Below are 288358 nucleotides of genomic sequence, written 5' to 3' on the forward strand. Positions count from 1 at the left end.
TCTTTTGTTTTCAGTCCCCAGGCTTCCATCCTGCAAGTCAAGTGCTCTATCAGCTGAGCTCTGTCCCCAGCCCTCAGTGCACTCTTGAGAACGCTAGAACGTAAACTTAGAACACTGGGGCAACCTATGTACTGGGCCTGTCTTGGGCCAATTGGAATGTAGGTTATTCTAGGCATAAGAATCTAGGTGTGCCGGTCTCTAATACAAAACTCCCACTGAGGTGATATGCAAAGAATACAGAGGGGTCCCTTGGGCTGTCTTAAGTGCTTCTTGATGGGGTCTTGCTAACCTCTCCCTTGTTTGTCTCCTATTCATTGAGCCATTGGTAATCCCAAACTATCTCTTGTTTAAAAGTCCAACTATTAGCTGGTTGTGGTAGCACACGCCTTTAATCCCAGCACTCTGGAGGCAGGAGCAGGAGGATCTCTATGAGTTGGAGGCCAGCCTGGTCTACAGAGTGAGTTTTAGGACAGTCAGAGTACACAGAGAAACCCTATCTTGAAAAACAAAACAAAACAAAAACAAACAAAATCCAACTATTGTGTGGATTCCAGTCAACCTTTTGGTTCTCTAATTACTGGCTCTTCTATCTTAGGCTAAACCATCTTACCTTTATCAGCACTTCCTGCTACTCTATTTGAAGACAGGGTATCACTATTCAGCAGTGGCTAGCCTGGAGCTCACTATGTAGACTAGGCTAGGCTCTACTCACAACTGCTTGGATTAAAGGTGTGCATCTCAATGCCTGGCCTCACTGTAAACTTTAATTAATAAAACCCACATCTCCCTCTGTCATTCTTCATTTCTTTCTTTTCCCTTCTGTCTTATTTAGTTTGTTTGGTCTTTGGCTCTTTGTGTATCTCTCCTCTTCTGGGAAACTTTGAGTTCAAAGCTGTTAGTTATCTACTGTTCTGTTTCCCCTTGTTGAATACGTCACCCTTTATGAATTAAACTTGACAAAGTCCCTTGATTAACAAAGGAAATTGCACATGTCACAGTAAAACATGACACATAGCACAGACACGACTGGGGACATGTCTACTCATTATTCTGCTTTTATGAAAGGCTCACAAGAAATGCAGCAGGACTGGAAGTGTTGACTTCCTATACAGAACAAGGGCAAACATCTCTCACAAGAAACACAGGTCATTAACTGACATTTCTGAGTTGACATTGTCAACTCTAGATCCAGGCAATCCTCAGAGAATTCTTGAGAGAATGAGAATGATTGCAGGTGTCAGAAGAAGCTAGAGTTGTTTGGTTACAAAGGGAAGAGTGCCTAGACCAACTGTCTCCTGGAGTTGAGGGAACTTAATTCTCCCTAACTACTCCAGAAAAAAATGTATGCATTATGTAGGTTAGAGTAGCAGGCTCATTCAGGAACAATTATGAGAAAAAGTATTAAAATTGAGCTTCTTGCAGTTGCTTCATTGTTTAATTTGATATAATAGACTAAAACATCTACAAGATACTCATAAATGATAGCAAACAAATTAAAAGAGACAAAACGGTCTAACAATTTAAATCTGATCTAACTTTTTTCTTTATATTGAACCATATTAGGAGTCAAGATAACATTCAGAAGTTTGGGGTAGGGAAGTTATACAACAAGACATTATCTCCCATTTGGGGAAAATGAAAAGCAGTTAAGAATGTAGTTATTTTAATGCTTAATATTCAGGCATGGATGCATTTCCTGTTAAAGAGACGAAACGGAAGTGTTGGAAACATCTGTACCACCCTTCCTAGAAATGTTCCTCTGTGTTTTCCAGAGGTGAGAAAATTGTTCTTAATTGTGAAAATCTTGAAGAGGCTTGAGTTCAGCAAAGCAAACAGGAAATAAAGTTCTGTTTGTGGAAAGCTCAGGAAACAAAAGCAAATCCCTAAAATATGTGCCTCATGTTCAAGATTCTCAGATAATGGGAATGTGGTGCGCCAGTGAGCTGACCAAATTTCTAGATGTATAGTATTTTCCCCCACAAGTTCTACAGGCTTTCATGCTCTGTAAAATAGATCCAGAATCTAGTGCATGGAAATTTCTAGAAGCTGCATCTCTTGATTCTTTTAGAGCATAGGGCAACTTCTCTGCAGAGCTGACTTATAACCCAATTTATGATGGCAATGTGTGTGTGCTTTTACCCAAAGAAAAGTCCTCAAGGTGAGGTCTGGATATTCTGGCAAAGCATTAGGTTCACAGTGTCACACTTTCCTTGCCATTCCTGAACGAAACACTTTGGAGGGTTCCACAAAGCAAAGACACACTTGTTCCTCTCCAAGCTCTTTTTCTGGTCAGGAGCAGGTCTTTACCAACTCTGCAGCCCACATCACATGTTAGCTATTGCATGTGTATTAGCTACCTGGGTAAGTGCTATGACACAATGTCAGAAGCATCTTCAGAGGACGCTTTGGTTCGTGCTTTAAGGGAATAATTCATCATCACAGTGAATGTATAGTGAGTTCATGCTGGTGGGGTATGTGGTGAGGATTCCTTATATCTTACAGATTAGGAAGCAGAGTGCAGAACGCTGGCATTAACCCAGCTTCTCTTTGTAGTGGGTAGCCATTCCAACCTTGATCTGGAAATTCCAACCCCCACTGAGGCTTCGGTAACTGTCACGTCCACAAGGCGGGGCCAAGAGAGGACCCTGAAGACCCTAGATCTGGATGCGAGTCTCTCTTGGTTCCTGGACCCTGGACCCTGGACCCTGGACGCTGGAGGTAGACTGAGCAGAGTTCTCCAGAGAACACCATCGGACTGCGACACACCTTTCCCAGACCCTGCAACCCACCTATCCCTTCACTTGTAAGTTACGCCACTAAACAAACCTCCCTTTTAACTACATGGAGTGGCCTTAATAATTTCACCAATCTCTCTCTCTTTTTTTCTCTCTCTCCTTTAATTCACTCTGGGACCACAATGCATGAGGTAGTGCCACCCACATTCAAGGTGAGTGCTCCCTTCTTGGTTCATGCTCTCACAAAACATCCTCACAGACATGCCCAGAGGTGTGTTTCCTGGGGGAGTCCAAATCCAGCTGACAGTGAAGATTAATCGTGACAGCATGGGGCATGGGGAAGTCATAATTCCTGGTGAGCACAGAGACAGCCCCCAGTGCTTGGTTTCCAAATCCCAGACAAAAAGCTCGTCTAAGATAGAAGGTCTGGGTTCTGGAATGGTGGAAAAAATGAAAAATTCCCACAGAACACATGTGGGACAGATAGTTTAGAAACATATTAATGAGATGTGCTCTTCTGTACTTTTAGCAACCCGCAAGACCAAGTTTCTGAAAAAGAAGACCTAGGAATGGGGCGGTAAGTAACGAGTGGGGGTGGATCAGAGTGGATGTGTGACGGGAGAGAATGGAGACGGACAGTGGGCAGGAGTCGTCCTAGAGCTTAGATTTCCCTTCAAATTCTGGACAAGAGTGAGCAGGACTTCCTATCCGACTGGGAAAGCATGGCAGCTAAACATTACAAGAAGTCTCAGAGGGAGAGGGGCCGAAAGGACTTCTCAGCAGGTAAGAGTGCTTGCTGCTCTTGCAGACAACCTGAGTTTGGTTCCCAGCACCCATGTAGGGCCGTTCATAACTGCTTGTAACTCCAGCTCCAAGGTATCTGATGTCTTCTTTTGGACTCCCACTCCATGGGTACTACACTCATGTGTGTAACACACACACACACACACACCCCTTAAACAATACAAATAAAATCTAAAAGTATGTTCTTAAGGAGTTTTTTACTCATACACAGGAAGTGTAATTGGTCCATGATACCCAACATTCACTTACTCTTACGGGGCCACTATCACAAGCCCTGTTTTACTGATAGGGAAATTTGTTTTTAGGCATATATATATATATATATATATATATATATATATATATATATTCAATTAACAGCCACTGACTGTACATATTAGTGGGCTTTTATGTGCTATGGAAAATTAATATTGGAGTATAAAACTCACTGCTTGAACATACATGCCTTCTTAAATGATTAAACAATTAATTCTATAAATCTTTCTAGGCACCATTCTCTTGGACTAGATTTATAATCAAACTTCCTACCTCAAATGTTCTTTGTAGCCAGCTGTCATGGGCAAATGCATCTCCTTTGAGTTGTTACCTCAGAATAATCTTTAATGATTGTATTTAGTATCTAGTTCCCAGTATAGAATTTCATTTCTGTTACCATTTACTTTTGGTGGGTTCTCTTCCCAAGGTCTGACATTATGTCTTAAGCATCTGCTGCTTCTAGAAAGGCCTCACAGAAGATCCTTTCACCAAGAGTTTAATTTACCTGCATAATTGAGGTACTTATTTGCCTCAAAAACTTTTTTTAAATTTTTTTTCCCCGAGATAGAGTTTCTCTGTGTAGTTTTGGTGCCTGTCCTGGATCTCACTCTGTAGACCAGGCTGGGCTCGAACTCACAGAGATCCACCTGGCTCTGCCTCCCAAGTGCTGGGATTAAAGGTGTGCACCACCACTGCCTGGCCCTTTCTTTTTTTGAGGAGCTTACAGACCAGAATCTGAAGTTGTTCTTCGTTATTTGTCTTCCAACCAAGGTTCCAAGGTCTCATACTTGGCTTACAGGGGTGAGAGTCAACTTTCAGTACTGTTCCTTCTATTACCATCCATATATTTGTTGTTGTTGTTCAAGTTCTGAGGCTGGAACATAGGGTCCCCTGCATGCTAGCAAGTGCTCTACCACCAAGCTGCATCCCCAGCCACTTTCACATACTGTATTGAATTCTTGTGTGTTCATCTTAATGCAAATTCAACTGTCCAGCATGCTAATGCTTTTACACAATGCAAATCAATAAAAACGTCTTCCTAGTTACATAGGCTTTCAACCAAACACTTAACATTCAGTATTACTCAGGGACGAAGTAGTCCTTAATAATCTAGCCAGGCACTTCACATGAACAAGGAACTAACAAAGACTGCAGAGAGATTCACAAGCTTGGTAGGAAATGGGAACATTCCCTGGGGAACACCTTTATGGAATGTTAGAGATGGTAGAAAGCTCAACTGAATGAAGGTGGAGAAAGAATTTTCATACGAAGTGATTCAAGAGTTCATCAACTTCTCAGGCAAACTTGCAGTTTTACATGGAAAACACAAGGCTGCTACTTTACTTGGCTTATTATTTTAATAAGCAGAACCATACAAATACCATAATTTTAGAAAAAAATAAAAAAAAATTAAACAGTCATAAGTTCTGGGTTACTCTGTTTATTCCATTAGGCCACCCAGTGCATATTAACTGGGGTATTTAAAAGTCATTTCAATTAGGAACCTTTTGAGACCTTCATCAATTATTTCAAGTGTTTTAGTCTCAAATACATCCCTTTCTTCTACAAACTTCTGAAAGAGATGAACACCACCACCAACACCAAAATAATGTGCTTTGCTGGCCAGAAGCACCCGGCCATTCCTACTCAACAGTCTGAGGAGCGTTTCATGCAAAGTGCTGTAATAATCTGGATTATAAATGGTTTCTGAAGTGAGAATGAGGTCATATTTCTCAAACAGTTTTTCACTTAATACAAGCTTACAAAACTCAGACCACTCCCCAGAGAAAAACCGACATTTACTTATTTCTTGGGCTACTTTTGACTCTCTTTGTCTTTTCCCATCTGGCTCATTTACATCATTACCCTCATCTTGCAAAGGGAAGTTAGCAACTACATTAGGTAAGGTCACTTCATCCATCACCAAACTGTTATAATCTTGAAAATGAACTTCTCTAGCTCCTCTTTTGGATGCAGCTATTCCAAGTAATCCTGATCCACAGCCAAGATCCAGCACTTTTTGCCCCGCAAATTTCACTTTGGCCTTTGTGAAATAAGTCAAGAGATCAAAGGTACACTCCCAGATTTTTAAGCCTCCTTCATAAACACCTGGAATCAGATCAGAATGAGAAGAAAAGCTTTTTGAAACTATGTTTTCTCCAGGGAACTTTTCTTTCAACAAGGCGGTTTTCACTACTGTTATGTTAACATGCTGGGTACTTGGCAACATTTCCATAACTTTATTTTCTAAGACCTGATTTAAATCTTTAGGCATAGCATGTTCTTTAGCAACTCTCAAGAAGGGCTGTTTTTCACATGCTTCCGGGTCACCTGACCGGTCAGCTGCACTGAGTGGGTGGTCAGTGTCTTCAGAGGCAGCTGTATTTTCCAAGCCATCTGGAAGCAACTCTGACGGTTCTGCAGAACACTTTTTGTCCTGCTTTCCTTTTTGACTTCTTGAGACTGATGGTTCCTTTGATGAATCCAGGGTCAAAGTTCCATCTCCAAGGGGTGTTAATTTATTTTCCAGATCTTCTTCTATACTGAAGTTGAATTGAAAGGCCATCCTCTTATTATATGCACACAATCTTTACCAAAGGATGATGCTTCAACTACGAAATGGGATTTAGTAGCTTAACTGATTCACACAATCAATTAGTTCTGTTGGGATCAATGTCCATTAGCTGCTTATCCACCACTGGATATATTTACAGAGGCTTCCAAAGACTATTCAGAGGCCTTTGTTCCTCTTTCAATTCAGCCCTGGAAGTGGGGAAAAAGGAGAGAGAGAGAGAGAGAGAGAGAGAGAGAGAGAGAGAGAGAGAGAGAGAATGAGAATGACAATTATTAAAAAAAGCTCTCTCTGTGTGTGTGTGTGTGTGTGTGTGTGTGTGTGTGTGTGTGTGTAGGGGGTGTTGTTTTAGGAAAATACAGATTCCTTAAGTATTCATAAGTAGAAGATAAAATATAAAAACAAACAAAAGACAGCTATAACAGCGACTACCTTTACCAAAACAAAATATAAAGCCCAAGATTTTTAGACAGGTCAGACTAGCTAGCTACTCGGTGTCTACTTGTGCCCCCTAAATTTCCAACATATCTTCATCTCTGTCTGTTAATCTGCCTTCAAAAACAGTTTAAGGTCTTATTTGGGTAAGAAGGACACCTATTTTCAAACACGTACAGGTGTGATCTGGTGTTTGTAAATTCATCCAAACGGTTGGATATTTAATCCAGATCCGTAATTTTAAACGGCAACGTGACAGGAGGAATGAATGAAGACTAGGACTGTAGGAAGTAAAATCAGTTGTATAGGAACATTTTCAGCAATGTGCCAGACTTTTATAACACCTGTTTTAATTTGCACATTTCAGGAAGGTAGGCTCTTTGTTCACTTGGCAGGAGCTGTAGAGACAGAAGAAGTCGCACCACTAAAATCATTCCTACTTCCCAACCCTCTGCACTGTGGGGCGGAGAGTCATCCCCGGTTACAGGTCCAGCTCACCCTTGACCCCACGCGCACAGTCTCAAAGCCCCCAGCACTGAGGGTAACAAACCTGAGGCCTTCTGGTCTCAGCACGCCAATGACGGAGGTCAGGGTGAATGAAGTACGCGGGGTCCGAAACTCGTGGCGAAGGTCGCCACCCGCACACAGTGCCCACCAGCGAGACGAGTCCTCCGGCGGCTAGAGAAGACTCCGGCGCGTGGGGGCGAGGGGCCTCCTCTCTATGGTTTGGTGTGGGCGGAGCGCTCCCAAGGCCTGCTGGGACGGCGTCACCTCCGTTCTAACTTGTGGCGGGAGTTGGACTCCCTCGTCCGCGGCTGACGCCGAAAGAATGTCTCAGGACGACGATGTAGAGGCGAACCGGGTCGTGCTGGAGGAATTCAGCAGCTGGTCTCGGGAGGACTGCCGCCGGAAACTGCCATCGGCGCTGCCCCGGCTGCTCATATCCTTGGAGGACGCTGTGGGGCGGGCCGCGGCAAGCCTTCGTCCTGCCTTACCCAAGCGGGCGGCGTGTGGCCGGGCTCGAACCCTATTCCTTTACGGGGTGGCGGTGGAGGGAGCGAGGACAACAGTGGGTGCAGGGCCGAGGCCCGCCTGGTATGGTCGGACGATTGCGACCGGAACTTTTGAAGACGACTGGCGTTCTCCTGCCTTAGTTTGTCCCTTCGTTTTTCCATAGGCCGTTCTTGCTGCCAAGTAGGGGAGATGCCAGGCCTGGGCTCCACGGCCCGCGCTGGCGCTCGGTATCTGAAGTGTGAGAAGTGAAGGGTGTAGTTGTGGTTATTCTGTGGGACCACATCTTACAAAAATGCTTTCTCCTTTCCAGCCTCTGTTTCCTTTTTAGTTAGAAAGCGTTGCCTCAGGTTTTGGTTTACATCGCGATGGAATTGCGTGCTGTCCGGAGCAAATGATAATTAGTGTCATGCTTTGTGTTTGTAATTGTATCTGGAAATCGACCCCCTTCATGTTAAACGGTGATTTTAGTATTATGTCTTTGATTCCACGTTATATATAAAATCACACCCCCCCCCCCCCCACAAACCCCTCCAAAACCAAAAAACCATCACTTTCTCTAGAGTGCAAACCCTGCACGAATGATGTTTCACAATCAATATAACTTAAGTATGTGTAGCACGTTGCAGTCATTCATTAGAGCTTAGGAAAAATCCAGTGTGGTACCAGTGTCTGGTTTTTTATACTCCTTGTGCAGATACGGAGTCTTTGCTTTTTAGGTAAGGTCTTGCTATGTAGCCCTGGCTAGTCTGGTACTAGCTATACAAAACAGGTTTGTCTTGAGTTTGCAATGATCCTGTGTCTGCTGGAATTATATGTGTGCCAGCCTGGAAGGAATTTGGAATTTCCTCCTGGAAACAGTTGTTTTCCTACTCAAAGACATTTATTTATGTAATGTGTGTCTGGTATAATGCTAGGCTTAGAGTGAATGACGATGCGATGTTTTTCTCCCCTCAAACTTATAGGCACCTTCACTAAATTCAAAGCACCATTTCTACCTTACCTTGCTACCTACTAAGAACTCAGATCTCATTTCCAGGTTTTCTTCTGTAAGTAAACCTTGAATACTCCTTTGTAACCAGCAAATTGTTGTTTCTGATTCTAAATTACTTCTTGAATCCACCTGTCTCCATTGCTGCCACTGTGATTCCAATCTTTACAATCTGGACTAGTGATATTCTCCTTGTTTCTACACAGCTCTTCTATAATCCATCCTTACAAAGTTTAGAGTGAAAAACAATTCACTTTATTTCTTCTTCATCATACCTATATGGCTTAATTTTAAGAATACAGTCAGAACTTGTCTTCAAGGTTCCCCATAATTTAAGCCTGGTCCTTCCTTCATACCTAGCTAGCTACACTTAGTCCACAAGATGACTTACTTGAGAATCTTTGTTCTCAGCCTAATTTGTTTTCCAGCCTTTTCAACATTTCATTCTGGCCTTCCTCAGAGTTACTTCCTTAGAGGAGCCTTTTCACAGTCCTCAATCTTAGGTAGCTCCCTGAAACCTGTCTTAGGGTTTCAATTGCTGTGGTAAAACACCATGACCAAAATCATTTTGGTGGAGAAAAGGGTTTATTTTGTTTTGCAGCTCCATGTCACAGCCCATCATCAAAGGAAGTCAAGACAGGAACTCAAGCAGAGCAGGGACCTAGGGAGGAGAGTTGCTTACTGGCTTGCTCCTTGTGGCTTGTTCAGTGCACTTTCTTATAGCATCCAAGACTACCAGCCCAGGGGAGTACTGGCCAAAGTGAGCTGGGCTTTTCTACATCAATCATCAGTTAAGAAAATGCACTACAAATCAATTGAACAAAGCTCGTATGAACTCACAGACTGAAGCAGCAAGCACAAGGCCTGTATGGATCTGTGTCAGGTTCTCTGCATATATATTAGAGCTTTTAGCTTAGTATCTTTATGGGACTCCTGAGTGTGTGAATGAGTGGGTCTCATTCTTGTGCTTTCTCTTGGGGTTTTTTTCTTTCTGTTGGTTTGTCTTATCCAACTCTGATGTGATGGTTTTTGTTTTATCTGTTATAATTTATTTTGTTATTTCTTGGAAGCCTGTTCTTTTCAAATGAGAGACAGAGAGTGGATCCTGAGGGGAGACGAGGAAAGGAGGAACTTGAAGGAGCAGAGGGAGGGGGAACTAATCAAGATATATCATATGAGAAATGAATCTATTTTCAATAAAGTGGCGGGGTGGGGTGGGGTGGGTGTACTACTATAGGCCTACAGGCAACTCTTATGGAGGCATTTTCTCAATCTAGAGTCCCTTCCAAATGACTCTAGCTTGTGTCAGTTTGACATAAAGCTAGCCACACCACCCTATTACATTTATGGTGTTGTTTATGGTTTTCTGGAGACCATTTGATCCTTAACTTCTTTGTGCCTTCCTCATTTTTTCCCTAACTGCATTGTCAAGTATAGAGGCAGACATTTGGTTTTGCTCATTGTTTTAGCCTCACCACTGAGAATAGTGACTGGCACATATGTGTTTAATGAAAATGCCTAGATGTCTCAAGTAGTTTTTCAAATGTTGGTATTTTACTTTCTTCCTGTACAACAAATGGAAGAAAAGTGCACAATCTTATCACCTACTAAAACTAGTTTCATATTTTTTACTTTTTTTATTGTCCAGTCATTATCTGAATATTTGCCTACTCATAACTTAATATTATGGAGTAGCAGGCTTTCTGAATTTAAACTGGAATTGTTTCAGTTGGCAGATTCTACCCTCCTGAATTGAAAAGTTTTAGGTTACCTCATTTTAATTGCAGTTATAAAATATTCAGAGTTAAAATTCAGAATAGGGATTTTTGTGATGGTAATGGGTAACTTTTTTTTTGACATTGTACAAGGATTCTTATTGCTTTTACAATAAAATATTAGTACTTATTCTCAGTGATGTACAAGTATAGTTTATACTGTGTTTATTGTTAACTCATACTGTAATTAAGTTGCAACAATTTGCAAGCTCCTGCTACCAGCAGAAGATTTTCAGTCTGGTAAGATAGGTAGGTAAGTAATATGCAGAATTAAGCCAGATACAAAGGGCAAAAGTTCTAAGGAGAGTTTCTGTCCTATCATAGAAGCCGGAATTCAGGATTACTGCAATACTGTCTTCCATCAGTCATAAGTATCTCATGATTGCAACTAGTTTGAAAGTTACTTAGCCCTAAGTAGTTTTGAAATTTCTTCCTTAAAATTTTCATAAAACGTTTGTTTATTTGATAAATGTTAAGTTTTGAGAGGTAAAAGAAATCAGGGATTTCGGTATAATTTTAGTCTCTTAGGGATTATTGGTAAATTTTAAGGATCCCTTTTGAATTTATTCCTTAATTATTTTATATTTACTCTATGTATCAGCATTCTGAGAGTTGGATTGAACATATACGTAAGTAAAATTTTTTTGTGTGTATGATGTTGTGTATACGAATGTCATTAGATAAGATTTTAATCTTTGTTGTAGCTTTGGTAACTTCCTGTTATATAAAAATGAGATAATTCCTTCCAATCATAGTGTTTTTAAGTTTTTGATGATGTATTAGCACATTGAAATTTTTATGCTCTGATAGGACAAAGATAAAACACCATTTCAGTCTGTTATAACTTTCAGCCTCTTAACATATTTAGTGTCATTTAGAAAATACTCTGGGTTAGAAAAAGCTTACTGTGTAGACTCTAGATGATGACATTTGTCATTTGGAAAATTTTTAGTCTCCATCTGTTTTCATGACTTCTTATAAGAAATCTGTTTTCTGATGTCCATGCATGCTATGGCATGTGTGTACATGAACGTACACATGCAAACATGTATACAGAATTTACTTTTAGAGAAAAGATTGTGATGGGGACTGTGTCATTTCATTCCTTACATTTCTGTCAGCCCAGCTATAGGTCATTATATATACCTGTTTATGTAATTGTTAAAATTTGAATTTTCACCGTTTTGGAAACACATCTTTCAAAAATGTATTTTAATGGTAGTAGATCCTGTTGAGTACAGGTATCCATACCCATTTAACTTATTTTTGCTTTATAGGAATTTTGAAAATCATTACTGATATGTTTTTGCCTCATGTGAATCACCTGACACTGGAACAGAGTGTCTTTTCCCAAATTTTACCAAAGGTACAGTTTTATTAATTTACACACTATAGAAGTTACTAAAATTTGGTCTTAACTTTGTATAATCTGTTCCTAATTTTCTTAATTCTCTTATTTTTCTAATATATCAAACATATTTGAGTGCAAATAAGTAGTAAAAATAGTTCACCATTTGTAGTAATTCGAGATAGCCTTCATAGACTAAGGGTATAATACAACTAAGCTTTTTGTATATAAAGCTGCTCTGTAGTGTAACATTTCATGGGGATGTGTAGCGTTTGGGACTAGATAACTGTTCATGTAGCTGCATAAATCTAGTTGCATGATGTTTCTGTTTGCGAGTTCATTACTGTTAAGTGATTTTTATATTTAAAAAGGTGAACTAATCAAAATAGAGTGCCTGGCGGGATGGCGCATACGTTTGATCCTAGCATTTGGGAGGCAGAGGCAGGCAAATTTCTGAATTTGAGACTAGCCTGGTCTACACAGAGTTCCAGGACAGCCAGGGCTATATAGAGAGACCCTGTCTCACAAAATAAAAACAAAATATATAAATGGGTTCTAAATATAAGACTTCAGTATAAATTCATAACCAATATCAAGAAATGCTCTTGTAAAGCTACAGGAGTTTTGTTTGATTAAGGTCATTGTCTTTTATTGTATAGAGTAGTACTGCGCTTGTCAGACCCCCAAATAAACTTTGAATGAGTTCTTTTTCAGTTACTAAATACATTGACACCACAGAAATGAAAAGCAAAGCAAGGCTTGAGGCTTTGTTTAGTGACTCTACTATAAAGGTACTTTTAAATTAGGAACAGTGGTTAACTATGAAGTGGGTAGATGTTACTAGTGAATAATCAGATCATTTTGTTGTCTTTATTTTTCTTTCAAAGATAAGTCTTTTTTTTTCTAGTGATTTCTATTCCTGTTTATAAGTTGATTTGTTTTCACAGACTATAAAATTGTTTGATGGAATGATATATGAATTAACCACTCAAGCCACAGAACTCTCAAGCCAAAATTTAGAAATCCAGATCACCCTAAGAAATATTTTACAAGTAAGTGTATTAGAAAGAGAATGGAGCTGGGTGTCATGACATACTTAAGGCAGGAGATGCCTGACTTTAAAGGCAGATGGGGTTATATAGTGAGATCCTGTCTCAAAAAAAAAAAAAAAAAAGTTTAGCAGGGGTGGTGCCTCATGCCTGCCTGTTGTATTAGGGAGGTTGAAGTTAGAAGATTACTGAGTTGAGGCCAGTCAGGGTTAAATCTCATCTTAAAAAAAAAAAAAAAAAAAAAAAAAAAAAAAAAAAAAGACAAACCATTTATTCTTTATGAAATGGCGTGATTCTAGAATTAAATTTATGGACTTAAATAAGTATTGAAAGACAATTTCTGAATTTTTATATGATGTTATGTTAAGTATCTTAGAAGACAGATCAAGATAGCATCCTGAATTCGGTCATGATTCTAAGTGGTGTGAAGGTCACTGAAAAGAGAGAGGCATAGAATGCTTTGTCACTGCTATAGGTCCAACACTCAGAATGCTGCCTAATTTCTTTGTCACTTACATAAAAGTATATCTTGAACCAACCTTTCCTTATTTCCAGACAATGGCGCAGATCTTAGGAGGCCTTACAGGATTTGTTCATCATGTATGTACCACACAGGAATCAGTCATTCTAGAATATATTCATAGTCTTCCCTCATCCATCCTGCATATAATTAAAAAGACATTTGTACATTGTAAGGTAAGTAATGGGTCTGTGTAGAGTTTAAATGGCCTGGAATCAGTAGGCAGAAGTACTGAATAAGTGTTTATGCATAAGATTTTACATTTTAGTTGATGTTACTGGGATAGCCTTTTCTGAGGAGCAAAGATAGACACAGTTGTTTCACAAGTGAATAAAAAGTGGTTTTGGAATTGAATTTTTCCCTTCCTAAAAAAAAATGGTTGTGTTTAACTACAGGAATCTTGGAAATTGTTGTGTTAGATTTGGACAATGGGGCTTACTTAACTCATCTTAACATTACTGAAGCACCTTTAAAGCACAAAAGATGGCTTGGAATTTGTAGGGCACAGGCAGTTTCATTATGGATGGTTTGCTGGGTAAATGACAAATGCTCATTAACTAGACTTGTACATGGTGATGGAGTGCTAAAATGCACCATTTAAAAAAAATTTTAAATTTTATGTCCATTAGTGTTTTGTTTACATGTATGTCTGTGTGAGGGTGTGGGGTCCCCTGGAACTGGAGTTACAGACAGTTGTGAGGTGCCATGTGGGTGCTGGGAATTGAACCCTGGTCCTCTGGAAGAGCAGTCAGTGCTATTAACTGCTGAGCCATCTCTCCAGCCCTAAAATGCACTTTTTACATTCTTGCATTTATCAAAGTACATTTAATAAAGTGTGATTCTGTCAGAACATTACATTTATGATCTCAGTCTCTGATAGTATGGGCTAAAATAAATTTGAATTTTGAGCTGTTTGTGATACGTTTCTCTTCTTTTTATATTTTGTGATTAGAATAGTGAGTCTCTGTATTCTGGGCGCTTACACCTACTGTCAGACCTTCTCCAGGGTCTTTTCAGGGAGGCCTATTCTCTCCAGAAGAAGCTGATGGAACTGCTGGACATGGTCTGCATGGGCCCTTCAGTAGATGAAAATAACATTTTGTTGATGGTGGAAGGTGAGCAAGGAATCATTGATTAGAATAGCGTAAAAATGGCTATAGTTCACTAATCAACTAAGTTATCAAACTAATGTTTCTGTTGATGCATGCTTTCTTGCTTATGTATAAAAAATAATCTAAATCTTCCTAGATGAATTTTCCGTCTTTTAAATTTGTAAAATTTAGTTTTTATACTTTATTATAGATTTGAATATCGAGGTAAAATATATAGTAGCTAATTTCTACACAAAAGATTTAACAAATAAGGATATATCTAACTTTTTACCCTTTAAGCTACTCTACATTCTGAGAAAGCAGCCTTTAGAGTTTTTTCTCCTTAACTCATAACAAAAAAGGGAAGAGGGGAGGGAGTTGAAATTCTTTTCTGGAATTCTGTGTGTGTGTGTGTGTGTGTGTGTGTGTGTTGGGGGGCTTATGAATGTATAAAATACTTTTATTATAATGAAAATAGTATTCATTTTACATTTATTACTCTATTGTTTCTTTGTTTTCCTTTGCTGGGAATTAAGCCCAAGGCCTTGTACGTACTATTTCATTCTACAGACTTGCTAATTATCAGCCAGGTGTGATGGCACAGGCCTGCACAGCACTTGGGAAGATGAAGCAGGAGGGCTTAGAAGTTCTAGGGTAAGCCTGAGCTCCATAGTAAAGCCCTGTCTCACGAACACAGTACAAAACAGAGTTACTGATTGAAATCTGTGTCATTGATTTCGTCACTCATTAATGCGTTATGATCTAGAGTTTAAAAAATAACACACTAATATAGGAATGCAAAGATTATATTCCTAACTTTAATGTTTAGAGAATAGGTTGATTTGGGGGCACTTACTAGGTACCTTTTGCCCTCTAAGTAATCAGCCTGAAAATCTGTTGTTTAAAATGTTTTATTCACAATTCCATGTACCTGCAACTTAGGCTGGCATTATCTGCACTAATTTTCTGTGCAGCTAGCTCATCCGTGCATTTATAGCTAAGAACTTCACTCACCTCTGGCTGTTTGCTGAGGCAGAAGTGGTGAGAAAGTCATGTACATTTTAACACAGGCTCAATCATCATTGTGGCTTTGGGGTTTCCAAGAATAGCAAAGGAGGACAAGTCCCAGCACACCAAATCTTGGTTTGCTTTGCTTTGATTATTGTTCCTTTTATCAAGTTAAGTTATTGATCTATGCCCGAAGATAGTATTATGGCTTCAGGAGGGCCAGTTGGGGCCAGTTATCTAGCACAACCAGAATAAAACACTTGGATGAATGTAGGTTAGTGTAAATTAGTTGTTCCTTGTTAAGTTTTCTCAGCAGTGTCATTTTTTAAAGTTAGAATTGTATCTATAGAATATTTCAACTACAATAGGATATAACTTTTATTCCACTGAACGTTTTTGGTTTTAATTGTCATTTGGTAGCTATAAACTGCAAAATCAATATTTCTTTAGTTTTGAAACCTTAAAAATATAACATTTATTTTCAGTAATTATTTGACCTGGTTCTTTTCTTTTCTTTTTTTTTTTTATTTTTATTTTTTTTATTTTTCAAGACTGGGTTTCTCTGTGTAGCCCTGGCTGTCATGGAATTCACTTGTAGAACAGGCTGACCTGGAACTCACAGAGATCCTCCTGCTTCTGCCTTCCAAGTGCTGGGATTAAAGGTGTGCACCACTGCTGCCCAGCTGACCTGGTTATTTTCAAACTAGTACATACTTTAATTCAGTCAAGTATGAAGGTGTTCACTTGATCCATTTAAATATAAAAGAATATCATCTCATATAACATTTGATTATCCTGAGAGGCGTGTTATCTTTCTTTTTAGTTATTCATTCCTTATTGGATGTCTGCTCTGTTATCTCCAGTATGGACCAAGCATTTCATGCCAATACATGGAAGTTTATAATTAAGTAAGTTTGTTAGATTTCCTTTTTCATACTGTAATTTCTATATCTCAAATTCTAAATAGTTCATGGTTTTTAGATTACATTTGAAAAATTTTATGTGGTTGTATGAATACTCATTGGCTCTGCTGGATGATAATTCAGATATTGTACAGGTAGCTTCTAAACCAAACTGAACTCCTCTATACTGCTATCTTTAAAAAAACAAAAACAAATAAAAAAAACCTACAGTTGTAGTTAGTTAGCTGGTAGCTCTGAAATAATGGACCATGAACCAAAGTATGCCTGAATCATGTGCTTGCTACTATCATTGTTAGGTAATTATTAATATCAAATATGGCATGTCTAAGTCAGAAATTAGTAACTGTATTTGGAGTTGACAGTAATCTTTGCTATATACAGTTGACTTGTTCAACCCTAATTCTACTTTTTAAAGACTTTGAACTTAAATTGAAGCCTTATAAGGGCTAATAGGGAGAGTACCTATAGTAGTTATTAGATGCTGAGGGGGGAGAAGAGGCATCCTCTACTGCATGAATAATTTAGCTACTTTGTTATTCATGTATAATGTATGAAAAGTTGGGGTAACTCCTTTTAGGTACCTTTCTTGTTCCCTCAGGATGTTAACTTGCAAAAAAGTAATATGAGTGTCACTTGTTCGCCATAATATGTGTACCTGAGTCCTTCTGAGTTTTTGGACAATTTGGTTAGTTTTTCTGAACCTTAGTTTGTTCATCTTAAAATAGGATAATGATAGCACTGCTTTGATAGTATTGCACTGAACATTGAGCTCACCAATGTGAATTGCTGAAACTTCATACGACACCCCGTGAATGCTCAGTGAGTTAACCACATGGCCGTCCTCACCCCACCAAGCCAGCATTGCTGTCATCTGTCCTTCATTCTTGCTCCTTTCCAGTGCTCTGTTTTCAGAGTGATATATTTAAAACTTAAATTGGATCATATCACCCAGCTTGTTAAAGTCTCCCACCATACAGAGCAACAGCTTAAGCTTTTCTGGACACTTTTCCTTTACCAGCCCCTCTGCTGCTGCTTGCTTTCTGGTCTCAGTTCTTCAGATGCAGGAAGTTCCCCTGTCCCAGGCCTTCCACAGCTTGCCCTCTGCAGAGGCTGTTCCTCTCTCCTGCTCTGTACTGTAAGCCTCTGCTTATCTTTAGTTCCCTGGTGCAGCATTAACATTCTTGTAATTGTTTCATAGTACATAGGACTTTCTCAGCGTAGCATTTATCACAACTAATTATTCTGTTCTCACGTTTATTTAACATTCTTATATTAGGCCATATATTCTATACAGATAGGGCAAAAATTATGTCCATTTGATTTATTTCTAATCCTCAAGACCCAGCAGATTGCTTGACAAATAGAAATTCAATTAATATTTGACAAAGACAAAAATTTAGCCACTAGCTTCGAAGGTAAAGCTGGCACATCTTAAATGTACCATGTTTAATATATAATACATTGTGTTGATGAAAATGTTCTATAAAGTAGGTGTTCTATGGGCCTGAGTTGATTGATGTGATCACATGTCACTTCTGGTGATTTTATTCTTCTCTTTTTATCCATTTAGGCAGAGCCTTAAACATCAGTCGGTTATAAAGAGCCAGTTGAAACACAAGGAAATTATTTCTAGCTTGTGTGAAGACATTGTTTTCTCCTTCCATTCCTGTTTACAGTTAGCTGAGCAGATGGTACAGCCGGCTGCACAGGTAAAATGTTATCTAACACCACTGCAAAGGGGAGTTAGTGTTTGGGTAGTTAACTAAATCTTATTTGAACACAAAGAATATGGTCTAGGGTTTTAATTATTTTCTCTTAAAGAATCTGTAGAATTATTTACAACTCATAATTACTTTTTACCTAGAACATTGTATTACATTCACTTCTTTCATTTCCTATAGCATTTACCTGCCCATCGTTTATACATACTTGGTTGGTCAGAACTTTTCTCTGTTTTACATTTATTTAAGGTCTTCCTAATGTAGAGATTGTCAACCTTTCTGTCACTAATACATTACAACCTTTAATAGTACTTGTGTGTGTGTGTGTGTGTGTGTGTGTGTGTGTGTGTGTTTATTCTTCTTTCAAAGTTGATAGATACATTTATTTTGATTTCAAGAAGTTACAGTGTTGAATTGGCATTACCTCTATGAAATAAGACTGTTCTAAGCATGTGGAATAGGGTTGTTGGAAATTACAGTTCATCTTCATATAAAAGTATTATAGAAGCACAGTGACTTTTGATTTAGACTAATTATAAGTTTTTTAAACATCCCTTGATTTACAGAATTGATGGACCCAGGAACTAATATGTAGTTTTTATGGGAAGATGAGTTGACTGTTTCTTCCCCAAATGGCAGTAATATGGCTCCTCTTGTAGACCTACAACTGATAGAAGGTTCCTTTGTGTATGTGTTCTTCCCTACCAAACAGCCTTGGGGATAGAAGGGTAGAAGTTTTATCAAAGTTCCCAGACTGGTGGCAGCTACTGCTGCACCAGGGATAATCTGGAAGGACAGAACCCAAAAAAACATAGGAATCTGAAAAGGAGTTCTGAAACATACAGAAGTGAAGGATAGTTGTAGGAAGAGGTTTGCATTTTTTTTTCCTTTCTCTTTTCAGATGCCTTCATTCCCCCTTTTTGTTTTCTCAGTTCCTGTTCCCTTTCTGGTTCTCAAGACCTTGCTGATAGGAGAGCTTACTTTTGTATCCTGTCAATGGCAGAGAACTTGTCCCCCTTTTCACCTGATATAGACCAGAAGTTCAGAACCTGTGGGTGTCAAATGACCCTTTCATTGTGGTCGCCTAAGACCATTGGAAAACACAGATATTTATATTATGATTCATAACAGTGGCAAAATTACAGCTATGAAGTAGCAATGAAAATAATTTTATGTTGGGGGTCACCGCAACATGAGAAACTGTATTAAGGGGTTGAAGCATTAGGAAGGTTGAGAACCACTGATATAGACCTATCTTCAGTCTCAGCCTTCTTTTCAGTTTCCTTTTTGCTTGATGCTGCAGACTCACCAATTAGTAGTTCTTAGCCAGGAGATAGGGAAAACCCAAAAAATGGTATAGCCTGTAGTGGCAAGCCGAAAGAAAGTCTGGGAGGTTCCTAGATTAGATTAGATCAGAGTAGCTAATTATGTAATATATATATATATATATATATATATATATATATATATATATATATATATAAAATAAATTGGCTATATGAAAACAGAATTAAATTGAAACTTTCTCAACCAGATTATCATGTTTTGACTTAATTGTGCAAATTTTGGACTGATAAATGTGACCAACTCCATTCACTGACTGAAAGGGAGTTCTGGGGTAGCTTATATGTCTCTAGCCTTTTCACTCACTATACTTTAGTATGCTATTCACTGTTGATATTTAAGATGTCTTCCCAAGCAGTAATCATCTGTAGTAGTCTACTGTTCCTTCAACAACAGAATACCTAAAATGAAGTCATTTGGAGACAGCAGCAATCTAGTTCTATAGTTCTAAAGTCAGGGAAGGCCAAGGTCAAGTCACAAGCAGAGATAAGGTGGGGGCATGCTCTCAGCTCAGTCTGTAGAACCCATCTTTATGGAAAATGTCACATGTACTTTACAAAGAGTTTCAGCGTGGTCATTTTGGATCATTCTTAAGCTTACTTTGTTCCTCAAGGAGACTTGTGTGTCCTTACTGTGTACATGGGATTGAGTTAAATATCACCAGGAACATTTTCGCCAAATTGTGCTTTGCTTCAATATGCCTAAGATAAACTGCTCAGGATCAGACTACCAAAGTTTGAATCAACACTAGCGACTTAGTTGTGTTGATCCAAACTGCCCTTTTGCCTCCCACAGTTGCAGAGACCCTCACAGGAGAGAACTGGTTGAGAGTGTGTTCTATTTCACTCTTCTTGACAGTGTCAAGTTGCTAAGAGAGTCTGTGCTGATACAAGTTAACATTAGAGTGGATTCATCTTTAATCTCTGTTCTTAAAAAAAAAATTACTCATGCTGTGTGTGTGTGTGTCTGTGTGTGTGTCTGTGTCTGTGTGTCTGTGTGTGTCGGAGGACAGTTATGTAGAGTTGGTTCTCTCCTTCACTTTTATGTGTATTCCAGGGATCAGACTCATATCTTGAGGCTTGTGTGGCAAGCACCTATATCTGTTGAGTCAGTCATCCCTCCAGCTTTTATTCTCTGCATTTTTTACTTGGAAAGCACTGTATAACAGAGTTCATGTCGATCATATAAAAGAAATGTGAATTTCTGTTCACACAGTTTTTACTGCAGAAAACCATTTCTCATTATTTGTAATGAAAGTCAGATGTAAGTAGATTATTCCATTAATGGATAACTCAGATTTTGATTAGATTAAATTAGGATTTTGCAATAATGGGAAAAGAACTAAACATAGTTAACATTAATGTTAAGATAGATTATTTTCATGTGAAATAATTCTCAAAGTTAAAGATAATTCATTTGATTTAACTTTATGGTGCTAATTTAAAACTCTTTTATCCGTGCTTGAGATTTTTGTGTCATGACAGTATATTTGCCCTGTTCTTCATACTATATGGGATTATCGTAGATGAGTTTGTCTAGTATTTTTATTCACTCTGTGTGATGGATGCTTGGCTCCCTTCAGTTCAAAAACATTGCATCACATACTTGGTGCAGTATTTTCGTGCTGTGTAGATCCAGAAACAAAGTTGCTAGTCAAAGAATTTTAACAGCTTAACTCCTGATATAAGTGAACAATATTATTTTATGCTTCCATTAGCAATTAGAGAAAGTCCTTATTAACCCCCTTTCTCCCCAGCTCACGAATACCATGTGTCATGTCTTTTTTAGCTTTGCTGATCAAATAGTCTTCAGTCCTTCTTTCTCCCAAAAGATACATAATTAGGTTGAAGTTTTTTCAGTATTACTCACCGGCTGTTTGTATTCTCTTTTCTCCCCATTGCCTTTTCTTTTACCTTTTACATATCAATCACCTCCTTTTGATTAATTTGACCCCCATATAGCAAATAAATTATTTAAATTTCACTTTCAAATCAGTAAGATAAGTTACAAGTTAATTTTTAGTAATGCAGAATTCATAAAGTATCCTATTAACTTGTGGGAATAAAATAATTTTCATGAAAATTTCTATAATCACTTTGTTTACTAAGTCATTCTAGAAAATTTTGTCTCATTTACAGGTTTAGCTAATTTTATGTTATTATACTTATTTCCTTATGGAACAGGATAATGCTGACTACAGAATATTTCAGAAAACACTCAAATTGTGTCGTTTCTTTGCTAATTCCCTTTTGCACTACACTAAGGTAAGGCTCATTTTTATAATACATAACTGTAAAACAAACACAGAATTTTAAATTGTCCTTTTGTGTATGGCAGGGTGGGCTTGCATGTGTGTACACATGTGGAGGGCAGTAGTTGACATGGAGTGTGTCTTGTGTTCCTCTCCACCTTGTTTTATGAGGCAAGGTCTCTCCCTGAACCTATAGCTTTTTTGTAGACTTGGTAGTGAGCTCCTAGAATTTGTCTTGCTCTATCTCCCAATGCTGGGGTTATAGTATGCTGTGCCATAACTGGCTTTTATGAGTCCTTTTGCTTTCCTGGCATGTATTCTTACCTAGTGAACCATCTCCCTACTCCTCAGCTTGTCCAAACCAGTCATTTGAATGTATTTTTGAAGTTAATTTTGAAGATCTTATGGTTTAATACTATTTATTATTAAATATTGAGCATCTATTATATTACTTATATTGTTAGCATCATCATTGATATTTTTATTTAATTTTCTGAAAATTAATTCGTAAGCTAATCATTTTCTATAGGCATAAATCAATTTGAAGCAAATGACATAGTTTATATTTAAATACTATTTATAAAGCCTGTTGATGGTGGCTCAGAGGCCTTTAATCCTAGCACTTGGGAGGCAGAGGCAGGTGGATCTCTGTGAGTTCAAAGCCAGTCTGGTCTACAGAGTTTCAGGACAGCCAGGGCTGTTACATTGAAAAACACTGGCTCGTAAAACCAAAAAGAAGGCCGGGCGGTGGTGGCGCACGCCTTTAATCCCAGCACTCGGGAGGCAGAGCCAAGCGGATCTCTGTGAGTTCGAGGCCAGCCTGAGCTACCAAGTGAGTTCCAGGAAAGGCACAAAGCTGCACAGAGAAACCCTGTCTCGAAAAACCAATGAAAAAAAAAAAAAAGAATAAATAAGTTCTCCAAGAGTGTGTGGAAGAAAAATTTAATTTTGTTTTACTTCTTTGATGGTTGTTTCATACACATATATAATGCATTTTGGTCATTTTCATTCTCCATTAATTTTTCTCTTCCTCCTCTCCTGCAGAACTTGTTCCCAAGTCCCCTCCTACTTTGATGTCTTTTTTTTTTTTTTTTTAAGGTTTTTGAAAATTTTTTTGTTTTTTCTCCTCTGGCATCTCCTCCCAGATACCCCCTACCTCCCTGGCCACTCAACTTTATATTCTTTCTCTTTCTTTAAAAAAATAAAATAAAATAAAAATAACAACCCCCCTCCAACGAAATTTAAAAAAACAAGCAAAAGGAAAAACAAACAAAACAAGAAATGTCAAGACTGAACCGCAGAGATGGTCCTCAGTAAATGAGAGCTGCTGATTGTGGGTGACGGTGGCTCTAGCAGCCAAGGAGTGTGGGTGCTTAGCCTCATCCATGCTCCATTTTCATGTAAGCTTTCTTTTTATATTTGAATGTGGCATCTCCAAGTTTTTATTCTGTATGTTATGGGGGAGGATATGAGTTAGAAAGTCATGTGACATACAAAGAATGAATAGAATTTTTTTATTTTAGGAATTTCTTCCTTTCCTGTCTGATTCTTGCTGTATTTTGCACCAGCTTTATCTTCAGATATACAGGTAAAAAGGTGTGCCTTAAGGTTACTAAAGTGTAACAGTGCTACTCGTTCCATGTAAACATACATACTTACCTAACTAAAACATTAGAATGATTTTTCTTAATGTTTCAGTAAAGTTTTACCTACTTGCATAAAATACTGGGAGGTTTGAAGGATACAGTCCATGTGATAAGTACCAAAGCATTATATATATGGGTGTATTTTTTATATATTATATATATGTATGTATGTATGTACACATATATACATGCACACATACAGATACTAACATATATACACACATGTATATATACAGATTATCATATATAATGTATATTCACATTTTATATCAGCATAGTTCTGTTTTGGTAGATCTGGAAATTGACTTAGAATTATAAAGTTAATTTAGAGGGGTTTAGCAGCAAATGGAACACAATAGGTTGGAGGAATGGTAATCTTAAAATCAAGCAGAAGTGGCAAAGACTGAACAGATTATTAAGGGCATGTATGAGAATGAAAAATAGCCTGACATGCATATCTGTAGATTCAGAAGAAGAGACAATGGATTTTTTTAAAAAATGGACATAATAATGCCTAATGTTTTATAACTTGAAAAGGTTTTTTATTTGTTTGTTTTGTTTTGTATAGGTAATGCCATGAAGTGACATTTTTTTATTTGTGGAGTTTATCTTAGCAATGAGTAAGACTCATGTGTAAGATGTGGTATTTTAAACTTTATCCACTAATGTTTTATTAGGAACATTCCTGAGGAAGGAATACAAAAGCAGAGAGGTGACTGACAGTTGGAAAGAAAGTGCTGAGTCAGGAAGGTTTATTAGAAGGGCGTGAGATAGTGGGAGAGCCTCAGGATATTTAAGTTCATTTTATGTGCTTGTATGGCTTTGGGCCCAGTTGCAGGGGCCTTTATCCATTAAGCCACCTTGCCTTCTATAAAGTTTCATTTAGCTTCAGTATGAAACTAAGCATAGTTCTGTATAAATTGAAGAACATCTTCAGCTGTCAGTTTTCTCATCTGGAAATTGAAGTAATAATAGTTCCTACTTCAGGGGTTTTGTTTTGATTATGGTAACTTGTATCAATGCCTGATGTGTGTGGTACAGTCAGTTTCTTGCCTCCTTGCCAGTGTTGGGACCTAGAGGAATTGCCTGTATGAAGGCACTGAGAAGCCATATCCACACGAGTTCCTTATTTTTCATTCAGCTAGTTTTAGGACGCTAGAACATTCAAGGAGTAAGAGTACTTACTAGTCAGCCTTTCCTATTGTCCAAGTATGTTGTCATAATAATTGCCACAGTCTTTACTAGTTTTTATTATACTTTTATGGGGTTTAAATTAGGTTTGTAAACCATCTCAAAAGGTCTTCTTTAGTTAGGGGTTAATCACATTGGCAGTTATCTTTTTTTTTTTTTTAATGATTTATTTATTTATTATGTATACAGCATGTATGACTGCAGGCCAGAAGAGGGCACCAGATCTCATTACAGATGGTTGTGAGCTACCATGTGGTTGCTGGGAATTGGAATTCAGGACCTCTGGAAGAGCAGTCAGTGCTCTTAACCTCCGAGTCATCTCTCTAACCTGGCAGTTATCTTAATAGAGCTCAAATTTAATACTGAAACCTGACATCTGTCATTTCATTTGTCCAAAAGTCCTGAACTTCTATCCCCAACATTTTTTGTTCCTTGATGTTAATAATTAATTCCTTTTATCACTGAGAATAATGGAAGTAATTAGAAGAGAGTTTATATATACTCTCTCCTTGTACCTGTATTTAGGCCTGTACAGTAATTCCCTCACTGCCCTGAATTAATTCTACATGTGCCTGAGGCTAGCCTCTTTGTATTCTGGATGTAATTCTCTTATATGCTCAGGCAATTCCTACAAGTAGCCCTTTTCTCTTTTGTAACACCAACCTACCCTCTCTACTGGATCATTTTCACGAGTATGTAACAACGTCTACTATTTCCCCCATTTCAGTATAAAACAATCCCTCAATTGTCCATCCTTTTCCAGATTTGCTCTCATTTTCACTACATTTCAGTCCTCAAATGACTTCCTCATAGACCTTCCTGTTCATTTTCCTTGATTTTTTTTTCTGTATAACAATTAACATCTGGTATTATAGTAGGCCCACAATTCATGAAGAATATATTAAAAAACCTACAGTTGTTGCCTGAAAGGCAAATGGTACTGAATTCTTTACTATGCTTTCTCATGCATACGTAAATACATATCTATAATAGCATTTGTCTGTAATAAGAGAACCAGTATAGTAGTAGTATATTGTAAAAATTATGTGAATTGGTCTGTCTCTTTAAAAATATTTAGCTTTACACTAGTGACTTTTTGATGTGAGATGATTCAATGTCTCGTGGATCAGTGAAGTGAAGTGAATGACAGTTATTGTGATGTGGCATTAGGCTACTCTGTAAAAGTTACTTGAAAATGAGTATGCCATACCTCAGCAGTGGAGCGGATGAACAAGAAGCTGCCTAGTGAACCATGGTGGCTAATACAGCAGAGCTGTACTGTAAAGGGATGAGTCACATCACAGGTGGGATAGAACAGGATGGTGTGAAATTTTAGCATGTCACTAAACAGCACACAACTAAAAACATGTTTTTCTGCATTTTTTCAATTAGTATTTTTCAGACAGTTACTTCAAGAAACAAGTCATAGATGAGAGGAGACTGTTATACAAGTTTACTTTTTTACTTAACTGTCTCCTCTCATTAAAATGTAAACCATGTAGAGGGAAGTGTTTTCTATATTCTTTTTAGCACTACAATAGAACCTCCTCTTCAAACAATGCATCCTGCTACATAGACATTTCAACACTTATGAATTAGTGTACAAGTACGTATTTGAAAAATAAAGTATTTAGATGTTTAGTGGTTGTCTCTGGAATTTCATTACTTGTATTTTATTTTATTCATCTATTATTTATTTATTTTATTCTTCTTAACAATAAAACATGTTGTTAACTGTGTCACAGAGGAAGGAATACAGAATTAAGGAGGTCAGATAAGTGAACAAAGTGATGTAGGTAATTGACTATATGTGAAGTAGTGCTTTTCTTTGTCACACTTCGAAAGACTTCAAGTATTTGTTAGGTGCATCCCTTTTAATGTTAGATTACACATTAGACAGTTTGCTTATAAACTGCAAAAATATTGAGTACATATCTCATTTCATAAAGATTTTAATTGAAGCTTAAATCCATTACTGAGACATTTCTATGAAAATCTTTTTAATCCCCTTTAGTGTTTTTATATTATTTCTTAAAAAGCTTAGCTTTTTAGAAACAAAATTTATAGTAAATTCAGCATTGACCCTTTTGTTTGTTTGTTTTGTTTTGTTTTGTTTTGTTTTGTTTTTCTCTGTGTAACAGTCCTGGCTGTCCTGTAACTCACATTTTTAGACCAACCTGGCCTCAAATTCACAGAGATCCACCTGCCTCTGCCTCCCCAAGTGCTGGGATTAAAAGCATACACCACTACTGCCCAGCGAATTTACCTATCTTAAAACAACTATTTTATCTTATTTTTAGTTTAATTTAACTTATTTATTTTTGGTTGTTTGAGATAGGGTCTGAACTCTGGCCTCAAACCCAGTGTAGTCTTCCTGTCTCGGCCTCCTGAATATTGAAGTTACAGATAAGCTATTTAACAACTTTCAATAGAAGTAACTAAGCCAGAATATATCAGACCTATCTTTTTACATAGATTTTACTAGTTGATTTAATACTTGTCTTTACTTTTTTTAAGGACACCATCATTAAATGGTATTACAATGCCTCAAAATAGTACTGGATTTCTCCAGAAAATATTTTCTTTATTGAATTAAAGCTATGTTATTTAGTTTCTAGGTCTTCATATCTTTCTGCTACCAATTCAGTATTTTGAGCTTTTTTCCTATAAAATGCTTACTTTTTTTGCTTTTTCACTACTGGGACATGAGCTTGTAATACATTTGTTTAAATCCAGAAGCTAGCTATTAAATGCATGAGGTTTTTCACCTTTATTTGCAGCAAGTTTCCCCCAAACCTATGTGCTGCCAGGATTTCCAAAGCACAGCAGAAGGAGATAGCAGGCACTTTCCTTGTGGTACTGGACCCACTCATCAGTCAGCTGCTCACATCCCAGCCTTTCGTGCAGGCAGTTCTGGATAGTAAACTAGGTAAGCTTCTAAACAGATTTAAATCATTGCCTTAATAATGGCATGTCAGATGTAGTTGTTTCCCTTTAAGCAGTTACTATTTTGTGAAATTTTAAAATTTTATTTAAAATTTATTGTACTTTTATTGAAATATTATCTATTAAGTCATACTTCTATTTTCTTTGTATTAAACTATTAAATTTCTGCTGAAAATATTTTAGAAATGTTTACCAATTTGTTTTAATATATGACTTTATTTCTGGAAAGACCTGCCCTGTGAACTGCAGCTCCCACAAGTCCTACTCCTGATTGTTGTTGCGGATAAACTGCCCTCTCAGCCTAAGGATGTACAGACCCTGTGGTGCACAGAAGCTACGGCTAGGTAACGTTTTGTTTATATGTAATCATATTACCAGTGGCTTAGGGGGCCCTATTTGAAATGGCCTTGAATTTAGTTTAAGCCAGACATGGTGTGTGGTGATACGTTATTTGTGCACCGCAATAAAGCCTATCTGGGGATCAGAGGAAAAAGCCAGCCACTATATTAAATAAGACAGTGATAGCACAGGCCTTTAATTCAACCATAGAGGTCTGGAGGTCTGGACAGACAGACAGGAAATGATAGAGCTGGGCAGAAAGAGGAAGTAATGAAGCTGGGCGGAGAAAGGAAGTAAGATGGCAGAGCACAGAAAGGTACATAGGCGTGAGTATACAGGAAATAGCTGTCTCTTGGGCTGAGGATTTCCTAGTGGTAAGAACTTGTGGCTTGGCTTGTTCTATTCCTCTGATCTCTCAGTTTTCACTCCAGTATCTGCCTCCAGGTTTTTTATTAATAAGACCTATAGCTAGAGAGTTTCTCCAGTCCTGCCTGGCCCACAGTCAGGACAAATCTCTCTCACCTGCCAGTCCCGCAGCCACACAGACCCAACTGAGTAAACACACAGAGACTTATATTGCTTACAAATTGTATGGCTGTGGCAGGCTTCTAGCTATCTAGTTCTTACATCTTAAATTAACCCATTTCTATAAATCTATACCTTGCCACATGGCTCGTGGCTTACCAGTATCTTACATGTTGGTACTCATGGCGGTGGCTGGCAGTGTCTTCTGACTCAGCTTTCCTGTTCCCAGAATTCTCTTCTCTGCTTGTCCTGCCTATATTTCTTGCCTGGCTACTGGCCAATCAGCATTTTATTTATACAGAGCGATATCCACAGGAAAGACCATTTGGCAATTCATGTTATAATGGTGTGTTCTTATAATCCCTCCTCTGCAGGATACTGAGACAGAGAAGCGCTTGAACCAGTTTGTCATAGTCTGCTTAATAGCTATTGTGTAGAAAAACTGCCAAGTCAAAGATATAAAATATTTATAACAGATGCTAAAAATATTTTAATTTTATTCACTGATTATTACCCATTGGTTGGCAGTAAAAACATTGACTATAATGGAGATAGATGCAAATAATAGCCTGTAAAAATGAGCTAAAATAGGAGCTAGAGAGGTGGCATATCTTTTAAGAGAGCTTGCTTCTCAGTCATGAGGACCAAAGTTTGGATCCTAGTGCCTGTGTCTAGTGGCTTACAAATAACCTGTGACTTAAGCCTCAGGGAATCTGACACCTTCGAGTTTCCTGGGCTACACATGTGCAGATACACACACAGATGTACACACAGGCATATGCATAAATAAAACTAAACCTTTTTTTTAAAAAAGCTGTGATACTGTACAGTGTCTCCCAGGAAACGTCACTTGTCTTCACCCTCTTTAACACTACTGTAGTCCAGGTGCTAGTTTGTTTCTAACTGGATTATTGCTATGCTCCTAATTTTTTCATTCCGCAGTCTTATGGAAATTCAAACTGGTATGCTCTAAAGTGAAGTAATATTCTAACTTTGAAATTTTGCAACCTGTTCTGTTATTGTTGACTTTAATACCTGATTCCTTCATATAAAATATATATAAAATATTTTTATTATTTGAGAATTTCATACATGCATACAATGTATTTTTTTTCTTTTTGTTTTATATATGCATACAATGTATTTTAATCATATTCACCCACCCACTTCACCCTAAAATTTCCCTGACTTCCCATTCATTCCCAACTCTGTGTCCTCATGTATTTCCATATACCCATGGGTCTGTGGCCATTAAGTGGACTGTGGTTAACCAACCAGGGGCCATACCCTTGAACAGACTGTCAGAAGCCATCTACTGTCAGGAGCAGGGACTGTTGAGACACTTATCTCCTCCACCCCCATGTGAGGATGTTGATTAACTTGATCTTGTACAGGTCTTGTGTAGGCAACCACAGCTTCAGTGAGTTTACAAGTGCACAATCCTGTTCTTTCCAGAAGGCACTGTTGGATCCCTTTTCTCCCATGCTCTGGCTTTTATTTTTAACTCCTCTTTTATTTTTAACATAGCATGAACTCAATCATATCAGATTAGTTTGTCTCTTACAGGCTTTCATATTTTATTTTTAATTTGTTACTTGAAACCTTCATGAAAATTTCAACTATTTCTGTCTTAAAATGATCCTTCCATGTATGTTTAAAAATAATAATTTAGCTAAGCTCCATAAAAAATTTTGAGTTTGATTTTATGTAACTTGGCATTATTGTAAATGATGGGGATGTTTTTATTTATTTATTTTATTGGGTTTGTTTGTTTATTTGTTTAAGATGGGGTCTTGCTGTGTAGCCCTGGCTGTCTTGGAACTCTTGGCAGTCCTCCTGTCTCTTTCTTCCTAAGATTACATGCCCATTTTGAAAAAGGTTTGTTCAGGAAAATTCTTTAAAGATTTTTTTTCCTGGCAGTTAATTTATTTTTTATGTGTCAATATATTTATATGCATTTTCAATTACTATTGATTTTTTTAATCACCTGATGTTTTGATTTTCTGAAGTAGCCCTGTATATGACATTATTTTACTTGCTATTTGTTAACTTCTAATAATGCTGGGCTCAATGTTCTTAATTTTCCTGCAGGGTGTCCCTAATCAAAGCTGTTTTCTACAATTTTGAGCGGTGTTCTGGTGAACTCTCTCTGACTGCTCCTTTACAGGGAGTAAAGGATAACGGGCAAGCTGAGGTCACTTTGTATCAGCACGCTTGTGTTCATCTGTGTGCGTTTGTGGCTTCTTTTCATCCCTCACTGTTTCCAGAGCTGGTAAGTGCACTACAAACCTGAGAAGTGGAGCTCACACTTTGGTTTCTTTTCATTGAAGTTGTATTTGATATGTAGAAGAACAAATTGAGAATTAATGACTATAGTAAACCTCAGTCACCTCAACTTGCACATTTTGTCCTTTGGTTCATTTGTGTCCTAAGAAATGGCAGTCCTTGCTCATACAATACTAGATGGCTAAAACACTTGATAAAACATTTTGTGTTTTGTGTGGGGGAGGTGTAAGAAAATCCCATGAGAAGTGGAAAACATAAGGGGATATTACCTAATGTACTAGTCATGTTTCTGTTGCTATGATAAAAAGCAACTTAAAAAAGGAGGAGTTTGTTTTGGTTTAAAGTTCCATAAGACGAGTCCACATAATGCCTGGGGAGGCATGGCATTTGGTGGCCAGGCAGGAAGCTGAGAGATCATATCTCAACCATACACAGGAAACAAAGCTCTTTGGAAGTGGAGCAAGTCTATAAACTCTCAATGTTTGCCCTCAGTGATGTACTTTCTCCAGCAAGGATTGGGGACCAAATGTTCAAATACCTGAGCCTCTGGGGGATATTTTTCATTCAAACCACTGTACTCTTTCATAAAAAGTAAATAGTAATGTGTAATACTTGGTCTGTTATAGATGATTTTATTTTTAATAAATTAGATTGTTAAAAAGGTTGGAAATATTTTAGAAAAAAATTGTCATATTGCTTGGAAGCTTTCAGAGAATGCTCTTTGTGGCTCACAAGGACTGAGTTAGCACACTTAAGATTGGTTTCTGTTCCCCTTCAGCTCAACACAATGAGGAACATATAGTAGTTCCTCAACAGATAAAGGAATGGCAGTAGAATTCTTTTAGATACTGGCATGCAGAGATAGCCCACTGAGGATCTCTTATTTTTGATTCTGATATTGCTTTCTGATTTAGTGTGAGAAATGTAATGTTAATATTTCATGAGCATCTGCCTAGTAATAAATTGACATTTCTGTTTTTTTATAGGATGCTGCTCTGTTGAATGCTGTGCTTAGTACTAATATGACCACCTCATTGTTAGCGATGGATGTGTGGTGTTTCCTTGCTCGGTAAAAATGCCATTTCTGTGTTTGGATGGAGTCCTAGTAGTGACCAGCAGTAGATGGTTTAAAGTTAATAGAGAAGCTCTGCTTCTGTAATCTTTTCATGGTTAGATTTCATGTCACTATACTAAGTTTGGAAACAGATGTCCGTTTTGGTTTTTCAATGTTTAAGCTAGTAGGTGAATGTTTAGGCAAATCTATATATTTTGATGTTCCTTGGTGATGGGCATCTAGTTTGAACATGCCTAATTTGAAATCCAAAATGTCTAAAATCCCAAACTTTGAGCACTGATGGTACCAACAGTGAAAAGTTACATTCCTTGAAATAGTTTAATGCTCAAGATTACTAGAAATAGTAAATAAAAATTAAGTTATGTATATAGCCAGTTATGAAAGGTAAATGAGTTTAATGTTTAGATTTAGACTCATCCCCAAATCTCATTACATATATGTAAATATTCTAAAATCTGATAAAATCTAAAATCTGAAACACTTCTGGTATAAGACATTTCAGATAAAGGGTGTTCAGCCTGTAATAGATCACATGTCCTCACAAGGGTGTTTCTGGCTTCTTGCTCTTCTAACTGGAAACTCAGTGACTCTTTTAATATCATAGATATGGAACAGCTGAACTTTGTATGCATCATGTCACCTTAGTGGCTCATCTGGTAAGTAGAATGAAACAGCCTAAAACACCCACTTTCTATGTTTTCTTTGGAGGTAAGATTTTTTTTATTTGTTTGTTTTGAGACAGGGTTTCTCTGTGTAATAGCCCAGGCTAGCCTAGAACTTGCTTTGGAACTCAGAGATCCACCTGCCTCTGCCTCCCAAGTGCTAGAAAGAGATATGCTATTTTTTGGATGTTAATAAAAATGGGAGCAATAAGCTGGGCGGTGGTGGCGCACGCCTTTAATCCCAGCACTCGGGAGGCAGAGCCAGGGGGATCTCTGTGAGTTCGAGGCCAGCCTGGGCTACCAAGTGAGTTCCAGGAAAGGCACAAAGCTACACAGAGAAACCCTGTCTTGAAAAAACCGGAAAAAAAAAAATGGGAGCAATAATAGCTAAAAAATTTTTTTTTAAAGATTTATTATGTATACAGAGGGCGCTGGATCTCATTACAGATGGTTGTGAGCCACCATGTGGTTGCTGGGAATTGAACTCAAGACCTCTGGAAGAGTAGCCGGTACCCTTAACCGCTGAGCCATGTCTCTAGCCCCAATAATAGCTAAATTTAATTCTAATTGTTTTTAACTGCTAATTTAATGCTAATGCTAGTACAAAAAATGTAGTTAAAAAACCCACCATATAAAGTGGAGAATTTTGTCATTTTCAGAATTTTAGAATTCAGTGGAATTTTAGAGTTTGTTGTGGGGGGAAAAAGTCTCGGTCAGTGTCTTTAAAATTGAATGTAAAGTGAAAGTGAAACTGTGACATTGGCTAAGTGCCCATCTCTTTAATATAACTTGAGGTCTCCTATGATTTTGTGTATTTTATAGTCAGGATGGTGTGAAAGGGATTTAGTGATTGTGATCATTGTTCTTAGGAAAAAAAGTCGGTTTGTTACTGAGTACCAGCATAAATGGCCTTAATGGTTTTTTTATCTTTAATGGTGATTTTTAATTATGAGATGTGTTCCATATGAAGTGCTTATGACCTTTTTGTTGCTATTTTTATCCATAGCCTTTGATAATGATCATGTCTGAACCTGTCTGCCCTTTGATTCTTAGCAGTTACTGTGTCATGTATTTCTGCATGTCATTTAGTGACTGTATGCTCCCGTGATGAGGCGCATAACCTGAACAGCTGACATTTATACCTCTCTAGCTCATAGCAGGGTACTTACTAGTGGAAGGTCTGGCACACACATGCTGCACAAGAGAGAGTGATTCCTTACATTCTTACAGCTTCAGTCTTTGCTATTCACTTTTTTAAATAAAAACATTATTTTCTTAGATTATGTGTGCCTCTGTATGTACGGGCATGTAAATGCATGTTTCCACAGAGGCCAGAGGTGTCAGATCTCTGGGAGCTGGAGTCACAAGGTGGTTTGTAAGTGGCCTAATCTGGGTGCTGGGGACCAAGTTTGGGTCCTCTGCAGGTTCTTAATGCTGTGCCATCTCCAGTCCCTCTTTTTTTTTTTTTTTTCCCCGAGACAGGGTTTCTCCATGTAGCTTTGCGCCTTTCCTGGAACTCACTTGGTAGACCAGGCTGGCCTCGAACTCACAGAGATCCACCTGGCTCTGCCTCCCGAGCGCTGGGATTAAAGGCGTGCACCACCACCGCCCGGCTCTCCAGTCCCTCTTAATTTGTTTTTTTTTTTGAGACCAAAATATCTTATTTAGTCTAGGCTGGCCTTGAACTCATGTGTCTTTGCCTCAGCCTCCTAGGGCTAGGATTACCTTATAAATGCTAACTCAGCTTCACTGAACATTAGTGTGCTTAGATCTTTAAAATTACATAAATTATCTTGCATAACGACATTAACATACCAAGTTATTGTCAAAGTGGTAATTATTGTGTTTTTAAATACAACGTAAGAGTTCCTTTTTCATTATTAAAGCAACCAAATTTCTTTGAAGCAAAGAAATTAACAGCCCTAAATTAAAAATTAAAATTAGCTATAGTCCTATCACTCAGAATAAGTCATTAGTATTTTGGCATATAATTGTGTCTTAGAAATTGACTCTCGGGCTGGAGAGATGGCTCAGAGGTTAAGAGCACTGACTGTTCTTCCAGAGGTCCTGAATTCAATTCCCAGCACCCACATGGTGGCTCACAACCATCTGTAATGAGATCTGGCTCCCTCTTCTATATACATAATAAATAAATAAATTGCCTGGTGGTGGTGGCGCACACCTTTAATCCCAGCACTCGGGAAGCAGAGCCAGGCGGATCTCTGTGAGTTCGAGGCCAGCCTGGTCTACCAAGTGAGTTCCAGGAAAGGCACAAAGCTACACAGAGAAACCCTGTCTCGAAAAACCAAAAATAAATAAATAAATAAATAAATAAATAAATAAATAAATAAATCTTTAAAAAGAAAAAGAAAGAAAGAAATTGACTCTCTGGTTTTAACTCATTCTCTTCTTTCTTTCCTGACTTTCCAGATAAAATCTTGCCCTGGAGAGTGTATTCAGCTTACCAACCTGACATTACTGTTGAGGCGTCTCTTTTTCTTCATGACCCCACCCCATCAGGCAAGAATATTGTCTGTGTCAGTGTCTTCAATCACTTGTGAGAATGGAGTTTAGATCCCTCCCTGTTTAAATGTAGTGTGACTGGAACATAAATTAACATTGATGCTTTGGTAATTGATTTTAGGTCAGTGGAGATTTTGATGTCCCTGTTTCAGCTTAACAGATAAAATCTGATTCAGTTTTCCTGTAATACCTTCTTCTCCTTTTTTTGTTTCCCCATGTCTTTAAGATATTTGTGGGCAGTGAGATAGCTCTGTGCCTTTATTCCATTTATTAATTTTCTTATGCCTTTAATGATGCATCTTAGTATTTAAGGAAAAGTTAAAGGTATGATAAGCCTCAGTTGCTTGCTGTTGTGAAGTCAACAAGATTTGCCACAATTGAGGACATTCCTGTCTCTGGGGCTTGAGTAGCCTTGTGCAGTCTGGTAGATGGATACCATTGGAACTCCCATAGCAGGGTTTTTGTTTGTGTTTAAAAACAAGTGTCTGGACTCTGACCTATAAATGCAGTGGTGGGTGTGAATAAGGCTCAGCAATTTGCTTTTGTTGTTAAGCACTTAACGTGATTCTGACAAGGAGTTGAGCTTGGAATCCACTAGATACACAAAAGAAATTTGCCCGTAAAGCCTTTGGCTTTGGCTTGAATCCTGAGTTATATCAGTGACGCAGCATTAACACACATCAGAATGGAGATGTTTTACTAAAAGCTGACACATGCTAAGATGTGTTTCTGTTTCCATGGGAATAACAGTTGAATATGTATTATAACTCAGCACTCTTATTTTAGTTGTTACCTGATTGAAGGAAAAGTAATGTACCTTATTTAAACATACTAATAATTGTGTGTTATAGTTTCACTTCTGTTGCTGTGATAAAACACTGACAGAAAGCAACTTTAAGGAAGAGAGAATTGATTTGGCTGAAATTCCAGGTAAATTCCTCCCTCGTTGCAGGGAGGTCAAGGCAGGAAATTCAGACCGCTAGTCATATCACATCTGTAGCCAAGAACAAAGAGAAACGAATGCATCCATGCTCTCTTGCTTGTGCCTAGTGTAGTTTCTCCACTCTTCTCACAGTTCAGGACTCCCTGCTTAGGGAATGGTGCCTTCCACAGTAGGCTGCGTCTTCCTATATCAGTAACTTCATTACGACAACCTCCACAGGCAAACCCAATGTAAACAGTTCCATATTGAGACTCTCTGCCCAGCTAATTCTAGATTGTGTTAAGTTGCAGTTAGAGGTAACCATCACGTTGTGCTACTATTTTTATGTAAGGTAAAAATTACTACATTTTCATTTTAAGCCCACAGGTGTATTTCCCTTCTTAGTGGAATCTATATTTTCTACAGTTTCCTTATCCTCCACTCTTCTCCAACTGTCAGCCCTTTAAATCTTTAAATCTTTAAAGTGATGTTTTAACCTCAGGATAGAGTCTGGAACTCTGAAGTGATCAGTTTTGGTAACACCTTTTTAAAAAAATTTTTACTGCATAGGACATTATTATATGTCATTTATTTTTTGAAAGGGGACCCATTTGTTGATTTATTTAACCTTATTATAAGGAAGAATGGTTTCTCCAGTCAACCAAATCATGGCTTTCTTGATGCACTTTAGTTTTCTGCTGAAGTTGTTTGTTATAATTGACACTCAGCTCTTGAAGAATCCTTTTTCTTGTAGGCTCTGTCACAGCAGATGACCACAGTCTCACGCTTGTTTTGTCAGCTACATATACAAATAGATAATAGGAAGGTCTGGCACTATCAAGTGTCATGTTGTATTGCTTTGGGCTTAGAAGGGATTTTTGTTTAGCTTTTGATGTATGACAAGTTTTCCTATATTTAGTGAAGTTTAAATATTATAAATTGAATTGTCTCATTTGTTTAAAAATATACTAGTATTCTTCTTAGGTTCTACAAATTTAGCAATTAAATACACTATTATTTTTCTAATCTAACATTTGAACTAGTGTTTGAAATTTTAGTTCCTATTTTTGAGTCTTCTTGACATCTGCATTTTAACAGAACAGTATTGTGTTTCTGTTAACGCAATAAGCACTTTGGTGTGGTGATATTGTGTTCCCCAAAATATTGTGCATTCTAATAAATTTATCTGGGGTCAGAGGACAGAACAGCCACTAGATAGACATAAAGACCAGAAAATGGTAGCATACACGCCTTTAATCCTATCACTTGGGAGGCAGAGATCCATGCGGATCTCTGTGAGTATAAAGCCACACTGGAAACAGCTAGGCATGGTGACTCACACCTTTAATACCAGGAAGTGAGCCTTTAATCCCAGGAAGTGATGGCAGAAAGCAGAAAGGTATATAAGACTGAGGACCAGGAACTAGAGCTGGTTAAGCTTTTAGGTTTTTGAGCAGCACAGTTCAGCAGAGAGGCATCCAATCTGAGGAAACAGGATCAGCTGAGGAATTGGTAAGGTGAGGTGGCTGTGGCTTGTTCTGTCTCTCTGATCATTCAGCGTTCACCCCAATACCTGGCTCTGGATTTGTTTTTGTTAATAAGACTCTTTAAGAAAATTCATGCTACACTTTGGATTATATTTCAGGGAAGAATGGATTTAACAATCATATCATTGTTTTGTTTTGTTTTGTAGCTTCCTTTTGGAAGACTAATTTAGTATGTCCTCTAAGGCAGAGCAGAGCCAGCTAATCATTTGAAAACTGGACCTATGATCTTGGCTTCATGTTCTCAAATGCAGTAAGCTAAGCTAAAAGCCAGGAGAGTGGTGAATTAACCTTGCCATATCTGGAATATTAGTTTGACTTAACTGTATAAGGTGATGAGTACTTGGAAGATAGCAAGTAGATCTATTGGGTAGAAAGAAGATAAAATATCTGATGTGAATAATAATGAAATACATTATTTAACACTCCTTAGTGAATTTTGTATCATGCTTCATTTAAGTATGATTTTTCATTTTGGAAACAAATACAGTAGCAACAAAAATAATCATGTTCATTTATGTTATGTTGGTCTGGTACCCTGTACTGTGCATTTATGAAGCAGATTTTAAAATTTTTTGTTGGTTGAGACAAGATCTCAGTATGTGACCCTGGCTGCCCTGGGTCACTATGTAGACTAGGGCGACCTGAAACTTGTAGAGATACTTATGCCTCTGTCTCCTGAATGTTGGAGTTGTATAGACCACCACACCTGGCATAAGTGTTGAAGTTAATATTCATTTCTTGTATGTCCAGTCATCCATTAGTCTGAAGTTGCTCATTTTATTCTCAACTTATTTCAGGTGGAATTTATCCGGAGATTTTCTCCAAAAGAAGCTGACAACTTGCCTCTGTGGCAGTGTATTTCTTTCCAGTCATTGTCTGCTGATCTTAGGAAACAAGCTGCGTGTGAAGTGATCAGAGTATGCACAGCACAGTGCATAAAATGGTTGAGCAGCAGTCATACTTTGTCAGAACTTGACTATCTGGTGAGATAGTTTTGATTAATTCAGCAGTTTACTTAGCACTGTTTCAGCTGATAGCTAGTCTCTGAGATGTGCTCTTTCAAAACCTAGCAATATGTACATTATAAAAGGACCTTTGAGAAAATTTTAATTAATGTAAACTGAGCAGGAAGGTTTCCTCTTGGGTAAGACCCAGTTGGAAAACATGACAGCACTTCATTTACTATGAAGTTTTTTGGTAGCACCTATCTGGATGAAGCAGGTATGATTCACTTCCTCCCCCTTAGATAGGATCTTATTACTGCGTAGGCCAGGATAGCTTAGCCTCCTTAGTGCTAGATGACAGGTGTGTACCATTATGGCCAGCTTAGACATGATTCTTTTATTTGACAAAACACAACAGGCATTTTACAGAAAACTGCTCTGAGCCTTTATGTAGCATTCTATTTAATTGTTTCCTCATAAAACAAACAAAAAGTTCATCTGTAAGTAGAAGATACATGATTTTTAAAGATGGACTAGATACAGTACCTGCAGTTGAATTTTCCACTTCAGTCTTCATTTGCTTGTTCATTTACTCACCAAATAAACTTTGAGTGCTCTTATGTAATACGTTTTGTTTTAGTCATTGGGGGATAGCTATAACAGGAAACAAAATTAAGAAACCTCCTAGTCTTATAGATGTATATTCTAGCTAAGCAGTACACAGTATAATAAATACCTCTATGGTAAGTATACAGAAACTTAGCAGGGATAAAGTATACGTTCAAGCACTTGGAATCTTTCTTTTAGTTTTTGATTAGAAGTTGCTCAAGGCATATGTTTCCATACTAAGTTGTTCTTCTGTACTGTTGTAAAGTGGCACTTGACCATACTTATTAAGGTAGTTTAAAACATTTACATAAAATCAAACAAGGCTTTTGTGGCTTTATTTTATTTATTATAGCTAATCATGGATGGGTTAAGTTTGTCATTTGTATTTAATATGCACTAGTTTTTAATTGTTCAGCAAACTTAGTAGACTTCTCAATATGCATTACACTTTTTATAATGAAAATATTTTGGGTGTATTAGGTAGAAGCACTAATTTTCTAAAATTAACTCCTTAAGCTGTGTGCAAAACTTGCTGAATGTATTTATTTGTAAAGGGAAGTAGATTAATTTTGAAAGAGATGGTGTAAGGCAATTCCAACATGGGTGTAGATATTGAAGTATAGGATTCAAGTCAGTGTTACTGATTATTAGATTCTAGTATGGCCTTCTTTCTATACACACCACTTCCAGACTTTAGTACAAGCCAGAAAGAGATCTGAGTTTTTGTATGTAGAATCGAGAATGAATCCAGAAAAGGTTGTTTTCTGTTTCAAATTCTAGACGGTATATTTCTTAAATACTTTGTATATAAAATGTAATGTTTTCTGTAGCATCTCATGGTAAAACACCAAAAATAATAAAAAAATCTAGTAACCTATGCAGATTGCTGTGTGTACAGATGAAAAAAACACAGCTTTCTTTTGATAAATATTTTAAATTAGGCCAACCTTGCTCACCATGTGTTAGATTTTTATTGTTGTGACAGACACAATGACCATAAGCAGCTTGGGGAAGAAAGGGTTTATTTCAGCTTAGAGTCCATTGTGAAGGGACATCAAGGCAGGAACTGAAGTAGAAGCTATGACGGAGCGCCACCTACTGGCTTGCTCCCCATCACTTACTCAGCCTGTTCTCATCCACAGTCAGGACCACCTGCTCATGGGGTGGCATAAACCCCCAGTTGGCCGAGCCCTCCCACACCAGTAACCAATCAAGAAAATGCCCTACACACTTGCTTACAGGTAATCTGATGGAGGCATTCTCTTAATTGAGGTTCCTCTTCCCAGATAATTCTAGCTTTTGTCAAACTGACCAAAACAGAAAAAACAAGAAAAACAGAACAAAAGCCTAGTAAAAGTCAATACTGTTGCTATTTTAAATGAAAAATTCAGTCTAAAAGGAGAACATGCTTTTATGTGCAAAGAAAACTGATCTTAATAATCGTATTAAAATTTTCATATATATTTGTTTTAAAAAGCTGAAAAAGATGGCTTTATCTCTTAGTCATGTGGATTGTCATGAACAGTTGTAAGTAACTCATCCAGTGTTTACAGTTGGGCCCCTGGTCCTTTAGACTAGATTTGTAAACTGACACTTTCTCTTTTCTCCCCTTTAGAACACAGCACTCTCTGCTTTGCTTACCGTATGTAGTTCTGCTGGTGATGCTTTGGATATTAGACAGCAAACTTCAGTTACTGAAGTTGTGAGTCAGCTTTGGGCTTTTATAAACATTCAACAAGTAAGGAAGCTACTCATCATTTCTTTGAAAACTACAGAATATTGACAAGAGAATATTGCAATCTTCCTATAGATTAAATTTCTAATTTCTTGAGGCTATAGGTCAAAGTTGTGATTAGAATTCACCTAATTGTGTTCTCTCTCAGACTTTTGTTATATATGTGTGTGGGGATAAAGGAGTGTATGCATTTTTTTTTTGGGTATGTTTGTGTGTGTGTATCTACGTCTGCTACCCCTTTCCTCCCAAAGTGCTATGGTACAGATGAGCCCTGCCACTCATTTTTTGTGTGGCCCCTGGGGCTCAGGTCCTCATGCTGGCATATCAGGCATTTTACTGACTGAGCCATCTCCTTAGGCCCTTTCGGGCAGACTTTTTGTGTTGTTGTTTGTTTTGTTTTTCTCTAGAGTGTGATATTAATCTTAGACCCTACCATAGAGGCAACCACAGTCCATCTATCTATATTTATGAACTTGTTGGACCCTTTTAAAAATTTTTATCTTTTTTTCCCCCTGTTGGATTGATGTCTGTCATTTTGAGGTTTGGTTTTTTTTTTTTTTTTTTTTTTTTAAATAATTCAGATGGCAAGATAGTGAGTTGACTTTAAAGTGAAAGGGTCTAGTGAGTGGATGTAGCTAATTTGTATTCCTCTTCCCCAGCAAAGCCAGGAAATCAAGTGGTTATTAGGCTAAAATTAGAACATATCCTCTACCTATGGTTGTAAACTTAAGTTTCTTATTTTAAAGATTTAAACATTTTAAGTACAATGTTTCCTCTAACTGAGCATGTGACCTCTGGCAACCAGTGGAAGCTGAGAGGAAAAACACAAACTCTGGAGAAGTAATAGAAATTATTTTGCAGATAGTGGCTCTTAGACGTTCAGGTTTCCTGGAAGTCAAACCCCAGGGCTTCCTGTGTGCTCTACCACTGAGCTACAACCTAGACCTGGAGAAAGACTAGGTTTCATGATCCATTTTTATGGTCATGTTATCAAGAGGCTGCCACTGATGTTTACATAGCACGTAGTGCCATTCAGCATCACTGTCCTGGGATGTGCCTCATATCAGTATGACATAAACACTATGAAGAGGCTGCCACTGATGTTTACATGGCACTTAGTGCCATTCAGCATCACTGTCCTGGGATGTGCCTCACATCAGTATGACATAAACACTATGAAGAGGTAGAATTTGACCAACACCAATGGATATACAAGTTTTTCAGTGGCCGACAGTGGTAATTAGACCCTTTAAATCATCTTTTTGAATGATGGCTCCTCTGTTCCTAGCCATGTGATCTTGAGCAAATAACTTTCTTCACCCTGTTTTGTTATTATTACAGTGGACACCAAAAAACAAACAAAATGGGTATGGTATTATCTACCACTTAGTTGTTATAAAGCATATAGGTGAGGTAGTAATTATAAATCACAGATTGACTGGTATATAATAAATGCTTAGTAAAATACTATTGTAGCTATTCTCATGTATCTTAGTTAGGCTTGCTGTTGTGATAAAACACCATGACCAAAGGCAACTTGAGGAGAATAGGGTTTATCTTACATCTTATAGTCCACCATCCAGGAGAGTCAGGGGCAGGAACTAATGCAGACCCCATGGAGGAGTGATGTTTACTGATTTGCTCCTATGGCTTGCTCAACCTATTTTCTTAGAACACCCAGAACCACCTGCCCAGGGGTGGCACTGCCCACATAAGAGCTGGGCCCTCGCATATCAATAATTAATCAAGAAAATGCCCTACAGTTTGTCTACAGGCAGTCTGATAGAGGTGTTTTTTAAATTGAGGTTCTTCCCAAATAACTCTAGCTTGTGTCATATTGATGAAAAACTAACTCTTACATCACATAATTGAAAATTCTCACCAAAATTACTTTGTTTCTTTTCAAGGTAATCAGTCAACCCTATGTTCAACAGGCATTTAGCCTTTTACTTCAACTACTGGCATTTTTCATCCAAACTGTAGATCCACAGCTGATAAGTCAGGTAATAACAGCGACCAAGTTGGTTCTTTGCTTGTTTGTGAATCTGCAGTGATTTATTTGGTTTACTTGTAACTCCTTTAATCCTTTGTCCCTCTTCCTTCCTTCTGCCCATCTGTCCTTCTTTCCTTCCGTCTGTCTTATGGAGCCCAGACTGGCCTCCGACTCATTATGTAGCAGAGGATGCCCTTCAACTTCTTGTCCTTTATCTTAGAAGCATGGGGCACCACACCAAGTGTGTATGCAGTGCCGGAATTGAATCTAGGGCTTTGTGCATGCCTGGCATGCACTCTACCAACTGAGCTCCATCTCCAGCCTTTGTAATCCTTTCCTTGTCAACTGACTGTGTCAGCTTGTGTTCATCAAGGTTGTAACCTAGTGTCTTTCTAGCTTCTGTTAGTGTTCTTGTTGTTGATTCAGCCTCCATCTGTTCTCTGTCACCTTTAGGCTTTATGCTTTGCTGTTACGTAGTCAGAATTTTGTGTGGCACAACCCAGGAAATAGCCTGCCAGACTGCCCAGGAAATAACCAAGTTAGGAGTCCTGGTGTTGTGCTGAACTCTGCATTTATTGCACTTGCAAAGGTACTGTCAACAGCTAGCTTTGAGATTATGCAACATTGCCTTGTCTTTGTTTCCTTTAAAGAGTTAAATTGTTTCCAAAAACTGGTTCTGCTGTATTTCTTCTTTGGACCCCAGCTTACCTGGCTGGGCATAGGCAGCTTTACTGTCTGGAGTATCTCTAAGGTGGTGCTTCTGAGGCAACAAAACATGGGAGTGCCTTCCTTTTATCTGAAGTGACTGAGAGCTTTGGAATGAGTCCATATTGGACAGGGTCAGGAAGGAAAAAAAAAAAAAAAACAAACAGTAGAAATAACTTCTTATTTAGGGTATGAAAGAGGTGGAATCTGTCATCATATATGATGGACTGGAACAAAATGAACTAAAAGTGATAAAGATTGGTTTCAGGCAACTCTTGTTAACTGTATATATATAAAGAAATTAGCTTAGCAAGCAAATACTAATTATGTGTAATGTGGACTATTGTAAAGAAAGAATGTGGTAAAACAAATACTTGAATGCAGTAATGCTTGAATTTGCTGACTGAAATTTCTAAGGTTCATGTTGAAAAATTAAATAGGATAATTTTTTTAAATTTATTTATTATGTATACAGAAGAGGGCGCCAGATCTCATTACAGATGGTTGTGAGCCACCATATGGTTGCTGGGAATTGAACTCAGGACCTCTGGAAGAACAGTAGGTGCTCTTAACCTCTGAGCCATCTCTCCAGCCCTAAATAGGATAATTTTAAGAAGTGCTTAGTTTTAAAAAGCTTTAAGCAACTAAAGTCTACACTTGTAATATAACTGTTCAAATAGGGCTTGTGTCCTTTGTAGATTTCACTTTTGTCCCTTTCCTTTATCAGGAGCTGACTAAGCTCTCTTGATTTAATTCACTTTACTATTTTTAACCTAAGAGCAATGAATAACTTTTTACATTTTTAAAGATTGTTAAATATATATTAGTTTTATATGATATTTGTCATATGTAATATCCATAACTATATTTATATGCAACACATAATGTGTTGCCTATAAAGCCTAAATTTACTGTTTGGATTTTTTATAGAACAAGTTTGCAAATCATTGCTTTAAATAATGAACTTCTTTCAGAACTTCTTTCAGTAGAATTGAAAATGCAAAATGCTTAGTTGGCACACATTTTTGGTACACAGATGGTAATATAAATTTGTCTCTATGGTCAGTCAGATAAGCTGGGGTTTAAAGAAGGAATTCAGCAGTACCAGTCTTTGAAAACAGTCTTATTTTTTTCAAGGAAACAGAGGATCACCCTTAAGTTCATGGTGGCAGTGTTCTGTAACCTCATAGCTAGCTGCTGACAGTGCCTTTTAAAGTACTGTATGAATACAGAAGTTCAGCACACCACCAGGACTCCTAATTTTGGCTATTTCCTGGGCAGTTAACCACCACACAAAATTCTGATTGCTTATTAGCAAAGCACATGAGTTGGAGGTAAGAGACTATGGTGAGAAGAAATATTAACTATTTACCCGATGTTCTTCCTCAGCTTCCACAGTTGAGGCTTTGTAGACAGGCTGTTTGAATTTTGTCTTCTTTCCCTTCCCCACACAACTACACCTTGGTAGCAGCTCTTCTTACAACTGCTCTGTGTTTTTACCTCATCAGGTAGTAACTTTACTGACCTCATTACTTAAATTAGAGCCTCCCGACCATGTCTCTCTGGCAGCGCTGGATTTCATATCTTCTCTGGGCAGACTTTTTATACCTCAGGCTATCCAGGTAATACACTCTTTAACAAAAACACAAAATCTAAAAGCGATCTCTGTACTAACTAGGAAAATTTTAAGCTTTTGATTTTTGTTTGGTTGTTTTTGAGACAGAGTCTCATACTCTAGCCTAGCCTGGCATAGAACCTGAGGCAGGTCCCTTGCTTCAGCCTCCTTAAGTGCTGGAACTGTGGTGTGAACCACACTGAGTATAGGTTTTTGATTTCTAAAATCTTGTGCATTTACTAACAAAGTTGCGGAAAAAGAAATACTTCCTGATGAGGAAGGGTCATTGTCAAAATAGAGTACATTTTAAGTCATTTTCTTTAAAAAAAAAAAAAAAATGAGTTGGCATTTAAATAATTTATCAAGTTGCCTACTGTGTTCTGAGATAGTCTGTTGTGTCCCAGTATCTGAAGGAAGAAAGCACTCGTGTCTTATAGGCAATAGTGTCCAGTGAGGAAATTGGTAATTAGTTATTGTGCAGGTAGATTCATGAAACAGCATTGATTTTTAGAGACAGTATTTTAACAATATTGTAAAATATGTGTAGCTGACAAGTGTGTATTTTGCTTCCAAAATTATATTCTGGTGGCCTGGGGAAAGACTACTACCAAATTTTAAGACCTTCTGACAAAATTAGATTCTCTTAATTTGGGAGCTTTGTCTTACTATTGTAATAAAATCCCAGTGTTTCTAGATTCTTGGCTTTGTTTTACCTTCAAAGAGATTATAAAATGCTCTCTGGTGAGAACCTTTTCAAGGTGCAAGATGGACTGTATTTCAGTACATATGGATAAAAATCCTTGAAACAAAGTTGAATTCCCCAAGTTTTCTTTTACTTCTTCACAAGAAAATGACACAAATTCATCTGTTTCCTTCATGTAAACTTGTGTCTCATGAGATAAATATAGATGGTGGCAGCTTCCTTCTTTTTTGACAGAAATACCAACTTACATTTGAGCTGTCATCCTTTTTTTGGAAACGGCCTCAACATGTAGCCCAGGGGGTTTCAAATTTGCAATCCTGTTTTAGCCTCCAGAATGCTGAGATTACAGACATGTACTCTTTATTATAAAATAAGTTTATTCTAGAGTGCTGTTTTGTTCTTGCAGATCTAGGTGCTGCTTAGCTGTAGAACCCATACATCAAATGCTTTGTTGTCAGAATAGCAGTACCTTATGGACCTGGCCGGATAAGGGCAGGTCCTGAAGAGATGGGAGATTCATGAGCATGTGCAACACTCACAGCTGTAAGACAGGTTCAAATAAGTACATGCTGGGAGTGTAATAACTTAACCGCAGTCTCAGTCCGCTGAAGCACTTGACAACAAAGTCGTGATATATGTAGTGTAGTAAGTGGTGGTGAGTGCTATGGGAGAAAGTAAAGCAGAAAGGGAGGGACACAATATGAGGGGTAGTTCCGAATGGGGACAAGAAAAGGAAGCCCTTACTAGGGTGACAGGTAAGTATAAATCTGAAAGGGAAGGAGAATGCTATGTTGTTTCTCTGGAAAACTTCTGAGCAGGGTATAAAGAACAAGTGCAAAGCCTCATAGATAGGAACATGTCTGATTACTCAGGGCGTCTAGTATAGCATTGGGCAGTGTTGCTTTGCTGATCTTGTAAACATCTGGTTTTACGCTGGAGGAAATTGGAAGTTATTAGAAGGATTTGAGCAAGGAATAGAGAACATAATGTGTCCCAGAAGTTGACAGTATCCTGTATTGAAGATGTTTTTTCTCCAACAAGGTTTGGTTCTTTTTGTAGGACAAAGTGCTGCCCAACCTGTCTTGTATTTTTGCTTTACTGTTAGCCAGCAAGAATTGGCTGCTAGAGCAACATACGTTGGAGGCATTTACTCAGTTTGCTGAGGTAAGCCCAGTTTATCATATTGATCTCTGTGATATATGTAGTGTATTTCTAATATTCTAAAACATTTAAAAATATTGAGCTACTTATATATCTCAGTTGTAAAATTTTCTGCTGAGGAGATATTAATCATATGTTTACAAAGCCTCATTATAAGATCTAAAGAAATGTAGTGTCTTTTCCCAAGGTTCTCTGATTAGCAAGGATTAAGCATTTGGAGTCAACTGCCTGCCTAAGACACTGTCTGCAGCAGTGCTGGGAGAACTTCTCCTTTGGAATTGCTTCTGCTCTGACCCATTGCTGTGCAGTCATGCCTTCGGTTTAAGAGTGACTCAAGTAATTAAACCTTGCAGCACCCTGTGTAGAGAAGCCAAAATTACATAAGGCTCTGCAGAACTCTGAGAACCTTGGGTACTACTTTCTTTTAAAATGAGTTTTCAGTTAAGGTAGTTTAAAAACTCATTGGCTCCACAAGTAGCTGAACTATGAGTGATCTGTCTTGTTTACTGATATTTTAATAGGGAACAAATCACGAGGAGATAGTTCCACAGTGTCTCAATTCTGAAGAAATCAAGAACAAAGTTGTAGCCTTTTTGGAGAAGGTATTTATTACTTATGTATCAAGTCCATGTTTTATTCTTTATCATATATTTTTGAATTGTCTTCTGATAATTACCTTAGCTTCAACATTTTCTTCTTGGTATTGGGGTTTGAACCAGGGCTTTGCATGTGCTAGACAAGTGCTTTACTCTACTGAGCTACAACCCCAGCCTTAAACTATTTAGTGTTCTGCACCGTGCTAATACAGATAGGGTAAGTAAGCATACCTAATCCAGAGTACTCCAAAATCTGAAACTTTTGAGCCACCAACATGAGGAAAAAACATAGAAAATACCTTGCAGTGAATCCTTATTTCATGCATAAAATTACTAAAAATATTATATAAAATTACCTCAGGGATGGTATATGTTCATACTTGGTGTCTGTTCCCACAGTATCTGATTGTTTATGAAAGAAATCTGAAGCATTTTTGTATAAATGTAAAGGGAACCACAACTTGTATGAATCGGTTAAGAGTGTATATCAGAGAAGTAAATGACTTTAAGTCACTGTACCCATAAGATATAAATAACCTTGGCAACAAGATGAAAAAGTATAGATCTCTAACATTGTTGATTATAATTGACTACACATGATTACAAGTCCTAGCATTATGGTTTTTACTATGTTTTAGTATGATTTCAGAATTGTTTCTAATATACAGAGACAGACTTTATTTTTGTAGATAGGATCTCACTGTGTAGCCCTGGCTGGCTTTGATCTCAGAGATCCTCCTGCCTCTGCCTCCTGAGTGCTAGAATTAAGGGTGTGTAAAGTGGTGTTTCTACAGTTGAGTACAGTCAAAAGCTTTTAAGTATAGGGATCCAATATATACTCTGGTATTATGATGTAAAGGGGTAATTGATATACTAATAAGCATACCTGTCAAACCAGAGACTTAGAATACTAGGAAATGTAAATTATACTTAAGCACATATTTAATTGGGTTCTGTATTTTATAAATTACTTACTTGAGTTGTTACTAAACATTATAAATATGTATATGTGTTACAATTAGTACATGTGTAAAAGTAACTGTTTTACCAGCATCACAGCCTGTACAGTAAGTTGAATGTTAGCATACTTTAGTTGGAGAGACAACTCCCAATTCTTCTGTAGTGAAGAACCTTCTAAGGCACTCTAACAACACTCTGGTTCTTAACCTGTGGGTCAAGACCCTCCCAACACAGGGTTACATATCACATATCCTGCATATCAGATATTTACATTGTGATTCATAACAGTAGCAAAATTATAGTTAATGAAGTAGCAACGAAATAATTCTATGGTTGGGGGGTCACATGAGGCACTGTATTAAAGTTGGCAGCATTAGGAAGGGTGGGAACATTGTTCTAAGGGGATTGTGTTCAGGTTATACTAAAAGATAAGTCTACCTAACCTAGAATTTGCCTGGTCACAGGTTTAGCCAGAATGGTTTAACACTCAGCACTTACAGACATGTACATAAAGTAGTCAGTTTCTTCTAAATCTCACTAGATACCAAGTGGTATGAGAATGCTAATGTGTCAGTGGTTTTTGATGATCTTTACAGACAGGACTTGTAGATGAAACTGAAGCTGCCATAGTGGACCATGTGAAACAGGAGAAAGGCACTTTCTGGGAACTCGCTGCTAAGGTGACTACTGTAGGAGAAGCAAATGGGTTGGCTCTACAGGTATGGGCTGCTTTTCAGTATGGTTAGTGGTCAAACAATGGAACGTCTGCCCCATTACTGATAAAACAAACTAGTTTGACTCTTGTTTTCATGCTGAATATCAAGTACAATCTAGACACATAAAATTCCCATTTTTATGGTAGTTGCACATCAAAAACAAAACCATACATTTTTCCTGAAGTGTTACCAACACAGGCAAGAACTACAAAAAAATAGTTGTAAACATTATACCAAATATACTCTTTATTATTGGAAGTTACATATTGTACCAATGATGACATAAATGCATTTTCTGACTCACAGATATCAATCAGCACGTTTAGTTCATCTCTTGTCTCCTCCTCAAGCCAGCCTCATAATTACCTTTCTCTATTATTACATGTACCTATTGATTGGCAGAAATTTGACACTACTACATAATTCAAAATTGTGTTTTCAACACAAGTATAATATAATTTGGAACTTCAGGCACTAGTAATTTGGGTTTTTTTTTGTTTGTTTTTTCTTTTAAGATGTAGCTGTAAGCCTGAAATATATAAAGTTCAATATTAGTCAGTTATGTTCATAAGCCCTGTGAATTTAAATTGTGACACCCCTTTGGAAAACTGATTATTAGATATGTCTGGGTCTCAGTCTCTCTTGCTCCTCCCTGTGCAAGATGTCTTGAGCCTTAGTTTTCCTCAGCTGGCCCCAAAAGCATGTTGAAAACTAGTTCTCACCATTTACAAACTTAATATTAGGAAAATCACATTTTATTTCTCTTAATGGTGTTTTTAAAGACTACTCATTGATAGTTGTTGGGCAAGACAGCATTTGTCACTGGGGACCTAGCATAGGAGAGTTCTTCTGGACTGCCACACACAATTAGGATTGGGTATTACTACAGATGGGGAGGGTGCCCTTTGTGACGCCAGGATTACAGTTTCTCTTGAATTATTTCTAGAATGAGTATTATGGCATTACTGGTTTCATGCTTTCCTTATTTTCCAGCCTTGTACAAAAAGAGCCCGGCATGAGTTGCCCTTCGAAGAAGAGTATAGGTTAGCATTTCAAGCAGCAGCAGGGGCTTTGGAGACAACGGAGATGTTACTCCAGCAGGCCCCCGCTCCAGACTGGCTGCTAGTGGAACTGGAGGCACTGCAAGGAAAGATTGAGAAGCTAAAATGCTGTGTACCTGAGGGTATATGAACGGACTCTCTTGGTCGACAGAACTGAGTCTTTATCAGCTGCCTTGCCTGGCTGTTTTGTAAATGAAATTACGAATGTAAATTATGTTTGTACATTTTCATTGCACATATAAAACTTTTATAAATGTGAAAATAATCTTTATTTGACATAGAGAACAAGAGGGGGGGGATATTTCTCATTGAGAACTTTGGTACAGTGTAATACAGGTGAAACAGTAACTGCCTAGGTCCAAAGGAGGGACCTTCTTTTACTCAGATGATAAACTGTAAACAAATAAATAAGCTGCTTAAAGAACCTTAGCAGTTTGAAGTTATAATTTACAGCTAGAGTCTTTTTTTCAGTAAGTCATTATTTCACAATAGAGCTTTTTACTTTTAAAGAAATGGCACAAAATTAAGCTTACCAGCTTGAATTTTTTATTTTCTTTACTTCCAGAATTGTCCTGGAAAAAGCACTTCTTAGCTACTTACTTTGCATGGGAACTGGCCTCGGTCAAGTGCACACAGGCTCTTCTTCCTAGAATCCGGCACTGAGCTTTCTGCCACCCAGGGCTTAGTCAGCAACTGGAGGTTGGTCTCAGCTTGAGTTGGCACAGACTGCAAAAAGAGCTTCTGGTACGGGGAACACAAGCTGCTTTGGGGTTTTACATCCATGCAGCTTGCTCTGAGGTATTACTTCTTTTCTTTTAGAATTATTCCTGAAGTTTAAGCTCTTCCTCATAGTCACCAGTTGTTATCTTCCCAGCTCAGCTCTTCTTCTTCCCAGCCTTCTGCCTCTCCCTGCAACAGAACACACCAGCTATCTGAAGTAGGCAGATTATATACACCAAGCATTCAAAAATGACCCATTTGTTTATGTCAGAAGAGACTGCTTCACAATAAGATAAAACTAACCAAAGTTAAAGCGAGATTGTGTTGGTTGTAATGTTACATCCCATACCCAGTGGAAAATAACTGTGCAGTCCAGTAAAATCGGTCAGATTCTTTTCCCAAGTCAAGGAGTTACTCATGCGCAGGCCAGGCATGGCCAAGGACAGCCATACACAAGGCACAACACAAACGATTTAAAATGAGATTTCTTTTAAAGATTTATTTTTATTTGATGTGTATGCATTTCTATGCACCACTTGTGTGCCTGGTGCCTGTAGAGGTCAGAGAGTGATTGAACCTCCTGGAACAGGAGTGGCAGACAGTTATGAGGCATCATGAGGGAATCAAACCTGGGTCCTCTAGAAGAATAGCCAGTACTGCTAACCACAGAGTCATCTCTCAAACCAAGATTTTAGTTTGTTAATTTGATTTTTTGAACAGTTTTGAACCAGGAACTTTGTAGATGACAATACTGTGTCATGTCAATAGGTTGGACATGCCTGAGGGATTAGTCCCTTTTTTTTTTTTTTTTTTGCAGCACCATGAAAATAAACCATTTCTAGGAACTGGCATTGTTGATTCTAGGTTTAATTTGATCATTTTAACCAGCTGTGTATATTACCTTCATGAGAAAACTACTTGTTTATTGTTAACTAGGACATGCAAGGAAACCCTGACTAGCACATTTGGTACAAAGAATAAACTCACCTCAGTCATTTCTGTTGCAGCAAATTTTGAGGAAAACTGCATCACTGGTGAGATGTTATCCTTGTCAGGGACCATCACTTCTGTCCTCAGTTCAGGGAAAATAAGCAAAGTACCTGAAGGCTTAATTTCTGGGATCATATCTGCAAACCAGTCCAACTCAGGATCTTGTACTGGCTTCTTTTTGACTTGTATGGTAAACTCTTCTCCTAAACCAAGTTCTGACCGAACCTTAAGTGGTCGTTCTTGGGCTCCATCTGGTGGTTTGACTTCCCCACGCTGTATATGATTGGTCTTTGAGGAAGGACTAGATTTCAAAGGCTTCGACTCCTGAGTGAGAGGAAGCAAAGCTGCAGGAGGCTTCTGCTCCCCTGAGGTAACAGACATGGCAGCAGAGGTTCCAGCCACTGTGTTTCCTTCAGTACCAAAGCTAGATGACTCACAGTCGTCCCAGGACGACTCCTCTGTGTTCAGATTCGTGTGCCGGGACTCTGCTACATCACAGGGTTCTTGGGGCCGTATGTGAATATTGGCAGTTTGGTGTTCAGGCTCCTCAGGCTCACTCCAGTCAGGCCACTCCTCAGGCTTACTACTAGAACCTGCTGGGAAGTTTCCATTGTCCTCTGAAGTGTTTTTCACATCTGAGATTCCATTCATAGGGAGTTTAATAGAGTGAGAAAACTGATCACCTATGGGCACATGCAAGAATTAGTCTCATAAAATGTTAAGAGCAAGCAAATAAGTAGAGGTCTAATTATTTAGAAATATCCATGCACACTAGCAAAAGTTAGGCAAACAAAGATGCCATATAAAATCTCCAAATACATGTAACTCAAGCGTAGCATGTCATAAATAACTAATTGTTAGACCTTTGACTAAATATCCAAACACTCATTGGCGTAAGTCTCTGTAAATAAGTACAGATGCATTCTTACCCTTGAGGTTGTAATTACATCTAAAAATGTGTGCTCAAGTAAGTTTTAAAAAATTATTCACTGTGGAGGTCTCCCCCGCTACATTCTGGGTGCATGAATGCCATAGTGCAGGTATGGAGGCAAAGGACAATCATGCATTTGGTTCTACTTTATGTGGGTTCCCAAAATTGAACTTGGGTTATTAGCTTTTCACAAGTGCTTTTACTTCCTGAGTCATCTTCCCAGTCCATTTTATTTTTTCAAAGATTCATTGTTAATTATGTGTTTGTCTGTGGGGGGGGGGGGTATACACAGGTGAGTGCAGTGCCCACAGAGGACAGAAGCATTGGATGTCCTGGAGCTGGAGTTAGAGGCCAGTGCTGGGAACTGAACTTGTGTCTCTTGCAAGAGTAATTTGTTCTTTGAACTGCTGAGCCATCTTTCCGGCCCCCAAATAAGTCTGAAACAGATTTTCTCAAATGTCATCAAAGTGCTAAGAAATCTAGGCTTACTCTGTCTGCTACCACTTCCCCAAACTTATTTACACAACATTTTTCACTATATCTTCAGAACTCATTTTTGGTACATTATGATGCAGAAGACATAAAAATACCGAAGTATCTGATAAAAAATGAATTCAAGTAATGTTAACTCATTATGTGGAAAGGTTAGGTATATAACCAATAGTTTGGAGAGGTAAAAAGAGAAGCATAGAGGAACTCCAAAGTGCACTTGATTTTCAAAATTTAAGCTTAATATTCTCAGGAATAGATTGAAGCAACGGGAAGCTCAGTTAAAATTCTTACCTGTTTGTAAAAGAGTACTGTAACACTCTTCCTGTATGTGCTTCTTGCTGTTGATGGGCATGTTGCCAGAAAACAGCCATTTAGGGAATGCATTAGAAGAGGGGTTCTCCAAGACTTGTGAGATCTGACTCTGCTGGCTGCAGACAACATGCATGGGAGAACCTGAAGAAAGGGAAGGAAGCGGATAGACTTACTGATCTAGCACTTGATTGGTGAGCAACAGTCAAGGGAAATGGGTCTCTGTAGCACTGATAAAAGAACATCAACTATTTGACCAAAACCTATTATTAAATGGGTTGCCTAGCTCTGAAGGTTTAAGACAGGTTATATTGAGAGCCTCTGGTAGCAAAAGGCCATGGGAGTATACAGCAGATGACAACTAATGTTCAGAAGGTCAACCTATCAGAACCAAGGGAAACCACCCAGGGCATTTTGGAGTTACTGCTTTTTGAATGAATTGGCTGTTTCTTATTGTAAACTTCTTGTGCAATAATAGCTTCCCTTTACCCATGCATTTTCACAAAATGTATATATGTAATCTCATAATTACATCTCTGTCATATGGGCACATATATCTGTGGATGACCAGGAAAATGGCTTTTCATTTAGCTGTCTCAATTTTGATATATAGAAAATATACTAGGATATGCTTCATAGCCAGATCCATTGTCCCATGAGACTGTAGACCCTTAAAGCTTGCTTTGTTCCCTCTGCTCGGACTAACACAGAAAATAATAATCGCTCCTCAGTCTAACACAAACTGCATGCATTTAGCTCATTTTTACATCAGAGCAAGTTCAAACTATACTAAAGGTAAGTTTAAAACTTTCCAAAGTTGGAGTTGTAGGTGTCTCACCAAGGATACTAACACAAAGCACCCTAAGAAAAGCCTGCCAATTCTTCACTTGCCAAGTCTGCTGATAAAAAGCTATGTCTCAGAGTTTGTTGCACTGGGCACTGCGCCCCCTCCTGAGACCTTGGAACCTTGCTTTACCATGGTAATGGCTCTGCTCCTTATCTATTCTAGGAATGTGCTATATGACCTTGAGGGTTTTGAAACTTTTCTCAGGATTGCAAGGAGTCTCCTGTTAGAAATATGGGAAATCAGGGAAGAGAAGGATGAGAGGTGAAAAGACACTGTAGACTTAGACAACAAAGAGATCAGGGAATTAACTTAGAACAATAAAGTGAATGGACTGAAAGAGCTTGGTGTATGCAGATTCATTTGATATCCCTCAGATTAGAATCCCGCTGCTTTTAAGCATCTTCCAGACTCTGGGAGAAATCTCCTCGGGGCAGGTACCCAGGGGGCATTTGATAAGGTTGGGTCCACTGAATCTGTGGTGATGGGACACAACTATGAAGCATTACATAGATAAAATCTTTAGGAAACCTTGGTAAGTTACAGTCCTTAAAATCTAAGACCTTGATTCTAACTTTTAAGAATAAAAGGCTAGTAAGAGTACAAGCCGAACAAACAATATTAATGACTTAATACCACAAAACTATATATTGAAAATAATTAAAATAACTTATGCTATGGATATTTGACCTTGAGTGAGGAAAGTAGCTGTCTTTAATAGTTTACCAGAAAGCTTATATTCAAGACTGGATATTGATCAGAAAGATTTAGTAAAATTACAGCTGAATATTTCCCCTACCTTAAAGCTAGGGTAAGGGGAGTCAACTGTCATTATAAGGCTTCAGCTCTCTATAGCACCTCTCTCTTCTTCACCCTCAGCCCTCAGGGCCTAGCACTACAAGCCAAAGAACTGCACGAGAGAGACCAGAATTTTGTAATGAAATCATGGTCATATTCAATATTCAAGGTCATACAAAGTAGCAAAAAGGCAATGACATTGTTGATACAAAATTCTCGTTCTACCTCCCACATAGAGTACAGTGAGATTTCCTGAAGTATGCAAAAACAGCTTTTACCCAAAGTCCAACAAAGTCAAAAGAACTTAAGTATTAAAAAGAACAACAGTCTTTAATAGTCCCGACTAAAATTCAAATATACCGTCTGACCCACATAGTCTCCTGAGACTATCTTATAGCAGTGGAACCCCACATAAGAAAGATGCATGTGTAAGGGTATTTATGGTACTACAGTTTATACACTGGTCAAAAGTCTAGCAGTGGATACAACAGCTATGGCTATAAATAATTGAATTGGATTCAGGGAAGTATTAGGTGTAAAAGTGAGGTAGGTTTTTATGTATTGGCCTGGAAACACATCTTTAATATGCAATACATGAAAATAAGCTTTAGACTTGTGCACAGCATCATTAAATATAATCTTATAAAAAACACATATGTTAAGTATGTAAAAAAAAAATCTGTGTCCCTTTGTGGGCTTACAAAAAAAGGATTCCTACTGAACCATTAAAGGTCACCTTGTACCCACTATGAGGAATTTGAAAAGGGAAACATAACTTTCCTCATGTTTCTTGACCTCAACATAAAACCTGTATCATCATCATAAAAACCTAATAAAATAATGTTTAATCTTACCTTCAGGGGAAAGGTCACTAGTTTTGGTAAAACTTGGAGCAGTGCGCTTAAAGATCTTGGTTCTTTCTCCTCCCACCACCACTTCTGGTCCAAGCAGAGATACCAGCACCGCCAGGCTACGAAGAGTAATTGCCACAATGGAATTGCTGGTATCACGAAGGCCCAGTAATACCTAGGAGCAGAACTAGTGATGAGTATAGACAACCACTATCTTTCTCTCCTGGAAAGGAGCAACTGGCCTACAGCCATAGTCCTTCTTTAAATGAATGATATTTTCCTGAACATTTCTAAGTCAGCAGTTTTCCAACTAACTATGGGAAAGAAACAATACTTTGCCCTCCCAATATATCATGGCTTGCCACCCCTACCTCCTGACTCCTAAATAGCCAAATTATGAGCCAGCCCCAGAGCAAAGGCTCCATGAAAATGGGTGTGGACTGCCTGAAACAACTGCCCAACAACATATACTAAGTACTGCTTCTGGGAGTATCAAGGCTTGTATGCAGGCCCTCGGAAGCAGCTGCACCTTGATTTCACACTTTAGTTCTCCAGAGCTCCTGATAAATTTTTGTCATTTTGATCCATGCCACTGTGATAATTTTTTTTTTTTTTTTTTGAGATGGTTTCTTTGTGTAACAGCCATAGCTGTCCTGGAACTTGGTCTGTAGACCAGGCTAGCCTTGAACTCTGAGATCTGCATGCCACTGCCTCCTGAGTGCTGGGATTAAAAGTGTGCACTACCACACCCAGCTCTGATAATTTATGACATAAAAAATGATTACAAACCTTGGTTGAGCAAATCCTAACATTTCCTATGGTGGGTAAACAGGTTGAAAACCACTGATAACAATCTCGTGTTCTCTCCGTGGCAATTACCATAATGTAATTATCATTCCGCAAATGCTAGTGAAGGGCCATGGGTCTGCTTAGGCCTTTTTGTCTTGTCATTCATTTATCTCCAAGAGTAGCAAACAGGATCATAGTTGCTCACAGATTAAGACTAAACATCTTATGTTATTTAATTTGCCAAGAAGACTGGAATGAAAATATAATTTCACCCCTTTATATTCTAGCAACTTTTAAACTCAGCTGCTGTCTCAAGGCTTTCTGAAAACCTTGTCCCTCCTTCATTCCCTGAAGTGGCAGCACTCTGTGCACTCTCATCATCCCACTGCCAGCTTGGTCCTGACCTGTGGCAAGATGACTTTCTTCAGCTGTTCCTGAGTGAAGTGCTCCACGTAGGCTTCAATGTGGGACAGTAACACCATCCTCACATGCTCCTCATGGACCTCAAACAGCTGGAGAAGCACAGGGATCACCCGTGACTGGAACAGTGCTGGCGAGAGCAAGCAAGGAGTCTCTCCTGCATTCTCTACCCCAAATCAGAGGGCACAGACAACAGTCATTCAGTGAAAAGGGTAAAGAACATAATTTGTCAGCTGAGTCCAGAATTTTACACATATCTTATGTAGTTGTCTACAATTGTAAGCCCCGAGCTAAAGGAATTTCTTATGTGGATTCAAAATTACTTGAAGGCTTTACTGTCTCAAGTGCTCTCTGCATCCTGTCTGTTCCTGGTTAGTGGATCAAGTATGATCTTTAAAGAACACTGAGGTGATTCATGGGTTCTCCCTCAAATCCACAGTGAGGATGGAAAGCTATAAGGGAAAATTCAAAACTAAAGTAAATATGTTCAATCCAGAGGTAAAGTGCAAGTCTAAACTGAAATAACTACCCATAGTATCCGTTAGAATGGCACCATTTAAGAAAATGAACTCTGGGGGCGGGCAGAAGAGATGGCTCTTTGGTTAAGAATAATGGCGAATGCAGAGGACCCAGGTTCAGGTCCCAGGACTCATGGTGGCTTACAACCATTCCTTCCTAACTCCAGTTTCAGTGGATCCAGTGCCCTCTTATGTCTTTTATGGGGACCAGGCATGCGTGTAAGGCACATGCCTACAGGTATGTAAAACACTCATACACATAAAACTGAATTTAAAAAAATTAATTAAGAAAATGAATTCTTAAAGCAGGACCCAGCCTAACTCTAAATTCTTTAGTATATTAAAAATGCATTCTCTAATCTGATGTGTTACCATCTAAAGACTATCATCTTGTAAATCTTATAATGTTTCAAAAACCCACAGTTATAAGAAACAAAGTGACCTTGGAGATTTTTAACCTTTTTAACTAAAAATACAACATGGGTTGCTTTCAGTAACTTAGGAAGCACAGGCCTAAGGATCACTGAAAAGATAACCTGAAAACATGCCTTAACCCATTAAAAGTTCATATATGCACCACACTGCATTTGTGTGTGTGTGTGTGTGTGTGTGTAACCGCTTACGGCAGTAAATATGACTCTCCAGGAAGATGTAAGATGTTCCATATTTACCCATGGGCTTTGGTACCTGAGTTGGAATTCAAGCTATCATATTAGGGAGGAGTAGCTGTTCTGTGCCAACATTAACTTTAGAATACTGCAATGTTACCCCACTCAAAAAATGGACAAATAATTGCCAAACTCCTTAATAACTAATAACACTAGAAAAAAATTCACCTTTTTTAGGGCCAAGGAGATAGGGAAGAAAACTCTTAACAGCCACTGGCTCAGCAAACACCAACTGGTTAAGCAAAAGAGGCACCAATCTTGAAGCTATTAATTCTTCTGACAAGCAGCTCACTCTGTCCAGCAGAAATCTGAGGACAGATGAAGAAGAGATGCTGTTGGCCTCCAGTCTGGTGATGTGTCCTCTGTTCTCTGCTAGATGTGCTAATCACCTGACTTGATGGTGTTCTGCTAGCCATGTGCTGCTTCTGTCTAACTGCTACTGGCTGTTTGCTCTTTTACTTTTGCTTGTTACATGCTTAGCGTTAATACATGGCCATCCTCCTTCTCTCCCACCCACTTGCTCAGTCTCCAGCTTTCTTGCAATTCTAAGTGCTCCACTGCCTACAGGTTCTTTCCTCAGCCTATAAACCTCCCAGCTTTATCTTTTACATCTTTCTTATCTCAGTGTCTCCTTCACTGGTCCATCAATGCTCTTACATCACCTTCTTACCTGCTGACTGAACCACTATATACTAACCAACACAAGCCTCATGTGACCTAAGTCTGCCTCTGAACAGAATGATCAGTAAAGAGAGCTCTAGCTATCCCATGGTTAGGTTACCTTCACTCCCTCCGTGGCTTCCAGGCAAGAAGTCCACTACCTACAATACTCTGCCTTGCTATTCGAGGGCCACCTCTTTCCTGTCCTTGTTTTGGAGTCTGCCCTCCAGCAGGATTCTAGTGCTTGCCATTTGCTACACCAATCACAGCGGGTCTTACCTTTGTGTGTTCACTCCTGTTGTTTTTCTAATGACCTCCCTCCCAGCAAAGCAAGACTTGCACTCATCTTTACATTTCAGTTACCAGTCTAGCTATGGCTGCATTACCAGTACAGTCCATCCCAGGCACAGTGGAAAATATGACATGTAGGAAAGCTTAATAACCACTGTGAAGGCAGAAGTCTGTCATCCCTGGATCACTGACATGCTCACGTAGGTTTAATTCAAGTTAGTGAAGTTTTTTTCTGAACTTACTTGAAAAATTCAGTTTTTTCATCTTCACTCTTTAATGTCAAGCTTCTCAAGAAATTCACAACTTCTAGAAAATCATTTCTAAATGCAATGCAATAAAATAAAATGGCAGGACAATAGATTAAAGGCATGTTAAGTACTGAAGCCATTATCTCAGACCATACCACCATTTTCAATGAAGAAACGTTCTCTGTGTCATACACCACACTCAAAGTAGCTTATGAGATAAATACAATGGGACAAACCTATAAGAGCCTAATATCTTAATAACTCCAAAAACACCTGCCAGAGGATATAAATGGAAATGCACATGCTAGTGTACTTTAGGCTTCAATAGCGACCATACTTTTCCAAATTTTTCACTGTAACAGGACACTGGTAAATGGATTATCCTTGAAGAAATGGGGTAACCATTTCAAAGAAGCTGCTGATTCCCAAGTTTCTCCTTTGGTGAAGTGAAAACACCTGGGAAATGGAATTTATGTAGGAGTCACAGGTATTTTCTTATTTTTCTGGGTTTTGTACTCAGGCAAGGTCAGTTTCTGAAGAGTCCACAGATAGTCCCAAACCTGTAAACTGTTCTGTTCCAGAGAGCATGGCTCACATCCTACCATATGGAAGCTACTGCATGGCAGTTAAGCACACAAGCTTGGCAGCCTACATGGCATGCACAGGTACCACTCTATTCCCATGTTAACACCTCCATGTGACCCTTGGATAACTCATCATTAGGGCACTGACTTCCATGACATCCTCTGTATAAAAATCCATGTGACTATTAACTGCGCCAAAATTTAATTTCCATTAGTCTGGTGTTGACCAGTAGCTTTAATGAAAACTATCTACTAACACATATTTTTCCATGGTGCATGAAGTAAAACACAGTGGAAAATACACAAGAAACTCAAACAACCACTTTGTACTACCTAAGCTATTTTTCTGCTTTTCTAGAATGTTTTGTATCACATGCTGTTTCAGGACGGTACCCAATGCTATAGCATACCAGCAAGATGTGCTCCAATGAGTTTTTCTGCAATTATGGTTTAATACTACATCTTTACATCTGTTTACATGTCTCACTGCAAATGGTAGCATATATGGTCTATAAATGTATGAGTATGTGTTCATAAACTTTAACTTCTTATAAGGGACAACTTGTATACTTGTCATGGACCCAAATGATAGAGTATCTACATTTATGTGTTCATCACACGTTTCTTCCTTTGATATTTCTAGGCTATGAAATTTGTCTCAGTTTCAATTTTCTAAACCTTAAAGATTCATGTCAAATCTAAGTGGATCTGTGCACTCCAACCCCATGTCATTCAAGAGTCAGCAGTCTCTTTCCACTCCTCTGCTGCAAAGCACAGGGACAAGTGTCTTGAATCGAATCGAGCTGCCTCAGCTGCCTCAATGACGGATGTTGGCCTGCTTCATCCTGTTGCCTCTGGCACATTTACTCCTCATGGAACAGTGCGATGTGTGAGTGTGGGTTGGAGTACTCTTTGATTTTTTTTTTTCTTCCCTCTATACTATTACACATTTCTTAAAGAACTTGTATTATACATAGTGGTAACAATTTACTACAATGAATTATCTTTGTAGAGATTTTTATATCATGAGAAATATAGTATTTCTAATCATCATCTACAAACACAAGAAAATACATGTTTATAATAATAATTGTTGTAAGATTTGTAAATGTAAATGTATACAATTATATTTTCAATTTAAGAAATAAATGGAGGGTGAACTGCTACACTGGAAAAGTTCAAAATATTTTCTCAGAAACATAAATGGCAACTCTACTCCTGATAACTATAGGCAGGCACGAATTCAATATCAACCCCAACATGTGCCTCTCCAGAGGTGGCTTGTCGTAGGGGCGCACAGCCATCTTTTGCTGTGCTTCCCTCCAAGCTCTCTAAGTACAAACACAGAAAGATATTTTGTTTACAAAACATCAGGTGAGCTCTGCTAATAAAGTTCACAGACATGGAACTACTGTGGGCACAAGGTCTGTGGTCACAGAAATGAAAAACATATAATTAAAATTAACCTTGAAAGTTCAATACCATCTGTGAACCCAGGAAAGTATTTATACTGTGCTCTGCCTTCCTTCTAACTGACTTCTCCATGTTCTGGAATAGAGGAAAGTCTACTGCCAGAAGTAACACAATGTGCCTCCCTCCCAACACATACCACTAATGCAGTGACAGCACACAGGGGAGGCCATGTTTTTATCTACTTTCTCAATTAACATACAACTGGAAACAACTTCACACAGATTCGTTGCTTTATAATCAAAATCTATATAATGAATCTGGATATAATTCCTTCATGACAACTAAGAATTCCTAAAACTTTCTGTGATAGGAACCTGAGAGGCAACCAATTTTTCTCTCTCTCCAGCACGTCACATGATGCCCTCACCTGAAGAAATCATGGGACAGTAAGGTGCTGAGCGCTGGCCGACACTTTGGCATGGGATTCAGCAGAGCTGAGTGCAAGGTCTGTAGGAAGCTGGAGAGAACATCCGCTGAAACTGAAATCCAGAGCTACAGTTAGTTCCAGTGCCTTCTCCCTCTTTCCGGGCCTCTCTAGCTGGAGTCTGATGAGAGCAAAAACCAACCTGTAAAAGCCCAAGCACACAAAGCCCCGGCTGTTGCTACATGACTTCTGTCGTGTAGGCCAGACTCCTGGGCAGCAGCACTGTCCTGCCGGCACGGTCAACACTGCCTCAGGTGCCTCCCTTCTACTGCCTCCCGTTTCCTGAATCCACCTCTGATCCAAAAAGATGTTTCAAAAGGGGGCAGGTTTGGAGGTCTTTCCTGGGTAGGTCCTTCTCAACAGAGCCGACTGAATGCCTATATTTTCAATTCTTCTACACATCTGCCACCATTATAGGCGCATGGGAGAGTAGTTAGTTCAAAAAAGAACAACAATGCCGTAGAGCCTTCGGCTTTAATTCTCTAACATTTAGGATCCTGGTAGAAGCTACATTGGCACTGCTGAAGTGTCAGCAGAGTGAGACAGGCCACGAGGATCTAATGTGGCACACACCTCAGTAACCTTCATGGGTGCAGAACTAATGTCCCAGAGTCCATCCCAGGAGAGTGACACAGGCTGCCAAGCATGCAATTAGAGAACACAGAAGGGAGCAGAGAGCTGTCTTTACATAGCCTGGGCTTTAAGAGGGCATGCAAGAAAAAATACTAAGTAAATTATAGTAGGAAAAAAGTAATGACGTTGGAAGAATAAAGAAAGTTTAAGCCTGGTTTTGGAATTAATTTAACGGCAACACTGGAGTCTTACTCTACTATTCAGGCTATTACATCTCAGTTACTAAGGGCATTTATTTCCACAAGATAACTCAATAATGAACTCAGAAGACAATCACACATGACGGGGACAGCCACTGTTCAAAGTGCTTCCTACTTAAAATTCCTTTTTATTATTCATACTTATAGAACCCCAAGCTTTCCCTCTTCCTGCTGCTCCTCTTTGTCCTATGTAAACTGTGGTAAGCAGCAGGTTCCCCACCATACTAAAGGTAGTCTTTGGATTTCCACAGAGCGGGTGGGGATGCCTTTCCTACTTAATCTGTGCATGCGGCAGTACAGCTCCAACTCACCCTGCTCATTCAAGATGGGGAGCAAGCTGTCCACCAAAGTTCCGAAGGAATAGGCATCCCGGGCATGTCCGTGGGACTCTGGAAGGGCTGCAAATTCTGGAGACTGAATGCAGTAAGACTATTAGAATGAGAGGATCTACTTTCTAAGCTGTCTCCAATGCTCTCCCATGTTCGCATTTATTATACTCATATCTAACTTCACGGTACCATACTCCACAGGCTTTAAGAACTGTTAGTACACTGTATGTGACAAATTGGTACAACTGCATGTCAATTAAAATAGTAGGTCTCTCTCAAAAATGGAAAAATTCTGAACTATTATGAAATAGTAGGTCTCTCTCAAATATGGAAAAACTTTGAAATATTAGTTGATGGAACTCATCAAAGATTTAAAAATATCATATATGAACAAAAAGAAAATGCTTATCTCTGGCTTTCTGAAATGTGTCTGACTACAACCCAGAGTAAAAAATACTAAATATCATCCAAGAGGTATACACACACAATGAAAACAAAAGTTCATAAAACAATCTTGTTTTCTTATAATCTGGCATGCCCAGTGATATTTTCAACTTTTTCAAAATGCTGATCAACTGACTTAAAATCCATAAATCATCAGTTTTAAAGACCCCTAGTCTACAAATAAAACAGATTTGGCTAACTCTAAGATTGCAAATTTAGGTCTCTTAAGCTTACAGTCGGGCTTTGCATTTCCCTTAGAACACATTAACAATGTCTCTGGAGGTTGGTGCTTAATTTAGGGCTTGTAAAATTGTGTAAGGGGCTCATCTCTCTAAATTTACTAGTAAATGGCCCTTTCCTTCCCATGATCTTAACTATCACTCTTCTGCATGCCATGGAGTTCCAGCTAGTGACTAGCTAGGAAAGGACAAGATCACTGCTTCCCCCATAATCACAGTCTCCAGGAAAGGACAGTGACTTATGAAATAAATACGATATTCTTGCCACACTGGGGCATTTCTATCTTTATACAAACAAAAACCATAAGCTGTGATATCCCTAACTGTGATAGTAAAATTAAGCTCGGGCATTTTCAAGGTCAGAAGCATCATGAGGCATCCATACTTTAGTAGAGAAAGGGCAGAGGAAATGGCAATGGGTTTTTGTTTTACACTCTGTTGCACAGCAGAGTCTGAGTTCGAGTTGCATAAAGGGGCCTTTACTCACCATCTCCTCAGGAGGAATAGATGCTGGGTCTCTTACTGACTGGATACTTCTGAGAAACTAGACAGAAATCAAGAAAAAGAACTCATAACGTATTTGGTAAATGAATCTTAGTTCAACCTAAAAAAGAAATAAGCAGTGGAAGCAGGAGCCATGAAACCTTTAAATCAATGCCACACATCCGATACACAAACTTAAAACCTTCCTGATTCAATGTGAATATGGCTCCAGCACAGCACGAGGCTTAGGAAGAATAAATGCCAGCTGCTCTTCTTCCCATCATGCTCTGGTGTCAGAAGAGCCTGGAACTACCCATTTCCCTCAGATACAGTAACTGAAAGGTGTTTCGGTGAGATGTGGCTCAAGCCTGTAGTGCCCACTAGTAAGGAAGCTGAAGCAGGAAGGTTACTTCAGCCTGTAAGTTCAAGACCAGCCTGGATAACATAGTGAGAGCCTGTTTAAAAAAAAAAAAAAAGAGCAAGCAAGCTACCAGTCAGCACATGACAAAAATTTACCACATATCACTAAATAATGGGAATTTTAAGTTTTGCTGTCACAAGACATAAAAGCTGAGGCTCCTATGGGCTGTACAGATAAAAACAACACCCAAAAATAGGCATACCTATTCAAAGATTATTTATGATAAGTTTACATATCCAAAATGCCATTTAAGGCATAAGGACTATGAAATGACACAATAGATCTCCTGCTCAAACCAGTGCTTACAACCTGGAGAGAAGCTAACACCTCTAATAGCTGAGTGCCATGAAGCCCACAGGAGCGATTAATTCTCTCGACAGGGAAGGCTTCAGAGATGGACTTAGGTTCGATCTAACGTGTTTCCATTTTCTAGGAGGCCAATGAGAAGGAAGAAGGTGGTCCAGCAGCAGAACCACATCAGAGAAGACAGGGAAGCAGCAGAGATGCTCGTGTAAGCAGCAGCTCAGGAGCATGGGACTGTGGGTGCTAAACAGAGCTGAGATAGGATGGACAGGTATTGTGAAGAGCTGTGTATGCCATGGCAAAGAATTTATGCTGTGGACTACATAGAAGAAAGTATGCAACGGAGACAGAAGTAATGAGAGAATATTTACAGAACTGGCAGCATCAGAACAGAGTGCCATTCATGAAGGTCTAAGTGTAGAAACAACCCAAGAAGACAGACTGAACCAACTCATCAAAGAGAGAGCAGTTAAGGGTGCTTCCTCGATCGAAGGCCAGTTCCCAGCACCCATTAAGGTGACTCACAACTGCTATAACTTCAGGTACAGGGGATCTGACAGCCTCTTCTGGCCTCCCTGGGCATGTGCACAGATGTAGAACGAACATGAACACACGCACACACCCTACCTTTTAAAAAAGAGCCAATACGCCGGGCGTTGGTAGCGTACACCTTTAATCCATTTTGGGAGGCAGAGCCAGGTGGATCTCTGTGAGTTCAAGGCCAGCCTAGACTACAGAGTGAGTTCCAGGAAAGGCGCAAAGCTACACAGAGAAACCCTGTCTCAAAAAACCAAAAAAAAAAAAAAAAAAAAGAGCCAATGCTTCCACAGAGACATTATGAAGGGAGTGGTTTTAGAAAAAGTGAGTCAGAAACAACATGCAAAAGGTGAAAAGAAACCAAACAGTGAGAAGAGCAGCTTGTCAACCAGGAGGGAAATGTACAGGAAGTACCATAGCAGCAACAACTCGGCTCACAATTCCATACAACACAGTGTTCTGACACTGAGCAACTGAGACAACATGCAGTGAGTACTCTGGCCTCCTAATAGACAGGTGCTATTCCAGGAGGAGATAGAAGGAGTACGTCACTCAACTGCTGGGACGGAAGAGACACATAAAGCTGACCTCAGCACTGAGCTAAGTCTAAGGAAGCACAAAGTACTTATAGGGAACAGAGAGGCGGGCAACTGGCTTCAACATTGAATAAACTGTTTACCTCTCCATCTTAGGCTCCTTACCTACTGAATGAGAAGGGACTACATGAACCTCAGAACTTCTTTGAGGAATAAACATTACAATTTTCTGAACATGAGCATAACAGAAAGTTCAAGTCTTCAAATCTAAAATCCTAACAGTGAAGGAGAGAGAGTGCCCAGGTAATAACCCCATCTCACGTCACCATCATATCCTCCGTGAGGAAGAGGGCTTCCAGTTCGCTCACCTCTGGTGTGGCCTGAGGAACTTTGCACACTGTTTCCATGCCTCCAAGCTTCCAGTGCCCATCTTCACTCACAAAAACAGATGATAAGCAGACATTGTTGTGTGTCAGATGTCCCTGGGAAAGAGACAAACGGAACAGGAAGAAGACTGACACCCCCCAAACCTGAAGGTTTTAAACAATTAAATACTAGTTACCACACACAGGTCAATGGGGTCTTTGGCACCTGCAGCCTGATGAATGGAGCTGGGCTTAAATGAACAAACCAGATACAGCTGAGGAGGGGAAGGCTCTGGCTAGCTCCCTGCCCGGCAGGAAGATCAGGAAGCCACGAAAGCCAGCGCACAGACGGCATCACTCCCATTCTTGGGATCAGGAGCCACACGTGTCCTTAAACATACACAAGTCTCCACGGCCTGGATCACTTGCTTCTGGTTCCTTAAACAGAGTGATGGCTCCTGCAGGTTCTGTCACTTCCCCCCAAAGTCTTTCTTGCCTATCGTCTGTCAGGAACCCGGACTGCTTCACCTGAAAGCTGGGCAGTCAGTACATTAACAAAATTCCACCAGAGGAGGAGGAAATGGAAAGACAAGGACCACCAGAAAAATTTCCACCCACCACAGAAGAATCAAGTTTAAAACTATAAAAAAAAAAAAAAAAAATAGTATAACTTCAGTGAAAATGAGGAAGGGAAAAATGAGAACAGGGCTTGAGTAGTTAAATTTCTTTTTCAAACCAGGAATCATTCGTTCCAGTACACAAAAAGTACACTAAATATTCTAGTCACATGGTCTAATGTGTATGCATTTTATACCGAAGACTCTAATATATAGTAAAGGAAGATTTTTAACAGAATGTATGATATGCTTCCATTGGGGAAAAATAAGAGACTAAACAGAATATTTGCTTGATACACACACACAATTTCTCTGGAATAAAGCACTGAGCACCACAGCTGCCTCTGGAGGACGATTCGATCCGAAGATGGGACCAAGGTTTAACTTGCCCTCTCATCCTGTTGCTTTCCTATTACTGATAAATTTTCTTCAACAAAAAAGACTCCTCCCCAATGAAGCAGTAAGAATTCTTGCTGCCATGTGAACCTCAACAGACTGAAATTCTAAGAAATTCTAAACTGCAAACGGCATTGGAAAGCCTGTCTCCCCCTGACAGAAACAGCTTTAGACACTAAGATGAGGCTGGTGCCGGGTGGAGCCTGTGTTACTGCTGTCCCATCTCTGCAGACTGCCAAAGACCTCACGCTTCAGAACGTAAACACCACAAACAGCAGCTCAGAACAGTGACAACAGACAGACATAAGGAAGCGCAGAACCAACATCCCAAGCAGACATCACTAGAAGCAAGCTTACTGGCTACACCACCTTCTTTAGAGGGCTATCTCTATTGAATAGATTCACACACCGAAACGGAAACACCATTTCTTCCTAAGAAACGGTTCGTTCTTTGAAATCTAAAGTGGAGTAGAACTTCTGGAAACCAACAGGAGCCTTGGTCTATAGCAACACTACTGGCAGACCTTTCTCTTATCCAATACTGACTGCAGCTCTATTTAGATAAAGACTTACCTAAAACAAGAGGAAGATAGTCAACTGAAAGAAAATTGTATAAACAACTGCTCAGGGACAGAGAACCAGTTGCTGATTCCACAAACTCTGTAGGATCTCTTGTTCTTTCCACTTTCTGTCTCAGTTTCTCTCTGTACCGGTCTCTCAGGACCACCACCCAGAGGGTCACTTCAGTCCCCATCAATCCTGTGAGGGAGACTGTCAAACCACTTACTCTGTCATGAAGGAAGATAAGAGCCAGCAATATGTCATAGATTCCAGCACAGACTTCTGCAGGAGACAGGGTTTCCAACGCCACTTCCAAAGGCTGCACTCTCTCAGTGACGAGATGAATGCCATCTGCTTCCACAGTACAAGATAAAAATCTTAGCAAGCAAGGGTGACGAAGGGTCTTTAAGTGCTTTAAAATACAAATAGAAGAGTTGATGAAGTTAATGACTCAAACCAGATTAATTAGTTTCACACGCACTGTAATAAAAGTCATGCTTTTATTGACGGTCCCTTCTACCTTCCCATGTTCCCCCAAATTTCAAGGACAAAAAAAGAATCTATAACTTGTTCTAACTTTATTCAACTTACCAATATTTAAGTACTACAGAGACTTCCTATTCCCTTTTAAGTCTCCCAAGCTCTTACGCCTTCCAACTATCATTGCCATGAGTTTGGAATGAAAGCCAGAAACGACCCAAGAACTCTGCAGGCATCCAGATTAGGGAGCAGTGAAAGCAACACCGAGGATGAAGCCGTCTCTCTTCTTAGGACAGCTACACATGAACAGCAGGCCTCAGCTGTGAAGCAGTGGAGTAAGGGACCAAGACTACACCCCAAATCTCAATCTTTCAGGCTAGAATCGGAAAGGAGCCTAGGAAGGGCAGAGTATGAGGACATTGTCCCAGAGGGCAGCGAGCTGAGGAAGGAAAGGCCTAATTTTCTGGGAAGCCACAAATCCTCAAACTCTGGAATCAGTAAGCAGGCATAGGGAAAGACCTAACCAGGAGGTCAAAGGTTCAAGGAAGGAAAGGAAGTTTGAACTGCTATTCCTGGGAATTTGAGGTCTGAACCTAAGGAAGATGAACTGCCTCCTAAATCAAGCCTGAAGAGAGCCTTGTTAGAGAAGTGGTGGCAGAATCGATAATCTCTGCCATACAACATTAAATATCCAAAGGGAATCCAAAGTCTAGTCAGCCTGAGAATGTGATCCAATTTTAATGGGAAATTCCTGGAAATTAAAAACTCAAAGTAAGCCGGGCGGTGGTGGCGCACGCCTTTAATCCCAGCACTCGGGAGGCAGAGCCAGGCGGATCTCTGTGAGTTCGAGGCCAGCCTGGTCTCCAAAGCGAGTTCCAGGAAAGGCACAAAGCTACACAAGAGAAACCCTGTCTCGAAAAACCAAAAAAAAAAAAAAAAAAAAAAAAACTCAAAGTATGGATTCATTAATTGTATGAGTATGACATGAAGCTATTAACCAATCCAAGGAATAGAACGTTTGTTTGTTTTAATGATCAGCACCAGAGGAACCTGTGTGATGATAACAAAAGGTCCAATGCAGGTAATGAAGTTCCCCAAAAGGGGAAATAGGGGCATAAAGAAAGCATAATTACTAAAAATACAAACTGGGCCCAAATCTCCAAAACACAAATTTAAGAACTTTAGTTAACACAGACTGGGATAAACATGTTAGGGTTAAAGGACATATGCCTTCTGGGGCCAGATTTTAAAAGTCCCTTAAATACATAAAACAGCTCATCCTGTCCTGAACATTTGCTGACCCAGTCACTGGGCTATATCTTCTTATTAAACATTTTATTTATTTATTTATTCTTAACTTTTTACCTATTTATCAAATATCAAATCCTTTTAAAATATTTCAACATTTTAAAAACTTTTATTATCTGAAAAGTGATTGCCATGCTTTTCTTCAGTTCCATGTCTCACCAACAAAAATGCCTCATATGTTGTATGTACACCTACATTTAACACATATAAAGTACAGAAAACAACATCCAGGCATGGTGGCACATGCTTTTAATCAGCACTCGGGAGGCCGCCTGGTCTACATAGTGAATCACAGGGCAGCCAGGGCTACACACTAAACACCAAAATATTCAAAGATAAGAATGAGTTAAGTAGCTAGTCCCACTTTCCCCTCAAACTACAATGAATTGTGATGGAGAAGCCTCTGGTTTCATGTTAAGAAACCCCAATATAAAATATCCCCCTTCCCTATCAGCTTCCTTAGCAGGCAGACAATATACATGAATGGATGACAAGTGTAAGTCCATTTTGCTTGAATTTGTTAAAATTACAGTGGTTCTTCCCTTTTTGGTTTTGAAAAACGAACTGAGATTGGAACTAGCACTCAGAGGCAGACGAGAGGAAAGCAACTGGAAACTTGAGTCCAAATAAGGAGGTTGACTGCTTGCTAACTGAGTGTTATGACAGCCACTACCGCTGGTTCTGTTCTGGCCGTATGAGCTCTGGATTTTCTATTCCTAGTACATACTTCATACGATGGAAATTTTAACTTGGCTCTGCTGGCTGAGTATGGTGGTACACTATAACCCAGCACTGTGGAGACAGAGACAGACAGGAGGGTCAGTGTATGGTGGTACACTATAACCCAGCACTGTGCAGACAGACAGACAGGGTCAGTGTATGGTGGTACACTATAACCCAGCACTGTGGGGACAGACAGACAGGAGGGTCAGTGTATGGTGGTACACTATAACCCAGCACTGTGGGGACAGACAGACAGACAGGAGGGTCAGTGTATGGTGGTACACTATAACCCAGCACTGTGCAGACAGAGAGACAGACAGGAGGGTCAGTGTATGGTGGTACACTATAACCCAGCACTGTGCAGACAGACAGACAGGGTCAGTGTATGGTGGTACACTATAACCCAGCACTGTGGAGACAGACAGACAGACAGGAGGGTCAGTGTATGGTGGTACACTATAACCCAGCACTGTGCAGACAGACAGACAGACAGGAGGGTCAGTGTATGGTGGTACACTATAACCCAGCACTGTGCAGACAGACAGACAGGAGGGTCAGTGTATGGTGGTACACTATAACCCAGCACTGTGGGGACAGACAGACAGGAGGGTCAGTGTATGGTGGTACACTATAACCCAGCACTGTGCAGACAGACAGACAGGAGGGTCAGTGTATGGTGGTACACTATAACCCAGCACTGTGGAGACAGACAGACAGACAGACAGGAGGGTCAGTGTATGGTGGTACACTATAACCCAGCACTGTGGAGACAGACAGACAGACAGGAGGGTCAGTGTATGGTGGTACACTATAACCCAGCACTGTGGGGACAGACAGACAGACAGGAGGGTCAGTGTATGGTGGTACACTATAACCCAGCACTGTGGAGACAGACAGACAGACAGGAGGGTCAGTGTATGGTGGTACACTATAACCCAGCACTGTGGAGACAGAGACAGACAGGAGGGTCAGTGTATGGTGGTACACTATAACCCAGCACTGTGGAGACAGACAGACAGACAGGAAGGTCAGTGTATGGTGGTACACTATAACCCAGCACTGTGCAGACAGACAGGAGGGTCAGTGTATGGTGGTACACTATAACCCAGCACTGTGGGGACAGACAGACAGACAGGAGGGTCAGTGTATGGTGGTACACTATAACCCAGCACTGTGGGGACAGACAGACAGACAGGAGGGTCAGTGTATGGTGGTACACTATAACCCAGCACTGTGGGGACAGACAGACAGGGTCAGTGTATGGTGGTACACTATAACCCAGCACTGTGCAGACAGACAGACAGGAGGGTCAGTGTATGGTGGTACACTATAACCCAGCACTGTGGGGACAGACAGACAGGAGGGTCAGTGTATGGTGGTACACTATAACCCAGCACTGTGGGGACAGACAGACAGGAGGGTCAGTGTATGGTGGTACACTATAACCCAGCACTGTGGGGACAGACAGACAGGAGGGTCAGTGTATGGTGGTACACTATAACCCAGCACTGTGGGGACAGACAGACAGGAGGGTCAGTGTATGGTGGTACACTATAACCCAGCACTGTGGGGACAGACAGACAGGAGGGTCAGTGTATGGTGGTACACTATAACCCAGCACTGTGGGGACAGACAGGAGGGTCAGTGTATGGTGGTACACTATAACCCAGCACTGTGGGGGCAGACAGACAGACAGGAGGGTCAGTGTATGGTGGTACACTATAACCCAGCACTGTGGGGACAGACAGGAGGGTCAGTCCAAGTTCAAGGCCAGTCTATTCCACAAAGTGACATCCAAGCCAGACTCTACCTCGATAAAAACAAACTAAAACAAACAAAAAGAAAAAGAACAAGGGAAACTAATTACTTCAAACAAACAAAAAAGGGAAGAACATTTTATCTAACTAGTAATCACAAGCTACTGACTTGAACTTGAGGACTTGCACTGAAAACAGTTCATGCAAAGAGAACACAGTAAAGACCCAAAGGAGCCAAAGCTCCTGCCAGCGGGTTGGTTAAATGAGTCTGGCTAATTGGAGAGAATTTCTTATATGTATATTTTAAACTATAATTTCCATATAAAATTATGTACCCTCCGTACCCTCCTTCATACTTCCAATTTTTTTTTTTTTTTTTTTGGTTTTTCGAGACAGGGTTTCTCTGTGTAGCTTTGCGCCTTTCCTGGGACTCACTTGGTAGTCCAGGCTGGCCTTGAACTCACAGAGATCCGCTTGGCTCTGCCTCCCGAGTGCTGGGATTAAAGGCGTGCGCCACCACCGCCCGGCCTAAAGCTTATTTTCATGTATTGCATATTAAAGATGTGTTTCCAGGCCAATACATAAAAACCTACCTCACTTTTACACCTAATACTTCCCTGAATCCAATTCAATTATTTATAGCCATAGCTGTTGTATCCACTGCTAGACTTTTGACCAGTGTATAAACTGTAGTACCATAAATACCCTTACACATGCATCTTTCTTATGTGGGGTTCCACTGCTATAAGATAGTCTCAGGAGACTATGTGGGTCAGACGGTATATTTGAATTTTAGTCGGGACTATTAAAGACTGTTGTTCTTTTTAATACTTAAGTTCTTTTGACTTTGTTTTTAAATTATTTTAAATAATTTTCAAACTGATGATGAAATATTTCACTTTTCTCTGTTCAAGACAAACTCTTGGTTCCACTTTTATGTCTGAAGGCTCTAGTTAATTTCCTCTCTTCTTTAACACTTTTTACATTTATTATTATGTACGCGCATGCGTGCGCGCACAGGTGCGGGCCATGGTGTGGATGGGGTCACAGGACAGTCTGCAGGAGTGGACTCTCTCCTCCAACCCTTTGGTCCTGGGTATTGAACTCAAGTCAGCAGCCATGGCAGTGAGTACCTCTCCCTGCTAACCCTGGGCCAGTCCTCCTTTGATCTTTGTGCACTGTTCTTTATTCTCCTGCTACTCAGGAAACACCTCATTCTGTGCTGGCAGGAAGATACAAAGTCACTCAGTGGTCACCTGACCCAGGTAAATTTCAGTTTTGCCTCCCCTCCCACGCATACCCAGAAAAAACTTTCAGAACTTCATAAAGTTGACTGACTATGTTCTCCTCTACAGAGTAAATGCAAGCATATACTCTTAGACAGAGGCCATCACTTAGGCTGGGACACCAATATAATAAAATAACCAAGATGGCCTGTTTCTTCTTCCTCAAAGATGTGCATCTAGGACAAAGATGCAGATACGCTGTTTTAAATACCGATGGTCTGAGAGTTGGATCACAAACTAGGAAACAAATGCAGACAAGGAACAAAGAAGAAAGACTTCTACTCTGGAGACTGTGGGCACCAGTGGAGCACTCAGGCTCAGATAATGGACAGGCAGGTGGAAGTGCTGACAGTAAGTTTGGGCAGACAGTAAGTGTGGGCATCTATTGGTTTGGGGTACACTCCACCAGGAAGAACATATGTACCTCAGGATGCCTAAGAGAACAACCGAAGAATAGCTCTGCAGGTATACTGGAATCCAGTGGACTCTGGGATCATTTCTATAAGCTTTGTGATTCCCATGAAGCCTACCTGCATTTGGACTGTAGCAGACCACAGTAACCAGACACATTCCTAGGATGTTCCATTTCTTACAGGCCATAGGCTAGAACTGAACTTTAATCCCAGTGAGAAGATTATGCTTTTAGTTACAGTTGATGAATTTATGATAAAATGTGGTTGGAGAGACATAGCTACTTTTTATATTGTTCTGTGACAAACCATATGGCTACATTTCTTCTTCCAGAGGCCAACAGCATAGTATGGTTGTGATTTTTAATTTCTAATGGTAGAGAAAGAATAGAATTATTCCCTAGAAATAGCTGAAGCTCTCAGAGGTAGGATCAAGAAACCACCATAGAGACAGGGGCTGCTAACTACAGTTGCTTTAGTACTTAGAAATCTAGGACATCCCTAAAGTTAACATGTTTTTTGTTTGTTTGTTTGTTTGTTTTTTTGGCTTTTCTAGACAGGGTTTCTCTGTGTAGCTTTGCGCCTTTCCTGGAACTCACTTGGTAGCCCAGGCTGGCCTCGAACTCACAGAGATCCGCCTGGCTCTGCCTCCCGAGTGCTGGGATTAAAGGCGTGCACCACCACCGCCCGGCTAAAGTTAACATGTTACATGCCATATACTTCTTCAGTACCATGACCAGTTCTTCAGACTCCAAGACTCCCTGATAATACCAACTCCTTAGCCTTTTGTTGTCGTCCCAACTTCTCACTGTAGGGCTGAAGAAACAAATGGGGACTGAAAGACCCTAGCCCTTCAGGCTTATACCCCCAAGCCTCAGGAAGAGAGAAATTTCAAGCACCAGGAAATGAGAAACTAAAAATCTAGTTCCAAGGGCCACCTGACTCAGCCACTACTCAATCACCCCTGTAACAATGTAACAATGTAAAAAGATTTCTGTTAAGAGATGTGCTCAACTGTGACTGGGATAGTTGCAGGTGTTCCAGGAAGGACCACTGTGACCTGTGTGTAAGCTCAACTCCCGTCCTGATACCCCCCTTGAGGTTTACATAACTGTACCCCCTCTGTGATCACCCTGTGATCAGACCATGTTCTTGTAAAATGAAATTGTATGGGAATTGTAATCTTATGGCTTTTGTGGGTTTTTCCTTTAAAAGCCCTTATGGGGCTGCTGTAAGATGCGACTCTTGCTCTTGGGAGTGGAGGGGCCCTTCTATATAGAAGCCTAATAAATCCTCCTGCTGTTGCATCAACTGGACTGGAGTCTGGGTTCTTGGGGCGCCCACTTGAGACCCTAAACTTTGGGGTCCAACAGGGACTACCTGCAAAGTCTCAGCCAGGGGAACTGAAGGGTGGGGGGAACTCTTTACCTAAGCTTTAAAATTCTTACAGCACAAAAATCTTCATCACCAAGAGAAGATCTTTGGGATTTTTTCTTATAAAAAATTTATGAGCTGTGTTATTTTTACTTCAGGGTCCATACACTACAAAAGGTAGTAATTAAAAACTCTTAATAGTCTTAAGAACAGGAAGAACTAGAAAGATTATAAGCATAGTGCCTCACTGGTTATAGTCACTCTAAGTTATAAAACACAACACACACACTCTAACAGATGAAAGTAAATGAAAATGTTAAATGCTAACTGCATGTAAGAGTAAAGTATGATGTCCCATCTTTTGCAAATCACAATAAGAATTATTAACAATATCTAGATGGGGTGGAAAAGAGACAAAAATGTGATTTTTACCCAGCATGTACCACTCCCAGAGCACGAGTGTGTGTACTGAGAAGATTGTTTCACATGTCCTTTTCCTTAGGAACCATTTAAGTGTCAATTTTGTGTTTAATCAAAGATATGACATCAAGTAACTAATTAGTGTGAGCAATGAAATATCAATATTACTAACATAACCTTTTATAGCCATCAAAGAAATAAACCATTTAAAGAGCTTGTGAAATGTTCTACATCTACTGACTTTTGAAAAAGAATTCTTAGTGATACAGACCATGATTCAAACAAAACAGCTATCAGTTCAAACTGAAAACTTCCCATTTCTACTACAGAAACACTGAAGAATTCATTCATGAACACAACTGTAGTATTCTCTCTAGAAACTCCTTGAAGATGCTCTGAATTAGAAAATATGCAAAAGTTAGTTATCCATGGAACTACCAGCACATGGCGCTGCTTTTCTTTAAGAAAACTGGTTATTTTACTGAATACTGTTCCAAGATGGGATCATTCTTTCTTTTTCTGTGGTATTTTTCCTTTTCTCTTTTACTTTTGTGTGTGTGTGTGTGTGTGTGTGTGTGTGTGTGTGTGCGCGCTGAGGCTAGGTCCGTATGTTAACCATGTCATGGGAGGACTACATGACTGAGCTGTACCACCAGCCTCAGCACCATGTCTTCTTACTGTCAACATCCCCTGACATCGAATCAATAGCAAACTGACTGCAATGATGCTCTCAACCAAGGGTGGCAGTGACCAGGGGCCAAAGGGACTTTCTTACTGGGGCAAAAATGGATGCCTCCAGAAGTCTACGACCCTGTAAGGTCTCTCCCCAAGAACCAAAGGCAGGGTAAACATTCTTTCTGTGGCATCTGATCTAACACACGAATTAAAAATGTTGGGACAAGGGCTGGAGAGAGGGCTCAGCAGTTATGAGCACTTGGCTGCTCTTGCAGAGGACCCAGGTGTGATTCCCAGAACTCACCTGACACCTAACCCTAACAGTTCCAAGGGACCTGATGCCCTCTTCTGACCTCCCTGGCTACCCAGTGAATGCACATGGTCCATAGACATACATGCAGGCAAATCGTTCATATACAAAAAATAAAAATAAAATATTTTGTAAAATGCTGTGACAGTACAGTGTTTCAGGGCAAGAAATATAATATAAAATTCCTAGATTGCTTTATTTTCAAGCACATCAACACACTAATTAAAATACCAATGAGCAGCATTTTTGTTAAACTAGATGAATCCCATCTCTTAGACTGGCCATATGAAATCAGCTGCCTACCTTTCTCATTAAAAGCATTGTGATAGAAACCATCACAGTGAGTCTGGTGAAGCTCTTTGGCTGTAGGGACGGTATGTTAGAGATGGAACAACTGTTTTTATGAAACACTGAGTAGTAAAGTACCACTGCTTGGGACCATATCTCCCTGGACCTTTATGAAGTTCATCTAAGAGGAAACCAGGACTTAGAAAGCCCTGTGAAGACAACCCATCACAGTACCTTGGCGGCTTTGTTAACCTTGTCTTCGTTCTCTCTCTTATATACGAATACTGAGGCACATTTCCCATCTTGCAGTATGGCGGGATAAACAGCAAGTCCAGAGGGCAAGGTAAATGGCGATTCTCTCAGTGTATAGCTCTTTAAAGCACTGTTCTCTGATCCCATCCCTCTTGCAGGGAGACAGTACTGCAGTTCCTCCTCAAATCAAACAGATCTAAAACAAGCAGAAAACAAGTTAAAACATTCTACATCTATCTGCAATATAAGCAGGCTGGCTTATCCGGCTTAGCCCCAAGTGTCCATTCAAACTTACTCATTCCTGCAGTGCTAACAACTGCATCTGATAATACAAACGGTCAATGAAAAGCAAGTTATCAGGAGAGCTTGTTAATTAACAACTAACAACGCCACAGAAAATGTGTGTTACCAAATAGTCACACGTACTTCCTTCCCAAACCCAATCACACACAAATTTCTATAAAGGCTTGTAAAACTTTTTATTAAAAATAAGTAGGTTTAGACAGTGGTGGTGGCTCACACCTTTAATCTCGATATTGGGAGGCAGAGTCAGGTGGATATCTGAGTTCAAGGCCAGCCAGGTCTACAAAGTCAGTTCTAGGACAGCCAGGGTTTCACAGAGAAACCCTGTCTCGAACCTCCCACCCCCACAAAAGTAGTGTTTATATAAATACAAACCTAATAATCATGACACAAATCTCTCAACTTAGATTTTCCTTCCTCATGGATGAAGAGCCACAGAATAATTTGTTATCTATGTAATGATGCTTAAAATACAAGCTTATCATAGAATTTAAAATGTGTACAGATGCACACATTACTATATGAGGAACAGAAAATGTACTAGGGCAAAAATCTACAGAGAATTAGTTTTTCAGAATTTCAGAATTTCTGTCTGTAGGTAAGAACTAATTTTGCTCTTTAGCAGATGCACTGAGCTCTTTCATACATACCTAGCAATTTATCTTTCTTAGGCTCAGGGATTATTGAGGAAGAGAGGGTTTATAAAAGCCAGAGGAACAGGAAGTTTGCTGTGAGATTGTATCTCCTAGAAAGTCAAAGAGAAGATACCATTCGGTCTCATTAACATGGCTGCCTAAATAAGACCCAAACAACAAGGACACCAATGGACATGCTAACACGAAAGAGTGAAAGCTCACACAACCTCAATGCTAGCCAAAGATCTACAGGCAACTGGGGAATGCTGAAAACCAGAGACACGTTCTTCCAAAGGGAAAGGTTCCCAACTGGTTATCCAATACCATGTGGTCAATCCTGAGATCATATATGTACAGGTAACATTGTATAGATTGAACAGGTTGTAGTTACATATTTGTTTATTTGTTACACATTGTAACAAATAAAGAAAGAGACAATGAATTTGAAAGAACAATGGGGAGGGGGATGATTGGGAAGGGTTGGAGAGAGGAAAGGGAAAGAGGGAAATGATATAATTAAGGTATAATTTCAAAATATAAAAATAAAAATAGAACAGAAGTGACACTAAGAACAATACTAAAATATCCAACAGCCTCAATTATAAGAAACACCCACTTTTTTTGTTTTTTTGAGACTGGGTTTCTCTGTGTAGCTTTGGTGCCTGTCCTGGATCTTGCTCTGTAGCCTAAGCTGGCCTCAAACTCACAGAGATCTGCCTGGCTCTGCCTCCCGAGTGCTGGGATTGAAGGTGTGCTCCACCACTGCCCGACTAAGAAACACCCACTTTTTAAAACAGTTCATTCGGGGTAATGGAGAAATGCAACTCTACTCATCTGGGAATGCAGTAGTGCCTGCTCAGAGAGGGCCTTCCTCCTGCTTCCTGGCCACAGTTAATGACTTGTTTCAGGTCAAAGAGCAGTCAACTCAGTCAACTCACAGACTACCTTCAGTATCCGGAACTGGCACGGAGGGGCAGACCACTGTCTCCTCCATGAATTTGAACTAGGCAAGGCTTTTCTCTATCACTAGTAGCACATCTGAAGCTGGGGGCACCAGGAGGTGGAGCTGGCACTATGGTAAATGAAGGCCACGTGGGAGCAAAAACTTAGTGGGCACCAGGAAGTCAGCGGTCAGTGGGATAACACGCTCAGGCTAGGGGAATGGCTTTTTTATAGAAGCATACCAGCATCCCCACCTCAGACCTGTCTCAGGCCTGGAGGATGGGCAGCTAGTTTCTAATGCAGTATTTTCACTGACTAACCCTCTTAGAGTGTGCAGCTTTCCTGACTGGCTGGAATGGGCCCACATTCTTTGAAACCAACTGACATTTCTACTCTAAGCCCTGCTTAAAACACCAGTGAGACCATAAGCATCAGTTAAGGAAGGGTTACTATGAAAAGTATGTGAAGCTGGCCTGCATTCTTGGTTCACTACAAAATAAAACTTTTCAGTATCAACAAACAATAAAGGAAAAACAGAACAAGGAACTACAAGCAGATGAGTATCTTCCTGGCAGGAAATCATACTACTGAGTTTCATCGTTAGTCCTGAAGAGATACTGTGCTCACCAAGATTCATGAGCTCTGCTATTGGAGGCAAGGACAATAGACATTTAATTTACTCATTTCCAATAGTAAAACAGGTCCTTGTTGGAATACTGGGCCTCAGAATATCTATTAACCTTTAATTCAATATTATAAATACAAACAGATGATAACTAATAACTTCAGATTTACAAAAATATTAGATATAAAACTGGTCATTTCTCACAGCAGTGTACTGCCTAGGACCCTAAGAAAAATCACTTTTAAAAAGGGATGACTCAATTTCTATTGAAGAGAATGGAATGCCTTGTACTTCTGTTGTTTTGAAAGATTGGCAATGCTGAGATATGTCTGCTGACACCATCTAATGTGAGGCCGATGGAAGAGCAGAGTTTATGCCCAATGCAGCAGGGAAGAGGTACTGATGATTGGGTCTGAGAACACCCTAAAGTGGTCACTGATTCTTCCCACAACTGTAGGTAAGAGGCAGGGCGCTGTTGATATAAACAGTGCTTTTAAAACCGAGAACTGAACTGAAAGGAACTTACTGACGTGCAAGACATAAATAACACTCCGAGCTCCAAATACTCTTCCTTGTTTGAGGAGTAAGGAGGAAAATGTGAAATAGTGCCAGGTAGATTTGAAATGGAAAGTCACACTAAGGTAGAAAAGGATATTCCAATATAGCACAGACATTTTAGAGAATACACTTCTACTTTCTATAATGAAACGTTGAGTTGACAGTCTCCTCCGATGTGAATATACACCATAGCTGTCTTAAAAAAAAAAAAAATTGTTTACCTATTTTCCTCCAACCTTTTTCTTTCTTTGGCTTCAGGTGAAGCTTCAGAAGAGACCACCTGTAGTTAGGAAGCACCCTTGCCTAGGTCACTGGACAACTTCTGGACTCAACCATAAAACCTGTGTCCTCGAGAGAAATATGTCCCTGTTGGTTCTTCTCCCAACAATCAGTAGAGATTCTCTCGGCTCTAGCTCCCTTAACTTCAAGGTGCCAAAGCTTATGACTTGCCCCAAGAGTCCTAAGGGTATGCCTTATTCGCTGGCACTTAGCTACTGGGTGATACACCTTACCAGCACCCCTGGGCTTTGGTGTGTTTCAGCCATGTATGTTCCCGGTCAAGAACTCAAAGCCAGTGCTCGCTGACAAGCAAAACATCATGTAGTCTCCGTGGATTAAAAGTACTCCGTCTGACCTCAGCTCAGGATACACACCAATCCCTCAAACCAGCGGTCACTGTGATCCCAAAAGTCAGCAAAAAACGACTTTGGGAGATCATGTGTTATCTTTATTCCACGCAGGAAGCCGCTGGGGGCCTGGCGCTGTCTGGGACCCTGCACCGCGCGACCTTCCCGCTAGACTCCAGGCCTCGGCCGTGACGGCTGGGGTCCCCCGAGAAGCCCGAGAGAGGCAGGGGGCACCCCGATCAAACCGGAGCCGCGCTCAACGGGCCGCCCCAGCTCTCCCCGCCAGCGGCGACCCCGCTCCCGCCCTGCCCCGCCGCCCCGGCCGCTCGGCTCCCGGTTACCTGCGGGCGGCGGGAGCAGGCTGGCAGCTGGCTCCGACTCGCAGGCCTAGGCCCCTCCACCCACAGCCTCCCGAGGACCGGGCTCAGACCGCACGAGAAGGGCCCGGAAACGGGTCAACAGACCGGCCTTCAGTTCCTCCGACGCCACCACCGAGGTGCGCGAACCCGGAACCGAGCTAGAGCGGCCGCCCAGGTGATGCTCCGGTCCGGGGCATCTTTAGGTGTGGGCGCCCGGGAAGCCCGTGCCTCTCGCCTGCTCCCAGCAGCCTACTCTGGCTGCAAAGAAACCTATCTGCGTGTGCGTTTTAGCTCCACCGCACCGGTGTCCTAGTTTTAATGTTTGGGTTTTTAGCCGGTCGGTTTTGAGTTCATTTCCGCCCGAATCCAAAATGGCCACCTCTGGCTTCAGACAAGTACGGTAGTAAAGGGGCGGGCAAAAGGAGAGGAGTTTGGGGCTGAGCCAGAACTTTTCCCAGTAGTGACTCTCCGCATCCCCGCCACCCTGATTGGCCACGCTACCTGGGGAGATTTTTTTTTTAATGTATGTATGTATGTATGTATGTATGTATGTATGTATGTATGTATGTATGTGCTTATTTATTTATTTATTTATTTATTTTATTTTTTGAAATGACCAAGATTGGCCACGCTACCTGGGGAGATTGATTTTATTTATTTATTTATTTATTTATTTATTTATTTATTTATTTATTTATTTATTTATTTATCTTTTTTTGTTTTTTGTGTTTTTTTTGTTTTTCGAGACAGGGTTTCTCTGTGTAGCTTTGCGCCTTTCCTGGAACTCACTTGGTAGTCCAGGCTGGCCTCGAACTCACAGAGATCCGCCTGGCTCTGCCCCCCAAGTGCTGGGATTAAAGGCGTGCGCCACCACCGCCCGGCTATTTTCCTTTTTGAAAGGACCAAGCAGATGCCATAACAGGCTGCTCAGTCTTTTCTCAGCGATCAGGCCTCAATTTCAGTTTCCTGACACTGAGCAAGCAGCCTCTGGGAGGGCTGTAAACAAAAGACATAGTCCTTGGAGTAGCTCCCTTTCCGCACATACTCTGACTGCTCAAAGTTCAGCCAGATGTTTTCTGTCTGGGACCCCTCACCAACTTAGAGTTATGTGCATGAGTCAAAGACAGAGCCTGGACCACTGAGCCAGCCCCCACAGTCAGTACGTGCTTGACCAGCCAGCCCCCATGGCGGCTCAAGGACAAAGCCTGGGACTTGTGCTGGACTGCCCCCCAAATGGTAATAGTAACCCCCAACCAGTAAATTCAAAGGTTACATACCCTCACCCAATTAAAAGAGAACAGAGATAAAAATAAACCAATCCGAGTTGAACCCGTGCAAACCCCCCCCCCCAACACCTCTGAAGGGCTTGTGGTTTTTGCCTTTAAATAGCTAGCTACACAAAGAAAGAGCAACTCCTCCCTGCCTCACTGTATTGGGTGTAGAAATGAGTTCCCTGTCTAGACTTGTATCTACAGAATAAACCTTGCTGTTGCATTCTGGACATCCAAGGTCTTCGGTGGTCTCTTTGGGGTCACGATCTGGGCATAACACTTTTAATTGGAACTACTTAAGTTGTCAAAATCATGGTGACTCAGGCTTAAGACCTAAGGTTTCAGATGAAAAGCCTGGAATCAATCCAGCGGAAAAGCAAAATTAGAAGGAATATTACTCCTCGAGACCGAAGAAGAGGGAAGGGACGGGAGGAAAGAAGAGGGGAAGGAATAGGAGGAGGAGAGAAGAGAGGAGGAGGAGGAGGAAAAGGTGACAATACACACTGTAGTGTTAGTAGCTCCGACATCCACTGACGTTCTCGATCTCCTCGCTTGTTCAACCTTCCGTATAACAGCCTCAGATCAAATGACCACCCCAAACTGCGTGTGGGTGGTCGTAGGTTCTGGCCAATGAGACATAGCAGAACTGTGTAGATGCTAAAGGCGGAAGGTCAGGGCATCATATAAAGCCTCTGCCTACCTGGTAAAGAATGTGGACAGGAATGAAGTAATAGCAGTTACCAAGGGCTGTAAAGCAAGTCGGCACACTGAGACTGGTGAGTTGAAAGACAGAACAGGATTCTCTTGATCAATTTGTTTTGTTCCTTTTTCCTGAAGGAGTAGAATTGAGTCACTTCACCCAGCACGTGAAATCTGCCATCAACACAGTCACTGTCCTGACTCACCCTCTATGCAGCATCCCTAGCCCCGAGTTCTTGCTGGCATTCTCATCCATTCTTTGATCATTAATCCAAGTCCAGTTGCGGATGGGATCTTGGATAGCCTGTATCCTGTTTTCCCAAACACGACGGATGGGCACCTACTCCTCCAAAATTAACAGTAAAAGAAATTTTCCTGCTGAATGAATACGAGGACTGAAAGAGACACACTCAACACTTTCCCTCCCCACTAGTTATCTACTCACTTAACTGTCCCTGATGTCACTCAGGTCCCTAAATAAATCACCTCTTAAATCTCTGGATTAAGATTCCAGATATTTTGAGGCCACCAGTTAACTTGTACATTCCCCCCTAATAGGAATGCCGATCATTATGTTCAGTGGACATTTGACTCTGTAGGAAAAGAGAACAGTATTGTACGGGCACACACAGATTCAGCTATCCTAACTGGACTTGGGTGACAAAGCTTTGTTAGTGTGTGGATGACAGAGGACAACCTCAGGTGATATTCCTCAGTAGGACCTTAGACATGTTCTGGAGACAGGCTCTTTCAGTGGCTTGCAACTCACTGATTAAGCTAAGCTCTCTGTCTAGGGAACTCAGGGATCCACCTGTCTTTGCCTCCCTAGTGCTGGGATTACAGGCTCCTACCAACACTCTGCAGTTTTAAACATAGGTTCTAGGGATCAGACTCAGGTTCTAAGGACTTTACTGATTGTACTATTTTCCTAGTGCCCCCACTCCCCACAAAATTATAGAGTATCTGCATATGAGTGTGGGTTGAAATTTTAAAACTGTGTGTAGATTTTGGGCTCATAGGGTTCTTATACTCTAAAGGAAGGCTGATGGTTGGCAGCCTTTCAGCCTGGCTGACCTATCTTGAAGTTACTCATTATGGCAATGAAAATTCACTTTTTAACATCCCTACAAGTAACATCCTTATTAGTCTGCCTTAGGTATGAGAAGGACATTTTTTCATATATCTCATCTCTGAAGTATAGATTTCTAATTGAAATCCTTCCGATGCTAACCCCTCAAGTGTGAAATGCTTCTTAGCTTCCACACAAATTATTTCAGACTCTTGTTCAAGTAAAGAGACAAATTGGGGGAAATAATAGATGTGTTGAGTTGTCTAATCTTTGAGGAGAGTATTTCATATGCTGATTTAGATTTGTTCCTTATGGATGGTTAGTGCTTTATCTGGAAGCATGTTAAATATGCAAAATCTGGGGCCTATGAAGCTGGAGACATGCCTTAGTGGTTAAGAGCACTTGGGGATTTTACACAGGATTTAGGTTCATTCTCAGCATCCATATCAGGTAGCTCACCTGTAACTACAGTCCCAGAGGATCTGATGCCCTCTTCTGGCCTTCAAGAGTAACAGCATGTGTGTGGTCTGGCATTTCCCTCTTGACTTCATCTTCTTTTAGTCTTTCAACTCACTCAACCTGTCCACTCACACTAGCCTCCTTGACATCCTTCCAACTCAGATGGACATTTATTTGCTTTAGGACTTTTGTTCTAGCTCTTTCTTCAGTCTGCTATCCCCCCAACCTTTGATATTTACTTAACCAAGTCCCCCATGTCCTCTTACTGCATCTCTGTTCAAATTACTCTGCTTAGTGGAGTGCACCTTGACCTATGCTAATATCACAGCCTTTCCCCTTTGAGGACTCCATTGTCAAAGCTACTCATCCTGTTTACTTCTGCATTTTTCTCTCATCTCAGAGTTCTAACATTTATCTTTTTTAAAAAAGATTTATTTATTTAGTGTACATTGGGGTTTTGCCTGTATGTATGTCTGTGTAAAGGTGTCAGATCCCCTGAAATTGGAGTTTCAGGCAGTTATGAGCTACCATATGGGGCCTGGAGAGATGGCTCATTGGTTGAGAGCACTGGCTGCTCTTCCAAAGGACCAGGGTACAGTTCCTACACATCTATCTTTTATGAAGTGTAAAAATTACAGATTTTTTAAATGTTCCTAGAATTTGGAAGCATTTTAACCATAAACAGCATCTCATAATTTAAATGTAAACATTTTTCTTAGTGTCATCAATTGTACTGATGGCCCTTATGTGTGATGGTATCATAGATTGATCAAGCACAGGAACTCCCACCTATTATGTTTCTTGTTCATTTCTAGGGGCAGAGGTTAATTTTGGGGTTTTTATTCAACAGTGATGCAAGTAAGAGGCGGGCACAACCAATAACTTTAATGGTTACTGGTACCCTGACGTGTAGGACACTGACCCAGCAATGGTCAGCAGACATGTAAAAACAAGAAAATTAATTCCAAAGATTTTAGAGTTTTATTAGACTTTGTCCTCATTTTTGGCAGTAAAGTTTATTTTCAACTATTTTCTTCAAGGATTTTTAAAATTCTTCTACATCTTCCCTCCACTTTTGCTTTCTTCTCCCCTGTATGGTACAAAGGCCATTGTGTCATGAATTCACTAATCACAATGGTGTGTATAGCCAAATGATGAGAGACGCCCGTATGAGAAAAACAAAACACAGAGCATGATGGCTGCTTCTTGTATTCTGGTCAGAAAGAAAGGGAGGAGGAGGAGAAGGAAGAAGAAAAGAAAGAGGAGGAGGAGGAGGAGAAGGAGGAGGAGGAGGAGGAGGAGGAGGAGGAGGAGGAGGAGAAGAAGAAGAAGAAGAAGAAGAAGAAGAAGAAGAAGAAGAAGAAGAAGAAGAAGAAGAGCCCTTGTTTGCCTTTCTTGTCTTCAGAAAAACAAAAACCTTCTACAGGAATCCAGTGGGAATGTGCTCAAACCAAAGTACACAAACAAGGCATTAAGCAATAGGAAATCAGACCAAAATGGGTAAGGTTGAGAAAATGCAGGAATTTTAATAAAACAAATGTAAGTAAGCTCTATATGGTTGGTGGCATGTGATTATAGTTCTGGTGCTCCAAGAATGAGGCAGAGGGATCACAGTACATTGAGGCCAGCCTGGATGACATGGTGAGGCGAGATCCTGTCTCAAAACCAATAAAACACAAAATAAACATAAAAGAGAGTTGAAATGTTTGGTAAGAAGGATTCTTAAATGAATGCCTGATAGAAACTATCAAAAATGTCTGCCATTACAAGCTTGCCCAGGGCCACTGAAATTCTATATAAGAAATGTCTACAAGGACATCTGCCTGGTAACTGATCCTTCAACCTTGGTATACATTTCTTATTTATCATTGTGGCCAAGGATTATTGTTCCTAAGTGTATGTAATGATTCTCATATTTGTCTTTGAAAATGTTCCCTTGTTCCATCACATTTACTATGCCCACAGTTTACTCTGACATGCATATTCCTTTTGCAATGTTTTGCTATTTCCAAGTAAATAATATTCTATTGTCTTTTATTTAGGTCAAAAGTAATTAGGAATTACATGATAATTTGATTGTACCAATGGAGTTTTTCAGAAGGAGCAACTGAAAAGGGTGAGGAGTAAATTTAGTTACAGAAGGGAGCTGGGTACATTGGAGGCTCCCCTGCTCCCTCTGGTGAAAAACGAACAGTGGCACCTACTTCTCTGGGTAGATAAGGACATTTGGACCCAGGTTGGCTTGCAGCCTGAAGGCTGAAATACTTTGTGTGCTGTCTTAATGCTGAGGAATTTTATGGCTGCCTAAAAAGTGGATAGACTTATGAGAAAAATGTGTTACATACATACAATAGAATATTTCTCCACTATAGGAAGAGATGTCTTCATAGTCTGCAAAAGAGATGAGCTATGAGAACAATCAATTACACATCCCCTTCTGTGAAACATAACATAATTATGTTATGTGCACATTTAAGAATGGCTTGCCCTCTTCTCTGAAAGTTTGATGCTATTAAAGCATCAGATTCTGGATAGTAGGGCACGATCTCATCATCAACGTCATATCCAGGCAATGGTGAGGCTGCTTTGGTAGGGTCTCTTCTAGTGTGGCTCCTCTTGGTCCAAACCCCCAACAGATTCAAGAAATGATCTGTCCTGGCTTCTCACCCCTATTTTACATACACTGGTGACACCTAGACCAGATAGCCACAAAGGACACTCCAGTTTTCAAGAGCTACCAAACACATCTAACTAGTTCTCTTTACACTGATGTCAAGCTGTGTTCCCTAATCAGAGCCCATTTTAATTCCCTGGAAGAGAATGGTTTCCTATTCCATTTCCAGCTGCTAGCCAAGCTGGCCTATAGCAACTTCAAAACAAAGAAAAAACCAGTTCATTGTGGACTTCACCAGTTTCCAAGGTGTCCAAGAGCTGATCCTATAATAAACTTCCATACTGTATATACAGTGGATCTGTTTCAATTCAATTCTGATACAAGATTGATTGAAAATAGCTGATCCCATTACCACAGAACTTTTTTAAACGGCACGTCTCACTGGAGTTTGGATCTTACAATTGTGGTGATCCCTGTCAGGTAAGGAGAGGTGCAGCAGCCAGCTGTGGGATTTTGATGTAAGGAATTCCAGCGAGGCACAGACAAGTTTATAACCTTAGACAAGCCACCCATTTCTATCTGTTGGGCCTCTAATTTGGAAAGTCTCAGAGGTGTGGTGCCTGTTATCACAGCAACAAACCTCCTGATGTCCATGGGAACAGATGAAACTTTGAACAGTCCAGAGGACAGCCAGGTGCTGATGCAATTAAAACGACAGCTGTGTTCTAAGGAAAGAGCCAAGCTGTTAGACTCACAGTGACACAGCAAAACAAGCATGGCTTCTCCAGGACTCCAAGAGGTGGCTCTGTCAACTCAGATCAAAGGGAAGTCGTCCCCTGCTAAACGGAACAACTGTGATGTGACGTACAGCGGGGACACAAAGACTACCTGTGGGTCAACGGTATCAATGACAGCATTACCTGAAAATGAGGTTATGAGGTTATGCCTCCTACCCCATAATCATTTAGAGAAGGATCAAGCTAAGTGACGCAATGTGCTTGGCTCTGGATTTCACTGAAGAGAGTATAAGAAGCCAAGTGAATGGTGGGTGGTGACACATTCACTGACAATACTATGGTCAGGGAGATGGAAACAAAATGGTGAGAAAATTAACTAGTTTGTCAGGCTGATGAGTGATAAGATGGGTGCTCAAACTTGAACCACAAAGCCAGGATGGCAGGATTCATGTCCACCACAGAATCCTCTGTTCAAGTGTTAAGGGAGCTGTGCAACATCTTCAGAGTTGAGCATGCTGCATTTGTAACTGATATGTCTGCTCAGTTTTACCATGTCAGAAAATGTTTGTTTTTTTTTTTCCAAATCTTCATATTTCAAAGATATTTTTCTGGACCTATTTTTCAGCGACCTCCCGAGAAACCCAACCAACAGTATATATACATTGCTCTCTAAGGGAATTTACTATGGGAATCAGCTTATGAGACTATGTAGATCATGAAGTCCCATAATATTCTTTTTGAAAGATGCATAACCAGGAAAGCTGGTGATGTAATTCAGTCTGAGTCCAAACTTCTACAAAGCAGAGGAGTCAGTGGTGTAGCCCTAGTTTGAGTTGAAAGGCCAGAGACTTGGTGGAGGGTGGGGGATGAAAGCCACTGGTGTAACTCCCAGTGTTCAATGGCTCAGGAATCAGAAGCAGCAGGGCTCTACCTACAGAAAAGAGAGATAAATCATGTTCTTTCACTTGTTCATGTGAGCTATCAGCAATGTTGAAGATGGTGCCCACATTGGTGAGAGTGGTCCTTCTCTATTTAGTCTACTGATTTACTGCTGCCTGGGGACCAGCCTTCAGGCAGCACCAGGGTATGCAAAAAGAAAAAAAAATCCATGAATGCATTGAGGGCTAGATTTTTTTCTATTTGAAGGTTATTAGGAGAAAGTACACACGTTCTGATGGTAACTTTTTTATTACTGCATCTTGAAAAATCTGTCTCCATACGGCTACATATCTCTTCTACACAGCCACACATCTTTACACAGCTACACATCTCTATACACAATTTCTTTTCTACATAGCTACACATTTCTCTCTACACACCTCTCTTCTATGCACATCACTCTTCTATGCACATCTCTCTTCTACACACATCTCTCTTCTATGTATCTCTTCCTACACACATCTTTACACCCTTACTGCTCCATCTCTCTACATAGTTCTCTCTTCTACATAGCTACTCATCTTTTCTACTTCTCTCTCTCTCTCTCTCTCTCTCTCTCTCTCTCTCTCTCTCTCTCTCTCTTCACACCTCTCTGCACATATCTCTCTCAACAGCAAAACTCTGGATAAATATGAGTTTCATTTTCAGGGTCACAAAGCATTTCTTGAGTAAACAATAAGAGACAGAGCCATTCTGATATATGTGAGGAATTGCAGAGTTTCTCTCCGGCTTGGAATGTCACACTGACTGGCCAGTGAGTAAGCAAGCACGTAGCTCTAAGTGGTCAGCATTCCCCTACAGAGAGTGACATTGAAATTCAGGACTTAAACAATAAAGTTAGTTGGCTCTTGAGTCTTGTATCATAAACTGAGATTAGGAGTACGTGCAGAAAGCCAATTGCTGCAGGGAGTTATGTCAATGTTATCAGCCTGGCTTTGGTTCGACACTTGGAAATTTGTCCCTGTGTATATTTTGCAGGGGCAACTAGTCTATTTTGGATTTGTTCTGAAGTCTAAAGTTAGATAAATGTGTAAAAAGCTGTCTTTGTAGCTGAGAATACTGTTACTTTCCTATGTCAGTCTGTTATAAAAAATATCCTAGTATTATTTCTATTCATCAAAATTATACAGCTTAAGAAGAAATCATCTTTCTGACCATCCACAGGTATATATGTGTGCCCCCAAAGTGTAAAACCCACCACCAGTGGGCTATGGAAAGAACCCCACAGCTGTTGTTTTTAGGGAGGACTTGTGGCAGCACATGAGAAAAATTACAGACAGAAGTAACAAGTTTCCACAGTCAGTGACTCCACGGTCTTTGCCTAGTGGGGCTCCCCATAGTGGGGCTCCCCATCAGAGTTATTCATCGGTGGGTCAATCTATTAATTGCCATCTGTTGTATTTAAGTCATGGCCTGCAACACTGGTTCAAATGCCAATCTCTTTCAGAAACATCCCCATAGACTCTCCCAGGAAAAAAAAATACTATTTTATCAGATATATGTGCATTTCTTAGCCCAGTCCAACAGAATCATGGAAAAACCATGACACTAGGTATAGAATTCTAGGCTGAACAGTTTATTCTTTTTCACATTGTTTCTGATGAGAAATGGTCTTTTTTATTTTCTCCTCTGTGTATAATGTCTTTTAAAAAGCTTTTGGTTCTTTGAGCATTTCACACAATGTGTTTTGATCATGTTCATCATCCCTCCTCCAACCAGATCCACCTTCCTTCCCCATCCATCCAGCTTTGTCCTTTTATGTCTCTTGGAAACCCATAAAAATTTTAGGGCTATTCCACTAGTATCTTAGAGTCCTTGGAATAGTAAGGATTTGTATGAATGGATAAGTAAACTTATCTCCATACTACACACATACATGTTGTTATAGATTGAATTATGTCTCCCAAATATATGTTGAAATCTTAAATCCTAGTACTTCCAAAGGTGACCTTATTTAGGAAGTCTTGACAAAGGCAATCAAGTTAATGAGGTAATTAGAGTGGGCCTAATCCAGTGATGGCTGTCCTGGTGAATGGGACAATTGGACATAGAGACATGCAGAGAGAAGAGGACGTAAAGACACAAAAGCAAAAGATAGCCATGCTATGAGAGTGCTACATCTATAAAACAGGGGGTACCAGTGACTGTCAGCAAACACCAGAAGCTAGGAAACTTAAGAATTTCAGAGGAAACAATGGCCCTGTCAGCACTACGGTTTTGAATTGTTTCCACTGCTGTGGGACAATCTGTTCCTAAAGTCTGATCCCACCCAGTGTTTTAGTGCACGTTTACAGCAGCCCTAGGAAACCAACATGTTTCATACATGTGGCTGAACTGGAGCATGTATGATCCTCACTTACTCTACCCTATGCTTGGATCAAACTTGTTTCAAGAATCCATTAAGGCCAGGCTTACAGGCTCACACCTGTATCACAGCACTCAAGAAGTTAAGGCAGGGGGATCTCTATGTAAGAAAAGCCTGTTAATTAATATATTCCAGGTCAGCCTGGATTATAGAGTGAGTTCTTCTTTCAATATAAGAGTAATGATGATGATGATAATAATGAGTTCTTGTTTCAATATAATAGTAATGATGATGTTGATGATAATGATGATTTCTTGTTTCAATATAATAGTAATGGTGATGATAAGTTCTTGTTTCAATATAATAGTAATGGTGATGATGATGGTAGAACTCCACACCTGGAGCAGAGAATTTCAGGTCTAGGGCCCTCTTGGCCCCTGGCATTTTATCTGGTCCAACTGGTAGCATGCTAGAGGAACCAATTGTAAAATGATGGCTGCTGCCATGGTGAGTTTTTAACACAAAAAGACCAGTTCTCAAAGCCAGAGAATCAGCAAATTGAGCCAAATAGAAGCCACCCAATTATGAGAATGGTCATTGCTATAAGCCACTGTTTAAAAGTTTATTATATAAAATATTATACGTAAAAGTTGACAGACAGCCTAATAATGGTCTTGCTGTTTTTATATTAAAATATTAAATCCTTTTTTTTTTTTCTGGAAAAAAAACCCCTAGGATAACTTTGGTCTCTAGGTAATTACAGTTTGTTTGGCGGTCATTTCCTATCAGTTCATTGAAGGCATTCTATTGGCTATTTGATTGTTGAGATAGGTTATCTGCCTGATATCTTAAAGTCTGCTTTTCTGGCCATTGCTTTCCGATACATTGCAGTCTCATGCTTTTGTATCCTAGTATTGTGTGTTGTGTGTTTCTGGATCAAACATTTCCTTCCCTTGTAGATATGCTCCTCTTTTGTTAGCCTGGAAAATTCTCTATGCTACCCTCCTTCCCCCACTCTCCCAGCTTTGAAAGCCAGGTTTAATTCTCATTCATATCCATTCCACCACACTACAGTGAGATTATTCACATTCCCAACTTCTTTAAAATTAAAGTGGCTAACCAAAACCTGGGCTAAACTAAGGGACTTTAACAGATTTATCATGCCGACTATAGAAAGGCACACAGCTTGCCTCTCAATCTGTCTTCAGCAAAGCTCTTTTGCTTGCGGTGGCTATTACCATGGCCTGGAAGAGTTTGGTTCTCTGTCGTGGGGACATGCTATGAAGCACCGTGCAAGGCTTTGTGAAGTCCTTTCCCCTGGGAGTACCTGGCTAGAAGCATCTTAGCTGCAGAATCACTACTGAGTGAGCAATGAGCATCAACGTCTAGGCCAGTGGTTCTCAGCCTTCCTAATGCTGTGACCCTCTGATACATTCCTTCATGTTGTAGTGACCCCCAACCATAAATCTAGTTTTGTTACTATCTTATAACTGTATTTTTGTTACTGTTATGAATCATAATGTAACTATCTGATATGTAGGAGATCTGATATTCGAACCCTATGAAAGGGTTGTTTGACCCCCAAAGGGGTCGTGACTCACATGTTGAGAACCACTGGTCTAGTTCTTGGCTTTGTCCAATGAGCCTTGTTCCAACCTCCTTTTCAGCTGGGCAGAGGAGTGCAGAGGGAGTCTCAAGTCCATTATTTTGTATCACATCAATGTGGCTAGTTTGAGCTGGAGCAGCAAGGCTTCCTCTTCTGCACTGGCCAGAGCATGGACAACCACCAAGAGCCAGGACATCTCAATACTTTGTGCCTATGCCAATAGGAAGCATCCAAGTCCCAGGCAAAGTCACCCCACCAGTGAAAACAATACATAGTCTAAGTGCTTATAATTTTAATTTTCAATCTCTCTGATGTATTATGGTTGTTAAAACTATAGTGTCAAAATAAGCAGTTCTCAAAAGATGAAATACAAATGGCTAGTAAACATTAAAAAAAATGTAGAACTGCACCCATCATCAGATAAATGAAATTAAAACTGTACTGATGTGGAAGAGAGGATGTAAAGAATGAAAGGAAGGGGTGGAGTGTTGTGGAACACTGCCTCCCAGGTATGACATGCCTGTTGTACTCATGAACTTACAGTAGCTGTGAGTATCTGTACAAGACCCACATCCACACTGAGACTAAACAATTCAGTCATGGAAAGAGTGTCTCAGGAGCCTCTCTTCCCTGAGGATCTACAGGCAGTTAATGATTGGTGGTGGAAGAAGAGACATTTTCTTTAGTGTTTTAGACACTGGTAAGTTGTTATGGTCATGTAAATAACCCCTTACCATGTTCCTATAAGCAAACCTAGTCAAATGTGAGCCACACATGCACATACAACAAGAACGCAAGAGTAGAAAGGGCAGTTGGGAGGAAGAAGGAAGTCAGTAGGAGTGAGGAGGAGACAAGAGAGGGTAATGCAAAGTGAATCTGATCAAAATATAGTATCTACATCCGAAGTTCTCAATCTGTGGGTAACAAACCCTTTGGGGGTCACATATCAGATACCCTCATATCATATATTTATATTATAATTCATAACAATAGCAAAATTACAGTTATGAGTAGCAATGAAATAATTTTATGGCGCGCGGGGGGGGGTGTCAGCACAACATGAGGAACTGTATAAAAGCATCGCAGCATTAGGAAGGTTGAGAACCACTGCTCTACATGCTAGAAAATATCACAATGGAATCTATTTTTACATGTAATTAATATATGGACAAAAGGGAACCCTTATACACTGCTGCAGGAATGTAAAACTAATGCAGTCACTAAGGAGGTTTCTTAATAAACTAAATAGATCTAGCATTTGTCCCAGCTATAGCACTCCTGGGTGCTTACTTGAGGGCCTAAGTCAATCCATCAGAGGTACTCCTATATACATACACACTTATTGCCTCCCTACTCACAACAGCTGAGCTGTGCAATAAACCCAGGTGTCCAAATTCAGAGGAAGGATTAAATAGTGTGGTGTAGATGCACAATGGAGTTTTTCAGTCCTAAATAAGAAAAAGGTTCTGTTATTTGCAGGAAAATGGGTACAACTGAAGATAATCATATTAAGTGAATTAAGCTGGTCTCAGAAAAATATTATTTTTATCTCATTTGTGGTTCTTAGATTTTTGTATGGATACATAAAACAATGTATGTAATATGTCATGAAAGGAAAAGTGAAATGGTCTGGGCAACAAAGGGGATTGACAGGAGGAAGAGGGGGAGGTAAAAAAGATGAGGAGGAGATGTGAGAGAAATACACTTCATGTCCAATATATACTTGTCTAAACATTGAGACAAATAACTCAGAAAGCCTAGCGTAATTTGTTCATCTGTCAAATCTGGTTCTCGTCAACACATTTTGAATCTAAACATTTAGTTTTACATGCCTGACCTTTGTCATATTTCTTGCACATGTTTTGATTCTGTATTTGTTTCTTATACTATTTGAGATAGGTTTGTTTTGTAGTCTGCATATGGCGGAGGCTTTAAAATGCTCCCACTTGTGAATGTAATTTTTCCACGGAAGCCTGTGCTTAGGTAGCCTGTTCTGAGAGAATGCTGAAATATGGGTTGAAAGTACCTTCCCGTAGAAGGGGCTTGTGTTTGCTCGTTCCTGCCAGGCGCTCCAGAGCAGACAGCTCTACGCACAGTGCACTTCTGAACTCTAAATTCAAAGAGATTTATGTGGAAGGTGAAAGAATATTCAGTGTTGCACCTGACTTCTCAAGGGACGCACCTCCATTTTTATTAAAAGGCCAGGTTGGATGGATACCTCTAAAAAGTCACAAAATTATTATCCCTTCAATTACTTCTTGAGTTGGCAAAACTATGTCAGTCGTCATTAATTTCCTATGCATATATTTTCAGAAATAATAATTTTAATTTTGTTTTGTAGTTAATATTTATACCTGCCAACCAGCTTTCAAAGCCCATCAAATCACTTTGTGGGTTCTTCTTCCTGAAGCTAACTTTTCATTATGTAAAAAACAACACTTTTGTTATGGAAAGTAAATGGGGTCTACTTCCCACAATCCTTTTTTGTTGTTGTTGTTGTTGTTGTTGTTGTTGTTTTTCAAGACAGGGTTTCTCTGTATAGCCTTGGCTGTCCTGGAACTCACTTTGTAGACCAGGCTGGCCTTGAACTCAGAGATCCGCCTGCCTCTGCCGAGTGCATGTGCCCCACTGCCCAGCCTCCCTCAATCATTCCTAAGAATATCCACCTGCCTACCACTTGGGATACAAGTCAGTAGTAATGAGCTTGCCTACTATGTGCAAGGAACCCAGGTTAAATTCTTAGTATGGCAGAAGGAAAAATTAGGAGAAATAGATAAGATGAAGAAAAACTATCTCCTTCACAAAACACTAAAAAAATTATTCAAGTGAAGTGTTTTTGGGTTCTGAGTCTGTCCATCCCTCAAATAAAAACAAGCAAGTCTACAGTTCACACTCTGCTCGCTTTAGTCACTTAACAGCTAAAGCCTGAAGACAGTTTGTTCTTTGAAGCATTTTATGTTTTCCTTTCCAAGCCATTTTAAAATTTAATTCAATTATTTGAGGACACAAGTCAGGTCGCATACATGCTAAGCAGATCTTAAACCACTCAGCTATATCCCCAGTTCATCTTTCTAAGATTCTTGTGGAAATTTTAATTTTTATCCCATAAGAAAATTTCTAGTATATGTCATTAAATTAAGTATGACATTAATTAAAAAACAAACAAACAAACAAACAAAAAACAACCTAGTGAGGCCAGGATATGACTTACAGTATGAATGGTATTTCTACAAGGGCCAAGTGCTGACCCTTTTTGTTCTCTGATAGACACAATAATTTAGATAGTCTGTTACTGATCTCATTGGCAAACTTTGATAAACAAGGGAATGCTAAACTAGCCAATGCCTGAGTGGAAAGATTATAATTTCTAAATCTGTGAAATCCTAAAACAACAAAAATATGTAAGAAATTTGTGCATAGCATTCGAAAAGTTATACATTTGGAATGTTCTTCTAAGTGTGTAAATGTCGCTTTAGTTTTGTGTACTTACACTGTGTATGTGATAAACAACAGGAACGCATTTGTACAAGGGCTGCTATGTTGAAAACAAAGAGACAGGTATTATCACTGACTAAACACAGAAACACAGGTAAGTCATTTAATATCTCATCTCAATTTGAAACGACTATGTATTTTACACTTCTTTATTTTATGTCTGACTTTGTGTAAGGGGTTCATATATACCACGGCGTGTAGGTGAAGGTCAGCGGACAAACGTGCAGGAATTGGCTCACTCCTCCAATCACGTGGGTCCTAGGACTTGAACTCAGGTCTTCTTGCTTGGTGGCAAGTGACTTTACTCATCCAGCCATCTCACTGGTTCTCACCTCAGATTGTTTGGTTTTAATTGTAAAAATGAGAGTTGGACAGTACTGATTCAAAATTTTCTGACATTAATATTTATTTTGTGGGTAAAAGGGAAACAAAGACAACTGCATGCTTCCAGAAAGATCACTTAGGTTGTGAGTTCACAAACATAAACAATATTCCAGATCATATACTAAAACAACATCCCGATCACATACTAAAACAACATTCTGATCATATACTAAAACAACATCCCAGATCATATACTAAAACAACATCCCAGATCATATACTAAAACATCCCGATCATATACTAAAACAACATCCCAGATTATATACTAAAACAACATCCCAGATCATATACTAAAACATCCCGATCATATACTAAAACAACATCCCAGATCATATACTAAAACAACATCCCGATCATATACCACCTTACAGGTATCAGGTGAGAATATACCTGTTGGTTATCTTTACATTTTTAAGTGTTTGGTTTCCCAAGCACATGGACTGAATTGTTCCCAAGGACCTTCCCAGCTCTAATACTTTGTGCTAACTGTGTAAATTAAGGTAAAAGTATAGTTAGATCAGTGGGTCTTACATTTAAAGGCAGAAAGCTTACCTTTGATTTGTGTTGTTTGGAAGCCCTGTGTTTCCTTGGTAGGAGGTAATCAAGAAACAACCTATGTTTACAATTAGCTCACTTGCTTGTTTTCTCAAGTAAAATTTTCAACATTTTAAAATCAATGAATTATTTTCAAAACTCATTATTAATCACCATGACCCTCTCTACTTCCCATTACCCACTTCTAAAGTTAAAAAAGAGAGAAAGAATCCTTTCCTTAATTTTCTTAGGTAAGGCAAAATAAATTAGCTTGTTCACACCTTATATTGTACATTTCAGGAAAAAACAAAGCTTAGAAGCCCAGTGGTGCTCCTGCTACGTTTACAGAGGTTGCCCTAGTATTCTGCTATAGTTAAAGTGTCATGAATCCGGATTACTTAGAAGTATAACAAATCACTTAAGGTCCAACACCACTTCCAACATATGTTCACCATTAGTTAAAAACTCATATTGTTAATAACCTAGGAAAGAAGCTTCCGGACACAGCATGAAACAAAAGGCAGAATGAGGTTCATTTAAAATAAAATGTAAAGGTAGCACAGCTCATACAAAACACTAAGTTTATAAGTAGAAAGAGAAGCAAAAAAAAGTGCTGTATTCCATGAATATGAGTGGTTCCTATGAAACACAGCACATATGAACACATGACTCTGGCCCATTCCTTTGCACGAATGCCACTTTTTAATAGAAATTAGTCACTTAATGTACATAATGTAGTATCTCTTTTTCCAGGCTAGTAGTTTCGCAACAGTCTCATGGGAAATGTTACTCTCCTCAAGATGTGTCTGGATGAGTGAACACTGCAGCATCAATTGTTTTTAACAGAAGACGTGAGGGTCAGAGTTAACCTGCAGCTGACAACATGGAGAAATAAGAAACACAGCCCCACAGGAGTACCAACATGCATTATTAAGTCAAGATTCAAGGCTAACCCACACCACACAGATCTCTCCTAAGCTGAGGGTACACATGGGAAGGGGTGACTTTATCGAGACCCAAAGCTGTAGTAGTAAGGTTCATCAGGGCGGAATCCATAGGCGGTGGCAGGACGTCCAAGAATTCCCACTGGTTGGCCAAAGCCATCCATTCCTAGGCTGGAAAGAGAAAGACAGGCAATAAGGTATTCTGTTTTTTACCCACACACCCAAAGTGCAGGTCATCGTCAGGGCCTCGAATGTCACACTTCCAGGATTCCCCAACAGTCACAGTGATTTTCAGAAATATTATTAATCTTTCTATTCTCATAGAAATGTAAGTACTGAAATATCTACCTCTGATGATCTATATTCAAATATTAGAAACCTTTCAGGAGAGTCTATTCCCAATAAATTCGAAGACTCGATTGAAATAGTTTGAATTCACAAATTATCTATATATATGGCTCTTATGAAACAATATGAAAAATTTACATTCCGGCAGTGACCAGCACTACTCCGCTGGGAAATGATAACAGTGGAAAAGAGCTTTCTGACTGTTACAAGGTCTGTTTGTCTTGTGGAGATGGAGACCTAACCCCTGTGACAGGATATGCAGTCAGAGCATTAGCAGTGAACTCCCAAGGGATCTAAGTCATTTGAGCCTGCAGGACAAGAGTGAGAGCTCCCCATAGCCTGCAAATCAGCCAGAGCTGACCTGGAACCCCTGAATGCTAAAGTGTGTGTCTTTTCTGTTTAGTAAAAGCAAGGCTATTGTTAAGTGCCGGTTTATTCTATGCAAGAAAAGCCAAGGAGTTGCAAATACAGCCTGAAACATAGAGACAGTTTACGCTTAATTTACAATATTCTTTTGCCTATGAATAAACTATTAAAAGAAAATCTGTTCTACAAAGCATTTTAGCAAAGAGTTAATCAGCACTGCAGAGAAGGACAAAATGTGAATGTGCGAGGCAAATTCGGCAGCTTCAACATGCTCATGCACAGCTCATGCAGTGAACGCTGGTGAGCTCCATGTAAAGCTGAAGGAAATCATTTATAATGTGGAAATGTAAGCTTTGAAATAAAAAGCACACTTAAATGACAAGATTATTTGAGATTCTACTAAGCAGAATAATTTTCACCAACAAATGCCAATCTGATTAGAATACATATTCACATTTATATTAACTTCCTCTCACAAGGTAAGAAAGATTATATCGAACCGCACTAGTAAGTATTAAAATGCTAACAGCATGTATGTTCAAGTGTTTGCACATGTATCAGACCATATCTAAAGAGTAAGCACTATGATGTAAGATGCATAGAGTTACATATAAGACATGTGCTTCAAGTGAATCTATCTCTTGGGGAAGTATAATTTATACACCTTTCAGGTTAAGATTTATACTGAGTGATCCTGGACAAATAAAACTTCATGAAAAAGATGGATTTATAATTTATCAAAGCTAGTTACAAATTTTAAGTCTGTATTTTATTTTGCTCCATGGGGGAAATTAAACTTTGAGGTGAAGGGGAAATATTATTCTAGAGTTAGCTTTAGAGAGGGTAGGGGTTGAGAGTAATCAGAACGTATTATATACATGTATGTAAACTGTCAAAGAATACATTTATTAAAAAAAGATGTTTCAGAAATCAGTGGATTCAACAAACTTCTATTTATTCACAAGGTTTCCCTATTCACAGTTAGGGGAACAGTTGGCTGACACTGACCCTAAACACTAAGATAGCATAATCATGCATTTAGACAACTCTCCAACATGTAAGATGAGATTACATCTCATTCTTTGCCCATCTTTCAACTTGTCACTACATGTGGACACTCCTCAGAACCTCTTAAAAGGCCACGTTAATTCTGTGGTCATTTCTCAGTCTCCAATCTTTTCTGAGGTCTGGGAATTAGAGGCTTGCAGTGGACCACTGAACACTCAGAAAGCACCCCTGAAATGGACACTTTCCAGAGGGCTTCTAGAAATTCTACATAAAGGATGGCGATTGGCAGGGAGTTTCTCACTACCATGGGGGCAGCAGAAGCTGACACAGTTCCTTTGCTGTCACTAGCCTGGGCCAACACCAGGAGCCAGTGGTCCCCACTGAGAGAGGGGACTTAGCAGATTCTCAGAGACCCAGACTTGTACATTCAAGTTGAATGACTGCTTTTCTGTATTTCTATGACGGATCAAACTCCTCATCGCTGCTTTCCTATGCGGTTTGTCAAATGAATAAAGAATATATTCAGACATGCCCATATGCGACACTTTTCACTATAAATGACAAATTCCCATTTTCCCCTTTCTTTTCTGAATACACCAATTACACTGTCAATAAGACTCTATATCCCCAGGTAAGTGAAGGTAAGACTCGCCCTTAAGTGTGGAGCTTTTCAATAGCCCAGTGTTTAGGCCACTGTAGCGGGTTCCGTGCCTGCAGACAACAGTTCATGTACCATGAGTGTATGGTACAATGTATAGGGCAGCATTTGGGCTTTTCAAGACCCCCCTTTCCCCCAATCCAGGAAGAAAACTTGGAACTAAGTCTTAAAACTAGCTCTTTGTGACTTATCCTTCATATACCATAGACTAAGTATTTAAAGGATATTTAAAATATTCTAACCAGCTTGGAAAGTATTGTGATACTGTAGATCCTTGTGTAGTTATGGCCATCTTTTAAATTCAATTAGTTGTAGAGCTACAGTTTTCTTCTTTAATCTCTTATTTGGGTTGTTCTAAATCAGGAAGGAACAGAGCTTTCCATGATGCTAAAACTTACAGACGTACTCTTTTGGAACACATGGACACTAATTCTACTTTCTTTCTTGATATAAGAATGTAGCATTATTAATGTGGACTTTGTCTCAAAATTAGGAGAGTCTAAGTATTCAAAAGGAAATAGAGATATTTGGAGGTAAATATTTGGGGTAAGTTCTGGAAGGGACAGAAATCATAAATACAGAGGGGCAGTGACGCAGTAAAACGTGTACCCTTCTGACTCAGGAACTTGACACGGCATTAACAGGGACCTAGGAGCCCATAGAAACTAAGCTGTGACATGTGATATCTGCTCTCACTGTGCATGGCCACTGCTTTAGACAGCCGTTTGTAACATGGGGCTGTACATATGGGAATGGAACTGTATCATGCTTAGTGTGTCTTTGTGTGTACAAATTCTCTCTCTGCTACCCTGACCTATGGAAAACTTGTGAATCCTCCTATATTAGCATGTGAAGCCCATTATACTACTTGTTCTTCACATGGCTATTTAGTGATACTTAATTTTTTCCTTTAGTGTTAAGACAAAACATTTTCAATCATTGAATTACCCAAACTCAGTATATTTTCTTGATAATATATAATTCTAGTCCAAAGAAAAAAGCTCTCTCTGATAATAAGATAACCAGGGATAGTAATGTCAACAAATCAAACTTCTATAAAGTTATATACCCAAAAAATGTCTTTGGGGTACCTGGAGACGAAAATGGAAACAAATCTTTTAAAGTGAAAATTATACTTATAATTCAACAATAGTATAATATTAACCACTTAGAATTTGTTTCTATAAATCTACAGAGTTAATTGACACAGAGAAAGCTTGATGTCCATCAATATCTATAGGACTTGAAACAAGTCCTCAAGCAGCATTCACTAAGATTCTAAACTTGTGATGATTCAGAGGAAAACAAAATCTGAAAATGACACGTGACACTTTACATGCAGCACATTCCAAAGAAATGGCAGCCAGTAGGAATCCTTGGCACACTCAGGATTCTGTGCCACAGTCGACATTCCTGGAGAAAGGAGAGAAAGGCACCTACCTCAGGCTGTTTGTGAGGCTTAATTAGTGCATATTTGTAAAGCACTTTGAAATCCTTGGATGAAAAGTGCTGCATGAGTGAAAAGCATCATCATTATTTTACTCTAATTAGATCAAAGCAACACATGCCGTTTTCTTCTTTGAAATTCCTAAGTCAGCAATACAAGTACAAGCATGTAATAAATTTATTAGTGGACGTTACCATGAAAAATATTTTGATCCATTTTTCTTCTTTCATAAACTCATAGGATCGAGGATCTGAATTTTTTTTTGAAACAATGTTGCTTGCACTTCAATTCACAACACTCTTGATAGAGCTCATCTGGACCTTATCTGGACTGGAAGTGGCAGTGCATGGGACTCTGAGAAGGCAGTTCCCATGGGTGTGTAAGACTGCTAGAAAGTTCTTTATTACAGTCCTCCAAAACGCTATCCAAGTAGCCTTAGCATTACTCTCCATAACCATACATGAAGTCTAATTCTTTATGCACATCTCACCACTCTGTTTATTTGACCATTAGGATACAATCTCCAATCTCTGCTGTTCATTTTTGTTTTCTAACTTTGATTTTCATTATTTACCTCAAAATAAAGAATATGAAGCTTTTATGATATTTATGATGTGGTTTGAAATTGCTAGAGCAGTGGAGAGCCATACTACCCTGAATGTGCTCAATCTCATCTGAACCAAGTACAGCACACAGTGCAAACCTATCTCTGACTTTATTACTGTAAGTAAACTCCACTGACCTTAAAAAAAATGTAAGGAGCTATTATAACAAAGTGGTGTATAAAAGACGGAGTGTATAAGTGTATGTATAACTGTGCATATAGACAGAGACACACCGAATTTTCACCTGCCACAAAACTGGATATCATTTTTTATAGTCTGGGACTGTCTTTAGGGATTCTACAGTTCATTACATAGAATCTTTGGTATCAATATACTTATAAGCAGGGAATACTGACTTGGAATCACTCAGTCTTTGTAATTCACAGATAACATTAAAGACCGGAGTTAATTTGGGATTGTCAAGTAAAAGGACTTAACAGAAAGTAGCTCTCACTGAAGGAGACATTTCCTGATTCCATAGAACTGTATGGCATAGTCTGTTAACCATTCTAGATGATTTCATTTTTATCAATTAAGCAGTGATCCAGTTCACTTCCTGTTGCCTGCTGATCAAGATGTAGGACTCTCAGCTTCTTCTACAGCACCATGCCTGCCCACATGCTGCCATATCCCACCATGATAATAATAGACTAAACCTCTGAAAATGTAAGTCACCCCAATTAAATGTTTTCCTTTATAAGAGTTGCCATGGTCATGATGTCTCCTCACAGCAATAGAAACCCTAACTAAGATAGAAGTTGGTACGAGGAGTGAGGTATTGCTGTGAAAGGCTGACCATGCTTTTGTTTGAAGGAATATGGACCAAGGGACTGTAGATTGGAAAAGCAGTTGAACAAGACAGTGGTGCTGAATGTGATTTGATGAACTGTGGGGGCCTGGCTCAAGACGTTTCAGAGGAGAAGAATTTTAGTATGTTGCAGAGAGATCATATCATTCTTGTGATATTTTGGTGATGAATGTGGCTGCCCTTTGCCCTTGTCTGGAGAGTCTGCCTGAGGCTAAAGTGAAGAGAGTTGAATTATTTCTGTTGACAAATTTCAAAACAGTCTAGTATAGACTCTGCCATGTGGTTATTAGTGGTTACTCTAATGAAGATTTATAATGAAAAGGAGCAAGCAGAGCAAAAAAAAAAAAAAAAACAAACCAAAAAACCCAAAAACAAAATAAACAAATTGAGGAGAAAAGGAGCACCAGGATGAGGAATGGAGCTAAGTCCTGTGTTCAAGAAGATAAATAGATTAAGAAACAGAAATAAGGGAGTGGTGACCTCAGGGCAAGATCCTACGGGTTAAGTTCCCAATTTGAGAAAAGGAATTAAGGAAGAGCTTAGAGCTGGGTGTGGTGGTGCACACCTTTAATCCCAGCAATCAGAAGGCAGAGGCTGGTGGATCTCTGAGTTTGAAGCCAGCCTGATCTACAGAGCAAGTTCCAGGACAGCCAAGCTAAGGCAGTGAAGGAAACCATGAAAAACAGAAAGCTGGTGAAGATGTAATTGAACATGAGGGCCATGTCCCAGCCCCAGTAAACAGCAGAACTTGGCACCTTCGGCCATGTAGTTCTGGCTTTAGTCAAGGAGTGACTAAGGAAAACTTCTATGGCCTGGCATATGTCAGGGGTGTCCCTGAATGGAGGCCTAGAAAGGCCATTGCATGAAGCTGTAAAGGTGAAGCCTGGAATGCCTTGGAGACCCCAAGATGCTGGAGATGCCAGAGTCACGGAATACCTGCCAAGGAAAGGGGGTGGAAGCAGCCCAAGAGAAAGATGTTGCAGTCAACAAAGCTGAAAGGAGTTGGAGATGAGGAGAGCATTTTGACATCAGACATGGAGATTGTAGTTTGCCCAGCTAGTTTATGATCTTGCTTCAGTCCAGTATTTCCTCACTATGCTTCCTACCCTATGTTTTGGAACAGTAATGTATACCCTGTGGCATTATATGTTGGAAGTATGTGATCTGTTTTTTGATTTTGAATTTATAGATTACAGTTAAGAGACTGCATAAATCTCAGAAGAGACTTTGAACTTCGAACTTTAATATATTGTTGAGACTGTGACAAACTATGGAGGCTTTTGAAGTTGGACTAAATGAACATTTCATTATGATATTATTACAAGTTTATGGGGGCCAGGGAGTGGAATGTGGTAGTTAGAATGTAATTGTCCCCCATAAGCTCATAGGGAGTGGCACTATTAGGAGGTGTGGCCTTACTGGAGGAAGTGTGTCATTGTGGAGGTGGGCTTTGAGGTCTCATACTGCTCAAGCCATGCCCAGTGGGACAGTTCACTTCTTGTTGCCTGCTGATCAAGATATAGGACTTTCAGCTCCTTCTCCAGCACCATGTCTTCCTGCATATTGTCATGTCCCACCATGAGGATAATGGACTAAACCTCTGAAATTGTGAGCCACTCAATTAAATGTTTTCCTTTATAAGAGTTGCCATGGTCATGGTGTCTCTTCACAGCAATAGAAACACTAACTAAGAGAGCAGGACGTTAAGTATTTAATATACTGGGAGTACATCTGTAATGCATTGTATTGCACTGCTCTAATGCCTGTGCAGTAGGATTCTAAGTAATACAATGTGAGTGTGTCAGAGATACAGTACAGTTTCTACAGCAGAATCTTTGAGGCTAGAAGGTCTTTACCCAAAACAGTCAAACTTTAAGGCATTTGCCATTATATTTCTGTCATTTTATATTTTGGTTTTTGTTTCTTGTATTAGAATGTCCATGGAAGGCTAAGGTTGTAATATTCTTTGACGTACACGAAGCATCTAGCATCATATCTGACATGAAATGGACAAAGAGTATCAATGTCTGGAGAGACAGGTAGGATTGCACAGATTAAGAGAGAGGTGTGGACGGCATAGAGGCCTGAGCAAGACACTGCAGCAGCTAAAGAGTAGCAGTGTGTTCTGGTCAAATTCTTTAGTGTGTGATATGAGAGCAGCAGGACTGCAGTGCAGGTCTAAAGTGTGAGTAGGACTGGATAGTACAACTTCATATGCCATACTAAGAACTGCATGGATTTTGAAAACTATCAATAGTTGTAAAGAACAATAGTCTAATTCTGTGTTTTGGAAAGTTATCTGTGGTAGGAAAGGGAGTTGGGGTGAACTCAAATGCACAGAAAACATTTAGGAGGTAATAGAGCTGCCCAATTTGAAGAAATAAGAGGCTTAATGCCAGCAGCCTCGTAAACAACAGTGAGAAAATTGTTACAGTTCACAACAAAGGTTAACGTGTGTGTGTGTGTGTGTGTGTGTGAGAGAGAGCGAACACCCGTTTGTAGAGGTCATAGGACTACTCAAGGGAATGGTTCAGCTCTCTCCTTCTACCTGTGGTCCTGGAAGCTAAACTCAGGTTGTTAGTTTGGAAGCAAATGCCTTTAGCTGCAGAGGCATCTCGTTGGCCTATCTTTCCTCTTTTGAAAGGAGATTTTCACAAAAACTTTACTAGATTAGATCTGAGAGCTAAGGGGGAGAATGTAAAAACTGGCTGACAATTTAAAGACTACAGAAGAGCAGAATGAAAGAACTTTGCCCCATAGGTATAGAGAATGCTTCATGAAATAGCTAAAAGGCTGCTGTATTCCATGGGATGAAGTCAGACAGCCTGAGAGGCCAGTTATGCCATGTTTTTAAAGTTACTGCTTAGGAAGAGAAATGCAGGACAAGTAACACTTAACAAGGTGGTGTCTTACCAGGACCCCGAATGTAATTTTCAGACAAGCCACTAGATGGCAAGCTTGTCTTGCCACTGTAAATGCACCACTAGTTTTAAAGCACAGCTTAAGAATTCAAACTGTATGTAACACTGATGGAGTGCAGTTTGTTTTGCATCCTCAGAAAATTAATATCTTCATTTTATAAGTGAAACAATTTAGTTCACAAAAACAACAAACACCCATTGTTGAATGTAAAATCTGTAACTGTGGGGGGCCTAAAAAATAAGTTAAAATAAAGGATGTCAATTGTCTTTGGCACTGAAAATTTAACTTGCATACTAAAGTACTATTTTTACAGCATAGTTTGAAAAACATCATGGAACCAACATCAGGAACATAGTGTTTTATAAGTTTACCTATAACACACATATGTTTTAGATTTCTCTAAGGTATTAGTGTTTTGATCCCCTCCGCCCCCCAGGGTTTTTCTGGTCCTGGAACTCACTTTGTAGACCAGGGTGACCTTGAACTAACAGAGATCTGCCTACCTCTGCCTTTTGAGTGCTGAGATTAATAGTTATTGTTTTGAAATGGAGTCATTGTGTCATTCAGAAAATAAAATCCAAGATCATAATTATGTAGTCTTTTGATGAGTCTGACATATGTATACACATACACAAAGATTACCTGTAATTTTACATTTACTTTTGTGTGCTTTATATACACATTTTTTCTTTTATTACTAATAAAATAAAGCTTTATAGATAACACTTGTTTTTTTTCTTTTCTTTTTTATGTTTATTTCTATGTATGCCATTGTACATTCAGAGACCAGAAGAGGGTATTGTATCTCTGGAGCTAGAGTTAAATGCAGCTGTGACCTGACATGGGTGCTGGGGAACTGAACTCAGGTTGGAAGAGCAGCAATTGCTCTTCATTCACTTAGCCAGTCTGCAGCCCCATAAGTAATATTTTTTAATGAACACAAACTAATTATTTGTTCTTAAAGGGCAAATTACATGCATATTAGGAAGCTGGATTTAAATCACCTCTTTGGGATTCATTAAAATATTTTGTTAATGGCATCTGTCAGTTGTAAGGGGAAAATACTGTAGGGACAGATTCCTTCAGTTTAGTGCCTATGCTGATGCTTCAGATAAAAACTAATTTGTGCTAATGATGGGCATGTGCAAAACTGTCTCTAATTTATTCCAGTTGGCCATGAAATTTCACTTCACTGACTCTCCTCTAATCTCAATTAATACTTGTCTTCATACACATGTAAAGCTACTGTTTTCTTCTGAAATATCTTGACCAGATTCATAAGGCAGATAAAGAACACCTCAACTACGAAAGGTAACAGACTGACTCCTGGGAGTCCTGACAAGCACACTGCCCAGCATGGAAGGCAGATGAAGCGACTTAGAGACTTGTCTTTTTATCATCAACTGATGGTTTGATTTCACTAGCCCAGAGGAATGGCTAAAACTTGTTTGGGTAAGAGTGGATAGTCAATCATGCAGAAAATCACAAGCATTTCCATGCATGCAAGGGGTTTCTGAATTTCTATTTATTTGTCTTCCTACATAGGAGGAACCCTTCCTTGTTGATCAAGCTTGCCATCTTACTGGAAATTTTTCTATTCTTCTTTTATCTCTCTTTTGCATATTCAAGGAAAACATTTATAAATCTTGTATTGCTGTGACTTAACACTGGCTTTCTGCAGAGAACAAGAGCTTGAAGGAAAGACTTGCAGCTATTAAATGGCACTTCACTTTTCCTTATTTGTAGCGCAGGTACCTAAGCCTATAACGGTCTCTGGCCTTCTAGAGCAGTCTTTCAGTTAGGGTATACCATCTAGCTGTCTTTAACTACATGTCTTCAATTAAGCAGGAGAAGTTCTTGAAACTGGCGGGTTCTATAATGTCAAGCAATGCCTTGATTCCCAGCACTTACCAAGTGGTTTAAATAACCTCTGTGCCAATAAGCTGAGTCATTAGCACCTCTTTTATGTAATTGTTTGTCTGTTACTGAGTCTACATTTATATAATCTGTCATAATGCCTTTGTTCTCTTTAAGGTACAAAAATTACTGTTATAGGTTTCCAATAGAGAATATCATCTCAGTAGCAATGTTTTCTCAGTGATAGATTAACCATGCTGTCTGGTACTGAGTGAGTTAAATGTGAACACAACACTAATTACTATGTAATGCTAACCTTAGTTGCTGGTTCATTTTGAGACTCTTTAAAATATGAACTGTGTATTTTACCCCTATGCACTCTCTTAATGATTTGTTTTTTTAGACTGAAATCACTTCCAGCCATCAGTTATACTCTTGGTCTCTACATATGCACTTTTCCAAGCACAAATATTTCTTTTTCCTATTGCTCTGCCAGCCCTGTCAGAGCAAATTTCACTTTAAACTAAATGCTATGATACTTAAAACCTCTTGGATTACTTGGGCTGCTAGTGTGATCTATGACCTTCCAAGAATGACAGCTGAACTTTCCAATTTGCTTACACTGCTTGGGGAGCTAGAAAGCACACGCCAAAAAGGAAAATGTTTCTGATGCTGAACAGAGAGGAGAGTTCTTGTCGGAGGGGGGGGGGGCAGGAGACTGTTAAGTAATGAAAAATACTAATAAGAAATGAAAAGAAACTAAACATGCTGTAAAGTTGAATACCTCAAACATAATTCCAAAGTTAACACTAGCATTAAAATTCTCTAGCTGGACTAACTGGTTAAAATGTAAATAATCATCTTTAGTTACTGTAATTTAAGCACCATGTAGAATCCTAGTTATGCTGCACTATTGGAGTAAGTCCTAGAAATGGAAAAGAATCTAAAATCATCCTGATTATTACCAAATAACCAGGCTATATCAATTTCCACTTTTCTTTATAAAATAGAAATTTGACATCTGAGAAAAATCCGAGGCACTCCAGCCATATAATATGCATGCATTCCCTGCTGACATACTACTCTCTCTTCAATGAGAAATTACTGCTAACTTCCTGTGAAAACTCATGGATCAACAATCCTGAAATAAGCAATACAGTTTGGGAAAGTTTTCAGTATAGTTTTGAAACTTGTCTCTTTATACATCACGTAAGACACAGAAGAATCTGTATCTTTAAAACACTTCTCTACAATGTCATAAAGTAAGACGTTTAACATACAGTTTCTAACTTATCTGAGAATATTCACCCTTTTCTTTCCTTTATTTTGCGAAGTAACAGACAAATCATGTCTGTTGATAAAAATATAGCGGTTTGTAAGTAAAGACTTTTTGTAAGATAAATTAAACTAACTAATGGCTTTCCAAATTTAAGAAGAAAAATATGTAGATTACAAAACTACAGCTAAATACATTAAAAATCTAGATATTTAAATAGCTAAAAAAGAACATCTGAAAATTTGATTATAAGTAAATTTTTAATTGTAAATATACAAAAAAGGCACTTTTGCCTTATTAGGCTATTTTTTAATATGTATGATGGGGGTATGACTGCTACTCTGCAGCTGCTAATTCAGCAACAGCTGTTCTGCCTGACACCCCATGACCATACCTTAAGTTATTCTCAAAGGCATACGGAGACACTGCAGACCCTTTTCGGTAGCAGTGATGCACACGACATTTTTCTTTTAGTTAAAAGACTGGTAACTGAATTTATTGAATTCAGCAAAACTAACTGAGAGGTGAATTTGCTGACAATTCCTGAGCTTTATTAAAGTTAGTGAGGTACAGTGACTTCAAAACAAGAGTGTCTGGGGAAAAATTCTGCCTTTACCAATAAAATTAGTTTCAGTCTCTTTCTGTAACTTCCTAATTTCTTTCTTTGAAGAATAATGACTATTACGCTTTTATTTAGATCACTACACTTTCAGGTCTCTTCCAACTCTAATCCATTCTTAAGTACATATTTGGTACTGTTTATATTTGGATTATAACTGCCATGTTATATGAAATGATGACAATGCATTTAAAAATGCTTGGGAAATTCTGGCTCCTACATACAATGTAGTAACAGTGAAGAGATACTCCACCACACGTGGCATGCCTCTTGCACATGCTTCCTGTTTGCCTTTACAAGGCTTCTACATAAGTCATGGAGATTTATGCCTATGCAGAGGCATGTTAATTATTGTTGCAGTAAAATAATGTCATGGCCAATAAGACTTTCCTTTTCCCATAGCAAGAGCAGACTGCTTGTATAAACTGGGTAATTCAATCAAACACTCAGATTCTACATCATGATAAATGCAAATGTAGAACACCTTTAGGAAAACTGTGGGCAATATCTTACTCTGCATCCCCTGGGCTCATGTTAAAGGAGTAAATCAAGGGGGAATTTTTAGCTATTTCATGCAAATCACTTCCCACACTGTACACCTACTTGTGCCCAGGCAACTGCTAGTGGTAGTTTCTTTACTCAGGAGTACAGAAGATGAAAACACTTAGGGTGTAGTATTGTATTCTGTGGTACTTGCTGTCTGAGGTTGTAGAAAAGCTTGACAACCCGGGACTCACATGTAAGTTGGGCAAAGAAGGGAATTGTTCAGGGTGATGGGAATGTGCTTCTCAGGTAATAGTCAGTTGTCCAAATGTACATGCAAGTATACCTAGATTAGTTGTTCCAAGTCTACAGGGCCAGGAACAGTGAGTGAGTTTGGTATAAATAACTCTGGCCCCTACTTGCTGATGATAAACAGCACCTCTTTTTCTCAGATGTTGGGGAAAAAAAAGGCAAAAAGTGATAGTTTCTTTTTCTCCATGCAGAGAATGAGGTAAATGTACAATTAATTGTATACTATTTATAAAAGCTCTGAAATCCAGAAAAAATAATTAAATACATTTATTTCCTTCCCCTGTTACTCTTGTGGTACCTGGCACCCTTTTTTTAAAATTAGCTTCTCAATTATCATCTGTAAAGAAAACATTCTGAGCAACATCATTAAAAACAGCTCTGATAAAGCACAGTCACTACTATGTATCGTAAAGCAGGTACAAGCGATTTTACATTCACAGAGGTATGATACAGTACTGCTCTACACCTATAATACTAGAGGATACAATTGAAAAGGCATTATTTGAGACTTGATTCCACTTTTCCAACAGAGCATAGCAGGACATAGGGCCAGACACCTTTCTTAAACAAACTTTTTTTTTGAGACAGGGTCTCAGTATGTGGTCTTGGCTGGCCTCAAACTCACTGAGACCTGACTGCCTCTGCCTTTCATACTGATTTAACAGCGCTATTTCTTTGATGCTGAGGCCACCATCCAGGAGTTCATATATATTACCACTGAGCTACATTCCCAGACCTTGAAAAGATATCAATTTTAATTTACAGTTGCAGTTGGAATTTTACCTGCCTATGCGCACAGAAGCCCCCTCTGTCCTTTCACAGCTGAGGGCTCTAAATCAGCCACTTGCCCCCAAACCAACTCTGTCTTAAGGGAGCTTTGCCTTTATATCTGACAGTATGGTGGTTCTGGTTCTGGTTAAAACCAACCAAACCCTTAAATTGAAAGAACTCCCCAAAAGGTAGCACATATCAATTTTAGATACAATTTCTTCCAAAGCTAAATAAGAATTTACAGGCTTGTGTATGATTATCCTTCATTATTTGAGACAGAATGTTGACTACACTCACAAAATTGTTGATATGCTCCTATTTAAGGATATTGAAAACTTAAACTATTTAAGATCTTTAACTTAGAAGGCACAAGAAAGCATTTGTTAAGTCCCTGCAGTCTGAAATTAAACCACATATATATATATTTATATATAATTTATATATATATATATATATAATTTATATATATATAAACTTTGATTGAGAACCCAACATAGAAATTGTATAAATACACATACATATATATGTATATATTCATAATTAGCTTGAATGGAAGCATAACATTTAGAAATTTACTATTTTAAAGTTACTTTCTTCAAGCAAAAATACAATGCAGCATTTGAAATACTTTCTATTCCAGCATGCCCAACTTGTCCTTCTGAAGCAGGTCTAAATTCTCTTTTATTCTTGGAGGCTCTGAGCAGCTGGGAGACAACAAATGTTTTGTGCTACACTTTGGAAACACTGCATGCTACCTAACGTTCCTGTACTGGTAAACTGTACAGGAATACAGTTCTCAGTTTATCCTTCTAACTACAGACATCTTCATTTTTAAATAACCACCATGTTAGTGTATTTGCTTCTTTTTAAAACCGAGAAACCTGACATATTCTAACAATTCTTTTGTAATATAAATTCTTTAAATGAAACGTTTCAAGAATTCTTTAGTAACTAGGATGTTCAATTTTCTCACGGGGATGGTGACTCATGCCTGAAGTCCCTGGAAGCCAGAGGAGGCAGACAAGGACTGTACACACATGATATCAGCTGTCTGTTGAGATCCTTCCCAGCCATTCAGCATTATACAGTGAGATACTGTCTCTAAACAAACAAATTCTGTTGTTGTTTTTGTCATTTGTTCTCTTGGGAGAACAAGAGAGAGAGAGAGAGAGAGAGAGAGAGAGAGAGAGAGAGAGAGAGAGAGAGAGAGAGAATATGAATCTATCTAAAGTGAAAAGTCCGTTTCTGAGTAAACCTTTCCCTCGTGAGATGGGAGGCATTAAAATCAACTTTTATATCAATCTCCTTGATACTTTGATGCAATAGGCACCCCAAACCTCAGACTTTTCCAAATGACACAGCATAAGACATTGATGTGCTCTTAAAGAGGCATGTCTCTATTACAAAACCACAAGCTGCGTACCATCAACTCTTTTTTTTTGTTATAAGAAACCATCTAAAAACTCTAGTGAATTATTAGAATATATAAGTACAAGATTTTCTTAAGCCTATAAAATTTAGGAGGTTAGATTTGAGAAAGCATGTGATTCTTAGTCAAATAATGCACTTCTTATTCGCCACATTAGGTAACTGATTATTTTTCCCATGAGAAAATACTAAAGGCCTTTAATTCAGTAATAGCAGTTTTAAAAAGCAACAACGGAATAGCATGCTCTTCAAAAACTAGGGGAAGGGCTTCAAGATTTGTCAGATGACCTAGCCCTCCTTTCTAAAGACAACTAATTCTATTTTCTATGAAAACATGGTACAATTTAAAAGCATCCAAAGTGTTTATTCTACTGGATGTGTGCACACATACAGACTCTACTCAAGGATGAGAATAAGAGCGGGCAGGAGAAGGTAAAATTAATATCCAAATCCACATTCTTAATACTGATTCCTTTTCTAGGCCTGATAATACCATTACCCTTTAAAAATGAACACAGTAGCTGGGCGGTGGTGGCGCATGCTTTTAATCCCAGCACTTGAGAGGCAGAGCCAGGCGGATCTCTGTGAGTTCAAGGCTAGCCTGGTCTACAGAGTGAGATCCAGGACAGGCACCAAAACTACACAGAGAAACCCTGTCACAAAAAACAAAACAAAAAAACCCAAACAAACAAAAAACCACAGTAAGAAAGTTAAAGAATAATAAACAGGGTGCTCAAACACATTATAAATTATGCATTATACTAATATCTGCCCTTCTAGATCGTATCCAAATGCTTATCAATTAAACAGACCACAGATAAAAGTTTAAATGATAAAACACTGAATGCATATCTTCACCTTAATTACGTCTTTATGTTGTATTCTTCTAGCTTTGAACGCCATTACAGAAACTAAGTTAAAAGCACCTTAGAAATCTCAGAAATAGCAACAACAGGATTCTGTAGGCACATGTGAGCTTCTAATGTACTAAACTTCTCCTTAACGGGAAAGAACAGATGAAGGGAAATGGGGTAGAATTTGTTTCTGTAGAATGTATGCTATTTGACACCAGAAGCTAATATATGCTTTCATAATATTCTTGATTATACCATCATTTCCGAGAAATACAACTTTAAAATACATGTTGCTGTTTCAGCATGGACTCTTAACACCTTGAACAGATATTCAGAGCAAGTAACCCCAAGATTTGACTACTTATGAAATTTATGTGATGCCTAAACATATTGTATTTATCTTTCTGCATGAAAACTACCTTCCAAATAAATGGTAACTCCAGAAAAAATATGTATATATTTCAGTCAGTTTCTCATGTAGCTTAGGCTGTCCTCCAATTTACTATGTAGTCCAGAATGACCTTGAACTTCTGTCTTCCTGCTTCTACCTCCAAAGTGCTGGGAGTACTGGAGATCAAACCCAGGGCATCCTGCCAGCACTCTACCTACCGAGCTACAACCCTGACACTTCCTCTGCAATTCTAAAAATTGGTTATAATTAACAAGACCATTTCTTTCTAATGCTAATACTATTTCTTTCATGGTCATGGTGAAGCTATGTTTCTTTAGGATAGATGAAATCAGATGGATTACTGATGTGATTTTTATACACTCTAATTGTAATTTTGAAGCATTTTTGACTTTCTTTTGGAAACAGAAATGTTACAGGATATTATGCTTTACATTTAACATCTCTGAGAGCACTGGGAGAATGGATGGAGAAGACAAAGATGAGGACTGAGATGGAAAGAACTAGGTAGAATGATGAGAGAAGAGCAGGAGAGCAGAAGAGTCTGGGAGCAGGAGGGACTGAGAGGAGCTAAGTAAGAGAGCAGAAAAGAAACCGTGTAGATAAAATTGACTTAGAAGAATAAAGTGAATGGACTAAAGAACTCAGTGTGCTTAGATTCATTGAATATCCCTCAGATTAGAATCCTCAGCTGGTTGGTAGACTCTTCCACGGACCCTGGGAGCAAACAATATAGGCTGGACTTAATATTGTTTGCATTACTTAGTATATTTAATTTGATATGTAGATGTATTATACAATTATACAAAGAACGCAAACTAGGTCTTAATCATAAAGGCAAGTATCTTTAAGAGTTTAAACCTTATCTGAATTATTAAAGTATTTTTCCATATAGTAAAGTTATCTGCCAATAATTTAAAAATAGAAGCACATAATGCTAAATGCAGGATATATAGGACAATATGTCATGCCAATGTATATTTAATACATTTTTTACATTATACACTTGAAAGGATGACAAAGAAACAGTAAAGGTTAAGTATAGAAGTAAAAAATTAGGAAAAGTCAGTTTACACTGAAAATGAGACACAGCATGGGAAGTGAAATAAGTTCATCTGTGTTTACAGACAGGCTCTGTCCTTTATCGTTCATTCAACACATGTTCATGAGAATCTAGTGTGTGCCAAGCACTACAGACACAACTCTGAACAAGCCTGTCAGAGTTCTTGGCCTTCTAGTCTATATTCTTGAGGAAGGGGAGAGATTAACAAGGAAATGGGGTGAGCAGATGGGGTGAAGGGGTGGCTTTCATGCGGGAATAATATTTGGGCTGAGACTTGAAAGACAAAAGCTAGTTCGTTAGAAAGTCTAATGACTTCTCAAGCTAAGCACCAAGGTGACAAAGGAGGAAGTACCTGCTCATGGAGGAAGAGACACAGCGGAGACATCTGTGGATGACGATGAAGGAGCGCAGGGGTCAGAGAGTGAGCAAGTGTCCAGAGCATGCTGAGGAATTCGCCTTTTCTTAAAGGTGCATGGGAGCCAGGATTTGACTTAGGAAGGCTGTAGTGACTATCGTGAGATAAAGTGAAGTGAAATGAGGAACACGAGGTGAGGCAGCTGCAGACTCAAGGTAATTAATTAGAAGGCTGCTGGAGCTTATGATCCTGGCAGTAGCAGTTTGGATTAGAGCGTTAACAGTGTAAACTGCGAGAAAAGTCCAAATATGAGCCCCTGCCCCAAGTGAAAACAGGACTGGCCGATGGACTGATCATTGGAGAGGGACTAGTGGGGAAAGGAAAAATCAAGGAAGAGCCCACAATTCATGAGTTGACTACTTGGTGGATGCTCATAACATCTGTTAAGATAGGATGATGTTCATATCGATGCAATGGTTTATAATCTTACAAGCATTTAATTAGCTATGTCAAATAGGAAGAGAGAAAAGGATGGTGTTCAAAGAAGTCTCTGATAAAAAAATAAGATGACAGATACTATTCAAGACCAGTAGGATCTGCTTTCAATCCTGTAAGCAGTGAGAATGAAAAGATACTCTCATAAGGGCTGGGCTGAAGCACCCAACACTCACCGGTGGGGAGGAGAAGAGGCTATAAACCAAGGACCCTGGAAAGGAATGGAGAGGGCTGATGAGAAAGATCAGAAGCTGGTATGATCTGAACTGAAGTACGGGATCTTTAAAAGAGCAGGGCTTAGACAACCATGTTAAGTGTAGATGAGACTTAAAAATGAGAAAAGTCGATTGCCTCAGTAATATAAAACCTATTGACAAGAAAACTGGAGAAGTTTGAAATAGATATGAGAGATTATTTTATTTTTAAATTTCTCCTTTCTCTCTCTATCTTCACTGTGTATGAGAGAGAGAGAGAGAGAGAGAGAGAGAGAGAGAGAGAGAGAGAGAGAGAGAGAGAGAGAGAGAGAGGTCTGAATGTATGTATGCACCAAGTTTGGTCAGAAGAGGGCATCGACACCCCACCCCCACCCCCCCGGGGAACCTCAGTTACAGATGGCTATGACCCAGCATGTGGGTGCTGGGTTAAGAACAACAAGTACTCTTCACTGCTGGTCCATCTCTCTAGCCCCAGGACTGAAGGTTTTCGGAGAAGTTTTGAGTGTGAGAAAGTGTGCAGTAGTTGGGATGTAATGTGAGACCAAGTGGAGTTTCCATGGTGACAGGATGAGCCAGTAGAAGGGAAGGGTGTGACATAAAAGTCATCTTCAAGAAAGTAGAGGATTACTAACCCAGAGGGTTAGGTGAAATGTTTGAACAAAGGTCACTTCCATCATTCTAACAAGATGGAAGAAAGAAAGATGGATTAAAAACACGAGTTTCTGGATTGTCTTGGGTAACCAGCTTTCTTCTGCATGCTTTATAAAAACAGAATGTCTGCTTTTAGTTGTGAACATTAAATTAATAAGGGCAGCAACCAATAGAAATTAGCATACTCCTTTCTAAGCCTTCGAGCATGTTAGTAAATGCTCACTGTCACTATTAATGAACATGTCAGGTAACAGATTGGAAAACATTAATGGAATAATAACCTTTCAAACACTCTGGTTTGAATAGGATTACACTGGCCTGCCGTCAATACCAGTGTTGTTTCTACTGTTTTACAGTGACACCATTTGAACCTGTACTGCACTGTTCACGTTCCATAAAGAGGAGAGCTCTTTAGAGCAGTTTCATTTTTAAGAGGCAGCTTTGCTTTTCTTCTTCTTCTTTTCTTCTTCTTTTCTTTTCTTCTTCTTTTCTTTTTCTTTTCTTTTCTTTTCTTCTTTCTTCTTCTTCTTTTCTTCTTCTTCTTCTTCTTCTTCTTCTTCTTCTTCTTCTTCTTCTTCTTCTTCTTCTTCCTCTTCTTCTTCTTCTTCTTCTTCTTCTTCTTCTTCTTCTTCTTCTTCTTCTTCTTCTTCTTCTTCTTCTTCTTCTTCTTCTTTCTTCTTTCTTCTTCTTCTTTTTTCCCCCCGAGACAGGGTTTCTCTGTGTAGTGTTAGTGCCTGTCCTGGATTTTGCTCTGTAGACCAGGCTGGCCTCAAATTCACAGAGATCTGCCTGGCTCTGTCTCTCTAGTGCTGAATTAAAGGCGTGTGGCACCACCGCCTGGAGCAGCTTTTCTTTTTTAAAGAGCTATAAAAATGTTTAAAAAAATGTTTATTTTGTGTAGAAATGTTCTGTAGATTTTCAAAACCAAAATTTTGGGTGGACCTAAAGTTGCAAAAAGACAACAACACAATTCTAGAACAGCTTAAGATGACCTTGGGCATGTTTGAAAGTAATACAAGAACATGAGCAATAGCTTCACAGTTCAGCATTTCTATATGACACCCAGCACGTTCTAGAGAGGCCAAGGACAGTAAGCACTGTACTTCTTCCTTAAAATTTCAATCACTCTTCTTTCATAGTTGCCTTTCTTAAAAAACAGTGTGTGTGTGTGTGTGTGTGTGTGTGTGTGTGTTTGTGTGTGTGTGTGTGTGTGTGTGTATGTGCACACACATTTCTGTATGTGTATGTGTGGGCATATACCATCATATCTGTATGTGTATGTGTGGGCATATACCATGGCATGCATTTGGAGGTCAGGTCAGAGATCCAACCTAGGTTATCAGGCTTGGTGGCACCTACCTTTAACTACTGGGTCATTTTGCTGGCTATCTATTTTCTTTTTTAAATGGAGCAACCAACAATTGGCATTTTTTCAAAAAGTGGATCCTCTGTGTTCAAGAGATTTGATTGCATACTCTCTAATTCAGAAATAGTCTCCTCAGTTCTCAATCTGCTCTTACTCATGGTCTTCATGATTAGCTAAATCAGGGAGTGGGCGTTATGCACTACTGATTCATTCCAATATTCTGATTTTTATGGGAAATGATTTATTCTATGGAATGATTATTATAATAGTAACTGTGAATTCAGTGGTGAGAAATGACAAAACTGATTTAAGTTTTTTATTTTACTTAGTAATATTCATATATATGGTCCATATGAACAAATAATAAAATATATTTATTTTGGCTATCACTCAAAGTTGCCATCTGAGGATAAACTTCATGATACAGACAAGTTGCTAAGTACCAACTGCCAATCATAACAAGGCAACAGAAAATGTAACAGACAGTGAACAATAAATTTAATAAAGAGTAATATACAATAATTGAGTTTATCATAAAAGGAAATGTTTATATTTCACTATGAAGATGCAGGTTTTGTTTGTTTGTTTTGGTTTCTTTGTGTAATAGCTCTGGCTGTCCTGGAACTCGCTCTGTAGACCAGGTTGGCTTTGAACTCACAGAGATCCACTTACCTCTGCCTTCCGAGTGCTGGGATTAAAGGTGTGCACCACCAATGCCCAGTGAAGATGCCCTTCTTAATATAGAAGTTCAGTTACTCAGAGGTGATTTTGAAAGTCTATAGATTTACTGAATAATTGTAATATTTACTCTCTGTGTACAGAGATAAAATTTTATTACTCGATAAAATGGCTGAGTGAGTTTAATAATGTTATTTTTGTTCTAAGAGTAGTTCTTATAATGGGAAATAAAGATTTCTCAAAGACTTAGAATTCCCTTGGTACAATGTGATCATTTCTGTACCTGAAGTAAAAAGTAATGTTCTTATTCACTAAACTAATTAACTGTAAGTTTATGTTTACACTAAAGAGATAGTTTAACCAAAGGAGACAGAAAGGTTCTGGTTGTTTAAAAGCCTTCTAGTGCACCAATTTTAATCTTAATGGCAGCAAGTCAACCCAGCTCTCTACCCTAGCCCATGAACAACTCTTAGGACTATTCACTTCCTAAAATTTTCTTTCAGTTTGGGTCTTGCAACCATGTGACTTGATAAAAAGTAGGTCACTTGAAAAGGAAGAAAGCCAATAAACTGAATTACAAAGACAACAAGATTAAACCGATCGCACTGTTTTCATGCACCCTCGCTGAAACTGTGCAAACAGGCGGCTGGCTGTGGTTTGGCATTTAGCAGCTTGTGATCAGTGAGGAGGAGGAAATTTTATTCTCATTAACTGTTGCAGATTTACTGCAGTGAAAAAGGGCTATGTAACCTGAGATGTGACAGTACAGAAAGATCAAAGCCTCAGACTGGAAACTAAATAAACCCTCTGGCTACTTCCTGCAAGGAAAATTCACTTTGGCAATGTAAAACAGAGCCTAGTTAAAAACTACTCTCAGCTTTATGAGCTGTCAGAGCAGCTCAAGTGGTCTGGGCTGGCTGAGTTTAGAACATTATATTTCCTTGTTTTTGTCTTAGATACTTCTATAAGAAGGTTTATAGACTAACTCCCCACCCCAACACAACAACAAGAAACTTCTTGTAGTTGAAACAGCACACACTAAGCATATTAAAGCAGGTCTTTGTAAATTCCTTCCTCATTCATTACAACTTAGGATTTTACTCTGGGACTTGGGAATATGAATTTACTTTTATTGTCTCATCTACAACCTGTACAATTCCTATTCAAACTAAACACAAATCAGCTATATAGCCCACATGGCTTTAGCTGATTAGCAAGCCTATCTAGAGTGACTATGGGCAGCATGGAGAATGAGGCAATTAATTAATATTACACTGAAAGGCCTACAACCCAGCATTGAGTTTCAGCTGTTCTCTTACAAATTTGAATTAAAAAAATGTTCTGTTTAATGTTTTAGTACAAGAAAAACTTAAAAACTGTTCATAACAGGTCACATCAAAACAGACAAGGCTAGAATGAATAACTGCCTTGAATTACACAATACTCTCCAGTTAGGACTAAGCTTGATACACGAACTCCAGACTCACGGCATAAATGACTGCTCCATTGCTCTCATTTTAAAGGGCCACAGCGCTTATGCAATTGTTATTCAATTTAGAATATGAATAAAGAAGCATTTGAAATGGCCATTTGCATTGCAATACTATTTTTTTTTTTTAAATGAGAGCACCAACTAGGCCCAAACATTTCCTGTGAGCACTCACCTATGCTTAAAGACTTTAGGCTTCCTTTCCATTTATATTTGCAATTGTTTTATTTTGAAACAGGGTCTCACAATCACCCAGGTTGGCCTGCCTTTAGATCCTCCTACCTCAGCTTCCTGAATTCTGGGCTTACAGATATATATCAACACACCTGATTAAATTCACTCTTAATTGTTTTATCTGTAGAGTCCACAAAATGTAACTAATACACTTGAAAATACATGAACTTTACCATTAGATAATCACTCTTGAATGGTGGTTATGCGTTCAGTTTCCCAGTCATGCTGGTGCTAACACCCGTGTCATGTCTTTGAATACAAGGAAGGCTATACACAGATGATGTGTTAACATTTTTATAGGAATATATAACAATTTTATATATTCAGTCTTATTATTTTACTTATAGATTCAGTTATACCAAATTTTTTTATGCTAAATGAAAGTCTTAATGAAAGACAATAAATGTGTTTTTGTTATTGTTTTCTGAGACAGGGTTTCACTGGGTTCTGTAGTTGTGTAGCCCTGGCTGTCCTGGATCTCGCTCTGTAGACCAGGCTGGCCTCGAACTAACAGAGATCCACCTGCCTCTGCTTCTCGAGTGCTGGAATTAAAGGCATGCACCACCATTGCCCAGTTTATAATTTTTTTTTTAATACACAGCTAATGTGCATGCCTCCAAAAAATTTGCTCTGACCACTAGATAGAAAATGGCACTACATGGATGAGAGCAGTTCTACTGCCAAGTTCTCTTGCTTCTAAATCTGTAAAGCAAAGTAAATAACTGAAAATACCTTTCCAAGTAAGCACTACAACCTCTCTAGGATAAAACATCTTCCCAAGTTTCCAGTGATTTTTGGCTTGTACTCTATTTTTCAGTAAAGTTTACAGTTTGCTAATGCTGATGTGTGATAATCTAATAAAATCTAGCCTTAAAGGTTATAGGCCCAATTTACTAATAAAATCTAATTCAATTTTCCATGGGAAATGCAAATAATTAGTGTCCAAGTAGTAGAAGGAGGCCTTTCTCTGCTAGAAAGAAGTTGTCTCTGTACACAGTCTAAATAAATATGACAAGTAAGACAAATACAGCAAATTCATAAGGATGTATTTACCAGGCAAAACTGGAGGCATCATGCAGAGAAGTTTACACGGGTTAGTTAGCTGAATAAATGATTTGCACAAGGCATTTATCCTTCAACGCTGAGATAATATCATTCATTTCACTCTCACTTTAATACAACTGGATTTAATTTTTAGAGAGAATTTAAGGTAATGAACTAATTACTTAATGTGTTAATAAACTCCCAGCAGCTTGCCTCCAAGCAAATGTGAAATACCAATTTGCAAGAAAACATGTCAAATGTATTAAAGCAAAATAGGTTTATGATTTGTCCTACTGCGAAATGAATGCCACATCTCCCTTTTAAAAACACTCTCAACTTCCCCAAACAGGTCACTGGTGATTAATGTATCTCCTTGTCATCTGGATGCAGTAACTGTGGAAACGAAGGCTGCTGCTTAAGGGCTTCAGTATTTATTACCACCCAGTTCCAGTCTGGTTCCCTAAAAATCTCCGAACCTTAACTTCCATTTTCATTCTTTGCCCTCTCTGCCTCACATACATGATTTTGATCAAATGTGATACATAAAATTACAAAGATTACAGAAATGCATGGTATTTGCTTTGGTGTGCTTAGATTTAGATTTTTAAGAAAGTCTTCAACAGTTTATTCTTTGAAAAATTTAAAGGCTCCTAGGAATATTTTTTCTTGAAAAACGCAACCGGCAATATCCAGGAAGAAAAATACAATTTCCCATCAGGATTACTTTCCGTCACGAGTCTCACAATGTACAAAGTCTTTCTTTGCACTGGTTTTGGTTTACACAATGTAACTGTCACTCACGCTCGGCAGGTTTTACATCCCACAAATTGAAAAGTAGAATCACCACATCACTATCTTAGGCATGACTTCCTCTGTCATGCAGCTTATGAGGCTTTATTAATTTCAAGAAATTCTGTGGCATATTTCTACCCCCTTAATACAAAACTAGAAAGATCTTACCATTATTTCTCTGAGTTAGGCCTGGAAAGCTTTTATTACTGGGCTTGAGACAGATTTTTACATATGTTAAAAATGTTCTTTGGATAAATGAATACCTATATTCATAGTTAATTTATAATGTCTTATGAAAGTTTGCATAGATCTGATATTTTCAGGTAGAAACATTTTTCATGTCTACAACAGAGCAATTTTTAAAGTAAATGGGATAATATCCTACTACTCAATCTTGCTGTTACATTCTTAAAATACATACATAAAAAAGAGATTGCTTTTTAAAAAACTATTTTCTAATTTGTGTGTATGGGTGTTTTACCTGGGTTTGTGTACCATGTGTGTATCTGGTGCTACAGGGCCAGAAAAGGGCATCAAATCCCTTGGAACTGGAGTTACAGATGGTTCTGAGGCAACATGTGGGTGCTGGAATTGAATCTCGGGTACTCTGAAAGATCAGGTAGTGCTCTTAACTGCCAAGCCATCTATCCAGCCCCTCTTTTATATTTCTTTTAATCAAGACTTAAAAACTCTATTTAAACCTAGAAACAATCCTTTGTAAACATGCCTGCAAACATCTAGAACTAAGAACGAGCTAGTAGGGACCAAAGCATACATCCATATCAAGAACTCAGTGTATGTAAGAGGTTTAACAGTGCATTAAATATACAGGATACTGAATTTTTTTTTTAAAGATTATATATTGTTTGATAATGGCCTTGCCTCAAACCTAATAAACTAGGTTTTTGATGGAGAATAAAGGTTGCCTTATATGAAAGAAGTAAATCTAATTTGAATAATAGAATCCTAGTCCCAGGAAAAACGATGCATGAAAAATGAGGAGGCTGGTAAGATGGCTCAGTGTAGTAGGATGCTACCTGGCAAGGCCGACAGCCCGAGCCTGACAGTCCGTGATGAAGAGAGAACTGATTCCTGCCAGTTGTCCTCTGATCTCCACATGCATGCTGTGGCATGTACTTCTATTCAATAAATATGTACGTGCAAATTATACTTAAAATTACTATAAAATACTGTATCTTTTATTTAGAGAAATAATTTGTAACTCCTATTCATTGTGATCTTACAACTACGATTTCAGCTGTTATTTAATGGTTCACAAAGCAAACAGACTACAGTGAAAGGCATAAGTGTATAGTGTGTAAGTTTACTCACAAAACAAATAACAGTAAACTACTCCAAGAAAGGAAACAGAAAGGTTGTAACTACACCCAGAGAAAACGAAGGCACATGAGGCAGAGAATAGGTCATGTGCAAGTCCAGTTCCCTCTGACCTCAGTGAGATGGTCAGCGACTGACATCACTCTTCCAGCCATGAAGAATGTCAGGCTCTCTGAAAAATATTTTTCAAAGCCCCAAGGAAACTTAAGCAGACTCTGCAGTTTTTTTTCCAGTTTATGAAAATTGGATTCCTATAAAAGGAAAATGGACCATTTTTACTGCAACAAAAGCTGATTTGTAAAAGCTGGAAGCAGTTTAAGAATACTCTCAACACGAGGTTCTTGTTAGTCCCGAAAAGTAAGAGTTATAAGAAAAAAAGCTCCAAAAATATGGCATGAATACGTAGTACATAACAGGGAAAAAAACCCCACCTCGCCTTGCTCCCATTATTTTTAATTAGCTTCAATACCAAGTCCCACTTTACCCCCAACACCAGTTCAGACTTGGGAGATTTGCATTTGACACTGTGATTGGCAACCCCACAGCTAATGCCTGGAGCCCTAATGCATTTTGCATTAGCTCTAAATGTCGGGAAATCCTGGCGCCAAGAGGTTCAAACCAATAGTGACACATGTCTAAAGCCAAGGATTTGCTGTCCAACTGCCAGTATCTATTTTATCAAACGTCTGGTCTCTCTTGTAGAATGAGATAGATGAGTTTAACAGCTTTCACTGTTTCCAATTAAACTGCCTCACCATATTACCAAGAGGCCGGCACTCAGACGATGAAGCACCTTTGACTTGGACTTTAGGAAAAACAACAATATAGATTAGGTTTTAACACTTCTTTCAATTTGGCTTAGTTTCTCAGATTTTAATACATATATATTTACTTACTAAACATTATTTGAGGAAAAAAAGAAACATCTTTCTTTGAACAATCTAAATAATATATGTCATACAAATTAGTAATTTATTCTTTACCTAGCAGTCACTTGGGATCAACTACTTTACCGGAAACTACTCAAAAGAACTGTTCTGATAACAAAGCCTGAAAAGCCACAGAAGGTGACTGGCAGGTGGCACTTCCCACTGCTGTAATCTGTCTCATGCACCATCCTACATACCACTGGCAATCATTACAAACAATGCTGGTGATACATTTTTACCTTCTATACATTCATCTTTTATTATTCGTTCCCTGGATAACTTTGCTAGGCCTCTTTATGAAAACAGTGATAAAGAAGCAGGGAAGAACTGTGAGTCCTCTGGGTATTTCCCTGACTAGGGGCAGCTTCACGGAGGCAACACTTGCCCCTTTGAAAGGTTTCTAGAGGCTCAGGGTTATCAGGGTTTAAATCCAATGAGGACAATATTTGTTCATAGCCAAAGTTCTTTTCAGTTCCAGGAGAGTTGAAAGTAAGAATTTCCGACAATTTCAGGTTAGTGAACTGGACATTTATTGTAATATATTCTTATTTAAAATCAGTTAATAAAATGGAAATTTTCATAATCAGCATTTTGAGTTGATGTTCTTTAATGAGTTTTAAAGTTTACCCACTGGGTATCAGAGACCGAAAGCTAGGCAGTAGTTCAAGATTTCAGATCAGGAACATCACACACCAAGATCTCCATAGCAAAATACACGAATAATTATATAGCAATTTAATATGACTAAATGCTTCCAGAACTAAAATAAATATAACTAACTGAAGACCCATGGTTTGCTATTATCAACAGAGAACATAGTTATATCAAAAGTGAATCCTATCTCGGAGGAGTTGTAGGGAGGAAGAGTGTGGTGAATACAGTCAAAACACAATTCATGTATCTATGAAATTTTCAAAGAATAAATAATTATTACTAAAAAAAGAATCTTAAATAGGTAAAAATATTTGAATAAGTGAAAAAAGTAAATTATTCCAGAATAAAACTTATTTAACTAAGAATTATTTCAGTATAACTCCAACAGAATGTGTGAAAGATCCATGACAAGCCCTCTGTTCTCCTGGACACTGTCTCTCCACTGATAAAATGAGCAGCCCTTTCATTTGACTTACTAGCTACAAGAAACCCAAAGAAGTCAACAGTAAATTATTTCTTCGGCAAATAAAAAAGTGATATGCTTATAGGATTTGAAGCTTGTAAAGTTATAAAAGATGATATAAAAGACAACTTTTCTTAGGGAAAGTTCTTTTTTAAAGGATAAACAATTCTGAAATCAAGATAATTACAGCAAGTATATCACTCTTTTGATTATAAGGAGCCTTTAGTTCCTTTTCAAGGGTAAAGCATTTAAGCAGCTTTTTTAAGTCATAAAATAATGTATCACAGTAATTTTCAATAAAGAAGTCCTATATGAATTTCCCAGTCATTAAAATTTAAAATAAATAAAAAGCAAAATACTGAAATCTCTAAATATTAAACTTTATCATTAAGTATCTCTCATAACAGCTATGTTCTTTTATAAAACTATCATTAAAAAGATAGACTTTGTTGACTTGATCTCAAGATTTATTGACTTGTATATTCAATTATTTTCATATTGGAATTTATGAGGCAAGGTCTCTCCATATGACCCCAACTGGCCTAGAAGCTTTTTGCCTTATGTCTCTAAGAGCTGAGGTCATAGAGAATGTCCCACACTCCTGACATATATTCAATATGTTTAATTTATTTAAAGTCATAAAATTACATAAAAAGGAAAACAAGTCTTATTTAAGGAAATAAGGCAAAATTAGTAGCAGTTTGCTTTATTTAGATTGGTACCATATATAGGATGATATTTACCATGAAACGTAAGGGGAGGAATAATTACAATGGCAGAACAATTAGGTTTATAAATGACATAAGCAATTTTTTTTTGCTATAAATATTGAGATCATATGCCCAAATCATCTTTCCTCATTTTTGGTTTTATGGAAAACATTTGCACCATGAAATTGTTACATGATAGAGTTATAATTAAACAGTCTGTATTTAAATACTTATAACTGGAACGTCAGACACCTCAGAAATAATCAAAAGTCAAATGTTTGTTTTAGTATTTAGCCATGGTTAGCTTTTATGTCTTGAGGCAAGGGATTTCTCATTATGTCAATCCAGTACACTGACAAAATTATTTCTCGTGTTGTCACTGAGAAGCCACTACAGAACACCAAACCACATTTCATGAATATGTCACTTAAATAAGAGGCAGTAAGTGTAAATATAATTTAAAGAAAGCTTTGCTTGCATTTATGTAGAAAGGTAGTATTTCTACGCAGGGTAGCCATGCATATTAGGTCACCTCACTGGTTACTTCAATTAGCTATGGTTTCTTTATCTATAAAATGGATATAATTCTTGCTTTAAAAATTGAGAGTGCAACTTAAAAATCTAAAGATAGATATTTATAAACTAGATTGTATACAACAGATGATCAATAATATTTATATCAACTATTATAATTATAGTTGTATTAAAAAGTTCATTTCAGCAGATCACTGAGAGTTACAACACATTGGTCAGGGGAAGAGAGATGAATGTATCACTTAAATAGATTTGGCCTTTGCTATTGGCTACCCTCCACAACTTCAAAGTAAGACGGTGTTACTGAAATACCACTTACTTATGTTATTGAACACGGAGAAATTGAGCCATTGCCCAACTAGACACTTCACTCTTATTGATTCCTATAATGTTCATGATGCTGGTAGGTACTCTGCAGGCTACTGGGGTGGGGAGGGGAAGTAATCTTCAATACTACCTAGCTACTAACACTGCAACCTACAATAGCAACCTTTCTGCAAATCATACCAGTATAATAGAGGCACAAGTGTTATGGGAATGACTGCCACTTTTGATTAGATTTGAAGAGCATTCATGAGATGGAACCCAATACCTGACACTGATAAAGTAGACAAGAAGCTGAGAATATATTATTCACAGCCTAGGAGAAAATCTACTATTATTATGCTAAAGAAATATAGCGATAAAATGACTCCTAATGATATAGATTAGTACATCATTCAACCTTTTCAGAGAAACTCCTTCTTTCAACAGATGGTAATTAACACAGAAACTCACAAATGGGCAGTGTTCAGAGCATTTCACCCTAAATGGAAAGTATTTATCAACCTCCCCCTCTTAAGGCTCAGGGATCTTCTTGGAAGAAGGGGCAGAAAGATTCGAAGAGCCATAGATGGTGGATGACTCCAAGGAAGCAAGCATCGTACAGATACAACAGGGCTGATGCACATACCAACTCAGAGAGACTGGGGCAGCACGTACAAGACCTGCACAGGTTCACAGTAGGCAAACCCCAGCACCACAAGGGGAAAGGGACTCCAAGTCCCACCTTTAATCAAGAAGCTACTTTCAGTTAACACCTGCTTTCAGTTGACTATCTCAGTGTGAAATGTCTACAGTCAATGGACTTAGTCTACACTAAGCTGAATGAAAGCTTAGTGATGGCATAAGGAGGAAAAAGTTGTCTACACACTTGGCAACAGTTTAAAAGACAGCTAGGGAACAGAGAAACCCTGTCTTGATAAGAAAAAAAAAGTCTTCTACTAATCGAAACAGAACTTCCATCAGACTGGTCTATGAATGTTAAACTATATGTTGTGTGCTCTCATATTTTGTTTTGGACACACCGGGAAACATCTGTGTTTATTAGTTTGCAAACTATTATCTATTTCAAAGGACAGTGTATATTTTCCAAAGCAATGAAGAATTATTTTTAATAAATTAACTATCACTCTCCTGGAGAGATAGAAAGTTTTTACCCTCCTCTTAATGACAAATTGAAGCTTTTCAAAACAAGGGAGATGCCACGCTTGAGTTCTCTCTTGGAACATTGCTTACCTGGCAGGAAATGAGTGCTGACCAACCACATCTCCATTCTGGAGGTGAAAATCATTGAAGAAATCTGGACTTATGGCTCCTTCAGCGGCAATCAGTCCATCTAGAAAGAGTCAAAGCAGTAACTAGTAAAACACATTCACAGGGAATAACATAGAAATTACCTTACTGAGCAACACATTAGAAACCTATTTATTTGGTCTGGAAAGAAAATGTCAGAATGACATGTGGTGCCCCTGGAGTATGCACAGAAGGCAACACATACATAAGTGGTCACAACATTTTATCATAATAATACAGCAGTCACTGAGTCCCTACTGTGTGCTAGGTAATACCATTGCAGACAGGAATGAGGCAGACTGCCCTCAAGGGACTTACAGTATTGTGGGTAAGAAAAGACAAAAAAAGATAAAGGCATTAGGTGTGGTAGTCAGGGGGTCTAGGCTTAGGAAAGGTCAGGAATAAAGGTAGAGGAGGCATGGAACACCACAATACTTCAGCATGTTTCTCATTTTATATCCAGATAGCTTCATTTATATAGCATGATTTGGGAATACATCAAAAATAATTTGTGAATAAAAATTGACAATTTAAATGGCAAACATTAAAACACACATACAAATGTATTAAATTTTTAAATAAAAATGATTTTCACATCCTGTGCTTTTAAGTGGGTAAGCTATATAAAATGTAAATGCTTTTTGATGACTTGGTCTTTATTAGGTATTAATTATTATATATCAGATTATCAGACATATTTGATCCCCTAAAGAGCTCTACACTGCTATTTTTTGAGAGCTCTGTTTTTTCTTATAAACATTTACTCTTTTAAATCTAAGCCTGTTAGTATTTTGAAAAAATAATTAGAGTTGTATTACTTTCTCAGTTGCCCTAGGACTCTAAATAATCTGCTATTTGTAGGATTATGTAGAGGAATAACAATCATCTGGGAATAAGAGATCTGTGTTATGGCTTTAGGCTGCCCTAAGCCTAGAACAAACCCTTAGTATAAGCCTTGGGATTAACTATTTGCAAGGCTCTGAGGACTTTGTGAGTCTCCTATGTAAGATTATTGAATGTAGAAATATCGGCCAAGTCATTGGCCAGACTAATGAAAAATATGGCAAACAACTGGCATATTATTTAGTTACCAAATGATTATTTCCTATATAACACTTGCATAATAATAGTGTCAACCATTTTGTGAAAAATATGCACAATTATAACAAATGATTTCCTTACAAAAGATTTTCTCTTTGGATACAACAAAATAATTTATTTATAAATAATACAAAACAGTAAATATATGTGTCATGGAGTATTAACACAATAAAATATAGGAATTGGGTTAGAGTATCTTACTTGGGGAGAGGAGGAATTAAAAATATAACAGATTTGAGTCTTCAAGTATCAGTAGGACTTAAATGACAATATTTGTTTGAGGGGACAGCGATATGGCTCAATGGGTAAAGGCACTTGCTGCAAGGCTGACGACCTGAGTTAGATCTGAGTAATGCACATGGTGAAAGAGAACCAACTCTGGCAAGTTGTTCTTTGGCTTCTATACACATGCCATGACATACAAATAAATAAATGTACAAAAGTTGTTTGACATAAAGGTGTATTCAAGGGAGATCCAACATATCACTCTGCAGCCATTTTATTTATTTGCATATTGTCTGTCTCCCCACCCTCCCTAGAATGCTAGCTCTAGAAGGGCAAAGACCCTGCCTTGTTCACTGACACATCATTAGCACCTAGTAACTCCATTGTTAGCCTCTCAAAGTATTTGATTGAGAACAATGTCTCAATTCTTCTTCTTTGTGCTGCCAAGATGTCAACAGCTCTCCTACACTATGCCCTCCCCACCATGAAAGACCTCTGAAACTGTGAGCCAAAATAACCTCTTCCTCCACTGGAAACAAAACAAAATAAGTGTATTCAAAATTGCTCAAATGGTAAATTTAATTAATATAGTTAGCAAAAGAGCAAGCATAGTGTTTTGTATTTTTATTCAATTTTCCACACTAGTAACTTGGCATAAATCACATATTAATGGTTTTATTATTTAATTGTTGAATTGTTAGTGTATAAATGTGAAATATTCCTTTACACTGTGTGAATATATGTTCCTGTGGTTGGTTTAATAAAGAAGCTGACTGGCCAATAGCTGGACAGGTGGAGGCTAGGCAGGCTTTGCAGATAAAAAGAAAGAGTGAAGAAGAGAAGGAGTCTCAGTGTTGTAAGCCAGATTTGGAAAAAGCAACATGGGAAGTTCATAGATGATGTAAACAAGCCTCAGGGCAGCACACAGATGAATAGAAATGAGTTAATTTAAGCTGTAAGAGCTGGCTGGAGATAACCCTAAGCTATTGTCTGAGCATTTATAATTAATAAGTCTCTGTGTGGTTATTTGGGGAGCAGCAGGCAGGATAGAGCTGATCAGCGGTCTAGACAGAAAACTCTGCCTATATATATAACGGGTATTAATCTTACTCTGTAGACCAGGCTGGCCTCAAACTCAGAGATCTGCCTGCCTTTGCCTCCTGAGTGCTGGGATGTGTGCACCACCATTGCCTGGTTAGACTATTATCTTGAAAGTATTAGCAGGGTTTAGAAGGGAAACCTCTAAATCTTCTCAATAACCACCAAATATAATCCAACAGTTTAGAATTAAAACAAAACCATGGTAACATCAAACTGCTTAAATTAAATGAAAAAACAGAATAAAATTAATAAGTTATATATATTATATATATGCATACACACTATATATATACATATATATGTATATATATATATATATATATATATATATATATATTAGATGTAGAACACAAAACAATGAGTGTCACATTGTTAAGTAGAAGTCAGAAATCCTGAAGATGTTTAACTTACACATCCTAGAAAGTAGGAAACTTCTAATAGTCGTTAACTATCCTGGCTACACATACTTTAAATGGAGATCACACCAAAAACAAACTTCGAAAAAACTGTTACTAGTTTTGTTTGGTATGTGTAGTCACTATTACCTGAAATTATTAAAGACTGCTTATGTACTAAAAGTGTGCTTATGAAGTTTGAGAACATGCTTGACTGCCAGACGAAAGTTCCTTTTTCTAGCACACAAATGAAGCATGTGTTTTTGCTTTGGTTATCATCTTACCTGAGCTGTAGAAAAGGTCAGGCCTTTCAAGAATGTCCCCTTCATGGATATAAGGTTCAATTCGGTCATCACCATACAAGTACTGCTCACTCTCATCCATCTGACGACTCTCTACCATCTCCAACCACTGAGAGTTATGCCAGCGAAACTTCTCACTCTGAATTTTCTTTGCCCATTCTTCATCATACTCCTATTACACACAAATAGCAAGTGTTACTATATAAGTTTACTTGCTTGCTACTCAGAAATATTTTGCCATGACAAAAGACTCTTGAGGACCTTCATTTGGGTTAGAGCGCACTAAAAATACCTGTTCAGAACTGTGTTTCAGCCATAAAGAACAACGACCTTTCTGCCAAACAAGTCACTGGCATGTTACCAATCATGAGTGGAAAGGACAAAGGCTACAAGTCTAAATTTCACAAATTCTGATTTAAGTGTTTCTTAACTGCGGCCAGAACTTAGGTGAAAAAGCTAACTGTATTTCCAGTGGGGTCTGTGGCCATGACCATTCATGGCAAGCATGACAGGTGACCAGCGTGACCTCAGTCAGATAACACCAAGGGGAGGAAAACACTAAAATACTGCTTTTAACTGATGACAAGGTTTACTCTAGAAAATAAACACCACAGTTGAACTTAATTTCATTCTAACCATAAAATTACTTATAATTCTTTAATGTTCATCTTGTTTTGATCATGAATTTCTGAGAAATGACTATGGTCTATTCACTGGCAGATATCTATAATACTTGATGCAGAGAAAATTCCTGGAGAATAGATAGGAAAGACAAACAGGTAAATGGTCAGAGGTTATGGAAGAACTTTATATCTATGTTTGTCTCATATGTTGCATCTTTTTCATTTTAAATTAATTTTTTTACTGAGATATGCATTTCTGGGGTGGTATTGGTATTGTGATATAGTCATGTATTCTATAAATCTTAGATAAGGTTACACATATTTATCTCTTTAAACACTTCTTTTTATTTTTCTTTTATTTTTCTTTTGGTTCTGGGTCCTGGGTTATACTATGTAGATCAAATTATCCTTGAACTTGTGGGAATTCTCCTGTATAAACATCCTGAGTTGTAGGGTTACAGGTATAAGCCAACATATGTGACTCACTTATCACTTCTTTATGGCAAAAATATTTGCCTACTTTTCTTCTAGCTTTTTTAACTATACAGTACATTGTAGTTATGTGGTCATTCTACCATGCAATAACACACCAGACTCTCCTGTTGTACACTAACTCAATACCCAGTGTTCACACCTTTTCTGAACTTTCTAAACCCTATATTCCATTCTACTTTCAAGTTCTATGAGGTAAAATTTTAAATTGCACATGGGTGGGATCATGTTGTTCTGTGCCTCTTAACTCATGTTATCACAGGACTATCCAGGTTTTTCCATAGTTTCCTTTTCAATATGTCTGTATAGCATGCTGTGTTTGTACTATGCTTTTGGTCTACTCATTAGCTGATGGGCAGTTCGGATGTTTCCATTAGTTGGTTATTATCTTGATCATGCCTTCCAGTACTAACTTCATTTCTTTTGGATCTTACTTGCTAATGAGAGTGTAGGATAACCTGATAAATCTATTTTAAGGGGTTTGAAGCTATGTATTAAAAATGGGCAGGAGAAGTAAGACAAAGATGGTGCTCAAAAAAGGGCTTGAAGCATTTCTCATGTTATCCCCACAGCTTGTCTTCATCTGTCTCAGTTTCCAAGGCATTTGGATAAAACTCATTAAATAGCTTGGGGTGTCCTGCAATGGCGTTGTCATACTGGCCATGAGAAGAGGCGAGCCAAGGAGACACTAGCTCAAAGGCACTGCAATTTTCAGCCCAAGGTGAAGTACAAAATCACCATCACAGAATATAAGAACAAATCTGAAAATTTATAGTAAATATAATACCATAATTTTCTGATTAAAGTTGACTTACTCAATTTTGAGTTTCATATTGTCAGTTAATCTCTTGGAAGTGTCAGATGTCAGATTGGGTGTTTTATATTGTACATTTGGAAAATATATAATATTTGCTTTCTACTGAGGGTGGTGAAGACTAATTTTGACTTCAGTACTGCTAATGGCAATTTTATTATCAAATTATTCGGCTTTCTTTGTTTCTTTTTAAAAAGTTTTAGACCTATTTCTTATGCAGGTGAATGGCTTGCCTGCATGTGTACCACATGTGAACCTTGGAGGTCAAAAAATGGCATCAGATCCCTTGGAACTGGAGTTACAATCAGTTGTGATCTATCATGTGGGTGCTGGGAATCAAAGCCTGGTCCTGGGCAAGAGAAGCCAGTGCTCTTAATCACTGAGCCATTTCTCCAGCCCCTTTCCTCCTTTTCTAACAGATACCTATTAACAATTCTAATAGTGTCAATTTTTTTCCTAATGTAATTTATTTAAAATTTAGAGTTATTCATAAACATTATATTTTATTTTTAAAATAATAAACATTTATTATTCAACTGATAGAACTTCAATATTGTCTGAAACTGATCTTTATCCCCTGTTATATCTACAATGAAACCTGTACTTAGATATCAACAATAAGCTATGCTTCTGTTGGTAATAACAATATGGTCACAATGACTAGCAATTATAGCAATTTATGTACTCATCTAGTCATTGATTACCTAGATTGTCTTGATAAGTGAAAGGATACATGAAATATAGAAATCTTAAATTTAGAACGCTTGGTACATATCAGACCCTACTGTTAAGTGACTCAAGTGACAGCATCCTGAAATAGGTACTATAATTATTCCTGTTTTACACATGCGAAAGACAAGACCCAGAATACTGCGGTAATAGGCCTTGTTTTATAGCTGGTGAGCGCTATTGCAGAACTGCAGCCTTCTTGGAGTGTAGAGAAGTACTTAATAAGGATACATAGACATTTGTCAAGGCTGCTGTGCAGTGAAGTCAATTTTGAAGAGAATATAGTAACTGCTAAGATTTTGTGAATGAGTTGAATTGTTAACTAAGTAATATTAAGTCTGGTAAGTACATTATATCATATTGTATTCTTAACTATGGTCTTTCTGATACAGCTATACTTGAGAGAATATTGGGGAGGCAACTTAAAGATAAAATGCACAGAGAAGTTTTACTGGCTACAGATTTGGAGAACAATTTTAACTTGTTCTCCAAAAATTCAATGAAGACCTCAGCAATGGCTAGTTACATAGCACGGGTACTATGGACAGACTCTATGTCATTTAGCCAAAGGACCAACGGCCTTGAACCTGTTTAAAATGTATATGATATCAAGAGGAAACTGTTTAGTTCTATCAGGCTTTCTGTTCCGTGCTGAGTTAAACTCATTTGCAAAAAGATAATGTATTAGAAGGGGCAGATCATTTACAAAGTTCTAATTACATATCACTAGAGAAAGGGTGACTTGACTTTTCTTTTTTTCCTAAAAGAAGCATTAGTCACAAGTCATCCACAATCCAAGAATACATCTTATAATGCCAGAAATTCTATTAATTCCACATGAAATGCCAGAACTAAGTGTTACTGATTTTTTTTAATAAATAAGTGGCATCCTTAAAAAAAATAATAGTTGATTAGTAACTTATTTCATTTGGCAAAAAAAACTAAAACTAACCTTTAGTTTTGTTAAAAAAAAACAAACCTAAAAAATCTGATTGAATTATTTGAACAAAGAGATATTCAAGGGAAACATACAATCTGATTGTTTTATTAGAATTTAAGTTTCAAGCACGTGAGTTTAGTTGTTGGTGTAAAAATAGTAATTAAAATTCAGTCATGACCCAGTGCATATGAACCGATGGGCTGAGCCATACCACAAAAAGCAAAACTGGCCTCCTAATAGTACTTGTGAAATGCACAGACATAGGTACACCCCCTAATATAGCCCGTATTTACCCTAGTTACATTCTGAATAAATAAAAAAACTTATTCAGTTATTATCTCATACCACTTATAATATTTTATTATCCTAACTCAATAAAAAAATACATCTGGCCGGGCGGTGGTGGTGCACGCCTTTAATCCCAGCACTTGGGAGGCAGAGGCAGGCGGATCTCTGTGAGTTCAAGGCCAGCCTGGGCTACCAAGTGAGTTCCAGGAGAGGCGCAAAGCTACACAGAGAAACCCTGTCTCGGAAAAAAAAAATACATCTGGGCTGGCAAGCCAGCTCAAAAGGTGAAGACACTTGCACCAGTGCCTGATGACCCAAGTACAATCGCCAGAAGCCACACAGTGGGAGGAGAGAAACGACTGCTGTAAGTTATCCGCTGACTTCTGTGGGCACTGTGATGCATGTACACACACACACACACACACACACACACACACACACACACTCCCCATGCACACTAAATATTCGAATTAAAAATATATCTAATAGTTGTGTAGGCAGACGGCTCATCACAATGAGCCCCAAACCTTCAGCTTCCTTTTTACCCTATGTACTCTTTTTGTTTTTTCAAGACAGGGTTTCTCTGTGTAGTTTTGGTGCCTGTCCTGGATCTTGCTCTGTAGACCAGGCTGGCCTCAAACTCACAGAGATCTGCCTGGCTCAGCCTCCTGAGTGCTGGGATTAAAGGCGTGTGCCACCACCACCCGGCACTACCCTATGTACTCTTAATGGTATAAGTGTGTATGTGTTTTTTTCTGTCTGTCTTCATGTTCACATGTATGGGTGCATGTGTGTGTATGTGCATATAGACGGTCAGCCTGAGTGTTGTTCCTCATGTATCTACCTTGTTTTTGAAGACATGGTCACTCACTGGCCTAGAACTCAATGAGCAGTCTAGGCTGGCTCACCAGTGAGCCGCAGGGACCCTCCTGTCCCTGCCTACCCAGTGGGGGGATTATAGGTGCCACTGCCCTGCTTTTTAAAAAATGGATATTAGGGATCTGAAATCAGGTCTTCATGCCATCTGAGTCATCTCCCCATCCTTCCTCCTCAACAGTGTAACAATTAATGAACTTGAACCTAAAATTTGAGTTGTTAAAAAGAAGAGTGACAAGATTATAAACACAGAAACCATAAGTATCTATGAGTATTGATGGCTGACTTGACATTCTTCTAATAAAATCATTTTTTTAATGCAGTGAGCATAGAATCTAGCACCAAATATGACAAGGTCATACCATGCATTCCTTTAAAATCTTCCCCTCCTCTTTTTTTTAAAGATCAATTTATAACTGAATTGTCCTCTAGGCCTGATGCATGACAACATTAAAAGGCTAGTATATATAGCAGCAACGACAGAATATACTGTTATTTTTATTAAAAATAAGTGTCTTTGGGCTGGTGAGATGGCTCAACGAGCAAAAGGTGCTTGCAGTTCAGTCTGACGACCTGAGTTTGATCCATGGGATCTACAGAGCAGGAGAAAACTGACCCCAGCAAGCTGTCCCCTGACCTCTGCGTGTGCACAAGTGCATGCTACACACATACATATAAAATAAAACTAAATTCAGCTTTTCTGATTTCAAGTGTATACTTCTAGAAATGAAAATGGTCTTTGAGCCTCAGTCCTGCACTCAAAAGAGGTCTAACCTCTAGACTAGTGTGATGACTGACATGTGTATTACTGCCCCAAGGGTCACAACAAAAACACTCTAGGGAAAAAGGCAAAATTAAAAGGTAAGAGGAGAGAAATTACTCAATATTAAACTGTTATCACTTAGGAAATAGAAAATTATACCTTACAAAAGCTTCAGCAATATTTACAGAATCCTCCTACTAAAAACACACTGCCATATTCAGCACAGCCAGCATAAGAGGTGGCCTTGAGATTTAATAGATACGTATACTTCTCTGTTATAACAGCATGTCATTAATTCAAAGGACAAGAAATCTTGATCAAGGTGATCAAGTTCTTAAAAGGTTCTTTTTAAAATCTAAATGAGTTAGAATATCACTTTTTGAAAATATTTTGATCTCATAATTATAAAAGTATTTTTGTTGAAACCTGAACATTACTAAAAACTACTCACAGTATCTTTATGTAGGTAAAGTTGCCTTAAATCACAGTGTGTGTGTGTGTGTGTGTGTGTGTGTGTGTGTGTGTGTGTGTGGTTTTTAATGGTTCTCTACATTTTAAGTTTATTCCCTTATTTATTCACTGTGGGCACACACTGAATGAGTGCCATGCACTCATGGGGTCAGGGGACAACCCTGCTTCTGGCTCTCCTTCCATCATGTGGGGCCCGTGGATAAAGTTCAGGTCATCAAGCTTGGTGGCCTGTGTCTTTATGTGTAAGTCATTTACCACACGTAGCTAATGTTAAAAATTATTGTCTTCTTAATTTAAAGGCTAAGTATGACACATTGTACAGACACTGAACTTGTCTTATAGTTTCTCCTAATGAGTGATGACCTAACTGGTGTTTTCTAATATGTACAAAATAAAGTGTCTTAGAACTAAATGCCTATTTTGTAACATACTATTCATTTAAATACTTTAAATCTATTCCTCGGTAATAAATATTAGCTAGAAAAAGGTGAGACAGGGTTGTTTTGCTACAGATTCTGATGACTGACTTCTGTTTCTGAAAAGCTTTACCAGAGTTGCTGAAAATCTAAGAGTTATCTTATTAAATGAAACTTAAATTAAATTAAACTTAAATCTCTGTTGAGAGTGTACTTAGCAAGCTAAGGAGTGTCCCTTTGTTTTTTATTGTAGGAGTGTTTAAGAGCATATTTTTGGATAACGAAATTAGAAGCAAAGCAATTGCCATCCATTATTATTGTTTTATAGGACTAAAAATGTGAGAATTTTAGACATAGGAAACTTTACAGCCCAGTTCCCTGTCCCCACAAACACACAACTTTCCCCTTCTTTATATATTCTGTCTTCTGTTTCACTGAAAATCAATGAAATGCCTTATATTGACAGATTATCATCTGTAACCCTAGCCAGTCTTCCACAGGCATTTCAGGAATCTCGAGGAATATACTTTAATAGCCATAGTAAAATCATCCTTTCTCTATATCTTAGAGTCTGAGCTAACATACATTAATAATGTGATATGATAATGATACAAAGGACACTCAGGAAGCAGTCAAGAGACCTAGATCCCAATCAGACTTCTGCAGCTAAGTGAAGTATATGTCTCGCTAAAAGATATTTTAATTAGTTTTAGTCTCAGTTTTTTCACTTGTAAAAAATACAAATTTAGGAGTTACTTAAGTGCTAACACTCTGTAAATAAAACCCCATAATAAATATCTTTTACTTCATAAAGGTATTCAAAGATTATCCCGAATAACTAAGAGTGCTGGCAGTACACAGCCTGGTAAATTCAAATGAGTAGAGTGAAAAATTAATAAACTCAGCCTATTAACAGCAATTCCCTACGATATCCCTCTGTGATTCCTAATGCTTTTACATGCCCACTCTCCATCCCTCACCAGGAAACAGCTATGAGAACTGAAGCAGTCCAGTCACAGTGAGGACATCTCATCCAGCTCCATCAACCTTTGGGGGAATGCTCCAGGAGACTTCTCCTCACTGCTGAAATGCACTTTTCATGAGGAGTGTATCACTGGGTTCTTCTTTATGTTTCGATTTTACCCTGAATTTAAAGGAAAACATGCTTTGCCTTTTATTTTCTTCTCTTCTCAGTCTCTGACATTAGGATCTTAGGCACTCAGGTTCCATAAACTCAAACGTGTCATGAAAGACTTATGGTTTGATTTTACATGGAATGTGCCATCCTTTTTGAAGTTCTACATCACGTTGTTTACTGCTTAACCACTGAAACATTCTGAAGGCTTACCCAGCCTATTATCAGAGTCTGGGCACTATCAGGGAAACTCTTGTCTCTGGCTTCCGTCACACCTTGTATCTGATTAACACACTCTAGGATAACACAGAGCTACACAGACCTGCTTTGTGTCCTGGAGCAATTGATAGGAAACAGATTTTTTCCCTTCTTTAATCTGGCAGCCCCTAATTGAGACTGTAATATAGTTTATTTAATAAAATTTTTCATACTAACTTAAAACAAGTCTAGGATAGTCCAGTTTTTTGTGAAGGCTAAGCAGCTCCAAAAAAGAGGCTTCTTATAACTTAAAAATAGTTTTGCAATAATACACACATATATATTTATAGTAAATATACATTTAATAAAATTGTTGGTTTTTGTGTGTATATTGCCTCTTTCTAAACATGACTGTCTCTAGTATGGACCTTTATGTAGTCTGGACTGAGGCAAATTTTAAAGCAGACCTTTAGGTACAATTATCTCCTCAGACAAACTTTTTTTTAAAAGTACTGAGAAGACTAACTTGTACAATAGCATTTCAAATATGCCACTTTAAACTTCAAAGTAAAATACATAGCTAAATGAAATTTAATTAGGAAATCGTGATTTTTCTCTATTATGCTTTGTTTGGGTTTCAAGACCAACTGTGGTCAATCAAATGAAAAAAAAAAAAAAGTAAGATATGTAAGAATCAGGGAAGGAATATACAAACATTTATGCATATGTATTTTCTTTTGTTTGTTTAATTTCTAACAAGCTGGAAAAATATCCTAAATTTCTGCTTTTGCTTATGTGATACAATAATGAACTACAAAAGTGGGCCGGCCAAATATTTGGCATTATGTATAATTTCACTGCATAGAACTAGGAAAATTTTTTAAAAATGTGCTTACACTGATAAATAAAAATTATCATGTCTGTAACCAATCAAGAACCAGATCTAGCTGTTTGTCAAGATAATTTTACAAGTTCTATCAACAATTCATTGAACAGTCCCTGTTCTGTGTCTACAAGTTACATGCCAATGAAAAGTGTGGGGAAGGCTGGGGAGACGCCTCCGGGGTGAAAGGCATACTCCTCAGTTGTGAGAGCCCAATTTCAGATTCCCAGAACCAACATAAAGCTGAGCCACTGTGCACCTCTGCTAACTCAGTGCTCCCACAGCAAGATGGGAGGCAGACTGGGAATAAGAACCAGAAGTCCATAGGCTAGCTAGTGAAGCATGCGATGCAATGCACAACAGATACCCTGTTCTCAGAGAAGGCAGGAAGTGAGGGCCAGCAATAAGGTTATCCTAACCAACACAGGTACCCCCACTTACACACACACACACGGGGGAGGGGAGGTAAAGGGAGAGAGGATTTTAAAAGTTGACTTATCATCTACTCATTTTGTTCAATTTTAAGCATTCTGTGCTTTTTGAATGCCTGATTTCTAATCCTAACCCAATAATTTTTTTCTCTGTAACTTTAAGTATTGTCAGAAACATTTTTAGTGTTCTTGTTGGTAGCAAGATTATTAAATAAACCAGCTTCTCTGTCCGATAGGCTTTCTTGGAAATCTTTGTAAGGAATGTTAACAATGTATAGAGACTGCATTTATATTTTTATTAGTTTATCTCATTTTTTTGATGTACTATAGTTTATCTCATTTAAGTAGGTCTGCCCTATTCAATATAAGTTTTTCTGTACTTGTAATAATACCTTACTTTTCTAAGTTAAAATACTACAGCTGGGTATTAATTTGATTATTAAAACACATTAATCTGTCCATGATCATAATTAGTTATAGAAAAAGAAAGAACTACCATATGAAAACTCAGTGGCCCAAGCATGTTAGTATGAAAGCACATACCAGGACACTGGTGGTTAGAAAGACAGAGACTAGTATTGTAGCTGAGGACATAATTATTCCTTTGTTGTATACTATGAAACAGGTACAGGACATCTACTGAAGGGCCATGTCACACTATTGTTCTGGGATGACTAGCTCCCATGTTCAGATAACAGATCTCAGTGTTCTCCAGGGTCTGGACTGTAAACTTCAATACTTAAGGGCTTTGCACTGCTGAGTTGTGTATGCCAGTAGTTACCTTAGTGTCTGACACACACTATGTACACAGTAAACATGCCTTAAAAGTACAACAACCCAGCCATGTCTGAAGAGAGATTTGTTTGTCAGTTTGAGAGGAATTTTTTTTTAAATTTTTTTTCGAGATAGGGTTTCTCTGTGTAGTTTTGGTTCCTGTCCTGGATCTTGCTCTGTAGACCAGGCTGGCCTCGAACTCACAGAGATCTGCCTGGCTCTGCCTCCTGAGTGCTGGGATTAAAGGCAAGTGCCACCACCACCCAGCTTGAGAGGAATTTTTAAAGTTCTCAAATACTTCACACGAAGCTGAGGAAATACTAAGGACTCAAGTGTAACTGAGTTTTAGAAGCCCTGTAGACAGATGTGTAGATTCTCTTCTTTCATGATTCCCAAGGCCCAGAGCCTTAAGATGTTAGAAGTCCAAGCACCTATGTTCTCTCATATGGCCTCCCTGCTCATCCCTGCAGTGGCACCATCCAAGCCTCTCTAAGCTACAAGCAACCTCAGTCACACAGCGACAGCTTACTGCTACCACCAGAGAGATTGCAGTATGTAATATGTAACCCTCTTCAGTTCACCAAGAACCATCACTGAACATCTGTTTCAATTCATGAGTCCAGGCCTCCGGCCCAGCTACATTAAACAAATCATCACTATAACAGTATTTGCAAAATATTGCAAAATTTGGGGATCAAATACTTTACTGAAGATGGCATTTTTCCCTAAGGCATTCAGTGTTTAATTTTTGTTACTGTTATTCCATGTTATCTATCTTGAGTGGTAAAGGAGTTTTTTCTTTAAATATAAATGGCCTTCAGCTATAAACAGATCCACATATTGTTATTTTTAAATTATGATGTAATAGTTATTGTAGGAAAAGAAAATCTAGCAGTGAATGCATCTTAAAAGGCCATCCACTCCTGTCACAGGCGGGTTTCTTCGTTAAGTCCTCACAGAATAAATCACTTAGCCATTATTACTTAGCACTGCCAGAGATCTGTTATTGTCTCTTGATATCTTTCTTTAGTGCTTCACCACCATTGCTGTTCCCCATCAATGTTTCTCTTGCTTCAAATGATGCCATGCTCCCATTCCTTCATTTCTGAAATAGATTTAGCATGGACAATTTGCATTCTCTATTGCGATCAGTAATAGTGCCGGGCCTCAAAGAACCAAAGCCTGGCAGCTTTTGTGCAGGTGGAACAATGCATTAAGATGGCTTGTGCAGATCACTGTGGACGAGGGGCAGGAGGACTGTAAGAGCCAGAGATGGTGATGGCTACAAGGACACAATAGCACAGCTGTGCATACGTGCTCAAAGGCTTGTGACAGCATGTACAGACCTGTAAGAGTTCAGGTCCGTCAAAATGCCAGCATGGGGAGGGGAACAAAATCCCACCGCTAACTGAGAAGCTATTGGTTAAGGATAGCGGGGGCACATCTGGTCCACTAAGGGTGTGGCCTTGGGAGGTCTAACATCTGGCTCACTAAGGGTGTGGCCTTGGGAGGTCTACCACACTTAGTGGATGGCTCCAAACCTTAGAGTAGATGGGCAGCACTAATGAGACTTGATGGGTTTTAAGAAAGTGAATGAGGAGACAAAGTTAGGTTGGTATAAAGTAGGAGGTAGATCTGGGAGGAGATGGAAAAGTCAGTCAAATGGGAATATGATCAAAACATAATGCATACAATTCTCAAATAATAAAAATTAAAAGAAGATGCTTTGCTCCTCAAATTTCTCCCAAATAAGGATGCTCAGAAAACTGGGAGTATAATTTTGGTCTGAGATTAACTTATAAATTGAGTCTAAATTAAAATGTTATAAAATCAGAACATGAATCATCTAACAAGGTATTTCCACAGTAGAAAAAAAAATTTCCTTTATGATTTAAAGGTCTTAAAAAAAGGTTTTCAGTTAATTGTTCTATTTTATTAATTCCATAGCATGAAACTTTAAAACAATTGCAAATTCATCCATTCTGTGGGATAAGTTCAAATATAAACTATGAACATTAATATATCTGTCCAAAGTACACATTCAGAATAACTTTAGATTAATTAAAAAAACAGGTTATCAAAATGAAAGCAAGTAACATAGTTATTAGTTGTCCTAAGTAAGGAAAATATTGGTCCCAAAAATTTACATATAAATTCCTCAACTAGGTTTGAGTGTTGGTTCAGACTAAGCATAAAACACCTGATCACCATGTGTTAAGTATATGAGCATTTTCTCTAGTCCTCACAGTAATTCCCTAGGGATCAGAGATGTCACTGCAAACCGAGTGGTTACAATCTTAAGTGGTTTACTGAGATTATTTATCATATCTGTTAAAAAATCAGATGAATTATACATATAGCAGATCAAGTTTCTACTTTCTGAAAGTCAAACATTGAATTATGATCAGCATATCTCCCTAAGTGAGGAGAAGCATGTTTTTAGAGTCTGCTATAAGTCTCTACTGTCTAGCTAAAGCTCAACCTGATAGTCTAATGGCAGAAAGGTAAAACGGATTTGTTTTCAGTAGAACAAGGCTTGTTTCCATACCACTGTGCCTTTCCATTGGCTCTTCTGGATTTCACTTTTAAGAAATACAACCTGTATATGAGCCAGTTGAACAGTACAGTAGGGCTTCCAAATCACATGAATCATCCACATGTGAGTATCTTTAAATAGTTTAGTCTATTAAAAAAGTAACCAAAAGAAAAAAAAAAAAAAAGTAAGTTATTCAAATGAAAGTTTTCTAATGTGAATAGACAACCACCATATAATATCATATCAAATACTAATTTTGTACATCCAGTGCAGAGAGATACACAGAGATCAAGTGAACTAAATCTTTCAATACTTGTTTGGATTTTCTTTTTATACTAACTTGAAAGTGATCTGCTGGCATTGTAGGGAGCCATATAAACATGACAAGCTGTTATATCACAGCTTAATTTTACTGATTCTTCTTTGAAGTTTTCAAGACAAGAAAGATCTTTACAATAATTATCTAACAGTGTTTTTCTTTGTTCCTTTAAATTTTAGTGCTGACTAGAATTTATAAGTCTCTCTAGGGAGGAAGGGATCACCAATAAAATGAAGGCTGAACATGCTCACTGGACTTAGAAAAATGAATGCCTTTTTTTTAAAAAAAAAATGAGTATTTCAATACAGTAGTGGAAGCAGAAGTCAAGATAAACATAAATTTAATAGAGGAAGTGAGGGAATAAGGTAACATATAGACCTTAAGAAAACACCAACACAAAACTTCTGGCTACAGGAAAGAAGGGAGGCTTCAGTGTCTAGGAAGGAGGAGGAGGCACCTCTAAGTATAAGACAAGGAAGTCAACTCATTGTATATTTAACAGCAATAAAATATTTTACCCTATAACACATTCATATTTGTGCCAAATATTTTTACATTAAGCCAGGTTATTGCCAGGTGGTTCTGGCAGAGGCCTTTAATCCCAGCACTTGGAAGGCAGAGGCTGGTGGATCTCTGTGAGTTTGAGGTCAGCCTGATCTATAGAGTGAGTTCCAGGTCAGCCAGGGCTGTTACACAGAGAAACCCTGTCTCAAAAAAAAAAAAAAAAAAAAAAAAAGACTGAGATTATCTTTAGAGCTACCACTCTTTTACATTCTAAAGCAAAATGCCTAATATGCCAGTCTAAACATATCTTCCATTTCTCAACAGGGGGAAGCTGGAGTACATGAAAGTAATGCCCAATACTGACAGCTCACTGTTGTCCTCACTGTTTTAACAGAATCACATGTGGAACTTTATGATGCTTCTTATTCTTATTGTACATGTTTTATATATATGACATTGTGATATATTTGAAAATGGTATATATACCACTAAATTGTTCCCTAAGAGTATTAAATATTTTGTTTATTAGCTCCATGGCCATTTATATCAAGATATGATATATTGGTAAAGATTTCTCTCTCTATATATATATGTATATACACACATATGTATATATATATATACACACTCACATATATATACTCACAACATATATGAGATATCTATCTATCTATCTATCTATCTATCTATCATTTTTCTATTCTGACTTAGATCAAAGCTAAAACACTGTATCAATTTAATTCAAAACCACTGTTGTGGTGGTATTGTGTTCCCTAAAATATTGTGCACCCTAATAAACTTATCTGGGGTCAGAGAACAGACAGCCACTAGATACAAAGGCTAGAAAATGGTGGCACTCACACCTTTAATCCTAGCACTCCAGAAGTAGAAATCCCTCTGGATCTCTGTGAGTTCAAGGCCACATTGGAAATGGCCAGGCATGGTGACACACGCCTTTAATCCCAGGGAGTGGTGGTAGAAAGCAGAAAGGTATATAAGGCATGAGGACCAGAAACTAGAAGCATTTGGCTGGTTGAGCTTTTCACGCTTTTGAGAAGCACAGCTGCGAGCCATTCAGATATGAGGACTCAGTCTGAGGAAACAAGACCAGCTGAGGAACTGGCGAGGTGAGGTAGCTGTGGCTTGTTCTACCTCTCTGACCTTCCAGTATTCACCCCAATAACTGGCCTCAGATTTGATTTTATTAATAAGAACTTTTAAGATTCATGCTACATCTGGTGCCCAATGTTTGTGGTATGAATTCACGAAAAAAGCTACTTGCCTGTGGCCTTGTGGGCCCCTGCTAAGACCCGAGCTACTCTCAGCCAGTTGTGGTGAAGCACACTGGTTGGATTTACTGAGGGAGGCAGAGGAAGGAGGATCCTGAGTTTGACGCCGGCCTAGGAGGCTTGGGAGAAGCTTAGGTCCGGACTGAACCACAAACAGTGGTGGGACCATGGAGGCAGTGGCTGCTACTCTGAGTTGCTAGCTTCTTCTCATAGTGTTGGTGACTGCAGTGATGCTGCTACCTGGGACAAAGGGTTTACCGCTGTTTGTTCAGAGAAGAATTGCCAGGACCATCATGTTACAAGAAAACATCGGCAAAGGTCAGTTTGGAAAAGTTTGGCAAGACAAATGGTGGGGAGAAATTGCTGTGAAGATATTCTCTTCTAGGGAAGAACATTCATGGTTCCAAGAGACAGACATTTATCAGACTGTGATTACTCCAACCCACAGAAGAGGCACAGAAAAAAAAAGTCTGCAGTGAACCATGACCACGCCTAACAGTGACTTTGAAATCTTCAAAAGGACGACAGGACTCCACAATGATGATTCCACAAGGACTATGGTAAAGCCATTAAGCTGATTAACACCACCAAAAGATCGACTTTGGACTACAAACTGCTTAGGACAATTTTGAGATGGCTAGCTGAGATGATCCAGCCTGACAGACTACTTGAACAAGGACTTGAAACAAGCCCTGCACTTTCTCATTATGCAGCGGCTGGACAAATGATATAGGACTTGACAATTAACCCAAAAATTTTCTTTTCAGGATCCCCTAAAGATGAATGTAATTTTAAGAAAACGACACCCACATTCCCAAGAGGTGGGATGGGAGGTTTTTGGTCACTGAATGAGTTATGGATATTGTCATTGTTTATGATGGTTGATTACACGTTGTTAATTGTTAATGGTCAGGAAAAAAGCTGAACATGGAGATTAGATTCAGAGGTTTTGTTTAAAAAAAGAAAGAAAAAACAGAAAAGAATATAGATATGAGATAGATCACTGAATCTATTCTGAGAAAAAAGATAAAGAATAATAGGATAAATGGGTAGATCACCAAATCTACACTAAAAAGAAAAAGAGGAAGATATAAAAATGACAAAAGGTAGATTACTGAATCTATTATGAAAAGAAAAAATACTTTTAAAAAGGAATTACTTGTTTTAAATAAGATAAGTAATGAAAATTTTTTGTCTGAATTTGTTAAATGTTAATGGACTAGACATGGTTAATGTAATCTTGACTGGTTAATGCAATCTTGACTGTGTATATGTATATACTTATTGGACATAATTTTTCTTGTATTAGTTATAAGCTTTTTTAAATTTTAGACAAAAAAGGGGAAATGTGGTGGTATTGTATTCCCCAAAATATTGTGCACCCTAATAAACTTATCTGGGGTCAGAGACAGAACAGCTACTAAATACAAAGGCTAGAAAATGGTGGCACTCACACCTTTAATCCTAGCACTCCAGAAGTAGAAATCTCTCTGGATCTCTGTGAGTTCAAGGCCACATTGGAAACGGCCAGGCATGGTGACACACGTCTTTAATCCCAGAAAGCGAGCCTTTAATCCCAGGGAGTGGTGGTAGAAAGCAGAAAGGTATATAAGGTATGAGGACCAGAAACTAGAAACATTTGACTGGTTAAGCTTTCAGGCTTTTGAGAAGCACAGTTCAGCTGAGAGCCATTCGGATATGAGGACTCACAAGCTTCCAGTCTGAGGAAACAGGACCAGCTGAGGAACTGGCGAGGTGAGGTAGCTGTGGCTTGTTCTGTCTCTCTGATCTTCCAGAATTCACCCCAATACCTGGTCCGGGTTTGAATTTATTAATAAGAACTTTTAAGATTCATGTTACACACTGTGAGGTAGTCTAATCTGAAAAGAAGCTGGCATCAAATAAGATGAATTTCCAAAAAGAATCTTGTAAATTAACAAGAAAGTTCCAGCTGTTAATTGTCTACTTCACAATGAAATCACTAACAGAAATGTTAACTCAGTTTATTTTCAATGAACTGATTTTTTTAAAAAAAAGTTTATTGATTTGTTTAAAGAGGTTGCTAAGCTCCCAAAAGTACTGAATAGGCTACAATCAAGAAACTTTTAAAACATGGCAGAACTGCAGTTCTAAGCAGGTAGCAAGTGGGCTCTATCAGTGGCACAGAGCGGAGGTTAAAAACCTTCAAGCCCATGGCCCACCCTAGCTTAAGGCTCAGGTCCCAGAAGAACTCTAAAGCAGCATCCTAAGTTTTGGAGAAAAATCTTTAGGATCAGCCATTTTCCAACCTATGATGTAGATCATCTGTCTACTCATGTATACTTTAAAATACCCCAGGACCAACAATAACTAACATGAAGACATTTGTATTTTCTCATTCTTAAGTACCTTACAAAAATGAGTCTATGTATATAACAAAAATGATCAAATAACTAAAAAAATCATTTACATGAAATCTGATTCATTTTACAGACACTGACATCAATTTCCCTTCTATACTTTTCTAAAAGTGAAGTGATTCTGGGATGGCACGGAGATCAGCCTGTGTTCTGTGAAACCTCTCTAATGAGCCTAGGGTTAAGAGATGATGGTCAAAAGACCTACACAGAATTTTCTAGCTCTTAACAGAATACAAAGTTGTGTTAGCATTAATAGTTCAAATTAGCTTTACAATGTCTTCTCTTTCACAAAATCAAATGGTTTTTGTAGAGAGAATACTTACTGCGATAATATCTAATGTGTTATCACAGACTTTCCGGATTTCATTATTCTTATCATGCATCAGGTCTATGAGATATGCTGGAGCTTCTGAATAAAAGTGGTTAAAGAAAATGAATTGAGACTGTAGCTCTTCAGTTATGTAAAAATTATACACACCATACGGCAGCATTCACACTCATGCATGCATACACACACACACACACACACACACACTCCATCAGAAAGAGCTATAATTGCTTTCTTAATCTGTCATGTCCATGATATTCAGGGAAACTTATTTCATATAAAAGTGAATAAGAGCAAATAATGAATCAGTCAAATCTCATAAAGTTACTATAGTCAGAAGAAAAAAACTGGAGACATAATAAGTCATTTTAAACAAGATAAAGCATTTTAAAATAGAAGAATTTAAGGAAATAGCAAAATATATGTGACATATATAAATCAGAATTAGAAAACCCAAAGAAACAAAATAGTTCAAAAAAGAACATGAAATAGAAAATGAACATAAAAGCAAACACAACAGACTCCTAAGAGAAGTACAAGGTAGAGAGTAAGACAACTTACATATAACAACTCAATGGATAAAAGGTTAGAAAATTAAAACACAGTAAGGATAGACAAGGCGTTAGGAAGAGAGCTCACAGTAGAGTGCTAGTCTTGCACACTTGAGAAACTAAACTCATTTCCTAGAAACTACATTTAAAAAGTGGGTGTGAAGGTGTGAGCTTGTAATCTCAGTGCTGAGAAGGAGGTAGGTGAACACCGGGAATCACTAGCCGGCCAGCCTAGTCTACTTGCTGAGTTCCGGGCTAATGAGAGGCCCTGTATGAAAACAGTAAGGTAGATGGTTCCTGCGGGATGACAGCTGAGGTCATCCTCTGGCTCCACACACACAGGTGCACATTCCCTTGCAGATGCATGTACCTGCACACACAGGAACATGCACACATAATACACACAAAATCGATAAGGAACTGTAAATTTAAATCCCTGAGAAGAAATACAAAGCAATAGATACAATAAATAATAAAAACTATAGTTCAAGAGAACTTTCCTGGAGGAGGGCGTAGAAGGGGCGACTTTATATGTGAAAAGCATATTTGTAAAATTTGACAGAGGATTCTAACTCTAATTCTAGTAAAACAACTTGATGCTAAAGAAAGTAAACATTCTTTTAGTTTTCTAACCAGAACACCAAGTCACTTCTAGGACAAAGGAAATTAAACAGTTCTCAGAATTAGGACAGAAAATACTCTACGGAGCTCTCCTTGGAAGCAGTTCTAGATGGATGACAAATACCTTTAAATTGCTGAAGGAAATAACTGTCAACCTGGAATTCTATATTATGCTAAATTATTATTAAAATGACAAGCTAGTTATTTTCAGATAATCCTATTTTATTGTTTACATATAATATTACTACATATAAAAATCCTCATTGTAAGTGGGAGTCAATTCAAGAATAGCAAAATAAAATACAAGCAAAGACAGGAGGACTCCAAAACAAGGCATGCTCTTGTCATTACTGTCGGTTGTCCACAAACCCGACGATGAGGCCTTACTGCATGAGACAAAACCCAACTTGAGTTAATAGAGAAGTAGCAATTGAGCTGGGAAGCACCTCCTTGCTGGCCAGCCTTCCAAGTGCCAGAAGGTGACATGATAGCCGCCAGGAGAGAAGAGCTACCAATGGGCTTACCTCTGTCTCAACCCTATGAACCTCAAAGTCAACTCGCCAGGCAAGACGTGCCCATCTGTGCAATAGTGCCCTGACTGTTATGGGGTAACCAAAGAGTGTCTTCTTGGATTTGAGGCCTGCTCCACAGGAGGGAATCCATGCCAGACATTGTAAACTCAGTAAAAAATCCATGCCTGGGAGGATTATAGGCCGTAGGGAAAACTGACTACTATTGTTTAGCTAAATTGATAAAGCATCAAACTGCCTTCTAATTATCTACGTTTATATACATAGGTAAATGCTATTCTCAGCCTCTATAAGTGAAGCCCCTCTTTAGTACTCACAAAAAATCCTTAAGATGAAATAGGTTGTCTTTCAAAGAAGTCCCCTAGCAATATATGGCTGTCATTCTGTTTTATGCAGTGACTTTTCATGAAGATTTTTTTATGGGCTACAGAAACAACTTAGTCTTTAAAGGCTACAGCTCACTACCAAAACTTTAAGAATACTTTTATATTTTGTCTGTGTCCCAAAAATTTGAGTGAGGGTGAATTCAAAATTAATGGACTAATTAATTTCGTGGAGGAGATTTCAAGACAGCATAGTGTTCAGGCTCAGAAATCTTCCTGCTGGCTCCTTTTAGCTGGGTTTTAACCACAAAGCAAAGATATGAAAAACATGCAGATTGACCATTAAAGGAGTAGGAGTGCAATTAAAGCTTAAGGCAAAGAGGCTGTAGGCTTTAAAGAGATTAATACTACTAAGAAAAAGTGAAGTAATTTTCAGTCAGCCAACAGAACGATAGGAAAGGAGCTTTGAAGACATTTCTATGGACTCCACCCATTACAGGTTCTACAGTGCAAAACTTCAAACTAAGACTTTCCTCTGGAAATAGCAAGCTCCAGGGCACCTTCCTGAAAAAAAAAAAGCTACCCAGGCACATGGAGACTGCTGCACCACCAGTGCACTCAAGCAGGTTGTCTACCCCGGTACGGTCCACATGCACTGGTTTTGCAAATATGCTGAATGAGGATTTATGGGCTTATGGAGGATTGCACCAAGGTTCCAGAGAAAGTCCTTGAAGGCAAGCAGTGTGGAGATATGTTGGATTTCCCACAGGAAGCCCCTATGAGGCTTATGCACGAAGCTATGAGAGTAAAGTTGAAATGGAGACCCTGAGGGTACTGGAGATAGCAAGAATGCTACAGGCACTAATGTGTCATGTACCTCTCCCATACAGTCTAACCATCATTTTCTAGGCTGTTCTTAGTGTACTTAATTTGTTCTGTGGTCTGTTAGGTGAAGTGGAGTTTTACACTGGTGGTATGCTGGCATTCACAAAGGTTCTGATTCTGGAATACTGCAAGTTTCAGATGTTCTTTTAATCCCATACTAATTTCAGCTACACAATTCCCACAGAGAAGAGATTCCATCTAAATTCATTTCAAAGTCTGCTGTTTTCTACAGTATTTCAACATTTGAAAGAAAACACCAAAAATGAATGCTTCTACAATTGTAAATTATTGTTATATATTTTAAACCTTGAAAGGATACGCGTTTCCTTGATTATGACATCTCTTGTGGCCTGATGGAAAACCATTTGGTAGAAGACATAAATTATCTGACACACAAATTCATCATCCTCTTGCTGAGCTGAAAGAAAACAGAAGCTTCCATGACAGAATTCTCTTTCCACACTGATCTCAAACATTTGGGAAACAGAGTGATGGTCACAGGCAGACAAATAGCAGCATTTGAGTTACCCCCCCCCCCCCATATTGACTTCACATAGGAAGAACACTTAAAAGTGATACTTTCTAAAGTATAAGTCCTTATTAGAATTGGACTCTTGGGGTAGAATGTGGCTTAGTGGAAGAGCACTTGCCTAGTATTTGTGACAACCTGGGTTTGATCACCAGAAACACAGGAAAAGAAAAAGAAAATGGACTATTATAAAAAGATGTTTGTTTAATAATATCCACAAAGTTAAACTTTACATATATTGGCATAAAAGAGGTATTTTTGTTTCAATCCAATTATTATAATAAAATGCTGGCATAAGGGCTAATTATAAATATTTACATTTTATGCTAATAATGGTGACTAATAAATGTTTAGTATTAAAAACTTGTAATTTAATACAATTACTTAGAGAAATCCACTGAAATGTGATTTATTGATAGAGTATTGCTATCGACTCCTGGCAGCATTTCAATGACATGTTAGAAACATATTTCCTGGTGACCATAGTGTCTACTTAGCCATGTGAACTAAACTGTGGGCCTCTTCAGGTCTAATCTGCCTCAGACGATTCGCATCACTAATTTCCTAAATAAACCATTCCTATGAACCATTCTCTTTCCAGATAGGGTCTGCTCTAGGAGGTTTTCAACACTGAAAATGTACATAATTCTTTTTTTCCCTATGTAGATCTTAAAATCATACATATCTCTCCCTGTGGAAAGCTTATATTAGAGACTATAAACACAGTAGAACTCTGAGCTGCTGTCAACTCACTTTGAATATCTCAGCACTCTCAGTTAAATTACAGCAGAACATTCTAAGACATGGGTCATTTTCTTAACTTTTGCAGCTTCACAAGCTCTTCATCTTCTGTCCATTAATTTTTACTCCCCAACTATCTAGTTTCTTTTAATTAATTCTAATCTATAAACTCCTGGCTGTGAGAAGGATATGTGAAAATAAATACATACATACATACTATACTTTTGAAATGGAATACTTTATAGTATGACTATATCATTAGATGCTCTCTTAAAATATTAAAATGACAAAGCAAATTAAAAAAAAACTCAAAAAAGAAAATGTACAAAAGACTTACATAGGTAACTCATTTTATTGGCCTTGCCTAACCTAAACAGACAATAAACACAAACTAGAGGTCAATTTCATTAATTATCAGGGAACTTGAAATTCACACCACGAGGAGATATAGTAGGAAGGCTGCAGCTAATGGACTGACAATGCCTAGAGTGGGGTGACAAAGAGCAGCTTTAACTGTCTTGCCCTGGTAACTGGACTGAAAAGTGGCACCATTTACTGAAAGCTAAACAGAATGCCAACTCTCTGACTCGGCAAGTCTACTCTTAGGTACACACCTAATAGAAATGAGCACATATGCTAACAGCTAAAGGAAAGGTTTCAGAAACATTATTTAAACAGTTACTATCCCGAATGCCCTAAACCAAAAAACCCATCAATGGTACAAAAGATAAGATTATATTTATAATACAATACTATATACAGCAATGAAAAAGAGCAAGCCTATACGTAACATAGATGGGTCTCATAAATATATATAGGATAAAATCAGCACAATTTCACTTACACAGTTAAAACCCAAGCCAAGCCAACCTATCAGTGATATAACTCAAGACCAGAAGGACAAGCAGTTTTCCTCTGATGTCGACCCTAGCTTTAACCCTTTTGTGTTTTACCATGCAGCACAGGTGGAAGCCAGGGAACTAGAAAAGGGTCCTGTGGGGACAGGTAAAGGGAGAGGAAGTAATAGATTAGGGAAAACCCAAGCAATGAGGTGACTATTGGAGTGGAAAGGCTTAAGCAGGGAGGAGCACGGGGCATGGGGGAGCCATGGAGAAAAGGGGAGGCTAACGCAAAGGAAAGAACATGAAAAGCCACATAGAGCCTACTGTCTCACCACACAACAAAACTGAGTGGAGGGGCAACATAGGTGCCATGGGGAAGAGCGCTGAGTGCTGTGGGCTAAAGGAGTCAGTGGGGGAGGGGCATGGGAGAGGGAAGCAGGTAATGAGAGCTTAACCAAAACGAAGGGTGTGTGAAAAGGCTTTATGGAAACTTACGAGTTAGGAAGCTAATTTCAAAATACAACTTAAAAAACAAAACAAAACAAAAAAAAAAAGAGAATAAAATTATTACCCTACATGGGTGACAATCCTGTTGCTAGAAGACAGGTTAGTAAATAAAAACTGCAATTCCAAGGCACATGATACCTCCCTGTGAGTTACAGGTCCGGGAGGCCCCAGAGGTCTCTAAATACAGGCTGTGGCCATTGCCCTGTGTTACCCACCATAACTACATGGTAAGACTCTATTGCTAAAGACAGTATACATTTTGGCTTCAGGACACGAAATATTAATCTCAAACTGACTGGGAAACTTCCTTCCTGCTGTCTAGCTTACACAGTGCCAAAGAGTGCAGAAGGCTACTAGTCGAGAAAAGACATCAACGATCTAACCGAACACCAGACCACCCTGCATACTACAACACCAGTCTGCCAGAAAAGATGTGTCTACTGGTACATAGTGGCAATAATGTTATGGGATAACTAAGCACCTTCTTATTGGATCTGAGGCCTGTTCCATAAGAAGGAATTTCATGCCTGGTACTGTAATCCTGGTCAAAGCTTACAGTTAGGGAGGTCATAGACACTTTGCTAAACGGACATGCTGTCAAATAGCCTTCTAAATATTTATGCTTATGCTCACAGAACCAGGTTGTTTTCAGCCTTGGTCAGAGAAGCTCATTCCTACAGTGAACAGTAGTCAACAGAGAGATGCAGAACTGGTCAAAGTCTGAGAAAAAGAGACTATGTGCTTAGCTCTAATTGGATGTCTTTATTAACCAGACTACTAACATGGCTCAGGCATCACTGTGGAAGAGGAGGTGGAAAGAATGTTAAGAGCCAAATGATGGGAAGAGTGCTGTGCAAACTGTCTTCTGGACATCAGATGCCTAGTGCAATAATGCACACACCGCAGCTATGGCTGCATAAGACCCACGCATATCCAGCCAGCCTCACCCCTTACTGAGGGGCTATTGGCAGTGAACAGCTGCTGGGGAGGGAGCATGATTCTTCCTGAGGAAGCAGCTATTGCTTGCTAGCCTAGCCTCCAGTGGACCGATCACACCTATGTACATAGGGGCAGCACTAACTGGATTGAGTGGGTTATAAAAAATGAAGTTGGAAAAAGAGTGTCTTGAGGGGGCATAGGAAAATCCAGAAAGGTAAAATGGGGTGGATATGATCATATTTCATTATGTGTGTGTGTGTGTGTGTGTGTGTGTGTGTGTATATGAAATTCTCAAAAAGGATGCTTAAAAGATAGAAATCACTCAACAGGAAGCATTAATGATTGGGAAAACAGCAGCCATACTTCTAGAATGCCAGTAATATTTATTTCCCTACATAGGTAATGCAGTATGGCTATATTTACTTTGATGGTTCACTTATAGTTCGTGGATTTTTCTTATGTAGAGTATACTTCCAAACTGTCTACTAAAAATTAGTAACATGTGTATCTATCTTATAAATGGCACTGGAAGGACCGAGAGGAAGAACTGTGCTTTCTTTAGATGTCTCACACTAAGTTTAATTTTATATAATTAGCTACTTTTAATCTATAAGATGGAGTAGAAAATTACCCCAATGAAATCATTTCAATTTCAGATAAATTTTATCTGAAATAGGGACAATAATGAGCCCTGGCCCCTCCAGAACAATACAAAGTAAGGGCAAGACTCTAGGTCCCACTAATACTGTACCCTCACACTACTGTGGCTAATTCAATTGAAACTCAGGTTCTCGGTCCTGACAACCACATTTCAGGTGTTCAATGGTCACATGTGTTGGGCAGGGCAGATAAGATATAGGACATTTATTTTCCTGGCAAGTTCAGAGGGCAACATCCTGTGGATCTAGAAGAGACTATGATGTTTAGAATCAGCTTCCAGTTCATGTTCCTACCAAGAAGGTAAGATATAAAAAGGAAGAGTTGTACAATAGAGAAGAGCAAACTCAAACCAAGATAAAGTTGGACAGAAAGAAGTGATTCAGTAGAACGTGTTGACTCTGGGAAAGGAGGGAAATGTCCATGAAATCAGTGCAGAATTACTCCATAGTAACGTGCTTAGCAGCAACCTCAAGTCCTTTCATATTATTCCATCCAATCCCAGTTAGCAGCTTGGATAGTTCATTTTTCTTAACTACATATTGAGTTAATTCTATGATTAATGAAAGAAAATGCATATTATATAACGTTGCAGACTGTATTTTATATTTTCAAATTTAAAATAATGTCCCTTATGCACTGGCATGAAAGTGAGAATTACCATTCAGCAGTTCAATGAGTGCTGGGATTATCCCAGATTTCGCTAGAAGTGCGGCACACGAGTCATCCATAGACACAGTTCCAATCATTATAACCACTTCTAAAACAAGGTCGTCCTCTGCAGCACCTGGAAAATCAAGGCAGGGAAGGTTCTCACTGAGTGTCCTGAGCAAACCCATTCCTTGTGCCAAATGTGAGTGCACAGAAAAGATACTGAAAGATGTTAAATCCATCCCTATGAATCTTTGATATGCTTATAAAGTTGTCTTTTTATTTCAGATTTTTCATGTTTCTCCATGACAGCCTGGGGAACTGGTAAGACAATAGGATGGTGTAAATATATTTTTGAAAATACAACTGAAAGATAATGTAAGCAAATGTTTCAAAAAACTGCATGTATGCATGGGGGCGGGGCACTTGTTCATAAAAAGACAGTAAAAATCTAAAACTAAAAATACATAGGGAAGATAAATTAATGTTAAGAAATCACTCTTAGGACAAATGAGGATTAACAGAAAACAGGGGACTTGGTAATCGTTTCTAAAACCAATGCTGTTGGAAGAGTATGCTGCCTAGAACAATGGACTCACACAATGCTGTGTGAGCAGCCCTATCCAAAACCTAGAGCTTAAGCAAAGTTATAAAATGGACACAGACCTGGCTTTAGCTTATCTTTGAGGAACGGAACCAGCTTGTACTCCTTCAGAACCAGCTCCCAGTCTAGGTCTGGGATGGTCAAATTTGCCAGAGTTCCCAAACACTCAATTACAAACTCCTCCTCTTCATCACTGGATATCTGGGCTGCAAGGTCCCCAACATAATCCTGAGGACAGCAGAATCGCAACAGAATTAAAATCTAGGAGAGGATACAACCTAATACCTGAACCCACTGGTAGAAAAAAAGGCAAAACAAAACATAATTCTCATTTTAATTGAGTTAACTTTCTAAGGGTTTGATGATAAGCTCCAGAGAGGGTAGATTGATTGGACAGTTATAACATTACAATGCAGTGTGGGATTTCTTTTTTTTTTTTCTCAGCATGTTGAAATAAGTGATTGTGGTAATTGTGTACAAAGGTAAATAGATAAGGGAAGAAGAGCTGTTTTCTCCCCTGTGGTCAAAACCTGCAGATCCTGTATTCAGACTTAATCTCGACTCACGGATCCATCATTTACTGGCTGTGAACCTTAAGCATACTTTAATTTCTGAAAACATGATGATGTCTTTTAAGACTATAACATTGGAACTATCATCTATACAGTAACCACTTCACATATATCAAGCTATTATCATCATTACTTCAAAACAAACCTTAAAATCTTATGGGCTGGAAGTCAGGTTTTAAGTTAGAGAGAATTTATTTAATAACAAGCCTATGACTAATATACTCAACAAATATTAAGTACCTGTTAAATGTTAATAATAGTGTTATTGTGGCAGAAATGTTGGGGAATATATAAAGCCTGTTCTCATAGTGCCTTCAATCAGTCATTAACAGCATTCTGAGGCTCTTTTACGGTTATGTGGCAAGCATAAGTCAAAATGGTCAAGTTTTCAACTTTTGTAACTAGATAAATTAGACACTTTTGAAAAGATGGAAGAAAGAACATTTAGGTAAGTAATTTGCTTCTAATGCAAGTACCCAGCTGATCCAACATCTTTAAGATTTTACAACCTACTACTTCAGAGTATAGGGGTGTGTTATCTGGCAAGTTGTGGTAGGTAATGGAGAAAGAATTCTGGACTAAGCAGGTACAGGTGAATAAGAAGGTCTGACCATAGCCTGGGTCATGGAAATGTGGATATATTGTTTATGTTCTCTCTGTTGACGATAGAGATTTCTAACATGCTAGTCGGTCTTCACTGATGCCCAGATGTCAGTAAAGATACATTTTCAGAGAAATAAACAGATAATAAAATGACCCTCACTCTGGGAAGCAGCACTTAAGCCATAGTTGGCACAACTGTCCAAAACTGGGAAGGAAAGTGGCTTGGGCTGGAGCAGCCAGGAGGCAGTAGAGATAGAAACAATCCCCTGAAGACTAACTTCTCTGCCCCTGTTCCTGACACTCACAGTGCTGGACCCTGCACTCACCTGGAGCAGTGGTACATTTCCTGGCTGGCCAAGCAACCACTGTGGAGCTTTAGGAAGTAGAATGCTCAGCCGTTGCACTCCCATGTGAAGTGGATTAAAACTTACTGACACAGACCAGTAGAAGACCAGTTCGTTGGAGTGAGATACAACACAGCTGGACACTGGCCTTCCTGGTTCTCTTCCATCTGGGTTATTGGACCTTATATGACCTCATAAACTCTGAATCTCCTAATTTCACATTACAGTAGGGATAACTGATCAGTAGCCATCCTGCCAATTTTAGCAGGATGCCAAACATGCAGTAACTTCTTACTGTAGTTTAAACTATATCTTTCGGAAAAAACCTGAGTCCAGAGTCCCTATGGTGGGCCAGTTCATGATCAGAGAATTTAAGCACTAGGGTCATCTGAACTACCTCCTTTGTCTTCTCTCTTTTGTCTGTTTCATCTTTCTGAAGCACTTACAAATTGATGATGTGTGCTCTATAACAGGCGGGCACATGAATAAGCTTTAACTCTGGAGTGGATTTGAAGTAGAATAATCGTAACAGCTCATTTGTCTCAGCACTCACTAGGTATCAGGAGTTTCTCACCACTTCATTATTATTGTGACTCTGAGAATGGGGCTCTTTCTGTAGTCCACAGGGGAGACAGTGAGATGCAAAGAGGTTCAATGACTTGCCCGAGCATCTATGTCAGAGCTCAGGTTCTTTACCATCCTGCTCTTTTGCTTTCTCTTTCAGAACTCTGGGGAACAGTGACAAAGTAACAGGAAGCACACCCTTGGCAATGCACCCTTGCTCTGTGCTCCCATCAAAGCAGAGGAGAGCACACCAGGTGCCCCAACTACTTTCTGAAACTGTAAAGAATTTTTATTCCATATTTTTATTTTGTTTATTGTTTACATTTGTGTGTGTGGTGTGGAGCACATATGGAAGTTAGAGGACAACTTGAAGGAGAAAATGTACCAAACCAATGCAAAATATTAATATGGAACTGGGTATGTATGCAAACGTGTACAGATGCCTGCATATGCACAGAGGTCAGAGACCAACTTAAGGAGTCAGTTCTCTCCACTGTATGGGTCTTGGGATTGAACTCAGGTTGTCAGAGGGTAATTTAATTATGTTAAATCACTGTTATTAATTGTTGACATTAATGGGCTTTCTTATAACACTGTTATGCACATACATAAAAATTCTGACTATATTCACACATCATTACCTTAGCCTGACTTGTTCCTTTTCCTAATAGCCTCTCCCAAGGGTTCTTTTTTTTTCTTGAAAATACTGTAGACTGAGGGAAGCCAGACTCAGAAAGACAGATGTCACATGTTCTCTTCTGTGGATCCTGGCTCTGAATCTTTTCCTTCATTTAATTTTTTGAGAATTTTACTCATCAGTGCTGTTGAGTTAAGCTCACAAAGGTTCTCACAAGCGCAGAGGCAGCTTGAGTCTTGAATAAACATTTGAAGAGAACCCAGGAAGAGCTGTTGTCCCCAAATGCAGCAACTTAAGGCTATGGTCTCAAGGTTTTAACAGACAGAAAGCTGGAAGCTACTCACGATGAACAGATTCTTAGTGGGTCCATCATGCTGGGAGATGTTTCTGATCATCTTCATCAGCAGTGGGTCCTTGAGCTTCAGGGCTCTTTTCATGAGCATCTTCAGCCCGTTACCTAGAACAGAAAAATGGAAATTTCTGCATAACACTAAGGTTATATTAAGCTTAAACAGCTTTTTGTTTGGGGTGCATCTAGTAGAATGCAGAATCCATAAGTGTACAATTTGAATTAGACAAATGTATGTGCTGTGTAACCCAAACCACACACCATATAAACTATGCATAGAATATTCCTGTTCATTCCCCTTGTGGCCTGCCTTTCAATTTTATTCCCCCACACAACTATTTTTCCTTCATCCTTTCTTTTTCTACTTCTCTTATTTATCTTTTCAAACATAGTTGAGCTTTATGATCTACAGCTTCATCAAAATAGGCTCATACAGCAAATGCTTTCTTGGGTTTGGGTCATGCTCCACAAATAAAAAAAAAACATTTTTGAAAAAAAATTATATTTCTAGGAATTCTTAAAATACAAAACTGGAAATTTCATAGAGAAAGGATAATTACTACAGCACTGTTTATGCTTGAAAAGTGCAACAAGTTAACTATGCAAAAGAGTTGAGCAGACCGTGACAAAATTGAAGCTCAATTATGCTTTTATTTTTAAATGAACCTATTTTAAAGATGTTTGTTATTATTATTATTATTATTTTTGTGTATGTGTGCACATGATGTTTGTGTGTTTGTGTGTGCTTTGGCATGCATGTGGAGGTCAGAGGACAACTTTGAGTATGCAGATTTCTCCCTTTATATGGGTTCTGGGAATTGAACTTAGGTCACAAGGCTTGCGTGGTAAGCTCTTTCATCCACCAAGCCCACTCACTAGCCCACTTTTATAAAAGTATTTTATTATATGGAATGATATTAAAAATATTATTTTGGAAGACCATTTTATAAGGCACAGAGAGAAAAATCACAGTTCCATTCAAAATTTTATAGGAGCATTATACAAAAATTGTATTTATTTCTGAGTGGTTAGAATAAAGATTTAAGATTTTTTTGCTTGCTCATTTGAATTTTTTTATAATGAACATGTACTCCTCAAATAAATAAAAACTGTTCAGTAGACACTGAAACATCTAAGTAAGATAAGTAATTTATCAGGATACAATAGAAACAATAACCTGGTATTTTTTTGTTTGTTTGTTTTTTCGAGACACAGTTTCTCTGTGTAGTTTTGGTGCCTGTCCTGGATCTCGCTCTGTAGGACATGCTGGCCTTGAACTCACAGAGATCCGCCCGGCTCTGCCTCCCGAGTGCTGGGATTAAAGGTGTGTGCCACCACTACCCAGCTTAAACCTGGTATTCTTCTATTTCATTACCTTTCAAATAAATGCAAATAGATTTGTGTATAAAATATTACCAAGGAGTATATCCATCAGAAAAGGATATTTTATGAGACCCATAAGAATTATAAGCATACAGAAGAAACTATTTAAGAGAATTTATGTTTGCATTGTATTCTTTCTTCCTTTTATTATATATTTCTCATTATATGCAAATTACCATATGCTACAGAGGCTACCTGTGAAGCTCTGTGCACTGACCTTCACAGATGAGCTGGACATTTCTCTTGTTAGCAGCAAGATTAATGCAGAAAGAAATCAACTCCAAGTCAATTCGTTCATCTGAACATTCGAAGAGCATCTTCATTAACTAGCAAGAGACACAGTCGTACTTTACTCAAAACACCAAAACAAAGCCCAGAAGTAGAATATATGAAGTATTCCCTTAAATCACATGTCAGAAATAAGGTAATCTGCATTTTATTACAAACCGGAAAGCTGTAACTGTTAAGTAGAGAAAAATGAGTAAATATATAATGAATAACTAAATGACCAGTATTAAATACAAATTCCAAATAGAGAAGAGAATGCTAGAAAAATCAAATAACACCTCGGCACGTCAAGGAACTGAAAATATTGCCTGGAAGCCATGCAGTCCGAATAAAGAAAACAGTTCACACAAAAGTGACAAGGAAGCAAAGGATGCAATTGTGCTGAAGACCTGAAGGACGTCAGGCATGGCTGATGAAAAGAAGAAAGTAAGAGCCAGACCCTGCAGCTCCTGTAACACGTTAAGGATTCTGGGCTTCATCCTAAGGATATACCAACATTACTAAACATTTCTGGGGAGGAAAAGTATCAGGAAAAGAAAGGTATGAATCAGGACAATGTTTTGTAACATACAGAGATTAGAATCACATTTTATTTAAAATTACACAGGATTACACAAAAGTAAACAAATAAGGAGAAAACGATATATGTAGAGAGAAAGTTTCAACTAAAATGATAGCTACCTGTGCTAGCTATGTTGTGCAACTGGGACAGAAATAAGAGGAATGATTAGAGATACATTTTGAGAAGAGAATCAGAGTGGTACCTAATAACTGACTAGACATTGGGACTAATGGAGAAAAGGAATCAAAGATGAGTTTGGCGATCCTGCATTGAGAATGTCAGGGATAATGTTGTTAACATCTAGTAAAAAGGCTGGAAGCTAAAAGGGGAAAATAGTACTTTTGGTTTGACACTGGTGGAGTTCAAGCTGCCAATGACAGTTTAAGTACAGATATTCAGTAGGAGGCTATAACAGAGGCCTAAGCTTGTGTCTTTATTGGAGGCATAATGTTAGAAATTGCCACATACGGCTGATTTCTAAAACTGCAGACTGGATACCAGAACTTGTGCATGGACATAAAATGAGAAAAGAAATTCAGATAGAGATGAAGAAAGGGTCTGAGAAGTAAAAAACAGAAGTCAGGAAAGAAAAGAAAAGCTATGCATGCCAATAATGATTTACTTATTACGTATATATGCATGTGTTTCTGTGGGTGGGTGTGCACATGTGTGCAGGTCATTGACAAGCTTCTGTGGTGGGTGTGCACGTGTGTGCAGGTCAGATGACAAGCTTCTGTGGTGGGTGTGCACGTGTGTGCAGGTCATTGACAAGCTTCTGTGGTGGGTGTGCACGTGTGTGCAGGTCAGATGACAAGCTTCTGTGGTGGGTGTGCACGTGTGTGCAGGTCATTGACAAGCTTGAGGGCCCTTCTTCAGGCGCTGCCCGTCTTGTGTCTGGAAACATGGTCTCTTATTATAACTCGCCAAGTGGCCTAGGCTGGCTGGCCGGCATCCCCACAGCCTCCCTTGTGCTTGCACCACCACCCCAGGGTTTCTCTTTTTCAAATATGGGTTCTGGGAACCAAGGTCAGGACTTCACGGTTGTGTGGCAGACATTTTACTGACTGAGCTATCTCCCCAGCTCTGTACCAGTAAGCCGTAAGTGAGCAGATTTACATGATTCACAAAATACTCTTCTATTATGGGGAAGCCAAAAAGTTAAATTAGTACATATTGAGTAAAGATATTTTTGGTAAGTCAAAGTTGCTTATAAGAGATAAAGATATAAATATATAAGCTTTATAAGATAGATATAATAAAGACATAACATATGAAACAGCCTAAGACATATATTTCCATGTTGTGTTTTAGGATAATACCTTTTACAACCATATACTTTCATGAATAAGGTTTATTATTATTATTATTATTATTATTATATTTTTATTTATTGAGGCTATAATTGCATTAATTTCCACCATTTTTTCCTGCCTCTGGTTCCTTCCTCCATGTCCTTTTCCTCTACCCCAACACTCTCTCAGATTCATGGCCTCCTTTTCTTTAATTCTTATTTTGTATACAGTAAAGTGAGTAAATTTTTATTTTAGAATCTGATCTGCAAACTATGGTTTTAACTACTTTCTGTGTTTGCCCCAGATAGCTATAAAAAGGACACCCAGTCAGCACAGTCAAAATCAGTAATTTTTGTTGTTAGCAACAAACAGTTTGAAAACAGAATTAATTTAAAACACAATTCTATTCCAATTCTCATGAACAATTATAGTAATGTGGTATAATATACATGCAGAAACGACATAACACTGTAAGATTGAACCACTGGCATGTGTCATGTCCTCCCCAGAGGGCAGGTCACAAACCACAAATGAGTCACTAATGAATCTCTGAGTAAAAGATCATTAACACGTAGTAATGTTGTACTATAAAAAGACTCTAAGCCAAAAATAAAACGATCTTAATTTACTGGATATATATTTAACAGATTTGCTATCAGCCAATTAAAAAATAAACAAATTAGCAAAAAATGTGGACGACTATCCACTAATTAATGTAACTATGTTTTCAGATTATAATTCAAAATCTTTTACTGTTATCTTCCTTCAGAACTTTTAGTAATATGAAACTTTTTATAATGAAAATCTATTACACTGAAGCAATGCTTTAAGAAGGTAAAATATTATAACAAATATTTACTTCAAATTAGCCTTTGAAGTATAAAAATTACCCTTGAAAAATGAGGTTGCAGGTGACATATTTAGAAGGTATGGGTTAAAAAAATAATTTCCTTGCTAAATATCTTGTAGAAACAGATATGCTTTTTTAAAAAAGGTATGGCTTGAAAACTTTATTATCCCATCCATAAAACTGAGAAAGAACTTAAGTATGAGTAAAATGTATCCTAATAGAAAAATCACTGTTTCATCCTAATAAGAACACTTGCATTTTAAAGCACTCAAATTTCAAACCAGCTTAATTCAAACTCCAAGAGCCACAGTGCAGTTGTCTTTAATTTGATTGCTACCCATGGCACTTCAAACCCAAGGGTAATTACTGACAACTAGGAAATATTAAAACTAGATTTGTTCTGTTTTAACTGTCTGTTTTCATCTTTTACTAATCTAACAGGAAAGCACTAAAAGGTCTTCAGCCTGGGCAATGAAGAAGCAATAGCGTTCAATCAGACAAGTCCCATATTGAGTATCAGATACCAAAGACCCAAGACTGAAATCACTGTGTCTAGACTCTCTGGCACCTGACTTCACTTATTTACCAGTGACCAGAGGCCAACCCCCACAGCTCTCTGTATTCTCATACACCTCTACCACCCCAACCCCCCCCAGCCAAACATCTTTGAATGATTATGCCAGAACTGTGCATGCCGCAGGAATCTCTTCTGACTGGCTACTCCCTAGCTCTCCTGTTTGAAGTGATGTTCTGGTTTCTGAACTCAGCAGATAATGGCAGCAAGAGCAAAGAGGGCTGTCAGAAAGGACGTTTACCAGCATTCAGCTAAAAAGAAGCATGCAGATCAAAGTGGGGCCAAACAGGACAACTGCGGTGGAAAACATGTGGATCCCTCTGATGACTCCTGCATGCTGTTCTAGGGCAAAATATTCAATAACACTATGACATCACTACCTAACCATGTACTTTGATTGGCCATTCTATTACCAATAAATACTTTTATAAGCATCTGGATGGCATTTGCACCTATTTAAACAAAACATGCAGCTCAGAGGTCTAAATAACAATGAACTGTTAATGTGTACTTTTAACTATTATTAGACTACAACCATTAACTCCTGGTTATCCAAATACGCTTACCTGAAACAATCCACCCACTGAGCCCATTAAGATCATACATTAAAAAAAAAAAAAGATGACCTGAACTCAAATTTTGAGGAATAATGACAAATAGGGGAAAAAAAATGAGAGCACATTGAATAATTTCAGGCAATAAAGTACAAAGAAAGCAAAGCAATGCAAGATTGGATGAGATTATGAGGAAGACTACATGCATAATCACCTACTCTGAACATTTGATATTTTCAGAATGTAAACTCTAACCTAATTACAAGTTTATCCTGTAAACACATAGAAGATACTGCACAATGAATGAGTCAGAAATGATGAAAAAGACTCACATTTTACTACAAGTCATACTTTATTTATAGTCTAGATAGCACATATATATGCCATCTTATGTAATTAAGAATATAATCGTATTAAACATTCCCTCTGATCACTAAAATAGATATGAATCATTGCTGAGCCAATGCATTTCTGCCTTCAGAGTTATTACTGTCTTCTCTGAAAAATTCAGGTGTAATACTTGAAGACTTTTATTTTTAATCTTTAAAGAAAAATTAATGTCAATAATTAGAAAAGAACAAAGCTCATATTGACCTGCAGACACTGCCACGGTGACAGGGTCACTCTAATACATAGGTCAATTGGTATGCTGCCCTCAGTAACTTTAAAGCCCACCAGAAGCACAAATGCTGCCCCTGACAGGAGTCCATTTTTAATTTCTGAAGGAAGTATTCTATTTTATTTAACTTTTAATTTGCTTTCTATTATTCTTTTATCTTATAACAAACAATGGATGGCAACAAAACCACGTCAGCTTTTATTTAAGTATGTCAAAATTGGACAGTGCAAAATCAAAGTTACACGTTTCAATGGTACTTAAGGAATAAATATATTTTAGACTATCACTTGGTTTTATTAAAATATTATCTTAATACTAAAATGTTTCAAGATATTTACAATATAATTTGATATACTGAATCTCACTATTCCTCCAACAGTCAACATTTCAGAAAGATAAAAGAGAGAACAAATAAAAACCCAAAAATTGAATGGTTTTTGGAAAATTTGGCTCATGAAATACAGATGACAAATGTTTTAAAAATTTCTTCATCAACATGTGTGATATTAGAATGCTCTTTGTCAAGTATATACGGAGGAAGACTGTTTTTGAAAGGATGGGGGAACTGTTGTATACACCAAGTTTTAAGCTGCACTTACAACCATCTCTAAAAATGACTCTTAACAGGCTCTTTTTGAGTCATTTAAAGCTTCATATTTTACATTGAGATTATACGTTCTACAAGAATAGGAGAACTCCAAATTCAATCTTCAATGTAACAAGTTTTCCACCTCTTCCTGGTTTGTGTTTATTTCTCTCTCTCTCTCTCTTTTTTTTTTTCCAGAGCTGAGGACCGAACCCAGGGCCTTGCGCTTGCTAGGCAAGCGCTCTACCACTGAGCTAAATCCCCAACCCCTTATTTCTCTTTTTAAAGTTATTTTTAAAAATCTAAATCTGGATAAAAAGTAATTCTTTGAGAGATTTTTTTTTTGGATGTTTTCCAACTAATATCCTGTAGTCAATGAAGGTCATACATTGAAGGAGACTGGAGAAGGAACACCCTTTGAAACTACAAAGCAGAAACCTCTGGAAGCCTTGGAGCCAGGCTGCAGTGAATCACCTGTAATCTCCCCTGGACAGGGCTACTCTGTTACTGTAAACATGATGGACAGCTTGATCACACTGCGCGGCTATCAGCTGACACAGGTCACCACTGTGAGGACATGTCCTGCTGATAAGATGTGCTGTGCTGTCTTTGAAGGACGTTTATTTGCTACAAACACTCACTTTACCCACTAATGCAAGAGGAACAAGCCTTTGAAATGGCACCATTTTTTAAATGCATGGAAGGAAAACGTTAAAATTCTTGAAAAGCAAATTTTTAAATTCTGACTCACTAATTTAGAGTGAATAGAGGGACAGTCAGAGTTGATGAAAAGAGAAATCCGAGCCAATTTTATTAGAACAACAAAAACTGTGTAGCAGGAGTGAAGAATTACTTTATTAAGTGTGCTCCAGCCTTGTTCTCAAGTGTGTTCACAGCCTCTTTTTTATTTTATCTACACACCTTCTGAATTTTCTTTTGCTATTTAAAAAAAACTTTTTCCATAAAAATACAGTAAAAAGGTCAGTCAGTGCTGCAAGAATCCAAGATTCACATTACTGGAGTTTCATTACTGGCGACTAACAAATACAAGAGTGATTCCATGAATGTACAGTCCCTGAGAGTGTAACAGATTAACAAACAAGTCTACATCTTTGAGACCTTCAGACCTAACGTATAAAATGTATCACACAGATGAATAATAGAAAACCATCCTTGAGAACAGCACTGTAACAACCAAAGAACCTGGATAAGGCATTTGGCCATCACAGAATGCCAAGTACTTAAAACTGTCAACTATAAACAAAATTAAAAAGCAGGGAACAAATGTGGGCAGTATTTGTAACATGGCAGTTAAAACACTACAAAATCAACCTTCTTAATCAATAATATTAATACACCACTTGAAAACTATACTAGAATATAGATGCTAAACAGATGAAATATGTTCACCTGCACCAATGTTCTAGAAATGCAAATACATCAAAATTTTGAAGCACCACATTTTTAGAGAAATAATGATAATCATTATTGTTAAGGGTGAAATGGTGGCTGGAAATACAAACATCCTTTTTAGAAGGTAACTGGGTCAATACGCAGAGACTCAGGGCTCGTTCCTTTGGACCTAGGTATCTACCTGCTATAAATTACAGCTAAAGAAAACTTAAAGTGCATAAGCACACATGACTGCAAAGATGTGGACAAGCATTCATGATGAATTTTATTATGTACTTATGTATGTTGATGCTTTTATGCAATAACCTGGGAAAATCTGAGTATATAATTTAATTGTGGTCATTAAGCACAATATTATATGACCTTTAGAGACAGTTTATGAAGAATATTTAACTATATGGTACACTCATGATCTATTCAGTAAATAGCTCCACATATGGGAAACTTACATGTGATATAACTCAATATATTACTACTTTCATAATATACAAGGAGGCTGGAGAGATGGCTCCGAAGTTAGGAGCACAGGCTGTTCTTCCAGAGGACATGTGTTTGATTCCTAGCACCTACCTACATGATGGTTCCCAACTGTTTGTAACTCCAGTTCCAAGGGATTGGACACCCTCTTCTGGCCTCTGTGGGTACTGTATACATGTGGTACACAGACAAATATGCAGGCAAAACTCATACACATAAAAAATAAATGGAACCTCACGAAAACGCAGAAGAATGGGTACAAAGGAGTTATTTATCAAGGGGGAATGGATAATTGGTCTGTATTTGTTGTTGCTGTGACAGGCATCAAGCACTCTAGACAAAGGTGCTGCCACTAAGCTATATGCCCAGCGCTAATTCTGTACTTCCAAAATTTGTAATAAAAACCATACTATGAATGTTAAGAAGCATTTTAAGAAACAGAAGATCTAAGAGACAAGAGTGAGAGTACTGATAGTTTATTTTTTAAAAAAGATTTAGTATTTTTTTTTAAATTAGGTCTTTGAGGATTTTGTACAACGTGTTTTAATCATATTCACCCACTTCCCCCAACTCCTCTGAGGCCCACACCCCATTCCCTATGAGCATAGTTCTTAAATGCTGTCCTCACTTAAGCCTCTTACCTGTGGTATGCAGTCAGTATATGCAAACATTGATTTAAAGCGGTCATCCATGCTTATATGGTAAAGCACACACATTGCTATTTGTTTGTAGTTTTCATTGCCTGGGATAAAAAAAAAATGATGGTTATAATGATAGAAGCTATATGTACACATACCATACTCAAGTTAGTGAAGTTATATACTCAAAACCTTTAAACTGCTAAATCAAATATTCATGTAAGTTGATCAGGAAAACATTTTGAGATCCTTATTTCAAATCTGAATTCTGAATCACACTTATATTAACGGTGAGTATCAAGACAGATGTCCATTTTACATGATATATTTTTGGGGAAACTAATTTAATTTCTAGAAATTTATTGTCTCCAGTAGCCCAGTATAAAGTAGATTGAGTCATTGGTTTCCCCATCCTTACAAATGAATACAAATACAAGATTAAAACAGTTGATTTGCAGTCATTATGTATAAGATATCATAAACAAGTATATCTGAGTTGGAGGTAATGAAATCTGGATCATCAGTGAATTGCTGAAATAAGTAGAATAGCATCAGTAACATAAAAAATAAAGTTTCATCAGAAACTGGTAAAAGCCACAAATTCTTTACATTCTGGGAATGTCCCAGAGTTCTGAGGTGATAATATTCTGGGCTAGGGATTTCATTCAGTGTAGAAGGCTTGCTCAGCATATATAAGTGACTCAGCTTGATTTCAAGGTTAGTATGTATAACAAGGTAATTAATAACAATAGTGACTAATAATAATTATATATTAAACATGCAAAAGAGCCATATTTTAGACAGACGGCACAGCACTCAATCTTCAGAATAGTCTTCAATAGATCTTATCATCCTTCACATGAGGAAACTCAAGCTTAGAGAAAGTAGGCACTGGAAAAGTTGGGCAGAGATTTAAACACAGGTCTGTCTGCCCTCAAAATCTCTTCCCAGTTGTAATAGTCTTAAACATTTTTATATCATACTGAGGAACATTTTGCCACATAGGGTATTATTATCAGGTGCCAAGAACTTTAAACATTATTACATGCTAAAATAAAGTTATCTTTTAAGTAGAATTATTTTAAATTGAGAAAACATATCTTGTAGAATTGATTTTAGCAATTGTGACAAGGGTCATGTAAAATCCCAGCTATTCCAGGAAGACATGGCAGGAAGATCACAAATTCAATACCTGGCCTACATAGTGAGTTCAAGGCCAGTCTGGTAATTTAGTAAGACCCTGTCCCAACTTAAACAAAAAACAGGACTGAAATGTAGCTCCTTGGTAGCGTGCTTGCTTTCCCTGTGTGCAAGCCCTAGTCCAACTTCCAGTTCTGCCCAAACAAATTATTTATATCAGCAATGAAAATAATTCCTCTGGATTAAAAAACAGATTAATATGATTATATGCTTTACATATGAAGATAAGTAAATATTTTTACCTTAAAACTATGAATTAACAATTCATCTGCTTAGAACAGAATATATGTGGGAAAGGTATTTTGTATTAAAATATTAAATTTTTCTTTATAAAATTATAACAAGTTTAAACCTGACTGCAGAAGAGAGTATGATTTGTATTGTTGTTTTCAGATAGGGTTTCTCTATTTGGCCATGGATACCCAGGCTGGCCTAGAACTAACAGAGATCCACCTGCCTCTGCCTCCAGTGCTGGGATTAAAAGCATGTGCCACTATACCCAGCCAGTTTGGATTATTTTAAGGTAAATTTCAGATCTCTTATTTGAAAATGAGAAAAGCTAAAGAAGACCTTGAAAAATGAGTGGTATGAACAAAGACCATCATATTAAATGTAAAGTTAAGAAACAGTAATGGAGGAAAAAGTAATATTTAAAATCTTAAGATGGAGGCCAGTAATCCGATGGCTGTACAAAACATAGTATTTATAACTATTATTTGAGGGCATGAATTTTATTTGGAGAAAAATATAGTATAAAATTTGTGACACTCTTCCAAGTAATATAAAAGCAGACATTCCTGATGTCAACAATTTGATATCAAAGCAATCTATAATTTATAGATTTCAATAATCATATTTTATATTTTGACATTTAATTATGCTTATCTGCCACAGAAAATCATGTTTACATAGGTTTTTATGGTATATATGTGCAAAGGAAAAAAACGTGTTCTCAGAAGGCAGTATCTCTTAGGTTTGGCCAGACCATCCTTCCCCATTTTCAGCTCCCACCCTAAGAGACTGAGCTACTACAACATCTTCTCAATTCGAGCCCAGGAGAACTCTCCCACTCCAAAGGCCGCCATCTATTCTCTTCCAGTTATTTTCTGCAGGAAACATGGGCCAGGTGGTGTGATTTTCCCATCAGGACTCTTGAGCTGTAAACTCCACCTAACCCACTGCAGCCCTTCTAGACACATGGCGGGTCTTCCAAAGGCGCACTCCTTTAAGAGTTACTTAAAACAATTCTCCCTAATGGCATCCAAGCAAAAACAGGCTGCCAACCATTGGTACACTGGTGTGGCACTCAGGGCTCTGCACATTTTGAGCAGAGTGGTGCACAGATGGAATATTTTGAGAAGTAGGTCTTAATAACTGGATGTGAATTAGTCAAATCTGTTCAAGTAATAAGGGTAGGTTTGAAAAAATAGTCCAGTTATTATGATTCCTTTGGTATTTACAGCTATAAACATGAATCATGATGAGCTCACTGGCTATTAAGTGTAGAGGGTATAAGCACTTTGATAGGATTTCCTCAGGAATTCACTGTTAACTAGCTGGATCATTATTTGAATGTGCTATTGAATTATCTTAACATTTTAGCAGCCATTCTCCCCAAATTGGTCACTCCCAGCTGAAGAGTGTTAATACCTTAACAAACTGGTCGTTAACTCTAGTAACTGATTTTGTGGGGATTGTTGCACTTACAAAGTACATGCAAAAGTTTATAAGAAGTACTGCCACCTCGTACCCCCCGATTCTTTTTAAAGAAATTTACAGCTGTAGTCCAGCTAGAGCAGCTGAAGCGGGAAGAAAATCAGTTTTCTGGCCACTCTCACAATCGATTTTTCTGCCAACTAAAGGGCAAAACACATGCTGGTCAGTTTTGAGTTTTAAATGTCTCCATTTGTTCATCTCTGAAGTGATCAGTAGAAACCCCACTCAGTCACTAATTTTGTAAGACACTGGAGATTTCCCATTCACAGATCACTCAAGCAGAAACGTGAGTTTTGAACATTAGAATACCAACCTAAATTTCTGCTCGTTACATACCCCGTTCAACACCGCAGAACAGAGTGAGAACACACATTATGAAGCCACGCTCTTAGCCAGGCTCTCATTCCCTTCTCTACCCCACGTCAACTTTGATCAAAGTAGAACACTTTGAAAGGGAAAATAGGAACAGAAGCACTCCTATATTTAGAATAGCACAGCATTAGGTGATATTTTACCCTGAAAATGCTCTATGAATACAGCATGCTGCAAATGTCAAGTCCAAGATTAATAAAGCATCAGAGTTCTTAATGTCTATTTACAATATAGTATAAAGAAAACGCCACAGGCTATACCAACCTCTCAGAAATTATCTGCAGCAATTATCTTCTACAAAATGTACTAAAATGCATTTAAGATTATTATTGAAAATTATTTTTCTGGTATTGGGGATTGAATCTAGGACCTCGGGTATGCTGGATAAGCATTTTACCAATGAGCCACATCTTCAGTCCTAGAACATCTTTAGATTTTCATATAATTTTATGCTTAATTTATTATAGTAAATATACACAAATTACAATTAAATAGATTTGGTTTAAATTGGAATTTGGACAAACTAACTTTAAGACTGCAATTCTACTGGATGGTCCTTTATTTTTTAATAGACTTATTGACAGCAGATATATGAGGACTTGAACAGATATAGCACAACAATTCTAAAGCAAGAGTTAAGTGGGAAAACAAAGCATCTATATGTTACCATGATCAGTATGAGAGTTTAGCAAGAGTTTTGTGGTAAAACTGCTGTGTTCAGCTACTTACCACAATCAGAAGCAAAACTGAAAATCTACCATTAAGCTAAACATTAATTTAAGCTAATTATATATTAATGACTATTTCAAGTACTCCAATATTCAAAACTGATAAATTTTCATTCTTTTAAATATGTTCAACTAGTTCTTTTCAACATGTCTCCAATTAGTTTATTACCTTGTTTATAGATTTTTATTATGCCCCGAGAATATGATAGCAACTTGTTTGTAATAAACCTTACAACATGGCCGACTTCAGATAAAAATGATGAAGGCCAAAATAAGGCCCTTAACAAGGACTGCTTTCTAGCTTAGAGTGCACACTACCCACTTAATGTGCTTTGGCCAAATTTCACCATGTAGGATGGAGACACCCCAGGCAATATTCACACACACAGTATTGGAACCAGCTGGTGATAGAAGAATCTTAGGAAAAAAGGCTCCCTGATTTAATTGGGAAAACAGGGGAAGCATAAATTGTCCTGCCATTTCTAACTTCAAGCCTCTCGATATGGTTCTACTCCAGCCTGAAGGAGACATGTGCTTTTTGTTAAAGCGCTTGCCACATCTGACCCCTATTGGCTGCTCACTTGATCAGGTAAGAAAATGTAGGTTTATTTACAGGATAAATGAGGCCTATTAAAATTGAACAATGCAGTAGTCTATGAGGAGCTGCACTCTGAAACAGATGTGTGAAATTCCCTAACAGTTTGGTAATAATCAGGCAAAACCAAGTTACTCTTTTTTTTTTTAATTGACTTTAATTTTCTTAAAAAAAAAAAACTATCATAAAAACAAACTAGTCTCAAATAACTAGACTGGAAAACATTAATTTGACCATTTTCAGTTTTTAATAAACAAGTAACTCTAAAAAGGCTACTCCCAAAGCACTGTTGCTCTTTCACAAAATAGACAAGTTTTATTCATTCACTTATGATGTTATTGGTAAATTAAAAACTAAACACACACACACACATACACACACACACACGTATGAATTTAACTTGGTAGGAGAATTTCAAAGATGGTTAGAACATGACTTTGACAGCTTTCTTTAAGGCAGTATGACAGAATGGTCATAAGAAATAACATTTGATGTCTATGTGGTCAACGTTTACAGCCCAACAGTACCTTCTGTTGATCTCCAACAATAAGGAGAATAAGGATTGTCTAAACTGGAAAAGTCAAACATCTATCATTTAACTCCTGACCTGGATTAACTCCCTCCATGCTGATGAACTCTTTCTACACTGCCGTAAAGTGCTCTGAATCCCAGAACACTAAACACAGTCCAGGGACAGTAAGCCAGGCGGTAGTGTCACCCTCAAAGCCGGCTCTGTGTCTCCTTGTCGAGGGAGACCCACTGAACTAGTCAGGAACCCTGGATATTGTGTCTGCCGAGGAAGGCTGCGTTCTGCCACCACCACCCTCACCAAAACTGTGCAACAGGCTCAACGTAAGCCTCGGAACCTAGGCATCCCAATCAAGTTAGCCATGCACAAACCAACCAACAAATGACTGCCTAGTTACAGATTTTAACCTTCAAAAACCAAGGTTTGTGCAGACAGAAATTTGATTCAAGATTTAAATTATGAAGAAAAAGAGAGGGGCAAAACCAGTCACTTTTCTGGGTGCAATGAAATATCCTGTGATCCAACTTATCGAGCTCTGTGGCTGGAGGTCAAGCCAAGCCTAGGCAGAAAGCAAGACCCTATCCTCTGAGACAGAGAGAGAGAGAGAGAGAGAGAGAGAGAGAGAGAGAGAGAGAGAGAGAGAGAGAGAGAGAGAGAGAGAGAGAGAACACTTATGTATGTGTGAGTGCCACAGCTGGAGCAGAGGTGGTGCGACCCTGATGTTTAAAGGAGAATATGTCTGAGTTAAATTTTTTGAGTTAACTTACATATAGGTTCATAAACAGGTGAAAATGCTTAGTAAATGCTAGTCTCAAATTATATGAAATATGAATCTTATTCTTCAATTTTAAGAGAAACATTCTAATTTTTGCTTATAAACGAGTTAAGGGTATCCTGGGGCATTAGTTAAGTACTGTAACTTGTAAATATTTATTTCTTATTTTTAACTATGTGCATCTGTGTCTATGTGGGGTAGTATGCACAAAAGGGCAGGTGCCCAGAGCCAGAGGCACAGATCCCATGGAGCTGGTGTTACGGGCGTGTGGGCACTGCCTGACATGGGTACTAGGAATGGAACTTGGGTTCTTTTCAAGAGCAGTGGGTGCTCTTAACCACTGAGCCATCTCTCCAGCTCCACTTTTGAACACTTTTACAGAACATGTGCTAGCCAGGCAGTGGTGGCGCATGCCTTTAATCCTTACACTGGGGAGGCAGAGGCACGTAAGTTCTGTAAGTTTGAGGCCAGCCTGGTCTGCAGAGCAAGTTCCAGGACAACCGAGAGAGACGGGGAGGGGGCACACAAGCCTGGAATAAACCTCTTATTTTATGTATTTGAACAGTGCTACCTGTGGGAGAAGGCCATGCTTTTATTTTCCTCCCACTGTGTTACGGACCAATATTTTAGTAAAGTATAATAAAAAAGAAAAATTTAAAAAGATACACAAAATAAATGTAAAATATTGTTACTACATTCAGGATATGATATTTTACTGAGTCAAACTGCTGTATGCGTACTTTAAATTCCTGGGCTTACTCATTAAAGACCAGTTATAGATTAAATCAAGCATTGTTCAGTGGCCCACACTTGGAATATAACTCCTGTCCTTAGTTACACAATCATTAATGGAAGTTATGTGAGTGAAATTAAGGTACTATCCTAATGCTAAGGAAGGTAGAGACAGGATGAAAATGGTTTTGGTTCTACCATATCTCACTGTGTTACCATCACCCTCCCTTCTCTTTCCTCATCTTTATCACAATGAACATTTGTGGGGCTTTCTAGTTACAGAATTAATGTATAGCAATTCGCACATCAGATACTCTAATCTTTTGGGATAGGTCTTACTTTGTTTCCCGTTTTCTAAAGAAGACAAAAAGCTGAGTGAAGATCACCTGACATACCCAATGTCACTTAGTCACTAGAGGGCAAAGGGGAGGGAAAGCATATCTCTTGATGTGTGATTCTTTCATCCATTTACCTATCTAACCACACACCAAATACTGACAGCCTACAATGTGCCTGGCCTTCTTCTAGGCCCTGGGGACACAGAAGTGAGGAACAGTAATAAAACTTTATTTTCATGAAGCTGACAGTATTTGAGCCCTGAAGGGCGGTGGTGGTGGTAATCACAGTTGATAATGCAGCAAGAAAAAACAAGATAATTATATAAAACATATAACAAGAAGTAGAGAGAAAAATAAAGCAAGAGCAAAGTGACATCAGGATTCAAGGTTTAAAAATGTCATTAAAATTAACGAGATACTGAAGCATGTGGAAGACAAAATAAGCCACACAAAAACAGTAGGAATTGACACTTCCGGAAAAAGGAACAAGAACCAGTAAAAGAGGAGTGCTTCCTGCTGAGTTCAAGGAACAACCCAGGAAGCCAATGTGGCGTCAGCAGAAGGAAGGGAGAAAACACCAGGGGATGCAATAAAAGAAGTGAGGATGAGGTGCACAGCACAAGCATCCTTGGAGGACAGTTAATGGCTCTGATTCTCTGAGATGTGTAAAGTTACTGGAGGTTTACGTTCTTTTTTTAGATTTTTATGTGTGTGAGTGTTTTGCCTGCTTTTATGTATGTGCACCATGTGTGTCTGGCACTTGTGGAGGTCAGAAAAGTGTGTTGGATTACCTGGTACTGGAGTTACAAACAGCTGTAAACCGCTATGAGGGTGCAGAGAACCAAACCTGAGTCCTTTGCAAGAGCAACAGGTCTTATGAACTGCGCCTCTCTCCAGCCCCCAGTGGTGGGTTTTGAGTAAAGAGGAATTTAACCTAGTCAACTGGATTACTCTGCCTGCTGTGTTAACAGACTGTAGGACAAGAGAGGAAAATCAATGACCAGTGAGAATGCTACTGCTATGTTAAATCAGGAGAGAGGGTTGTAGCTGGGACCAAGGTCGTAGTGGTTCTATGTTGAAAAGAGAGCAGTTTAGATGTAGAGTGGGAGGAAATAAAGGAGTCAAGGACAAATGCCTCAGTTTGGGCATATTTAACTAGAAAGATGGAGTAACATTTGCTGAAATGAAAAAAGACTGAAAATACTGAGTTTGCTGAAATGAAAAAAGACTGGAAATACTGAGTTTTATTCACAGGTTAGGTAGAGAACAGGAACTCAATTCTGAACTCAGTAAGCCTTCAGTGCTAACAAAGCTTATAAATTATGACATCCAGAGTAGGGGCATCAGAGAGCAGTCTGGTACCACGTATTATTTTACTTAGATTCAGGGTCATCCTTACAGGCAGAGTATTTAGATGGAATGGACAAGTTACCAGAGGAATAGTACAGCTAGAAGATAAAGTCCCAGGTAAGAACTGAGCTGCATTCTGACATGTGCAGACTGGCAGATGAGGTGGAAGACGGAGACGGGGCGTGACTGGGAACTTAGAGAGCAGGAAAAGTCTGAAAGTGGCAGATCCTGGAAAACAATGACAACAATTCAAGGAGGAGGCCACTGCAGAAAAGCTGTCCAATAGCTGAGGAGTGAGATGATGGGTGTGGGAGGGAGACTGGGGGAGGAGAGAAAGGGGGAGCGGCAGGAGAAATGAGGTACAATGTCCTTATCTTCATTCTCAGCTCATTTCCTTCGGTTTTCCTGCAAACGTGGAAACAGTTCAAAATAACAGCAGCTCCCACAGCGACCCTCTGCAGCTGCACTGGCCCTTCTCCAATCTTACGGCTGCACCAGCCCTCTTCTCTAGGCCATGTGCCCCTGCTCGGTTGTCCGGTCCCTTCTCCCACTCCAGGTACTGCTCAGGACAGATCACTGATGACAGAGTGGAGGAGTAGAACTGTCACCTAGTAGTCTGTTAGTCATCCAGAATTCACTGTATGATGGGACCCTGTGCTCGGGACCCCCTGTCTCCTTCCTCAGGATGCCATGCCTCTTTCAATTCCATACACACTTCTGTGTAAATTAGAAAAACACTTATGGACAAAGAACAAGGCGGGTGATCAAACAGGTTTTTAAATGTAAAATGTCTGGGTCAAATGAGAGGGTTTGTGACCTTATCTATACAAATATAAAATTATTAGTAAGAACATGGATGGGGATATAAAAAAAAGAATAAATAAATAAATGTAATAACAAAGCCCTTAAAATCTAAGAAAACCCACATACACAAAACCCAAGAAAATATACTCTTACAAAAATCAAAAATGTGTTCTTAGTTAAGATTTGAACTGCTAATTTGAAACTAATGTATTACTACTAAGGATCAGGTGCGTGAAATGAGAGGTAACAGCTTTAAAGCAATGCTCTGATGCATTAGTTTTCAAAGTGTGGTCATAACACTCAGTAAGGAGGCCCCCAAATCACATCATTTTAATAACACCTCTAATGCGGTACTGTCCTACTTCATTAAAAGTATTTTCCAGTTTTTAAATTCTCATTTTCTTATAGGTTTAAAGCTGATTTATATAATATATGATGCCAGAGAAGACTTTTGAGGGAGATATTAGAGTCAGTTATGTGTAGTGAGGCTGACTGAATCTAAAGAGATGTGCAAAATGCAAATCAGGGCCACTCTTCTCACTGGTTGGTGTGTGTGTGAAAATAAAATTATGTCAACAGGTGGCAGTTTTATTTCTTTTCACAAATGCAAAGATTCACATGTTTAACATGAGACTTGTATATTTGTATAAGTTTTTTTTTAACTTGATTTAACTTCCTTTGAAAATGAAGCTAATATTTTAGAAGCTGATGTTAGGAGTCAGAACAATGCTCAATTTAAAATGTATGCAAAAGCACCCAAAAAAAGTCACAACTTCAGAAAACAGTATACTGGTAACTCTGTCAAGGTCTGGTTATTACTGTTATGAAATGTTCACTTCTTAAAATACAGCTGACGCTGTATCAGGAGGGGTCCGTGCTTTCTCCCAAGAACCAGTGTCATGATCAACTAGCCTCTTCAAATGATCCAATTTTAGTGAGGAATCTGGGCTTGATTCTGTGCTAATGTTTGTTTCTGACACAGCAGCCTTTAACTTATAAAACATCTATGCAAAAGTCACAGAGAATCTCAACAAACATTTGCCCAGTACATCGGTAGAACCTTACACATATTTTCAAAAACGGTATCATACATCCCTAGAGCACTGATGAATGGAATAGCCTGTGACAAGGAATTTCCATGTCATCTCCCAAACTTGAATACTCTGACATAAGGAAGCACTCTTGAGACACATCAATGATAACTGTCTTAAGGAGTTTCGACAGATTCTTACATGAGCCAAAAAAGAAAAAAGAAAGAAAGAAAAAGAAAAACAAAACTTTAAATACTTTTAGAAAGTTAACACTATTGAAAGCCTGAAAACATATAAGTAAAGGCAAGCTTTCCAAGTCTAGTTCAGGGCTAGAGAGCTGGCTCAGTGGTTAAGAACACTGGTTGTTCTTCTGGAGGACCTGGGTTCAATTCCCAGCACCCACATGGCAGCTCACGACTGTCTGTAATTCCAGTTCCAGGGGATCCGACACCCACAGCAAAACACCAATGCACATAAAATTAAAAAAAAAAAAACTAATAAATGAAAGAAAAACCCCAAGTCTAACTCAGTTCACATGTACTCACACTCCCTGACAGAGCAGCATATGATCCACCTCCTGGACAGTCAGGGAAGCAGACCCAGCAGCTCTGGTGACAGTAGAGGACAGAAGACAGGCTGCTAACTGACTTGGCTGATCAGAAATAAGCAAAGGGACCTTACACCAGGGAAGCAACAGAAGAAAAAGAACTCAGTAAATCTGACAGCAGCCAAGAAAAGGAAGACAAAGGAATATTTATACACAAGGTTTTCTATAGAACCAAACAAAATTTTGTAACCATTTAAGAAATAATGCCTTTTTCTCTCCATGATTAGGAATAGGACAAAACTATTCAAACAAACCAATTTCAGTAAAGACAGAAAAAAAAATCTAATGATTTTTAACATTCCTTATCAATTCCTTTATATGTCGATGGTATTAAAAAAGAAAAGCAAAAAAAAGAAAGAAAGAAAGAAAGAAAGAAAGAAAAAGTTAACTTTAAAATTCCTAAACAAAATACTTTATGTGATAAAATCATATTAAATAACTTTTGATTCTATTTAATTTTTTATTCTCTCAGAGCCACACATGCTAAAAGAGCTAAAGTCTAACATAATTTCTCCTTTGCCTTTATAATTATTCACACCATACAATATTCTTAGGTGTTTGCGTTATTTCAGTTCATTTCTCATCCACACTGACAAGTGTGCAGCCTAAAGGTCAATCTCACAACAGCAGGGATCGAAGTGCACTAGTCACACGCCGAAGAAACAGGCATGAGCAGGCTCTCAGATCCGCCAGGCATCGCACTTTAGTTACATCATCTGCCGCTAACAACATGAACAAGCTAAACTATGGAGCCCTCAAATAATATCAAGGAAAATGTACTTAAAAATATGTAATATTTCTACTGGAACAGCATAAAAATCAGTTCCACTATAAGAATGGCCCTATGAAAGTGTCAAAACCAAGGTTTTTCCATTTTTCTTTCAATTTCTATTTCACGGAAATCACTCTTAGGACATGCCAAAACATAACCTAAAATAACTTAGTTTATAAAAAGCTCAACACATTAAAATCATTTCAAATTCAAAAGAAACTCGGGAAAAGCTCAGAAACAGTGATATTTCTGAAGTCTGGAGGAAAAGGAATCTAACTGCTCCCTCTAGTTAAACATGCTTTGGGACTGAATATTAAATCAATCAGAGGACATAAAGTCAATGAGTATAAAATAATTATTATGTAAAAAAGTAAGAAAAATATACACTGCACATAGAAAAGTAAATATTGCTTTGTAAACATGTTAAATTACATACACTAAATGAAATATATATCATATATACATGCAGATATATACAAATGCTTATATACATATCACATTCATTTGAGTATTAGGTTGCAACAATGTTCAATACACTTTACTCTGAGTCTAAAGTACCTTTTCAAATCCACAGCTTTTGTAATGCTTGCTTTCTCTTCCTTCCTTCCTCCTTCCTTCCTTCCTTCCTTCCTTCCTTCCTTCCTTCCTTCCTTCCTTTTTTTTATTTTAGTTTATTGAGATAGGGTTTCTCTGTGTAACCGTAGCTGATCTGGAACTGGCTCTGTAGATCAGGCTGGCCTCTAACTCACAGAGCTCTGCCTGCCTCTGCCTCCTGAGTGCTGGGATTAAAGGCATGCGCCACCACTGCCCAGCTAACACTTTACTATACTTTTTTTGTTTTCTCTGTGTAGCTTTGGAGCCTGTCCTGGAACTCACTCTGTAGCCCAGGCTGGCCTCAAACTCACAGAGATCCGCCTGCCTCTGCCTCCTGAGTGCTGGGATTAAAGGCATGCGCCACCACTGCCCAGCTCTTACTATACTTTTTATATAAGCTTCATAGCCAAACATCAAACATGTTAAATATATCACTAAAGACCCCACTGAGAAGGTTAGCTTATTGCGTTAGGAACTGAAGATTCAATTTTCTACACACAAAACTAATACGCTAACGAATGTAATATCAGAAAATCAAGTATACATGAAATGCAATCTCTCTGAACAAAACAGAGGAGGGACGATAAGGGAAGCAAGTTTGTTCATTCAAAATGTTACCAAGTTCTACACAGAAAGCCTCAAAACATTATTATCAGGATGCAAACCCTTGAGAAATTAACTGGGAATTCATTTAAAAAATATACAATTCAAATAAGTTCAGTTGTCAGTTTCTAAAATATCAGGAGATTAGAAATACCACACCATTATATGAGAGGGCAATTGCTGATATCCACATGATCCTGGTACAAAAGAAATGAGACATGATGGCCAAGCAGAGATATAAGAAACTATATTAAATGAAAATACACAACATCTTGAAGACATTCAGAAAGTGAAAATTCTTGAGTATACTAATAATATTTATAGCCTTGTACTATAAATTATCTTCAGAACTGTAAACTTGAATAAAAGATAATGATAGCTATGCATATATAGCATAGTCAGCACTAAGAAACTGCTTTTGCTAAAACATACTAACTCCTAACTCAGCCCACAGGGTAACTAAAAGCTAGGTAAAAAGCCTGGCATTTAGTTACTGTCCTAAAGACAAAGTTACTAGGAACAAGAGGATTAGTCAGTAAGCACCTTTATGATAGGATAAGAACCCCAAAGCATCCCGGAATAACTGGAAGCCAACAGACTACCATTCAAATGAGAACAGTTTTTTTATGATAGTGCAAAATTATACCTCCACCAGCCAGAGCAGAAGAAATCATCCTGGGGGAATCATGCTACTCCCATGAGGACTTTCTGAATCATTTCACAGGACCAGAAATGAGACAGTGATCAACAAGATCACACTTGCCCAAGACTGCTTATTTATGTCTATGTCTTCCCTTCCCTAATTCTTTCTCTCTTTCCAAACATGTACTTGGGGTCACTGAACTCCTTTATCTTGGTCTTCCCGACATGTTGCATTGATTACATCTCCACTCATTGACTGCACCACTTATCCTCAGGTCAGTCAGTTCAAAGAGCCAGGGCTCTTGCCCTAAAACTCCAGGAATATCTCTTGATAACAGTCACCTCAGTTCATGCTTTTAATCACATCATTACCACTTTAACAGTACACAAAAAAATATTTTAGAAAATACAGCTGTAATTGATTTTAAGACACTTGTTACAACTTGAAAGGCTATATCCCCTCAAAAACTACACATTGAAACCTAATCTTCAGTGTGAAGATATTTCAGGGTGGGACTCCTGGGAGGTGAATATATAATTAGGTGAGAGTGCTGTCTAGGGTGAAAGAGAACAAGAATGTAGAGCAAAATGTGGGTAAAGACTCCAATGGCAGTCTTCCCACCCATACACCAGTCAGGCACACATTCACGTGAGAACTGGCCTCCCCAGAGTGAAGGGCACCAGGTGAGAGACCCCAGCACCAGAGTAATCACAAAGATACACTGAAGAAAGCATGAAGGAAAGCTTCCTGTGGCTCAGTTTCCCCAGACACAAGCAACACAACATCCAAGGGAATACCTTCCACTTGCGGAAGAAAGGGAATTTACTCTAGGCCCTAAAACAAGAACCTACACCATGTGAACCCACAGTGAAACAGAGCACTGAACAGACTTCCATGGCTGCTGCCCCCAGGTCAGTAGCCTTAAATAGACCCCCTGGACTATTTATGCCTTGGCAGTTGGCAGATTGCTTCTACTGTCCTTTCCTTGGTTTTGTGCAGTAGAACAGAGAAAGGCTCTACTTTCTGGAGGGCAGAGGAGAAAGTGAAGCTCAGATCAGTGTCAAGTGAGTGAAATCCAGCATCCCTGGAGCCAAATAGTCCTTGGTCCCAGGCTAATGTCTACAGATAGAGCCTCTAGACTTGCCTGTTGGCATTTTGAGGCCCAAGACTCCAATGAGGCAGAATTGTATGCTAGCTATCATCATCTGTAGCTGGCTACAGAAGTCTCAGGTTGGGTCTTGATCACACAATGGCCCCAACAGGCCCTGGGTTCCATGTGTAAGCTAGCAATATGGCGTAGGTGATCAGGAGACTGCCAGCTTCATACTGTCTCTAAACCTAGGCATCATAACAGAAAGAATTAAGGTCTACTTGGAGGAGAAGAAGGAGCAAGTAGATACCACTCTTACTTCTGAGTTTAGGACTGATCCTTCCATGTTAAGTATCAAGTAAAATTGGGCTGAGCCTGAACACAGGAAATGAAGAAAAATGAACTTTGTGTCTGCCTTGGCTCCAGTAAAGGCTGAAGTGGTAAATTATCCTTTTAAGGCACTCACAAACTCCATCTTTAACAACTTATCAAGTTGGCACTTAAGACAAACTTGGCTTTGGGTTTGGTTTCTACAGCAGAAACAGAGAAGGCACACCGGGGAGGACACATTGCAAACTTGTACTTCGGGCGCCATCTAGTGGTGACACAGCAATACTGACCACAAGCTCCGAGAAAATAAGCACTCCGATTGAAAGTCCTGGAGGGAATGAACAGACGACAGAGATTTTATCTAATCGTTAAAAGCATAGGCATTCATGCTATTCCAACAAACCAGTAAACTTCAGAAGACCTATTTTCTCACCACATGCATATAATAAGGTGCCAGAAATTGAGTGATTGATGTTTATGAACTCACGGAAAACTTAAAATTGCTATTCTCTGAGAACTCAAATTCAAGTAAACATACAGAAAGAAATCAGTAAGAACTTGTCAGGCAAATGAGCAGATGGAATAAAGTAACAAAAACCAAGCAAATCCTTGAGCTGGAAAGCATGCTAAATGACATGAAAAATGTTACAAAAGGCATCAATAGCAAACCAGATGAAGTCCAAAGCTAGGCTACGTGAAAACAGTCACAGGAGTGAACAAAGGGTGAGAGGAACTTGCGACATCTCAAAAGAGCAACTGGTGGGGTTACCACACTAAAATAGACCTTAGGAGCCAAAGCTGTAGAAAGTTTATTCAAAGACAGTAACAGAAAACTTCTAAACCTAGAAACAAATTCAGAGAGCTAACTACAGAAAGGTCAAACTCATATCAACTAAATGTAACATAAAACGTAAGCACATTTACAGAAGCCAGATAAAAGAAACAAACAATACTCAAAGGTATCCCTGTTATGTGACAACAGGCTTACAGCAGGGCTCTCACAGACAAAGCACGAGAGAACAGCACGAGATTTTTATGGTACTGGAGGAAAGAACACCTAATAAAATAATAACTATGTTAGCATGTTAAGAGAGAGGAAATATTAAAACAAGATAAAATAGGATATCAAAACATTCAAAATGCAAGGAGGGTTGGAATACAAGTATACTGTTTTATTTGAAAATAAGACAGGAATTACAAAGAAAAAAACAAAAAACAAAAAAATTCCAAAACAAGTTATATAATGGCTATAGGAAATCCTGACAAGAATAATGACATTAAATTTAAACTGATTAAATTCTCCAAGTAAAACATAGAGCAACAATGGAATTTATTCTTTATGTGTATGAGTGTCTCGTTTGCATGTGTGTATATGCACCTACACGTGTGCCTGGTACCTACAGAGGTCAGAAAAGAGCACTAGATCCCCTGGGACTGGAGTTTCAGATGGTTGTTATCCACTATGTGGGTGCTGGGAATTGAACTGGGTTCTTTGCAAGAGCAAGAAATGCTCTAAACTGCTGGGCCAACTCTCCAACCCAACAATGGAGTTTTTCAAAAAGGTCCAATAAGGCTTGCAAGGTGGCTCAGTGGGTAAAGACACTGTCACTGAGCCTGATGGCATGAGTTCAATCCCTGGGTCCTACTTGGTGGAAGGCGAGAACCAACACCTGCAAGTTGTCTTCTGATCACCATATGCACAATGTGGAATGCGCATGTGCATCCTACCACACACGCACGTGTATGCATACATATATATGCTAAAATACACGCAATAAAAATGGAAAGGTTCAAGTATATGATGATTACTTCCAAGGATACACATATACTAAAAGCTAAGGGGAAGAATGGATATATCACACAAATGGATTCTAAAAAGGAGTTAGCACCTATATTTATATCAGAAGAGGTAATTTTAATCCAAAGCAGTAAAGCGAAACATGGAAAGTCATTCTATAATGATAAGGGAATCAATTGTACAAAGAGGAAACCAATCAGAAACACATGAGCATCCAACACTAAAAGGACTGAACACAGGAAGCAGTCATAGAGCGGCTTAAAAAGCCAACACAGAGTCATAAGAGTTAACCTCTGCCTGACAGTCAATGGGCCTAAAAGACATCTATAGAACATTTCATCCAAGAGCTGTAGAATAGATGAACTTTTCAGTACACCTGGAACACTCCAGAACAGTTCATATGGTAGGCCACAAAACAAACCTTAAAAATTAAAATAATTAAGATCATATCAGTATCTTATTTAATCACAGTATAATAAAGCTGGAAATCAATAATAGAAACCATATAAATGCATAGAAATTTAACATATACATACAAACAACTAATGAGTCAAGGAAGAAATTAAGAGGGAAATTTTTTTTTTTTTTTTTTTTTTTTTGTTTTGGTTTGGTTTTTCAAGACAGGGTTTCTCTGTGTAGCTTTGCGCCTTTCCTGGGACTCACTTGGTAGCCCAGGCTGGCCTCAAACTCACAGAGATCCGCCTGGCTCTGCCTCCCGAGTGCTGGGATTAAAGGCGTGCGCCACCACTGCCCGGCTAAGAGGGAAATTTAAAATGATTTTCAACACACAAATACAGCGGAACATGGAAGAAGCCCTGAGTATGTGAAGAAGTCCTGAGTGGATGTGTGCTGTTAACATGAGCCAGCCATGTCAAGGGAGACCAAAACCTTAGACACATGAGAAATTGGCAAAACCTTCTCCCCAGGTGAGTGAGGCTCAGAAGAATGACAAAGTCTTCATCTGGTCTGAGTGTGAGTGTTGACAGTGTGTTCAGACAATGTCCACTGAAGCTCCCAGTTTCCTCCCAGCCCACCCAGATACTGTATGGACTTCCTGATCCCAGCTTTTCTGAGTGTGTGACTGTCTTTTTCCATCCCCTTCCTGCCTACCCTGTAAGATGCAGCCTTGTAAGATGCAGCCACACACCAAAACCCAAGGTATATGGTAAAGCAGTTGCAAGAGGGAATTTTACAGCAATCAACATTTCTATCAAAAATATCAGAAAATCTCAAACAACCTATCATTGCATCTCAGGAAACTAAAAAAACCAACCAAACAAACAAGAACAAATCAAACCATTAAAAGAGATCATTGCAGCAGAAATAAATGAAATAAGAGTTTAAAAAATATAAAGAACACAATTAGAAATTGGCTTCATGAAAAGAAAAAATTTCCACACTATAGCTAGATGACAAAAAATGGAGAAAAGATTTAAATAGAATTAAAGGCAGAAGAGGAGCTACTGTAACTACAGCACAGGAATACAAAGAATTGTTACATTTTTATGAACTGTATGTCAACAAATTTGATAATGCAAAAGAAATAGAAAAAATCCTGGAAATGTATGCCTTATCAAAATTAAATCATAAAGACCTACACTATCTAAACAGACTAGTAATAATTAGAATCAATCAGTAATAAAGAATGTTCTCCCATTAAAAAAGCCCAGGACCACATGGCTTCACTGCTGAATACTACAAAACATTTAGAGAACTAATACCAATTCCTTTCAAACTATTTAAAAAAGAAACTAAAAAGGAAATCCAGTGTTACCCTGAGTCAAAACTTGATAAATGCACAACACTAAAAACAACCTCCACCAGGCGCCACCAGCTGAGGAGGGAGCTGACTCTCCCCTTTACCAGCTGCAACACTGGAGGAAAGTGGGCCCTGCATCTCATCTGGGCAGCACAGCAGAGACGAAGCTGCTGATGGGGGGCTGGGGGTGGAGGGGGGTGAGAGGGTCAGCCCCTGAGAATGTGAGCATGAGAGATCCAGCCCTGCCCCTCATCTGCTATATGGTGGCATGGGTGAGTGAAGAGATCCCCTCCACCAACTTTGCCCCTCATCTGCTATATGGTGGCACGGGTGAGTGAAGAGATCCCCCCCACCAACTTTGCCCGGTGTCTGAGGCTGGTGGGAGAGCTGGCCCTGAGGTCACAAGAGCTGGAGAGCTGCTCCTGCCCCTCACCAGCTGCAGCACTGGGCAACACAGTAGAGCTGGCTCTGATGGTGTAGTGTGGGAGAGCCGACACTGAGGGCTTGAAAGCAGGAGAACTGGCCCTGCCCCTTGCTCATCCTTGCATGGGGTGAGCTAGCCAGGGCAATGCTGGAGAGCTCACCCAGGTGGTGAGGACAAGGGAGAGCTGGTGGGCTGACCAACCCTGCTACTACCAGACCTAGAACCAGGATTATGAGGTGGCCTACCCCAATATTCACTCCATCTATGATCTGCTGGAGCATGTGAAGAGGCAAGTTCAGCAGACCCAAAGCTGCAGGATCTCCACAACACAGGTCAACAACAGGATATTCAAGAGGAGTCCAGTGAGAGTCCAGCATCGATAGTGTAGCAGAAGTCAGGGGCTTTGAACCAGACCAATGACTCTTTGTAATGAACACTTGCAAGTAAAGATATATGGATAAAAGGGTCTACTGCATGACTCATGAGTCATACTATAGCTTCTATGATGAGATTGATTTTTCTTTTCTTTTTTTTCTTTTACATTTTATTTTAGGGAAGTTGCAAGGGCAGAGGGCAGATATGAAGGGATTGGAAAATGAATGGGATTGAGATACATGATGTGAAAGACACAAAGAATAAATAAAAAGAAAGTTAAAACAAACAACAACAAATCATGGGTAATAATCTAATGAACACAGATGAAAAAATACTTCCTATCAAAATATCAATTCACTAGCACATAAAAAAATTCACCACCATCAAGTGATATTCATGTCAAAAATGCAAGGATGCTTTAATGCACACAAAACAATAAACATGATATACCACATAAATAGAATGAAAAATCTAATTATCTCACTAGAAAAAAAAAAACAAATCAAACCAAAACATTTAACAGAATAAAATATCCCTTCATGAAAGAAAACTCTGAGTCAATTATTTATCAGGGCATTATATCTAAATATAATGAAAGCCACATACAACAAGCCCATAGATAATATACTAAATGGACAACAGCTATATTTCCTTCAAAATTGCAATCATTTGCAAATCATATGAGCTCATATGTACAAAACTTCCCACATTCTACCCTACTTAATTTAAAAAATTCAACAAAATTCCAATATACAAAATGAACATATACAAGTTAGTAGGACTCTTCTGTAACAAATAGTGAATTACAAAAAATAGACATAAATGATGCAATCTTATTTTAAAAAGGTAAAAAGATGCCTGGTAATGAAATTTAACCAAAATAAAAGAGCTCCATAATATCTATAAAATATTAATGAACGACACTGAATGATACACACACACAGAAAGTATATTATATGTTCAAGAAATGAAAAAAATTAAATACTGCTAAATATCCACGTTATCTGAAGCAATTTACAGATTCTGTACAATCTTTATCAAAATACCAATGATATTCTCCATAGAACTAATAAAAATAATACTAAAGTTCATATGAAACCACAAAATGTTGGTCAAAGAAATTTTGATTATAAAAATAAAAAGCAAAAGACATTACTTGCTTTCATAGTCTATTAGAAAAATACAATGATTTGATAGTATGGGTATTGGAATAAAAATAAGACAAAAAAGTAGAACAGAAGAGAGAGCCTAGGAGCAAACCCAAATCTACATGACACTCATTTCCAAAAAAAGGTGTTGAGCACAGGCATTAGATAAGGATAGCTCCCCAATAGATGGCACTATAAAGAACATCATATATGTGTAGAAGAAACTAGACATTTTAAATCATTATATATATAAAAAATCAACTTAAAATGGATTAAAAACTTAAATATAAGACTTCTAACTATGATACTATTGGACAAAACTACAGGAAAAATGTTTTGAGACATTATAATAGAAAATGACCTTTTGGAAAAGATTTCAAAAGCTTAGGTAAGAAAGCAAAAATGGGTTGGAATACATAAAACTCAAAGGCTTCTATACAACCAAGACAATCTACAGAATGAAGAAAACATTTCTAAATTTTCCATTTGATAGAGGGTTAAAATCCAGAAGATAGAAGAAACACTAAAATTTCATTAGTAGTTAGTAAAATAATCCAATTAAAAGTGTGCAACAAACCTAAACAGATAATTCTTTAAAATGGCAGGGCAGAGAGATCAGGACAGCTAGTCCTGTATTGGCAGTCAGGAAGTAGAGAGTGAGTGGGAAGTGGAGCTGCGCTATAAATCCTCAAGACCCACCTTAGCGACCATTTCCTCCAGCAAGCCTCAAATCCTAAAGGATCTACAACCTCCCAAATAGCATCATGGCACCAAATGTTCAGATCCATGAGTCTATGAGGGACATTCCACATTCAAACCATACAATGAAGTAAAAGTCATATGGTTTAAGTTTCTCATTCCAGTTCATTCTACAACTAGAAAATCCTGGGACAGGTTACATTTTGTCAATCTGCTTATTTTTTAACTCTTCAATTTGTTGTTGAAGAATACGTATAAGGAATAACTTTTGTTCAGAAATCTTTTCTACACAAAGTTCAACTTCCCAACAATCCTGGAAATGTCAAGAAACACATCATCAATGTTTAAAGCATACCCAGGAGTGCAGTGAGCTTTGGGAGAAGTCCCACTTGTACCATCTTGTTCCTCAGGCCCGTGTCAAAGGAGAGGTTTAATAAAAGCCGGAGAGTGATATTCAGGAGATCTTCATGCTCACAGGGTATCATTTTTACCAGTTTTTCAACAATATCCATCTCTACCTATAGTAAAAAATAAAACACACTTACATTAGATTGTAAAATAAGATATAAAAGGTTACAAGTCTGTTTTTATTTGAATGAATAACTATTTCATAAGTATGTATTAGCTTATATTCTCATTTCAACCTATAAATCAAACTTTTTTTTAACCTGAAATCAAACTTTTCAGGAGGAAACATAGACTCCTCCATCATCCATTCCCTTCCCTCATTTATCTGTCATCAACAGGAAAACAAATTGCATTTGATCCTTGAAAACACTGCATGATTGAGTTCATGAAGTTGGGAAGGAAAGTGGGGTGTGGTGGAGAACAGAGAAGAAATTGAAGGGGAGGGAATGTGGATTTGATTTGATCAAAACACATTATATAAAGATATGAAATTCTCAACTAAATCATTATAAAAATTGCTGTTAGTCCTGCTTAAAAACAACAAGAAAATAATGGGATTGGGGCACACACCTGTAACCCCAGCACTTGGGAGTTGAAGGCAAAAGATCAGTAGTTCAAGACCAACCTTGCTACTTAAGTTTGAGGACAACCTGGGCTAAATGACACCTTGTCTCAAAAGACCCCCCAAACCAACCAACCAATCAACCAAACAAACAATAAAACCCAACAAGCTAAACAACAACAAAATAAAGATTACATTGTCCCCCAGAGGAGGCAAAGAAAAGAAATCTATGAAGCTGACTCTACAATCATGTTAGTGTCTGTGATCCTTCGCTGTCTCAGGGTAAAATCAGGATGCTAGAGTGACTACATGTAGTCATGCACATAAGGTCTAGCTGAGTTCTAAAATACTACTTCCATAAGAGGCTGTCACATGTAAGGGCATTTCTCCCACATAAACTGAAACATGTTTGTCTAAAGTAAAAATCTGAATTCTCATAATATTAAACACCTCATAACTCTGGATGAGAAATTAACTTTGCTGAACCTCGTTCTTTTCTTCCCAAATAAAAACGATGTTTGATAAGATGTGTTGCTTTATACTTCCAATTCTATGATATTACTGGATTTAAATGTAAATGAAATATTAATGTTGAGATCTTTCTGACGGGTTAACCATTTCAGGATGATCATACTTAAATATAAGCATTTGAGCTAAACTAAATACACAAAAATCAGAAATGTAAAAAGTAAAATAGTTTAAGCAACACCAAATGAACCTGAAGTTTAAGCTATTATTTTTAAGATAACATGCATATCTATTCTATGGCATATTAGAAAATACTTTTACCTAGAGAGCTTCAACTATCTAGAATAGTAATGATATCGGCTATATTTCCTACTGAAGCTGTTATAGTTATAAAATATTCACAATTACCTTAGTAGAGGTAGAATGTTTATGCTTTATCAGAATATGCTAACTTAAAAACAGCTAATAAGAGCTCATTTGAAGGAGCTCTGTACGTTACCATGTCGTTTTTATTCTCCATAAAAATACTGAGTTTCTTTAAGAATGACACAACGAGAATGAGCAGCTCAAAGTTGTCCCGATCAAGAGCCTTCACCAGCATGTGAACGATGTTCTTGTTCCTCATCTTCAGTTCTGTCCGGGTGTCCTCAGCAAGATTCAAAAGTAGATAGAGCGCAACTGGGAAAGAAAACACATGAGAGCTGAGGAACTACATATTCAAGCAATAATTTCAAAAATCAGTTCTGCTTACAAAGGTCAGGGACACGGTTCTAAAAAGATTCTATATTATTTTAAAGTTTTAACATAATTAAATCATTCAAGCTTTATGGATATTATCTAATAGAATTTCCTTTAATTGCTCTATTTTATTATAGTTTTAGTTAGCACACAATATATCAAACTTAACTGTGCATTTTCAGATGTCTCTTGTTTTTGTTACTCCTCATCCCTCTTCGGCATGCCTAACCCCTAGCACACCTAACCCCTGGCATACCTAACCCCCGGCACAACTAACCCTCAGCACACCTAACCCCTGGGGTGCCTTTCCTTCCCCCAGTAGCCTCATTTCTGCTTCCATGTCACATATGTTCTATGAGCATTATATTCCTCGGAAGCTGAGACCATAAAAATAAATCTAATAGTTCACACTCTCCAGGAGCTTACAGTTTAATAGCAATTATGGCAATTAAAGATTTGTAAATCAGCAAATAATAAACAAGGGAAATAACTTAATGCATACAAAAATAAGGAAACATATCATTACAAAAAACTTCTATCTCTGAAGACTACTGTGAGACTTGCCATCCCTAGGGATACATTCGACAGGTTTGAGGATACAGAAGTATCTATTTCTCATATTCACACCCATTTTCTGTACTTACTACAAGAGTCAAGAAGTACAACTGTTATGTCAGATGGAGCTAAGGGCAAGCCTTACTAGTTCTAAACAAAATTTCTTTTAGATGCCTGTAATAAAGATGTCGGTTCCCTAAAGAAACTTGTGGTGATATTTTGTTTGTAATCTAACAAATTACAGCTTGTCTAAAGATCAGAGTGTAGATTAGCCATAGAGGCCAGGCAGTGGTGGTGCACACCTTTAATTCCAGCACTTGGGAGGCAGAGGCAGGTGCATCTCTGTGAGTTTGTCTAAAAGAGAAACAGAGCCAGGAGGTGGTGGCTCGTGCCTTTAATCCCAGTACTTGGGAGTCACACAAATTTAATCCCAGCACTAGGGAGGTAGAGACAGGAAGTGATATGGCTGGGTGGAGAGAGGAATATAAATAAGGCTGGAGGAGACAGGAGCTCATTGCATTTAGTCTGAGGATTCATAGAGACAGGATCTTGCCCGTTTCAGGCTGAGGATTCTGTAGAGTTAAGAAGTCTCTCTGGTGGCTGGCTCCTTTATTGATCTTTCAGCACTTACCCCAATATCTGGCTCAGGTTTTTTATTCTTTTTTTTTTAGTTTTTGGTTTTTTGAGACAGGGTTTCTCCATGTAGTTTTGGTGCCTGTCCTGATCTCACTCTGTAGACCAGGCTGGCCTCAAACTCAAGAGATTTGCCTGGCTCTGCTTCCCAAGTGCTGGGATTAAAGGCATGCCACTGCTGCTTGGCTGGTTTTTTATTCTTAAGACTAATTAGAATTTGTGCTACAGAAACTCAAGACTCTTCCTTTCTTAAAGTGAGAATTGTTTGACAGGTTGATAGGTAGTAGGTCTCATTTTGCCTTGATCAGACGTTTCACAGTGATATTTAAAAGATCCTTTTCTGTCAAAATTTTGTAGGTTATTGATGAATATAATCCTTTTGCCTTCTCTTTAAAGTCTGAATGTTGCTCATTATTCTAACATTGCATCTAATGGTTCTGTCTATTTAAAAAGAAGTTCACCATTAGCCCAGGCTGACTCTGAACTTGTAATCTTCCTATCTAAGCTTCCCCAGTGCTAGAGACACTGGCATGCATCACCTTCCCCAGGCCTCTCTTAACACAGTCTTATCATCCACCTTGAAACCTTAATGCAAAGGAGATGGAAATATATGCATGTGCTTAAATATATTAATGTAAGTTGATAAATATCTATTTAGAAATATTTGTGATAGAAAGGCAAATTATACTTGCCTGTATGACAGCTATTATGCTACTTGACAAAAATAACTAACTCATTTTAATTCTAAAACATTTATGAGCAAAATAGCATAAACAGCTTATAGATGGGAAAACTAGATGTACATAAACTTAAGCAACTTTCCCTGTCTACATAGGTAAGAGACAGCAGAACTAAATGAAAACACAAGGCAGCAGAATCTCAAACTCAGTTATTTATACTGCTGCATTATGCCAAGCTTCCATGTAAGATAATGCAAGATTTTATAATTGTGCTGAAAGCATATAGAAGCTGTTTGTGGGTAGCCAAGTAGACGTAGTAAGTTGAACAGTGCCTACTTAACTTTAATAGGACCTTAGCATTGGGCTTTATTTGGAAATATAAACTTGCAACTATAGTAGATAAAATGATGCAATAATGAATTAGGTGAGACTCTCAATCCAGTAGCTGAAGCCCTAGTTGAAGATGGAAGCAGACCCTGGAGTGATTAGCAACAAGCCAGAAGTACCAGACAGTTGAGAGATGTCAAAATAACAAAGAGGTAATAAGCAATACTTCTCTAGAACCAACAGAAGAAACATGGTCCTGAGATCACTTTGATTTTGGCCTTCTAGCCATCAGAACTGTGAGAATAATTTCCACGGTTTAAGAGAGCCACTTTGAACTACTTCGTTACAGCAGGCATTGGTTTTAAATGGTCATAGAAACAACAAAAGATTGAAATACACAAACTAATTTTCACAATACTAGACATGAAACAATGAAGTACAGTAATCTGAGAGGCAGGAGACAAAGGGAATAGCCATGTGACTGCCTAGAACACTGTCTAAGGGAAGTTCCTACACCACCACACAAGGAAGAAGCCAGGCAGAACCTGACCAACCTCTGAGCAAAGCAGATGGACTAAAGAGTCTGATGGAAGCCAAGAGTTCACAGAAGAGGGCACTGGGAATCAAACCTGCATTCTCTAGAAAAACAGCCAGTGTTCCATTAAGCCAACTCTCTAGCCCTAAGAGGGTAAATTTTCAACCCAGAATTCCAATATCATCAGACTACAGAGAAATGTTTTTCCCTAGAATTCCAAACCACATGAAAATATTTTTTAAAAAAGAAGGAAAAAGGCATTTACAAATGTCAAAGATTAAAAAAAAGGCATATTTACCAGTGAACCTTGACTTATAAATATTAAAGGAAACCTCACAGATAGAAATTAAGAGCAGCAAGGAATAATATATGTCCAGAAATTAATGAAATCAATGGAAGCGATCACTATACATATCAATGTTTAAACTCATTGTTTAAACTCAATGTTTAAACTCATCATGTATTAAAAATGTCAGAAATCAAATTTTAATATAAAAAATAATATAGGATTTATAATGTAACAGATTTTACAGTTGAAAGGAGGAGAGAAAAATGTTTTTTTGTTTGCTTGCTTTTATGTTCTGAGACAAAGAGCCTTGCTAAGCAGTCCAGGTTGACCTTAAATCTGTAATCTTCCTGCAGTACCTTCCTAAGAGGTAGGATTACAAGTTCCTCACACCACATGCAGTCAGAAAAAAAACAGCTTTATCACTACATATAAAATGAGATATCACTTGACAGAAAATGTAATGTGAGACAAGTTAACGATATATACTTGAACACTAATGACTTAAAACTACAACAAATGGTCAATTTCTCACTGGCATTTATAGGAAACCCCACTGAATGCAGCAGGCTGCACATTCAAGTGTACATAAGATCTTCACTGAAAAAGACTACATTCCAGACCATAAAATAAGCCTCAGAGGAGTGAATGCATACAAAGTATTTTCTCTGATGATAGTGAAAATAAATATCAATGACACTAAGATCTCTGGAAAACCCCCACTTATCTGGACAAAATGACTGCTGTGTAAATAACCTATGGGCTAAAAACAAAGAAATGAAATTAATCTTAACTAAATAAAATTATAAATGAATAAAAAACATATGAATATAGGTAGGTTGCTGTCAGAGGGAACATTTGTGTTCCAGAACCAAACTCTTAGACAAATGACCTCAGTTTCCATACTAAAACATAACAAAATAGAGCGAATTAAACCCCAAATAAGCAAAAGAAATCATCGTCTTGTGGTGCATGCAGATGACTGCTTTGAAAGCAACTCTTTTAAATTAATTTTAGTGCATCTGATGCCCTACACATCTGACTAGAAACATGTACAGTTGTGTATGCAAACTTTGCATATTATGCAAAACTGACAAAGTTAAAAAGCACGTAAAGTCATTCATGCAAAGTAGCCAAGAGCCACTGCTCAGCCCGATGTCTCTGCTAAAGGAGGGCGAGCACCAGTACCTTCAGGCAGCCAGAAGCCACCCTGAGCTAACAGCACAGCAGGCCAGAACAGGCCCTGCTCCCCTCTGGACATGGGCCACGATAAATAGCCTGAGCTAACTCTGAGGAGAGAAAGATTCCAGAAGCCACAACACCTGTACGGGAAAGTGAGACAACGCATGCATAAAAACTATGTAAGCCTTTTAAAGAATGAGAGGTCTTAGACATCTGTAAGTCTGTACCCAATTACTCACTTTTCAAAATAGTTTTATCTGTATTGCTGTGGTTTTTGTAAGGCCTTCCAGCTAACCACTGTGTATTAGTTGATAGCTGTGTTCTATAAAGTCTTATAAGTAAGCTGTTAACATTCTACAGAAGGACAGCTTCTGACAAGGGAACCTAAACATTTTTGAAATGCTACGATATTTCCCACAGGAAAAGCAGAATGGACTTTAGGCAAACCTAGCCTAAGAGCCATATCGTCTATATTCCATTGCTTAAACTGAGCCTAAAGGGCTTACTGGCCCAAGTTATCCTTGACATCTGTCACTTATCTTCTTCCCCCAGTGTAGGTCCAAATCAGACCAACCAGGATCAGTCTTTCCCTAGCACTGTGGAACAACAGAGAACAACCTCCCAGAGGGTTAATCAACAATGTCTTCAGAAAGTATTGAGAGTCCATGGGGGAGACCGTCAGAACTGAAACAGTCATGGTGGGCATTCAATCCCACCATTAGGAAAGCTGAAACAAGAGGAACATCATTTTGAGGCCAGCCTAGGCTTTAAAATGAGACCCTTTCTCAAACCAACAAGATGGAATTGCTTATGCCAACCCTTTCAAAAGTAACTAAATGCCAAGAGGTTGTGAAAATGGTTCTTATGCATGGCTACCTGGCACTAATGAAATAGCTCTCACCTAGGTCACTAGTTGTATTTTATATACTATATGTTTCATGAAAATGTTCCCCCTCAAGATTAAGGAGCTAAAACATGAAGTGGGGAAATGTCAGATGACTGGCAGGAATGATGACATTTTAAAGAGACAGAAGCAGACTACTGGACAATGGACCCCAAAGAAACGGGAAATTTCCTCAGGAATCTCATGCTGAGAGAAGGAAAAGGCAACAGCCTGAGGGGGAGCTTGTTTCTGAGAAGGAGACTTCATACAGTTCTAGCAACTCGTCAGACCACCTTCCAGGGAGAGACTGAAGCCCAGACAAGGCTGGGTCAATGGTGGGCTGGACCACACCTTGACCAGGACTGCTTGGATGCGCAAATCCTTGACCCCCTATTTAAACTCTGATTTCTTCAGAACAACAAACACATGCTTGCGGGGTTCTCCGTATCTCTTTGCTGTTCTTCCCCAGGTGACCACATTGAACAAGTCTCTTTTTTTTTTCTGCTTTATACTTAAAACAAAATTCTATAAAAACGTTTCTATAATCAGAACGCTGTGCTACCAGCAATAAAACACACAAAAGTGATGGACAGAAGAGGACAGGGTGCCAAGCAGCCATGCAATATATGGACAAGAGTCTTTTTGGCAAAGACAGAACCAATTCAGTCTTTGAAACAAATTCAGTATTTGAAATAAGTAGTGCATGAATAACCACACATTCTTATGTGAAACAAATAAAGAGCTGCCTCATTCAAATGCATTCCAAATGCATCATTGACTTAAGTGCAAACCCCGCAATGACAGAACTTCTAGAACAAAACACAGCAGACAATCACTGTACACTCCAGTTAGGAAGATGGTTGAGATGCGATGCCAAAAACCATGATCCATAAAAGACTGCAGTTCATAAAAATTAGAAGTTCTGATCTTCAAAAGACATTATTTAGTGAGTGAAAAGATATAACCACAAACTGAAAGTCTTTGCCCATCTTTTATTTTGTAAAGTTTGTATAAAACAGATCATACAAACACACACATACATATAATACATATACACACACACATATGCACAGAGAATAATCCCACTGAAGAATAAACAAAAGACATGAAAGGAGGTTTCAACAAAAGATATGCAGATCAATATATGAAAAGACTCTTGACCTAATTAGTGGGCAGGTAAATTCAAATCAAAATTGTAATATATTATAAATTCACTAAAATTAGTAAGATTGATGATCATTTCGGCCTTTTTCTTTTCTTTATTTCTTCCTTCCTTTCATTTTCTTTGTTGTTTGTTTGTTTTTTAACACAGGGTTTCTCTGCTTTTCTGGCCAACCTGGAATTTGCTCTGTAGACCAATCTGGCCTCAATCTCAAGAGATCTACCTGCTCCTGCCCCTGCCTCTCAAGTGCTGGGATTAAAGGTGTGTGCTGCCACAACCCAGCTCATATCAGTCTTTTTCAATAAAATAATTTGAGACTTTTATATACTATGGTTGGAGTATTGGGTAGGACGACTACAGGGAGACCACTTCTATGTAATGCTAGTCTTCTACGAAGCTAAACATTGCTTGCTCACTATGCTATCTCTAGGGATATAAACAGAGGAAATGGTATCTGACCATATAAGGCCTTACAGATGATAACTCAAAGGAGCATAGCAATTGCCAAAACTGGAAAGATCTCAAATGATCCCAAACAAGAGAATACAGAGAATTACAATGAATAATTAAAAGGAAACATTACTGATAAATCCAACAACATGGACATATCCTTATTCTGACCAAACATGATATTATATAATTCCATTTATATCTCTAAATTACTAGAGAAAGGGGGAAAGAAAAAAATTAAGGAAAAACAACAAATACATAAGGAAGCTATGGGAGTGATCAACATTGAATATGGTCTCAGTCCTGTAACTATTTGCATACATTAAAATTTACCAAATTGTGTATTTTAATGGTATGCAATTTACTACCTATCAATTTTCTCTCAATAAAACTGCTTAAACAGAACATAAAACATTTGCATATAGTATTTTGGTTTGGAATAGAGCTCACTATTTTACATGTTAAAAAATTAGCTCAGTGTTTTAAAATTCTAATAAGACACTATTTTTGGAGATCTACTGTATTGTGACTGACATGCTAACCTAGGCGTAAGTTGCTATGTTCTAGTCTTTAAACATTTCACACTGAAAAGGTGTTTTTTTTCTACAATAGGCTGAATGTAACCACTCAACTTCAAATCTTTAAAACAGGCCGGGCACACGGTTCAGGAGTAGGATGCCTGTCTAACAGTGCAGTCCTTGGTTTGGTTCCTAGCTCTGCCACACAAAACAGAACAAAAGCAAAACTTGAAATATTTACTGTAGTTAGACAAGCTAAGAACTATCAGGGAATACAAACTTATCCATGTATTAATATTCCCATGTACAAAGTTCATCAAATAAACAATGAAATAGACAAAAATCCACAGTTACTATAAGTCAGGACTTGAATACTCACTTAAAGGATCCATATCATTCTAACTAAATCTTAAAACTTTTCATCTTAAGTGACAGCAAAACCATATAATATTAAAGTCTCTTATTAGTCAACCAGTCTTAGAAACAGTGCTTATTCTTTATTAAATGAAAAACGTTGTAAAACTCTGCACCAGTCTCCTAGTGTCAGGTCTCAGGGAATGTTCAGGAGCTCATACCTCTCAATAGCTGTTCTTGTTTCACCACAAGTCCCTGGTACTTTTTAAAGGTTTTGTCATAATCCTTTCTCAACGTCTGATTTTCAAGGTCTTCATCAAGTAAAACTCAAGTTAAGGATCACAGGCATGAACTGAAGTGAAGAAAATCTACTGGACTACTTTGACAACAGTACTATTATGTTTTATATGCAAATTATTACTATTTATTAAGACAGGGTTTCATTATGTAACTCTGGCAGACCTGGAACTTACTGTGTAGACTAAGCTGGCCCCAAACTACAGAGATCCAGCTAACTCTGCCTCTGGAGTGCTGGTGTTCAAGACATGGGTGCTATCAAGCCTGGCTGCAACTTTATTCCCTATCCAACATTTCAACTAGAATCTTAACTGCAGGACTATGCATAACAGGACATGCTAGCAAAGATCCCATAATTTCCTTGGAGTCCTAGAATGATGAATTGTTTGAACTTCACCAAATACTTGGATTTGCAGTAATTACATGCAAATATCTTATTAAAGTTGCCAAGTCTATAACTTCCAGCAAACTTTGTAAGTGGGTCCATTAAAAAGATTACTTTCTTTACAGAAATTGATGTAGTTGCTAAGAATAAAAGACTCTGCTTGAGGCAGACACCCAAAATATTCAAATATGCAGATTAAATCTAAAGGTTTTTAGCACCTTGCTCAGGTTAGAGACTCCAAGAGAAAGATATTTAAACCAGGAGGTGGTGGCCCACACCTTTAATTCCAGCATTTGAGGCAGAGCCAGGCAGATCTCTGTAAGTTCGAGACTAGCTTGGTCTTCAGAGTGAGTTACAGGACAACCAGGTCTATACAAAGAAACCCTGTCTCGAAAAACCGCACGTGAGAGAGAGAGAGGGAGAGAAATTTGATTCTAAAGAGTTCCAAAAAAGGAGATTTAATGAATGTACCACTCTGGCCAGACAGGACTTACTGGATGATAGCTTCAGGTCATGAGGAATTGAGTCAGGTTACTGGGCAATAGCCCCTAGCCATAAAGAATGGCTTATCCCCAGCCTGACTTCAGCTCCACCTGTAGAAACAATATGCCCAGGTATGGAAAACAACCCACTCTGGTCCCATTCAATAGCTGTAAATTCCTAGTAGCTACCTATGTATATATACTTGTCCCCCAGCCCCTCTAAATGCACTCAACTTCCATCCTGTGGAAAGGCTGGCTCACTGTCTCAATAAAGCAGTCTAAGTTTGCTATGATTACATTTGCCTGCCTCTCTGCCTCATTTTCTTATAAGAATGATGCTTTCATTTCCAAAAAATACAAATAAATATTGTATTCAAAACAATGCTAGTGCCTACAATGGCTCACTGATCTATAAAAGATGTCATGTTAAGACAGGTATGAACAGTCAAAGACCTTTGAGCTAGAATTAAACTGTAAAGACAATATGGTAAGTATCTTCAAATGGGATTACTGTAATGTTGAAGACAACATCCTTATGCTATATCAGTATGAAAAACTGAAATCAAGAGATAGAAGTTATCAGAATGTAGACTATAGCTCAAAAAGCAAAGAAACACTAAAGTAAATGGAATTCCAACCCCCAAATGCCTTAAGCCAATGGGCAATAACACTTAAAGGAAAGTGTTTGAAAGCATTTGTGAAGGAACCTAAAGAAAAGAATTTCCAAGGTTCCACTGATAGGTTCTAGCATTCTATAGCTCTCTCAAATCTGCATTAATATTTTTTCATTTAACTAGAAAAACTGAACTTCATAGAAAAGTAGAACTGTAGTTTCCTTGAAAAACTAGGTTCATGGAGAAATGTAATCCATCCCCATGCAAGTTACTTGGAAGTATACATGCAGCAGTGGTGAGCCAGGCTTTACCAAACACACGGGCCATGGTGGACACAAAGTGTAGTCACTTAAAGACTCAATTATCCAGTATGCTGCTGACTTCATTCTTCTACCTCATTAAGTGGTTAAATGTGAACAGACAAAATGTCTGTCAAACTGTTTATTCTGATAATTCCAATCTCTATCTTTTCATCTGACACATTCTTACATGATTTTAAAATAATGTGACAGGAATTAAAAACAGAAAGAACAAACCCACCCTATCCATGCAAAGCATCTGAGCACAGGCAGCAGGTCAAAATGGCACCTAAAGGATATCAGCTTTCTTCTTCTTAGAAAGTTCTTCTTGCCAAAGCTCATGTCTTTTTAACTCATGATCAATGATATTCATACACAGTGCTCCAATTTTATAATGAGTGATGAGTCCATGAAAATGAGAAAAGCTTCAAAGAAGAAATTTTAATAGACATTAAAAAGAAAACATTTTGTTCATATAGGAGATTTGGTTTTGGCCCAAACTCCCATAAACCACACAAAACCTAAGTCTGACACACATTTCAATGAATGAATATATCACAGTATAGTAAGAAAATCTGAAATTATGAGATTATCTTAAATATGTGTTAATACTATACCCTCAACTTAAATATAATTAATCATTAAGCAAGTTTTCATGATTAATTACAGTATTAACTACTAAGATAGTTTCAGAATACATTTGGAATATTGTCTAACAAAACTAATATTATGATAATGCTAGGTATTCATTTTGTTATATAAAATTGATGACAGTGAATAAACTGGTAACATACTAGTAATCAGGTTCTATATATATTTACTAAATAATTTATTCAAGTACTTATTCAGGAAAATTTCTTTGCTAATGTTGGTTTATTATATTCCTACTCTGGTGATGGGATGGCCAAACACCCTAACTGTCGTGCTAGAAACCCCATCCAACTACTGAGGGATCTGAATGCAGAGATCCACGGCTAGGCCCCTGGGTGGAACTCCGGAAGTCTAATTAGCAAGAAAGAGGAGGTTTTATATGAGCGAGAATTGTTGAAACCAATGTTGGATAAAGCACAGGGACAAATAGTCAAACGAATGGAAACACATGAACTATGAACCAATGGCTGAGGGGCCCCCAACTGGATCAGGCCCTCTGAATGGGTGAGACAGTTGATTGGCTTGATCTGTTTGGGAGGCATCCAGGCAGTGGGACTGGGTCCTGTGCTCAGTGCATGAGTTGGCTGTTTGAAACCTGGGGCCTATGCAGGGTCGCTTGGCTCGGCCTGGGAGGAGGGGACTAGACCTGCCTGGACTGAGTCTACCAGGTTGATCTCAGTCCTTGGGGGAGGCTTTGCCCTGGAGGAGGTGGGAATGGGGGGTGGACTGGGGAGAAGGGGAGAGGGGCAGGAGGGGGGAGAACAAGGGAATCCGTGGCTGATATGTAGAACCGAATTGTATTGTAAAATAAAAAAAATAAAAAAAAAACTAAAAAAAAAATCACCTTTACTAAGAACATATACAGGTAAATAGAATACATTTAACTATTAAAAGAATAAAATTTCACAGTTTATTAGATACCTGAATGGAACTGGAGGGCATTATATTAAAATAAGTCAAATAAAGAAAAGCAAATGACATATGTCCTTGTTCATATATGTGGAAGGAAAGAGTTGACTCATGTAAAGAGAGTAGACTAGAGACTTCGAGATATTAGGAAGGGTTAAAACTAGGGAGGATAAAGGGGAGCTGGATAATGGGTACCAAAACCAGCACACAGTCACACAGGAGGAATATGTTCTAATTTTACAACACAGTAGGGTGACTACAGTTCTCAACAATTTAAAATATATTTTAGAAAGAACTGAAAGAGAGTTCAAACATGTCCAATACAAAGAAATGGTAAGTGTTCACAGAATTGGAAATGTCAACCACCTGATTTAATCATTTACATATTGTCACATGTAATCAAACTATCAAACTGTGTCCCCTAAGTGTGCCTAAATTGATAAAAATTGAAATACAGAAGTATGTGTATAATAAATGTGTGTATTTGAATGTTCATAAGTATATATAAGTCCAATAGTACTTACTCTGTACCAGGCTTTTAACCTAAGTATTTTAATTCTGAATCATTTAATTCTAAAAACTACCAGGAAAGAATGTGGCTATTACTATGAAAATTTTACAGAGGAACTGAGGCCAAGAGAGATTAAATAAAAGAACTAAGAGCACACAGTGAGTAAACAATAAACATTGCATTCAAACTGAGATCATTTTTTCCAGAACCATAATCACACTCCAAACTATTATGCCAACTGGAGTGTATATGAATGTGTGTGCGCATGTGTGTGCATGCGATAATGTGTGTGTGTTTGCGCAGATACAGGGAAGTGTAGACATAATGAAAGAATAACAGAGTAAAAAGCTAGCAATAAGAAGCAGAGCATGGACAGATACACAAAGACTGAGAACCAATGGGCCACACGCTGGTACAGGCAGACCACAGCAGAGCTCAATTAGTCCTTTTAGAATCGTTATACTTACCTAGAAAAGCAAAAGAAGATATAAATGATGTTTGTAGCTAACTCAACACTTTGTTTCCAGTCTTCTCTCAGGACTCTTGCTAGCGCACCCAGGGCAGTTTCTAAAGAAAAGGAGACATACGGATGTGATCATTTACCTCGCCTTTGATATAAAGGGAGGTTGGTTTTAAATGTCTACTTATGAATAAGTAACAAAGCCAAGATGGAACTGGGACAAAAAAGTAGGATGTTTCTTTCCAATACAGAAAGCTAATTTAGAAGTATAATATAACTTTTACTCAAAACACCTGACATACAAGTGTATGCAGTAAAGAAACCAACTCTGACTTAGAGAAATGTGACAATAAGATCATCAAAGGCTGTCCATTTCCTAACTTGTTTCTGCTTGGAATCTTACTATTGTACTACTTTCATTTTTTTTCTTTAATATCTGATTTACTCTGCTAAACTGCTCATTTATATTCTAGTTATATCAGCCAACTTAGCTCCATTAAGGTAAAAAAATTAAATTTATGTGAAGAAACGTAATATTTACATATCACGTATCAACAGACAAACAAAATAGAAGTTTCAGAAAAATAACTCCTTGGAAGTATATAAGTATTTCTGCTAGAAGAAGGCATAGTTAATTGATTAATGAATATTTGGAGGCATTAAGTAAATAGGAGGTCAGTTTTAAGTGAGTTACTGCAAGGCTTTTTTTTTTTTTTTTTTTTTTTTTTTGCAAAAGTATGTATTGTGGTACCTGTGTGTTTGCATATGTGTGAGCACACATACCCAGAGGCCAGAGGCTGACACTAGGAGTCTTCCTCAATTGTTTGCCACCTTATTCATTGAGCCATAGCCTCTCAGCTGAGACCAGAGCTCCCCAGATGGTTACTCTAGCTAGCTAGCTTGCTGTAGGAATTACATGTCTGCATTAGAATTATAAGTGGGATGTCACTCCCACCAAGTATTCATGTGAAAGCTGGTTCTCGGGTGCTGAGAACCACACAGGTCTTCACACCTGCATGGAAACCACTTTGTTCACTCAACTATCTCCCCGTAGTCCCACTCAATTTTTAAAAATGTTAACACACAGAAATCATAATTCCACTGTCATTAATGAAAATTCAAGATCTACTGTACTTAACAGACTGATTAACAACATTTATTATAGATACAAAATGTTCAGCTTATTTCATTTTTCTGGTTATTCAGATTATGAAATAAGAATTACCTGTGTTAGTATTACTCAATTTAGTAATGAACCTTTTTAAAGCAATTTAAAAAATATTTGTCGATAATATTTCACAATCACAGTAGGTCTTTAGACTAATGCAAGCTTTGGTCAAAGTTATTAAAAAAAACACATAAGCAGATGGGCAGTCCACACTCAAATGTTCAAAAATTTCTACTTAGTAGGAAATCCGGCTTCACTTTTTCTATCAAATCTATCTATCAAATGATCAAACTGGATCATTTATCTTACAAATGAATTAAAATGCAAACTAGAAAGTGAAACTAGAGGATCAAGAATTAAAGGCTAGCCTTATCCATATGTGCATTCAAGACCAACCTGTGCTATATGAGACCCCATCTCAAGACAACAACAAAAATCCACCTCCCACTCCCAACTCCTAACCCCTCAAGAAAGAAAGAAAGAAAGAAAGAAAGAAAAAGGAAAAAGAAGACCACCCAAACTAAAGAGATTTAATAAATGAAAACAGCCTGGGGAAATAGCTCTAGTGACAGCCTGCTCTTAACATGTACAAGGCCTTGGGTTCCAATTTCATGCACCACAAGTAACACTACAGAAAAATAACCAACAGTATTGTATTGGTACAGGCCTCATCTGTGTGGAACAATCTTTTTGTACACTGTGAAGATGTGTTGCTCTCATTGGTTTAATAAAGAGCTAAATGGCCAATAGCTAGGCAGGAAGAGGTTAGGCAGGACTTGTGGACAGGGAGAGAACTTGCTGGGATGAAGAAGGGTGGAGTCGCCAGGAAATGTGGGGAGAAGCAAGATGAACATGCTGTGTTGAAAAAAGGTACTGAGCCATATGGTAGATAATAGATAAGAAATATGGGTTAATTTAAGTTGTAAGAGCTAGTTAGTAACAAGACTAAGCTATCGGCTGATCATTTATAATTAATAATAAGTCTCTGTGTGGTTGTTTTGGAGTTGGCTGGCAACAGAAAATTCCACCTATATTCATCAACTAGACCAATGGAACAGAAAGAACATATAGCATACCCCTCACCATGTGGGAGGTGTACCTGGCCAGGAGTAAGTCTCTGGAAGAAACAGCATCTGTTCCATGAAGGAATAGCAGGCACACAGGAACAATAACAAAAGGAATTTGGATACCCGGGTTAGGTCATGTTCTGATCACTAACTCAATGGGAATGAAGGACTGCACAACATGAAGAATCTTCAGTTTACATCTCTATATCCGTCACTTTAACACAAATGAATTCTGGGCCAAGTAACCAGTAGGACAGCAGACTAAAAACCCCAAACAATCCGCTCTTCCATACAAGAATTAGCAAACTGGTAAAAACTATCAAAATTGCTATTTGCCATATTGCTATTTATACTATATTGCACATGCCATTAACATTAACCTGCTGGCAGTCTGAGGCATGAAGACATGAAATTGAAGCCAGCCTGAGCTATGTAGTGAAACACTATCTCAAAAGTAAATTGCAAAATCAAATTTTATTTAAAAATGGAGAACTACCTTAGGTAATTTATGCTTACCATTAGTCCCAAAGTATTTATTGAAGAAAAATGGTAAACTTTGATAAGAACAGAGAGCACTGTGATAAGTAAACTTATCTTAATCCTTCCCTTCCTTGCTTCACTGTGGTGGATTGGTAAGAGCTGAGGTGGGCAGAGTCTGGAACTTCCCTCAGACCCCACACCAGAAGAAGCTAGAGAAAAGCTGGGTTCATGGGGTGCAGAGAATATTCAGTTGTCGTTTATTTGACTTAGAGCTTGCTGTGTGCAAACAGCCTTATACTTAGGGTATTTGGAGAAAAGTACTGTAGTAGCATCATAACGTCTGAGATAGGCTTAACAGTTTGTAAGCAGGATTAACAAAAGGCTATTAAAATATTTTAAAGAAAAGCTAAAAATCAGATATTTTCAGAAGCTTTAAAGGGGTCAAACATATTCTTGTTAAACCTAAAAAGCCACACAGAGACAGGTAGGTACACAGTTGTAGGCCTACCACAGAAAGCCCTAGAAAGCCCTTAATCTATTAATTCTGGCTGAATTTGAAACTATAACAAGGAAAGCAGTCTTATATGTAAAGTGCTTCAACACTCAGGACACATCCTAACATACACAGAGGTCTTCAGCAAGGGTGGGGAGACATTATTATCAGGCATTTAATGAGATATTAGCACAATCATTGCCCAATAAGCTAACTGAGCAGAAACTTCAGTGACTCAAAAGGGATACCAACTTGGCAGAATTAATCCACAAACCTCAGCAAACAAACAAATAGCATCAAAAAAAAGCTATGGGGTAGCAGGAATATGGTTTCCAGAGTTGTCACATATTGTTCCAACAGAAACAACTCCCCAGAGGAAGAAATATGACCCATGCTCAGGTAATAGTTATCAATGAGGACTGTCCCTGAAAAGGCACAGACATTGAGCTTGTGAGACAAAGACTTTAAATCAGCTATTATACACTCAGAGCATTAAAGGAGGAGCTGGAGAGATGTGCCGTTAGGAGTACTTGCTGTGCGATCGTGAGGACCGCATTCAGATTTCAGCACCCAGGCAAGCCACAGGCATCCCTCACACTTTCACTACAGCGGCTCCCAGAAGGTGAAAGCAGGAGCACCGCTGAGGTCTGCTGCCCTCTAGCCCAGTGGTGAAAACCCATGTCCCAGATTTAGGTGGAGACTCTGCCTCAAAGAATAGGTCGAAAATGATAGAGGCATACACCTGATGTCCTCTTCTGGTCTCCAAACACACACCTGCACACATGTACACACATTCAAATACACAGACACATAATCACAAATAAATGAAATGTAAAAATTAAAGTAAAGCATTTCTATAGATTTAAAGGCAGGTACGTGAGGGAACAGGAATGACACTTTACCAAGGAGACACGAATTATAAAAAAAGACAAAAACAAGAAATGTGTACCTGAAGAGTACAAAAGCTGAAGTTAAAATTTACTGGGCATCTAAGCAGCAGACATGACACAGAAAAAGTTAATATAAATATTTTAGATTAGTCAGTCTGGAAAAAAAGAGAGAAGGAAGTCAAAATGAACAGACCCTTAAAGATACATGGAGGAGAACAAAACACAGAAACATACATGACGGAGGTCCAGGAGCATATAAAGGTGCAAAATGAACATTTAATGAGATAATAGCTAAAAACTTCCTGTTTGCTGAAGACCAAAACGGTAAACACTCCAAATATACCACACTGAAAGATAGCAACACTTAACACGCCATGGTCAGGGTCAGACTTGCAAAAACAACACATGAAGAGAACCAAAGCATGAAGGGAAAAGCAACTTGTGTCTACATAGGGTCATCCATAAGACGGTTAACAGATTTGCCTCAGAAAGCATGGAGGCATGCAGATGAGAATGGTACATGAAGGTGCAAGAGAATTTCTGTTGTCACCTGTTGGGGGCACAGAGCTCCTTGTGCCCACAGAGCACCATAGAACCAGTAATGCTAAACACACAGGGCCTCTCCTCAAGGGAGAAATTACCTGTTTTCCACCCAGAAGGCTGGGAGTGGAGACTGTTAATGACCTGGTGACCTTTTTGCTATTTGAGAGGCAGACCTCACCCAGGATGTTTACTCCAGACTCTTCCCTCCCTAGGCCACTATCTTTAGCTCCCAGTTAATAGAACCCATTCTCAGGGAAGATGTCACATGGACTGCTGACCTCCATGCTATCTAGGCCAGAGACCACACTAAATTCTAGACCTTTTAGCTACAGAAACCACCCTTATGGTCACATGTACTTTGTAAAGGAATTTCTATGTAGTCACATCTTAAGCTTCATGTGCACCTGAAATGGGAATAATTGTTGCCTAGGAACTTTAGCCCAATGGTACTGTGTTTTAAATATGCCGACAATGAACCATCTGACATCAGACTCCCCAGGTGTGATCCAGGTTTTTGAAGCCAAGCTGAACTGAGTTTTCATTCTCACCTCTTCGCAGATCACTGCTGAACTGACACCTACAGCCCCTCAGCCACCTGCCTGTAACTCCACAGCGTGGAAGGTGGATCACTGGAGCAAGCTAACTAGCTAGACTAGTCATAACCTCAAGCTCTGGGTTCAATGAGAGACAAATAATAAGGCAGACAGTAAGTGAGCAAGACTCTTGATATCAGCCCTGGGCCTCTACACACACGAGAGTGTATACTTTTACAAACAAGTGTGTCTTGCACTTGTGAACATGCATACAGATATGCACATACCCCACACATACATATGCAAGAAATACATCACCAGTATTATTACAGTACAAAGGAGTGAGGAGGGAAAGAGTAAAAGGGTATATTGGAACACGTTTCTATAGACTGTTAAAATATAATTTGAACAAGATTGTTTGAACCTGTCAATTGTAATGTCAGGGCATCGCTAAGATGATAACTCAGGAAAACATAATTATAGAAAATTAGCTTAAAATGGCAAACTAGAAAAAATCTAGTGTAAAAGAAAACAATAATAGAAGAAAAGAGAAATAGAAGAGTAAAAAAGGTCAAGAATCATGATAAAATTTTTCATAATTTAAAAATATATAAACATGTTAAAAGTTTGGTCATTCATAGCAAATACAAAATGCCAAAATCTACCTAATGAGCATTACATCAATGTTAAATAGACTAAACACACCAATAAACAGAAATGGATTACAGAATGTATGGTGATCTAGTCATATGCTAATTCCAACAAACTCTTGAGATTCAAAAACACAAGCCAGGTGAAAATAAAAAGAGTGGAGAAATAGACCTACTGTGGAAAGAGAGGAGAGGAAGGTAAGTAATAGATTGAAAATATTCCTAACACATAGAAGAAGAAAGAAAATTCAGAATATAAATATTTAAGACATGAAAGATGTATATGTTCATTTGTATACAAAAATATTGAAGACCTGAGTACAAACTTCAAGGGTAGGTTTGTTTTACATAATTCTTCAATTCTTAATATTTAGAAAGAGAAATCACCATTTAATAGTAGTTCTTCCAGGTTATCGGGATTTCGAGCCAGTTGTAGGATCAAGGCAGAACCCCGCACCTTGTCTGGAATATCTTCATAGAGCAGCTCAATGTACTCATCCATGTCATTAATGTTGGCTACCTCGTCAATCTGAAACACAGGCGGGAAGCACTCAGCAGCACTGACAGACAGAATGACGTTTTGTGATCAATATATTACTTATAGTTCCCAAAGAATGGATAATAGCCATCTTTTTGTGGATGGAAATTTTAGGCCTCTGTGTACTAGAATGCTAATATTAACCTATAAGCACAATAAAATAGAACATACATAAACTCTACAATTTGTCTCTCAATGTATTTTAAATGTAATACAAAGTTATTTGTACCTACTATAAAAGATTAAATATTTTAAAACTTATTTAAAAATGTTCAGAATATTTTTGCCACTTTTTTTTAATAAAATTAAAATTATGTGTTAAAAGCACTACCAACAATTTTTGTTTTTATCAATTAAGCATTGATTTTTTCTGCTTTTTAAGGTATCTCTAAACTGAACCATTTAAAATTCCACATCTGAACATGGCCTTATGCATTACTGAAAGTAAAAGTGATGTCTGTAGTGTTTTGTTTAATAGATCAGAATTTATACGGTCTTACCTCCATTCCTTCAAAAGGAGGTGGATCTTTAGGCTTGCTTGATTTTTCTTTTTTTTCTGTAAAAAAGATTTAAAAAAACCCTGAGAACTAGGTTTTAAGGGTTTGGGAATAATTAGTAGTTGAAATTAATGGTTCCTAAGCTGAGGATATAAAACTTAAATATTTGATGAAATTTTTTTCAGTGCACAAAATACTTCCATGTAAAAATCAGCTATTTGTCCTAATGATGCTATCAAGGAGAACATAAACTAATAAAACCTATGACAAAACTTATATTTCATTTAATATGGGAATAGGTAAATCAATAAAACAAAGAAAATAATACAAATAATACAAAAATGAATAATATGAAAACTAAAGTTAACACATGAAGAGTAAGAAATAACAGCTAAATCGTAAGCTGAAATAAACAAGAGTGAATAATTTTTGTCTCAAAAGTGAAAAGTGAAGTAAAGGACATAAACTAAAGATGAATATTTGATATCTACATCCACTTAATCCTCATTTATTCCCAAGGAGGCATTCAAAAGTACTGTTTGGGCCATTTATCATACTATTCATTTAAAAGTATATTTTTCATATTTTAAACAGAAACAATGCATACATTAAAGTAAGTAAATGAGAAAAAATCAAAAGAATGTATAGTTAGCAATAAACATAGACATAACAGACTTGACCCTTACTGGGGACTACTTTGAAAGAAGGGGATTGATATCAGTTTATGAAAGGATGCTAGAAGTAAATATGAGCACCACATTCATGTATCAAGTTGTTATAATGAAAACCATGGTTTTATACAATTATCACATGCTAATAAAAAAGAAATACTGCTATGAAGTATGAATGATGGGAAAAAATGAGAATCAAGGTGTTGACAATAAAAATGTTAGAAAGGGGGCTGGAGAGATGGCTCAGAGGTTAAGAGCACTGACTGCTCTTCCAGAGGTCCTGAGTTGAATTCCCAGCAACCACATGGTGGCTCACAACCATCTATAACGAGATCTGGTACCCTCTTCTGGCCTGCAGGCATACATGCTGTATACATAATAAATAAATAAATCTTTAAAAAAAAATGTTAGAAAGGACCATTCTTCCAAAGAGATATAAATAAATACTGAATTTAAAAGGAATTAACCATTTCCACTTTCAGAGGCAGCATCCATGAGAGATAAGGGCATATCATCAACAGCTAAATCCTGTCTCAAACAGATAATTTATTATAATAGTAGTTTTGATTAGCAAAGAAAAAGATATCACTTAAGCGATGAATCACAGTGTCCCAACTGAGTACAGTCCTCTTTCCATTTCGTTAGGGTGAGGCTTCTGGCTCTAAGTTATCAAAGTCTAAAAAGTTATAAAAACTGAATCATTAGACAAGGATAGTTTCAATACACAGAAAAACATCATATACCTTCAACTATTAATGTGCAGAAAGAGAATAATATTGACTTGAATTATTTTGTCCATGTATAATGAACATTTTTCATGTTCTTTTTTTCATACAGTATATTCTAATCACTAAGCATTCAATAATCCACTTGGTTACCTGTGCTTTCATTTGTATTTGAAAATGTCTTCTGAGCTCTAAAACATTAAGGTACAGTTCATTCATGAAGAAATTGAGGACAGGAAATGACAACAATAAAGACAAGGATGAAAGAATTGGGATACTTTTCTAGGAAAAATTCATGAGAGCAATATCCCAGGGTCATCTAAAGCATGTGACATGTATCATATGCATATTAAAACTTGAAATAAATAATTCACTCAGGTAATAAATTATGAATAATTAGGAAATTTAGAAAATATAAAGCTAATTAGAACAGAGAAGATAACCTATGCCCTAAATGTGCCTTTTATTAGTACCATCATTATGATAGACTTATCGCCTTATTTCACAAATGTGCACATACAGTGTAACAGAGTCTGATGACTGCGTGTAGAAGCAGAGAACCTCCAATGTGGGAACCAAATCCATCGGTTGATCCTAACACTGGTAAGAACTCACAACCAAATGAATACAGTTTTCTTAACTATGTATTTTATACTATACTATATTACATATACATTTACTAAGTAACTATAATATTTTTGAAGACTACAACCACACACCTTTGGTTAAGCATTTAAAATCCCAAACTCCTTCCTCTTACCTTTACCTGACAATGAATCACGGCGGTTCTGTAGATAGTATAACAGCTGTTCTACCTCATTTAGTTTTGAGGGATGAATGAGTTTACATTCTTCAACCACTTTCCGGGCCAGAGAGGTTATATCTGTGTTAGCGTTGAGACTCTTCAGACGAATGCTGTAAGCACATCCAAATTTCCAATTCAGATATTACAGAAAGTACATGATAGATTCAAAAACACTACTTTAAGATAATTTATAGATTATAAACTACATATATAGAAAGAGTCTATACCTGTCTGGCCATACAATCTTATTAAAATAAAGATTTAGATATAATTAGGCTTATATAAATTCAAGGCAATCATTTTCTGTGAACTGCACAAAAAGATACTAAAAGCAACATAAATCTTTTAAGAGTTTCTGGACAAGATATCCGGAAGTCCTGTTTTGAAGCAGAACTTCTGATGTAAAAACACAATCTTTATTTATTACTGAATATGAAATACACACTGCCAGAAATGATATCATTTATACTTAAATATGACAACATTTTTCCAGTTTTTCTTTACTTGCCACGCTGGGATTAGAACCCAGGACCTAACACTTGCTGGGAGAATGCTATATATTCTGAGGTACTCTGGCATTCTTTCCTCTTAAATTGAGCTCAGGAAAGTCACGAGGAGTCTAAGAAGAAAAGATGGTGCAGAGGAGCACACTGGCCGGTTTACTGGATTCATGGCATGAGTGAGAACTATGAAAACATAAAAACAGGACTGTCAAGTAAATACTCCTATGCAAGACTTACATTCAGAAGGAGAAAACAACCAGGTAACCACTGTATAGAATTAGTTAGTTCTTTGTGAAGAGGGCTAATTTTTGTAGGAAGACAGCAGTCTACTACAGGGATAAGTATATAAGAATCCAGAGAAATACTCTGAACACAGCATCTGTGAAGCCAGCATTTAGACACAGATGACTTCTGAATCCAGTCTTAGCATGACTTAGATATCCTTTCCAGCTTAAATTTGCTATAATGACATCATTTATCTTATTCTGTCTTAAATCTATTCATGTTTGTTGTTGATAACTTTCAAGTGTTTAAAATCATTGATTTTTATTTTGGACAGTTTTTCGCTGAACATCGTAAGGCAGATATAAAGGATGGTCCATAGAAATAACCACAAAGACATCTCCACATTTAATTTTAACAAAGAGCTCAGAAAATTTGTTTGTCAATAAATCTGACTGAGAAGAGGCACAGGAAAAACTACATCAATAGCTGGGCATGATGGGAAAACTCAATTCCAGCACTTGGAAGGAAAACTGAAAATGAAGAACCATGAGCTCAAGGCCAGCCTGGGTTATACAATGGGACACTATCCTGAACAAAACCAAAATGAAACTCAATAAACATATCTCTAAATTTGTATTAGGCTTTTAGAGTAGATTAATTTTCTAGAAAAAGTGTTCACAAATACAGAAATTACAAACTTACCTCTCTCCCAGTCTCTACTATGTGCTTCTTCTATGATTAGCATCTTGCCTCCTGTGGCATATTTATTATCTTTATCAAAACTCATAGAACACAGAGTGAACCATAATACAAGCTAGGAACTAATACTGATACATCTAATTATTAACTGAGGGCCAGAGCTTTTATCAGCATTCATTCTGTGTTCTATAAATTTTTATAAATTATGTGTCAACTATTATAGTGTCATACATAAAAGTTTTATTGCTCTAAAAATGTCCTATCTTTTGTCCATGGTAATTTCTAACTTCTTTATTATACTTATAGTTTTGTCTCTTCCATAATGTCGTCAGACAGTTGGAATTGATTAGTATATAGATTTTCCAGACTGACTTCTTTTGCATACCAATATAAATGTAGGGTCCCTCCATGTCTTTTTGTGCTTGATAATTAATTTCTTTTCATTCTGGATAATGCTTTATGATATGGAGGTATCAAAGTTGATCCACTCACTATTAAGCAATATTTTGGTTGCTTTCAATTGTTGGCTATTTTGGATAAAGTTTCCATAAATATACGTGTAGACTTTTATTTAGACATTTAACATATTTGAGTAAGTATCTAAAAACATGATTACTGGATATTATGTGAGCCTGTGTTTAGATAATATAAAATGGATGCCATTTTAATGGGATGGCATACATTTCCACATTATCACAAGATGTGACCGAGAATTCCTGTCACCACATTCTTGCCAGCATCTGCTGTTGTCAGTGTTATGGGCCTTAGGCATTATAAGGGGTGTGAAGTGATTCTTGTCTGTTTTAATACACACAGAATTTTCAATCTCCTCTGTCTATTTTCTAGCACCATATATATCAGCAATCCAGTTCAGCCTGTATTAACTAAAACTATTGTAGTTATAGTGTGTAGTCTCCTAAACTTACATCGATTAAAAGGAAATTGGAGAAAAGGGAGAGTTTCTTCCTTTTTTTGAAAATGACAGTTGTGGTTACTCAACTGTTTTTAATCAGCATATGTACTTTTTGTTAGGCACCCAACGTCTATTAAAAACTAACAAAATACCATCTGTATAATTCCTATGCCATAACTATCAGTTTCTCAAAATGAAATCTTCAGAAAGTTGAACTCTGTTGAGAATGGTGTATATCATTCCCCTGAGTGCTGTCAAGAGGCTGAAATACCAGGCTTGGGGATCTGGGCCATCACTGACTCCTCCAATTTAATACAGTTCATGTTATACTGTCTCAATCTATATAGATTTTCTCTTCTTCACCATTAATAAAACCTCCTGAATTAACAAAACATTTTCCTTTTGGTAGTGTCTTTTGGTAGACACCTTTTGCTAGTGAATGTGGCACACCTTTTGTGAGTGTATCCTTTAGAGCTAAAATTTAATTTCCTCTCCTGAAGTGCAGGTTATAAAATTCTAAAGTTAAAGACAGCTTTTCTTTAGGAAATCCAATAATAAAACCTCAAGAGATTTTTATGAGTGCTCAAGTCATATAATCTCAGGTGAGGAATGACAAACAGAAGAAAACAGAGCAAAAGGGTAAAAGTGTGAGCTGACTGCAGTGTGAGTATGCACACATAGTTTTCTTCAGTATCTTGTACAGTCTAGAGAATCCATCTGTCTTTAATGAGTCATCAGTGTCCGTCTCCTGATCCCAACAGAAAACTAGGGAAGACAGGAAGATGAGATACTAAGCGGTTTCTCTTTGTAGGGTCAACAAGCCAGGGCTTCTCAACTATAGCATTACTGAAATTCAGACTTTGTAGGCCTTTTTTTGTAGGAGGCGATCGTGTGCACAGTACTTGAATTCCACCTCTGAGATGCCAAGGTGACCACCTTATAATGACAACCTAAAGAATCTCACGGGAAACAATGTTTTTTTGTGGGAAGAAATCGTCCCCAGAAAAATTATTCTTAAAGCAGCACTACCACATGTGTTCTGACAGCCTGAGCACACTCAATTCCAATGGCAGAAATAGAAATGGTTTCTAACTAGTTACCAGGTCAACACCGTGTAGCTGGGACAGGGTTTAGGAAGAACACTAAGAGATACCAAATCTTCTCTACTACCATAAAACTACAGGGGAAGGTAAGGTAATTATCAGGAAAACTGCAGAATAATGAAAAAAAGGACAGTTCCTGAGGGACTCCCTTAAAACAAAGAACGAAAAGAAGTAGGACACGAGGAGATCTAGCGAAATCTAGAAAGAGTTTGTCTTATTATTAATGTTTTTCAGAGGACGAGATTGCTTTCAAGGGCTAATTCAAGACCTGGGCCCTGTTTGAGAACATCTGAACATCACACCATTCCCAGCAATTCTAGGGAAGAAAGAATACAGGATTTTCTAATGCTCAAATTTTCCAAATTAAGCAAAAAGTCCTATATAAACATATCTTTTGTGATTAATTTCACTTAACATTTCAAAAATTTTACTTTCTCTAGAATATATTCCACATTTATATAGTTTAATCCTTGATGAAGATAAGTATGTCTAGAAGGATGCCATAACTATTTATTATCTATGAAGATTAAAATAATATCAGATTTGTATAAAGTTTATATAAATTCCCCTATTTTCAAAATGTATACAAATGAAGAAAACTTACATTTTTTGGCATTCTTTTCGTTCGCCCAACATGGGATCCCCCATTTCTCCAAGAATGGTAGCTTCCACTTCATACTGAACAATGAGAGCTTTTTCTGATGGATGGACATCAATATTCCCCCCTTTAACTTTCCTACAAAAACATAAAAAATAGATTAAAACCTCACAGAACATCCATATTTTTCACACAGTTTCTATGTCTAAAACATGAGGGCTAGAATAATACATGCTGTTTAATCACTTTCTGTGAGTCTGGGACAAGTGTATTTTAACCGGCCCAGCAGAAAGTATCTTCATGAATAGTGTTACCTTGAAAAAACATGTATTCACCCAAAGAACCATGTATAAAAGCAAGCGAGGCCAGGCGGTGGTGGCACATGCCTTTAATCCCAGCACTCGGGAGGCAGAGGCAGGCGGATCTTTGTGAGTTCGAGGCCAGCCTGGTCTACACAGCGAGATCCAGGAAAGGCGCAAAACTACACAGAAAGAAACCCTGTCTCGAAAAACCAAAAAAAAAAAAAAAAAAAGCAAGTGAAACATTAGAATGTCTTTGCAGAGGATGACTCCAACTAAAATGAACTCTTGATCACAGTCTTGACTTGTATTTCCCTAATTGTTGGGGATAATGAACACTTTTTTGGGAGATATTTCTTAGCCATTTTTATTTCTTCTTCTAAAATCTCTGTATTCAAATCCATAGCCCATTTTGAATGAGTCATTTTTTTTCCTCTAAGTTTTTGATTTCTCCATATATTCTGATATTAATCATAGTTATCATATGGATATCCAGCAAAGATTCTTTCCCATTCTGTGAGCTTCCCCTTCATTCAACTGTTTTAGTTGTGAAGCCCCACTTGTCAATTGTAGGGTAATCAATACTGGATAAGTAAAATCATATTCAGAAAGTCCTTTCCTACACTCACATCATATATATATAAAGTACTGTCTATGTTTTATTCCAGCATTTTCAGTGTTCCAGGTTTCATATTTAAGCCTCTGATCCATTTGAAATTAGTTTTTGTTCAAGGTGATAGATATGGGTCTAATTTCATTCTTATACACGTGGACATCCAGTTTTCCTATTTTTCTCCAGTGTGTGATTTTGGCATTTTTGTCAAATATGAGACAGTTATAGTTAGTTGGAGTGTACTCCTGTTTGGGCCTTCTAGCTTGTTCCATTGATCTGCATGTCTCTTTTTGTGCTGGTACCATGTAGTTTTTTATTAGATGGCTCTGTACTATATCTTGAAATCTCTAATGGTAATCCCTTAAGCACTGTACCTTTTGCTAAATTTTGCCTTGGTTATCCAGGTTTTTTTAATGTTTGAAATGAATTTTAGTATAGTTTTTGTTTTTCTATTTTTGTAAAGAATGATATGGGATTTTGATTGGGATTGCACTGATTCTGTAAACAGCTTTGGGTATAGTAGTTATTTTCACAATACTAGTTGCACCAATCCATGAGCATGGGATTTCTTTCATTTTCTAGTGTCTTTCTCAATCTCTTTCTCAGAGATTTAAAGTTTTCATTGTAAAGTCCTTCACTTTGTTGGTTATGTTCATTCCTAGATATTTTCTTTTTTCTAGGGCTATTGTGAATGGGAGTGTGTCCATGATTTCTTTCTTTGTATTTTTGTTGTTGGTGTATAAAAGAGCTATTGATTTTTTGATAAATGATTTCTTTACCATTTATTAACAAACAAAATCCACGAACAAATATTAAAGAACAAATGGGGAACCTGAGTCACAAGCCACTGCTTACATCTACCTTTGCTCACTCCTCCCTTGAAAAGACCGCCTCTTAAACCAAAACACCCCTCTCAATTGGCTAGTGGACAGAATTTCCATAAGAATATTTGCAAGCAGATTCTTTATCCTGCCACTTTGCTGAGATAGTTGACTGTTTCTAGAATATTTCTGGTGAAATTTCTGGGGTCTCTTATGCATAATATTGTATCGTCAGCAAATAATGATAGTTTGACTTCTTTTTTTCCTGTTTGTATCCTTTCCTTTCCTTTTCTTGCACTGAGCAGTGTATTGAATAGAGGTGGGGATAGTGGACAGTCCTGTCTCATTCCTGATTTCAGTTTGGCTGCTTCAAGTTTTTCTCTATTTCAGATGCTGCTGGCTGTAGGTTTCTCAAACATAGTTTTTGTTATCCTGAGGTATGCTCCCTCTAGTCCTTTCTCTAAGTCTTTCATCAAAAAGCCATGCCAGATTTCATTGAAAGCCTTTTCTTCATCTATTGAGATAAACGTGTGATATTTAAGTTCATTTATATAATTTAATATATCAGTTCATGTTGAACTATATCTGCTTCTCTGGGATAAAGCTATCTTGGTCATGGTATATAACCTTTTGGCTATATGCCCATATTAAATTTATAAGTTTTTTTAATGAGGATTTTGAATCTATGCTCACTGGGGATGTTGGCCTATAGTTGTCTTTTTATTGTTGTTGCTGTGCCTTTAACTAGTTTGGGTATTACAGCAGTACTAGCTTCACAGAAGACAGTAGGGAGTATGCTTTCTGGGTTTTTTTTTTTTTGAATAATTTAAGAAGGATTGATTGTAAATACTCTTTGAAACGGTTAAATCCTGCTGTGACTCCATGTGAGCCTGGGCTTCTTTTTTGTCAGAAGGCATCTTACTTATATTTTATGTGTATGGGTGTTTGTACGTGTCTATGTATGTGTCTAAAACCTGTGGCAAGCAGAAGAGAGTATCAGGTCCCCTCTAATGGGAATTATGGTTGGTTCTGAGCTACTATGTGGGTGCTGAGAACTCAGCTGGAGCCTCTGCAAGAACATCAAGTTGGCTCTGCTGAGCCAACTATCTAGCCCCTAAAACTGTTTTCACAATGGATGTACCTCAAAAAAATTTCTATTTATACTTTATAAGATGAATTATTTTATTTTAAATGCTAAACTTTCAAATAGGATTGAACACAGCATTTACAATGATGTGAGAAATGTCTAACTACTGAGAAGATTATCTCTCAAATGCTTTACCTGCATTCTTAATTTGATAAAATTATTGGAATTTTTTTATTTGCAATATCTTAGTATTAAATTCGTATTTTTTAACTACCTGAAAATGCCTATTAATATTGTCTTCTTAGTAACACCACTGCTTTGCTTTTTTTGTATATATGTATAGAAAACTGTACCCAAAGACACTAAATTATTTAGAAATATACTTTATATTTATTACAATAGAAGCCACAGAGAAATATTTATTAGAGTCCTTTAGCTGGAAATGAAATAGGCAGTAAACTGAATCCAAATGAGGAGTAAAGAAAATTGATAAAGGTTACTATGTAGCTAAACAGAAAAGCCACTGTGTACCTTTAGTCTGGAATGCTTCTTCAAGCAAATATAAGTCCTTCATTATAAATAATTGCTTTACAAATTAAGTTCTCAGCTAAAATGCAATGGCTTCCAGAATGGATAATTAAGAAATGAAATATATAAATACACACACACACACACACACACACACACACACACACACACATATATATATATATATATGGTGTCTATACGGTAGACATGGTAGACACTTTAGATCCAAAGACACGAGCAGGTTCAAAGTTAAGGGATGGGAAAAGAAGATACAAACAATACAAAAGAAGGGTGGAGTAATTATACAAAACAGGCTTTAAATTACAAGCTGGTACAAAGTGTAACATCTCCTGTGGTGAGAAAAGGATCAACACATCCACAAGATCTGTTACAAACATGAACTTGACACTAGCGATCTAAACCATATAAAGCAAAAAGTGAAAGAAATGAAAGGACAAACAGCTCTGTAACAATAGGGACAGACTTCAATATCACTTGGAATAACAGGTATGCCTATATAGATTATTATGAATTGAATTATTACAGGAATTGAACATGATAAGCCAATTAGACCTAATACATATGAAGGAGATGCCCTTCCCCTAAAAAGGTGTAAATGGGATATTCTAACATTAGATCTTATGTTATGCACCTAGACAAGTCATCAACTTGAAAACACTAACATTACATAGTGCTCTCTAATCACAAATGAATAAAACTAGGAATCAGTACAGAAAGAAAACATTCATAAAAATATGGAAAATTAAATAAATCCATATCCATATAACTACTAAATAAAAGAATAACTCATAAGAGAAATTATAAATGAAAACAACAGGTATACCCATGATGGCCACAACTTCTAGCAGATGCATGATTACAGAATCAGCTTTTTCAGAACTCAAAGCAGTTGCCCATTGAAATCCTGAATAAGTATCAATGGTATGGTGTACATATTTCAATTTTCCAAATTCTGCAAAGTGAAATACATCCATCTACCAGATTTCATTCCTCTGAGTACCTTTTGGGTTACATCCTGCTGGTAATGGAGTCTGATTATAAAAGGAACAAGTAGGACATTTCCTTCCAATTTCCTTGGCTTCTTGCCAGGATATGGAAAAATCTTTTTTTAAACCTTTACTATTGACATGATTTTTTTTTATGAAATTCTGAGGCATCCAGCACATTTCCTATCAATAATTTATCAATCTCATCATTACCTTGTGCTAGAGGGCCTGGCAGACCCGTATGGGATTGGATGTGAGTTATATCTAAGTTACCCCCAAAACTCTACCAGAAAACTCCTACAGCTGATAAACACCTTTAGTCAAGTGGCTGGTGATGGGGGAATGTCTTTCTGTAGCTGTGGTTCCTTTCTCATTAGCACTGAAAAAATTTAAAGTTAATAGAGCCTTACGTAATCTATTTCTGGATGTCAGCATGTAGAAGAACACAAAGAGATCCATATTTATCAGCCTGCACAAAACTCAAGTCCAAGTGGATCAAAGACCTAAAAAATAAATCCAGATACACTGAACCTGATAGAAGAAAAAGTGGGAAATAATCTTGAACGCACTGGCACAGGAGACAACTTCCTGAACAGAACACTAATAGCACAGACACTAAGATTGACAATTAATAAATGGGACCTCATGAAGTTGAAAAGATTCTGTAAGGCAATGAACACCGTCAATAGGAAAAAACAGCAATCTAGAGAATGGGAAAAGATCTTCACCAACCCCATATCTGATAGAGGGCTGATTTCCAATATATATAAAGAAATCAAGAAATTAGGTATCAACACACCAAATAATCCTATTAAAAAATGAGGTACAGATCTAACTAGAATTCTCAACAGAAGAATCCCAAATGGCTAAGAAACACTCAAGGAGATGTTCAACATCCTTAGCCATCAGAGAAATGCAAATCAAAATGACTCTGAGATTCCATCCTACCCTTGTCAGAATGGCTAAGATCAAAAACACAAGTGACAGCTCATTCAGGAGAGGATGTGGAGCAAAGAGAACACTTCTCCATTGCTGGTGGGAATGTAAACTTGTACAGCCACTTTGGAAGTCAGTGTGGTAGTTTCTCAGAAAACTGGGAATCAATCTACCTTAAGCATATACTCAAAGGATGCTCAATTCATACCACAAGCTCACCTATCTTCATAGCAGCTTTATTTGTAATAGCCAGAATCTGGAAACAACCTAAATGTCCCTCAACCAAGAAATGGATAAAGAAAACGCTGTACATTTACACAATGGAGTATTACTCAGCTGTTAAGGACACCAGGAAATTTGAAGGCAAATGGATGGAACTAGAAAAAAAATCATCCTCAGTGAGGTAACTCCGACCAAGAAAGACAAACATGGCATGTACTCACTCATAAGTGGATATTAGATGTAAAACAAAGGATAACTATGCTACAATCCACAGACCCAGAGACACTAGGTAACAAGGAGGGCTCATAGGAGATGCCCAGATTTCCCTAGGAAGGGGAAATAAAAGAGATTTTGTGAGCATACTGAGGGCGGGTGGGGACGGGAACATGAGTGATCAGGCTGGGGGAGGGGGAATGGAGGGGGGATTACTAAAAGAGACTACTGGGAAAGGGGGGCATTTTGGGGTCAGGTAAAAACATGGTCCAAGGGAATCTCCCAGAATGACTCCAGCTAAGACTCCTAGCAATAGTGGACATAGTCTAAACTGGCTATCTCCTGTGACCAGATTGGTGCCTAGCCCAATTGTCATCAGAGAGGCTTCATCCAGCAACTGATGGAGACAGATGCAGATCCACAGCCAAACATTAGGCAGAGTTCGAGGAATCCTGCAGAAGAAGGAGAGAAAGGATTGTAGGAGCCAGAGGGGTCAAGGACATCTAAGAAAACTCACAGAATCAACTAACCTGGGTGCATAGAGGCTCACAGACTGAACTGACAACAAGGGAGCCTGCATGGGACTGACCTAGGCTCTCTGTATATATGTTACAGCTGTGTAGCTTGGTCTTCTTGTGGGACTCCTAACAGTGGGAACAGTAGCTGCTCCTACTCTTTTACTGGCTTTTGGGACCCTACTTCTCATACTGGATTGCCTTGCCCAGTCTTAATACACGGGGAGATACTTAGTCTGTTTTACTGCAACTTGATATGCCATGTTTTGTTGATACTCATGGAAGACCTGTCCTTTCCTAAACAGAAATGGAGGAGGAGTGGATTGGGGTGGTGGTGGGGGTGGGAACAGAGGTGTGGGGTGGGAAGAGGGAGTAGAAGGAGAGGAGGGAGGGGATGTAAAATAAATTCATTTTTAAAAAGATGTAACTCAATTTTACACCTCAAGTAGCTAGAAAAGACTGAGAAAAAAACTAGGCTATGTACTACCAATAATAAAGATAAGACTTGAGTATGTAGAAACAGAAAATGAAGGTGAGATAGATGTTGATTGTTCCTAAAAGAGAAAGACAAATGACCAAGGAGCAGATGAAAGAAGCTCAATTTACTTAGTAATTAGGGAAATGCAATCAAAATCAGAGTAAGACACCACTTTACACCCCCTAGAATAGCTACAGTTACAGAACACATGCTCAAACAATACAGAAAGAGAAGATACCAGGCATTGGTAAAGTGGGGAAAAATTGGAGTCTATGTACATAAGAGGGAACATAAGAGGTACAGACACTGAGGGAAAGCTATTTGCTGGCTCTTCAGTGAGTCCAACATAGAATTTCTCCATGTTCCTGCAATCCCAAGCTTATGAATATACCAAATGACTGGAGAAGTGTTCGAACAAAATCTTGTCATGATGATAGCAACTTAATTCCCAATAGGCAATAGGCAAGACCACCTAAAAATATATCCACACTTCAGTCATGAATAATCAGATTATAATATATCCATGCAATGAAACATTGTCCCATTACTAAAAAGGAATATATGTTAATGCACAGTATAAGTGGAACATAATTATACAATGTGAAAAAAATTGAACAAAGCATACTTATATCCATCAAGTTTCTGCCTTTCTATTACATCTGTATATCATTTATATATAGTAATCATCTCTCTCATATATACGTGTGTGTACATATACATAATCTGAATGTAATGCAAAGTTTATTTTGTCAAAATTAGATAAAACCAAACAATGTACTTTCAACCTTTTTCCAGATTCTGACTCTAAAACATCACAGTGACTAGACCAGTTATATGTATTGTTTTCTAAGTGACGTGGCTTGAAAACAGCGTCCACACTAGTACAATGACCCTGAGTGAAACCACACTTGACACAACATATTATATGAAAACCAGTAAATGTACAACAGCAGCACTTTCTCTAAAATAACCTCAGGTTTCAAGTTGAAATTAGAAGATTCAATGTATTTGACCAAAATTTTGTGTGTGTATACGTGTTGAGGTGTGTGGGTAAATGTACACGTGTGCATGTTGTTAGCCAAATTATGTGGATAAAGAAGTACTGACTCATTGAGTATTTGTTATGATTACATATTCCTTTTACAAATCTCTACTCAGTCTTTTCATTTGCTATTTTCAATAAACAAATAAAATGAAAAAGACAAAGGACTACTTTCCCCGGCCTTACAATATAGTTGATTTATCTTATAATTGTTTGACTATGTTTAAGAGTCCACTAACATATGTAAGATATTTCTGTGACAGTTAGAACCCTACCAAGCAAGGGAAAAATGTACACATCAAAAGCATATGAGGACTTAAACTAACTTAAACCACCTAACATGCATGTTTTCTCTTTCAAAAGTATTTCATATTTGGCCCTTGTGTCTCTCAGAAAGCACTGTCTCTCACTGTCAGATGAATTATGCCCCCCCAAAAATGTGCTTTTTGTAGTGAATCAGCAACAAAGCTTTAACAAAAATATAGATTCCAAATTAGCGTTTTTTTAAAATTTGTTCACTGCTTGCTCACTCTTGGTCCAATGAGAGGTGTTATTTTTAACCATCGGTGCCCATATCTTTGGCATAAGTCAGGGAATCTCAACAAATTTTCCTTTTTCTTTTGAGTAGCTGATATCACACATAATTAAGATAGAAAATGGTAAGCTCTTTCATGCCAAGGTCTTGATAACAATGCACTTCTTACAGAAATCATATTGTGAATATGAAAGTCAAGTGGGTGAAATGGACCAAGAACATCTGGCTGAACATTTCAATCCAGTCTTGCATGAAGTAAAAACCACCACGTCCACTTTTATTTCAGAACCCCTATGATTTGTGAATCTCAGACTGAACACAAATTGGTGATGTGACAGAATTCATTTCCAAGTCCCCATAGGATTCATCTATTGAGGAAAACAGGACAGTGGGGCGGAAAAAAAAACCAAAAACGAAATATGGGTTTTACCTCGTCCACCCTGCCAATCACTGCGGATATAAATTAATGTAGCAAGGAAACCATCTGATGCTGTCAGCCCCCCCCCCCCCCCCCCGCCCCAAGCCAAGGTGGATTAAGGACCTCGCGCCCCCGCAGGGCCCCGTCCTTTATTCCACCCATCACTTTCCCCCTCTTTCTTTCCTTCCCTGCATCCCACCCTTCCACCTAGCTTTGCCCAGTGACAACCCAGGGTCAGCAGGGAAACACCTGAGGACCCGTTCAGGGCGGGGCCCGGCTCGTCACCTTTTGAGGTATCTGGCGTCCTCGCCTTGCATGGCGGCGGCGGTAGCGGCGTGGGGAGGATGGGGGTGTCTGAGAGTCTGCGGGGGCTACTTCCGGGGACCCGGCCAAAGTACCCTCACAGCCAAGGCGGTGACAGTCCCGAGGCCTGCAAGGCGGGGCGGCGGCGGCGCTGCGGTTACCACGGTGAGGCCGCCGGCTCCTCCCACAGCTCCTGGGCCGCAAAACACTGGAGCAGCCCAGACCCGCCCAGAGCCGTCAGGGCCCGGCTCTCCGCAAGGCGCATGCGCCCACGGGACAGCTGCAGTATGCGCAGGCTCAGTTTGAGCCCTTTGACTCCCGCGACTAATCTGACGCTCCCAGGAAGAAGCCCGGGAAGGGTTTGGTGCTGATCGGGGAGCTTGTGGTTAGGAGGGATATTCCTGGTCACTGCCCCCTGGAGGATGGGAAAGGAAAAGGCATTGCAATCTGCAAAATTGGGATTTAAAGTCAGCGTGGAACAAGACAAAGGTCACCAGCTAACTTTTTTAGCTAACTGATAGACATCAATCAGACTAACAACCTCTACAGTGGGGCTTCTGCTTTGGAACATGTAAAAGGTTCTGCATTGATTGCACTGAGTTCTAGCTGGTGGAAATGGTCTATAATATGGAAGAGATAGAAATAGACTCAACTTTGGAATGGATAGAGTTAGACTCAACTTTGAAAGTGGCATTTTAAATCATAAAAGTAGAAAATACTCCCCTCCATCAAAACAAGCCAACTTCCGAACTTCTAAATCGTCCACTGATTAACCTTAACTCAAAGTTCATGAATAATTGTTTCTTCTAAGGCAGGGAGTTGCTGACAATTTGCAGCAAAAAGGGCTGCTTTTTAGCAGTAGCAAGCCACTTGCTAGGCTTTGAGCTAGCCTCTCCTTTAACCTGTTCCTCATTTACTATCTTCTAGTCCCACATTATTAGCCATCCCTTCTTCCAATGAGTTCATATAATATTGACTGACCTTTATGTGTAAAATGTCATGCTGATACTCTATATGGAACATATACTGCAGAGAGACATTGCAAAGATGTTTTATGGTCCCACCCACTCACACCAACTACACTATTTCTGTTAAAATTATAACTATATTTTCAATCTATCAAGAAAGGAATTTGGAGCAAACTTTAAGTCCTTCCTGTTTATCAATTTTCCTTATTGGACTGTCACAAAATTCACAAGATAGTCCTGCTATTCAGCTTTTGTTCCCATTCACACTCTGCCCATTAGTCTAAGCAGTTCACCTGTGAAGTCTTTCCTAATTGGACTTTATATTTTCTGTGTTTTCTCAAACACTGATTCTTCAAACCAATGCAAAAAATGTACAAATTATCACTCACAACACCTTTAACAGAATAAAAACAGGGCACATTACTTTAAAGCAGTGGTTCTCAACCAGTGGGTCACAATGCAAACTCTGGGATTGAACGACCCTTTCACAGGGGTCACCTAAGATAGTCGGGAAAACAGATATTTACAGTATGATTCATAACAGTAGCAAAACTACAGTTATGAACTGTCAACGAAAATAATTTTATGGTTGGTGGTCACCACAACATGAGGAACTGTATTAAAGGGTCGCAGCATAAAGAAGATTGACAAGCATTGCTTTAAAGCTTCTATATAGGCTGGCATGATGGCTCATTGGGTAACAATGCCTGCCTCTACACCTAATAATGTGAGTTCTGTCCTTGGGCCCCACACCATGAGAGGCTAGGAACCTACTTCTGAAGTTGTCCTCTGACTTACATGTGTCCTGTGACACATGAACACATCCACAATAAAATAACAAAAAATTTTAATGTAAAGCCTCCACATACCTGAAATTAGAAGATCAAAAGATATATTAAAATGAACAACTAGTAAAGATTCATGCAGTGTAGGATTTTGACCCAACTAACCTGTTTTGCTCACTCCTCCTACCATATTTGCCACTGAACTAATATTTGGCATTGAATATATGAATCAGAGTTTGAAAAGGAAAACTAAAACCAGAGCGATGAAGAGATAAACAGAAATGGGATAAACTAGTAAAGCTCAACTGTTAGTTTGGGTCAGGAAATGTAAAATATGAAACTGATAATTTTTATGTATGAAAGTATGGAGATACACAAAGATAAATGAGGCTCTGAAATAAGGGCAGTATCCAATTTGAAATAATTTGAGTATCAGGAGGATTAATGACTGAGGTTATTTTTAACATTAAATAAGTCAAAATTAGAGTCCATCATGATTCTTAGCAGATAAAAACCAAGAGAAAAACCACTTTTGTTGAAACCAGTAACTGTATCAAGGTCTTAATGAAATTCTGAAAGTTGTTAGACCTCTTATCCATATATTTTGTAAGGATAGTTCACCTCCTTTGTACAAGAGAAAAACTTGTTTACTGGAAATGCTGAATAGTAATAGGGACTAATGATAATTACTATTTGTAAATCCCAATATAAACAGATTCAACTAACTCTCAGTGATTTATTCTGAAGTTTAAGCTTGCAAAGTTTCATCACACAGAGCATGTGTGTACAATGAAGACTATTCAAGATTGATCAGAAGTGTTGTGCACTGTAGAAAACAACTTAAAAACTGTATCTGAATTACTTTTGCAGGATATTGGATGAATACATAGAAAAACCTTTAAACAATGCAAAAAGTTAATTAGCCAGGAATATCCTTACAATAAAGGTAAGTATTAGGAACACTATATTGAAGAGAAAAAGAAAATTGAAAATTACCTACATATTTTTTAAATTTCAGGTAATTTACTGATAATAACATATATTCCTCTTGGTCTATAGTTCTATGATATTTGGAAAATTAATAAGTCATATAATTGTCAGAATTATAAAAATAGATAGCTACTATCCTTCCAAATTCCCAAGTATTCCTTTGGTGACATATTATATTAACAGTTCAGAAAAATGTGGATCTGTATTCTGTTCTCATAATTGTACCATTTCAAAAATATCATCTAACCAGATGTGGTACAGTGTTTTGAGTCTGATTTTGGGTGTGAACAATATTCTGGATTCTCTTCCTTTGATACCCTTGAGGGCAGATGTGCCTCATTATTGCCTCCCATATGGTCTCCAATATAACACTGTGGAAGGTCTTGTGACCACTGAATGGCTGCACAATTCTGGTGGGAAGATCGGTTTGCTACAGTTGGAGGGTGGATATCTAAGATCCTTGCTTGGATCTTGTTCATGGTGTTGGGAGTGAATTCATACTAATATATAATATATATATATATATATATATATACTATTATAAGTTTTATTTCTTTTATAAGAAGTTCTTAAGTAGAAAAACCGACCTATTGTGATAGAAAATAAGACAAGTGGTTTGACTTGGGACACGTGTTGAGAGTAGTTAGACTGCACATGGTCTGGAGGAAGCTTTGGGGTAGAGGTTACTCATTCGAATGCATTTGTCAAAATTCACCAAACTGTGTAGTAAGTCATTGTCACCATATTGTATATGTTATTCCTTAACTGATTGATTTAAAATAGTGAGCCAAAACAGATGGATCAAATAGTATGTTCTACACACTTGAAGAAGTCTTTGAATAAAAGAATTAGTGGAGTGAGAGTGGGGTAGTTCCGTCAGTCAAGTACCTGCCATGTAACCATGAGGACCTGCGTTTGGATTCCCAGTGTCCATGTTATAGTCAAACATACATATCTGTCACAGCACTTGGGAATGGGTAGGCTTTTATATATATACATGTATATGTTTGCACTGCACATGCATAGGAAGGCACATATTCATATAGCCATATGAGAAGATACATACACCAAGTCCACATAAACAAAGTATTAACATTGAACACCATGCAGAGTAAAGTGAGAAAACTATTTTTTTAAGATTAAGATAGGAATACTATTGCAATTATGAGCTCATAACAGCTGTGGTTGCCCTGCTCAGGACTAGGCCCATGGGGGAGTCATGAGCTTTTATCTGTTTTGGGGGAACTATTGGTTGTTAATGGATGCTGGAGGTTGAATTGTGTACTACTGGTTAACCCACTAGGCTCAAATGGATAATTCCACACCTGTGGTCATACACCCTGAGTAACCTCAGTGGGTCACAAGACAAAACAAAAAGAAGAGAATGTGGGTTAGGAACTTGCAGGGAGGAGTTAGGGGGATGAGAGGGGTAATAAGGAAATGCAGGGTGGATGTATGAGAGTAATCAGCATGCATTATATACATGTGAAGTTTTCACTTTTATTGATAAAAAGGTAGGAACAACATATAAGAATCTATAAGTGTTTTATGTGACTTTTAGAATAAAATAAAGATCAAGTCAGAAATCCCAGTTAAAGTAAAGAAAGAAAACAATACACGTGGAGGTTAAAGAATGTTACAGATAAGAAAAGCTACCTTGATTCCTTGGGAATTGTACATATTTATTCATTTTATTGCATTTATGTATTTATTGTGTGTGCACTAGTGTGTATGGAAATTAGAGGACAAATTGCAGGAGTTGATTCTTTCCTTTCTATTGTGTGGGTCCTTGGGTTTGAACTCATATCATCAGGTTTGGCTGCAAGTACTTTTACCCAATCGGCTATCTGCTGGTCTTATATGTATTAGTTTTGCATTTCCCTCTTATTCCCATCCCCTAGAGCAACTGTTCTTAACCTGTGGGTCGCGACTCCTTTGGGAATCAAATGACCCTTTCACAGGGGTTGCATATCAGAGATCTTGCATATCAGATATTTATATTATGATTCATAACAGTAGCAAAATTATAGTTATGAAGTAGCAGCATAATAATTTTATGGTTGGGAGTCACCACAACGTGAGGAACTGTATTAAAGGGAAGTTTGAGAACCACTGCACTAAAGTACTACAAATTGCTTAGAAGGAAGAGATGAATCATTTTCATGATTTAGAAAACATTCACAGTATGTAATGGTTAAGAGACTGACTTCTGAAATCAGAACTGGGTTTAAAGTACCTGAAGACTTTCTCAAAGGATGAAAACAAAAAACAAACAAACAAACAAATGTTTAACAGAACATATAACAGGGATGTTCCAGGAAAGGCAAGAGTACAGGGAGGGACAAAAGTATGAGATCCACATGGTGTTTAGCTAACAAGAAGTAGCTTGAGATAGAGAATTAGGTCTGAGTGAAAGAGCCAATGAAAAATAAATTCAGAAAAGCCAGCAGGGTCATCACCATGGGAAACCTGGTCCAGAGGATTGGGGCATTTGGATATGTCCTACAGGCATGAGGAACCATGAATTTTAGTATGAGAATGTGGTATGCTGAGATTTATTACTTATAGTAGCATTCATTGTTCTACACTTATATAAATAGTGACTGAAGGCAGAGGTGTAACAATTACATATGACAATAATTCAAGTAAACTATTTGATTCATCCTGATTTGCTTCAGTAATCTTTATATAGTTATTTCTTACCTTGTGACTGCTTTTGGGACATCATCAAATGGCCACTGTGGTCCAAAGAGTCCACATCCACTGGATATTAGTGCAGTCATCTTTTCACTTTTCAAATTAATTTGAGCTCATGATACACATCTTAACACAAAGGAGATTTCAGTTAAAAGGAGCCTTTACAATACATCTTATTCTTGATGGTGGCAACCTCTATTGACAACCAGTATGACATAGCAAGCAATTATGACATCACTGGGTGGCTCCAAGAGCCAGAATAGGGAGGGAAATGGCCCATAAGGATAATAAATCTTGAATATATTTTTCTCTTATAGTGTGATTAACAGTTTAATAGCTGTGTGCTGTGCCAACCTGATGATGCTTGAAAATACACAGTCAAACAAATGTACCATCTTATATACACAGTTGATATGTGTTTAGTCACACACATCTGTCTTTGCAATTTTATATATGTAGGTTATATGTTCAAGGAGAAGTTACAAGACAGTATAGCTACTGCTACTCTCATGTGTATTCTTTTGGAGAAATGTACTTGGGATGATGAAGAGAGGATCTGAACTTAATCTGTTATCAGTTGACTTATTAATTTTCCCAAAATTTATAACCGGTGTTACTTTAGACTTGAGTATACAAATATGGATAGGCAGAGTTTCAGGGAGTACATTTAAATGCAGTATAAGCACAAAGAAAAGAAATGGATAAAATTAATAGCAATACATTCTACATGGGACTAAAATGTACCTCTGTGAAACCTAAGGAAGAAGTGACTCAAGAATCATTAATCAAGCTTTTAGGGCATGTTGAATGTGTAGGACACTCTCCAAAGAATTGAAGCTATGAGAACAAGATAGAGACCTCAGCAATCAGAGGACAAGTACTCAGTATTTCTGTTATCTAAGCCGGATTTTCTGTACATCTATGTCTTGATTTTATGTGTTGTTTTTTCCTTGACCATTCTACTGATTATTTTTAACCTGCTAACCAAATTCTCATGAAAGATGGCACACCATCTCTTACTGTCACTTTGTGGCTTCGAATTCCATAATCTCACACAAATAACATTTGAGTTAGATATTCAGTGAATCCAATCTTACCACGTACTTGTTAGTGCATATTACATATTCCAGGCACACTTCAGAGTTAAAGTAATAGGTAAAGTAGTAGTCAAAACTATCTGACCACTTGGGGAAAATTCATATTAGCATCCAGGGGTTTCTTTTGAAGCTTTAGTAACAGTATTAGAAAGAATTTAATGCTGAAAATGTATGACAACTGCCGCATAGCTCTCATGGAATGACTTGAAAAGGGTGTGGTTACCAAAGAGGTCCCCTCATCACCTCTGTAAGAAAAGTTATTGCTGTAACATGAATGTTTGTGACATAACCTCTGGACCATTAATAACAGAATAAGAACTGCCAACTCATTCCAGTTAGCATATATTTCCAGGATTAACATAAATTATTTTCCATTGAGTAACATAATCACAGTTTACCATGGAGCCAAAATCCTGTCATCTTTAATTTGACTTAAAGATTTTTCTTTTCTTTTCTTTCCCCGTCTCATTTCTGTTTTCTCTCTTCCTCCCTCCTTTATGCTCTCTCTCTCTCTCTCTCTCTCTCTCTCTCTCTCTCTCTCTCTCTCTCTCTCTCTCTGTCTCTCCCTTTTCCTTAATTACTCCCCTTCCTCCTGTGATAGACAGAATACATGTTATAGAAATAACTACAAACTTCAGAAAGATTGTTTCCAATTTGTAAACTTTGTCTTTCTTCACTAATTGTCATTTTCCTTTAAATCATTTTCACCAGCGGGGCAGTGGTGGCGCACGCCTTTAATCCCAGCACTCAGGAGGCAGAGGCAGGCAGATCTCTGTGAGTTTTAGGCCAGCTTGGTCTACAGAGCGAGATCCAGGATAGGCATCAAAACTACACAGACAAACCCTGTTTTAAAAAAACAACAACAACAAAAAATCTTTTCACATTTTTCTTCATTTATGTGATTTTTTGACTTTTTATTTTAATACATCATTTTTATATTTAGTCATGCTTGTGTATTAGAATAGATTATTTTTAAATTTCCTTCTTAGTTTTGACATTTGTACTTTTATAGTATTCAGTAGTGTGATTCAATATACACATACAATGTATAATGATTAAATCCTCAGATATTCTCATTTCTATATATTGGGAACTTTCAAACACTTCCCTTCTGGTTACTTTTAAATGTGTAATTGGCTGTCTTAGGCAATAGTTAGCTTGTGGTGCTTTAAAGGATTACAACTCATTCCATTCTAACTCTGTTATCCACTGTCTACCCTCTCATTAGGCTTCCCTGGTCCTACTCTCCCTAGCTCTAGTGAAGTTTAGTCTACTTTCAGGACCTATGAAGTTGTTTGTTTGTTTGTTTGTCTGTTTGTTTTTGCTTCCATGAATGAGGGAGGCATTTGTTTCTCTGTTCCTTATTTCCCTTAACATGAAGTCCTCCAATTTGATCCATGTTGTTACAAATCATAGGATTATGTCCTGTTGTGTGAGCCAATAACATTCTATCCTGTATACTTATTTTATTTAGTCCACAGATTAATCTTTGATATCCATATCTCCAGGTTTGAATCAGTTTATCAAGTATATAGTAAGCAAAAGTAAAAGAATGAACAGCAAGGAGCAAGTTGTAGAAATAGCAGATAGATACCAAAACATCATCAATTCAATGATCACACTATCCAGGAGAGACAACTGGAGTAGCTTGATTGGGGAACTAAGCAAAGATGACATCATCAAACCAGGAGCTTACAAACTTCCAGCAGAAATTGACTGGGGAAGCTGAACAGTCAGTGGGTGTTCTTGATAAATAAAGTCTCAGGCACATTGTCTTCCCCTCAGTGAAATTTCCTTAGTTTTAAAATTTTATTTGAATGTGAGCTTTAAATAGTTTTCTCTATTTTTGTGTGTGAAATCTTTAGGTTTTTCTACATATAAGATCATATCATCTGTAATCAAGAATACTTTGATGAGCCTGGCAGTGGTGGCACAAGCCTTTAATCCCAGCACTCCAGAGGCAGGCAGATCTCTGAAACCATCCTGGTCTGTAGATTGAGTTCTAGAATAGCCAGGGCTACCCAGAGAAACCCTGACTCAGGGAAAAAAACTTTGATAGATCTATTTGTGACTGGATACTGTTTAATTATTTTCTTACCTAATTGCTCTGGATAAGTTGTCTAATATTATCTTGAATAGGAATGATGATAGTGGAAATCCTTGTTGTTTCCCCAGAAATCCTTTTAGAATTTCCTCACTTACTAGGATATTGTCTGTGGGTTCATCATATAGTTATGTTTGTCTTTTAATATGCTGATGTGTGTGTGTGTGTGTGTGTGTGTGTGTGTATGCAGATTCTCAAGATCTCATAGCTAGTGCCAAAAGACAAATGTGAGTGGATGCACCTGGCCATGCCTGATCCAGATTGTTGTGGAATATTAGTTAAAGATGTGTTATATTCTTTTATGCTGTGGAATATTTGTTTTAATGGTGCAAAGATGTGTTGCATTCTTTTATGTTTCGTGTGTTTAACTCTGTGAAGCTGCATTACTTTGCCTGCCTAACACACCTGATGGGCCTAATAAAGAGCTGAACAGCCAATAACTAGGCAGGAGAGGGGTAGGCGGGGCTGCCAGGGAGAGAGAATAAATAGAAGGAGGAAAAAAAAGGAGGGGAGGATGCCAGGGGTCAACCACCAAGCCAAACAGCCAGACATGTAATAAGAAGGAAAGAAAAGATATACAGAAATAAAAAAAGGTAAAAGTCCAGAGGCAAAAGGTAGACAGGATAATTTAAGAAAAGCTGTCTTGAAATACAGCCAACCTCAGGCTGAGCATTTATAAGTAATAATAAAGTCTTTGTGTGATTATTTGGGAGCTGGTTGTGGGTTCCCCAAAGAGCAAAGAGTAAAAGCAACCAACTACACCAGATAAAAGCAGTTAAACATGCTCTTTCCTTCTCCTTCTTTTCTTGCTTTTCTTCTTTTCCTTTTTTCCTCCAAGTCTTCCTTTCTGCAGAGCTCATGTATACACTAGTTATTTCTGATTTCAAAGCCTCTACAAGCACATTATTGTTGTATTCTATTCCATAATGTGAAATCACCGAAACGTTTAATTAAAGAAAAACATTTAACCACAATTAATTTCACTATGATTTAAACTAGCCCTGCTGTAAGAACATTCTTTTTTTTGTTTTGTTTTTGAGTACATATGGTTTTCAAAAAAAGCTGCCAATGTCCGATTCTTTGACACCTTCCTCACTAAAATATTGCCTGTTAAAATTAAATTGATGGCTTATTTAATGAAGCTACACAGGCATTTTATATAGCTCTTTAAGTATTTTCTTTTACACCTTTCAGTACCTTGCAGAAAACCACACGGGATAAAAAGTAAACAAAGTGTGAGGGCTGGTAAGACAGCTCCACAGGTAGAGGGGCTTGCTGCCAAGTCTGTCAACCTGAGTTTGATCCCCCAGAAACCACAGGATGGGAGGGGAGAACAAATTCCTACAAGTATCATCTGACCACCACGTGTGTGCCATGGCACGTGCACCCAGACATACCCATTCACATGCACATAAGATAAATAAAATGTAATATATATATATATATATATATATATATATATATATATATATATAATTGTAAACCTGAAAAATTTTGTCCTGATTTACAGATTTATAACTTCAGAATTTAAAGATATTTTAAACTTGGTCAAAGTCAAATGACCTGTTTTTGAAACATCTTTTATGATTAGGAATTAGGAGTCAGCTAGTTTCTGAGTTACAAGTTCCTAAAATCCTAAGCTGCATTAGTTAGAATTCTTGGCTCCTGGTCATGATGAACTGACCTGGAGTCATTAATAAACAAAAAAAAAATTACCATTAAAAACTCCCAATGAATTTATAGTCCTATGCTCTGTAATGTAACAAATATAATTTACATTTCCATACTATTCTACAGATGGCTTATTAGTAATTCTGTTTTGGAGAGCAGCGTTTTGTCAAGCGACAAAGTCACCGCAAGGCCTCAGAAATTCTATTTCAAGGCGGTCCCTTTATAAAATCTGTCCCAGGTTTGCTCTGTAATGGATTTCCCGGGTTGGTGATATGCCACCCAGAAAATGCTATTTCCTCTTTTCTCCTCTTTCACTTCCTGCTCATACTGTGAAGGCTTAGTTTATACTACTCGAGCTTACTTATTGCGGTTCGCATAAAATTATCCTTCACTCATCCACACATTGTAGATGATGGTTATTTGCCTATAAACCTAACAGGTACTGAGCCTTATTTACCCTCCTGCTCTGTGGACACTTTAGAAACAAACGGGCAGTTGTTTTTAAACACTTGCCCCTTTTAATGACATTTGGAACTCTTTTGCCTTGTTGCTTGTGTGCTTTTTAACAACCCGAGTCTACTTCTTTCATGGTGTTGACTCTGGAGCTGGTGTGAACAGAGGCTCTTGGAAACGCTGGAGTGTTAATATCCTGGCATGTGTCTTGCTATATGCAAAAGACAGCTTCTCTAGGCTGCTGGGGGCCAGAGTGGCAGCAGGCCTTTCACATCCCATCCAGACACACCTAGCCGTGAACGATCGCATGCCTATGGTACCCTCCTGTGCTCTCTGCTTTCACTTGTGCACAACCATGCCAGGAAACCCGACCCCACATTGACTGGAGTGTTGCTGTGCATCCATTTCTAGAATGCATGGTGCTGCACATATGTTTCCAGTTAATGCTCATGTTTGAATGTTTTAGGTAACTTTTTTAAAAATTAAATAATCTTGTATAAAAAATTGTCAGTTTGTGTTAAAGAAGCACAATTATGTGCCTTTGGGGGATTAGAGAGAGAGGGAGGCAAAAAAAAAAAAGGAAGAAAAAGCTGAAATACTTCAGCCCCCTTACATATATTGCCATAAATGACAGTGACATTGAAACATAGTTGCACATTTGAGGTTCAAGGGGTTTTAAATAGCTTTTGAACAAATCAAGCACAAAGTAGTATTACTTATATTAAGAAACTTATTTAAAACAGAGTCCATTAATGAAATGTGATTTAAAACCATGTCTGTTTTAAATATATGTTCAGAATTAAGTTACTAGGCCAGAAACTGAAAGTCAGAAAACCGATACCTGAATATAATAACTCCAGCTTTTGAGGCAGATTTATTATTTCAATACATGAGGAAAGCATGATTTGGTAAATTACCATATCCAGTGTAATATAATTAGACCTAGAAAACTTCATAAATTTCTGAAAGTATAGCATTTTGGACTACATTTCACTCAATAATGTAACAGCTATCCAAAAATGGCCTGGTGGTGCTGTGGCCTCTTTAATGTAAAAGGGGGAAGCTGGGTGGAGGGAGTGCAAAAACCTTAGTAACTTTATCTATACCATTTATATTTACATAGATGTTATATGTGAAGACACATATAAGCTATATAAACACACACATACATCTAATATATGTGTTTGAATCTGAACAGCTTAATCAGATATTTCAAGACCAAATATCAGATTGATATTACTGTCTGATTCTTATTTAGTCTCTCATGATACCCATTTTTAGATAGCACTTGGTATGGTAATTAAACTTTTTTTTTTCCCATGCATTTTATGATCTTTGGGATCTTGGGGATCAGGAGGAACTTCCACCCCCATAATTAGTTGATGACTAGATGTCACAAACAACTGGCCGGGACACATGCCATTAATCACATGCCAACTGCTCCAGGCTCATACCCTGATCAGTACCCTGGTCAAACTGACTGTACACCAACCAGGCACCAGATAACTATGGACTAGGCTATGCTCACAAAAGTGTAGAAATCATTTAAACCATCCAACCCAAAACTTGCACAGTGTACTGCCTCACTCATTCCTTCCTGTGAAAACCACTACAGTCTTTGGTCTTTCTGCTCCCTTCTTCCAGGTATGTCCTCATTTGGGGCTGTATAATATAGCCTACCTGCCTCCTTCTGAGACCCATGAATAATGTTACATTTTCATTGGATCCTTTCCTCTATATATGTCCTCATCCTGTCTCATCAAAATAAATCCAAAGTATATTCTAGTATATTTTGTCATCCTTTGTTTGCCACCCATTTACTCCTGGCCTCTCCATAATCTCTTTAAATTTCCTATTCTTTTTTAATATTAATTAATCAATTAATTTTTCCCAGTCTGATCACAGTTTTCCCTCCCTCCCTCCTCTCCTTCCAGTTCCTCCTCACAATCTCCCCCTCCCCCCTCTCCCTTCTCTTCAGAAAAGTACAGGCCTTCTGTGTTCATCAGCCAGCCATGGGGTATCAAGTTGCAGTATGACTAGGCACCTTCTCTCTTATTAGGACTGGATGAGGCAACCCAGCGGGAGGAAAGAGTCCTAAGAGCAGGCAATAGAGTCAGAGACAGCCCCCACTCCCTCTGCCAGGAGTCCCACAAGCAGACCAAGCCACACAACTGCAAACCATGTGCAAAGGGCCCAGGTCAGTCCCATGCAAGCTCTCCGGTTGGAGGTTCAGGCTCTGTGAGCCTCCATGAGCCCCGGCCATTTGACTCTGTATGTGTTTTCCTGTGGTGTCCTCAGCATTTCTGGCTTCCGTAATCCTTCCTCACCTTCTTCCACAGGATTTCCTGAGGTCCACCTAATGTTTGGCTGTGGGTCTCTGCATCTGTTTCCATCAGTTCCTGGATGAAGCCTTCCTGATGACAATTGGGCCAGGCAACAATCTAAGAGTATAACAGAGGAACATTAGGAATCATTTCATTGACTTTTGTTTTCCTTTTTTTGACAGTCATGTATGGTTCTTTCCTAGGTCTCTGGGCTGGGCATTGTCAGGAGTGGGCTCCCTTTCATAGTAAGGGTCTCACACTGGACCAGTCATTGGTTGGTCACTCCCACAATTTGTGCCACCTTTGTCCCAGCATGTCTTGTAGGCAGGGCAAATTGTAGGTCAGAGATTATATTCTGGTCCAACACTGGATAATCTTACTAAACACTGCTAGAACATTCTCATTTTGATGAGATTTCCTCTTCCAAAACTCCAATTTGTCGTTTAGATTAGGAGTACTTGAGCATCATTCCAGAATCTTACCTTCTTGGTGAAGATGCTCCATCCTGTTAGGACTAACCCAGTCTCCACAGATGCCTTGAGATGGAGATGATCAATTGTGATGTACCTCTCCTTCTTAATGTGCCCCTGGACCTGCTACTATGTCAAGCTCACAAATAGTCACAGTGTACTAATGGTTTTTCAGATCCCAAGTCCTTCAAGAAATATGAGAACATTTGTCCCAGTCTTCCAAGCTCATTTTTGCCTTTTAAATACACTCTCTCAACTACCTCTTTCCAGCCACCCCATTGTCATCCATCCAAAGCCAAACCTGTCCTCTATTAAATCTTCTCTAATTATTCTTCCTGAACTTGGTGATATTAATTGAATGTTTTGTAATGTGTTGTCTCCTTTTTATAATGAACAATATATTGACAAATTATCACCTGGTGTATAAACTTGTCAAAAGTGTGCCCTGGGACTGAGCAGATCCTCACTTGCTCATCTCCAAAGCTCCCTGTCCTTGGGGAAGGCTGGCCCCCTTACTCTGCAACAAGGAGAAAGGAAGCTAAGCAACTAAAGTTATTGTGTGTGAGAGAACAGCGAGGAGGCAAACTGTTTCCAGCACAGGTTATTACCTGTCCCATAATAGAAATGCTTGGAGTGGGAATGGGAAGCCAGAAGTTCAGCCATAAGAAGCTCATCCATGAGAGGAAACTCTGTTGGAAGCATCAGTCGATCTCTCCAGCTTCTCTACTTGGTTTCTGCTAAATGTTGATTGCCAGCTCTGACACTGCTACCTGCTGCTACTTGTTCTTTTACTTAGAAGCTTTACCTGAGGGGACATGGAAGTAAAAGCAAGACTCTCAGGGGGACTGTGTGGGAATAACAGGAGGAACAGAGAGGGGAATGATGGATGAGTGTGATCGAAGTGCTTTATGATACTTGATATGTCACTATAGGAAGTACATTTTAGGTCTCCTGAGGCTTTGGACTTAATTTCACAGACAAACAGTGTCAAAGAGTGTTTTTGGTTTGCTTTTGTTTTGGTGGTACTAGGGATCAAACTCAGGTCCTTGTGCATGCTAGAAAAGCACCACACCACTCTATAGCATCATTTTATTTATAGGCACATAAGTCATATATGTATAGAACCTGGGGAGATGGCTCACTTGGTAAAGTGCTTGCTGTACAAATGTGAGAAACTGAGTTCAGTCTCTAGTACCCACATAAAAGCAAGTCATGATGCCTGATGCTTGTAATCCCAACACTAGGGAGGTAGATTCCTGGCATACATAGCAATCCCTAGACCAGTGAGAAACCCTGCCTCAAAAAACAAAACAAAAAATAAAAAAATAACTAGATAACTCCTGAGACCTAAACCTGGAGGTTGATCTTTGACTTTCATCCATAAACACACATGTGCACTCAGACATATGCATTCCACACACAAACACATATACGCGTGCACATATCAATACACACAGAATCACATATGTACATAAGACATGGAAGTGAAAAACAAGACTCTTAGGAGGACTGTGTGGGATTAACAGGAGGGGCAGAGAGGGGAGTGATGGATGAGTGTGGTAGAAGTGCCTGATGATACTTGATATAGTCATATGCAAATCTCTTTATGAGGCTCACAACTTTGTCCAATGAATATACCACTAACAAGAGTTGCACAGTGGCTACTAGGAAAGTTTTACATAGTTGCTTCTGATTTTTAATGTGGCCACCATGTCTAGCAGGAAAGTGCCTATAGCACTAAATGTTTTTTCTCTTTAGAAGAAATCATTAGCTCTTTCCAGAGGAATCATGTTAGTCATTATACATGCAACTTAGCTTGCAGTTCTGTATGAGCCCTACAGAGCTATAACCGTATGCATTGTAGGCAACTCTGGACCTTATGTATTGTAAGCAAGCACTCTCCCAACTAAGCTATATCCTCAATTATAAAAATAATTTTCAGTGATCAATCACATGAAAATTTTGGCATATATGCTAATATACTTGAACAAGTGTATACATATGTTGTCATAAACTTTCATTTATATACTACAATTATTTCTCTTTGCCTACACCTATATAAAAAAGTCATTTTATAGAATTTGTTTTTATCCTCTGTAACTGTAGCACTAAACTACTAATCTATGAATATATCCATAAAGCCTTATATTATTAAAATGAATTTCCAATTAATGACTATGTCACCTATCTTTGTGCGTAGCATTCACTATATCTTGCTGTTTCCCTTCTCCTAAGCTTGCCACTTCCAATATTCTTTTGAATTCTAGCTCATCTGTCGTCTTGTCTGACATCACCCAGACCCCTTCTGCATATACAAGTTAGCTTTCTGTTTTCTTTATACCCACTTTGCAAATGACAAACTTCTGTCAAGTAAAGAGGCAAGTTCTCCCTTGCCTGTGACTAATCATCATAAACTTAATGTGTTATGCTTTACTGTGAAGTAGCTGAGACATAAGGGACTTGGATTAAGTTGTTTGTATAAGACCACCTTATGCAGATGAAGGATGAGCTAAAATTTTAATCCAGAAATACCTGGCTCCGATTCTGGGCTTCTAACCTACTCTCCCTCATTACCTTTTCCCAGAAGTCTTTCTACAACATTTAATAAAGGTGAATAGATTATAAGGCCTGCCAAATTCCAAGGAGCTTGTAATGAGAGCAATTGGTCATGAGACCACTATTAATTAGCCTTATAGTCACAGATCACTGGATTTGCAGGAAGGTAAGCCCCCATTTAACTTGGAGTCTGTCCTATAACTTCACAGCTTCAGTTAAATCAGTTAATCTTCTTTGATTTGTAATTTCCTTAGCTGAACATCAAAACTCGACAAAGCAACAACTTGCAATCTTTCTTCTCTGGGGATCATTTTAGATGAGAAAAATTCTAACATATTTGAGCTGAGCTTCAGTACTCGAGTCTCTTCCAGTGAGAAAGTGCTTTACTGAATTACCTGTTGATTTCCAGGGTTGAGTTCATTGTGGTGATAATAGAACTCTCTCAGGAAGACTGAGAGAACAGTACAAAATGTGCTGGTATTTTAAAAGGGTTGGCGATAGTATGTGTTAGACGCAATTTAAGCTACAGAATGGCTTTTAAAATAATGATGCCTCTTGGCTGTCTGCTGGAAAACTACTTGGAGTACTTGAATATGTATTCCAAACTTAGAAAAACATTGCTTATTTTATGTTCCTGATATAAACCAGTAATGATTGGTTCATGCTTTAATGGTACTGATGAGAAATTATATATATATATATATATATATATATATATATATAGCTTTTGATCACTTTCTAAAAACTTATATATGTATGTTTTCAGAGCTTACCATTTAACACAGGATAACAAATCAGTATGCTCATCCATCATTAACCTTGCAAACATATATATATATATATATAAATAACATGATATGGCCCTAGAAGAAGAGCAGGAAGGGGTATATGGGAGCCTTTGGAGGAAGGAAATGGAAGAGGAAAATTTAATTATATCATAATCTCAAAAATAAAATGTTAGAAAAAAATTTCCAATAAAATTTCATTTTATTAAAGATTTATTTTCTGGAGCCAGCAAGGTAGCTCAACTGGTAGCCATCAGCTCTTACCAAGCCTGATGACCCGAGTTCGAATCCCAGAAACCACACAGTGAAAAGAGAGAACCATCAGCTTTCATAGATTGTATTCTAGCCTCCATATGCACAATATGGCACATGTTTACACATGCATGTGCACATGTGCATGCACACACACATGCACATGCACACGCACACACATGCATACACATGTACACACACACATGCACACACATTAATAAATACATTAAAATTATTTTTCAAATCTGGAAAGTTAGGTATTTTTACTTCTTGACTTTAGAGTGCTCAGGATACCTGAATATTTTCTCTAAAGTCAGTCCTTTAATTTAATCACCTCTTGGGTCATTAAATTCCTTTCATATGCTGACAACTTCTAAATTTTCACTCAAAATCTTCTTTTGAACTCCAGGATTATGAAGCGAACCAGCACCCCAGTCTCTCCTGTGTATCTGATACCTTGATTTCCCAAGTTTGTGTGAAATCCTGCTCTGCCCACAGCTCTTCCTGTAGGCTGAGGGAAACCCTATCCTCCCAGTAGCTTGACTCCCAAGCTTTTCTCCCACCTATATCTCACAGCCATCCTGTCAAGAAATCCTATGAATTTTTCCGTCGGATTACATCTAGAGATGGATGCCTTTCCCCTCCCTCACTGCTGGTGTCTAGTCTCATTTTCTACCTTTCTCATGGGAATTAATGCAGTGGTTTCCTAATCGGGGTCTCTGCGGCTGCATTTGTCACCTCAAATTTGTGTTCCAGCCATAGTCACAGTCACCTGGTAATTCACGTTGCACGGTGCTCTTTCCTTGTAATCCTGCAGGGCTTCATTCTATACAGCAACCCGGCTGGCCCACTGTGCCCAGAGAGTTGGCAAAAATATATTCTGAACGTTTCTATCAAGGTACTATTAGATGAGATTAACACTTTAATCGATGCACTCTGAATAAAACATACTGATCTCCACAATGTGGGTAGACCTACAAGAAACAATAGAAGACCTAATTAGAACAAATACAGGCATTCTATCCCAGCATGGGGGGACTTCTGCCAGTCTTCAGGCTGGACTTGTAACTCTGGTTAGATCCTGTCTAGACTGTCGGATTCTCTGTCTGTCCATCTGTCTATGTATGTAAGCAGTATACATGTGGTATGCACATTTTATGTATGTACATAGCACATATACTTGTATATTGAGGATATATTTACATATGCATACCCTATATATCTGAGGATTTCATATATATGTATTATAAATACATAGAGGGGGAGAGAGTGATTCTCTATTGGTTCTACTTTTCTGTAGATTACTAGCATTTTGCTTTTATTTTTATTTATTAATTTTTTTTGAGATAAGATCTCTCTACCTGGCCCTGTCTGTGCTGTATTCATCATGTAGAGCACAGTGGCCTCAACTCATAGACATCAACTTGCCTCTGCAGGTTGCCCCTCTAGGTGCATGGATTAAAGGTGTGTGCTCCTACACCTGGCTTTATATGTTTTAAATTTTTATTAGCTCTTTGAAAATTTTGTACAATGTGTTTTGATTATATTCACTCCTCCAAAAACTCTTTCCAGATCCACTCCCCCTTGATATACCCAACTTTATGTCATTTTTTCCTTCTCATTAAGACTGATTTGTGCTGCCCAGATATTTTTAGAGGCAGGGCCTTCTCTGGAGCCTACTCAACTTACCAGGAGCTATACTCGTAGAGGAAACTGACTATCCCTCTCTCAGCCGCTAAAAATTGCCAGTCGCTCATGGCTAAGGGTGGTGTTCCATGCCCAACTCCGCTCTCCATCTGGTGTCGGCTTGCACAAGTCTTATGTACACTGTCACAACTACTGTGAGCTTGTATGTGCAACTGCCCTGAGGTGTCCAGAAGACACCATCTCCTTATATTCATTCACTATGTTTGGCTCTTCCAGAGACTAGGATCCCTATCATTTTACCATCTATTCATTAATACAGTAAGATAAGGAAGAGCTCTATTAAATGAATATTTAGATTTTTATTTCCTAGTGATGTTTGTTTATATGAGTTTTGGAAACTACTGATATAAAATATGACTATTTTAATTTCCTATTGCCCCTGCAGTTCTTCCTCATCTTTTATTTGTAGTAATCTATATATGATTCTCTGTGTACTAGCTGTTAGGTTGTAGGTTATTTGTCTTTTTCCCTATTTGATAATATTAGCATCTGGGTTTATCTATATTTCCCCACTATACATAGATAGTTTATCTCATTATTTTTCAGCCTTTTAACTAACATTACCAATTAGAATTATTCATTGCATAGTCCAAAATCTATCATCCAAAATTGTTGTCAAACATTGTTTTGGATTTTAGAATATATATGTTATTTATACTCTACATTATAAAAACCTGAAGTAGAGTCTGTGTTCCTATAAATTAAGATAATAAAGAGGATGTACTTCTTGTGTTTTGATACTTTTTTTTTTAAGGTTTTTCAAGACAGGATTTCTTTGTGTAGCTTTGAGCCTTTCCTGGAACTCACTGTGTAGCCCAGGCTGGCCTCGAACTCACAGAGATCCGCCTGCCTCTGCCTCCCAAGTGCTGGGATTAAAGGCATGTGCCACCACCGCCTGGTGTGTTTTGATACTTTTAGGCAGAAAATGTGAAAGTTATCCATGCTATTATATTTATTGTTATTATGTATTTATGTATTATGAATAGTATTAGTTTATATATTATTATTGTGCTATTATGTATTATGAATAGTATGTTTGAACATACCATAGCTATTTTATGTCTACTAGTGATAGAATTATTAGTAAAAATTTTCATAGCCACACACATTCATTTTCCTTGGTTAAACATCAAAGAATAAAATTGAGATGTTACATGATAGTCACATTTTTAACATTTAAGAAATTACCGCCGGGCGGTGGTGGCGCACGCCTTTAATCCCAGCACTCGGGAGGCAGAGCCAGGCGGATCTCTGTGAGTCCGAGGCCAGCCTGGGCTACCAAGTGAGTTCCAGGAGAGGCGCAAAGCTACACAGAGAAACCCTGTCTCAAAAAAACCAAAAAAAAAAAAAACCAAAAAAAAAAAAAAAAAGAAAAAAAGAAATTACCAAGCAGATTCCCAAGAAATTTTGCATTCCAAACAACAATGTCCTAGACATCCTGGTGGTATCTTTCTAATACTTGATGTTTATGTTGTTTTTTCTGTTTTGAAAAAAATACTTTCATATGAGACCCATTATATCATTGTGATTTTCGTGTTTCCCTAATCATTGCCAGTGTTACCAAGCTGCTTACATATAGCTGTTTGTTAACTGCTTGTTCATTATGTGTGGACTTGTTTTGTTTTTATCATTGAGTTGTATGTGGCTTTTTGTACATTCTCTGTGTAATTCTATTGAAGATATGTATATATGTATATATACATATACATATATATATATGCACACTCATATATATGATATTATTATTCATTGACTGGAATTTTGTTTGCTTAATGCCTTTCTTGAGCAGAAGGTTTTGCAAATTTGATGAATTCTGGCATACTAATTTTTCTTCTTTATGACCCTTTTTCCCCCACTCTAAGCACTCTTTTCCAACAAACATCAGAAAGACAATCCCCTATATTTTCTTCTTAAACTTTACAGTTTTTGCTTTTCTATCTGGTCTATAATCTGCATTGCATTAACTTTCCATGGGTGTGATGGAGGGGTCAAGGTTCATTTTTGTCATATGGATATTCAGCCATTCCAAACCACTTGCTAAAGAGACTTCTCATTTCAAATAGAATAATTTTAGTGATGAAAATCATTTGATTGTGTGTGTGTGTGTGTGTGTGTGTGTGTGTATGTGTGTGTGTGTTGTTGTTGTTCTGTTTGTTTGTTTAAGGGGTCTATATTCTGTTCCATTTTCTATCTAGTCACTGATAACATACTGTCATGATTACTGTAGCTGGAGGGATAGTGAGTCCTCCCACAATGTTGATTGTTTTCTTAAGATTGTTTCACATATTTTAGGTCTTCTGATTTTCACAGATATGGCATAGTTACTTTATTAGTATATGGAAGCCCTGATGTAACTTTCATGTGTGTCTCTGTGGAGTGTGTGTGTGCATAGACGTGTTTGCAAGTGTATGGGCACATGTGTTTATGTGGGTACATGTACACATGTGCACATGTATGTGGAACTCAAAGCTGAAGTTGGAAATCTTCCTCAAGCATTCTGTTTTATTCCAGACTCCCCAGCCACCGCCTTGCCCACTCTATGTTTGTGTTTATGTTGGATATCTGAACTCATCTTTGTGGTCTGCATGCTTGCATTTTACCCACTAAGATATCTCTGGAGCACTCTTGCTACAAATTTGGTTGTGATAATTGGGCCAAGATCAATATGACAGGGTGGGGGAAATGGACAATGTTTTGTATAGCTTCATTTCTCTAGGTATGTTTTCTTTCATAATGTTTTCTATTTTGTAGTGAGGAAGGTTTACAGATCATTTGTTAGGTTTAAATGTAAGAAGTTTGTGTTTCTGGATGCTGTTGTAAATAGCATACTTTAACATTTAAAAAAATTAGTTGCTACTGCATAGAGATACAATTGAGTTTTATATATTGACTTTATATTACACACCATTGTGAAATACCACTTATCTATTATGGTGGTCCTTTTAGATAACCTGGGAATTTTTACAAGTATAAGAAAATTTTTTTTCAATTTCTATGATTATTTTCTTTTGTCTGTTTGCACAATCTAGGAACTTCAGTATATATTTTCAATAACAGTGTCTTGGATGGTCATCTTTGTTCTGTTCTCAGTGTAAGGAAAGTACAACTGAATTAATTAATGTAAAGTTTTTGTTTCAAAATTTCTTTCCAGTATTTGCTGAAAAAAAAAAAAAAACCAGAATTCTGTCAATGGATTTTTTCCAGGCAATGGAATTTTCATAGGAATTTTTCTGTAGTAAAATAATGTGACAAGTTACTCTGAATATTTATATGTTAAATAAATGTTATATTCTGGTGCCAAACTCAATTCATCATGGTGTGCTATGCTTTTTACATATTGCTGGATTTAATTTGCTAATATTTCATTAAGGGTAACAGTCACCTGGACTGTTGCTCTTAAGAGAAACTTGTGAACCTCCAGATGGTTGTCATTAGATTACCTTGTGAAGTCAAATTTAGCTTTTACTTTTCTAATTTGTACTTATCATTTAAATTTCAGCCCAATCATCATTTCCCGAGGGTTCTGTTGAATTTATAAATCATGAAATGTGTTTGTCTTTTCTGTCCACAGGTTTTTGCTCTCCTGTCATATTCATAATAGTCATTCTACCTACACTTGTAAAATGTCCAAACTTTCCAAAAGGTAGAGTTTAGGCCTGTCTCAGTTCACTGTTTCAGCTCCTAAGCCCAGCAGATCACTTTAATCAGTGCTCAAGGGAATGTTAGTAGAATTCTACAGGAATTCTTACTTGATAACTTCAGAGGTAGTTTAGGTTCCCTACTGAGTGATAAAATGGAGATCATTTCAGTTTGGATTTTAATTGTATAAACCAAATCTTGGTAGTTCCTGCAGAGTTGAGAAAATTATCATCTCCTTCCATTTAGAGTATTTCTGAGAAGGCAATAATATGTCTTTGAATATGGGGCCATGGTTTCTGACATTACATTTTTTTTCTTTCTTGTCAACTAGTAGATGACTGGCCATGGACAGATTATATAATTTCAGAATTTCACATTTTTCATTCACTAAATAGGGTTAGTAAGACCCATATCAGTTGATATAGTCACTAATTGAATTAATATATTCAGAGACTTAGCACCTAGTACTCACTTAGTTCTGAAAAGGATTTCCATTTATTTTGTTCTTTTCCAAGAAGGGGTGAGAAAGACTAAGACAGCAGGCAACTGTACATGTCCCCTTTCTCTGCAGAAAGAATGTTTTTAAATTGTCTCTTTACCTTTTCTCCTCTTGAATCCATTCTACTAAATAACCCCCAAGGTAAAATATGGGTGTGTTGATATCAATGTAATGAGATTTAAGCAAGAGTATCCCATTCATTTCATTGTGCTGCTACTTAAAGGGATTGCAAACAACCCAGAGGCTTAAATTCGTTTTTAAAATGTGACCATTTAGTTAGGCTTACAGGTTCTGTATGAGTTCTGGGAGTTAGGCTTTCTTGCGTCATGACCTCTGGAGATTTCGCCTGAGAGCTGCAGGGTCTCTGTAAACTTCCTAACCTTTTTTGTTGGACAATTTTCCTTCTCTGACCTTGGAGTACAGGCAAAGGGGGGCTCTGTATCAGCTGCTTGACTTGTTGCTGTGACAGACTATATTGCAAAAACAGTTTAAGGAAAGTTCAGTTTACGTTTACTCACTGTTTCTGAGGATGCGGGGGTAGTATGGGGGCAGATACAGGAGGCAACTGGTCACATTGAATGTAAGTAAGGCTGTAGAGAGGGAACAGGGAGTAGGGCTGGGATCTAAGGCCATAAAGCCTGCCATCAGTGACCTTTCTTTTTTCTTTCTTTCTTTCCTTCTTCTTCTTTTTTTTCTTCCTCTTCTTCTTCTCCTCCTCCTCCTCCTCCTCCTCCTCCTCCTCCTCCTCCTCCTCCTCCTCCTTCTTTTTGTATGACACATCCCACTTTTATTTTGGAGAATTCCAGCCCCAGGTTAAAATTAGATAAATCATAAGATGAATGAGAATGTCATTTCCATTCAAAAGTTAGAGCCTTCTTGTAGCTCTCCAAGGTAGGTTTCCAAGGTTTATTTTCACACATCTGACTATACAACTTTGATTGCAACAGTTTTGGCTTAAGGCCTGTATTAAACCATTAATAACAACAAAAAAATTGTTCAAGGTATAAAATCTTTTTTTCTTTTTCTTTTTTCTTTTTTTATTAAGAAATTTTCTACTCACCCTACATAACACCCACAGATCCTACCTCCTCTCTCCTCCCACCCCCCAGGCCTCCCTCCAAAGCCAGCCACCATCCCCACATCCTCCAAATCAAGGTCTCCCATGGGGAGTCAGCAGAGCCCGACACACTGAGCCGAGGCAGGCAGTGACCTACTTCTTGAGCAAAGCTCCAACTGCTAAAGGTTCTACAACCTCACAAAGGGTGCCAGCACCGGAGACCAAGTGTTTAAGCACAGGAGCCTATGGGGGATATTCCACATAGTAACCACAGTAAACTCTGTCTGAACTTAAGGATGTCTATCTGTGAAGTTCTTATTCTAGATTCAGCTTTAATTTCTTTATCATCATTATTAGCACCTGATTTTGCTGGTCCAGCCTTAGTTGACCTAAAGAGACATGCTTAGTTAGTCTCTTTTAAACAGCAGTGATGGTAGTAGTACTTACAGAAGAAGTTTGGATTATGTGGCTGTACTAACAGAAACAGCGTCATGTATGGCAAACCAAAATCCTTCATGAACTAGGGTGACCACAGGCCCAGCTTGTGTTGGCACGCTGGCCTGAGATAAACAAGTTAGCCTTGGGAGGTAACAACTGCAACACATTGGAAGGAAGCCAAAAATTGCAGAGCATCAGATCAGGTTTCCAGGCCAAAGTTAGTAATATTAATGATAAGAGTCAAGTCGCAAAGGCAAGGCGACGACCACAGAAAATCAGAACATGGGAAAACAGCAGAGGAGACTTGTTCAGGAACTCCTTAGATCAACATCAGGGACAATGAAAAAATAATTGATTTAGGTTTCCAGATCTGCAGAGCTTCAAAGAGGTGAATCTCTAGTAAGAAGAGCAAAGCGTCAAGGCCTTCAACATGTGCTCATTCTTGGATAGTATCAGCATCCATCCCTTCCCTTTCCTTCTCTCTAATCCACCCTTTCCACTAAGCTTCCTGGGAAGGAGAACAGAAGAACATTAAGAGTCTGTCTGCCCAATTTTAATAACTTCCACCTCAATTCTAAGTATCCTTCTACATTGATGAACTACATGGCTGCCTCTAGGAAGCCTATATATTAATTCCAACATCTTTGTACTGAAGGTAGCTACATCCCAGTAGTAGAGAAAATAGTGACCAAAGGTCCATTGGTCCCTGTTTTGTTAACCTATTTCATTTCTCTTATCTGCCCTTCATAGCCAATTATTTTTAATTCTTAAAATGTATTCTTTGACAATTTCATGCATATATATGATGTGTTTTAATTATATTCATTCCCATTACCCTCTCGTTCTCCTTCTGTTCTCTGAGCCTGCTTTTTTTCCCTAACTGATTCTTTTCTTACATTCATATCTTTTTTTTAATGATCTAGCGAATTTATTTAGAGTTGCTTGTATGGGCATGGACATGAGATTATTAATATGAGCTGAAGCATGGGAAACTTAGTTTCAGTTGCTATACTGAAGAAGAATGACTTTCCATCCCACCAGTAATTATTAATGGCCAGTAGATCCTCAGGGAAAGGCAGGGCTTTATAAGCCTCACTCCCGTCCAAGATGGAATCTTTTTGGGGCTCGATATTATGCAGGTCTTGTAGAGGTAAGCAGATCTCTAGTGAGTTTATGAGTGTAACAGCTGTGACATGTACAGAAGACATTTACAGTAGTCCTCTCATTTTCTGGCTGTTACGTTCTTTCAGCCCCCTGTTCTACAATGTTCCTGAGCTTTGGAGGGCATGATTTACAAGTCCCCTTAGAGGTGAATATTTGACAGTCATGTATTTGCAGCATTTTGAACAGTTATGAGTCTTTGTATTAACCACTGCGGACAGCACGCTGCAAAAAGAAACTTATTTCCCAAGGCTGAGGGTATCCTTAAGCTATGTGTATGAACATAAATATTTAGAAGGCAGTCTGACACATGTCCTTAGCAAAAAACAAACAAACCAAAACATCCATAGTAGGTAGCTGCCTCCCTGGCTGGGAGCCTGTGTTTACGGTGCCAGGCAGGAATTCCCTCCTAGGGCATTTAGTGTCTACGGCTGGTTAAGACAGATGGTCACTTTTCTTCCCTAGAGGACTGCATAGCACTTTCTGGCACTATGAAAGCTAGCCTAGGAAACTCTTTTAATTAATTTGTCTGCATTTGCCTGCTTATTTATAAAAATTGGCCTCCATCACTATTCCTGGTTCCTTTGCAGTTTGAGATTCTATTAATACCCTTGTCTTAGTAAGAGAAGACAGTTTATTTACATCCTACCTTCTATTCCCACCTCTTTTTTCTCAAGCTCTTATATTGATTTTTAGTTAAGTTAATATTCAATATTGGTAACATGGTGATTATTTAAGCAATGCTAATGTCTGTACTATGTAGTTATAAAGGTAGCATTTAAAATTCTCTTAACAGTTTTCTCTGAAATTAATATATACTTCCTATGGTGTAGTTTGAATGAGAACGGCCCCCATAGGCTCATGTACTTGGATGCTTGGTTCCCAGTTGGTGGAACTGTTTGGGAGGGATTAGAAGATGTGTCCTTGTGGGTGTGTGTGTGTCACTGGTGGTGGGATTTGAGGTTTCAAAAGCTCACACCAGCACCAGTCTCACTTGCTCTCTGCCTGCTGCTTTTGGATCAGATGTGAGCTCTCAGCTTTGGCTCCAGTAGCATGCCAGCCTGCCCGCTGCCATGCTTCCGACCATGATGGTGATAGACTCTCCTTCTGAAACCGAAAGCAAGCCTCCAGTTAAGACACCTCCCTTTAAGTTTCATAATTTCTCATGTATCCATCACAAATTTATCTCTACACCACATCATTCTATTCTCACTATATATTTGATGGAATTAATCTATGTCATTCCTCTTGTGGAACCCCTGACCCCTTTGCACCAAATTGAACTGTTAATTTTCTAGAAATTTTGCATGCCTGCCATGAGGAGGTTCCTGGCCCCATGAAAATACTTTCTTCATTTCTTCTGCGAGGTCTTCACTTCTTGTTTGATGATAGGCCTCTGTTTTACTGGATCCTGAAAATTAGAACGCCATGTGTCCCACAGTTTATTTTAGAGCAATCACATTCTGTCTTTAATTTCCATAACACAAGCTTTGGCTTACAATGATCTGCTAATTGTTTTTTGTTTTTTGTTTTTTTTTTTTCTTCTCAGTGCTGACTAATGGAATTCCATTTCTTTGCCTTAAATACTTTTGGCTTTCCTAACAGCTGGTGAAAGAAATCTAAGGAAAATAAAAAAGGAAAAGTGTTCTCTCATTCATCACTGTTGCCTAAAGTAGATACTTTTCTACATTGTGAAACTTACTCTGATTAAACGATGATTGCAGAAAGTTTACAATAGCACAATTTTACCCTCCTCTGGAGGACTGAGAATTGTATAAAAATATAATTGCCCGCCATGATTTTTGTTTAAAACAGCACATACAAAGGAATTTAAATACCCAGACATGAAAATATGTTGTGAACCCCGTGGACTATTATGAATTACTTCTAAAGTCTACAAATATCACTGATTGTCTTGCAAATTTATTTTCCAGGCAATAATATTCAAATGGGCATTTTGTGAAGTTATAAATACTTCAAGATGTATTTGTTGCTTTGGGAAAAGGTTATGAATGAAAAAAGTTTTTGTGTTTCTTTTTCTTTCTAACACATAAGATTTTTATCTTACTGAGGATTTACTCTCTGCCTTCACTCTGGATTTATTCTTTCTTTTTGGCATTGCATGATCATAAGGTTCCTCTGAAGTGGTGCACAGGAATTATTTCTGGCGCTGCTTCATGCCAAGAAGTCTTTATTCTTATACCCCACAATGGATCATTTGCCTAAGTGGTCATATGTGCAATTTTATCTGAGAATTTTAAAAACCTTCCCCCAGTTGCCTGCCAGCTACCAGAGTTGATTTTATCTTAATTTCATACGAGATTAAATATAAAATTAAATGATTTTTAAAGAAGCTAAATGCTAACAAAATCTTTTTTGAAGTTGAATTTAATGTTTTTCAAAATAATTCCTTATTTTAATCTGAAAGCTTTAACTTAGAAAGTTTTAATGTCATAGAAATACAATGTTTATTTTTACTCAGCCTAGAGAAATTCCAACACACTCAAGATTAGGCCTATCATGTGATATGTAGAAATGTTTGTATGTATTGAAAATCAGCAAATATAAGTTGTCCTTATAAAATTGACTACTTGGTCCAGAACCTAGAATGATCCAGGAAGCAGAAATTACCTTTTCAGATTACTTTATTAAAAATGTTTGGAAGTTTGTAAATAATCTTACTCCTTCATGGAGACCATCTATGACATATCTCCATTCATGTTTGGGTTCATATTTTTTAGTCCTTCATATCAGTTATTATGGAGAGCTTTTTACTTGTTTATTTTATTTTAAATTATAATATATTTACATCATTTTCTCCTTTTTCTTCCTCTCTCCAAACTCTCCCATATAACCCTCCTTTCCCTCTTTCAAATTCATCGCCTCATTTCATTAATTATTGTCACATGCACACATATATCTTCCTAACTACATAAGTATAACCTGCTCAGTCTGTATAATATTACTTGTATTTTTGTTTTCAGGGCTGACCATTTGGTATTGGGTAACCATTGGTGTGCTCTTTCCTGAAGAACACTATTTCTCCTGCTCTCAGTATTCCTTAGTTACCTGAAGTTCCCAAAGAAAATCTTAAAATATAGCAGTATAGGAGGAATTGGAAAGAGAAGTTGAAAGGATGTCACTCATTTTAAGTAGAACAATCAGAGCAGCCCTATTTGATAAAGCATGTTTTAAGCAAAAACTTGAAGGAAGAGAAGGGTCTTCTGGTAGAAAGCTGCTAGCTGAGGAACAGTTAGGGCAAAGTCTCTAAGGTGTTGGGAAATCTGTTATGTTTGAGGAACAGTGTGGGGTCGGTGTGTCTGGACACAGCAAACACAAGGGGGGACTGGAGAGGTAGCCCTAGAGAACTTACAGGGCCCATAGCATGCAGGACCTTGTAAGGCAAGAGTGGTACTAAGGCTGAGTGAGGAGTCACTTTTAAGGTTTGAGTAGATGAGTGACATAATTTTATTCCTTGTTGAAAGGATCACCTGACTGTTGTGTTGAAAATAGGTTATAGTCAGGCAAGAGTGGGAGAAAGAGACTAGTTAGGATGCTCAGCTACAAAGCAGGGAAGAGACAAAGAAGGCTAGACAGTCAGCCACTGAACTTTTGAATGGTAACAGTGGTAGCTTGTAAACAGTAGAGAAAAGCTGCAAATTTCTGAGGTAAAATGATGTCAATTTTGTGACTAGCATAGCTCCAGGACCTAAAATACTTCAGCACATTTTCTGTGCAATGTGACAGAGAGTATTTTAGAAATATTTCTATTAGAGAAATGACATAATAAAACTTTTCATCATTTTACTGCCTCCATCTGTTTTCCACGTTATAGATAATCTTCCCAAATGTAAACCTGGTGATGTCAGCTCTTCCCTCCTCCTCCTCCTCCTCCTCCTCCTCCTCCTCCTCCTCCTCCTCCTCCTCCTCCTCTCTACTTAAGAAAACCCAACTGACTATGTTTTTGCAATTAAGACAGAATTCTTTGACATGGTCTGTAAAGCTTTTTGTGGATTACTTTTTGCCTAAGTCATAAGGTCTTTGCATAAGCACGTCTCTTCTTCTGTTTCTTCTTCTTCTTCTTCTTCTTCTTCTTCTTCTTCTTCTTCTTCTTCTTCTTCTTCTTCTCCTCCTCCTCCTCCTCCTCCTCCTCCTCCTCCTCCTCCTTCCTCTTTCTCTTCTTCCTCTTCCTCTTCTTTTTGCAAGGCTCTCCCTTTCTTTCTTGTTTAATTAATTGCAGGTGCAAAGCCACATTCTAAGGGTTTGGGAAGGGTATGGGAGAAAGACCTGGAAAGAGAGCCAGGCAAATCAATTTGTTGAGAGAATCAGTTGTAAAATGGCTCTGCCTGTCCACAGAGCTTTCTCTATTACCTTTTCATCCTACTCTTAACAATTACCAGAATTAATTAACCGAATCACCTCTAAAATTCCTGAAACTATTAGAAAATTACTTTGATAAGGAGTAGCCTCCTTTCTGTGCAGCATGTAGTTTACTCTTGTGTATTTCTCATGTTTGAACTCTGAAGTCAATATCTCAGGGCAGGCTTTCTGAGGTAGGTCCTTAACAATTTGATGGGTTATCTTTGCCTTGTTTACCTGTTCTTCTTAGCATTACTTACAGAGACATGATTGTGTGATCTGCTTAATTTTGTCACCCTCACTGGGGATTAAGGCCAGTTTTCTTCTCAACTGCTGCTACTACTTCCTAGTACAATAGTCAGTTCATAGGAGGTAATCATGAAGGCACTGTTGTAAAATAGACTGACTAAGCATTGTATTTCATTACATATCAATATTAATCCATGTACAAACATTGCTGGTTCCTGCTAACTACTAATGTTTTATGCTTGAGGGCTTGCTCTTTCTTCTTGAGTTGATAGGTACTAAACTATACAATTTTAGCTGAATGGCATACACATTCTGCCATAAGTCTTTTTCATGTTCTTGATAATTTCTGGTGTAGCTCTTCAAATCTGAATTTTTTTTATTCCAATCATCATATTAAAATAGTTATGTTATTTTGATATCATCTTAGTTAAAGCTGATGTTAAATGTGGTATCAGAGTGACTTACCCCCAAAACCACTTCTTATCACTGTTTTCTGAAATGTTGTGTCCTGAACTTCTATTAAGTTTGACAAAACTTTTCTGAGTACATGCAGAACTTTCATACTACTCAAAAACTAAAAAAAAACAAAAAAACAAAACAAAAAAAAAACAAAAAAAAAAAACAAAAAAAAAACCCAAAACAACAAATCTTCAGAGTCCAGGTAAACGAGTGGGAGATGATGACAGGAATGGAGGTGAGTGATGTCAAAACAACAAGGTAGCAACAGGCTTTAGAAGCAAATGACAGCCAGGACATTTTACTCACCAGATCTGTAACCTTTATTCTATAAAATACATGAAAGCAGAAAAACAATGACCATTTTATGATACTTGGCTTATGACACTTGGTGTCAGGACTCGTTTGCTTTGAAATGGATATTTCTCTGTATTATGTTCATTCTTCCAGCTTAGTCAGTAAACCCAGTCCTTTTCCCAGCAGAGGGGACAGGTCTGCTGTGAATCAGCTTCAGTCCTGATACTGGCAAGCTTTGCATATCTATTAGAGAGATATTAGGAACCCAGCTGAAGGTTATGAAGAGGAAAAAAAGTTACTAGATTTCATTTGGCTCAAGTGTAAATCGGCTATGCCTATTTTCCAGGAACCCTGGGTGTGTGCACACGCTCAAGTAGAGAAATGCATTACTTTAAATTATGACTCCCAACCGAGCCAGTGTTCATAACTACACAAAACACATATGCCGGCCAAAGTACTAATAAAATCATCCTGGAAAGTGACTCCAGGGAGTCAAGGAGTTTACGACTTTGGCTGTCATTGGATATTTAATTCATCTGAAGTACACTTTATAACTAGAATGATAGGAGATTGCACAGTAATCTCAGAGATCTTGGTGGATGCAGTTTGAATAAACTAGGGGCAGATTTTCAGCCTTGCTCTGCTGTTGTATGGCTCTCAGAGAGCCAGTGATTGAGAGTGATCAATTGAGTCCGTGCCAAGAAGGACTAAACAATAAAGTCTCAGGGTTACTCTGGACAGAGGATCTCATGTCCTAGAAGTATGTCTGCTGTGTGTGCAGTTTAATTGTTGGTGACATCAGTCACAAGAATCTACACAATAATTCATTTGGACATGGTGGAACTGAAAACATAAAAACAACTAGAACAAATACGCTCTTACTTCCAGACAATCTAAAAACAACTGCAGTTCAAACCAAAAAGAAACATGAAACACACTTAGTGTAGTAAGTTATTCCGTGTGAAGAAGAGAGAATGTCCAAGATGTATAAATCATGGTGACTTCCCTCTGCAGTAACCACTTTCTCCACCCTCAGAATTATCATTTTATAATGAGAAAAGCCCTAGAGTTTAAAGTACGCCTAGTACAAATGTCACTTCCAAGCTCCAGTGCTAATCCAGAGGAAATATTATCCAAGTGGTCTCCGAGGCCCAATGTCTAGGTGTTGGCTACATGATAAACTTACGTGGAGCTTTCTCAGTGAGATATAGTCCTCCAGAGGATTGAATTTTTCAAGGCTTAGTACAACCCAAACCTTTAAAACAAGATTTAAGCTTCCCTTGTCAAGTTCTTTTAAGAGCTTTTTAAATTTTTTTTTTATTTGCTGCCCTGATCAGGTTTTAATCCTCGGTCCCCAGTGACAGCTTCTGACCATCTCAGGCACTTCATGTCTGCTTTCTCAGGGCATGGAGCAATTTTCACAGTGAAAGGTGTTTTTCTCTCCCCCATAGAAGAACCTCAGGGAAATAACTTGAGACAGAAAATGAAACATTTAGTGTGGATGATGCTGTTGTTGGCTAAGAGAAGATGATTTTTTGCTACTATGCTAATAATATCACAGACCTTTAATTCTTTTATGTGTCTTATAGACAACTATCTGAATAGGCTAAGTAATGATTGAAGAGCAAGTACTGGAAATATAGCATGATCTGCCAAGTTGGACATTTCAAGGAGTGACTAAAATATAATTTTACTGAACACATACAAACGGCATCCAAGAAGTCTAAGAAGTCTAGCAAGGAATTGTAGGTAATTATCCAGATGGTCATGTATTCAAAGAAGTCAGACCTGTGTGCTTAGTAGCTCAGCAAATCACATTCATCCACGAAAATGATATGCAATTGAACTAAACTGCCCTCAAATTGCTTATAATTGAGAAAATAATGACACAGTGATTCATGTTTTAACTGGCAGAAGTCCTTTTCTGTTCCCCTAGGATACTGAATGACTCTGTGCAGTAAGAGCAGGAAGTGGGCTTTCTTAAAATATAAGATGCTTACTCTGTGGTCCTGGAATTAGTTGATGTATCTGTGATTCTCCTTCAGAAAAGGACTCAGATCGGAGTCCTGGGCCAGTACTATTTAAGCAAACTGTCCTTAGGGAAGGAGATGGTCTATCTCATCCACAACAGAAACCACTAGCCAAAAGAGACTGTCAAGCACTTGACAGGTGACTAGTGTGATTGTGAACATGAGTTTAACACTTTATTTAGCTTTAACTAATTTAATTTTAAAATATTTGATACACAAAGTGAGTTGGAAACAAGAACTCTGTATTTATGTTTTGAATATTTTCCAGACAAGCTGCCTGTTCTTTATGGAGAAGCCAGTTTCTTCTCTACACTGCCACAGCCCCTCCTTATATCATTGTAACTTCTTCACATAGATCCAACATTTGGGGCACACCCACAGCTGACTGTGTATTGGAGCCCTTTCTTTCTATTATTTAGTCCCCTTTCCTTCTAAGCTTTTTTGAGTAAGATGGGTATAGAGTAGGGTCTCTCTTCAAATGCTGGAACCAACTGTGTCTCATTATAGCCACATTGGGTTTTGCTTTTAAGGACGAGGATGTAAGAGCATGAGATTTAAACTTCAAGTGTGAGTCTGAGCTGACTTATGACACTTGCTCAAACTGTGCTTCAACAAGACAAATGGAAACTCACAGTCAGACCTACAGTACCAAAGGGCTTGGAGGAGCCTAGCAAAGTTTGGTCAAGAAGGTCATCTTTCTATTGCCACAAAACTATTTTTCTTAATATCCTAAACTCAAACTGAAATATGGTTAAAATCATGCTGCCTATTGCAAATAATAGCTAAATATGAGTAAAAAACAGTTTCATGTGCTATCATGTGTATTTAGAAAACAAGCTCACTTTGGTTAACTCTATAACTTAAGCACTGTACATTTCATCTACTTTAAGTATATAGTGGAATTTATTAAATTTATCAAGTTTAGGATTTAGTGAGTAATCTCCAAGTGCTTGTAATATAAACTCAGATCCACCTGATTGGGGTCCTTGGGGTTTTTTGTCATATGCATAGTGACAGTTTGGATTCTTCCCTAATATAAACACCCTTTATAGTTCTCTTTTTTTGTTTTTGTTTTTGTTTTTGTTTTTCGAGGCAGGGTTTCTTTGTGTAGTTTTGGTGCCTGTCCTGGATCTCACTCTGTAGACCAGGCTGGCCTTGAACTCACAGAGATCCGCCTGTCTCTGCTTCCCGAGTGCTGGGATTAAAGGCGTGCGCCACCACTGCCCGGCTATAGTTCTCTTATATTTGTGTGATGGATTCAGTTGTCAGGTTAAACACATTAATCTCCTCAAGCATCTGTTTATTGTTTTTATTTCTTAAAGTTCTGCACATACACATACTGCATGTTGTGTGTAAGACTCCTACCTCTTCACTCTTCCCTTTTCTCTCCCCTCCCACATTTATTATCAGTGCATTTGTTTATTTTTATTTCATGTGTATGAGTGCTTGCCTGCATGCTTGTGTGTGGTGTGTACTGGCTTCCAAGACACAGTCCTGCACTAACTTTTATGCCTTGCTCTTACTTTGTTCTTCAACAAAGGGAGTCTCACTCTGTCACCTGACGGGATGGTGGGAACACCCAGGCACCTGTCTATTGAAGTTCCAGGTGGTCAGTCGGATATACTGTCCTGGCAACAAAGGCTGGTGGGGCTTTTTCTAGCACTGGTTTCCGTGGCAGTACCATGGCCACTGGGTTTGAAATCTGAATCCTATCTTTTGTTTTTCTTCCCCCTGGGAAGGTAAAAAGGGTCTAGGTTGCTTAGAACTGGGGGAGGAATGATGCTAGCTATACGTTGCTTTCTGCATTCTTCAATATGTTTGTTTGTTTTGTTGTATGGGAAACAAATACTATACTCCCTCATTTGATTTCCTTACTCTTTTGGAGGTAGTCTGGAATGTGTACAGTTTTTTAATTAGCTACTTACCTTTCATCCAGGAAGGGCCACAGCATGCTACGGGACTCAGACGAGTTATAATCCTAATCCATGAGCGTGTGGAGTCTGCAGATGTTCCAATATGGAGTAATTTAGCCATTCTCCATAGTAGTTACTAGTTTTCATCACAATGCTTTGGTTTGATATTCTATAAATATGTTATTTGTCATTTTAATGCTATTCCGTATCTGGGTTGCTACAGAGTTTTGTTTGTTCATTTATTTGATATTCTAAACACAGACATACCAATTGCTCTTAAAAATTTTAAATTACATCATTTATTAGTGTATGTGTATGTGTGCATAGTGCATACATGCATATGTGCATGTCTGGGTGCATGTGTGTATGTTTGTGTGTGTGAACGGACATGTGTACCATGACATGTGTGTGCAGGTCAGAAGGAGCCAGTTCTCTCCACCATGTGTGAGTATCAAACTCAGCTCATCAGGCTTAGTGGCAAGTGCCTTTATCTTCTGGGCCATCTTGTCAACCCCACACCAAACATTCTTGTACATATTTCCTGGTGCAGATATGTAGGGCTGTTTTAGGAACTGTACTCAGCCATGGAACTATTTGGTCTAGGACATAACCATCATTACATTTATAAAAGATGGTCCTGAGTTGTTTGTACAAATTCTCACTGACCCACAGTTTGTAACAGTGACTTCAGCTGCTCTATATCCTTGCTTCACTGGGCATTTGGAGTCTCCATTTTTGAAAACCTCATGCTACATCTTGTTATGATCCAAATCTGTATATTTCAGCCAATTGATAAATCAAACATTTTTATATGTTTAATCAGCATTATATTTATTTTCTTGAAAGGTTACATAAGGACTTTTTCTCCTTTTCTATAGAGTTTGTGTTATTATTGTGTATTTGTAGGAGTTATTTATACTTTTTATGCTTCAGGCCACAGAAATATGAAATAGGAATCCAGCTGACTATAACAAAGCTATACCTGGAAGAAGCCAAGGGTCTTTCCAGAGGATAAAGCCAGGGCTTAAGGAGTCTTGGTGATATTAGCTTTTGAGTATTAGCCATTTCCTGCAACAAATTTCATGTGTGCTATTGTAGCTTTTCCATTCCTAGAACAGTGTGTTTGATCATTCATTGGGCACAATTTCTTCTATACAATTAAAGTATTTGGATATACATCTCCCAACTATGCTAAAAGCAGTCACACAGCCAGACCCCTAACTTCAGGCCTTTCTGTAATTATCATCATTAGCAACATCCAGCAGGGACCTTCCCTGGACCAAAATGTCTTATCTGAGATACTTCCCAGACTTTCTAAGAACAGACTGCAACATCCAAACTATCTGTTAGTTCCTGAGAGAAGATAAAAATCTACAATGAGTCGAGTTTAAATACACATATAATCCACAGTTCTCTGGCTCCACCGCTTTCTGATCGGGTGGGGCAAGTCTGCTCTGTAGCTAGGCAACCTGTGTCCCAGCTAGATGTACCTGGTAAGTAAAAGCTCTTTAGTTCTGGGTTAATTGTTGTTAAAGGGAGATCTAGAACTAAGATAGCACTTGGAAAAAAGAAGGTTAAGCTTAATTAGCACATCTGCCAGGCCTGGGCAGTTGTCTCATATTATATAATTCATCAACTTATAATATATTGTATGTGGGCTCTGTCTTCTGTTTTATTAGCTTTTTTTTTAAAGCATTCCCTGTTAACAATATATTCTCTTAATTTCATTTTTTCTGAAGTGGTTTTTTTAAAAGTCATTCTTCCCATGAGCATCTATTAGTGACATGTTGTCTCTTTGGCTGAAAGTACTGTTATTTCATCCATTATCTTGAATTTAAATTAGCATTATGGAATTTTAATTTGGTAGCAATTCTATATGGAACTGACTTCTCAAATATTAAGCTTCTTATATTGCAGAGTGAATATATTTCTTATCTGGCTTTTCTTCTATGCCTCCCTTTCTTCTGAACCTCTGCATGATAATCTAGTCTTTTGAGCTCTAGTTGCCCATCACACCCCTCACAGAAATCCTCATGAAAGAAAATCAAATGGATGAATTCACTTTCCTCCTTTACTTGCTGAAGTCATATTTCTCTCTTTTACTTCATTGTTTTTCTTCCCTGCCTGGAAATTGGATGCCTGTGGTCGACCTGAGGTGTATATCATAACTTCACTCACTAGGTATAAATGTAGCCAAGAATGGTGTGGGGTGGCAACAAATAGAGCGTTTCAGCTGTAAGAGAAAAATGATCACTATAAGGAAGCAAATGCAACGAGCTGGAAACTAGGAGAAATAGTCACAAAACCTAATGTAACCCACAGAAACAAACTAAGTTGACAAAGGTGTTTTGTATGAACCAATCAGTCTTTCATCCCACTCAGAAATTATAGGTCTGAAATATAAAGATCTTAGAATGTTTAATAATCCTTGTCCAGATACAAAAAGTTTATAATTCATAGTGGATAATTAGTTCTGTAAACACTGAAAAACTTACCCACATTAATTGTCAGATAAGCAGTGTGAGTAGTTGGAGTTAGTTAGTTCTCTCCTAAGACCAACATCTTACTGAGGGTTAAGAATCAGCATCCTGTTGGAGATACTAATACAAGTGACAAAGGAGAATAGTATGTGTACTCCCTGGCCCTGTGAACACAATACACATTGACATTGTGATATGACTTGTCATTTCGAAAGTTCATACTTAAGAACCACACAATTGAGTTACAAAAAAATCCACATGTGCAATGTCAATGTGTGTGTGTTCACATCTACACAAGTACACACATTCTAGTAGGCAGCCTCTCTAAGATGTGTGTGTGTGTGTGTGTGTGTGTGTGTGTGTGTGTGTGTGTGTGTGTGGTGTGTTTACATCTACACCAGTGCACACATTCTCATAGGCAACCTCTCTAAAATGGCCTTCTTAATCTTCTGCTTAGTTTTCCAAAAACAGAAAAATCCGAAGGACACATGAATAAACTCCCATAGTCCATTTCATTTGGATTTTGCTTCAATTTTTAACTTCATTGACTATAACTCATCTTCTCAATATGTATGTGGTGAATTTCTTGAATAAAACCTAAGAATAGGCAGATAAGATGTTTTGGACATCTGAAACTCATTATTGGCTTTCTACCAATGATGATGGTTAGCAGTTATTGAAGGTGTGTTCAGCACTCTCATGCTGTAGACGGAGTGCTCCTTTAGTACTCACATCATACATAGCACGTACCATTATCATTATCTTTGTATTACAGAAGAGGAAAGTGAGGCTCAGAGTGACTAAGAAATCAGTTTATAGGTTATCAGTATATAGGTTACCCTATATACATGTCGGGGGATGAATTTTCAACTCAGCCATATCTGTTTGATCCCAGTAAGTAGACTTTCTTGGGGTTTGATAAATGGCCCAGTAGTTAAGAACACATGCTGTTCTTGAAGAAGACTTGCGTTCAGATCCCAGCACCCATATCAGGTGGCTCAAAACTGTAACTCTAGCTCCAGGAGATTCAATACCCTTTTCTGGAATCTGGGCATCTGTATTTACATATGCACAGACCTACACATAGATGCATGTATGTGCATGCATGCACACACATAATTAAAAATAAAAATACATCTTTCATTATGCATTATGAAATATCCCTTTTGAAATTCCCTTGTTCTGATTTGGAGTCAGAACATCATCTACCAAGCATGTCCAGCCGGTGACCCACATGTAGCTGAGGATAGCTGTGAGTTTGGACCAACCCAAAATTGTAAGTCTGCTGGAAACTTTATGAGATATTTTTTGATTTTTTTTAAACTCCACTGTGCAACTCTCAAGTGCAAACTTTGTAGATGTCAATATTCTGTTGCAATAAAAAAGTTAGACATGCTTGCATTCTTATGAAAATTTACTGAGTAAAAATTATTTATGATCGTGTTTCACTAGACAAGATTTCATTTGCTAGCACAGAAAACCGTAGATGGCATGAATGATAACAGATAACATGACTGTATCCTTATGAAAAATACAGTCAAGGGAATGCCATCTCTCAAATAAGGCCCAGACCTGAGAGAAGTACCTGCTCACGAACTGAAACTGTGGAGGAGGAAAAGTGGTAACAAACTATGTTCTCGGCAAGTCCTAAAGCCAGAGGTGGAGACAATGTAATCAAAATTTAACAGCTATGCCTTCTGTTATGGACAATGGGAAAAGGGAGTCTAGAGGCATTGGAAGGTGAGGGAAATATATAAGAACCAAGCAAATGAATCCTTTCCTTTTCCAATAAAAGATGAGCATACAAAGCAAACTTTGGGAGATTACGGTTCAATTTTCAACATTATAAGGGTGATGGGTAAATTATTCTATGGTACATTGTAACAGAATTCCCCAAAGTTGAGCTACTTAAAGAAAAACAATGTATTACTGTGGATTAATAAAATTGGAGTGGCTTAACCGGGTTGAGGTCTCCCATCAGGTTATAACCGAACTTCTGATTGGGAAATGCTTCCTCTTCAGGCTCACTTAGGGATTCGGTTCCTCCTGGACTTCGTGAGGTCTTCATTTCCTTGCTACATGGTCCTCAGCGTGGGGAAGCTCCTAGCAGGCTGGTGGCTTGAAGTCAGGGAAAATAATCAAGAGAGGGAAATGAGATGCTCATGACAGTCATTTTATGACCTCATCTTAAATGTGCCATCCCATAACTTCTGGCATGAGTTTTTCTTTAGAGCTGAGCCAGCCAGTTCAGTCTACACTCAAGGAAAAAGGTGGCCAGCAAGGCATGAATTCATGTGTAGAGGAAAAGGTGAAGATGACATTACAGATGACATGTTTGTGTCCCCTCAAGGTGAAAGGGTTGAGAGACGATATGCAGAGACGGTCATGGGCAGCAAAAGTGGGGCCCTTCTGAATGCGATTAGTATCCTGTCAAGATGTGAACTAAGGCTTGACCACAGGTTTTGCTCTCTGACATGTAAGCATATAACAAGAGGAGAACCAACTGGAAACTGAGAACAGGTCTCTCAGTAAATACAGTGTGTGCCAGCACTTTGATCTTGGTTGTCCTTGCTTCCAGAACTATGAGAAATAAATGTTTATTGTTTAAGCCACCCACTCTATGTCATGTTATAGCAGTCTGAACTAAGACAGAAGTCATCTCATAAGCTGTCTGCTTTGATATGTCCACGGTATATAAGGTTAGTGGGAGCACATGGTATAGGGCCAATAGTGCATGGGGTTCGTGTGTGTGTGTGTGTGTGTGTGTGTGTGTGTGTGTGTGTGTGTGTATGTGTGTATGTGTGTATGTATGTATGTATGTATGTATGTATGTATGTATGTATGTATGTAGTTTCCTGTTAGGAAATATGAAGAGTAAAACAGTAGTCATGATCCCTGCAGAGAACAGGTGCCTGTCACAGGCTGGACTCTGAGCTGAGTTTGAAAGGGTCTATTTATAAAAAACATAGGCAAAATTGCAAGGAGTATGGCTTGCAATAACCCTTGCTCACCACTATCCCTAGGTCTCAGGCAGTAAAGCAAAGGAGAAATGATGCGGACTAGGAGAGGTCATCAAATGAAAAGATGTTTTTCTTGTTAAAGCAAATAGTGATCCTGGGATATCTCCAGGGAAATGCTGGTGCCAGGGGATCGAATAAATACCTTGACTTCATTATTACCATCTCCCACGGCACTATTTACTGGCTGAATCAGAGGGCAATGGAGTCTGCTGATATAGTCAGCATAAGTTGGCCCCTGGAACACGTAGTGTCTTGCAAGAAGCAGAGAAATGAGTTGGAGAGACAATCAGAAGATAGTACATAACACAAATGTACTTTAAAGGAAAATCATATTCACGGTAGACAGAAAGAAATAAACAAGCTTGCATGAGTAGGCATTGCCCAGAACAAGTTAAGTGGAGGAGTTTGCTGATAGAGAAGGTATTTAATTTCAAAACGGGCTTTCAAATAATTGCCCCTTTGGAAGATCCTTAAACATTGGAAACACATATCCACCTCTATAAAATGATTTGGGGAAAAAAAATTGTCCTGATGAAAGGAATGTGAGTGGCTAAAATGACTTTGAAGGGCCCTTGTAATTTGAGGATTCAGTGTTCTAGGAGCCATGGAAATCAGGGAATAGGATCTCCTGCAAAATATTCACAACTCTTTGAAATGGAAATTAGGCTATTCCAATTTCAGAGTCAAATTAAAGCAAGTATTCAGGGTGTTAGCAGGCAGTGCCTGAGCCCGTTTGAAGCGCCTATAAAGGAGGGAAGCGTGCTTTTCCCTGGGTGAAGCAGGATCTCACTCAGCCTGTTTCCATCTTTACTTTTAGCACCTGCTGGCTTGGAGTGGTGTCGCGCAAGCAATCAGACGGTGGGTGGATGTGCCAAGAGCCTGACCTCCCCATGTCTGCTATCCCTCCCCCTACAACCCATGACAGCCTGTCCTGATATAGATGGACCTGGGACTGGTTTAAAATGACAGTCTCAAGTTCTTTGAGGAAGAGAAGACTAATTCAAAGGAACAGCCAGGCAAGCTTCCTCTCTCTGCAGGAATAATTATTATCCCCCTCCGCCATGGCCCACCTGGGAGCCCATTTTGCCTTTAGATCCCGCTGGCAGAAGACCGATGATGAACTCTGTCGACATAGCATGTCCTTTATTCTTCACAAAGCCATTCGCAATGACTTCTTTCAGAGCTATCTCTACTTGCTGGAAAAAATTCCCCTGGGTAAGTGAGTCTGAGCTGTTAGATGAGGGACAAGAAGAGACTGGATGGGTTGTATGAGGTTATGGGGTGCCTAGGAGAGAGGTTAGAGCTAGGGTCCTTTTCAGCTAAGGAGAATCCAGACCAGTGTCAGTGGGTGAAATGCTTTCAATGACATTCTTTTACGGAGAGGGGAGATCAAGTGCTGCCTGGCAAGGCTGAACTCTATTTTAGGGTTTCCATGCCCCCTCAGGCATAGTGACTTGCTGCTCTAGGTGTCAGCTGGGTGGCTGTCAGGCTTAGAGAAACTCAATTCTTGAGTTGTCAATGGTGTGTTTTCTAATTGCTCAAGTTGGAAATTGAGGTAGCTCGGAGTTAAGAATATTCATGTAATAGTATGTGAAGCAAAAATTGAAAACGGAGATTACAGGATAAGGGGTCAGAGTGTGCTTGGGACATGCATGCATCTGTATGGGTGGTGTGTGTGTGTGTGTGTGTGTGTGTGTGTGTGTGTGTGTGTGCGCTATCTGCTCTGGCCTCCCTAAGTCACGGGTATCATAAGAGGACTTCTGATATCAAGGGGTGATATTCTGCCTTCCATTTTGCCTTTCCCCTGGTTTCAGGGAAACGGGACAAGAGAGCAATAGAAAGCTTGTCAGGTGTGTTTGCAGCATTCTCTTAACCAGTGGAAAGGTAACAGACTTCAGAACACTCTCACCAGCACGAAAGAGGAAACGACTTCTGATTAAAAAGTGAAGTGCCCCCTTCCTGCCTCTTTGATTTATGTTTTCTCCCAGCGAAAACAAGAACACTGTTTCTCAGCCTTGGTCTGTTTGCTTAAGGTTGTCTGAAAGCCCCATTGTGCACTTGATTTGGCCCCAGATTCCTGCTGTGGAAAGAACTACATAGTTCTTAGTGTTACATTCAAGAACCTGGATGTTAGCAGCTATCAAAGTCTCATTTTATAAATTTACTTCTGAGGTTTCTTTAATTCTGTACCTACAGATACTTCCACCTTATATTTATATAGCGTTCATATAAAAATGTTTCTCATCTAAAATTTAGATTCTTACAGCTACACTATGGGTAAATATCACTATTTTCCCTTCCACTTTCCTACTTCTTCCCTTCAATTTTAGTTTTTAAGTGAAAAAGGAAAATTCAGGGGTGTGTTACCTAATTTAGAGAGAATTACACCAAAGCAAGTTGAAGGCTTCTTCCAGTAAAACATATGCATCTCCTTTATCCTAAGAGAAAAACTGGGTGATCTTTTGGAAGGGTGTAATGCCCTGGTGACTCCAGGCATTGGCAAATCACTGACTTCTGGGGGACAGTCTTTGGGCTACAGCTCAGTAAGAATCTTCAGTAACATTGTGTGGTTTAGACTGGAGAAATCCATCAATTATAGTAACTGAGAAGAATGTAACTAGTGGACAGATGACCGACAGACAGCCTTTAAAATGGTTACCAGGCAGAAAAGGGACTCATTTATGAATGTAGCTGGAAACCAGTTAAGGATAAAACAATCTTTGCTCAAAATCAGATGAAAGTTTGTTGGAAACACATGGCCTACAGTTATACTTGGTCTTTTCTTAATCTGATAAAATCATTCTGATTTTATGTGTTTTTATTTTATCCATTTTTTCCTTTTTGATTGTGTGAACGGTTGATTAATCATTTGCAAAAACTGATGTGTTTAGCAAAATAGTCCATGGAAACCCAAAGTAAGATGAAGGGGAAAGTATAACTTTTCTACTTAGGTTTAGAGTGAAGGTCCTTTTCTCAGTCTGTTTTTGCCTCACCAATGGCTTCTGAAAGACTGGGTGGGTTTCTTTAGTGAGTAAAACCGGAACAAAATCACTCTGTTCCAGGCCAAAGTTGGATTTATCATTACTTAACTTTCCATGAATGACATTCCTTCTTTTTTCTATCCTGAGAATCCAGCCTGGGCATTAGTTGTCCCTGACAATCAGTAAGATAGTTGCATCCACAAACTTGTGTGACAACAGTAGCTAAGGATAATATTAGCTGGTATGGGTTAAGCTCTGCTGCAGCAACAAATGAATTCTGAGATATCATTGGTTGAACCCATGCATCTACTCTTTTTATCATTTTTGACATGTATTATTTATTATGATGAGGACAGCTATGTTCTTTGTAGGCATATAGGGATCCAGGATGATATAGTTTCCATCAGCCAGATAATACTATTCATCAAGGCAAAGGAAAAAATGTCGCTAAAGGCCTGTCTGGTAGGTTTAAATACATAAGCCCAAAGTGACATATATCAAATGTTTTTAGAGTTCATTGACCATAAATATAAGATTACAGGTGATGTGAGTGGTACATATAGTCATAGGGTGCTTCTGCTATGAAAAAAATTGCTGTTTAGAGATAATTATATCATATACTTATTTTCTGATCAAGCTGGTCATATCCTGTGAAAGAAACAGTTATGGAATTACATTTGAATAATTATTATGGTCTTATATTACACAAACTAGATAAGTGATCTTCTTGCAAGTTACTAATGTCTATGAGCATCAGTTTCCTCAAAACAGTTACAAGGTTACTAGAAGAACTGCATGCAGTATACATGTAAAAAACCATCAGTTTTCAGTAGGTGTTAGGTTTTTCTCTACTTCCTCTGTGCCTGGCCTCTTCTATAGTCACCGTTTAACTTTTTTTAGAGCAGGAATTACCAAAGACGATAAACTTAATATGTGCGAGTTTTCAGGCTGTAGCGGATATTATGCCTTTTAGGTTGGAAATAAAACAGCCAGCAGAGACGCTGCCTCCCCAGCCCCACAGAAGTGTTTTAGTGTTTGGCTGCCCTTGTTCTTGATGACTTTAAGACTTCATAAAAATGAAAATAAAGTCTCTCTTTTCAAATGTTAGCGAACCCTGCCTGTAGGGTCTGCACAGAGGGCTAGTTGTTTAGGGGTAATTATGGAGCGCACCAGGGTTAGCCAGTCTTTGATTCCCCTTTCCTTTCCCCATCCCTCCAACCATCTGTGTAAGGCGGTCAGTCTTATTCCTGCTCACTCTGTGGTAAGATCCATCATGGAGAACTTCCCTCAAGCATCTCTGACTGGCTTTGGAGATGTATAGAACTGTTGAGACACAGAGGACTGAAGTGTGCCATAGAAGATGAAGGCCTGCAGTTTTCCTAAGGAGATTTTTCAGGAAAAACAGAAACAAGCTCACAACTTTTAGTGTTTTCCATTTTTAAAAACTTCAGTTCATTGTCACAGCATTTTATTGGCTGTGTTCTTATTTCCCATAACTTATATTTGTGAAACTAGGCACAGAGGAATGGGAAGGTTTTCCAATGGTTTTGCAGTAGTGTGTGACAGGGCAGGATTAAAGTCCAGGCATCTGTATCCCAGGCTACTTTAAAACTCTTACATATCCTACTTACCAATGTGAATGGACACTCAGCTAAAGTAGGCAGTGATGTACGTTTTTCCACACATAACTTTCAGTTTGACAGCAGTAGAAAGCATGACTTATGAAGAAAATTGATTCTCTGTGGGGATCCAGATGGGTGGGCCACTGAATAGGTTCATATAATTCAGTGACACCATCCATTTTGAGATTTGGCTTGAAAAGTTTACTAAAGGTGGCTATTTATGAACAAATAGGAGCTAGTACAGGAAAAGATGTTGTGTAAGTCTTTAGTTTGTCAATTCTTAAAGGGACCTGTATATAGCCCAGTTGGAGATGTTCACGTAAGTTAACTATCAGTAATATTCTAGCATAACCACATTTTTCAACACCTGGAGATCAGTGACGGTCAGTTGTTTTACTTGGAGTGTAATAGCTCCTGGACATTGTTATTTAACAATGGTTTTGGGTGACTTAGCAGAAGGACAAAAGCTTTGGTCAAATGGGCTTGTTTTGTGACCTGCTCTGATATGTCTTTTGCTAAGAGAAACTATACTAAGTCCTGTTCTCCTAACACTCATCTGAGAAGTGATCACTCTAACTCTGGTCTTCTAAAATATTAACAACCAGACTTGCAGGATTAAAAGAAATACTATGAAATGCTTAGGACAATTCCAGGTTCATAAGAAGCACTTTTAGGTGCTATTCCTCTTTTTGATCACTTCTAGAAGAATTAGTCTTTGGGGAGGAAGTAAAGAGCAGTGGCTACCTATTCATAGCCACAGTTAAAAGTGAGAGTTACTAAAAACATTTTCATTAAAACACTTAGAATTCCCAAAATGAACTCACCATACATCTTCTAACTGCCATATGACTGGTATTGCCACACACTTCATTGCACAATTTTTTAAAAAAATCGAATGCAGTGTATGAAATTCTCGAAGAATTAATAAAAATGTTGTGTCCAAAATTTTTAAACACTTATTTTTGTAGTGCAAGTGCTACAAGGGCATTTTTCTCTTTAAAGAAATGAAAAAAAACTTTCTTTCTTTCTTTCTTTCTTTTTTGTTTCTTTCCTTCTTCCCTCCCTCCTTCCCTCTCTCCCTCCCTCCCTCCCTCCCTCCCTCCCTTCTTTCTTTCTTTCTTTCTTTCTTTCTTTCTTTCTTTCTTTCTTTCTCTCTCTCTCTCTCTCTCTCTCTCTCTCTCTCTCTCTCTCTCTCTCTCTTTCTTTCTTTCTTTCTTTCTTTCTTTCTTTCTTTCTTTTTACTTACCTGATGCAGTTTCAGGTCAAAATGTAAGATGAAGAAGCAATGGGTGTCGGATTCGCATAGAACTGGGATCGAACCTCAGTTGTGTCATTTGATCTGGACACTTTAACACTTACTTCCTTGCTTCTTCTTTCATCCAAAGAAGTATACATAACATTTATCTTACATCACCAATGAGATAGGTTCCTTCCATGTATATAGATTTGATCAATTACAGGTAATATGGGTCAAGAAATAAATGCCATTTTTGTCCTATTCTCTGTTGCAAACAATCTCAAAATTTACAGAGACATTGCAATTCTGTGACAAAACACCACTACATTAATTTCCACTGTAAAAAGATGTGGGCTAGTGGCTAGTTGCCCTATTTAAGCTACCATGAACTATGCAGGAGCCATCAGGGGGCAGAATCTGGGATTGGTCATGACACCTCATATATCTTTCTTAGAGAAATACATCTGTCACTTAGGTGAAAATGAGAACTAAACCCCTAATCATAAAAGCCCACCTAGTGAAGCTGAAACCTGCTGAGCTCTGTATGGACCTGAAACCAAAATGTTGCTGATGTAATGAACCATGCCCGTTTCTAGATTAAGACTTTTAATGTACACTACCCACTTGGTGACTTAAGCAGGTGATGATGAATGTGGCTAATTTGCTGCTTTACCTGGATCAGAATCATTGAGGGGGGGTCAGTGAGATGGCTAGGTAAGTGACTGAAGGCAGTAGTTGCCAAACCAATGACCTGTGTTTGATTTCTGAGATCCATGTGTTGGAGAGAGAGGACTGACTTCTGCACGTTGTCCTCTGATCTCCAAACATGTACTCCAGCACAGCTTCTCCTTAACAACAACAAGTTGGGGGAGAGACACAGATTGAGCCACTGAGCCATGGTTTATCCACAATCCCAGAATAGCATTGAATCCTGAGAAAACTCTGTGATTTTCTAACTTGATGTTTTGAGGACTGCAGAAGAATTTGGAACCAAAATAATTCTGGGATGGTGATGCCTACATTTTCCATCTCTGTTAAATTTATAAACATTTGTTGGTTCACTTGGTTTTTGTATAAGACTTTACTTAGGCAAGTGCGGGAAGAGAAGAGGTAGGTCAGCTACCTCTTGCTTTGGAGCATGAGGTCTCGGCTTTCCGTTTTGTATTATCTCATACAGTGTGCATAAATTGACAAAAAGATGCCATACATCAGCAGCTTTAAAATGTTTGTACTTTAAAACTAACATACGTGTGTAATAGTTAATATACATTGAGGAGACTATGTATCATACATACTATATTGGTCTCCAGAAAATAATCTATTTAGAAACTGACTCCTGTAACCCTTTCAGAAAACCCATGGTCATTTGTGACCCAAACATTAGTTCCAGTATCTTCAAGCTGGAAAATCTTGACTTAACTCCATAATGGGAGCACAGTTCTAGTCACATGCTATCTACTGCATTTTTAACTTTTAGAATAAAAATTTGGGAGTATGTAGTTATTAACTTTAGAATCAAGCAGCACCCTGCTTTAATGTCAAAATCTTTGGAGTTACCTAAAGAAAAGTAAACATTCCTAGTTAAGGCTAAATGCTATTTTTCCTTTGACTCCTTCTATGCCATATTTTGGTTTTCATGTCATGATAAGAGTAAGTTTGAGCCATTGTATATTTTACCTAGAGCTTTTAACCATATTTTATTTCCAGTTACTGTGAACCAAAACATGTCTTTTTTGGAATTTTACCAATGTACCCTAGATTCTTGGCTACTTTGTCTATTGGCTGAATTCCAGCCTATAATTTCTCTTGCAGTACAAACAGTTTTATTCCAGATCTGATAAGTAGTTGTCATTTGCAGATTTCTTTTTGCTGGGTTCCCATGTTAGTGACATCATCTTTCTGTCTACACCATCTCTTGATTTTAACCCTTGCTGGGTTGAAATACAGCTTCAGGAAACTTCTGTAAAATGAATCCATAGGAACTAAATACTCTCACCGTTAAATGAGTGTTAAATTTAACTTCAAAATTAAATTCCTTCACAATACTAATTCCACTAAACCATTGCTTTCAATTGTTTCTGATGAAATTTGTTATAGCTGCTTAACTTCAGCTCTTCATTTTGTAAAAGATGCCAGTTACACTGACTCTGACATTATCAACAAATATTTTTGTTTATAGGTATGTCTCATGTGGAGTGCAATATTTTAGGCACACTTATTCTAATAAATTATTGTTTATCTAAAATTCAAATAATTTTAAGTCCTGCATTTTTATTTTCTAAACCTAGCAATTCAACTTAAATGTCAATCATTTTTTTTCCTTCCAAATGGCATTAGGGTCCTTTTCTTATTCTTTCTGTTTTGAAGATTTTAAACATATCTGTAAATTAGCATTTTCAATAGTCCATCTTTCCTATCCCTGGTTAGATCTTATAGTCTCTTTCAGTTCTAGAATTTTTCTTCTATTGTTTCTTTACTAGTTTTCTTCCTATATCTGTAGAACTTTAGAATTTTTTAGCTTTCTAATTGGTTTGTTTGGGGGAGGGGGGCTTATGGATTAAGCTATTTTTAAATTTTAATTTTAAAAATGTTTTCAGAATTTCATACATGAGTACTTTGACATAGAGACATACTTGTAAATATATTGCTTTAAAGAAAGTGAAAAGGAGGGATTAACAGCAAGAATTAATGAGAACATTTCCATAAAGCACTGAGCTAAGAGACATTACTTGGAATGATGTTATGAGGTTATTTTTCTACTGTACAAAATACTGTAAGACTTTTTGATAAGATGTTTATTAAACTAGCTGCTCAATTATGAAAATTTCAAGTAATTGTGATTTATAGATAAGATTCTTGAAGATCATAGGGTTTAAATAGTTTTCTCAGTGTTATATAGCATGCAAGCCTCTGGGCTAGAACTCAAACCCAGGTTTTCTGATTTAAAACCCTTGTCCATACTGGGCATGGCAGCACAGGCCTTTAATCCCAGCATTCGGAATGCAGAGGCAGGTGGATCTCTGTGAGTTTGAGCCCAGCCTGGTCTACAGAGCAAGTTCTAGGACAGCCATAACTATATAGTGAGACCTTGTCTAAAAAAATCAAATCATCAGTGCCTTTTCCTCTGTAGCACAAATTCATAGAGTTTTGAAAAAGCCATTATATTGCTAAAAAATTAGCTTGTTACATCCTGTACATTTTAATAACTTTTGATAATATTTTCTTTGCAGTAAAATTGTATGCTTTAACAAGCCAAGTCATTGATGGTGAGATGCAGTTCTATGCCAGAGCCAAACTTTTCTACCAAGAGGTACCAGCCACAGAAGAAGGCATGATGGGAAATTTTATTGAACTCTCCAACCCAGATATCCAGGCCTCTCGTGAATTTCTTAGGAAATTTGTTGGGGTGAGTTTTCTGACTGATGCTTGATGAGAGGGCAAAGTCCTTGCAAATTGAGCTCACATGTTTCTGTGTTGTCAGAGCCATGTGACCAGCTGAGTGGTCAGCCGGAAAGCCTGTTTTAAGATGTTCAGAGAGATGGAGTTCAGCAAACCCTTGGATTATCCTACTTGGCACTTGACCATTGTAGCACCAACTAATCTTGCATGCTTCAGGGGAAGGTGAACCAGTAGTATAGACATCACTGTCCTACATTACAGAGACATCTTCTTCAGAGAATCAGAGCTAAACAGCTGACACCCAGAGAGAAGACTGCTGAGAATTCACGTGTCACAGAATTTTAGATTGATTAATGAAGTCTCTAAAATACAAATGAAATATGCTAGGAAATGCATGCTTACGTTCAGTTTGAAAACAAGGATGATAAAATCCCTTTATGATTTTTATACATACTTCAGCTTGTGAACTGAACAAATGAGATTCTTTTGTTACTCTGGATTTGGTTAAACCTCTTCCTTCTTTGTGGAAGAAGTTTCCAGGTCATACAGAGACAAGACAGTAGAATGTAGGAGCCCAAATTCTAAGTATTTTAACTCATCATGGTTCCTCTGAGCGTGTTCTTTCCATACATTTAGCTTCAGTCTTTTCATTCATGGCTAGGGAATAACAACCGAATCTGTTGGTGAAAAAAAACAAAGATCAAAGAAGACCAGCAATGTTGGGCTCTTGCTTTAGTGAACAAAATGAGCATAAAATAAATAATACGTAGCTATTACTAATAATACCATGATGTCTTACCATATGTTCATCACATATCATGCAACTTTAGTTTTCAGGCTATCTTAACCCACACAATAAAGTTGCCGCGGATCTTATTGAAGACAAAACTCCTAATTCCAAGCAAAATTTGTTGTAGTTCAATACAATGTCATTTGATTTAAATGTGGGTAGTGTTTTATTTTGATAAAGGAAATGTTATCAATATTGAGCTTTAGGGTTAAGCTGTCAACCTACTCAGAAGGATAGCATGAAGGTCATATTGGTGCTGAAGTGAAGTTCTATTCATTCTAAGCTCCCCCTGAAGCACCCAGTGTCTGAGTCACGAGTCTGGCAGTAGACACTTGGGGCCAGGATGAGATGTCTATCTGATGTAAGTAGCAGCCACAGAGGGTTGAAAAGTGTAGGGTTTATGGTCATGGATCTTCACATGAGTAATCTGTAACACTTGTAAACTAATGTCAATAGCTGATTTCATGGCATGCTCGCTTTAAGTAGGTCAGTTACTTTGCCAAGCCTTTTAGGAACACTGTCTCTTTACTCTTTAGAATCCTTAAAGGTAAGAACTGTTGTCAGTTCCTTTCTTTTTTCTTTTTTGTAATTGTGGAAACTGAGGCTTAAAGGGATGAAATAAATCCTTAAGATCACACACACACTTGAGACTTCAGTCCAGCCAGGTTAGTCTTACACCAAATTCCTTGCTCTCAATCACGCCATATTTTTTTCCCATTTGTTTCATGAAGCAGAAAAATCCCTATTTTTTTTTCCTCACAGACTATAGACCTCAACTACTCTCTTTTCTGATCTAAGCAGTCCCTCCTGCTTGCCTCATGGTGAGGCCGACTTTGATCCCAAGGCATTTCAGAAGCTTAGCTAGTAATCCAGCTGTCTTGTCACTCCACGAGGAATGCCAAGCTGACCACAGGGATTCTGGTCAGACAGAGCCCAGAGGCACGCCCACGGACCTGGGAAAGGAAACACTGTATGCTCGCATATTTATGTTGGAAAAGAGGCAGACTGTTCTTTCAAACAAACACAAGAGTCCTTCTTAGTAGACAAGGCTCATTGTAAAGCTGTGACCTTGAACAAAGAACAAACAGTCTGTTTAAAGGAATGATATTTTAGTGTTTTGACCTCAATAATCTGCTAAATTAGTATCTAGGTCAAGAAACAAGGACTTAGGGGATATGTGTATCTGACATGATTTATTCTTGTGTCAACTGGGAAAAGGCAGACTGTTTAATTTAAAGCTTCACTTTCCTTTCAACACTCAGTGACAGGGGACAGTGGGAAAAGCTGTTTAATCTGGTTGCAAATGTATTTGCTTTAGAAAATCCACAAGTGGTACCAACATGATGCCAGCTTAGCTGATAACTAATAGGGAAGGTTGTAGTCCACAAGAAGGATTTTGCATTTGATCCATTTACTTCTTGGATATTTGTCAGGGATTGGATGACTAAAATGGTAAGATTTGATTTGTATTTCATGGCATTCATACAGGGCCATGAAACACTTAGATTTTAGTTTTCAACTTGACTGAATGGGTAATGCTCTGCAAAATAAAACAATTAGGCACAGTAAGACCGCAAACAGCATAACTAAGAGTGTTTTCATTATTTTGTATGAATCCGTAGACATGAAGATAACATAGTGAGTGAAAATGAAAATAAAAACCATCTTGTTTTGAAATCACACATCGTGTGAGGCTGTGTTCACATTTGTCAAGGGCATCCGATTTCAATCCAGTCACGGCTTCCCCAGCCATCGGGTCCAAGAGGTGAGAGTAGATTCTGAGAGCAGCCTTTAAATACCCCTTCTCAGAGGTGTTGCCTGTGAGTGACAGACAGAAAAAGAACAGCGATGCCAGGACAGGGGAGGCAGCGCCAACCACGTTGGGTGAAGCAGAACAGGGCAACCAGGCAACGGTCGGAGAGGCTGGGGGGTCACAGCACCTGAGTGAAAAGGAGCATTTGTGTCTGTTGAAAAACAGTTTCAAGAATAGTTGTAGCCAAACATCAGACACCCTAATTGATTAGTCATAATTGAAGAGGGTGAGATGCTTCCAGAGCAATGGTTCTCAACCAGTGGGTCACAACCCTTTTGTGGGTCCACATATCAGATATCCTGCATGCCAGATATTTACATTATGATTCATAACAGTAGCAAAATTACAGTTATGAAGTAGCAATGAAATAATAATGTTATGGTTCGGGGCAGGGGGTCACCACAACATGAGGAACTGTATTAAATGGTCGCAGCATTAGGAAGGTTGAGAACCATAGTTCCAGGGAGTTCTAATTGGAACATTTCACCTCCTTGTTCTCAGTTCATTTGTCTAAAATGCAGAGGGATTAAATAGCAGTTACTTAAAAACTCTAGGCTATTGCTGACATCCTCGAAGGGCTTCCTTGGTGAGTGACAGGAAGGCTGAGAGGGTGAGGTTTCTTCACTTACCAGCTTCATATTATCTGTTCATTGAACAGTAAGTGTCCAGTGATTAGAATCTTTAGGTCTTTTAGCTCTGTTCATGGGTCTACTTCTAAAGCCACTTGCTACACTAATGAGATCCGCATGACTAATAGAGCTGCTGGGAGCCAAGCAATTCCAGGGAAGAGTTTTAATGAGAATCTCTTATTGAACCCACAAATTTCTACTAGTCATTGCTAGCAACTTACAATAATCACTCCATATTTTCTCCTTTTATCTTTCTTATTTTATATAGAAGATTATGACTTTCGTGAGACTCTAAACCAGTTATATGCATGTTGTAATACTTGAGCAAGGGTGGCATCATAGTGAAGGCAGAGATGGCAAGCATATGGCAGTATCCTACTGCTTTCCTTCTTAGATCCAAGGAAGAAACCACCAGTCAATCATACATCCCTTTCCTGCCGAGTCTGGATGAAGCCTTTGAATTCCTTTGACTATCACATTAGGTAGCCTTACCAGAGGAGTCAGAGTTAACGCTGTAGGTGTTGTTCCTAATGTAGACTGGGTTTGGCTCGGATGGTTCCTGCTCAAATTCTAGTTCTGCCATGAGCTATGTAATACCAGAAACTGAAGTTTTCTCATCTCCTAAATGGGAATCATTCTCATCATCTTTAAAAAAGAGATACGCCGGGCGGTGGTGGCTCACGCCTTTAATCCCAGCACTTGGGAGGCAGAGCCAGGGGGATCTCTGTGAGTTCGAGGCCAGCCTGGGCTACCAAGTGAGTTCCAGGAAAGGCGCAAAGCTACACAGAGAAACCCTGTCTCAAAAAAAAAATCAAAAAAAAATAATAAAAGAGATACATATATGTGTGTATATGTATATGTATGTGTGTGTGTGTGTGTGTGTGTGTGTGTGTGTGTGTGTGTGTGTGTGTGTGTGTGCTCTGTCTTCTTGTGCATCTGTATGACATAAGAGAGCATCAGATCCTATTATAGATGGTTCTGAGTCACCATGTGGTTCCTGGAAATTGAACTCAGGACTTCTGGAAGAGTAACCAGTGCTCTTAACCACTGAGCCATGTCTCCAGCCCCATCATCATAATCTTACGGAAGTTTTTCTGGTTTTTGTGATTATTGTGGATATTAAGAGCATGTGCCATATCAATACTCATTTATTACAGCCCTTACTACATTGGAACAAAGCATTATCTTTGGCTCCTTTTTGCTTTTGTTGTCCTTGTGCCTTTCTAGCGTAAGGGAAGCCTTTTGGATGGACTGCAAGGCAGTTTTTTTGATGTTTCCTCCTGTTCATGTTTTCTTTTGATCCTTAGCCAACTGTATTTTTCATCCTTAGTTCCTGAGAAATCAAGAGTAGGCTCTCTCTGTAAGATCTTGATTGGTAACTCTAAGTATCCTATTACTGTAATTTCTAGCACGAACTTATTACTGTCCCAATCACAACTAAATAATTTAGACCAGCTGAGTCTTTCTTCATAAGCCCAAAGACTTTCTTTAATTTATAGAAGCAAGTTTGAGAATGTTTATATTAGCTAATTTCTCAATATGCACCACCTCCCCATCCCCCTTTCTAGTTAATGCATAACCTTACTTAAAAGTTTTTTTTGTTTGTTTGTTCCAGTAAACATGTAGTTTCTGGTACAAAAATACATATATTATATAAAATATGATATATGTAATATTATATATAAATATATTATACATTATATTTATATATAAATATGTATTATATATTTTATATATATATTCTTTCAGCATTAAAGGAGACAAAGAGACTGAAGAAACTACCCGTTATCCAGATGGCTGTTTTGTGTGTTGCCAGAGATGTTTTACAATACAATCTTGGTGAGACGGCCAGTGGGGCAATGGCTATTCCTCAGCTCAGGTCTCAAACGTTACCACCCATAGAAAAGTAGATGATTCTGAGCACCTCCAAACTCAGTTTAGAAAAACTAAAATTTCAATTATCCCGATATTAATTTGAATGTCTCCAAGAAGTGAATGTTTAGAGTGATTTTGAAACTCATGAAAACACATGATGGGCTCCACCCCACCTCCCCAGTTTTTCAAAGTAATAACATATAGTACATGTCCATATAGCTGGTATGGTCATCAGAGATATGTTTTCATAGAGCTCTCCATGGCTCATTTCTTGGAGAGACTTACTCTGTACTGGAAGCTAATATAATAGTTTGTAACTCTTTTTAAAGAGCTAAATGTGGCAAAACACGGTAGAACTATAAATATTTAACTTTTCTGGAAAAAAAATGAAATGTTCTATATATGATATGATAATAGATAATTATCTATGTACACTTGTACTAACACATCGAGTCATACACATAAATGAAACATCTTATCATATAAAATTGAGCCAAATAAACTTGATTTGAAGAAGTAGTTGTAATGCCCAAGACTCGAGATGAGTCTCTGTACTTGAAGTAGCCCACAAGGTGTCTTTCCGCAGGGGCCAGGGAGAGCAGGAACTGACTGTGCCTTGGACTGCGGCTCTGGAATAGGAAGGGTCAGCAAGCACGTCTTGTTGCCTGTTTTCAGCAGTGTTGAACTGGTGGACATGATGGAATCCTTCCTCCTTGAAGCCCAGAGCTACCTGCAGGTTACTGAGGACAAAGTCGAAAGTTACCACTGCTACAGCCTGCAGGAATTCACGCCTCACATAGGAAGATATGACGTCATCTGGATTCAGTGGGTCTCAGGTCAGTCTTGCATGGCATAACTTTTACCCTTCACCATTTTCCAGCTAGGAAAGATGACACTTGGGACAAACAGGGACACCAGGAGGAGATGGAGCTGTAGGTGTACTTACAGCACTTTTTGTTAGCTCTAACTGTCATGTGATCTCCCAACAACTCTGGTCCCCTACATTTCTCCTATCACTTCTAGGGAGAGACCAAGTGCTTGGGAGCAACCCACATCTTTGCAGAAATGTAAATAGTTGAAAATACTTAAAAACTAAGCCCGTAAATGGTTGATCCTCATTCTTTATTGATAGAACTAAACATTCTGAGACTTAAATCCTTAGGAAATGAAACAGCAATGAATTATATTGTGATAACACACACACACACACACACACACACACACACAAACACACACCACAAAATGTGATTATGTTGTATAGGACATGAAATGGCTCCTGGGAAAGGCAGTAGTGTCTTGTGCCTATTAGGTACATGGTCCAGGCAGCATGATATAAAGACAAGGAATTAAAACCCTTAAAAGAGGACTGGTATCTTTTTATTTTTATCTCAGTTTTCAGTCTCTAGTAACTAAAACATTTCAAGCTATTAAGCAATTTGTGTGAATGTATAGGTGACAATCTCTTGACTCTTAGCTTTGTTTTCTTTCCGACCTGCCTCCCTCCTGCCCCCCTGTTTCATTTTCTTTTTCTACCAACCTGGCCCCACTTGCAGGGTACCTGACTGATAAGGACCTCCTTGCATTTCTTTCCCGGTGCCGAGATGGCCTGAAAGAAAATGGTGTTATCATCCTGAAGGACAATGTAGCACGGGAGGGCTGTATCTTTGACCTGTCTGACAGCAGTGTGACTCGGGACATGGACATCCTTCGAAGCCTGATTAGAAAGAGTGGTCTGGTGGTTCTGGGCCAGCAGAAGCAAGAGGGCTTCCCTGAGCAGTGTGTTCCAGTGTGGATGTTTGCTCTGCATAGTGGCAGACCATCCTGATCAGCAGTGGGAATGAGCAACCAGACCGGACAGTGGTGCTTTGCTCAGGACTGGGTCTATTTCCAAGGTGCCCTACGTGATGCAGACAGAGATGGAAAGAAGGGATGCAATGCATGTCTAGAATGATTGATGGTGTAGTATGTACAAGTTGTTGCTAATATAATGCACACGCTGTGATGTGTGCACATTTAGATGTGTACTTACTAGAATGAGACACTCACAGATGCTGTGGATTTTCTGAGAGATGGAGTAAAACACCGGGAAAGTGCTTTCATGAGCTTCCTGCTTACAATGGGACTGCACAAGCATGTATGAAGACCTGAGAAGAAACAACGCTCACAAATTATAGACTGTGTTGATCACTGATGATTTGTGTTATACAGTTAATCACAGAGTAGGGCAGAAAGTCTAGATCCCTTTCCCTGCCCCTGTGTCTGCTACACTCCACGTTCTTCCTCTTTGCCCTCATAGCTCCTCTTGAACAAACATTTTCACCTAATTAAGAAGGTAGCAGTCAAATAATCTTCTGAAAACAAGTCTATTAATTTTGTCTTAGGCCTTCTTTTGGCAGAAAATGTATATGGTTTCACTTTCTATTTTGGGACAGTTTTACTACCAATGACGTAATACAGGTGTAATTTAATAACAAATGCTTGCATTACCATGATGTGGAAGTGTCTTCTTTCAGGAAAAAAAATGTTAGACACTGAAGTTTCACCCCGACCTTATAAGTAAATATTGTCAATGACCTAATTTTAGCCCCTGGCTGTCAACAGTGGCTGCTTCTGCTCCTCTTCCCTTGAATGAAATGAATGTACCTGGAAAGAGAATCATCAAAAGAAATAGGCAAATAAAATGCTTCAATACTGACTTACTGGGTTCAGGTATTGAATTAGTTTAAATAAAAGAATCTAAAATCTTTCAAAGAGAAATGAAATTCAGTTTTTATTAGCACAATGTTTAAATATGGCTATTTTGCCTTTAAAACATTTCAGCACTTTTATGTTAAAACACAGTGATATGTTTTGACCCTGAAATTCAATATGGCTATATACTGCCACAAAAATTCATATTTTTAAAGTCATAGCTCTAGAATAATAGAGAATTGTTATAATATATTCTTATAAATGTGGCATCACCTAGATAGTTATATTTTGTACCCAGAAAATTATATCACTTCTGTCCTTGGCCCTTCATGCACTCTGGAATGATGTAGCGGAAAGTGAGCCAGAGCAAGTCAGAGACAGAATGAAACCAAAGAGTAAACTGTTAAAGACAGATAGAGTTATGACAAAACTCGGACTTCATCCTTCATACGCCTTGGAACAAATTAGCAGAATCTTTTTTTTGAGGTTGATTCCGGGGATTTATTTTACACCAGCAGCTTTAATTCCTTTACCTCTTCTACTTTTCCATAGTTGACACATTTGCCAATCTTCTCTGCTCTCAGTTTCCGGAGCTTATCGTGTAAAATATGGTTTCTCAGTGGTCGCCAATAGATGGTCTTGACTCTGTTGAGTCTTTGAGGTTGATGACAAACCAATCCCCTTTCTGTTGTTGGTTCCAATCATGAACCATGCTATTTAGAAAGCCTTCAGATTTGTATTATTCTGCAAAAACTCCTGAATTCTTACGGTGTCCTTAATTTAACCACGAAAAATAATTGAAGGGAAACATTGTTACTAGCAGCCCTCTGTACTGTTAATAACAGGTTCAAGGTAAAAACAACAACAAAACAAAAACACTGGTGTCATGAGGGACTACCAACCAGATGAAGTAGTCTTGAGAGGTTACGTTAAAGTTTGGGTCTGTTTCTGAAAGAAATAAGCAGATTTTTAGAGGTTGCAAGCAAGGAATTTCTTTTTCTGGTGCTGTCAGGATAATCATAGAGCTCGTGGAAGGAAGACACTTTAGAGTGACACCTGCATCTGCTCCTTCTGCCCAAGGAAGCAGTGTAAATAGGCTGCTGCGTGTGTTTACCAGCACATCTGGAAACCGGTGGTGTCATCGGTAGTTTACTTTAGTTCCCAAATATGGCTTCATAGTCCAGCCGCCTCGAAATCAACTGGAGAAATTCATCAGTAGAGATCTCCCAATTTCACCTCCATTGGGGTGCGTTTCTATGACGTGGGATCAGATTATTTAATAAGTTATTAACTGATTCCAGGAATCAGCTCTGTTTGAGAGCACTGGTTGGGAAGGACTCATGAAGCTGGGCTTTTTTTTTGTTAATTCACATTGATGCTAATTATTCTGAAATATAATCTTATGGTTGTACACATAATCTTTCAGTGATACCCCATTCACACTCACAGCATGAATTTCCACCTCTTGAGAATGCCATGTAAAAGTTTCATAATCTTGCACTGACTTCTCTCTCTAGCCTATTTTACCACCATGACCCCTCCCCCCACAGCTGCACCTGTTTGCAGTCTTCTGATAGACTCATGGTGTATGGCATAGGGCATTTACAGATGTCACTTTTTAAAATGTAGACTAGATTGCATTGTTTTTCTTCTGTCCCAGAATGCTTAGGTGGTATTGATTTCATTTTTTTTTTTTAAAGCTTTTATCGTAGCTTGCTGGGCTGTCTCGAGTCTGTGTTCCACTCTATTTACCATTTTGCATCACTATAGCGTTCACAGTTATCTGTTTGCTTAGCATTTTATCTTGGATTCTGAGCTCTTTGAGGGACTATTCATAGCTAGAGCTCCAGTCTTGACCATACATACACCTTAGTACACGGCAGGAATGCAAAGCTCTTGGTGAAAGCAGGCCAGGTGATGGTGAGAGTAGGAGGAGTGGAGGCAGGCTAGGCTTCTGGCAGTAACAAACAGGAAACAGAAGAAAGAAGCAGGAACAACTAAAGGCTCCTGAAGTTCCAAAAGCACTGGGGTATGCAAGGCTAGTCAAAATACTGATTAAATACTGCATGTGACAAGAACCAGAAAGTGCCCAGAAATAAGCAAGCCCTGAGCTCAGAAATCAGGCAGAGGGGAGACTATAACAAGATTAGAACCTGAGACAAAAAATGCTGCCTAATTAGGGGAGCATTCTCAGTTTCTGTGTTTGTGTCCACAACCTACCTAAGGATATGGCCAACCCATAGTTTCCTTGGTGAGTGTGACCTGGTAAGAAAGAGATGTGTTCAAATTGTGGGTAGGCTATAACAAAGCAACCCCCTGGTTCCTACTGGTTCCCCAAGAACAACACGTCCAGGAAAATGAGGTTGTAGATGAGGTTAATCCAGCTCTGGATGCTGAATGGAAGTAGAAGGTGCTCGCCGGCACTCCACAAATGAATTAATTGAAAATGTGTCTGCAATTCTGAATGAACTTTGGAGGACCCCGCAGTTTATAGGGTGATTCATGAAAGGATGTAGTCATCACCTGTTCCCTCATTGAGAACCTGAGCGACCACTGGTAAGTACTGGCCTAGAAGGGCATCATGTTTTAGGGGACAGCAATGTTAATGATTTCAGACTATCATAAAATTTAAAAAAAAGGAAACGAATAAGGTCACCTGTGTAAAAGGTGATCTGCTTTGTATTAAGGACACATTTTGGTCCCATATTCGTTTTCTCTCTCCATCATTTTCTCTAACTGGCCTTTTTGAGTGATGTACTGAGGAGAAGCCCTGGGTCCACTATATTCAGCTGCCTGTCATGAGTAATTAAAACCAGTTG

General features: G+C 38.3%; 5 protein-coding genes and 1 long non-coding RNA gene across 13 annotated transcripts; 3 read left to right on the forward strand and 3 right to left on the reverse strand.

Annotated features, from left to right (window-relative positions):
• Positions 1 to 5219: 5219 nt before the first annotated feature.
• Mettl18 (methyltransferase 18, RPL3 N3(tau)-histidine) lies at positions 5220 to 6543 on the reverse strand. Its single transcript, XM_059280604.1, has one exon. It carries the CDS (start codon positions 6358 to 6360, stop codon positions 5263 to 5265), a length of 1098 nt encoding a protein of 365 aa, XP_059136587.1. The 5' UTR covers positions 6361 to 6543; the 3' UTR covers positions 5220 to 5262.
• Positions 6544 to 7545: 1002 nt separating this feature from the next.
• Positions 7546 to 50446, forward strand: Firrm (FIGNL1 interacting regulator of recombination and mitosis). 5 transcript variants are annotated; one of them, XM_059280593.1, is made up of 25 exons: positions 7546 to 8273; positions 8778 to 8861; positions 11180 to 11207; positions 11856 to 11944; positions 12874 to 12978; positions 13531 to 13671; positions 14448 to 14610; positions 16418 to 16502; positions 18088 to 18226; positions 21766 to 21846; positions 23357 to 23421; positions 27451 to 27599; positions 27846 to 27960; positions 30572 to 30752; positions 31753 to 31835; positions 32446 to 32497; positions 34934 to 35023; positions 38293 to 38478; positions 40664 to 40786; positions 42691 to 42786; positions 44990 to 45103; positions 46859 to 46963; positions 47482 to 47562; positions 49113 to 49235; positions 50226 to 50446. In XM_059280593.1, the coding sequence occupies exons 4-25, from the start codon at positions 11879 to 11881 to the stop codon at positions 50421 to 50423; spliced, it is 2541 nt and encodes an 846-aa protein (XP_059136576.1). In that variant the 5' UTR covers positions 7546 to 8273; positions 8778 to 8861; positions 11180 to 11207; positions 11856 to 11878; the 3' UTR covers positions 50424 to 50446. The 5 variants fall into 5 exon arrangements, with proteins under 5 accessions (XP_059136576.1, XP_059136575.1, XP_059136577.1 ...); XM_059280592.1 differs by having other exon boundaries at positions 7546 to 8861; XM_059280594.1 differs by lacking the exon at positions 8778 to 8861 and having other exon boundaries at positions 7546 to 7741; positions 11168 to 11207.
• A 5-nt stretch (positions 50447 to 50451) lies between these two features.
• On the forward strand, positions 50452 to 58133 carry LOC131925299 (uncharacterized). Its single transcript, XR_009383211.1, has 3 exons — positions 50452 to 50992; positions 51113 to 51230; positions 57372 to 58133. It is a non-coding gene; the product is annotated as an uncharacterized LOC131925299 (long non-coding RNA).
• Scyl3 (SCY1 like pseudokinase 3) lies at positions 50823 to 82044 on the reverse strand. Its single transcript, XM_059280595.1, has 14 exons — positions 81681 to 82044; positions 77633 to 77846; positions 68594 to 68779; positions 66797 to 66910; positions 64636 to 64692; positions 63448 to 63550; positions 62247 to 62358; positions 59817 to 59894; positions 58792 to 58931; positions 57422 to 57603; positions 56232 to 56403; positions 53718 to 53879; positions 52001 to 52686; positions 50823 to 51202 (listed from the first exon to the last, which is right to left on the reverse strand). Exons 2-14 carry the CDS (start codon positions 77795 to 77797, stop codon positions 51146 to 51148), a joined length of 2214 nt encoding a protein of 737 aa, XP_059136578.1. The 5' UTR covers positions 77798 to 77846; positions 81681 to 82044; the 3' UTR covers positions 50823 to 51145.
• Positions 82045 to 98489: 16445 nt separating this feature from the next.
• Positions 98490 to 233680, reverse strand: Kifap3 (kinesin associated protein 3). Of its 4 annotated transcripts, XM_059281191.1 has the most exons (21): positions 233492 to 233680; positions 219035 to 219166; positions 214943 to 215097; positions 212790 to 212845; positions 212139 to 212280; positions 205935 to 206034; positions 203697 to 203821; positions 201541 to 201639; positions 193516 to 193694; positions 191934 to 192096; positions 170570 to 170670; positions 162931 to 163039; positions 161326 to 161438; positions 158324 to 158489; positions 157668 to 157793; positions 153111 to 153209; positions 149877 to 149962; positions 132656 to 132845; positions 129493 to 129592; positions 102575 to 102643; positions 98726 to 98925 (listed from the first exon to the last, which is right to left on the reverse strand). In XM_059281191.1, exons 1-20 carry the CDS (start codon positions 233569 to 233571, stop codon positions 102598 to 102600), a joined length of 2367 nt encoding a protein of 788 aa, XP_059137174.1. In that variant the 5' UTR covers positions 233572 to 233680; the 3' UTR covers positions 98726 to 98925; positions 102575 to 102597. The 4 variants fall into 4 exon arrangements, with proteins under 4 accessions (XP_059137172.1, XP_059137171.1, XP_059137173.1 ...); XM_059281189.1 differs by lacking the exon at positions 102575 to 102643 and having other exon boundaries at positions 98490 to 98925; positions 214949 to 215097; XM_059281188.1 differs by lacking the exon at positions 102575 to 102643 and having other exon boundaries at positions 98490 to 98925.
• Positions 233681 to 269563: 35883 nt separating this feature from the next.
• Ntmt2 (N-terminal Xaa-Pro-Lys N-methyltransferase 2) lies at positions 269564 to 284673 on the forward strand. Its single transcript, XM_059280147.1, has 4 exons — positions 269564 to 269717; positions 277573 to 277748; positions 283435 to 283684; positions 284402 to 284673. The coding sequence occupies exons 1-4, from the start codon at positions 269564 to 269566 to the stop codon at positions 284671 to 284673; spliced, it is 852 nt and encodes a 283-aa protein (XP_059136130.1).
• Positions 284674 to 288358: the final 3685 nt, after the last annotated feature.

Source organism: Peromyscus eremicus, chromosome 15 (genome assembly GCF_949786415.1).
Source record: "Peromyscus eremicus chromosome 15, PerEre_H2_v1, whole genome shotgun sequence".
Lineage (NCBI taxonomy): Eukaryota > Metazoa > Chordata > Mammalia > Rodentia > Cricetidae > Peromyscus > Peromyscus eremicus.

Bases quoted from the DNA above. Each gene is read 5' to 3' on its own strand.
- Mettl18 (XM_059280604.1), bottom strand. From the start codon at position 6,360: ATGGCCTTTCAATTCAACTTCAGTATAGAAGAAGATCTGGAAAATAAA.
- Firrm (XM_059280594.1), top strand. From the start codon at position 7,631: ATGTCTCAGGACGACGATGTAGAGGCGAACCGGGTCGTGCTGGAGGAA. The intron at 30,753-31,752 runs GTAAGTGCACTA...GTTTTTTTATAG, and splicing joins CCTCACTGTTTCCAGAGCTG to GATGCTGCTCTGTTGAATGC. The intron at 46,964-47,481 runs GTAAGCCCAGTT...ATATTTTAATAG, and splicing joins CATTTACTCAGTTTGCTGAG to GGAACAAATCACGAGGAGAT.
- Scyl3 (XM_059280595.1), bottom strand. From the start codon at position 77,797: ATGGGATCAGAGAACAGTGCTTTAAAGAGCTATACACTGAGAGAATCG. The intron at 64,693-66,796 runs GTGAGCGAACTG...ATTTCTGTCTAG, and splicing joins TTCCTCAGGCCACACCAGAG to TTTCTCAGAAGTATCCAGTC. The intron at 52,687-53,717 runs GTAAGAATTTTA...ATGTGCCCATAG, and splicing joins CAGTACTCTTTTACAAACAG to GTGATCAGTTTTCTCACTCT.
- Kifap3 (XM_059281188.1), bottom strand. From the start codon at position 233,571: ATGACTGCACTAATATCCAGTGGATGTGGACTCTTTGGACCACAGTGG. The intron at 212,846-214,942 runs GTAAGAGGAAGG...TCTTTTTTACAG, and splicing joins TGATTCATTGTCAGGTAAAG to AAAAAAAAGAAAAATCAAGC. The intron at 201,640-203,696 runs ATATCCTTTAGG...CTTGAGTTTTAC, and splicing joins TTCTAAGAAGAAGAAAGCTG to TTGATGAAGACCTTGAAAAT.
- Ntmt2 (XM_059280147.1), top strand. From the start codon at position 269,564: ATGGCCCACCTGGGAGCCCATTTTGCCTTTAGATCCCGCTGGCAGAAG. The intron at 269,718-277,572 runs GTAAGTGAGTCT...TTTTCTTTGCAG, and splicing joins GCTGGAAAAAATTCCCCTGG to TAAAATTGTATGCTTTAACA. The intron at 277,749-283,434 runs GTGAGTTTTCTG...GTCTTTCCGCAG, and splicing joins TTCTTAGGAAATTTGTTGGG to GGGCCAGGGAGAGCAGGAAC.